General features: G+C 45.4%; 4 protein-coding genes, 1 long non-coding RNA gene and 2 pseudogenes across 17 annotated transcripts; 2 read left to right on the forward strand and 5 right to left on the reverse strand.

The window, feature by feature from the left end:
• The first annotated feature begins 1962 nt into the window (after nt 1-1962).
• Aifm1 (apoptosis inducing factor mitochondria associated 1) lies at nt 1963-34908 on the forward strand. 3 transcript variants are annotated; one of them, XM_020165279.2, is made up of 16 exons: nt 1963-2242; nt 10793-10923; nt 15141-15240; nt 16889-17013; nt 17142-17272; nt 18589-18679; nt 23379-23463; nt 24393-24469; nt 25607-25715; nt 26903-27010; nt 27468-27556; nt 28184-28324; nt 30492-30634; nt 31906-32030; nt 34031-34227; nt 34565-34908. In XM_020165279.2, the coding sequence occupies exons 1-16, from the start codon at nt 2137-2139 to the stop codon at nt 34634-34636; spliced, it is 1830 nt and encodes a 609-aa protein (XP_020020868.1). In that variant the 5' UTR covers nt 1963-2136; the 3' UTR covers nt 34637-34908. The 3 variants fall into 3 exon arrangements, with proteins under 3 accessions (XP_020020868.1, XP_073920151.1, XP_020020866.1); XM_020165277.2 differs by lacking the exon at nt 10793-10923 and adding an exon at nt 9451-9593 and having other exon boundaries at nt 1968-2242; XM_074064050.1 differs by lacking the exon at nt 10793-10923 and having other exon boundaries at nt 1966-2242.
• A 6740-nt stretch (nt 34909-41648) lies between these two features.
• Nucleotides 41649-83840, forward strand: Elf4 (E74 like ETS transcription factor 4). 5 transcript variants are annotated; one of them, XM_074062167.1, is made up of 9 exons: nt 41649-41712; nt 74127-74400; nt 77196-77367; nt 77708-77800; nt 78874-79065; nt 80125-80208; nt 80300-80492; nt 81461-81838; nt 82658-83840. In XM_074062167.1, the coding sequence occupies exons 2-9, from the start codon at nt 74329-74331 to the stop codon at nt 83460-83462; spliced, it is 1989 nt and encodes a 662-aa protein (XP_073918268.1). In that variant the 5' UTR covers nt 41649-41712; nt 74127-74328; the 3' UTR covers nt 83463-83840. The 5 variants fall into 5 exon arrangements, with proteins under 5 accessions (XP_073918268.1, XP_020020862.1, XP_073918269.1 ...); XM_020165273.2 differs by lacking the exon at nt 41649-41712 and adding an exon at nt 48865-49165; XM_020165274.2 differs by lacking the exon at nt 41649-41712 and adding an exon at nt 49215-49437.
• LOC109687399 (uncharacterized) lies at nt 76627-88499 on the reverse strand. The gene is made up of 3 exons (XR_002212481.2): nt 88351-88499; nt 80314-80430; nt 76627-77697 (listed from the first exon to the last, which is right to left on the reverse strand). It is a non-coding gene; the product is annotated as an uncharacterized lncRNA (long non-coding RNA).
• A 68-nt stretch (nt 88500-88567) lies between these two features.
• Bcorl1 (BCL6 corepressor like 1) lies at nt 88568-154680 on the reverse strand. Of its 7 annotated transcripts, none has more exons than XM_074064052.1 (16): nt 154568-154680; nt 154311-154439; nt 153157-153265; nt 135428-135557; nt 130324-130414; nt 126805-130071; nt 120534-120699; nt 119418-119498; nt 116633-117022; nt 112614-112837; nt 107967-108188; nt 105506-105672; nt 104410-104555; nt 97508-97585; nt 96291-96441; nt 88568-92797 (listed from the first exon to the last, which is right to left on the reverse strand). In XM_074064052.1, the coding sequence occupies exons 4-16, from the start codon at nt 135511-135513 to the stop codon at nt 92515-92517; spliced, it is 5352 nt and encodes a 1783-aa protein (XP_073920153.1). In that variant the 5' UTR covers nt 135514-135557; nt 153157-153265; nt 154311-154439; nt 154568-154680; the 3' UTR covers nt 88568-92514. The 7 variants fall into 7 exon arrangements, with proteins under 7 accessions (XP_073920153.1, XP_073920159.1, XP_073920154.1 ...); XM_074064058.1 differs by lacking the exons at nt 154311-154439; nt 154568-154680 and adding exons at nt 131263-131317; nt 153837-153983; XM_074064053.1 differs by lacking the exon at nt 154568-154680 and having other exon boundaries at nt 154311-154441.
• A 42305-nt stretch (nt 154681-196985) lies between these two features.
• Nucleotides 196986-217034, reverse strand: Utp14a (UTP14A small subunit processome component). The gene is made up of 15 exons (XM_074062304.1): nt 216887-217034; nt 215828-215903; nt 214910-214980; nt 214184-214248; nt 211872-212014; nt 211362-211517; nt 206170-206289; nt 205974-206068; nt 205358-205481; nt 205197-205274; nt 204312-204702; nt 200892-201292; nt 199986-200179; nt 199768-199867; nt 196986-197411 (listed from the first exon to the last, which is right to left on the reverse strand). Exons 1-15 carry the CDS (start codon nt 216928-216930, stop codon nt 197142-197144), a joined length of 2328 nt encoding a protein of 775 aa, XP_073918405.1. The 5' UTR covers nt 216931-217034; the 3' UTR covers nt 196986-197141.
• Nucleotides 217035-225882: 8848 nt separating this feature from the next.
• On the reverse strand, nt 225883-226667 carry LOC109689872 (ATP synthase F(1) complex subunit gamma, mitochondrial-like; annotated as a pseudogene).
• A 5241-nt stretch (nt 226668-231908) lies between these two features.
• Nucleotides 231909-232023, reverse strand: LOC141420176 (small nucleolar RNA SNORA40; annotated as a pseudogene).
• Nucleotides 232024-241496: the final 9473 nt, after the last annotated feature.

Genomic DNA, 241496 nt, shown 5'->3' on the forward strand with positions numbered 1-241496 from the left:
TCGCTTATTAGTCTTTATTATCTTTTGCTGTAGCTGTTAATAAATGGAGTCTCACAATGTTGTCTGGGCTGGTCCCAAAAAACTGCTAGTGATCCTCCTGCCTCAGCCTCCAGGGCATATTATTGGTTTTTAGAACTATCAATAAACAGCAACGCCTGTAATATCTTCAAATATTAAATAAATATAATTTCACCTTATTCTGCAACGGATATTTTCAATATTTACCCTGCAAAGCAGCTCTAGGTAAAATGTCACCCATCACCTGCACTCCTGAACCCAATCTATTCTGCTGAATGGGCAAGGGAACTCTGGATCATTTTCATCCAATGAATATTGATTTCCTGGGTTAAACGTGTTAAAACAATGCCTTTGCGTTCTCTATCCCCAACCCACCAAAAGAAAAAAAGTAACTTCATCAACTACAAACATATGGCCAAACTCTTCTACCAGTTCAAATCTGGCCCCACCATACTTACCTGTCCTTATCTCTACTTCTTAGTACAGTACATACTCTGTCATTGTTCCCTGAAAATGTACTGGATTTAATTTTTAATAATTTTAGGCTTTTGTGTTTTTCCAAACAGTCTCACTATGTAGCCCAGGCTGGACTCGACCTCTTGCTTTTGCCTCCCTAGTGCTGGGATTACAGGCTTCTGCCACCCTACCCATCTGCCTCCAGGCCTGTTAATTTAACAAACAGCATGATGCTTCTTCTGCAACATTTTACAAATACTGGGTAATTTAGTCTTCCTTACATCCCTGTGAGACTGGTAGATGAGGAAAGTGAGGCAATTAAGTGACTTGCTCAAGTGGCAATCAAGATTCAACCTGGGTTCATCTTGATCCAAGGTCAACATGCGTAACCACCGAAAATGTTTCCTTTGGTTCCAACGCATTTACCATAGGAACTATCATTTGTCCTCCTCCTCCACTATGAATTTTACTACCCATCCTTCAACACCCATTTCAAGTAACATTTCTGCATGAAGTTCCATCCCAAACTCTTCTCTTTTGCTCTGGCTTTTGTCAGATATTATTTAAATGACCAGTATATGTAACCTCCCCAACTAGGCAGTGACCACTTCCCCGTAGCCACCAGAGTCCTCCGACTTTCTTAATCCAGTCCAAAGGCAAGTGTTCAATAAATACTTGGTAAATCAACATGTAACTCAAACCTATGAAAAAGGAGTATGTGTTTTGCATAGTCAGAAAATTATTTCCAATTCACCTTACATTTAGCAAGGTCAAAATGCCTATAGCTCCTCACTCTTCCTCCCACAGCTCTGAAAGCCCTGCTAAGGATTTTTCTCAGTCTGTGAAGCACAAACTTTTTGCCCACAAGCACCCTGCTCTCAAGCACAAAAGCCATAACAGCACGAATGTACCCGCGGCACCAGATACAGCACGTGGAACACAGAATCGCACAATATAAAAGTGATACTGGGGAAAGAGCGCTGAATGACCCTTAGTCCCCGAAACCGGCTGGGTGGAAAAGTGGCCAGCGACTAGTAAAAGACGGAAGCATATACCGGATCTGGGAAGTCAGGTGTACTGACTCGGACCCATGCAAAGACTGGAAATGGATCACGTCAAGAGAGTCAGGAAGGCTTAAGCGCCTGGTAGCTAGTGGCCTAAAACAGAAAAACAAAAGTGCCGTTCTGAAGTTAGGCTTTGTGAGCTGCTGTTATCAGTTCCCGTCACGAACACAGCGGCAACACCAGCCACAGCCGCCAAGCAAAGTCGCTTCATGAGTTCCTCCCTAGACAGCTTTCCAAACTCGCTCAACCCACCGCATGGTCACTAACTCGCTTAAACTTGCTAATCGGCGGGATCCAGAGCCAGGGTCTTTGCAAAGCATGCGGGCAGCTAGGCGCGTGCGCAAAACCTTTCGCTGGGTGACCAATCGCAAGGAGGTGCTGAGTGCTACGCGTGCGCAGTAACCCTTCGCTAGCAGTTCTCCCTTCCCCAGCTCTACCAGGCCGGCTTCACTGTCCAATGTCCACCAGGAGCTGGGAGGAGGAGCCTGCGTAGTGTGCGTGTGAAAGGAGGGGGGAACCGGGCCGGGGCCGGTGGTGTTTGACCCGTCTGTTGGTGCGTGAGAAGAAAAGGAAGGAGTTCGGAGTAGCGGTTGCCGAAATGTTCCGGTGTGGAGGCCTTGCGGCGGGTGCTTTCAAGCAGAAACTGGTGTCCTTGGTGCGGACAGTGTGCGTCCGAAGCCCGAGGCAGAGGAACCGTCTCCCAGGTGACTGACTGACCCATCCCGGGCCATCCCCCACCTCAACGTCCAAGGGCCTGGGTGCCATAGGCTCCCTATGCCTCGCAGCGCTCCCCCTGCCCCTCGAAAAACTTACAGTCACTGTCGCATGAATTCCGAATTGGCGGGATACAGACTATGAGTTGCAAGCAGAGGAATTGGCACACACCCGTGCCGACCTGACCTTCAAGAAATTTGAACCCCAGTAGTCGGCTTGAGGCCTTTTCCAGGGAGGGTTTGCTGTTCAGGGATAACAGAACAACTGGGCACCTCATATTGTCCATCACTGCTTCCTTGCCACTCCCACCTCGCTTTTTTTTTAAGCAATGAGGTCATGGGAGACTTTAAACAGGACATTTAGGTCTTAAGCTTAAGTTTCTTCTGTAAACGAGGATATTACATGCTCTGCTTTCCAAATCCCATATGAGATCTATAGATCTGAATGCCCTATGAAACAAATTGCGTAGTACAAGTAAGGAGTCGGTTCACCAGACACCAAGAGAATTGGCTCCTTAATTTGAAATGCCTGGATACTGTAATTCTTGGTGGTCTTTAACTCTGAAAAAAAAAAAAAACGGTTTGCATTTTATTTGCCTTCCAGGAAGTTGTTTCATCAGACTTTATAGCTGGATGGGATTTTGTGGTAAAGTTCAACCCACTCATTTTATGGATAATAAATTGAGGAACAGAGAGGTGAAATTACTTGCTCAAGGTCACATAATTAATAGGCAGAGCTAAGGAAAGTTTGCTGCTCTCTAGGCCCCCCTAATCCTCTTGCTAGAAAATGTGATCCACTCCCTAAAGTTTGACCTCAAAAACTTATTAGGTTCCCTTTCCAGTAATTAGCCCATTGTGCATGAGCTATCTATGTATTTATCTGAATGAATCTGCTTTTATTTTCAAACTATACAACATTATGGGGATAATAATGAATGATCTACTTCTAAGTCAGTAATCTTTGAATGATCATCCCAGGGTATTTGCATGTATAATCTCAGACTTTATCCCTGAGGAAACACCTCCTGGGTACTTTAAAAATAAAAAGTGGAAAATACTTCCCTTGGATTGTTAGAGTCTGTGCAAATGTACATTTGAACAGTCTTTCCATTTGCTGTAAGTCAAAATGTGTACAGATAGGAGTATCTGAGTTATGTCCTAGGACATTCTGCTCTTGAAACTTAAAAACCTCTGCCTCACCTAAAAACCTCTGCCTTAGTGTTTAAAGTAATGCAACATCAATCGATGACATTTGTCTAGGTTTTGTGGATTGAAAGGATGGTGTTGTATATAAATTGTGTAGAAATTTACACAAATTCAGATGACCTGAGAATTTTTATTCATGCTGGCCTTTCTAAAGCTGTGTACTTATTTTGCTTAAGACTCGTCACTTTTACCAGTATTCTGATGTCTAATCAAAAGTTCTCACCAATTAAATATGCATTTGCCAAGTTAAGTTGATTTATTAGACACTTGAAAACTGTTGGCGATATTAGAACTGCTGAAAAATACAGACCCAAGTGGGTTTTTTCCATTGCGCGGCTTCGTTTGAAGGCAGTCTACTGAACAAAATACTATGACTTTCTGACATATCCATCCATCTATTTGCACCCACTTATTCTTTGTCCTTTGGCCATGCACCAGAGTATGACATCACCTGCCTTTAAAAATGGGTGATGGTAGAGTTAGAATTTCAAAAAGAAATTGTGATACTCTCATTGTAGGAATTAACTCTGTTTTGTGGCTTGATTACCAATTGATTTTCATATGATTTCTTTATAACATAGTAACATCTGCTAAATGTTTTTGCAGAGGTGGCAAGAGGCAAGGTTCATACCCTACTTTCCCCTCCTTCCTATCCTCCTCACACACAAGTACTTTGCTAGATTGCTGTCAATCTTTCTTTTCTTTTTTTTGTTTTTATTTTTCTTGTGTTAGCAAACTTTAAGCCTGCCTTGAAATTAACTCATCCACATCTATCACCATTGTTAGTTCATTTCTATTGTATGTTGTCTTTTGCCTTAAAACCACAACAGCTATTTGTTCTACTTTATTTGGATGTCTGCCTCCTTCCAGAAATTAAAGGTAAACTAAGTCACAACTCTATGCTTACATTCAGCACTGATGAGCAGATGGATTAGGTAATAGATATTTTTCTGTCCTGTAATATTTTATTTGTTCACCAAACATTATGTTGCCATGTGATCAAACTGATCACTGACTCTGACCTGAGATTCGAATGTTTGGATATTTTTCTCTATTTGGAATCCTCACTTCTTTAAAGAGGAAATGAACTCCTGGTGGACCAGGTTCCTAGTTTTGTGGATACTGCCAAATGATACTTTTTTGAGGCCTAGATGATGAACTCCCCCAGCTTTTCTGCATTGGCTTTCCAGAAGAAAGCTTTGGCCGTTTCTGTAACCAGTTAATAAGTTAGACTATTTAGAAATTCTGTAACTTTTTGAAGGAGTCCTGCATGTATTAACATTCTTCTAGATCATGTTTCCAATAGTTGTCTTGGTCATATGAATTGAGTGGAGGACAAAAGGATCTGCAGGAGAGACTCCTGGGAATGAGAGTGAAAATGAATAAAAATCTCCAGGATAGAATTTTCTGGACATATAAGTGTTAACATGACCCTGGATATAATTCCTATGATCAAGCACATTTGGGAAATACTGTTTTTCTCTTCTATTCCATAGGCCTAAGTATTAAAGAACCAAGCTGAACAATCCAAGGTTGTTCTTTTGTGATTTGTGTCAAGCTCATTTTCTCATATTTAGAGTAGCAGCAACTTTTCCCCCTCCTAAACTATGTACAGCCTGAGGACAGGGATTATATCCTAACTATTCGTGTGTTCTCAGCATCCTTCACAGTCTCTGGCACATGGTTTATTCTCAGAGACAGAATGCTGGTACTGTGAAGGACTTTGAAGAATAGATTTCTTTTCCTGTCATTTAAGACATATTTTCTTTTGCACCTTTCATCAGAATGGTTCACAATCTTACTATAGTTATCACCACTTTGATTCTTCTAAAATTCCAGGAAGGGTTGATAGGTTTTTTTTTTTTAAAAGAAAAGGCTGGTAAAATTAAATTGGTGTTGGATTCCTTACAAAAAGGCATCTAGCTACAATGGACCCAGTACATAAGTGTGTCCTGCCCTGTGTTTTATTCATGTTGGAAAAAATCAGTTTGATGCTCAGGAGTTGAGTCTCAAGAGCATATAGACTTCTTAACCTCAGTGTGTGGATGTGTTCCGAGAAAGGCCTTCTGGGAGTATGGAAAACCAGAAGGTTATGAAACCTACACAAGTGAGCTTGCTTGTTTAGATATTATTCTAATGGTAGTCTGTGGCGTTCAAGGTCACTGATTTATTATTAAGCAACACTTAAAAATGGGATCTGGCTAAAATGTCTTTCTTTGCAAAGTAGTTTTTTTTAATGTTCAGTTAAAGCACTTGGGAGGCTGATACAGGAGGATTGCAAGTTCGAGGCCAACCTGGGCTACGCAGGGAGACCTCATCTCAAAAACAATAGCAAGAACAAAGTTCAGTCAATATCAATAGACTTATGAAGAATTTCTATTTTGTTCATTCATTTATTCACAAATATTTTTGAGCAAACACCTATGCTGTATCATGCACTGATACATAGAGCAACTTGGTTTAATGGGAATCAATTCCTAAATGTGAGAAAGATGGCTCAACCTGTGTATGTAATAGTTTAACTGCAGAAAATCTGAAACAAGTAAAGTGGTGCAATAATGAGAAGTTAAGGAGTGAGTCAGCTTTTTTGCACTTTAGGAAGTTAAGTGAAAAGGTATGTTTCAGTCATGATGGAAATTTTTCTAAATTTTGAAACTATGAGGAAAAAGATTTGGGAGTCATTTTGTGGATAAAAGAAGACTGGAGTGTAATCCCAGACTCTGGAGGATGAGGTAGGTAAATCGTAAGTTCAAGGCCATTTTAGGCTCCACAGAAAGACCCTGTTTCAAAAAAAAAAAAAAAGGAAAAAAGAAAATTGGAGGGGAAATATAAACATCCATATAATATTTATCTTAGTACCTTTTACAAAGGTAGATTTTGTAGATGTGTAAAGAGTTGGTTTGTTGATAGTGTATTGCATTTATCTTCAAGCAGTAGCTTAAATGCTAACCAATTTAGTTTTTTCATAATTTTTGGTGGTACTGGGGTTTGAACTCAGGGCCTTGTGCTTGCTAGGCAGGCACTCTACCACTTGAGCCATGTCCCCAGCCCTCCACATTTTTACTAGTTCATATTAATTGTACCAATTTAGTTTTTTAAAGTCAATTTACTTTTACATATTTTTTTTTTGCAGTGGAGGATTAAGGTGAAAGCTGCTGAAGCCTCCCCAATCAATGCTTAGTTTTATCACTTTATGAAAAACAAGAAAAAACAGAATATACTCATCAGTATTAAATTAAAACAAAGTTGTTATGATACCTGAATTTAGGATATTCTACAAGGATGAACAGATTTTTTTAAAAACATTTATTTTCTTAAACAAATATGGGCTTGAAAGTAGGGGACAAACTAAATTGGTTAATCTAAGCTTAACCACGTGGAACTTTTTCTTACCAGTTTCATTTTCTAAATTCTGGAGTTACCTGTTTGATGCTTCATCATTTTCAATGGCTTCTGAAAATCAAAGATTGTCCAGATTGAGATAAACTTCATACTTTTATTTTCATGACTTGTTATTTCCAAATATAAACCACATTTCATTTGATGAAGGATTCCAAAGCAGGTAAGAAATAAGAAGAGTAAATAAAAATACATTTCCTTTTCCAAACGTGTAGTACAAAGTCTCATCTATAATTCAGAAACTGAAATAGGACTATCAGGTTTTTGTAACTCATTTGCCAATATAAAGTTTCACCTGTGTTGGAGAGAGGCTACTCATAATCTTTTAATTTTACTTAGTGTAATTGGTCATGGAAGTATGAATATGGTATTTTGGTAATCCCAGCACTGGGGGTGGGGATGACTGAGGCAAGAGGATTATGAGTTTGAGGCCAGTCTAGGCAATATGGTAAGACCCTGTCTTAAAAAAAAGAAAGAGGGGAGGGAGGAAGGAAGGAAGCTAGCAAGCAAATAAAAGAATATTAATGTGTTTGACCCTGGATTTCTGTCCCTTACTGTACCAGGTGTTGCTATGTACTATACATACTATATACTTAAGACCAAATTGTTCTTAGTTCTGAAATACATATCGTCCCAAAGATTTTAGATAGGAGACTGCAGACCTGTATTGGGCTTGTTTTTACTGCTCTGTGCCCTGACACTGTGAAAGCAAAAGGGGAAGTGCCCTGTTTTTCATTTCTACAACTATATATGGAATGCCACTTATCTAGCCCCATTCTATCTTTTAAAGCCAAGTCAGGGCAGGAACATGTCTACCAGCCTCTAGACCTATGGTTCTCAAAGTTGGTATCCCCTCACCCAAGGTCAGCCACCACTTCCAAACTTGTTAGAAATGCTAATTACTGAGGTCCTTCTTAGAGATGCTGAATCAGAAATCCCAGGGTAGAGCCTGGCCAGTTACATTTTAACAAAAACCCTCCAGGGGATTCTGACACACTTCCAAATTGGAGAACCACTACTCCAGATCAGAGTTTGCAAACTGTAGCCACAGGCCAAACCTGATCAGTCATCTCCTTCTGTATGCTCCACAACCTGAGTGGTTTTCTCATCTTTAAGTGGCTTGAAAACAGACTATTTTGTGACATAAAAATTATTTAAAAAAACCTCAGATTTTAGTGTCCATACATAAAATTTTATTGGAACATAGTCAAGTTTATTTGTTTATGTATTGCCAGTGGCTACTTTTATACATCAGCAGAATTAAGTGCTTAGAACAGAGACCAAACAGCCCACAGAGCTAAAAATATTTACTATCTGGTCTTTACTGAAAAAAATTACTGTGCTAGGTCAGTAGTCAACACCATGAGGAATAATCACAGATAGAGTAGGTACTGAGACATTCCTTCATCTGAAAATGTCATCTTCTCTTGGAGAAAGAAATCTATGAAAGTCTTGCATTTCCCTGTGCATGAGTGTTAAGATCATGAGATCATTATGTAGCACTACATAGTTTTCCATCAAAATAACCTTGTATTATTTTAGAGAAGAAAGAGCCAAGTCATTGGTGGCCAGTTTAAATTTTGTAACTTTGGATAATATTTCATAGTGTGAAGTTCTTCAGTTCTTTGGGAGAAATAAATTCATTTAGGAATTTTTTTCCTGTTTTGTTCTGAGATTTAACATTTCTTTTTTCTAGGACACATTACCTTTCACAGAGACTAATCTATGTTCTAGTTAGTGTTTCAGGGTTTTAATTTGAACAAGGTTTGAGTCATTTAGATAACTCCTGAAATGGTCGTCATAAATGGCCCAGGTGGCCTGTCAACTTTGTATACAGTTAGCCATCTGTGTCCATGTGTTCAGCCATTCCTGGATACAGTCAACCTCAGATCAACACATATTTTTAAGTTGCATTTCTAGTAAACATGTACAGGCTTTTTTCTTGTCATTTCCTCTGAACAACACAATGTAAAAACTATTTACATTGTATTTGGCATTATAAGTAATCTAGAGTTGATTTAAAGTATGAAAGGGAATGTATACAAATTATCTGCAAATACCAGCTTTATGTAAGGGACTTGAGCATTTCCTGGAACAAGTTCTCTACAGATGCTGAAGGACAACTGTATCTACTTAATCGACTATCTCTCCATGTTTACTTCATTTATGATGAAGATGTAAATGGAAAGGTATTTCATGAACTGCTCATGTTTTTTCATGAACTTTTCTGGAAGCTGTAAATTTCATCACAGGGCAGCATTAAGTTGCACTCTTAAAAGCCCCAACAACTGTACTGGGCGTGGTGATGGTACACACCTGTAATCTCAGCACTTGGGATGCTGGGCTGCATAGTGAGACACTGTCTCAAAAAAGAAAAAAAAAGAAAGAGAAAAATCTCCAACAACTGAAGACTTTGCAATGAGATATCTGTAGCATTTATATGTACAGTTTTGATTATTTCTTTGTCATTGAACAGTGAACACTATGCAGCTCAATGTGCAGTAAGTCTACTTCTACAATGCATTGACGTCTAATCATAAACATGTATTAACTATTTTTGTATGTGTGTGTCTTCATAAATTGTATTCCTTTAGGCAACTTGTTCCAGCGATGGCGTGTTCCACTAGAACTCCAGATGACAAGACAAATGGCTAGCTCTGGTGCATCAGGGGGCAAAATCGATAATTCTGTGTTAGTCCTTATTGTGGGCTTATCAACAATAGGAGCTGGTGCATATGTAAGTAGAAAAGCAGCTTGTGTAGAGAAGCTGCCAAACAGCTCCCATGGATAGACTCAATACTACTTCTGCTTTAAAACTTTTGCAACTAATTCCCCTTTCTCTTTTTGGAAAAATTTCTAAAAAGCCTTCTTTAGAGTGCATACTGTCTAATATTGTATGAGAGCCAATTGGAGAATGACTGATACTTAATATCACGTTGATTGATCTCCACTCTTTACACTTGTCTTTTTATCCTTTATTTGAAAGCCACTGTATTTCTCAGATTTGACTAACACACAAAATTACAATCATTCTCTTGGATGTGACAACACAGTAACCTATAAATAAAGTCAAAATCCATTGCAGCTCCTTAGCACAATATTTGATTTTGACCCATTTTTCAAAAATTTTATTTTTACCCAGTTTGAGATTGACATTTTAAAAAAACTCAACAGCCTTCAATCAAAGATATTAAACATTTCTAAAAAACTATCTCTGAATCTCACCCATAGACTAAATTATAGAAGCTGGCCTAGTATCTCCAATTTTAGAATGGAGTTTGTGTGAGGTGAGCAATACAGTGTTTAATTGTTACATAGTATTAGCACAATTATATCTCCTTAAATGAACTCTGATCTGCTAGCGACTCACAAAGGAATTATTCTGTGGGGTTTTTTTTTTTAATTTGGCAGGGTTTACTGTGACTAAGCAGATCATTCTAAAGTTGGATCCTGTAAGGTTGAGTGAACCAACTTTGATAACACCTACCAACACCCTTGATTGAAGAAAGCTGTTTGTTTTACTTACTAAGAGCAAATGGTTGGAAGTCATTACAATATTAGTTCATTCTCTTTTTGGTAGTACTGAACTTACCTTTGTTTGTTGATCACTGGGTTAAGAAAGGGGACATGAAAATTATGTGAAGTTACTTATGTCCTCATACCCTGAACTGACTCCCAAATGCACAAGATGAGTAGCCAGTTCTTGCCAGTTGTGAGTCAAATCATACTAAGAAATAGGTGAAATCTGGCTGATAACATACTTGATGAAAGATACTTTCTCCTCCAATCCTGGAGCAGCACCTTTTTTCCTTTTCCTTTTTTAGCACAGAGTAACCAAAAATGCTTCCCTGCCTTTGTAGTTAATGTTTCTTCATTAATACTCAGTGCTTTTTCTATTTCCTTTTGTTTCTTTTCTGGCCTTATCTTTACCTACAGTTGTGCAGTGTCATCACCTAGGATCCCCTTCTAGATCACTAGCGTCTACAGGTGCTTCTGGGAAAGATGGCAGCAGCCTAGTATACTTCTTAATTGTAGGAGCAACAGTCACTGGGGCAGGAGTTTATTATGTAAGATGCTTACACTAAAACATGTTTTGGGGGTAGGGTGGGTGAGACCATGGCACTAATGGAAACTTGATCCAGTAGAATACAGTAAAATATTCACAGCATGTGCTTTCTCTAGGCATTTATTAAAGGGACATTGTCAGTTACTAAAGTCCTCAAATCTCATTCTTCAAACTATTGAAGTCCTACCGGATCAATCTAAAGTCATAAATTTAAGGCCAAATTTTCATCATCCACCTTTTCTTTGAAGCTTTTGCTAATTTCTAACATTTTTTATGGTGCTAAATTATATTGTGCTTTAGTGCTGCATATCTAACAAGACAGTCTCAAAGAGTAAATGTTGAGTAAGCAAATGGTAATAACTTAAACACCATCTATTTTAAACATTTTAGGTAAAATGTAATTTTTGTGTTTTTTGTGAGACAATCAACAAAACTTAACTGTAAAAAGGCATTTTATTGAACGCTTCTGAGGAGGTCCAAAAAAACCATAAAAATTACAGTATTCTCCTGATCCAACTATAACCTCTACTTCAAACTAAATTCATTTGGCAGTGTCCCTTTTACAGTCTCTCATTTGGTCAAACTAGTGACTGAAGTGTTACAAGCTAATACATTCATGTTGATTGCTTTCTTAAATGCCTCTCGTTCATGATTCAGATACTACCCTCAGAGTCTTAACTTTTCCATTTCATGTCTCTCAGCTTTTCCCATCTGTTCCACCCCATTCATTCAAAAATAGATTTAGAATGTGTATTAGATTTGTTTGTAATGATTTAAACCTGTTAAACCTCTGGTTTGTGTTGCTGTACCAGAGTTGGATGGCCTCCACAGAGTTGACCATGCAAATTCTTTTGATGTCAAGCCACAAGACAGTGCCAGTAACATTTGCTTTCTCCCGTTTTAGAAATATCTAAGAAGCACAAGTTCCTCTCAAGCCATTCAGTTAAATGCCTCATTGCTCTCTGTGTTTATCCAACGCTGGTGGTAATAAATCTATTGTATTTTAGTGGCTCCAGGTTAATGATAAGCTTTTGTCTACCTACAACTGTTATCAAACTATTCTGTACACTTTTGTTTCAAGTTTTAAATAGTTGGAAATTTGATATGAAGTGGCTTGTTTTCTCTGAAAACTGGTACTAGTCTCAAGAGAAATGTTAACTTCAAATCAGTGTCCAGATTTGGTGAGATACAGTGACAAATTATTTAGTGTTTGTATTAGTTACTTGGGCTGCCATAACAAAATACCACAGGATGAGTGGTTTAACAGAATTTTATTTTCTCATAGTGCTGAAGGCTGGAAAGTACAGGATCAAGTTCACACAGTGCTTAGTCAGTCTTCTTCCTATGCCCTCACATATTGGGGCAGGATTAGGAGTGGGCTATGTAGTTCTGAAGCTGCTTTCTCTTATAAAGGGATCAGCCCTAACTAAATTGGGTGCCACCCTTATAACTTCATTTAATCTTAATCAGTTTCCAAAAAGCCCAGACTCTACATAGTATCATGTAGAGGTTAGAACTTCATAGTATCATGTTAGGGGTTAGAACTTCAGCATACAAATTTGAGGATTCCGACCTTAATAGTGTTCTTTCATAACTTTTTTTTCTCCTTCTCGTTTAGCTACTTTTTCCCCTAATGCTAGTTATAACCTGCAAATTGATTTCATAGCCAACTAATGGATTATAACCATAGTTAGAGAAACATTTATTTAAACAACAGCTTCTGCTGCTTATATGTAAACATGAACTCCTGATTGGTGTCCATGTGACACTGTCTTTTCCCCTTGCTGGTGTCTTTATCTGGGACCTCAAGGCAAATCCCCTAATCTCAGTTCTCTATTATTTATCTGCAAACACAGCCAAAATAGCCTTTAGAATATTGAGATTGAGCATTTGGGCCCTTTGCCACTGTTCGACTGGTTGAATCATATTGCCTAACTCGGAAAATGACTTGTTTCCTTTTAAATTCCATTAAGTTGAATAAACACCACAGAAGTTGTCTCCATTAATATTTTTCATAAATTTGTAGTATTCTTTAACATAACTTGCATTTTTGTCACTAATTGGAAATCTGTGCAAACTAGGAACATAGAAACCCTTGGGGAAAAGGCAAAACTTTATTTGGTATGTTTGTAAACTTACTTTTATATCAGACCATTGAGCTTAAAAGCTGATATGCACATATATATACCCTCATTTTCACCGTTTCCCTACAAAACCTCAAGCTATTTCTTGCCCTGTTCTTCCCTTCATGTGTAAAGCCATTAGGAGGTATAAATTGGGCTTAGGCCATTTTTGATACCCCTCTTGATATGAACAAGGCCCCAGTTTATTTCTCTGTTCATCAGATTAAACTATCTGCTTTAAGTAAAAGCTCCCCCCCCACCCTTTTGTAGTGCTAGGGATTGAACCCAGGGCCTTGCGAATGCTAAACATGCTATATACCCCTAGCCCAATAGCCCCTTTCTCTTTTTTTTGGCGGGGAGGTACTAGGGATTGAACTCAGGGCCTCTAGCTTGCTAGGCAAGCACACTACTAGTTGAGCCATGTCCCCAGCTCCAAAAGTCTCTTTCTTAATTTCTTAACAGAAATGGTTTTAGGTATGGGTAAATACTGGACTTGTGTATCAGTGCAAAGGTAAAAATAAAAAAAACTTTCTTCCTGAAATTAACGTTAATTGAATTCAGTTTATTTATTTGGTAAATTTAGTAGTTTGAGGAGTGACCATTGTCTTTTAATATGTAGTACTTTCTACACTATTTGTCTCACCTGTTAAATGTTTCCAGGCTCTCAGGCAAGGTCCATGTTCCCCAGTTGCAACATGGCATCTAATGGGCTACTCAGTAAGCGGACCACAGGAGTCTCAAAATATGTTTTATGATACTACCTCTGATTGGCTTTTCTTCTGCAGTTGATTAGTTTGAGATTTCATTTGACATATGGACACTTAAACTCCTGTCTTATTGACCCTGTGGAGTACAAAAGAGCAAAAGTGTTGTGAATAAAGTAATTCTCAATGCCTGGAGGTATGGCTGAAGTGGTAGAGTGCCTGCTTTGCAAGCACAAAGCCCTAGTTCAAAGCCCAGTGCCACCAAAAAAAGTCATTCTCAGGGGCTGAAGACTTGGCTCAAATTATAGGGCTCTTGTCTACCAAGCATGAGGCCCTGAGTTCAAACTCCAGTACCACCAAAAAAAGTCATTCTTAGGGCTGTGCATGTCACTCAAGTGGTAGAGTGCCTGCCTAGCAAATGAAAGGCCCTGAGTTCAAACTCCAAATACCACCAGAAAAAAAGCCATTTTTGCCTACCACTTTTTTAAGTTGCTAGTGGGGCTGGGGAATGTAGCTCAGTGGTAAAGCACTTGCCTAGCATGCATAAGACCATGAGTTTCATCCCCAGTACCTAAATAAATAAATAACCACATAAATATATAAATAAATATTTTAAAATAAATTAAAAGTCACTAATAAACTCTGGTGCTATATGTTATACAACAAAAACTACTCCTAAAGCTAAGATACCCTTCAATTTGAAAGGGCAGAGAAAATAGTATACTGAAATAAAACAGGTGTTTGATCCTTAATAATTATTTAGGGGTAGTATATCTGAGTATGTGAGACTCCTGTCCCATCAGTTTAAGAAAATGACAGACTATTGAAAAATGAATTACTCTAAGGACAGGACACAGGTGACCATGTATCTAAGCATTATTTTGAGTACCTGGCAAATTCTGGAGCATCTACAGGAAAATGTATTTCCCAGCTTCTCCCTAGACTATGTAGATAGTCCAAAAACCCCTTTCTGTAGTTGACATAAAGCCAACTTTCTAGCACTTATTAGTATAAATTTTTTTCTTTACCTATTCCTATAGAATTAAATATGAGGAGAGTTCTTTATAGAGAGCTTCAGAAAACCTGAAACAGGCATATTTTCATCTGCTTTCAAGTGCTCTTTCCATACCAAGTGTGTGTACACCCAATATTTTCTATTTCTTAAAACAACTTTGGGGCTGGGAGTGGAGCTCAGTAGTAGAGCACTTGCCTAGTATGTGTGAGGCTCTAAGTTCACTCCCTAGTACCAGAGGGGAAAAAAAAGAAAGCAAATACTTTGTTTTAGCGATTTTAACAATATAGACAAAAGCTTCTCATTTAATTGAAAGATGATATAGCTTATAGTATGAGGTGTATGATGAAATAAACTTTCTCTGTGTTTGGATTTACAGGCCTATAAGATTATGAAAGATGACCAAAAAAGATATAATGAAAGAATGTCAGGGTTAGGGTTGACACCAGAAGAAAAACAGAGAAGGACCACACCATCTGGTGAGTATTCCCTCAGTCCTCACTATGTATGATTTGAGACTCATGAAGGGAAAGTGATGAACAGTTTGGGTGTTAGGACTTTCAGATATCTTGTAGAAGTGATAATGGCATGAGATTGTAAGCTTCTAGTAACTATGGTATTAACCCAGAACAGGGATCAATTTGTTAAAGAATTTGACTGGTATTTGGGCTTGAGAATAAAATCCAGAGATGATTATGAATGCTTGCTTTTCTTTGTATTAGACTCTTTTTTTTTATTATTCATATGTGCATACAAGGCTTGGGTCATTTCTCCCCCCTGCCCCCACCCCCTCCCTTACCACCCACTCTGCCCCCTCCCTCTCCCCCCGACCCCCTCAATACCCAGCAGAAACTATTTTGCCCTTATTTCTAATTTTGTTGTAGAGAGAGTATAAGCAATAATAGGAATGAACAATGGTTTTTGCTGGTTGAGATAAGGATAGCTATACAGGGAGTTGACTCACATTGATTTCCTGTGCGTGTGTGTTACCTTCTAGGTTAATTCTTCTTGATCTAACCTTTTCTCTAGTTCCTGGTCCCCTTTTCCTATTGGCCTCAGTTGCTTTTAAGGTATCTGCTTTAGTTTCTCTGCATTAAGGGCAACAAATGCTAAGACTCTTAAAAGGCAAACTTGGTGAGGAAAACTACTGGGAAAGAGATTGCAGCCATTTTTTACAATGAGGAAAAAATTTTGGTTGTTTTATTCCCCTTTTGAGTCTTTGGGGTTTTGAGTTGTTAAAAATGTATTTGTTTTCCTGAAGCACATAGATCTAGCAGTCACTTCCTTCCCACATGATTCCCTGGGTTTTTCAGAGAGGAATATTTTAATCCTTTAACAAGTTCCACAACTCTGTGTGGGTGGTTTGGGTTGTTTTCTTCAATAACTCCTCTTCACTCTTAAACATTGTATAATAATCCCCAATTGGGCTCCTGGGTGTTTTTCCTTTAGTGCTAACAAAAGATGAAACTGAACTTGTTATTTTCCTGGTGGTCAGTGGGAAATTAATGGGAAGGGCAGAGGCCTTCTATATATACTTTCCGATATGCTTTAGAAATAACTAAATACTTAAGCTATGTCCTAGTTCCAGTACCAACCTAATGAATGAATGATATTGACTAAATCATCCCCCCCCCTCTTTTTTTGAGGAATTTTTCACTTGTAAAATGAAAAGGATACTTGTTTTTCCTGTCCCATAAGGATGCTGTGAAGTTTTTTTTTTTTCTGTTGGGTTTGATCTGGGTGTTTGTTTGTTGCAGTATTAGAGCTCAAACCCAGAGCCTTGCACATGCCAGAAAAGCACTCTGTCACTAAGCTACATCCCAAGCCCAGCAAGTTTGTTAAGATTAGTGTAGGTTCGGGGTTGGGGATTTAGCTCAGTGGAAGAGCGCTTGCCTGGCAAGTGTAAGGCCCTGAGTTCGGTCCCCAGCACCGAAAAAAAGGAAAAAATAGAAAAAAAAAGCAAAACAAAAAAGACAAAAAAAAAAAAAAAAAAACAAGGCAAGATTAGTGTAGGTTCTATGGTAGCTTTATGTAAAGGGTTGAGATAAGTGCAAAGTGACTTTTTAATAGTGGAAGGAGTCATCAGATCCTTCAGGAAGATTCACTCTGTTTGGTCTGTTCTTACAGCTGTAGAAGGAGAGCCAGTTCCTCAAGTCAGGGTACCAAGTCATGTACCTTTCCTGCTAATTGGTGGAGGCACTGCTGCTTTTGCTGCAGCCAGATCTATCCGGGCTCGGGACCCTGGAGCTAGGGTAAGGTGCATGTTACTTTGCTCGACACAGAGGATATAATGTATAAGCACTTAGCTAGTGTGAACACTTGGATATTTGCCTTTTAAATGACTTAGCTGTGATAAGTATCATTATTTTCGTGTTTAAAGGTACTAATTGTATCTGAAGATCCTGAGCTACCATACATGCGACCTCCTCTTTCAAAAGAACTGTGGTTTTCAGATGATCCAAATGTCACAAAAACACTGCGATTCAGACAGTGGAATGGAAAAGAGAGAAGGTGTGTTTGCTTATGTAAAGTGGACCTGACCAGCAATTTCAACTGGGCACAGGGAGTGGGTTAGGATTTTGCCATTGACCATGTACAACAAATAGGAAGGATGACTTGGTTTTACATGGGAATCCACTATGGTACCTGTTTGGTCTGGCCTAATTAGAGGCAATAGGTTACAAAAGGCATTCTAGATTCTCTCCCAAGATCTACCAACAATTAGCCTCTTAAATACTTATGCTCCTATTTCCAGGACCTATGGTTAAACTTCTTTGATGAAGATCAGTTTGACCTGTGCTGTCACTTCTTTATACTTGCCTGAGCATGTCCTATAAAAGCAAAAGAAACTGTTCAGTGGCACTTTCCTTGACATCCTAGCAGGCATTAAAATTGTGGAGGTAGAGTGAGACCACTGGAAGGAAGAGCCTCTTTATCAGAATGCTTGCACAAAAGACTTGAAGCTACTGGTCCAAAAATATTTTCCTTAAAGGACTCCTTTGTTCTCTCAATTCCAGTACAGTGTTCTTTGGGTTCCAATTTTTTTCTCATTAGTAATCCCTTTGATGCTGAGCTAAATTTTACAAACCTGTTTGCCTCCCTCGCTCCCACGGTCACGTTCCATTTTCAAGCAGGATATAAACTTCTCATTAAGTTAGCCACCCCGTAGTTAGTCTATCATGGTTTATTAGCTGAAGTTTTTTTGAGATGAGTTCTAGTTATGTTTTCCAGGCTGACCTTTTTCTCCTGAGTTCAAGCGATCCTCTTGCCTCAGCCTCCTGAATAGCCGAGGCTACAGACATGTGCTGCCGCATCTTGAGTAACTATTTCAGGCAGAATCATCTAGACACTAGATCTTGTTCCATTGACCAGCACCATTTTGAACAACTCATTTTGGTTGATATGTAGATACTAGGTCCTTGGGTGTCCCTATTATTTTTGCTTTGAAATGATCCTCTGTACCATTAACATTTGAGGCAGGTTAGTTCTTTGTTAATGTTGGGGGCTGTCCTGTGTACTATAGGCTATTTAGCGGCATCCTTGGCTTGTACCCATTACATACCGGTAGCATCCCTATCCAAGTTGTTACAAACCAAAAATGTCTCCAGACATTTCCAGACGTCCCCTGGGTACAGACTTGCACCCACTTGAAAACCACTGACCTAGAATACCTCTATATAAGCAAATTACCACCAAGATTTAGTAAGCAGAGACTTACTCTGGAAAATGATCCTAATTTTTTTTTCAAGATGGACACAATTTTGCTAAAGCTTGGATCCTATAGCAGTTCCAGGTGCTTATAACATTTCTCCCTCTTTTCCATACAGCATATATTTCCAGCCACCTTCTTTCTATGTCTCTGCCCAGGACTTGCCTCACATTGAGAATGGTGGTGTGGCTGTCCTCACTGGAAAGAAGGTAAACTAGTAAACTACGTCCTTAATCAGGTTCTATGTAGATCTGGTAAGTATGGTAATGTGTATTTCTACTACAATTGCTGTCTGCCCTGCTGCTGAGTTCATCAAAGAAGAGCCGAGTCATTTTAGGATTAAAGTGGAGGGGTTGACCTTTGATAGGGACAAGGCTGCTTCTCCTGTAAGTGTTAGGCAGAGAAAGTAGATACAGGTTTGCAAATAAGATGGTAGAGATTATGTGTTAAACGTTCCCTATGTGTAAATAACACACAGGCCCTACCTTCTAGGGGGTAAGAGTACCAGGCAGAAACATGGGCAGATGATCATAACACTTAGAAGGATAAAAAAGAAAGATGCAGTATGTTGTGGGAATTATTGGGAAGAGTGCCCAGTTCAGTAATGGATCCAGGAAAGGATTCCTGGAGGAGAAAATAAGACTGGGAAGTCTTAGGGAATGAAGAGACTTAGACTGCAGAAGAGTGAAGAGCATTCCAGTCAAGCACATTCAAGTAAAAGCAATCAGCATAAGCAAAGGTCCGTTGGTACAGAAAGCATTTTTGGTGCAAGGAAAATAAGCAGGTAAGTACCAATATGGCAGAAAGTTCAAGTTAAGGGGCTGGGAATATAGCTCAAGGATAGCACTTGCCTAGTATGAGTGAGGCCCTGGGTTTGATCCCCAGCACCACCAAAAAAAAGTTAAACTTGAAAATAAATATAAGAAGTTATTTTTTAAAGTTCAAGGTGGAGAGCAGCAAGAGACAAAAGTGAGAAGTTATCCAAGGGCCTGGTTATGGAGGCCTTTGTGTACTGTGTGAAAGAGCTTCAGCTTTGTCTGTACTGGGGAGCTGTTGAGTTTTAGGTAAGGATGTAAACACTTGGACTGAATTTTGAATAATTACTGTTGACTATGACAAGGATGGATTTCAAGGGAATAAGACTACAGGCAGACCTTTTTATTTTGTGGTACTCAGGTTTGCTAGACAGGTACTCTACCACTTGAGCCATTCCACCAGTTTCAGACAGACCGTTTTGAAGGTTATTGTAATAATCCAGGCACAAGATGATGAGGGTTCAAATTAGGATAGTAGTTGTCATAATCACGAAAAAAGTAAGAGCTAAAATTTATATAGTACCTATTCTAATCTTTTTCTCCCCCATGGGACTGGGGTTTGAAATCAGGGCTTCATGCTTGCAAAGCAGACATTCACAAAGCAGATGCTCTACTGCTTGAGCCACACCTCCAGTCCTTTTTTGCTCTGGTTATTTTGAAGATGGGGGGTCTCTCGAACTATTTGCCCCATCTGACCTCAAACCAAGATCCTCCTGATCTCAGCTTCCCAAATAGCTAAGATTACACGCATGAGCCACCAGTGCCTGCTCCTATCTTAATCTTGTAAACACAGTTGTTTTTTGTTTGTTTGTTAGTTTGTTTTTGCGGTATGGGGTTTGAACTCAGGGCCTTCACCTTGAGCCACTCCACCAGCCCTTTTTTGTGGTGGGCTTTTTCAAGATAGGGTTGTGCAAACTGTTTGCGTTGGCTGGCTTTGAACCACACTTCTCCTGATCTCTGTCTCCTAAGTAGCTAGGATTATAAGCGTGAGCCACCGGCACCTGGCTAAACACAGTCTTTAAATGCTTTATGTGCATTATCTCCTTTTATCTTCACAATACTTTTATGATGTATTATTTTTTCCATTTTATTAAGAAAGAAGTTGGAAAAATTTAATAAATAAATGTTAAGGGCTCAAGTGGTAGAGTGCCTGCCTAGTGAGCATGAGATCCTGAGTTCAAACCCCAGTACCACAAAAAATTTAAATAATTTCCTTAAGCTCACACAGCTAATAAGTGATAGAGACAAAATTTGAGCCCAGGCATAATCATTTCAGAGCCCAAGCTCTTAATAATGTATTGCTTCCTGATAGAAAGGTGATGATCTTTGTGGCTCTAGCAGTAGGGGAAAAAGTGACAGAGTGGAGAAGAGACTTGAGGCATGCTTAAGAAGCAAACTTTACAAGGCTTGGAGGTTAATTAAAGGTGAAGATGAGCAGAGAGAGGAGGCAAAGATGACTTTCTAATTTCTAGCTTGTTTATCATAGTGGATTGCAGTGGGTCCCCAACTGAGAAAGATATTGCAAAAGGAAGCACTAGTTTAAGGTGGATATAATAGTTTGGGGTGGGCTTTTTTTTTGGCAGTATTGGGGTTTGAACTCAGGACCTTGCATTTACTAAGCAGGCACTCTACCACTTGAACCATGCCCCCAGCCCTAAAAGTCAGTTTTGGACTGTTAAGTATAAAGTAGACTATCAGTATGAAGGTATCTTCTGGGTAGTTGTATAATTGTGACTCTTGAGAAGGGGCTGGGCTCAGGTAGAGATCTGGGAATCATCTGAGTATATGTAGGAGTTGAATCCATGAGAATTGGTGAGGTCTCCCAGGGAGGAACTTATCTAGTGAAAAGAGGAATAGAACTCTGGAGAGCCCCAACTTTGGGGAGGCAAGTTTAAGGAGAATCCACATTGGAGACTAGGAAGGAACTTACAGAGCAGTATAAGGAAAACGCAGGACAAAAGCCAAGGTCATAGGGACTTTCAAGAAGAAGGAGCATGTGGTCCACAGTTTAAATGAGAAAAAGGAAATGGTGATTGGATAGAAACTTACAGAGGACATAGAATCAAAGGTGGGTCAGGTCTTATTGGGTGGAATTAGAATGTTAATGGGCTGAGGATATAAGACATCGGGAGAGACACGGGATGAGTAGATAATTGATAGGGGGAAGGTTCTGAGAGAGAAAGGAAAGAATGGGAGGTCAGGCACAGAAATAGAAAGGACACCTCATCCCGAAAGCTAGAAGAAAGGAATTGACAGTAAATATGAACAAGTTTTTTTCTGGGAGTTGGGGAGGTGGGAACCTTTATGTGAAGCTGAAGAAGATCACGTCTAATGGCTTCACTTGTTTTCACATAAGACAGGATGTAAGTCTTTGAGTGAGTGAGCAGTGTGGGTGGCAAGTAGTCAGGTTGGATGAAGAGGGAGCTTACCAAGGACAAACTGAGGGAGGCTAAAGAAGCTACTCATCCATCAGAGTTCAGTGTAAATCAGTGCTTCTAGAAAGCTTTACCCCAACCCAACCTGACTTGACGGTGCACCTGTCCTACGTTCTTAGTGCTACTTATGCTTCCCTGACCACTTATATAATGCTTGTTAAATTGTCTGTCTTGTCTATTAAACTCTGAAGGTAAGGAAGATGTCTGTCTTACCATTGTGCCCTAGCACTTAGTGCTGCACCAAACACGTAATAGTACTTGGCAACTATTTTATGAATAGATAATCTCACAGCTGATAAGGAGTGGAGCAGAGTCTAGAAACTAGTCTCTCTAACTGAAAAACTCAAGTTCTTATCATAAGAAGGAGTAGGGGACAAGGGAATTAAGGATGCTGGTAAGAGAACAGTTTGGATGATCTACCATTGGTCCACATTGTTGGAATGGAACAGCCAGCCAAATAAACAGAGAGAAAGTTGAAAGCAAATGTAGAAGAGACTGGGCTGGGGATATGGTTTAGTGGTAGAGCACTTACCTAGCATACACAAGGCCCTGGGTTCAATCCCTAGCACTGCCAAAAAATAAGTAAAAACAAAAACAAAGAAGAGTCAAGAAGGCAGTGAGACTGAGAGAAAGCTACAAGGATGGAAAATTGTAACATAAGGGTGATGTATTTGAGGTAGTAGTTTTGAGTTTGGTGTGTGTGTGTGTTTGTGTGTGTGTGTGTGTGTGTGTGGTGTGTTGAGTAGTAGTTTAGGAGTAACAAAAATCTGGATGTGGTTCAAAGGAAAATAAAGTCCTCAGTGGATAATTAGTAGTGACTCAAAGGTGGCTCAGTAACAGTGATTTGCAGGGATACAGGTTGGTATGGAGATACAAGAATCTGGAAGCAGCAACTTCAGGAAGTGTGGAAAATGCCAACACTCTTCCTGGCCTTATGACATGTGGTTGAAAAGTCTCTATTGTAAGCAATCCTTAACGACTATAAGTTAGAGAAAGCATAATCAAGATGTTGTGCATATAGGAGAATTAACAAAGAAATAAGATTCCAAATAGCTAAATAGACAAAGTTGTCTTTATTCTCCATTTCCACAAATAAGGCAGAACTTTGGGGACTAACTGGCTCTAATGCTGACTGCTTAGGAACTTATGGCCACTTGAAGAAACTGGGTATCAGAAACTGTAGTCCCAGTGACTATTTAGAAATGGTTTCTTTTTCTTTTCTTTCTTTTTTTTTTTTTGTGGTGCCAAAGACTCAGGGTCTCATACTTGCTAGGCAGGCACTCTACCACTTGAGCCACTCTACCAGCCCTATCTTGTATTGGGTGTTTTCGAGATAGGGTCTCCTGAACTCTTTGTCCCTGCTGGCTTCCAATCATAATCCTCCTGATGTCTGCATCCCGAAGCTAGAAATGGTTTCTTAAGGATCACTAGGTCAAAAACTAATTCTTCTCATTGTGCCAACAGCTAATAGGTCCAAAGGCTTTTTTGGTAGGGGTGATGGAAATGTTCTGAAATTAGATAGTGTTGATGGTTGCACATCATTATGAATATACTAAAAACCACTAAATTGCACACCTTAAAATGGTGAATGTTATGTGAATCATATCTCAATACAAATTTCTTCGAAACTAATTCATCTCTACCTCTTTCGAAACCAGGTAGTGCAGCTGGATGTGAGAGGCAATATGGTGAAACTTAATGATGGCTCTCAGATAACCTTTGAAAAGTGCTTGATTGCAACAGGTGAGTACTTTTGGAGATGGTTGTCTTCCCTGCCACAGTAGCTCATTTGAGTTTTAGTCTAGCCTTCTCTATAGAGGGCATCACTGCTTAACCTCAAGAAAACCGTAACCCAGAGGCTCTAAAGTGGCTGCCTTCTCTTGTTACAAATCCTGGCAACATCAGCCCTTCTGGATCACTCTTGCTATTCCTTTTGGTGAAGGCATGAAGTTGCTCAGTGGAAGGATGGCTCACCCCTGTAATCCTAGATACTCAGGAGGCAGAAGTTGGGAGGATCATGGTTCAAGGTCAGTCAGTGCAAAATATTAGTGAGACCCCCACCTCAACCAATAATCTGGGCATGGTAGTGTGTATCTGTCATCCCAACTACTTAGAGTCTTAAATAGGAGCAGTCCAGGCTCACTGGGCAAAAAATGTGAGACCTTATCCGGAAAATAAAAGCAAAAAGGGATGGGAGCATGGTTCAAGTGATAGAGTGACCTGCCTAGCAAGCCTGAGGTCAAAGAAGTTGGCCTTTTTTCTCCTCCCTAGTTCTTACTCTGTGTCCTGAAAGTAATACATCATCATGGCTTTATTGCCAGTTCCAATCTAAAATCAAGAGAGCCAACAAGCTACTGATGAGAGCAGAGTTGCCATGCCAGCTGGTGAACCCTCATGAGAAATTAGACCATAGAAGCAGCAAGTGAAGCCTTCTGGCCAGCTAGGGCTTCTAGAAAGAGACTCAAATCTGCTTCTCAAAGGAAATTGATAAAGAGCCTGCTGTGAGGCCAGCTGAAGGAACATGGAGCCATCCTATCCTCTAGTTATTCTGTGGCACCAGTAGGGAGCACACATGCACCACAGTAGAAGCCGAGAGAGCTCTGCCTGAGGGATTGTTTGGGCTAGCTCCTGCTTGTTGGACTTTTAAAGAGTTCTCCTCCTCTTATTTTCAGGAGGTACTCCACGAAATCTGTCTGCCATTGATAGAGCTGGAGCAGAGGTGAAGAGCAGAACGACACTTTTCAGAAAGGTAATTGTCTTCTTTAGTGTTTTTGTTGCGTTGTTTTGAAGAGGTAATACAATCTTGTTGCCCCAAGTGCCCACTGGGGAATTGAGAGGTCCAAGTTCTATTTATGGCTCTTTACAGACTTGTTATCTAGCCTTGAACAAGTCACTTCCTCTCTCTGCACCTCAAATACCTCACTCAAGGGTTTTATGCTCCTAGGAGAAAAATACAGTTGCTGTTTTTATTGCTTGCTATAGTTGCTTTCTGACTGCCCTTCCACAGGTTTTTTTTTTTTTTTTTGATGCATTTGATTCACTGGAACTCCTTATATATAGCATCTTGGCATTTTTCATTGTAAGTGTTGTGTGGAGACTTAGGAGAAATGTCAAGAGTACCCAAGTAGGGGAGAGGAGGTAGGGAAATGGTGAAGGAGGGTGAATATGGTGGAAATACTGTGTATACATGTATGTAAATGGAAAAAGACCTGTTGGAACTATTCCAGGAAGGCGGGGTGGGGGGGGGATGAAGGAGAATGGTGGAGGGGGTGAGTTCAAGTACGATATATTTGAAATATTGTAAGAACTTTTGTAAATGCCACAATGTACCCCCACTCACCACAATAAAAATAAAGAGTACCCAAGTAAAAAAGAAAGGAGGTGAATTTGCTTCTTAACACCATACTTTGCTTATAAAAACTGCTGTTAAGGATATTTGTTGCAGTTTGTACTGTCCTTTAAGTTCTTGATAGAAGAAGGTTTGTCATCCTTGGCACTATTGACACATTGGACTGAATAACTGTTTATGTAGAAGACTGTCCCGTGCTTTGTAGGATGTTGGCAGTGTCCCTGGCCTTTATCCACTAAATGCCAGGAGCACCTCCTAGTCCTGACAACCAAAAATGTCTCCAGACACTGCCATATGTCCCCCTGGAGAAGTAGGGATGGAACAAAACTGCCTCCAGTTGACAACCACTGTTGCTAGAAGGAATGTTACAATGGAGAAAGAAATTCATATTAATAACATAGAGGCTATAATTGAGCCACTAATACAAGATTTTTGTGCAAATTACTGTTGTGAAAGATTTAGAGGAAAATATTTCCTACCATTATTATCTTATGCCCCTTTGGGAAATCAGTGGATTAAAGTGGTGTGATCCTGCAGATTGGAGACTTTCGAGCTTTGGAGAAGATCTCACGGGAAGTCAAGTCGATTACAATTATTGGCGGGGGCTTCCTTGGGAGTGAACTGGCCTGTGCTCTTGGCAGAAAAGGTGAGTATTGAGGAGCGACCTCGAATTTATTTTTCTAGTTTTATATCACATGTATCTTGGGAGATGTCACAAATTCCAGAGATGCATTAGCCAGGAGAAGTAGAAAGAGTTCAATTAAGGTTTATAGAGTGAAGAGCTTAGCACTGAGATTAGTCCTGATGAGGATCCCTCAGTGACTGAGAAGCTGTCGTCTGAGCAAAGTAACAGTAGGGCTTTCTTTCCTGTCCTTCAGTTTGCCAGTCCTCTTCAGAAGTAGGGCTGGCAGAGTGGCTCATGCGGTAAGAGCACCTGCCTAGCAAGCATGAGGCCCTAAGTTCAAACCCCAGAGCTGCCCAAAAAAAAAAAAAAGAAAAGACCTTCACACCAATTTCAGCTGGGTGCCAGTGACTCATAGCTACTCAGGAAGCAGAGATCAGGAACATTGCAGTTCAAAGCCAGCCTGGGGCTGCAAAGTGGCTCAAGTGATAGAATGCCTGCCTAGCAAGCATGAGGTAGTGAGTTCAAACCCCCATACCAGAAAAAAAAATCACCCTGTCAAAGCCAACCTGTACAAATAGTTCAAGAGACCCTATCAAAAATACCTATCACAAAAAAGGGCTAATGGATTGACTCAAGGTGTAGGCCCTGATTTCAAACCCCATTACCACAAAAAAAGAAAGAAAATATTAAGAGAAATAGTTATTAAGATGACAGTGGCAGGGCAGACTACAGAACTGTGTGTATTTTTGAACTGTTACCCCTGTAAAAAGCCAAATACTTCCTTCAGGCACATGGTGGTTCCCATCTTGACAGTTCTGTGAGTTCCAGTTTGAGTGTTTCTTGGCCACCTTGGTTCTTAATGTTGTTTTTCAGCCATGTAAACTCAGGGAATCTTCTCAGGAACATGTTTCCTATTCAGAGGTTGCAAAGCCCTATAAGTCTCAGGTGACCATGTGGATGGAAGTGCACAGAGTTGACAGTTGGTAACTTAATCCGAGGAAAGCAGTTCTGGCACCTGTTGTCTTTGCCTTATGAATGAACTCAAGCACCAAGGACATTGCATCCCAGTGTCCCACAGGCAGGAACTCTGGCCTGGTAGCAGTTTTGCCCTGTATCTAGTAATGTCTGCCTACTACTCCTTTATTTTCCTTCCTGTCCTCCTAAGATTGTCTTTCACCTTTTGCTATGACTGCTCCCTTTTTTTTCAGCTCAAGCCTTGGGAACAGAAGTGATTCAACTCTTCCCTGAGAAGGGAAATATGGGAAAGATCCTCCCTGAATACCTCAGCAACTGGACCATGGAAAAAGTCAGACGAGGTAAAGAAACTATTTCTATATGCTGCCACTCTGTTTCCTTTGACAGTAACTGAGGGTAAAGTTAGCTTTTGGGGAGCTCCCTTAATATAAGTCCTATCACCTGGAAGATGAAGTGTTTTGCCATTCCCCTGTCAGCCAAGTTTACAGGCTTTCAGATTCTAATTAATGCACCACATTCCCAGAAGTGCTAAAAATGGACTATGGTTAATACAGTGAGTGAATTTGATCAAAGTACATTATATACATATATGGAAATATCACAATGAAACCCCTTGGTATAATTAATACATGCTAATTAAAAATGGACTGTGAGTGTAGGTTCTTATGGCTCTCTAAGGCTGCGTGCATACTGAGGATGGCTGATTTTAGTATATGGGAGGCCTATAGTCAGCCTCCCTGCTTTTCATGAAGGTGCCAGGCTTATGTGCTCAGCCTTGGATCTCATTTGTCTTCACAGAGGGGGTGAAGGTGATGCCCAGTGCGATTGTGCAATCAGTTGGAGTTAGTGGTGGCAAATTACTCATCAAACTGAAAGACGGCAGGAAGGTAAGGAGAGGAAGACAGATTACCAGAAGGTTTGCCAGACCTCCCCTCCCTTTTCCTCATTCTCACTCCTTCATTTGACACCAGTGGATTGCATTTTCTTGGCAGCCACCATTAACCTGTCATAATTTTCTGAATTAACTGTCTCTCCATTAAAACAAAGGATGATGAGAGCCAGAGAAGGTACCTGTGAACTGCTTTCCCGTAGTCCCTTTCTATTTGTCACAGAGTTTTGAGTCCTTGGTAGAGTGACAGATTTCTGTTCAGATGATGTGATGTGGGGAGGAGGAATTGAGGGGCCTTATGGAGTAGAATTTAAAATCTATTTACTTGAGCTAAGTTAACCCATAGGTTTTTTAAAACCCAATTTCTTTGTGTGTGTGTGTGTGTGTGTGTATGTGTGTGTGTGTGGTTTTAGGGATATAACCCAGGGCCTTGCACATGCTAGGCAAGTGCTCCACCACTGAGCCACACCCACAGGCCCCTGATAGAAGGAATCTGGATTCCTGGGCTTTTGAGGAAATTAATTTCTTTTTAAAGCCCTGATTCTTAATGGCATGATATGCAATTGTTATGTCAGTAGGCACAGGGGGAAACTGGTAACTGACTGAATTTCTTTTTTTGCCTCAGGTAGAAACTGACCATATAGTGGCAGCTGTGGGTCTGGAGCCCAATGTTGAGTTGGCCAAGACTGGTGGGCTGGAAATAGACTCAGATTTTGGTGGCTTCCGGGTAAATGCAGAACTACAAGCACGTTCTAACATCTGGGTGGTAAGTGTGCTACAGCATGACCAGGCATGATTTGTTGTCCACAGCCTGGGGGCAGGTCTGGCAGGTGGTGTATTAAAGCTCATTGACAACTCAACCAAATAGGGTCAAAGTGTTTGGACACTGAGGAGAGAAAATAGAAACTTGTGAACTGCTTGAATTAGAAGAACAAGTTTGGCCTCGTCTGCAAGTTAGTGGAAGATGAGAAGAGCAGTATGTATGCCTACAGGAATAGAACTCTTCACTTCTGCTATTGGCAACAGCCATGGCATAACCCCTGGTGGGCATGTGCACAGCTTTCAACTGATCTACTGTTCTGTAGCTGAAATGTGAGTCCAGGGAATGGAGGACGTAGCAATTTTCTAACATCGTCCTTGGAAAGGAAAATCACTGTTCATTTTCCTCAAGTACTATTTTTAGCTGTTTTTAAAAACATGACGCAAACAAGACTATAGTATGTAGGAACCATGAAGTAATTTCCCCATTGCTAGGTTGTTAAAAATGTATTGTGTTTGATTATGGATGCTGTGACTAAGGACCTAGGAGCCTTACATTTTTTCCCCTTCAAAGATGGCTAGTTTTGTTAGAGATAAAATGTACTGGATTTTTAAAACCTGTTATAAAAAGTAGTATGTGCTCACCAGGTGCTGGTGGCTCACACCTGTAATCCTAGCTACTCAGGAGGCAGAGAACAGGAGGATCATGGTTCTAAGCCAGCCCTGGCAAATAGTTTTATAAGACCCTGCCTCGAAAACACCCATCACAAAAAAGAGCTGATGGAGTGGCTCAAGGTGTAGGCCCTGAGTTCAAACCCCAATGCTGCAAAAAAAAGTAATATGTACTCAGTGAAAAAGATACAGACAAGAAGGAGGAAGAGGTATAGTCACATGCAACAACCATGAATGTTTTAGTGTATTTCCTTCCTTTTGTTTTCTTGCACATAAGTTTGTTTCTTTGTTCTACGTGGTTGTGGTAAGCATACTATATATAAATATCTTATTCTGCTCTTTTTCACTTATCATCATAAATGCAAGCATTGTCCATGTTTCATCAGACTCTGCAAACAGTCTAATGACTGTATAATATTCCATTAAGTGGACTTTATAGTTTACTTTGCCATTGTTCACGTGTTGAATTTTTAGGTTGCTCTGGGGGGAGTCTGAGTAGCCATAAAAATGAATGAGGTTTAGAGAACACAAATACCACATCCTGCATGAAGCTGGCCCTTTTCAACCCCAGCTAGGGGTTCTCCTCTGGCTGAAATACTTAGCTTGTTGAATCTATCCCTCTCCTAATACACATTACTTGTTTACATTGTACTGTAGTTATGAACAGTACTGCATCTTCCTGTACTAGTTTCTACTCCTCACAGACAAAGCCCATGCCAGTTTCATCTCAGCAACTCAGACAGCATTTGTACATAATACTCTATAAACATTTGTTGAATGAATACTGAATGATGAAAAAATCCTTATCTTAGGAAAGATTTCTAGGTGAGAAGCAGTCACATATAATAACTGATTCCCACATATAGAAGAGTATTCTGAGTTGGACATGGGAGTCCACACCTATAATCCCAACACTCAAGAGACTGAGGCAGGAGGATAGCAAGTTTGAGGCTAGCCTCAGCTACATAGCAAGGCCCTCATGTCAAAAACAACAAAAGGAATATTCTGCCGGGTGCCAGTGGCTCATGCCTATAGTCCTAGCTACTCAGGAGGCAGAGATCAGGAGGATTGAGGTTTGAAGCTAGCCCGGACAAATAGTTTGAGACACCCTAACTCAAAACAAACAAACAAATAAACATAAAAAAAGGGCTGGTGGAGTGGCTCAAGGTGTAGGCCCTGAGTTCAAACCCTAGTACCACAAAAAAGGAGTATTCTGCAAATCATAGTTATGAAATAGCTTGTCTGCTAAGGACAGAATGACCAGAAACAGGTATACATGAACTGAAGCAAAGGAAATTTTTGGATGTATAGGACAGTTTCTTTTAAAAAAATAAAATCTCAATGTTTTTGGTAATTTAGGTATCATTCTTGCCTGTAGGTGGAAAACATTAGTTAGTTAATGTTGCAAGGGTTCTTGAGGCCCCAAAAGTTTATACTGTCTTTAATTTGCTTTTTTTAAAAAAAAAAAGTCATATGTTCACATTATATATTTGTTTCCAAAGGCAGGAGATGCTGCATGCTTCTATGACATAAAGTTGGGTAGGAGGCGAGTAGAGCACCATGATCACGCTGTTGTGAGTGGAAGACTGGCTGGAGAAAATATGACTGGAGCTGCTAAGCCATACTGGCATCAGTCAATGTTCTGGTAATAGTTCTGTGCCTTGGGGACTCAATTGGTTCGAACTCAGTATTAATAAGATCATAACACAGAGTTATCATTTGGTTTCCTTTTGGGCCAATTAGCTTCATATAGATAGGAAAAAATTCCATCTAATGTCCATACATTCTACCTCAAAGTGACCATTGGGTAAAAGTATCCTGTTTGGCATAATTTATATGAGGTGAATGGATGGAGATGGCGCCAGCACTTCTGGCAAAATAACTCAAAGTTTGAGCTCTAGTAGGTAGTGTAAAAGTGCATTGTTAGGAATAGGAAGCAGTGTATTTTAATTTATTCTTTACTGGTCACCCCTAATGAGCTCAACATTTGGGAAGAAAAAAAAGACAGCCCACTTAAAAAGTAACAGTATCGCAATTCAAAGTTAGGTACATAAGGCAATTCTTTGGATAGAGCAAGGTTAGCCACCTGGGCCTCCGTAACTTAGTGAGACCCTGTGTCACAGTAAACATAAAAAAAAGCTGGAGATATAGCTCAGTGATAGAGCGCTTGCACAATTATCAGTTCAAACCAAAGAACAGATTACAAAGAATCATTGTAGACTCTTCCCTGAAGACACCATTCCAATGAGATGCCATGGCCAAGAAGGTAAAATGTAGAGCAGCAGATACACAACAGCTAGAGAATATCCTAGATTATTACCAAAAACCATGGCAATGATATGTCTGTCCCTCAAATATTCTGTGAAGCTCCTGGCATATTAAGAAGGTATGACAATGACAGAAATATCCAAGAAGAGCAAATAAATTAAAAGTGGATAGAGGTGCCTTTTTAGAGAAAGCATTCCAGACTTGAAAAGTGAAGGCTAAGGGATAATACTATAGGTTAATGAAATCACAAAACATCTCAAACTCCACAAAATGGAGCACTCTTTAAAGTTTCAAAAAGGCAGCTTTAAGATGAGTTAAAGGAAGACAGTGAATAGCAAAGGTGGGAACCTACCCCACCCCAAATGTGACATGGGATTAAAACATGAAGAAAGTTAATGAGTTTAGATCATTATATGGCTATATGATATGTACAGTAGCTTCTTAAAGAAAAATAAAGGTTGTTTGAAATAATACTGCTTTCTCGTGATTATCCCTAGATGTCCTTGTGGCAGCAGATCACTTTGGCATTTCTCTTGTTATTACACATCCTGAGTTTTTGGTTAGCATAAGCATGTAGTGTCATGGAGACTAAATGTGCTACCATGTCATCCCTTGACAGAACCTATCCTCTTCTCTCTCCTTTCGTAGGAGTGATTTGGGCCCTGATGTTGGCTATGAAGCTATTGGTCTTGTGGACAGTAGTTTGCCCACAGTTGGTGTTTTTGCAAAAGCAACTGCACGAGACAACCCAAAATCTGCCACAGAGCAGTCAGGTAAGGAAGTCCAACTACTTCTCTTAGAAGAGTTTTGAGAAGCAGTGGTGAGTTCTCCTAAACAAGGGGATTCTATATGGGCCACAGGGAGCTGGCAGTGAAAGCCTCTCTTCATATTGTGCTTTTAAAGAAACCAAACCCAGAGTCTTTACTCTCCCACAGTCTGAGATCTGGCAAAATCAGGTGTCCTGGTCAAAGCACAGACTCAAATACTGTGGGTATCCATCCTAGATGGTGGGCTGTGGCCAGCTCAATGACATTTTTGTTTAGCTTGTCTCTGGGGCCTGGGAAGATCTAGGTGATTAAGCAAACCTGAGCTTTTTAGGGGTTTCCTTTCCTTTTTTATTTCCTGCTTCATGCTAATCTCAAGGACTGGGTATGAGAACCTCAGCTTAGGCCCTGCTGTCTTCCATGGGCCCTGGGCAGTGAAGCACTGGGCTGAGGAGTTGTTAAGCTGCCTCTGATTCCAGTTGTGACATCTGGAAGCCAGGTTTGCTTTAGATGGGAGGCACGTCTATGGAATTAGGCTTCCCTTCCACGCACATCTCTTTCATTAACTCCTCAGCCTTATTCCATGACCTTCGCTCAAGTTATTTAACCTCTGTGTCTTTTTACCAGAGGTATTTCAAGGGCAAGTTGCTGTTTGAGGAGAAAGCAAGAAATTATATGGATGTATAGACCCTTTTCTCAAGTAATTTTAGTGTATGCCATACTCCTTAATTCTTTTTTGTTTGTTTGTTTGTTTTTGTGGTACTGGGGATGGAACCTAAGACCTTGTGCATGCTAGGCAAGCACTGTATCACTGAGCTACACCTCCAGCCTATACACCTTCATTCTGATCTCTCCTAGTAAGTGGATCCAGGACAGAGACCCAAGAACTTACCAAGTCCAGGTCACTCCTCTATCAACTTGGCAGTATTGTCTAGAGCCTAGTGGTTCTCAGAAGACAAGGTGCCCCTTTCCACATTGCCATTCACTTCCTTCTCTAGGAAGAAATACCCTACCATGGTTTTCCATGCCTTCTGCTTTGGTTATAATGTCTGTCTAGCAGCTCTGTCCAATAGAACTTTCTGTTGTGATGGAAATGTTCTATCTCTACTGTGTTCAGGACATTAGCCACTAGCCACATGTGTCTGTTAAGCACTTGAAACATGGCAAAGGCTCGGGCTATAGTCTAGCATCTGCAAAGTTCTATCCCTAGCACCACAAAAAAGAGGGTGATGAAATAGCCAGGTGACTCATGCCTGTAATTCTAGCTACTTAGGAGGCTGGAATCAGGAAGATCAAGGTTTAAGGCCAGCTGGGGCACATAGTTTGTGAGACCCTGTCTCCAGAATAACTAGAGCAAAATGTACTGGAGGTATGGCTTATGAAGTAAAGTGCCTGCTTTGCGAGCATGAAACTTTGAGTTCAAACCCTAGTCCTGCTCAAAAAGTGGGGAGGAATAAAATAAAAAGAAAGAAGGGAAACATGGCAAGTGTAAATAACATATTGAATTCTATGTTTTTTTTAATTTGAAGTAATTTTCATTTAATTCACTTTTTTTTTTGTTTTTGGCAGCACTGGGGTTTGAACTCAGGGCCTCACGCTTGCTAGACAGATGCTCTGCCAGCCCAGTAATTTTCATTTTAATAGTTATATGACTCTATAGCTCTCAAATGTTTCTCAGAGGACATGAGCAAGCCTTTTACAGTTTGAAGAAATATAAAAACCAGGAAATATCCATAGCTTAAATTTAAAATGAGGTAACAAGGGAGGGAAGTTCAAGGTCAGACTGAGTAGTGCCCAGGAGCTGGCAAGGAAGAGCTTCCTTTTGGCTTTGTCAGTAGAGAGGGGCTGGACAAGGCCAGCATGCACTGAGGGACATTAAAAAGAATCATCTAGAAGCAGCTTGAAACCATTCTCAAAAGACACTTGCCTTCTAGAATTTCCCAAGCTTGAGTAACTGAAGTTTGCACTTTTGTGTGTTTTTTTGTTGGGTGTTGGGGCACTGGCTACAGGGACTGGTATCCGCTCAGAGAGTGAGACAGAGTCGGAGGCCTCCGAAATCACTATTCCTCCCAGCACCCCTGCAACCCCACAGGCCCCTGTGGATGGGGAGGACTATGGCAAAGGCGTCATCTTCTACCTCAGGGACAAAGTGGTTGTGGGGATTGTGCTATGGAACGTCTTTAACCGAATGCCAATTGCAAGGAAGGTAGGTACTTGTCAGAGCCCTTAGAGGAAGTTGAGAAGTACATGTTGGAAAACACTCTTAGGACTTCATAAGATGTTCTGAAATACATTGTCCACCCAGGTCAGATTGTGCTTAAGCAGAACAAAGACTTAGCCTGGGTTCAGGAACATTTCTTTTTTAACTTGGGACGTCGTGGGATGGCCTGGGAGTTGGCAAGTTTCTCATATGGACTTAGGAAGCTGTTCCCACAACTCCCTTCCAATATGTGCTGGGGACTGGCCCAGGCAGCCCCATTGTGTGAGCCAGGCATGGGTGTACATGGAGTGAGTTAGGGACCCATTGTTACTCTCTGCCTCAGATCATTAAGGATGGTGAACAGCATGAAGATCTCAATGAAGTAGCCAAACTCTTCAACATTCACGAAGATTAAAGCTCCACGGTGGAATAGACAAGCGCTTCTCCATGCCTGACAGCAGTTTGGATGGGTAAAGGAGCATTTTTTTATTCAGTGAACTTTCTCTTCATGTATGAGTGTGAATGATTGAGTTCTTTGTGAATATTTTCAACAATGTAGGCAAATTCTTAATGTTCACATCATGAAATAAAATGATTCTTCTAAATTAAGTTCTGTTCTCTTTTAAAGAGGGCAGATGAGTGGAGGAAAGCTGTATATATCAGACAGCAAGTAAACTGCAGATACTACCAAGTGTGTGGATTTTTTTCCCAGCCTGTATTCCCTGCTCCATACTCTAAACTCCTGTCAACTCCCTGATTTCGTGCACCTCCATGTCTCTCTGTCCTTAACACTTGACTGTCTCCTCTTCTTTAGGGAAGTTTGCTATCCCTATTGACGACTTTCCAGGGCTGGGGGTATGGCTCAAATGGTAGAGTACTTACCTAGAAAATGCAAGGCCCTGAGTTCAAACCCCTGTACCACACACACACAAAAAAAAAACAAATCTAGCCAGGGGTATGTAACTCAGTGGTAGACTAATGTGTGCTTAGCATGTGTGGGGCCCTGATTCAATCCTCAGCACCAACAAATAAATAAATCAATAAATATTAAAAATAATAAAATCCTATTTCAATTGAGAAGAGATTTTTTACTGCTTTTACGGGTCCTATTATGAGTTTTTCTGTAAAGAGAAAATTATGGCTTGAATTTAAAAAATACTGATTTTGAGCAAATGAAGTTGTAGCTACAACCAAATCCCTTCTGAACAGTGGGAAAACAAGCCAAGTCGCTACTGTAAGAATTACTGCCCTACAACAGGTTCTTGTTATGTTGACACAGGTTCTGTGGACCATGATGTATGTCATACCCCAACTCATATGTAGAAACTCATCTAGTATCCTATGAGGTAGGAATTATTAAGTAGCAATAATTGCTGCTTACAAATATGGGAGCAAGACATTTAAATCCCTGAAGTGTTTAAAAAATCGTTTTCAAAAGATCAAACTGTCATTTGTCTTGTTTTAGTGGTATGTGAATTCAGTCTAATTCTTTGACAGCTGTTAACTTTTCATGGTATATCATTGCAATTCAGTTAATTAAAATTAAGTGCTCTATTCATCTAATTAGTGTTCATTGCCTACTATGAGCCAGATAGATGCCATAATTGGAAGATGTATAAAACATGGACATTATTTTTAAGGAACTGTAGGTGTGAGTGAAGAATGCAGGCCACATAGATGTAGAAGTACGATAAAATATGTCCACAGAAATACACACCAAGTACTGTGGATATGCCAAGAATGGAGAGATCAACCAGAGTGAGCATCCATCCGTAGTCAACCACTCTGCTAGATCACTTCCTAAAGCATCATTTGGTCCACATCTCCCCTGTTTAAGAATGTGCAGTAACTACCTGTCGCCAACATATTGAGTCCAAAGTCTCCCGTAGCACTCCATGATCTCAATGCACCCTGCCTGTCTGACCTTCTTTCCCATGATTTTTAATATGCACACATACACACGCACACACCCCTCCGATTTATTGCCACCTTTAAACGTTTTGTCATTCCCTTCACACATGGAACACCATTCCCCCTTCCGTTTTACCTTACAAATCCTACTTGTCTTTCAGAGCTCAAATCAAGCCTCATCGTGACATGGTACCAGTTGGACTAGTGTCCATTTCTCCCATTTCTGAGCTCCAATTGTACTTATTACCTTTGAACTTAGTTCTTTTAAAATTTTTTATTAGCATGTATTAATTGTACATTTTAGGATAGAGAACCCTAAAATATGTGTTATTTCTATATATGCATACAGCATGCACTGATCAAATCTAATCTCCCTTTTTCCATACTCCCTCACCCTTCCCAAGTAATCACTATTCTGCTTACAGGTTGGCTTTTTTTAGCTTTCACATATAAGAGAGAGCATTGTAATTGTTCTTTTAAAAATTATTTCAAATTAATTTTTATAACATAAAACATAAAAATTGTATATACTTACAGGATATCATGTGATGTTTTGATTATGTATACTTTGTGTAGTGTTCAAATAAGGGTAAACATCTCTTTTTTTTTGGGTGCTGAAAATGGAACCCAAGATCTCTTGCTACCACTGAGCTACACTCCCAGCCCATATCTATTGTTCTTTAAGTCATTCTAAACAAATTGTACGCTATCCCAGAACAGGAACTGGTTTTTTTTCTCCATTCAGGATGGGGACCACTTGCCACACCCCTCAAAACCCTGCCAGAGCGCTAAACAAGTCCCTGATTGATTGGTTAGATGATGCTAGATAACAGGATTGACTGTGAAAACGAGCCTCTGTCTTGTAGCCTCTGGTCTCTGTAATTTATGTTGTTTATGGAAGGACATTCAGACCCCCATCACGTCACCCACTGCCACAACTTGCCACTTACCCAGGATACATTTAATCTGCCTAGGCCACGGAAGATCACAGGGTCTGATTTCTGACTCCACAGACAAGCAGTGCCAGATGAGGTTTGGCCCTCGGTAGGAGCTCTGTGATTAACTGGGCCACACCACAGTACAGGACAGGGCTAGTCACGCCCTGGGAAGAAGAGTCCAGGCTTTGCCAAAATGCCAAGTGTTTGGAACCCACCCACTTCAACCCTGCCTTCCCTTGCCATTTCACAAAAGACGTCAGGTGGTACCTTGGCACCACTTAGTGATGGCACTAGCCTTTGCCTGGCTACCTTTAAGGCATGATAGGAGATGTGCTGATATTTTAAAGCTGGAGAAATAGAACTGAGAGAAGGAAGTTTGTTTGATTGGAAAAGGGTCAGATTATGCCTCTGAGACAAAGATGAGGTCAACATATGTGATTTTTTTTTCTGTTCTAATCAACAAGGCCTGTTTTGGAGACAGGAGGCTTATAACAGAAAGGGGTGGAGTGGGGGTGCACAGTGACCTACTGCAGGCTACTTCCTTGAAGGAAAACCAGCAGCTCCTCTAGAGACCCATTTATACAATGAACTCTCCCCTCCCTTCCACTGCTACCCCTTCCCTTTCCCGCTTCTCTCAAGTTTGGCTTCTGTAGTATCCCTTCTGTCTCTCCTTCCCTGACTCCACCTAAAACCGGGTACCCTTGCTGCCCTAAAGTTTGTTGGGACTCAATCCTAGTGCCTTGTTTTCTGTGGGGAGGAAGTCCTGTGGGCCCAGAAAAGAAGTAGGCCTGCCTCTGGCCTCCTTCCCATCTTATCAGGGAATTCCTGGCGGGCACAGACACACGTACACACACACACACCAAAAAAAAAAAAAAAAAACAGACACACAGCCCAAGCCAGTGATGACATCCCCCTGCCTGGCTGGTTGTACACATGGGTGTGACTGGGTCAGAGTACAGGGAGGGTCTAAATGTTTACATAGTGGACTGCCAAGCCCTGGTTGGAAAACAGAGATTGTCTCAAAATGGATACTTTGAGAAAGAAAGGTAGCCCCTTGACATCCAAAAGCTGACCTGGTACTATTGGCAAGGCCTTGGTGTGGCTGCCACTCACAGCTAGGCTTGGGTGTCCTTTTGGGCATAGACAGATTCACAGGCCATTGGCCTCACACAAGGCCACTGTGTGACCATGATGAGTCCAGACAAAAACGAGACCACTCCATAATCATGTGTGAATGCAGACAAAAACATGAACATTGCCCAAACCACAAAAATGACCAAATACCTCCCAGCCTGGCTAATCTGAGTGACTGCTCCTTCTTTACCAGTCATAGCTTTAGCCTTGCTCTAGTATGCCCTCCTATCGGATAACATTTGTTTAGCAAGGTACCCAATCCGGTCCTAGGAGTACCCTCTGCTTCCTGACAGCATCCAATCACAGAGCAAAACTCAGCTTCCTTAAATCCTCCACCAATTTCCCCAACGCAACGGGAATCCTATAACAAGTCTTTTCTACCCCGGCTTCCTGAGACTCCTCTGTGGTTCCCCATGGTGTGCCTTCTCTCTTGCCACAGTGAATAATAAATGCAACTTGTTCAACCACAAGAGTATTCTGGTGGTCTTTGGCTGGAGGACACTGGCAATTGGAGACAAAAAGCAAAAATCTCTCCTGGAGGCTCATTACCAGGCAGAGACCTGAGGAAATTTTTTCCTAGTCCTATCTTTTCTTTAAGATCCTACCTAAGTACTCACTTCAGTACTAAAATTGGAACAATACAGAGATTAGCATGGCTTATAAATTTGTGAAGTGTTCTTATATTTTTGCTTTTGTAGAGGTTCTGGGCAGTCTTTGTCTGCTACCTCCTGCAGAGTAGCCGAAATGGCTATGAAATGATGGAAAGGGTCTGGTCTCATCAGCCTCTTCATCTAGGGGAACAGAGTAGTGTCCTATAGGTTTTTCAACTAAATGGATTAGTTTTTTAGACCCCCTCCCAAAAAGACCTTACCTAGTACCAGTGGAGCCTCCAAGACCCACATCTCAGTTGTGGAAAGCCCAGGAGTCATCTCTGGTCAGCAGATAGAGGTACCTGGCCTCCCAGGCATGTTCTCACCCAGGATGTCTTGGCATTTGCAGGACAACCCAGAGATACTGCTTGGGAAATACTTAATGTGGGTGCTGAATTTAGAAATATGTGCATAAGTATATTCATGTATGTAACATTTGTTAACAAACATTTTCTGAGAACTGCATATCATGGTGCTGTGCTAGACCCTGGAGGTAAAGAGATGAGTAAAAGCCTTCAATGGCTTTTTAAACTAGTGGCAGACACAGACAAGCCAATGAGCACTATCAGTGCAACATAAGTACTGGGAATATGATTTGTGAGTTCCAAATGGAACTTTATTGCCTCCCAGGATGCTTTCTTGTCCTCCTATCTGTTCTAGGTTTTTCTTTCACTGGGAAGACCATGGTTCTTCCCATTCTCAGATTGTATCTTCTCTGTCATCCCTAGGAAGAGAGCATGGACATAGAAGATGTAGCTGACAGTCCTTTTGTCCGGTGTGATTACTCATCTCTCTTCACTTTTCCTCAGGCCATTCATTCTCCCTCCTTCCTCTTGGAACCTCTACAGTCTTCCCCCCACCCCCCGCCCTAGTTTTCCTTTTCCTTATGTTTCTTCCTCAGGTTTCAATAAGTGCTCTCTTGCCCATAAGTTCTCTTCTGAAGCAGTGGAGCACAGTAAAAAGAGCACTCTTGTGGCTTTGAGTCTGTTTTGCCACCAACTACATTGTATGGCCTTGGGCATCCAATTTTCTAGGCCTCAGCTTCCACATCTGTAGCAAAGAGAATAGACTAGATCATCTTTCGACCTGCAGTCCTAACCTGTGTATGGAAAAGTCTTGGTGCTTCATCTGTGCATGGCCTCAGTCACCTGTCATCTCTAAGGTCTAGCTAGAGCAGATGTTAATGGAGTCTAAAGCCTTTGGCAAGTAACTCCCCACCATAGCTCTATTGCCCCTTTGACTCAACTAGATTTACAGGTTTGTTGCTTCATTTTTAATTTTATTTTTTCTGCTTATGGTTTATGATTCTTTGACCTAGAAAATTACATCTGGACCTAGGACACCTGGAAATTGCACCCTGCTTTATTTCCCCTCTATGGAGAGCTTGACAGCCTCAAAAGTGGGTTCCGTGTGACGTACCATCCTTCTTCCGCCCCTAAAGTTTGCCTCCAAACCCAGACTTTCTCCTGGGAAAGTTTTACAGTGCAATTATTCTCAGCCATTATCCTACTATATGCATTCCTACCCAGCCATTTAATAGCTCCCAATCCTCAGCAAACACACCCTGCAGAGCTAGTGAGTGGACAGCCACCATAACCCAGGGCAGCTCTCAACTTGATGCCAAAACAGGAACTCAGAAAACCTCCCTCATGCCACATAAGCCTAAAGCCCCACCCTTACACCACCCCCTTGCTCTTTGTCCATGGCCATTTCCACATTGTGGCCTTGGCAAAGCCATGCCCTGAAGTGCAGTGACAAGTGAGCCAGGAAGCCTGCAAATTTCTGTGCTGGACTGCTACCATATAGATGAAAGGAAATTGCATACAGGGCAAGAATGACACTCCAGTCCACTATTTGCTCTGTGAGAAAAGGATGCTTAAGGACCATGCCCCTCAGGAAGGAAAGGGCAGGTTTATGTTTCCAAGGCCAGCAGAGCTCGTGCTTAAAGTCTTCCCTGGTCTGGGCCTAAGACCATCAGCCACTTTGTTGAAACAACTATTCCAAGCAACCAGTGTGGGATTCCAGTCTCCCACCCCCATGATGAGATAAGACAATCCTCTCTCTCCTTCCGCCATTCTCAAACTAGTGACACATAGAGTTGGAGCGAAAGCCACCTCAAAGTCGCCCCCACACCAATCTGAAGTGGTCCAGTGCCAAGTTCCAGGAGGAAAAGCCACAGTGACTTGTCAGGCAATCAGCTTGATTTAATGGAGGGGTCCAGGACAATTGTCCCCTTGGTGACACAAGCCTTCATGAACCCCCACCACCACCACCACACATACACACACAGCAAGCCCTGTTCACTGGAACAGGAGGCTCCAAAGAAGAGACTTCAGCTTCCAGGTGAACTCCCCAGTTAGTGTGGAGGCCCAGAGGCAGGAAGGGATTGCCATCAGCCTTCCCCTCAACAGAAAGAGGTGGCTTCTTCTCATAGGAGGTGGCTGTTTGAAAAGGGATACCTTAGTGGGCCTTTGCCCAAAGTTGCAACATGCAGTTCTCTCCTGGGCATTCCCTGTGCGCCTCAAAACAGCGCAGAGTGGCAGGGCTGGAATAGAGGCACATAGGTCCCCAAGGGCACTGCCTGACACTTCTTTCCCAGCTGCCCCACCGAATCCTTCCACTGGAGCTCAGAGCCGCCCTTGCTCGCTCGCCTGTGGGACAAGAGGGGGAGGAAGGGTTGGACAGGAGCAGGAAAGAAGAAATTGAGGGGAAGTTTCAAGGGGTGTGCCGACCAGGGCGGAGGATTCTCGTTCTCATGAGTCAGCGGATAGGGCCCAGTGTGACTTCACTGCTTCCCGAGAAGAGGCGCCCTGGGGCAGGAGGCCGCTCGCTCACAGTGCAGCAGCAGGAGTGGGAAGGTTGGAGCACTGGTTGTCCTCGCCTGACAGGGCGCGGAGCAGGGCTCGGGGCTGTGCTAAGCTGGAAAGGCCACTTGAGGGTTGGGGCGGCGAGGGGAGGCCGTGCGCCAGCGGGGAAAGCTCGGGACAGAGGAGCCACCTCTCCTGGGGCGCCAGTTCGCGCAGCAGATGCTGCTGCGCCACCGCGCGCGTTCCGCCTGTAGGTGGCGCTGCAGAGACGCCCTCGCGCGCTAGGTGCGGGGTGGGGCCGGGGGAGGGGGGGAGGATGTCGGCCGCACTGGGGCTTCTGGGTTGGGGAGGCGCGCACGGCGAGAAAGGAGGTGGCAAGTAAAAACGAGAGGGGTCGCCAGGGCCCCCGCTGCCACTTGGGCTGGCTGTTCGGACTAGAGGAGGCCAGGCTCCCATCCGAGTGGCAGGAGAGTCAGGAGAGCTGCCCAGTAGTGCGAGCGCCCCAGGCGAAGGGCTAGTTCCTACACGTTTTTTTTTGTTTTTTTTTCCGTAGTCCCTCGGGCCACCGCCCAGGCCCCGCAGAACTCCGGGCGACTCTAAACTTTAGCAAAGGGATTGCGGTTTCAGGGCCTCTGCAATCTGGGGATGGTGCTCTTGACCCGCGGGCAATAGAATGGAAACTTTGAGTCGCGTCTCAGGCGCTGGGGGTGGGTTTCCCTGAACAGCCACTCTCTAGCCGGGCTCCCTAGAGACCCAGAACGCATCTCCAGCCCAGGGTTACAGACTGTGGCCAGGGCTGGGGCAGCAGTCTGGAACCAGGGCTTTGCCTAGATGAGGGTTAGGGGCTCAGCCCGAGGCTGAATCTAGGACAACAGGAGTTTCATGCTCGTCAATCCGGTCTTCTGCAGCTAGCTACATAAGAAAAAAGAGCTAAGCGGCCCATTTGGGGTTCAAACTTGGCAATCCTGTCTCCCTAGATAGAGCTTTGTGTCCTAACTCCTTGTAAGTGCTGGGCTCTACAAGTCATGATGCTGCATTGGACCTCCCATAGTAGTTCATGGTTGTGTGGTGACTGTTTAAGTTAACAAATTGAGAATATCAGAGCCCCAAAATAGCCTGTGGCCAGACACCTTCGAGCTGAGTGGGAACAACAGTTGCGGGGCACCAACCTCTTCCTTTTCAAAGGCTAGAGTGGCCATTTCTATGATACAGCTTTACAGATAAAATACGGGCAGAGCGAGCCCAAAAATGAAAGTCCTAGTGTTCTGGGTGCCTCTTCTCCCCTGTCAGTCCTGTCCAACTCTCCTGCTTTCAGGGTGTCCAAAGCCATATGAGAAAGTTATCTAAAGATTTTCCATAAAGAAGAGGAAAAGGGAAAAAATGCAAAGGATCCTAAACGTTCCCAGGTTTCATTGTGTGCCAGGAGAAATACCGTCTGTCTCCTGCCCAGACCTCAGAACCCGGGCCTCTTTCCTACAGGCGGTGCCCAGCTATTCCTGGAAACCCCTCCTTTCTAGCAGCCCCCTCCCCAAAGTGTCTCCTCCCAGAGTACAACTGAGGAAAAGGATCAAATGGGCAAAGCTTGATGCTGTCTGCCCCCAACCTGACCTGCAGTCTTCAGCCTGTGCCCTCCGATGCCACTTGCTGGCTTCTCCCTGAGTTGGGAACTCTCCCCTCCAGCCTGGCCCTGTGCCCCACTAGGTGACTGGGAGAAGATCTGATATACTAATTTGTGTTAATGGGCACTAATGGGGGTCACGTGCTAGCCTAGCTTCACTACCTCAACCCCAAGTTCAGGCTTCAAGGATGGGAATTTCAGGCTGACTAATCTCCACTACTGGCTGGAGGGGGTGGGGAGTGGGAAGAATCGAAGGCCCAGGACCATCCCATGGTGCTGGTGCATTTGTTCAAGCTGCTGCCTCGGTTTCAGTTTCATCCTTGGCTGACACTTTCCTCCCACAGTGGAATTGCTTTGGTTTGCCTCCAGCCCCTCTCCCCTCCCCTCCTACCCCTCTTTTGGACTGCTAACTTCCCTCAGTCAGCCCTTCACTTCGTGAGGGGAGAGATGGGAAGATAATTTGGCAGCAATGAGGAAAAAATGTACACGTAGTCACCCTCAGACACACAGGCTCACATACCATACTGCCTTGCAGACACACACGCATGCACGCCCTTCACAAACACACATGCAAACACATGGGGACTCGACCTTCATATCCAAGGCTGGAGTGCATGTGCATGGATGCACTCAAACACACACACACCCATACACACACACAACCAGCCATGGTGACACCCTCACTCATAGCCAGGAGACCCACACAGACGCACACACAGGCAGGCAAGGCCCTAGAAGAGACTCACACCACACACACACAGATTTCCAGGTACACTCACACTCCTTCACACAAACCAGCAGCAGCAGCTGAGTTGGATGACTTCCTCAAAAGAGGGCTGGAAAGTTTGTTTGCTGCCAGAGAAGGGGCCTAGACATTCCGTGAAATGACTCATACTGCACCTTTATAGACATTAAATGTTGCATTAAACAACAACAACAACTCTCAACCCCTGACGTGGGGCCAGGGTGGGAAAACTGAGGAGCGGCTGCCTTCCCATTGGGCCTCTGCTGTGCTTCTGGCTAGCAAATGTCTCTGGCTTGTCCTGGATTACCTGAGGGACACAGCAAAACTGAGGGAATAGAATCATCAACCTCCTGGTGCAACCCTCAGCCTGGGCTCGCCCCTGGCAGAAGGTAAAGTGGGTTCTGATCAGCGCCCCTCACAGCCTCTTCCCCAACCCCCGCCCCCATCACCAGGCCTGGATGTCTGGGAACAAGTCCTGTGCCCCCATTGTGGTGGTCCAGTCTGAGCCTCCTGATCTCGCCTCCTATTCAAGTGCCTTCCCCAACTTTGCTAGGTCTGTCCTTACTGCAGCATCAGTGCACAACTCCAGGGGGCAACATTCACCTTATAAAATATGTAAAGCCTTATATTGTGACTGGAACCCTCTCCCCTTCATCTGAGGAAGGAGCACCAACTTGATGGCTGCTTGTGTCCCTGTCCCCCAGAACACTCAAAGAAATCACTTGGTGCCCCTCTGGCAAAACTTCCATTTGCTGACGTCCTGGTCCACTGGCACTGGGTTGTGGCAGGCCAGTCAAGACCAGGACCCCTCTTCGCTCTAAAGACACATCAGAAGCCAAAAGGATGGCACAAGATAGGCACTAGGCCTGCAGATGTTGAGGCACAAGGAGTCAACTCTGGCTCCCCTGGACAGTGTCCCCAAATCCTTGGCTGCCCGGAGTAGGTATGTGTTACTCTGCGCTGGCCTCAGGGACATTTTCAGGCTGAGCTCTGGCACCAAGATAGGGGCTGGGGACCAGTGGAACTAGAGACTGTGGGAGAAGGAGTGAGGGGGGCTTCATTTGCTGAACTTTACCTGAGGCCATTTCTTCTTTATTTTTTTTCCCCTCAAATGAGCCACAGGCTTGGGTCTCTCCCAGTTCCTACCTCCCAAATCTCCCTTCATCCCAGAGGGACAACTGAAGGGGACTCAAAGTGTTTCCCAAACCCCAGCCCTGCTCATGGATATAAGTATAGCAGGGACAGATCTTCCCAACAGCCACCGTGCCCAAGATTGACATACTGAGTGCCAGCTCTGGGCCAGCAACCCCTTCTGTCAGGCTGTCACCCTCCCTCCAGGCTTCCCCTTGAGCTGCTGTCCAGCCCATCAAGAAGTAAGACCCAGTTCCTCCAGAAGTTTTGTAGGGCTCTCATGGTACCAGGGCCTGTCTGGAGGATAAATGTAAAACTCTCCACTTTAACCATTGAAAACTGAGTGGGGTAGGGGGACCAAGTGACTTTCTAAGAGCCCCAGTCAGGCATTCTCCCTAACCAAGGGAGATGGCTGGCTACCAGCTTCATCTCCTCATCCACCTGCCTGCTTTAGCCTGGGTTCACCTTCACCCCCAAGATGGGCCAGGGCAGCAAGCTTTCAGCCTGTCATCTGGGAAAGAGAACTTGGTGTAATCTATCCCAGGGAGCTTGATTTTGCAGCTACTCTATGAGCTTTTTAGAACAAATACTGTTTATGCTGACCAGCCACAATCTGGGACTTCCAGATTTCTGTCTGTTGTTCAGATTACTTAGGCCTGCTCGTGGAAACCCAACAAATACAAACATGTGGTTACTGAGCACAACTGAAGAATGAAGACTGTCTTTGTAGAAGGGTAACAGGGGGCTTCTCAGCTTTAAAGAGGGGAGGATTCCTGCTTTTGAATATACTTCTTCCAAAAGCCTGATTGATCAGCAACTTTTCTAGCATGTGTCTGTGGTGGAAAGTCAGGGCCACAGAAGCTGTGGCATTGTGGTATTTTCTTCTGGCCACAGGCAGAATAGAATTTGTTGAGGCCAAGTGTTAAGTGAAGGGGGAAGCAACCAGCCATCTTGTCTCCAAAGAACCTGGGGTGATTTGCAGAAGAACATGGGCTATCAGGTCCTGCTTGAAAAGGGGGACAGAGGGCTCAGAAAGCTGTCAATGTGGAAGGACAAATGGAATGCACCAGAGGGGAGGTGATCCCTATACAGACTGTTGGCAGCCGGTAGTCCTTTACCTCTTAGCAGGATCTCGGTTCTGAGGCCTGAGAGTAGCCAGTCAGGGTTGGAGAGCTGGGGTACAGCAAGGAAGGAAAGAGGTTGTGAGTGCACTGCTGGATGGTGCTGCCTGGGCATCTTCAGGCAATACGAGAAGGGGAAATTCCTGCCAAGTCAGGGAATGAGCCATTGACAGAGACAGTGTGGCTGTCATCAGGAGATTGGTGATTTCAGCCTGGCTGGCCCCACCTGGCTGGGGCTCACCCATTGGGGTAAGTGGAACATGGGGAGTCAGGTGGAGAGGGACTGACAGGTCTGGAAGCAGCAAGGTCATGGGGAAAGGCAGCCAGGAAGGTCGTTCAGGTGGCTCATGGCTCCCCAAGGTAAAGTTGCATAAGATTTTCATCACAAGGGTGGGGGTTGCTTTGACAGCAACTCCTAGTGGCTGGGGAAGGGACTTATGGGATTCCCACAGTCTGTGGGCTGCAGGTCACTGGCAGTCAATAAAGCCAGTCACCATGAGTGGTCTGCAGTACTGACCACTCTCTTGCTCTTCCCAAGAAGAAGACCTTGCCTCATTAGGCTTCAGCCTTGGTCTAAACCACATACACTCGCAGAGACCCACCATTACTCTTCAGTAGCATCTGTCTTGGCCCTGTCACATTTTTCTCCCAAGAGCTGGGTTGAGAAAACAAAATGAGGGTAAAGATGATTCTGAAGACAGCTAACATTTATCCAGGGCTTACTAGGTACCAGATACTGCCATAGATGTATAGTTACCCCAGTCCTCACCACAGCCTTGTGCAGGAGGTTCTCATCAGCCTCAGTTTTATTTATTTATGTATTTATTTGCAGTACTGGGGCTTGAACTCAGAACCTCGCACTTGCTAGGCAGGGGCTCTACCACTTGAGCTGCTCCACCAATCTCTTTTTGTGTTGGGTATTTTTGAGATAGGATCTTGAGAATGATTTGCCTGGGCTGGCTTCCAACTGAGATCCTTATGATCTCTACCTTCTGAGTAGCTAGGATTACAGGCATGACCCACTGGCGCCCAACTTATCCTCAATTTTTAAACAGGAAAGTGAGGCTCCCAGAGTTTAAAATGACTTGCCCAAAGTCACACGCTGGTAAATGGTGCTGCTAGAATAAGAACCCAGATCTGTCTGACAACTACTCTTAGAAAAATGGGAACGTGTGTGTGTGTGTGTGTGTGTGTGTGTGTGTGTGTGTGTGTCTGTCCATTAGTGCATATTGAGGGTGTCTGGGATCTATCACAAACTTAAAGAGCAGAGCCTCATGGGCAAGAAGCAGGCAGAGAACTGTGTGTCTCCAGGATCTGGAATCCCCCAAGGAAAGTGTACCCACCTGTAAAAGAAAAAGAAATGAGAGCTTGTTCTGGTATTTGTTTCGGTGACTTGACTATAAGTAGCCAGGAGGTCTCAGGGGCCAGTGCCTCAGTCCAACCACTAGATCTTTCCCTGTTAACCTTTAATCTACAGCTGCCTTTGCTGCTGTCATCCCTCAGTCCTGCACCAGGGATCATCTTTGCCAAGGCAGATACTGGTGGCTGAAACAGTCCTTGAACCAACCGCGGGCCCTTTGGCCACCCCTCACCCTTCAGAGGGCCCTCCTCTCCTGGGGCCCCTTCAGCTGCTTTCTGCCAAGTAGGCCTAGCTGGGGCACTCCTCATGTAGAGCTGTAAAGAGTGGCAAGTTCCACTAGACTTACTTTCAGAGTTTCCTAGCTGTAGGACCAGGTGGGGGCTGGTATACATGCTGAAGCAGGTCAGAGAAGGCGCAAAGGAGAGATGGAATGGGCACCTCAAATTGACCACCTGGGCTTTAGAATAGAGAAGAGGGGGCATGGGCTTTCTCCCCAGCATCCCAACTCTGGCTGCCTTTGCACCTGCTGTGTCAGCCCCTCTCCCTCCCTGGTTCCCAGATTCCTGTCTGCCAGGGCTTGCCCCCAGAAGCCTAGGTTCCTCTTCCCCAGAAGTCCTGAAACTCTTCAGTCACTGCAACTGCACTCTGTTTGGCTCCCCCGCTTCAGTGGGGCTTGACATATTGTTCCCAAATTTGACTGTCTGGACATCTCCTGGCCTCATCCACTGCTAGGCTCCCTGGACCGCCCACAGAAGGCGCTTGGTAATGTGGACTGAGGGCCCGGGGCCAAAGGCAAGGAGCGAATGTGGCTGGACGCAGCCTTCCTGAGTTCTCGGGGAAGGGATTTCTCCGCGGGACATTGTGTGGGGCCTCCCGTCTTGAGCGTCCGGTTAGTGTTGAGGGACCCTGGGCCCGCCGATGGTGAGCAGAGCAGGGGGGCGCTGGCCAGGGCCCTGCAGGAGCTGTGCGCTCGCTGTCCCCCGGGGGAGAACGAACCGCGAGGGGGAAGAAGAGGCCGCGCGGGTCCCTGGCACGGCTCCCCCTGCCGTGCTGGCGACCGCGGCGGGGCCGGGGGTGGAGGGGCGCTGTTTCCACCGAGATGCCTTGTCCCTCCCTCGCTCCCTCCTCCACCCCGCCCGCCCGCGGTCCCTCCCGTCGGTCCCTCCCTCCGGCTCTTCCCTCCCTCCCGCCCTGCCTCCTTCGCGCCCGCCCCAGCCGCCGCCTGCGGGGACGTGTGTCTCTAGTGCAATTTCCCCTTTCGTTCGGGTGTCTCAGTGCAGGTCTCCGCTGGCTCGCGCCCCCTCCCCGGGCGCCTCCGCCACCCCTTTCCTCGGCTCGGCCGGGCCCGGTCCTTCCCCGAGTCCACCCAGGTCCCCCCAGCGCTCACCCCACCCCCCGACTCGTTTTATCAGGGGCGCCGCCGTCTCACCTGGTATTTGCATCTCGCCCTCCAACTTGGCCATTGGCGGCGCGACGTGTGGGAGAGCCCTGCGCCTCGCCCGCCCGGACCAGCCTGCCCCAGCGCCGAGGTGAGTCACGGGCGCGGGGCGGCGGGGGCAGGCGGGCAGGGAGGAAAGAGGGAGGGAAGGAGGAGGGGAACCGCGGCCCCGGCGGCCGCGGGGACCGACCCGGGAGCCGCGCTCAACTTCCACTTCTCCTTTCCCCGGCGCTGAGCTCCAGGCGCCACTTGGCCGGCGCGGCTTCCGAGGGGAGAAGACAGGCTGGCGAGGGTGGGGACCCGCGCCTCGGCCCCTGGAACGGGGAGGGGACCGAGCCTGGCCCATAAATCTCTCGGCCTCAGGTACGTCGATGGCTTCGGTTCTTCGAGGCTTCAGAGACCTCGAAAAGTTTGCCTGAGGTCGGGATCAGGGGCGCCGCGGCCCTGGAGTGGGGACAGGGGCCCGTGGAAGGGTGAGAGAGCCTCGGCTTGTGGAGTGCCGCCCTTGCCTCGCTTCGCTGCGTGTACGCTGGGGAACCCGGGCTCCTGATCCCCGGCTAAAAGTGGAATCGTTTTCCTAAGTCGGGGTGGGGGACCGGTTCTCCTGCGCCCCGGGCAGCCTGGGTTCCGTGGAGGGGCCAATCGTGACATCAGGCCCCCCAAAGCTCAGCGCTAGAGGGCAGGAGGTGGGGCGGACTGTGGCGAGGCTGCTAGCAAGATCCCGCCGCCCCTAGGGCTTCTGGGGCCAGGAGCGGTAGGGTCACACAGAGGCACGCACGTAAACCTATGACTTGGAGAATTCGATTGCCAAAATAGAGACCTCTTGGCAGGGGCTGGAGTTTCCGCGTGAGCCAGCCCCAGCCTTCCCGCTCTCCTCGGTTCTCCCGCCTCTCTGTTCCCTCCCCTACTACCACGGAGAGGACTAAGCAGCTGCCCAGTGTGGGGGTTCCCTAACGCCAGCGTCTTGCTTTAGAGGTTTGGGGGGACTACCGGAGGCGTCAACCACTTTATGAAGTCCTGGTCCCTCCAGGACATCCTGGCTAACTCTGCTGCCCTTTCGTCCGAACTGTGCCTGGGATGTGGCCTTCCTGACCAGAGTCACCTCCTGACCCCTTGGCACCTTGGCTCAGCCAGGTTCTCCCTGGTGCTCCCACCACTACCACACCCCAGCTGAAGGATTTGATGGCCCTTTGATTCCTGCCCCTCATCCCTCTGCCCAAGACAGGGGCCTGTCTGGTCCTGCAGCTTCTTCTGGTTAATGTTTGACAGTTCATTGTAGCTAATCATTTTAATTAGCTCTTAAAGTGGGGAGGAACAGTTAACCTTGGACTTCTCGATTTTGGCCTGGTGGGGCCTCAAATGGGAGGAGTGCTGGGGAGGTGGGGAGGTAGGAGCGGAAGTGAGGTCACCACCTCAGGGCCTGAGCCACCACTGCTGGCCTCAACAGCTGGTGGGCACGCCCATTGGAGACTCAACCTCTGCGAGCTGACCCCTGGCCTGAATGCCAGGTTGGAGGAAGGTGAAGGCAACCTATGTAGTTGTCCCCTTTGGGGACACAGGGCCCTTTGACACTAAAAATGCCTGAGGAACACGTATGCCCAGCAAGAATGTCAATCCCTCCTTGCAGTTTACAACTGGGATTTTCCCGATTATAAAGTGTTTCCTCCACCATTAATTCAGTGTACCCAGTGCAGGAACAGTCTAGCAGGAGCTACATGGAGGCATGTGAAGGTTGTCAGGGAAGACCTGGCGCTGGTATGGGCGAGGGGCTGCCTTGCATGTGTTTGTCTCTGGAGCTGTGTTCAAAGCACAGGAGCTCTTGTTGTTGTTGGGGAGGGGGGGCATGAAGCAGGCTCCACGTTGCCACCCTCACCCAGCCTCTTACTGTGAGCCGAAGGAGTGGCCTGTTTGCAACTATGTCTGGCATTCCTCCCTCTGCTGCACTGTGTTTGCTCCGTGGTTACTCAGGAACTGGCGCCCACCCCTGGACAAGCCAGGGGCCCCAAATCCACCCTCCCTCACCTAGTACTAAGTGGTGGCACAGTGGCTTAGGTCTCCTCTGCCATATATTAGGATCCAAAACTGAGGATGCTGTGGTCTGTATGTTATGGGCCTAATTGATAGCATATTTGAAATGCCCCTAAATTGTGTGAAATTCAGGAGTTTTTTTTTTTTCAGGAGAGGCCCAATAGCCACAGGCTGAAGATGTTGTTTTCCAGGGAACTCTCTGCTCCTGGACTTGACTTTGGTCCTCTCCATAACAGCACCATCCCCAACTTTCCCATTTTACCTCCAATCCCTAGAGCCAGCTTGTCTGAGTTGAAATTCCAGTTTTGTCATTTACTAGCCACGTGCCCCCAGTCAACTCTATGCCTCAGTTTCCTTATCTGGCAAAGGAGACCTACCTCATAAAGTAAGGGTGATGACCAAATACATTAATACATATAAACTGCTTATGAGAACAGTGTGTGGCACACAGTAGGTAGGAACTGGCATTATGACATTGTCTAATGCAGAGCCTAACACTCAGATTCAACTTAGCAAGCATTTTGCTGAGAACCTGTCCCAGAACTGGGCCCCATCAAAGTGGCAGTGAGGAAAATATAGATGTGAAGAAGGCACAAGCTGCCTTCCACAATTGTGTGCACCTTTCTATATGGGCTGGAGTTGGGGGATGTAAGAGGGGCCAGAGAGATTGGATAAGTCACTCATATAAATAACCATAATTTAAAGACAGGCGCAAATCCCTGAGCCACTGTGGGTAGCCAGGCACCCCAGACTGGAGGTTTCTCCTGGCTTGGAGAACCTGGCTGGGTTCTGGACTGGTTACTGCCTGCTGCCCCCTGCCCCGTCCCCCACCCACCACCCCCGACTGCCCTATGGTTTGGGTGAATGAGAGGGAAAGCAAGACCAGTCCCTGCATGGGCTACAGGTGGCTAGCATTCAGGGTGATTTATTGGGCATCAGGCCATGATGGCATTACACACTCAAGTCCCCCTAGAGTGGCAGGGCTCATGCCTGGCATGCTCCCTTCATGTCCTTGGGGTTCTCTGCTAAATTGGGAAGGTCCGTGGGCAGTCTTCTGTCCTCAAGCCTGGGCCTGACCCCAACTTAGCTTGGTTTTCACTCCTGTTTTTCTAAGCTACAAAGAGGTTTCTGGCGTCACTGCCAATTTATTCCCCTTGTGGTTCTCAGACTGAAAACTACTTCTGCAGGGGAGGAAGGAAACACATGCAAGGTACCCAGAATCCCATCGGCGTTTTCCTAGGGGTCAGGGGCTTTTCTCATCAACACCAACCTGCCTGCAAATATCTAGCTGCTGAGCCTCGTGTGTTCTGTAATAGCGGCTGCACTGCTAATGCCCTGTAGCTCAGGGCCCAGTGCTGGTTGCCAAGAAACTGCTGGTCGGGGTGCTTATGAGGGTTCTGACCTCATAGGGGCTGCTGAGTTTCAATCCAACAGACATTTATTAACACCTACTGTGTGCCCAACCTGTGCTATGAGCTGTAAGGAGGTGATGGGGCAGAGAGGACTGAGACATTGAACACAATCAGAGGCGAGGACAAGCAGCCAGGCCAGGGGCTGGTCAGGTGCTAATTGTGCTCCTTGGAGCAGAGGCCAGCTCAGCCAGGACTCTGAGGTCAGCAGCAGCTGGAGGAGGGAGGGAAGGCTTTGTGCAAGATACGGGCGGGCAAGGCTAGACCTTGAAAGGGGGCGGGGGTAGAGAGGGGGAGACTTGGCTCGGCAGAAAAGGGAGAAAAGATGCCTTTCTCTCTATTCCCCGGCTACGGACTGACCTTCATAGCCTGGATAATTGTTTGGTAAATGTATGTCACATAAAAGAACAGGTCAGTGAGTGTGGGTGGCTCGATGTAGACCCCAATCTCCAATCTCACCGATCTCCACGTTAGGAGATACAAAGTGACTGGGGCCCGGACAGTGAGCTCAGCATGCATTGATAAGACACAAAGGGTGGCCAGGCTTCCCTGCCACCCAAGCTGAGAGAATTTTATTCTGAACCACTCTTCCCCACTCCCCCTGACACACACAGGTCATGGCGGGGGAGGGGAGGAGAGCGAAGACACCAAATCGATGGGAAGACTGACATGCCACAAGTGTTCACAGGAGCAGGAAATTGCCTGGGTCCCACCTTTCCCCCAGGGTTTTGAGATTTCTATGAAACACATGAGGGAGGAGAGAGATTTCCATAATTTGCTCCCTTCTCCTGCTGCCAGCCAGAAACTGGAAAGTCTAGAGAGCCCCACATGTTTCAGGCCAGACCAGCAAGGACTACTATATATGTGTTCTGCTGCTTTTGTGTCCCCCACATCTGGGTGGGAAGGGGGCCTTGGCTCCTGTTGGGTTTATTTGGTTAAAAACACCCAAACACCCCCCACCATCACCACCATCGCCACCCCCACACACACACCCATCAATTTTCCTTGCACTGTCCTCTTGCCTTGCCCCAACCCAGCACATTTCAACACCTAAGGGACATGCCAGAGTGCCCTGACTTCTTGGCTGGGAAATTGTGTCCTAAGGTGAGTTTCTTGGCAGTGACCCAGCCTGCCAGGTCAGTGAGTGTGAGTGAAAAGGAGGCGCAGGCAGCAGGGACAGGTGTTTCGTTCAGGATGGTCTGCAAGGGAAAGTGCCAGAACATTACTCAAAGAAGCTAACCAGAAGTGAGAGGTTAAAGTAGCTTGCCCAGGTTGAGCAAGCTGTGCCTTGGGTTCCCACCTTCTGGATGAGCCATTTTGTTGTCCCAATGTGGGCAGTTTCTGCCTCTCAGTCCACCTGTCCTTCCTAAAGCTTCCTGTCCTTTTCCAGTCTGACCCAAAATCCTTCCCAAGAAGTGTTTGGTCTAGAGGAGAAAGAACACAATCTCTCTGCTTTCACATCCTAGACCTGCCACTCACCTGCTATGGTGATTATGGATTAGTTAACTGAGATGATGCATTTGAAGCTCGATGCCAGCACCCCGTAAGTGTTTGCTGGTATTATTATTATTAATTATCATTATTATTATCGTGGTGGTGGCGACTGATGTTGTTATCATTTCTCCTCCACAATCCCCTGATTTTGCCAGGCTCCTGGGATCAACCACTTCTCTGGCAGTGTTGGCAGGGTATGCCACACTCGTTCCTAAAACCAAGAGGGAGATTTTGCAGGTTTTTCTGATAATATTTTGTTAATTCTGCCATCACGCAGGATAAGTAGGGGCTGAGAAAGGGTGTGTGTGTGTGATACGTGGAGTCTTTCTGAGCAGCAGGCAGTACTGTAGTGAGGAGTGGAGCTCAGGTCTTCAGTATTTGCCTTAACACTACTATATCTCTCCCTTCATCATTTTCACCATTTGCTGCAGAAATCACAGGAGGTTTATTCCTGTGAGAGAAGGCCTAACGTTCTACCCCAGGGGACTGTTTAGCCACCATCAGTTTGTTGTTAATTGCCCTCCTGAGAGTAGAATTCTGAGAGCCAACTGGCTGACCACTACTGTCCCCGCCCCCCTCTGCTGGCTGCACTAGGTGATGGGCATCTGCTGGATCAATGTCCAGACGTCTTTGGTTGGGCTGGGGCACTGCCTTTGGGACGAACTTTCAGGGGCTGGGGACCCTTTTCTAAAGGCCTCTCAGAAAGTGACTTGGAAGTTCCATCTGCTGTTGACCAGACTGGGTTTGCTTGAGGAGCCTGAGACCACCCACAAGGATAAATTGGACTATCCAGGGACCACCCCTGAGCTCAGCACTCCACTCAGTCCCTTGGTCTCCGGCCATCAGGTTAGGACAGCTAGGCATTGAGGAATGGGAGGGTGGGCAATTAGTCTTAACCTCCCCAAATTCCTGATGACCAGATAACAGGGAGGTACACTGAGGAGATAACCTGTCTTTTTCCCATAATGCCTCCAGGATAACAGAAGCGAGTTCAGCTGTGCTGAGTCTGTGAGAACCCATGTGCAGAAAGCACCTGCCTTACTAGGTGACCACTTTCTAGGCGCCACACTGATCCCAAAAACAAAAACAACAAAAAAAAAAAACACAACACAACAGGCCCAGCCCCGGCTTAGAGGCTCTAAACCCCATTCTGAGGCTGTGGTGACACACTCACTCTTAGCTCCCGTAGCGGGCGGGCGGGAGCTGACTTGCCAGGCAGCCCACAGCACTTAATATTTGTAGATTGCGCGATGAGAGGCCTGATGAATGACTTGTCTAGAGAAAGGTCATTCTCCTTCCTCAGCTTCACTGGGAAGACTTCCTGGAGGTGAGAAGGAAGACGGCATTTCAAAAGAGGAAAGAGACCCCATTGGTTGTGTTCTAGGGGCATCCGAGGCTCAGTGAGACACTAACACAGGCGTGAGAGTGAGTAGGAGATAAAACAACATAAGCCCATGACAATTAGCACTCAATAAGTCCCAAGACTCAGAATCTCACCCCACTGGTGGCATCAAGGAATGTGTGTTCTAGGAGAGCATGGGATTATGGCTTTACTGCTACTGCAAGGTAATGTTACGTAGTGAAGTCCCGTGATGAAGTCGCATCGTGTTTGCTAGTACTGTTAATGGCCATTGTCCTCCTGGTGGTCGTTATTTTTATCCAATCTGGGGCCCTTTTTCTTTCTTTTTGTTTAACAGCTTTTATTGAAGTCATATTGATGTACGATAAACTGCACACATTTCCAAGTGTACAATTTGATAATATTTGACATGTGTATATACCCGTGAAACCATCTCCACAATCAAGACAGTGAACATATGCATCATCCAGAAAGTTTCCTTGTGCCGCTTTGCAATTCTCCCTCTCATCCTGAGGCAACTGCTGCTCTGCTTTCTGTCACTATAGATTAGTTTGCATTTTCTAAGTTTTATATAATTGGACTCATATAGCATGTAGTCTTTTTTTTTTTTTTGGTCTGCCTTCTCTCACTCTGCATATTTACTTTAAGATTCATCTTTGTTGTTGTGTATATCGGTATTTCATTCCTTTTTATTGCAAAGTAGCATTCCATCGTGTGGATAAAACATACATTGTTTATCCATTCATCAGCCGATAGACATTTGGTGTTTTTTTCCAGTTTTTAACTATTACAAACAAAACTGCTTCATAGCATCATCATACATCTGTGTACAAATCTTTATATGGCTCTATACTTCTAGGAGTGGAATAACTGGATCATACAATAGTGAAGGGTCAACTTTTTTTTGGTGGTACTGGATTTGAACTCAGAGCTTCATGCTTGCTAGGCAGGCTTTCTTACCACTTGAGCCACTCCACCAGCCCAGGTTCAACTTCTTAAGGAACTTTCAAACTGTTTTCCAGAGCGGCTGAACCATTTTACATTCCCACCAGCAGGGGATGAGGGTTCTAAGAGTTGTTCCTATTCACCAACACTGGCGGGGGTGGGGGTGGGGAGGGGCGGTGGCCTTTTTATGTTTAGTTTAGTCACTTTGATAGGTGCACCTTGCATTGTAGTTTTAATTTGCATTTCCCCAATGACTGATCATGTTGAATATTTTCTCACATACTTATTTGTCATCATATCTCTTTTTTGATGAAGTGTCTGTTCAAGTCTTTTGCCCACTTTTAATTTGAGCTGTTTGTTTTCCTGTAGTTGAATTTTGAGAGTTCCTTATGGATTCTGTATACCGTCTTTAATCAGATACAATGACTTTCTCCTAGTCTGTAGCTTGTTTTTTCATTCTCTTCAGTGTCTTTTGAAGAGCAGAAGCTTTTATTTATGTATTTATTGTGGGACTGGGGTTTGAATGCAAGGCTTCATGCTTGCAAAGCAGGTGTTCTACCGCTTGAGCCACATCTTCGGTTCATTTCGTTCTGGCTATTTTTGGAGATGGTGTCTCACGATCTGTTTGCCTGGGCTGGCCTCAAACTGCAACCCTCCTGATCTCAGCCTCCCAAGGAACTAGGATTACAGGTGTGAGCCACCTGCGCCTGGCTAGAAGTTTTTAATTTTGATAAAATGCAACTAATCAATTTTCCTTCTACAGATTGTGTTTTCTGTATTGCATACAGGTTCTCTCTATGTAATCCTGGCTGGCCTTGAACTCAAGATTCTCTGCCTCAAACTCCTGAGTGCTGGAATTACAGACATGTACCACCATGCCTGGCTAGGCTTTACATTTTGGTCTATGATCCATTTTGAGTTTTAATTTTTTTGTATGGTGAGAGGTATGAGTCCAAATTCTTTTTATTTTTTTTCTCTTTTTACATACGGATATTCAATTATTCCAGCACCATTCATTGAAAAAGCTATTGTCAGCCTACTACTATTGTCCTTATTTCCATGGGTTTATTTCTGGACTCTACGTTCTAGTAGATCTATTTGTTTACCTTTGTGCTGATACCCACTGGTTACTGCAGCTTTGTAATCATTCTTAGAATCTGGTAGTGTTAGCCCTTTGGCTTTTGTTTTTTTCATAGTTGGTTTTGGCTACTTTAAGTCTTTTGCAACATCACATACATCTTAGAATTGGATTGTCCATATCATTTTCTTTTAAGGCTTGATATCTTCTTTATAATCATTGTTAAAACAGGTATGTTTGGCCTTGCTTTTCTCATGTTATTTTATAATCACATACATGCTTGGTGTTACTATTATTTTAGATGATGCTTAATTTTTTCATTGATATTCTTTGGCTAAATAGTACATTAACTTTACTATGCATTTGTAAAACAGGACTCTATTATTTGCCCTTCACTTATAACCCATTTTGGGCCAATGGTTCCAGGATTATCTGTCCCATACACCTTTGTATAGATGCCAGTCATACCCCTTTTCAACCTTATCTGTCAAAATGGCAAAAGACCCCTTTAAACAAAAGTTTGCCTGGGCACCGTGACACATGCCTGCAGCCCCAGCTACTTGGGAAGCTGAGGCAGGAGGTTCACTACTTTGAGGCCAGCCTGGGCTACATAGCAACACCCTGTCTCCAAAACACAACAAAAAAAGTTTGTACTCATACAATTCTCCTCACATTCCATTCTTTGGAATCATTTTAGCTTTTAGTCCTGATTCAGCATCATGAAGTCTTTCCTGAGGAGCCAGTGATCAGACTGCACCCAATATTCCCAGGGTAGAAACACTGAGGTTTTGTATCATAAAGGGATGCTTTGATGAGAACCTGACCAGTTTTGCTTAGAAGAAATGATGAGCTGGCATATGTTGCCCCTAACAGAGACTTGGAGCAAAAGAAGAAAAGTAATGTTGGAGCCCTGGAGACCTTCGTCCTCTCACTGTACCTCCCTCTACCATACCTCTAGACTGTAGCCCTACAATCTATCAGGACCGGTGGGCTGAGGATTTACATAGACTTAGTTCATGAATGCTCAGACCTGTATTAGACTCAGGAGAAGATGCAGTGGGCCTTGATCCCATGGATTTTACCACCTGTTGGGGAATCAAGGGATACGCATGAAATACTTGAAGAAAGAGCAATGCAAGACTGTGGGGGCTGAGACCCTATAGTAGAATTTAGGGGGCTGGGGAGCATAAAGAGGGGGCTCCAGTTATCAGGCTATAACAGCTCCATGAGCTTGGGGGACTTGGTTGGGACCTTGCTGGATGGGCACTATTTGACTAACCAAAAAGGAACAGCTAGGGCATGGCAGGCCTGAGAAACCCTGTGAATGAGCCTGGAATGTTCCCTCAGGGGACCGTGAGGAGACCACTGGGCTTGAAGCCCAGCCTGAGTTGGGAAATCATGGGAAACAAGGCTGAGTAGGTAGGGTGGGGTGAGTCTGTGAAGGACCTTTGGAAACAAGCAGATGAGTTTGGGCTGTAGGGATCTGCTTAGTACTGCTGCTGTGTCCACAGCCCTAGATCTCAATGTGTGTCCTGGAGGAGGAGTTGGCGCCAGCTCAGAGGTGGAGGGAGGAGTTAGGTGGAAGCAGGACCAAGATGGGAACTTGATCTCCCTGGCTGTCAGTAAAGAGGGCTTTCTGCTGCACCAAGCCAGGTTTTAGCTTTCCAAAGGACTTGCACACACACACTCTCTATCCCTTCCTAACCTCAGACCACAGACATGAGGAGTTGATGGTGTGACAGGAGACAACACCACTGAGAAGTGCCTTCTAGCTACTTGCTACTTGCACCTACTTGCTGTTCTGCCCCACTCCTCATCCCGAAACCTCCTCAAGAGAAGCTTGGTAGCTCTGTCTGGTCTCTTGCAATGCAAATGTGAGCTGAGTGCAGTGGTGCATACCTGTAATCCTAGCTACATGGGAGGCTGAGGAGAGAGGATCACTTTGAGCCCAGGAGTTCAGGAGTTTGAGGCCAGCCTGGGCAACATCGCAAGACCCTGTCAGAGAAAGATCGACAAGAGAGAGAGCATTAGGCATCAGAGTACATGCCTGTAATCCCAGCTGTGGGGAGGCCGAGGTAGGAGGATATCAAGTTCAAGGTCAGCCTGGACTATATATTGAAACCCTGTCTCAGGAAAAAAGAAGAAAATGTGTTAAGGAGAGAGATGACATGTTAACCCAATATCAGCTATTAATACATCAAAACTAAACGACTTATGTTGCCTGGCACGGTGGTTTAAGCCTGTTCCTAGCTACTCCAGAGGCAGAAATTGGGAGGATCCCATTTGAGGTCAGCCCAGGCAGAAAGTTCACAAGACTCAACCAATAAAAGCTGGGTGTGGTGGTACGTGCCTGTCATCCCAGTTACGCGGGAAGCGTAAATAGGAGGAATGCAATCCAGGCTGGCCCAGGCATAAACATGAGTCCTTATTCAAAAAAAAACCAGAGTTCAAAGGGCTGGAGGGGGGGTGTGCCTCAAGCGGTAGAGCTCCTGCCTAACAAGCTACAAAATCCTGAGTTCAAACCCCAGTATCACCACCACTAAAAAAAAATGACTTAATGTTTTTCTGAGTAGTAAGGAAGGTTGTTCCAGGGGAGATGAGATGGTGAACTGAAAGTTTTGATAGAGGAAAGAAATGTGGAGTCTGATAGCTGCAAGCCTGCAAGGAGTTCTGGATAACATGAATTGTCCGGTGGGGGGTGGGGTGAGGCTTTGAGGGCCATGTAACATTGCATGCCTGTGGTTAGGTAGCCCATTAATGGCAAAATTGCTTTAGCAGAGTTTTTCTAACCTTTCCCACCTAAATGCCTCAAATTATTGAATTGTATTCTAGAGACCTAGAAGATACTGGTCTCCTAACATTTCTTTGAAGTGTAACATTTGCTCTTAAGTATGAATATTGTAATCTACTGCCCCAAATATATTTTAAGTGATTTATCAATGCACAAAATGGAAGCACCTGGAAGATGAGCAGGGTATGAACTGTGGCTTTGATTCCTAGTCTGCGGCTTGGTCAGCTTTAGGGAGCAGGTCCTGACCCTGTGGGACCTGCCTAGGTAGGTCAAAACTTGAACTTCTGGGATTTTAGCCCAAAATGCTGGATGAGAAACCTATCACCTGCAGCATCTTCATTTGCCTGCCATCCCTATCACTGTCTCCCTCCTTGGTTTAAACTCATTTTTTAAAAGCACAAGGAAAAAAAAAAATCTAGGACCTATGTTCTGGGGAAAAGTCTTCTGGCTTGCTCAGTGGTTGGCTCTGGCCTCATCTCAGTATTTGGGCAAGTGAACAGATCCTGGCATGGCATGGAAAGATCTTGGGACCTTTCGTATCCTTTTTGTTTCTTGGTAGTACCGGAATTTGAACTCAGGGCTTTGGCTTGCTAGGCAGGCACTCTACGTCTTGAGCCACGCCTCCCGCCCAAGGGCTTAGAACCTATGAGACTCTGAAGACTGGGTGTGGACTGACCAAGACTGTGCCCGAGGATTTTCTAGCCTCACTTCCTCTATTACACTCAGCCTGCAGCCCCTCACTCAGCCCCATCTTTAGCCTAGTTTGAAGAAATGGCTGGACTTCCAGAGTCTGCCAGTCTGGTGCTGCCCTCACTCATCTCTTAGTGGCTGAGGCCAGAAGAGCCATCGAGGCACTCCAGGCCAAGGCTAACTTCCTTAGCAGCCTGGGCAACTCATTCCTGTCCGCATAGCCTGCAGAGAGAGATGACAATTGAAAAAGAAAGGCTGTCCTCCTCAGCCTGGGCAAGTTGGATAAAGCACTATGAATATTTAGGTTGCACTGTGGCAGGCAGGGCCCCAGGCACTCAAGGCCTGTGCCAGGCAGCAAGCCTTCATCTGCAGAGGCTCGGGACTGCGGGTGCCTGTAGTGACAAAAGAGCAGGTAGGGCCCTGGGCCGGCTGTCTGGGCTGGGTGGGCGGGGCACTGGCTGGGTGAGGCCCAGATTGCCCAGGCTGATAAAGCAGCCTGTGAACACCCAGCAAGGGGAGGGGGCAGAGGGCAGGCGACCAGATGGCAAGAGAGGGGGGAAACCGGAGCCCAGGCCTAGCTGCAGGAAGTGGGGCTTGATGTGGGAACATCCTGTCCAGCAGGGGCTAGGGCCGTGGCCATCGGCCATTGCTCCCTCCACTACCGAGGCAAGCTCAGCCCAAGGTGGGGCTGCCTGCCTGGGCACGAGGCCAAGAACTGGGTTCCTGATATCTCAAAAGGACATGATCAATGGGTCTCTGTTATGGGTTGCTCTACCACCTAGCCCTACTCAGGGAAATCAGAACCAAGCTGCCCCCGTGGAGAAACTCAGCAAAAGAATTGTCCAAGAGAATTTGATTCTCACTGGAAATCGTCATCATCACTGTCAGTGAGGAGCACCGATCAGAACCCAGAATGGTGTCAATTGTGTCAAAGGCCTCCTGCGGCCCTCTGTGAAAAGCCACATGGCTGATGTGCTCTTCTGCTCTGTCTCGTAGTGCCTTCTCATTAGAACCTCAGCGGGTCAGAGCCAGACTCATGCACTGCACTTTATAGACGGGGAAGCTGGGATCCAGAGAGACAGGGACTGGGCCACTGGAATGATGGACCTGAAATTCAAGCCCCTTCTGTGGAGTGTTTCTCACAGCCTTCCCTGATGTGGGAGGCCCAGCCTCCAGCCCTCATGCATCCGCCTGGACCTGCCGTGCACTCACTGAACCTATACTTAACCTTGCTGAGGGCTACAGAGGGCCTGGCAGGAGGAAAGAGACTCAAAGTCAGTTTTCTTTTCTTAAGATAATAGATTTCTTAGATATAGTTCACATACCATAAAATTCACCCACTGAAAGTTTTTAGTGTATTCACAGTGTAGTCACAGAGTTGTGCACCTATCACTGGCATCCATTTTAGAAAACTTTCATCGTCCTCTCCCCCAAAGAAACCCTATACCCATTAGCAGGCCCTCCTCTATTTTCCCCCTGCCCCTGGGCCTCAGTTTTAAAGAGGTACTTACTATAACTCAGCTTACCGGAAATTTAGATACAGAGACCCCAGAGAAGAGTAGGATGGGCGTCGTGAGCAAGCTCCCGGCCTTGGGTCTGGCACATATGAAGTGCTCAGGGTTAGTTTTCCGTAAATATTTGAATAAACGTGTGAACCAACACCCCAAGATAAGAACCCAAACTTGCATTATGTGTAAGTTGAGAGCAACTGTGTATTTATGGGGCAGGGACCGAGCCATGGCTACTCCAGGTCTGGAGCCCAAAACTCTGGAACAGTAGGATGCCGAGTTACAGGAGTAGCCAGCCTCCACATTAATAGAGCTGGAAGCCTCCCATGCCGTAATACCTGTCCTCCACGACTCACCACAGAACTTCAAATTGTCACCATTTTCATACAGACCTGGTCCAGGAAGTTAGGATTTGCTTATTAGGCTGAGCTATGGTCGAGATTGAGGCCTTGAGGGTAGAGGGGCATGTGACCTGAACCCGAGAATCTTCTGTTGAAGGGGCCTCATAGTGGCTCCGAGCCTTCGATCCCAACAGATGGTCACCAGTATGGGTAGAGAGGAAAGCAGGCACTTTGAGATCAAGGTCACACATGCCTAGGTTTAAGTTCTGACTCTATTTTTTTTTTTTTTGGTGGTACTAGGAATTGAACTTAGGGCCTTGACCTTACTAAGTAAGCACTCTACTGCATGAGCCATATCTCCAGTCTTTTTAGGTTTGGTTATTTTGGAGATAGGGTCTCTCTTTATGCTCAGTCTGTACCATGATCCTCCTGTTTATGCTTCCTGTGTAGCTGTGATGACAGGAACATGCCACTGCACTCAGCTTTTATTGGTTGAGACGGGTCTCATTTACTTTCTTCCCTTGGCTGACCTCGAACTGAGATCCTCCTCATCTCTGCCTCCCGAGTAGCCAAGATTACAAGCATGAGGGCCTGACTCTGCCTCCATTCTTACCGGGCAGTGTGACCTTGGTCATGTTGTCTAGTCTTTTCTGAGCTTACCAAAATAGGTTTCACTGAAAACAAGGTTCAAAGAGAGTAGTAGTTGGAAATAAACCTGGGTTCAAACACTGGCTCTGCCACTTGCCCGCCACTTTGTAAGAATGAAAGGAGATAATGTCTGTAGAGTGCCTGGCACAACACCAATCCCACCGCCTGTACTCCAGAGCTGTAAATCCCTACCACCTTCCCTGTGCTCCACCCTGTCACCCTGTAATTTTTACTGTTTGGCTCCCTTCCCCAGAAGCAGGGGGAGCAACTCAAAGTGCTATCAGAGAGCACAAGAGAAAATCTTGCCCATATTTAAGCAAGCACCCACACCCCTCTACCCCTCCTCCAGTAGACCATGGCCGAGGTCACAGTGGCCACACCCGCAGCTCTGAGTCCAGCACTCACTCCTGTGCCAACCCCACAAGTGCTCGCCCTGAGCTGGCACCAACCTCAAGTGCTTCCACCCCCTCCACCCAGTCACGACGGGCTATTCACACACGTGCCATCAGCTTTGACTTGGCTGTAACCAAACCCTGGTTTGCACTGCAGATGTAGGGAGGGGCTGGCAGGAGCCCAGGTGCTCATCCAGATGTTGTCTCTGAGGCTTCCTTGGTGCCCCCCCATACCAGCTGGGAAGCAGTGTTCACTCCAACTGGAAGGGGTGGAGAAACAGACGCTTCCCTCAGGGGCAATGGGGCCTTGTCTCGGGGCATGTGGCTCCTCTTAGTCCTAGGGAACATGGAGAGGGGGAAAAGTGGGACCCTGCTCTCTTGACAGGAGGACAAAGGCGCAAGATGATCTCTCAGAGCTGAGGGGTATCAGGATCATTTCCTTATCCTTTTTTTGTTTTTGTTTTTTAGATAGGATCTCACTAAGAGGCCCAGGGTGGCCTGGAACTCTCCATCCTCCTGCCTCTACCTCCCAGGTGCTGGGATTACAGTCATGCACCACCATTCTAGTTTCTCATCCATTTTTTGCTGACCCATCCAGAACTATCCTTTCTGGGATTTCCCTGAGCTTGTCTCACTGCTACTTGAACTTTGTGGAACACAACCACCATAAGGTTGGTGGTAGTTGTGTCCTTCCACTGCTAGACCTCATGTCAAACATCAAAATTTCTAGATCCATTATCTTGCAGTTCTGGCCTATCCCCTAGAGAACTGGCAACTGGACAGAGATCCAGGACCTCGGGCCACTGCTGCTGCTCTAACTCGTGGCCTTGGGAAGGTCTCATCCAGTGGGTCACATGCACACAGAATCACTTACAGGCACCCAGCCCTTCAACTAGAAGCCCCACCTTGCAGGTACTTAAGTGTAAGTCACCACGCCAAATCAGCAGCCACTAGAGACTGTGAGAGTTCCATGCTTCTTCCTCTAGAAAAGGCTGTGACCTTTGACCCACATGTGATATAATACCTTGCTCTCCATTGTTGCCTCTGTCTACTGGCCCTAGGGACAAGCCCCATGCAAAATTATGAAGCGATATTGATTTCAGCGTCACCTGCCCCTCTGAATTAATCCCTGATCCTTGTCCTGCTTTTCCCAGGCCCTCTTGCTTCAACCTGTCCCTCCACCAGAAGACACCCCAAGGCTACTCCCTACTGGGCATTGGCCTTAGCATTTACATTCCAGGTTTTTATCAGTTCTTCAAGGCCAGGCCCACTCTGCCCATCCCTGAAGGACATAACTAGTAAGGTGAAGAACTTGTTTCTGCTCATCTGGTGACAGGAGAGGGTTCCTGGAAACAGCCCTGCCTCCCTCCACCAGGTAAGGTCCCACTGTGTGGCTCCCTCCCTCCATGAAGCAGCTGGTGGAGCTGTTGTTGCTGGTGTCCCTTGTTAGACAACTGTCTCCTCAGCCTTCCTGTGACGGATCCTCCCCCCTGCACTTTCTGACCTGTGCAGGCAGGGGCGGGGCTGGGAGGTCCTGCAGGCCCTGAAGGGGAAACTGCTGAAACTCCTGGGACAGGAAGTGGCAGAGAGGGGCTGCTTCCTCCGGTAGAGCAGGGGTGCGGTAAGAGCCGCCCCATCTCCTGCCCCCTGCCTGTCTGCTGTGGGCTCTCAGAGGCTGCTGAGAGGTGACAGGTCCCTTCCCTGCCTCCCTCCTCCCCAGGGGGAGGCTTGCAGTCCAGCCCACTGGAGGGGAGTGGAGGGGAGAGGCCAGGCTCCCTCACAGGAGGCCATCCCCACTTCGAAAGGGAAGGAATTAGGAGAGTAGGGCAGACAGGTCAGCAGAAAGGAAGGGCAGGCAGGGCAGGTGAGTATGGAGCCCCTCTCCCCGCCCTCCCCCCCAGGGGCAGCGGAAAACCACAATTGGCAGGAGAACCCTCTGTAAGCTCTTGTTCTGAGAGCAGGTGATCAGGAGTGTGTCTGCCCCATACCGGGTGAGCCGGAAACTAGAAGGATCACTGGCTCTAAATATCAGAGCTAGAAAGGGTCTCAGACCATCCAGCCCAACCCCCTCACTGTGCAAATGAGGAAACCAAGGCACACGAAGCAGAAGAGCCCTGTTTGAGGTCACATCATGGAACTCAGGGCTTTAACTCTAGACTAAGACTCTCTGATGAAAATCTGCTGAGTTTGTACTTAGTGTCCCTCACCTCTCCCAGGCACCTCCACCCCCAGGGTTCTGTGACATTCTTCTTGGAAATGAACTTGATGAATTTATTTATTCACACTGAAGGGGAGTGAGGCCTTTAGTCCAGGGATCAGCAAAGTTTTCTGTAAAGGACCGGAGAGCAAGTATTTCAGGCTTTGGGGCTCCTATGAACTCTGTCACAGCTACTTAGAAGGCAAAGGCAGCCATAAATGATACGTAAAAAAGGAGCATAGCCGTGTTCCAATAAAACTTTATTGATGGACATTGAATTTTATATCATTTTCATGTGTCATGAAACATTTTCATTTTGAAAACCCACTCAGCCTGTGAGCTATGTAAAAACAGACAGACAGAGCTTCAGATTTGACACTTGAGTCATGGTTTGTCAATCTCTACTTGGGTCTAACAAGTCAAGATAAGGTGTTCTGAGCAGGAGGAGAGAGTATACCAGGAGGGAGGAAGCAGGTAAAGCTTTGGAAAAAAGCTGACATTTGCTTCAAGTCTTGAAGGGTATATGAGAACTGTACCCACAGAAGTTGGGGGGAGCATACCAGGCCTAGGGGACAGTGTGAACAAAGGCGTGGAGGTGAGGAAGTAACTGTGAAAGTTAGATGTGTTCTGCACATGTGTGGCCTCATTGTTATTTGCCAGCCCTAGATCTTTGGCCACTGTCATTCTTGCCAGAGGAAAGGGTTGCCTTTGTTGAGGATGCTGGGAGACAATTAGAGAGGAGGAAGAAGGGTCACCTGGTAGTCATGGTGACTAACTGTGTGACCTTGAATAAGTCACTTCTCTTCTCTCCAGTACTCGATGCCTAAAGTTGGATAATAAGAAGGATGGATGAGCCAAGTGCTGGTGGCTCACGCCTGTAATCCTAGCTACTCAGGAGGCAGAGATCAGGAGGATCATGGTTCGAAGCCATCCCTGGCAAATAGTTCAGGAGACCCTATCTCCTTGAGCAGTGGCTCAAGGTGTAAGCCCTGAGTTCAAACCCCAGTACCACACAAAAAAAGAGGGATGGATGTACTGATTTTTCAGGTTCCTTTTAATTTTGATATCCTAGAATTATGGCTGCAGGAGAAGTTTCAGTAGTATGAGGGCAGAGAAGGAGACCCCCCCCCACCGATTCATGTGGGTTTCTTGCACCAGCCAGGTGCAAGGCTTTTTCCTACTTCATCCTTTCTGGCACCCTCTTTCCATGTGAGGACTCTGGGAGCCTAGAGTACTGCGCTTTGCTTTGGCCTGCCTGGGAACCCGACAGAAGGGAAAGTGGGCATTTGGGAGGGGCAGCCAGTGCTGAGCACACAGTCCTCCTCCCCAGGGGGCACCCAGAGCTGAGCAAGGAATCTTCACATCACTTCCTAGGATACACTGTGGAAGGGATTTTGACAAAGAGCACTGTCCCTTCAATAAAAAGTTATCTGACTGAATATTCTGTTGGTGCAAAGTCACAGATTACCTCAGCTTCTAAAAAACCCACTAATGAATTTGATTAGTCTCTGGTCAGTGTCTCTGTTCCCTCCCTCCCTCCACAACGGAAGCAAGCAGGCCTTCCTGGGGGCCTAGGTGAGGTATGCCGTTCAGCACGTGCAACTCATGTGCTGTACCCACTGTGCCACATGAGGTCAGGCCACCTCATGTAGACACTGAGCACCTGTCTAGATACCTCCTGCCCTGCATCCCCAGCCCCAGTCAAGATGGAGGCTTGAAGCCAGGCATGGTGGTGCACACCTGTAATCGCAGAATTTGGGAGGCTGAGGCAGGAAGATGGTGAGTTTTGAGGCTAACCTGAGGTACATAGTGATTTCAAGGCCAACCAGGACAAGACAAGACCCTTTTTTTGTTGTTTTTTAAAGATGGAGGCTTTGCAAAATGTCTGTGTCCTCTTTTCTCCCCATTATTAATCATGGATTTTTCAAAATAATCCCAGCTTCAAAGTATACCAGCTGAACTCCTTGTCCTGACATATTTCCTGCCCCAATCACTCCATATCTTTTAACATTCTTCCAGTGAGAACACAGCTTGGGGGTCTCTGTAGCTTTTCTATTATCCCAGTCTATCACTTTTTTCCCTTTGGGGTGTCTGGGATCCACCTCCTGGGTTCCTTGCATCCCTTCCACTTGTGGACTCACTCTTGTACCCAGACCAAACTGCTCTTCCCAAGGAACTGCTTTTGTGTGCTCCTCCCTTCTCAGCAATTGGCAGTAACTCCCAGTTGCTCTCCATATTGTTCAAATTCCGCTGTCTGAGAGTCTAGATCCTAGCCACCTATCCAACTCCCGAACCAATCTTTCCCTTTCCCCTATAATCAAACTAGCTTCCTCTCTTTACTGTAAATTTTATTATTTATTTTAAGAGACAGGTTCTCACTATGTTGTTCAAACTCCTCCTTAACTCAAGCAATCCTCCTGCCTCAGGTTCCCATGAAGCTGGGACCACCGGTGTCTACCACTGCACCTTGCTTTTGCATAAATTTTATAACTGTTGCTTATGTCCCCATGGACTTCATCTTGTCCTTCCATCTCCACTTTCCTTTCTTCCTCACATCTGGGTAAGAAATTCAGACTACTTACCGAGCAGAAAGACCAAGGCCCCCAAATTTCAAATCAGATGAGGAAACTGAAAACCACTTTCAGGACACGAACGGGGAGCTTTTGTCCACATTAACTGATTAGCCCTTGGCCACAGCCTCTTGAGCTAGCAAGCCCTGTTTTGCAAAGGAGGAAAGTAACCTAAGTCCTGAGGCAGAGCCCCGTCTTCTACCTGAAAGACCCATGCTCTTAGGGTCTGCAGGGACTTCAGGAGGCCATCCTCCATCCTAAGTTGTAGCTGGCCTCACACTGGAGTTCAGTAACTGTCCCAGACTGGGCTCTGGCCCCTTTCCTGCATCATTGGCCTAGTGCTCCTTTGCCTCTTCCTCCTCCCCAAATGCTAGAGATGAGGGTGTGGTGGTGGCAGGCACCTCCAGAGGGTGCTGGTTAGGCTTTCTCTGGGTGGCTGAGGAAATAGGTTCCCCTTGTTGGTAACCCTCCCCCTCTCCTTCCTCTCCTATTGGGCTTCTGTAGCGCTCTTCTTGCAATATAACCACAACCCAAAAGGCTGGGTGGGGTGATGGAGGGGAAGAATGACGACTTTAGTGTGCTCCATCCTACAGGGCCCCCAACCCAGGTGAGAAGTCAGTCTCTTCCCAGCCAACAACTGGAATCCTCCAACCCCCAGGATTTCAGAGTTAGGGGCCATAAATGTCCCCACTACCCCCTTGCCCTCTGGGAGGTCACCTGAAGCTCGTCTTCTGGATAAGTGCATTTTTATTTTCAGAATTCTTTCTCATCATCTTTGTCATTCACCCAAGACTCCCCTAGTGAGCCCCTACTGAGCCCAGATTACCCCCAGCCCATAACATGAAGGATAACAGAAGCCACAGGCGGGAAACCTGGCCACTTTTCCAGGGTCACACAGCTTGCGGGGATGCAGCCGGGAGAGCACTTCTCTCCTACTTCTCACCTCTCAGTTCTGAAAGCCTGGGTGGGTAGTGGGTCTCCTGGATCCACTGGGTAGCCCTAATTGCACCTACCCCACCCAGGCAGCTCTGACCTGGAAAGATGTGACCGACCAAAAGTAGGGGTCAGTTGGTGGTGAGCTCTGGGCCCACTTTGCCATCAGAATTTTGACAAGCCCTATGCTGGAATAAGGCAGTGACAGAAGGCCAAGAAAGGAAACTGAAGTTCTTGCAAATAAGCACAGAGAACTCCCGACCAACAGAGCTTGCAAAACCTTTATTTTTTTTCCTTCCCTCTTCCTGATTTCATCTCCAATGGAGGGGGGGCAGTGGAAAGAAAGGGACAGAGGAGAAGGAGCTGACAAAATAGCTGTGGCTGGGGCCCCTTCACTGGGCACTTGCTCAAGAAGGAGGATTCTCAGGCTGATTGGAGTCCAGCGCTAGCTAGGCCAAGGTTGTGGGTTAGAGTCCTGCAAATGGCTTACTTCTGCTGTCCAGGACTGCAGACTGAATCCTTGACTCTGAGCCTCTAACTCGTAAATACATGATGCAGCAGGCACATTCACTGCTGCTAGATGACTATTAGCCAGAGGAGGGTTTGTTTTTAAGTAGAGGGTACAGCTGTTCTGTTCCTGGGGTAGTTTCCATTTTGTTTATGGTTGTGGGGGAGGGGTGTTGAGGGAGTGGGAAATGGCATGAAGGAAATAGTCACTTCCTTTCCAGAGAATTCCAGAAAGGTTTCACGGAGGATGAGGTATTTCAGGAGTGAGATTGGCTCTGAGAGGACCAGGAACTGGAGGAGAAATATGCTATGTGGCCCAGCTGACCATCTGGCCCCCATGTTTCCTGGCATGTGTGAAAATGCCACGGGTGTTACCAGAAATTCTGTGAGAGCCATTGGCTCAGCTGAACGAGTATAGAGATTGTGGACGTGGCTTTCACATTGGGACTGTTTCCTGTAGGGGAGGCCCAGATGGGTGGGTGCTAAATGCTGTTTGATGTGTTCCAGTGACAGCCCCAGGAAGGGTCTGTACCTCTGAAGGGGGCCCAGTTGTGGTGACTGGTGACGCAGAAGCGGTCCAAACCACTTCTACTTTGCTTTGGTTTTGAAATGCAGTCAGACTGCAGAGAGCCAGAGGTGTGCTTTTGCAGGCTAGGGACCAGGTGCCCTCCTGCTCGCTCCCTCCTGCGGGGTACACTCATGCACATTACTCCCAGGGGCCATATACTCACAAAGGCAGTGCTTTCAGCCCCAGTAGGACAGACTCTGGGCGTGGACTTTGACTGGAGCCATCTGTGAGCTGTGCAATGGTGGGGCAAGGGGATGGAGTTCACACCAGTTACTAAGGGCTCCCAAGAGCCTTGATTCCCTGAACCAAGTGTCTGTGTGTCCTCTGAGTCTCCACTTGCCGGTAAGACAGTGTCTGAGCTCTGGAAGGACCCTGGAGAAAGGAGCCCCTGGTGTGGGCCTCTCCTGCCTTCAGCAGGGCGGGCCTTCTGTCGTGGTGGCTTCTTTGGTTTCAGGTTCCTGGGAGAGGGAGGTTATTTTGAGGGACTGGGGGAGAGTGAGCAAACATGCAAATGAGTCTCTCTCCACCTCTCACTTTCAAATCCTCAAACATCTCAAGGGGGAGGGGGAAACTTTCAGGACTGGAAGGTTCCATAGTAGGTCTCTTAGCCTTGGTCAAGAGAGTAGGACAGCTATGTCCCTCCCCCTATCCTCCTTTTCCTTAGCTTCAGGCTGTGGCTGAACAAGATCACAACACTGGGCCAGCAGAACCCGACCAACCAAGTCTTGAATTTAGATTCTTAGACATGCAGGCACATAAAAGAATGTCAGTGGAATTATTTCTTTTATTTCAAATCTCTTCTCTTCCCAGGTACTGGTGGCTCATGCCTGTAATCCTAGCTACTTGGGAGCTGAGATCAGGAGGATAGTGGTTTGAAGCCAGCCCAAGCAAATAGTTCATGAGATCCCTATCTCCAAATTAACCAGAGCAAATGGATTGGAGGTGTGGTTCAAATGATAGAGCATCTGCTTTGCAAGTGCAAAGCCCTGAGTTCAAACCCCAGACTCACCAAAAAAAAAAAAAAAGCCTCTTCTCTTTGCATTGATGGCCAAGGGTTCCATCCAATCCAGTGCAGTGCCCTGGTTGCCTTCTTTCTCCCACACCTCCCTAGCAGGGTGGACCCTGGTAGGGGTACACTCAAGGAACCATGAGCCCCATACTTATTTTGGGGGCTGGCCTCTTCCTGGGAAGCACACAGCCACAGTGGCCCTTTAGTCAGTAGAACCACAGCCTGCCCCAGCCCTCCCCCATCTTCACCACAGCCTCTTCAAGCCAGCATCAGTTTGGGTTTGTCATTCTCACAAAAGGCAGCTCAGGCTAAGAGCCCAAGAGGAGGAGGAACCTATGATTGAACTTGTGGCTTTGCTGGCCAGACCAGGGCAGCCCTTTGACACACAGAGGCTCTCACGCACATGTCCCCACACTTGGCACACATGCACACACCCTGAACATGTGTATACGTGCAGTTGTGCTTGCACACTCACTGTAAACACACATAGTACACCTATGTAACTAGCAATGCAAAAATATACCAGTGTAACCTCAGAGTTTGCACATTTCTCCCATTCTCAGGTATGACACTCACTCAGTGTACACTTGGTTATGCACTGCATAGAAAACACACTGCATAGGCACTCACTGGCCAGTCCCTTTCTCCCCCGTCCCTCCCTCCCTCCCTTCCTTCCTTCTTGTATTTATTTGACAAATATGAATTGAATGTCTGTTACTTGATTTCATCAATGATCAACACAGTTACCCCCCACTCAACGATACCACTGTGTAATAGGGAGGTGGGTAAGGAAGGTGCATTGAAGTTCCCCAGGCAAAGAGAACCAGCAATGAGCTTACAAAAATACTGGTTGTGAAGAGGAGCTACAGAGACAAGCCAACTGACCTAGAAGGAAGGGACCCAACAAATGACCTTGGGGGGAGGGAGCAGACACAAGTTTCATGTTTAGACAAAGTGGGATTAGGTGAAAGTGATCACCTTTCATTGGTTCAGCACGAATGTTTCCTGGGGGCAGACAGACTGGCCTATGGGAGGGCAGGAGCTTTGGAATGCAGGACCTTGGGCCACTTAGGGTAGGGGAGACCAACCTTCTAAGCATAAATAGCCCCAGAGGCCTTGCAGGCCACAGGGGATCCAGGTCACAGACAGGGTCAGTGGGGGTGGGGCGAGATGGGAGGACCTCATTCAAGATGGAGGTTTCCAGGTACTCCTTCTCAGCACTGATGCGGGTGGACCTAGTAGGTCATCCACAAGGAAACTCAGACCTTCCTTACAGGTTGAGCTGAGCTGAGCAGAGCAACTTCTCCAGGCTTTTTCTTGGGGTGGTGGAAAGGTGTGGGGGTGAGGGTGGGGGTGGGAGAGGGCGGGGCCAACCCTGTGGGCTAACGGAAAGGAAGTGGGAGAGGCCTGGGTGTCTCCTGTGGGGGAGAGCGGTCATCAGGGAGGTCACCCGTGGTCCCCTTCCCTTCCCCTCCTTTGCCCCTCTCTGAAGTTCCTCATTTCTTTCCAGACCAGAACAAGGTTTTGCCACCGTGGCACTGCCCAGGGAGCATCAAAGAGGTGGGGTTCAGTGTGTTGTGTAGGGCCAGTTATTCATGTGTTCATGGTGGGATCAGGCTATATGTAGTTATCCACACACCAACACCACCACATACTCCAAACAAGTGGAAAGGGCCACAGATATGGTACCTGGAAGTGCACAAGCCCCGTGTGAAAGGTGGAGGAGCCAGAGCAGGCTGGCAGGAGGAGACAAGGGGTAGGCCGCCCCCTCAGGACTGTGAGAGCCAGCCATGGCCATGGGTGTGACCACCTAGAGGAGCTGCAGTAGTGCCAACAGTGGAGGAGTGCAGGGGACACGACTGGAGGCTGGATGCCATGTGAGCACTAGAGGGAAGTATTTGGGAAAGGAGAGACGTGTGTGGGCTGCAGTAGGCCAAGAAGATTTCCTGGAAAAGGGGCCTGAGCTAGCCCTGGAGGAGGGGGAGGTCCTGCTGGCCCTTCCCCCAGCCGGAGCTCTCCTCACAAGTTCCCAGGGTGACAGTTCAGTCTTGAAACTGAAAGCAAAGCTGAACCAAGAACAAACCCACACACAGCACAGAGGCCACCTCTCTGGTGGCAATGGGGGCAGGGTGTACTGATGAGCACGCAAAGCATGTAGCTCACATGTCCCCTCCGTCTTCAGGCTCTCCAGAAGCATGGCCCAATCTGAGAGTCCTCTCCTGGAGAGCAAGGTCAGGCCACCACAGGCTTTGACCCCACCCCCTAACACATACACACACACACACACACACAGTAAAACATTTCTTCCTCTGTAGACTCTGCCCCTCCAGGCTAACTGGCTCCAACTACCAAGGTAAATGGAGCCTAAGAGCACCCTGCACACCCTGGGTTCCCTCAAACATGACTCTTTCCCAAGTCAAGGGAGTTTAGGGGATTCATCCCACTGATGCTCCAGGGCCAGGCCAGGTCTCTTTCAGTTGTCCTGGCTGCCCTGGCACAGCAGGATCCCTCAGGTTTGCCAGCTATCCTGGCAACAGAGCTCAAAGAAAGTGACTTACAGTTCCCATCTCTCCTTTCTCCCTAGGTTGCTCCTGTGGTTGGCCCAGCCCAGCATGCAGCCTTGAGCCTGCTGTAGGCCACCACCCACTCCATCTCTCTAGGTCCCCTACTTGTGTGGCTCAGGGGAGACTCTAGGTCCCAAAGTACGTGGATAGCATCTCATCAAGAAAACACTGCAGCTCCAGAGACCCTGGGGAATTCTGCTGTCAGCTCTCTGAGAAGAGGGCATGGCTATTACCCTGCAGCCCAGTGACCTGGTCTTTGAATTCGCAAGCAACGGGATGGATGATATCCACCAGGTATGGCCCCAGAGAATAAAGCTCAGGCAGCCAACGCAGATGATTTGGCGGACATAGACAGCAGGCAGCCAGCAGGGTGGATGGCAGGCTAGTCAGCAAATATCCATCAAGCACCTGCTGTGTTCACAGCACTGGCCCTGCTTACCAGCAAGCCTGTATAGCAGCTACTCACACGCAGCCAGTAGTCATCAGGTGGCCATTTAGAGAGCGAGTTGCCCACATGCCTCTGCACAACACTGGCTATCACCAAGCTGGTCAAGCAGCTACTCAGGAAATCAGCAAGGAATGCACAGCTGTATGCTGACCATCGTATGAGGTTTTAGCTACTTCCCTTCACCCCCAATGTCACAGTGAGAAAGCTGCTGGAGCAACCACATAGCAAGAGGGAGCACTGCCAGCTGGAACTATAGGGTAGAGTCCCAGACCTGGCATCTTCACCCTCATGGCTGTAGCCTAATTGATGCCTCATCCTGAACTATCTTTTCAACCTCGACCTGAGGATTCAGCATACACTGGAAATGTGGTCTTTGGGTGGGAAGAAGTTGGGAAATAGGATAGGATTCTGGCACTCAGAGGGCACATTTTCCATGCACTTAGATGTACCCGATAGATGGTGTGCTGGCACACTCAGCGCTACTTTGCACTCTCCTTTCACCAAATGGAGAAAGACGAGGCAGCCAGGTATGGTTAAGGAATGGAAAAGTAGGAATCAGGAACCCTAGTGTTGATACCAGTTGGCCACCATGTCACCTGGCCAGGTCCTTTCCCCTACCCTATCTGGCTGGCATCTCTCTATCTTCTCCAGAAGAAGATCTGGCTGGATTGTGGCATCCCAGACTAACTCTCATGCTCTCTATCCTAAATTCCCATGAAGATGGAACGCTGTCCCATCCCTTATTCTACAAAAGGCTGCCCTCTAGTGGACCTTGAGTGCATTGTGCTTTCTGTCCAGCTTGTTCTTACTCAGGTTACCTTCCTTCCTTCCTTCCTTCCTTCCTTCCTTCCTTCCTTCCTTCTTCTCTTTCTCTCTTTCCTTCTCCTTTCCTTTCTCCCTTCCTTCCCTCCCTCCTTCCTTCCTTCTCTTTTTCCTTCTTCCCTTCCTTTCTTTTTGTGGTCATGGGAGTGGAACCTATGGCCTTGGCCTCATGCTAGGCAAGTGCTCTACCACTGAGCTATACCCTCATCCCTCTGTTGCTCAGTTTTTTCTTTTTTCTTTCTTTTTTTTGTGGTGAGACTGGGGTTTGAACTCAGGGCTTCCCACCTGAGGCGCTCTACTGCTTGAGCTATACTTCCAGTCCATTTTGCTCTGGTTATTTTGGAGATGGGGGTCTCATGAACTGTTAGCCTGAGCTGACCTCAATCCATGATCCTCCTGATCTCAGCCTTCCAAGTAGCTGGAATTACAAGTGTGAGCCACTGGCGCCTGGCTTGTTGCTCAGTTTTATTGGACCCTGGGCTGTATCTAGCTTCATGGAAGGCATCAGATCAAAAGGGAAGAAAAATCTAACCTTACTTGGATTCTCAGTCTACTTGCTATTGTTCACTTTCTTCTAGTCTGCTCGGCAACCATTTCTATTCTTCATAGAGACTGTTCTTACCTCCCAATCCACAGAGAAGCTAAAGTCAAGAATGCCTTCAGTTTCCCTGCTTTCTTCCTTTTATGTGTAACACGTTCTGCTCTTGTTTCCTCCCTGCTGGGCTAAGAAAAAGAAGTGTCCCTCTTCCTCCCCAGGGCAACTCCTACTCCTGCACTTAGAAAATCTGTCCTCTCATACTCACTTCAAGACCTCAAACCATTAATCTCTCTCTCTCTCTCTCATCGTTCAGATTCCCTCCCCCATATCTAACACTAAAGGTCACCTAAAAGAAGTCCTTCTCTCCCTTCTGCCCCTACTTCAGAATCAATACCATTCTTAGCTCCTCCCCTCCACCCTCTGCTTTTACTCCCACACCCCTTTCACTCTTCTTAGGAAACAATTTTTGAAGTAAAATGTGTCAGGAATACAAAAGAGTTCATAGATAGATAGATAGACCGATAGATAATAGAGATAAAGAGATGGATTGTAAAGGAACACACATGTACTTATCATATAAGTTAAGAATCAAGCCCATTGTGGTGGTGCATGCCTGTAATCAACAAGGCAAAGAGGATGAGGTGGGAGGATCACGAGTTCGAGGCCAGCCTGGGTTACACTTTTAAAAAAAAGAGTCAAAACATTACCAATCTCCTAGAAGTCCTTGACATCTAACATTTAATGAGTTTACTCTTGTTCTCAGGGGTTTATGTGTACTGATCTGCTTAAACAACCTATGGGGTCAAAAATATGAATACCCCAGTTTTATAAATGAAGAAATTGACACCCAGAAAGGTGAAGTTAGGTTTCCCAAGGTTACACTGCTAGCAAGTAGCAGAGCTTGGTTTCAAACTCAAGCAGTGCACAATCAAATAGAATTTTCTGGAATGTTGTAAATATTTTATATTTGTGCTCTATAGTATATCAACTAATCTTGCCATCAACTAATCTTTTCCGTTGGCTGTAGAATGAGTACCTAACCCTTCTTATAGACTGAGCCCTAATCCTGGGCCATGGATTAACCCAACCAATTAAAAATGCTTGCCCAGGCTAGGGGTATAGGTCAGTGGTGGAATGCAGGTGGGTGTATAGCTAAGCCATCCCTAGTCATCAAAATCCCACTCAAAGCATCACCTAGCGAGGCTGGCCCTAAAATCTGATTGGGAGGGCTTTCTAGAAGATGTGGGTGGGCCTTGAACCATACCCCTATCTCCTTCATAGCTGGAAGACCCCTCGGTGTTCCCAGCCGTGATTGTGGAGCAGGTACCCTACCCGGAATTACTGCATCTGTACTCAGGACTGGAGCTGGACGATGTCCACAATGGCATCATAACAGACGGGACCTTGTGCATGACACAGGATCAGATCCTGGAGGGCAGTTTTCTGCTGGCAGGTGTGTTCCCTTTCTGGGCAGGGAAGTATGGTGAAGAAAAGAGTTCTGTCTTCAGGAAACAGCAGTCCATGATGGCCGCAAGTAACCCCATACAAAATGGGCCCAATGAAAGGTACTGCTGCTTCACAGAATAGGGAACCATTTAGATGAGGTGGAGTGGAGAGCCATTGAGGGGTGGGCAATTAGGGCAGGAGGTGCTGGTCCCTTCCCGAAGACCCTATGGAATCCCTGTGTCTCCTCCTCTTACCACTCCATTGGCATGGGCTGACCTTGATTATAGCTGAACCGTTCCCTGAGGGAAATTCTTCTTCTCCTCCTTCCCCATGGAACCTGGAACCAGATGAAAACGAGGCCACCTCACATACAATGTCAACCACTGAAGTCTTACTCAATGTGGAATCTCCCAATGACATCCTGGATGAGAAACAGATCTGTAAGTTTGAACCCCCGTGCTTTCACTCAAGGCACCAAAACAATTTCCTTTTAAAATTCCACTTATTGGATTCCCAGGCACATGTGCTTGCAGGTCGAGGCAACCACGTGCACCAATGTACATGTGAACACATTCAAGCTGGGATGGCAGGGGATGGAGAGGGGTAGGAGGGCATTGCAGACAAGGAAAAGATAGCCAGGGTGACTTTTGTGGGGTTTTGCCCAATATTTTTTTCCTTGTTGGTATTTTATTATCATTCTTTTTAAAAATTGTTTTATACATTTGTTTCCTCCAATTTTAAAATTGTGATTACATGTGTGTATGTGTGTGTGTGTGTGTGTGTGTGTGTGTGTGTGTGTGTGTGTGTAGATATAGGTATATATTATAAAATGTACCACCTTAATCTTTTTTAGGAGGCAGAACAGGGGTTTGAACTCAGAGCCTCTCACTTAGTAGGGAAATGCTTTAACACTTGAGTCATTCCCCCAGCTCTTTTTGCTTTAGTTATTTTTCAGATAGGGTCTCTCATTTTTGTGTGGGGCTGGCCTCAGACCATAATCCTCCTATTTATAACCTCCCTCATAGCTGGAATACCTGCCACTATGCTGGCTTATTGGTTGAAATGGGGTCTCACTAACTTTTTGCCCAGGCTGGCCTTGAATCGTGATCCTCTTGATCTCCGTCTCCCAAGTAGCTGGGATTACAGGTGTGTACCCCCCAGCTTGGGCTAAATGATTTCTAAGGCCCCTTCAAGTTGTTGAATGAGTGAATGACTAAATCAAGGTGGTCCATTGCCCTGGATGCTGCCTGGAACTTCCCTACCACCAGCAGTGGGCAATAAATGTGACTCTATGATTGGGGCCAGCTTACGGCCACAGGCTCTGTAGATGTTTTCATCTCCTTAGGGCTCAAGACCTCTGGGGCATTTTCAGGTATATCCTAGGTCTGGGGTTGTGAGGAACAGTACCCCTACCCTCCCCAGGTACACACTATGTTATTCCTAAGCAGCAGTGCTGGAGACCAAGCTCCAGCCCTGCCCTGAGCCCCCCCACCTCAGGCCTTTCTTCTTGCAGTCAGCACCTCCGAAATGCTTCCAGACTCAGACCCTGCCCCAGCCGTCACTCTGCCCAACTACCTGTTTCCTGCCTCTGAGCCTGATGCCCTGAATAGGGCCAGTGACACTGGTGACCAGGAGGAGCATTCTCTGGAGGAGAGGGTCCCCAGAGAGGAAAGTCCTAAGAAAACTGGGAAATCAAAGAAGAGAAGTAAGGAGGGGAGGAGTGTGTGTGTCTTCAAGGGAGCGGGTGGGGGGCCAGGGTGACCCCAAGGGCTGAGCGGTTGAGGCTCACAGATGTGTTAAGAGGTCATCTCTCTGGTCTGGCAGGGATGAACCAAAATGCCTGTCTTCTGTAAAACCTGGCCTCATTGGCTGACCTGCTCTGAATCCTGGCATTTCCCATGCTGCTCCTTTCTGCCTTTCATGTGTAAACTCCTCCAGAAATGCCAGTTACCCCAGTGGGTTGAATCTTAGCTGGGAGTTGGGGCACCAGGCCTGACCCTGGCCAGTGCCTGGACCTCTGGAGCCTCTGCCTATAAAACATGAGTCATGCCAACCAGACATAATGGTGCACACCTGTAATCGCAGCACTCAGGAGGCTGAGGTAGAAGGATCACGAGTTTGAGGCCAGCTGGGTTACATAGCAACTTTGAGGCCATTCTGGGCTATATAGCAAACCCCTGTCTCAAACAAAACAAAACAACAAAAACACCAGTCATGTCATGTGCTTGTTTCCCTTCTGTGGAGCTTATGAAACTGAGGCCATATATGAGAGGACTTTGGGCTTTCCCAAGCCCCAGTGTTACTGATTTACTAAGGCCATGGCCTTGCCAGCCTGGCTACCGAAACCTCAATGCCACACTAACCCTTACAACAGTAATACCTTTGGGCTGTCTCCCATTCATTTTGTTATTGTTATCGTTGTTGTTGTTTTATTTGTTTGTGTGTGTGTGTGTGTGTGTGTGTGTGTGTGTGTGTGATGTTCTTACTATGTAGCCCCAGACTGGCCTTGAACTTGCGATCCTCCTGCCTTAGTAGGGTCCAGGTGTATATCACCACACCTGGCTTCCCATTCTGTTCTTATAAAGATGGCTCATTTGCAAGCGTTGCATTTCCCTGCTGTGCAGATACATGGGGGTTGTGGCTGTGGAAAAATGATCAGGCTTCTAGCCTTGGTGACTTGGCTCCTCCTGGCTGGTTCTGTCACACCAAACTTGGCCAGACCTCCAAGGCCTCAGCTTCATTCTGCTTCCCCACCTCTTCACAGTCCGGAAGACAAAGGGCAACCGAAGTACCTCACCTGTCACTGATCCCAGCATCCCCATACGGAAGAAATCGAAGGATGGCAAAGGTATGGCTGAGAGTCAAGTGAGGTGGGCAGGAAACCCCTTAGCCTGCCGCCAAAGGGCCTGAGCTGCCCCTCATTGCCCGCCCCTCTGCAGGAAGCACCATCTACCTGTGGGAGTTCCTCCTGGCACTGCTGCAAGACAGAAACACCTGTCCCAAGTACATCAAGTGGACCCAGCGAGAGAAAGGCATCTTCAAATTGGTGGACTCCAAAGCTGTGTCCAAGCTGTGGGGGAAGCAGAAAAACAAGCCTGACATGAACTATGAGACAATGGGCCGGGCACTAAGGTAGGAGCTTCAGGGACACAGAATCCCCTGCCCTGGGGAAGTCACCAAGCTCTTCCTACAGCAAAGGAGGCTCTCCCACTTTAATGGAGGCCTGATCAGTCCTTTAAGGAAACTAATCTCAACTCTCCCTTTTGCTTACCCCCACGCCCATTGCCCAGGCCCCCTTTTGGAAGTAAGGTCCCCTTCCTCCTCTTCTTTTTGGTGGTACTGAGAATTGAATTAGGGACTTTATGCTTGCTAGGCAAGCACTCTATCACTTGAGCATCTCCCCCAAGTCCTTTTGCTTTTAGTTTGTTTTTCAAATAGGGTCTTGTGCTTTTCCCCCTGGGGTGGTCTCAGACCTTGGTCCTCCTGCCTTTGCCTCCTGATATCTGGGATTACAGGCATAAACCACTATGCCCTGCTTAAATCCCTTTCCTCTTGCATCTCTGTCCTTAAAGGGCATTTTAGTTCTACCCCCCTCACCCTCAAGAAGAGCTTTCTTGGGCTGGCAGAGTGGCTCAAGTGGTAGGGCACCTGCCTAGCAAGTGTGAAGCCCTGAGTTCAAACCCCAGTACCACCAAAAACAAAACAAAACAAAAGAAGAGCTTTCTTCACATTCTGCAAGCCACAGAACCAGGAAGATGGCCTTGGATTGCCCTTGGATGGCCTTGGTCTCCCAGACCCAGGGATTGCTGAATCACCGCCCTCCATCCTCCTTACTCATACTTCCACCCCTTGCAACCTGTCCTCATCCCCAAAGCAGAATGGAAGTTGACACTGGAAACTTCTTTTCCTATATCCTTTGAGTCTGCAGAGGGAAATCTCAGAAATGTTATAAAAACCTTCCGTGTCCAAGAGTTGGCCTGGTTCCTGGCCAGCCTCAGTGTCACATCTGCTTTGCCCTGGAGAGCAGTGTGCTGGGCAGATGGAGAGGGAAGACCTCCCCATTCAGATGCCGACTAACTCTCCCCCTCCACTCTCCCTAGATATTACTATCAAAGAGGCATCCTGGCCAAAGTGGAAGGGCAGAGGCTGGTGTACCAGTTTAAGGAGATGCCCAAGGACCTGGTGGTGATTGAAGATGAGGAAGAGAGAATTGAAGCCCCAGCAGCTCCCCCTCAGGCCTCCACTTCCTCCGCATCTTCCACTAGCACCACCCGGCGAGCCAGCTCCAGGGTCTCATCCAGAGCTGCCCCCCAAGGCAAAAGTGGCCCTTCCTGGGAGAAGCCAAAGGTTCAGCATGTTGGTCTCCGACCATCTGCAAGTCTGGAATTGGGACTGTCTCTAGATGAGGAGGTCCCTACTACCTCCACCATGCTTGTCTCTCCAGCAGAGAGCCAGGCCAACCTCACCAAAGCTGTGAGGTAAGGGTACCAAAGTAACTGTGAGTCTTCTCATTGTCCTTTGTGATGGGGGTCAGTTGTCAACTCCTTCCAAAACTCTGCTGTATCTCTAGTCCTATGGGATCCTTATAGAACCCGTGAAAAGCCAGTAGGATACTTTTTGGTCAAGAGAGGAAAGGTTACTTGCCTGAGATTACACACCAAAGGAACTCCAAAGCCAGCCAGCACTTGACTTGGGAGCTTCTGCTGCCAGCTGGGTCTGTTATTGTTACACCAGAGTGCGATCCAAGGAGCCACCTGGGGTTCCACATCTAGGCCCACCCAGTCAAGCTTCTTCCCCTCCACAATAGAGAACATTGCTAATATGCCTCTCTGCCTTCCAGGCCTCCCAGAAAGCTCTCCCTATTCTCTTCCATGCTAAGGGGCCTGCAGTTTTCCCTGTAAAGGTTGGACCTTGTAGCAAGGACACCTCTTGCTACATTGGTGTGGGTCACAGGGATGCTCTTCCAAGGAGGGCAGGCAGTAGAGTGGAATGAGGAGGAACATGAGCTCTGGGGTTCACAAGGCCATGTGGTCTTAGGGCAAGTAATATAACCACTCTGTGCCTCAGTTTCCTTATGCTGTAAAATTAGAATAATTCAACTCATGGGCCGTTTTGAGGTTTGAGAAATGTCAATCATTTAGAATGATCTCTGACCTATTCAAAGTACTTGATAAGTGTTAGCTAGAGCAACAACCAAGACACAAAACACCTGCAAGTTCTGTCCCTCTTGTGCCCTCCTTCCTGGCCAGTTGGGATGACTCCTGCCTTAACCAACTCTGTTTTCTGTCTCTTCTTAGTACTTCTTCAGTGCCCAGCAATATCCACCTAGGAGTTGCCCCTGTGGGGTCGGGCTCTGCTGTGACCCTGCAGACCATCCCACTGACTACGGTGCTGACCAATGGGCCTCCCGCCAGTACTACTGCTCCCACTCAGCTTGTTCTCCAGAGTGTTCCACCTGCGTCAACGTTCAAGGACACCTTCACTTTGCAGGCCTCCTTTCCCCTGAATACCAGTTTCCAAGAGAACCAGGTGGCAGCACCTGGGGCTCCACTCATTCTCAGTGGCCTCCCTCAACTTCTGACTGGGGCCAACCGTCCAACCAACACAGCACCACCCTCGGCCACAGGCGCTGGACCAGCGGGGCCCAGCTCTCAGCCACCCGGGACTGTAATTGCTGCCTTCATCAGGACTTCCAGCGCCACAGCAGCTCCTGGGGTCAAGGAGGGGCCACTGAGGTCCTCTTCATATGTGCAGGGAATGGTGACTGGGGCTCCCATGGAGGGGCTGCTGGTTCCTGAAGAGACCCTGAGAGAGCTCCTGAGAGATCAGGCTCATCTTCAGCCACTTCCAACCCAGGTGCTTTCAAGGAGCTCCCACAACCCCAGCCTTATGGGGAACCAGACTTTCTCTCCCCCCAGCCGCCCCACTGTTGGGCTGACCCCAGTGGCTGAACTTGAGCTCTCCTCAGGCTCAGGGTCCCTGTTAATGGCTGAGCCTAGCGTGACCACATCTGGGAACTTGCTGGCCAGATCCCCAACCCCAGCTCCCTTCTCCCCATTCAACCCCACTTCCCTTATTAAGATGGAGCCCCATGACATATAAACAGAAGGGTCAGAAGTGTGGCCCACCAGGAGAAGATAAGCAGCATTTTCACATGGACTGACTGAAGTAGCGTACCTGCCCTTACATTTAGTGGGATTTGATACACCTGATCCCCAGTCCCCCTATCACTGTGGTCAAGCTATGCCCAGTTTGAGCATCCCTGGCATCAGACCATGGTCTTCAGGAGCACTAGGGCGTATTCTCTTGACAGAATGATGAGCTGACTCGGTGATGGAGGGGAAACTCCGAACCAGGGAGAAGCTTGTAGCCAGGACCAGCAGGCGACTTCATAAGAAGAATCTGGCCTGGCTGTATCTCACCATCTATATTCCCTCCACAGGGAACTTACTACCCCATATGTGAATATCTCTGTCTGTATTTGTGTGTACTTGTGGGTCTGTATCTTTGTTTCTTTGGGGAGGATGGTAGTGTAGCTGCGAGGTCTTCAAGTGTGTGTGTGTGTGTGTGTGTCTGTGTGTGTGTGTGTGTGTGTCTGTGTGTGTGTGTATCCATGGATCAGCCATAGGATAGGACTGTTTTTAAGGGAAAACATTCTCTCCTTCTCTTTATACAACTATGATTCAGTTGCTCTGAGACTATGCACAGGTTGGATCCCCCAAATCTGGAGAGATGTCACAGAACTGAAACAGGTCTTACACAGGAGAGCTCCAATGGATGCGCATGTTGGGAAGATGCACTCCTAAGAGGCAAGAAGGACAAGTGAGCCAAAACCACGGAGGGAGGGGAGAGAACTCAGCCCTGGGAGCAACCTCCACAGACTGCTCCATTGCCTGCCACAGTCGCCATGCTGGCAGGTTGGAGCCTGAAGTGCTTTGCTGAAGGATTATTGCGGGCAAAGCACCTACCTAGAGTCAGCCCCAGTCAGAAAGGCCCCAGCCAGGGCTGAGTTCATTGAAGATTTGTGCCCAAGGCTTGGGCTGTTTGTGTAAGAGTAGCCTTTGGCATGCTGTCCTCCACACCCCACCCCAGGCTCCTTCTTCATCACTTTCACCCTGGGATTTTCTGACTGTCAGGCATTGCTGAGGCTAGTCAGGCAGCAAACCAACTTGTGTCTGCCTTCATTTCTGCTCCTGCAAGTGCGCCTGGGGGAAGGGGGTACCTGCTGCATAGTCTCTACTGCCCATCCTACCCTCTCACCTCAGAGCTGTGCCAGCCCCCTACCTTGGTGGCTCCAGTACATGCCTCAGTGGACCACTGCTCATTTTCAACTGTCACACCTAACTGATTTTTTTCTTCACCAAGAAGACAGTAGCCAGCACATACAAGTTCCCATGGCGCCTCTCCTGTCTGAGTGTGGCTCCTTGCTTCCCTCTTTTCTCTATCTGCGAAGGGTCAACTTACTCTCTGTTAAAATCAACCCTCTGCTAAGGGCCAGGATCCCTTCCCCTCTCCCTTCTTCAAGTCTGCTTGCCTCTGTCCTGCCAACTTTCGGGGCAAGGTTAAGAAGTGTCAGACTCAGAAGCAACTCTGTTCTCTAGTGAATTCAGTTAATGTGAATCAGTGCCTCAGGACCTTTGCTATGTATGTCCTCAGTGCCAAAACAGCCACTTGACCTAACTACCTCCCCAGCTGCTCTTTTTTCTCTTCTGGTCATCATTCTCTCCAGCTCTCTTTTCCCCTCTCCTTCCCTGGGGAGGGAACCATATAAAGGCTGTGCAGGTGCATTTACTACACATTTCCAGCAGTTGGCATTGAAGTGCCTTTTTCCAATAAAAGCAGATTATCACAATCTCCTGATGGTTGAAAATAAGCACCTTAAATGAGGGTCAGCATTTAAAAACAGTGCACACAAAGGCACAGCATGGGTGAGGAGTGGCTCTGCCCCAGTCTGAAATCTGATTTCTGTTCTCTCCCCCGCCCCCACCCACCCCCCTCCGGACTCATCATCTGAAAAAGAAACTCATCATCTGAAGGCTATCAATATTCTCATGGTGAAATCAAAGTCTTCTTCATAGTTCTGAGTCCTTGCTTAGCTGGGCTCTTCATCCCCCATCGTCCTTTCTCTGTGCCTATGCAGGCACCTCAGCTCCCCTTTCAACGCAGGTGTTCCCCAAGAGTCTTGTAGTCACATGGCCCAGCTCTTTGGGATGAATCTTAAATCCAGCCCCTGCTTTTCTCCTAAGCCCCTGGTTCATTGCTCTAGCAATCTGCTGGACACTTCCACCTAAATATGTCAGCCCCTCTATCAAATGCGGACTTTTAAATTCTTCCCACACTCACAAAAAAAAAAGGGGGGGGGGACTGGGGGATGTGGTTCAAGTGTTAGAGCGCCTGTCTGGTAAGCACAGGGCCCCAAGTTCAAACCCTAGTACCTCCAAAAAGAAAGGCCATCATGACTTCCTTTTTCTGTTAATGGTACCACTATTTTCCTGACCTTTGAAGCTCACGATTTCAGAGCTGACAGCTGCCTTCACTTGACCCTGCCCTCTCTCATCTTCTGAAGTCCAGCATGATTGCAATATCTCTAAAATTTGACCTGTCTTCCATATTCACACAGCCTCTGGCTTGATTCATGTTACCCAGACACATCAACAACTCTTCCTAGTGTGGCCTCCCTCATACCAGGGGAGGATTCAGTCCTTCCTCTGCTAAAAAGCCTTCAGTGACTCCTCCTGGCCTGCAGGAAGAGGTGGTACTCAAAACACTTACCCTCCAACACTTCTAGAGGCCTAACATTAACCCTTTAGTTGATGAATCGTGCAGTAGTCCAGAGGTCCTGCAGGAAGGATGGGGGAGCACTCAGAGAGCTTAGGGCAGTAATTCCAGAAGGACCTTAAATTTGGCAGCAGCCCCACCTTCATGCAAAGACCCAAGTCCTTGGCCCTTTCCTATTGGGTCCTAGCTGACACCCCCAGCCCACTCACAGTGTGCCCTCCCCACTGAGTGTACTCCTCCAAACATGGAATTGGTGGTCTTTGAACATGCCTCTATTGAAAATTTCCCACCTGTGCTTTTCCTTTACCGGGTTCTATTCAACCCAAATGCTCTTATTCCCCTAAAAATTGTGTCTGTCCTTCAAGACTCAATTCATGAAAGCTGCTTCCCCAGAGCAGCCTAGCCTTAAGAGTTGAGTTATTTTAAACTCACTGCAATTGCCACTCTTTGGACAACTTGACTGTGAACAGCTGGTGACATCTCTATTATAATCACAAATGGTTACTTAAATGTTCAATGGCCTGTGCCTATTTAGTCTCCCCAACCAGTGTGTTTACTCCTGAGGGATAGGGGGGACTGTATCACCCACAGAACAGGGCATACCACCAAGCAGATGAGCATCAATGAATGATTATGGATTGAGCTGGTAGGAGATGGGGACCAAACTTTGAGGTAGGTGGCCTCTGACCTCCCCTCTCTGCACAGGCACATGCCCTAGGTGCTCCACTGCCTAGGGCCTCCCTTCCCTTGGCTCAGTGCCCTCGTGGTACCCTCACCCCACCTCCCATATTAGCACTCAAGATTTCTAACTACTTTGAACATCCTCTTTCCCTACAGAAACTTCCCTGTTCAGTTTCTTTCCTACTCAGAGTGTTAAACTAGCTAATCTGATAAACTAACCTGTGCTGATATAGTTATGGGAGAGGGTAGGAGGAGTCACATGGCCCCTGCCTTTGCAATGGTTTAGTGGAGTCAGGAGTCAAGTGATGTTCCTCGCCTCCCAGCAGCTGATCTGTTTAGTCTATCCTCTGGACTCTCACAGCACTTTGTATATACCTCTTATCATAGCATGTAGCACATTGTAGCTCCTTAATTATGTGTTTATGTATGGTTCCCCTCCAATAGACTGTGAGCTCCTCAAGGACAGGGACTGTGTGTTAGTCACTGATGTATCCCCAGTGCCTAGCACAGTGCCTAGCACAGAGTAGGTGCTCAATAAATGTTTATTGAAAGGATGAATGAGTCCTGATTCCAATGATAGGGACTTTTACCCTGTTCTATAGCAGGCAAGAGGAGAGGGAGAAAGATGATCCACACTCAGAAGCACTCACAGCCTTTTGACTCATCACGTAAGTCTGCAGGCAGCCACTTTCTTTGCCTAAGTGCATATCTACTCCTGGGTAACAGGGTCCACAAGGAGCCCAGGGCTGTTCCACCTATGCCTTGCTGTTACCAGGTGCCAAGGGCAACTCCTGAACTCCTGCCCTTTGCCATTGACTCCTTCCAGGGACTGCACCACCACCATTTCCTCATCCCTGATTGGGACTGGGAGATGGAACTGTCAGCCTGGGTGGGCGTGGCAGGACAAGAAGTTAATCTGATGGTCACAAGCCTTCTGCCCCGTCACGTATTCTGAAAGAAGGTAGTTGCCTCTGGTTCCAAAACCGCAGAGCCTGGGATGAGTGAGCTCATTTGCTCCCAGGCCTTCCCAGCCTCTTCGAGCCTCGGCCTTGACGAGCTGGACTTGGGGGCAGATGTCCAGCAGGTGACGCTGTCGAGCCGGCGACGGTGGGGGGACAGCCAGGCGGAGTCCGGGGAGGGGCGGCTAGGGCGGGACCTATGGCTCCCAGAGGACCGGGCAGCGCTGGCGTCTTCCAGTCCCTCTGCAATGCCGTCTGGCCCCCAACTGCTCTTGAGCGGCTTCGGCCTCGCTCAACTTCCACAACTCTGGAGCTTCAAACTTTCCCCTTGGCCCTCGCCCCCTCCACTTTCCCGGGGCAATTTAGCCGTCCATTGAATAACCTCTCCCCATTGGCCAGCCGCGGTCTGGCTCCGCCCCAGGCTCCTTTCCCCGCCCCCCCACCTCCGCCTCGCGAACCAGCAGGTGAGCACGCCACGGGCCAGGCCTTCTGCGCCTATTGCCGCGGAAGCTATTCCTGGGCTAAAGGCTGCCCGTCCGCCTGGTCCGGGTCTGGTCCATTCCCCAGCCTACCTTTAGCTCCACTTTCACGCACGCCGCTTTCTGCTTTGAAACCGGAGAGTGACATCCATTTGCCAGTGGAGGTTCCTACCGCCGGCTGGGCGGCACAGAGCCGGAGAGGCGCCCGGACCCAGTGGCCGGACGCTGCAGTGATCAGCCCCCCGCACCCGCTCTACAGGAACACGTGGGTCCCAGCCCGCCCGCCCCGCTGCCCAATCCGGAAGACCCAAGCACTTCACGATCTCCAGCTAGCTGCGATGCAGAATGCCCTTGGGCAGACTCAGAGACCGTTTCTAAAACACACGTCAAGACCGGACACCAGAAATGCCCGACTTCCCGATTATTAGGTTAGACTATGGAAGGGGCAAGAATTTACTGCCCAGTTTGCCCCTCCTCTACCCCACACAGCATATAAGGGTCATCTCTCCAGAAATTCGGAGGTTGACAGGGCCTCTTTCAGCCCCGATGAGGAACATTCTGGTAAGATCGTCATTAATTGTAGGCTCATGACCTTGGCACAGAGGAGGAACTAACTTCAGCTAAACAGCCATATTTCTCATCTATCGGTAGGCAGGGTAAATTGTGCACCATTTGGCAGATGAGCAATGAAAGCTCTGGAAGATTAGGTTCTCAACCAAGGTGGGTTTAGATAGTAAGTGACGGCTCTGGTTCTTAAAAAGATTAGGGGGTCATTAATAAGAGGCCACCATTGGGGATGTAAATATATTTTTAGTGTCAGTCCTTACCTCCTATCTTGATCCTCACAACCTGGCAGAAGGGCAATAGGACTCCAGGCAAGGAGTGGGTAAAGGAACCCAGAAGCATAAAAAAAAGAAACTGCTGTTTAGTTCTGCTTTTAACTCTCCTTTCTTGGTCTCCCAGCCTCTGCTCAGATTGTCCCACCTCAGTTCAAACATCCCCTGCCAACTCCAGTGCCCATTTTTATACTTATTTAAGTATCCACTAGGCATCACCTCTCCTCCTAAGTCTCCTACATGCCCTTGTCCATCCCTTTGAGCTCCCACAGCATTCTGGGCCAAGGTGAAGCCTTACACGGCTTTCATGACCTACTAACATGTCTGACTTTTCTTTTGAGGTACTGGGGTTTGAACTCAGGGTTTGTGCTTACTAGTCACGTACTCTACCACTTGAGCCACACCCCCAGCCCAACATGTGTGACCTCTTAACTGCAAGTTCCAAACAGACGACTGTCCTGAAATCAGAACCACTATGGGGTGGTTTGGGAGGAACTTGGGGTCAGAAAGTGAGAAGGAGAAAGCAAATGACGAAGATCGATAATGTTCCTGTATCTGGGTAGAAAACAAGCAAGCTTCCAAGGCTTGAGCAAGGAGAGCAGCTCACAGTTCAGTCCCAGGGGATGGCTGGACTCCTGTAGACCAGACACACAGAGATACCCTGGTGTATTTGCTCAACCCACAGTGAAGGGCCCTAAGAGGGTCTCAGAGGCCAGGGACTCAGGAGATTGAGGCAGGAGAATAGAGTTCAAGGCCAGCCTGGGCTATATAGCAGGGTCCAGACCAGCCTTAACTTCCTAGAAAGATCCTGTCTCAATCCCCCTCCCCTGCAAAAAAGGGGACCTCACCCAGGCCTCTTCAACATCCCCTTTCTCTCAAATAGTAAAGGATACATTCTGGAACCTGCGGTCGGAAGAATCATAGCTTCTACCACTGTTTTTCCCAAGTGGGAGGAAAATTTGTAAAATCTAGGCTGGGTATCTTGCCTTCATAGTTGCTGGGCCATAGAAACCAGAACTGTGGAAGACTGCACTGAGCAGGTGGGCAGAGAAGGCACTGGTACAACAGGCAGGGTAAGGGCAGGGGCAGGGCAGGGGATTAGACAGCACAGCCAGGTGTAGTCTTCGATTTCCTTAGGATCATTCCTCATAGGCCACCAAAAAGGGCTACTCCCCCAGTCCTCTTATAGCAAACAAGGAATGCCCCTGCTACACACCTTCAAACCAAAGCAACTTAAGTCAGACACTCAATTTTCCTCACCCGCTCAGCCTCTGGGATTTGTCCCTGCCTTTCCTTTTTTTTCCCCACATCATGACCCAGTGACCGAAATGTTCATGGGCCATTTTGCCTTTGCCCACTGCACCCCTAGGGACCACAACTAACAAGCAGATCAGGAGTTCCCCCATTTACTGAATCCAGATGCCCATCTTAACCCCCAAAAGCCATGAGGAGGAGAAAAGTGAAGAGATAACAGGAGACAGAGGCCCTGACACGGGTTTTTCAGTATGCAAGTGTTTTTGACTCCATAGCCAGTTGCTTAAAATGAAACATAAAGAGCAGCCAGAATACACACCCAAATGAAAAAAAAAGTAAAGACAAACATAAAACAGAAAATAAACCACATAATATCATAAACCCCAACAAAACTAAAAAATTGAAATCCAAACCCTTCAACTTTATATATACACATATATATGTATATATATATAATTTGTTTTTTGTTAAAAAGGGAGAAAAACTGTTCGAAACCAACTGGGCAGGATGGTGGGGCTGGGAAGTTGTCCTACAGAAAGGGGCCCAGAAACTCCCCCTGGGAACAAAGAACAAACACAATACAAAGAAAATAACTACCAATGCTCCTGAATGGGTCAGGAAACTCCAGAGAACAGATTGTCCCATCCTCAAACTGGCTTTTTTTTCTTTTTTTTGTTTTTTTCCCCATTTTCTTCTTTTGTTGTTGTTTAGCACCTGTACAATAAAACTGTACCATCTCCAACCAGAGCCAACCACAGTGAGGCCCTCCTGCCTTTGGATGGTACACATTCTCTACAAAGATTGTTCGGAAAAATAGCAATCGGTAGAAAAAATAAGAACAAGGGTGGGAAAGACAGTATCACAGAGGGGGGTGGAACAGAGAAACAAGCCAAGCTCCTCCCTCTCCCTCCCTCTCTCCAGCACTAGAGGCCTAGAGGCCCAGAGGGAGGCCTGGTGGGCCATACACTCAGCCCTAGGTACCCAAGGGAAAGTGGAACCTAGGCTAGAGACTGATGTCATGCCCTCACCTAGGAAATAGCTGGCACCTGATCTCACATCTGGCAATCAGTCCCAGAGCCCTATATAGATTCCAGAGGAGAACTGAGGTGGGGAGAAAGAGGGAAAAGGGAGGGAAAGGGGTGTTGTGAGTCTGGGAGGGAATAGAGATGGGGCATGAGGGCTGGGAGGTGAGAGGCTCAGTATCTCCCAAGGTGGAGGCCACATGAGGTGGAGTGGGTGGGGGTACAGGGTGAAAAATGCAAGAGCAAGCCCATATTGTTCACCCTGAGGGGAGCAGGGAAGAAAGCATGGGGGACATCCTCATCCCCACTCTCAACTCTTCCTGTTCTAGAGTAACTCAGGAATGCCTCACCCCACAATTCTCTCCTCAGTAAACACTAACCTCAAGATGGCAGGGTTGTTAAAAAGGGAAGGGAGGAGAAAACCTGGCAGGGGGAGGGGAGCACCAAAGCCTCAAAATTTACCCCCAGCCCCCTAGCTCTGGGCCAGCAGCAGCCAGCTTCTTTAACCACAACTTGATGTCCCCCACCCTTCCCCAACGGGGGAAAACCACCTGGGAATAACTGTTGGAGGGAGCAGCCCCAAAGCTTATCCAGAAAGAAAAAGTAAAGAAGAAAGTCCCTCAATACAACAAGTTGTCTCAAATCATCACAGTGATACAGACTTATCAGAAACCAATGAAACAATACAAATTAAATACTAATAAAATAAATACTATGGAAGACAGAAGAGCACAGAGGGATGGAGGGGGCGCTCAGAGATCTGGGCTGTTCTCATTTCTCCTCGGGACAGGCCACGGCTACCCAGCTCACATTTGGTCTTAGTCATATACAAAGAGGCCAGTCCAAGGGGCCCTGGCACCACCTCCCACCACCCTTGGACCTCTTGTCTTCTGACACGGAGTTCAACTTTCCACCCCGATCACCAACCACAACAACAATGACGATGACAGGGAGATGAGAACTAACTGTAACCAAAAAACAAAACAAAAATCCAGTCACTAATGCTGGCATTGATAAGGCGGCTTCTTGTTGGTCCATATTATTGCCTCATTCTGCAGTCTGGTGCTCGGTGGGGGAAGACATGGGAGGTGGGAGAAGGGTGAACCTGGGAAGAGAAAGAACTGGGAGAGGGGGCTGTTTCCCCGTCAACTGTTCCAAGGCTGGAATTCCACCTCAGACCCTAGGAGCCGCAGCAGCTCAGGCTCGTACCGCACCAGCTCCACAGTCTCAGAGGAGCCTGGGGGAGACCTGTCCTCCATGCCTCCAGGCCTCTCAGCAGGGGTCAGCAGCTGACTTGAGGCAACCTGCCGGTGGAACTCAGCCTTTGGCAGGGTGGTGATTTCCAAGTGCGGGAACCGGGCCTGAAAGATCCTTGAGGAAAGCTTCAGCCTCTTCAGAACATCAGTGAAGAGGAACCAGTTGCAGGGCCTGAAAAGGCAAGAACAGAAGGAAGGGGACAGTGGGGCACTGGAAGCTCATTCTCCCACTGAGACTCACTGCCAGGGTGGCTACCACCCACTAAACCACAGGCTCCTGAGGCAAGTATTTTCTCATGTCCCCTGTGATGCCTGGCCCAGCTTCTAGCTGAACATCAGTGGGCTCTCACCCTATGCAGCTCTTCCATAAAGAAAAAGCAGGTGAGAAATGGGCCCTCCAGAACTGAAGCCTCTTTGCAGACTTCCCCAGGGCTTAACCTGCACCTCTGTGGCCTGGAATTTACAATCTGTAGGGACCACTTCTTCCCTGGCCCCCAACCCCATCTGGTTTCCCTTTCCCGTTCTCACCCCTGCTTTCCCTATCTCCTTGTTCTCCTAGATCTTCCTCAGCAGAGGGTGAGCCATGGAGAAAGGCTTAAACTGCGGGTAATCCAAAAGGCATTTCTCTTTGGCTCTGGAATGCATTAGACAAGTTTTTTCTCCAGCAGCAGCACCAACATGAGCAGGCCCAGGGCTCACATTACAGCCAGTCTGCCCTTGCTGAGCACACCCGACTGGGCGGCAGCCTGGGGACAGCTGGGAGGGGTGCTAGAGAGGTCGGTCACAGGCCAAACACTTACATTGACTAAACCAGGAAGCAACACTGTATCCTGGTGTTAGTGGTCCCAGTTATAGGGCTCTCCCTCTTAGCCTTTCTACTGTTCCAGTTCCAGCCTTCACCACTTCTGCCCCCCAACTGGCTTCCCTTTGCCAAGAGTCACTTTTCTGCACCCCACTCATCCTGTTGGGTCCTCTGTTACAATTACTTTTGAAAAAGAAAATATAACTGAATTATTTTCAATGGATCTCCGGTGTTTCCAAGAAATAACTCCCAATTCCTCCCTTCCTTCACCCTTCCTCCCTCCCTCCCTCCCTCCTTTCCTTCCTTTTTTTGAGAAGGGTACCACTATGTAGCCCAGCCTGGCTTGAAACTCTGATAATCATGCCTCAGCCTCCCCAATGCTGAAATTATACGCTTGCATCACCATGCTTGGCTCCAATTCTTTAGCATGATATTAAGCAAGACCTTCTAAACATGACCCTATTTGAACTCTTCATCCCAATCTACCTACCATCCCCCAACACATACTGCATCCCCCAGCCCTGCCAAATGCCAGCCACACAATACGACAGACCACTCTTGCTTTCTGAACTTCCTAACTTGTATGTCTCAGTGCCTTTGCTCATACCATGCCCTGTATCCTTCTCTCCTTCCTGGCCCAGCTTGGGTGCCATAATGCCTGTGAAACTTTCCCCCAAAGTAACTGTGGTCTCATGGCACTTGGTTCATACCCATTATGAGACTTCCAGCAGAGCCCACTTCTGAAAGGCTGCCTAGGAACGGGAACTCAGGGTTAACAGAAATTTTTATTTTTCACTTGACACCATTCTGAACTATTTGAGCTTTTTATAATAATAAATCTTAGCGCATTTGGTCTTTTATTGGAGTTAATTATATACTTATCTGTCTCCTGTATTAGACTGTGGATTCTTTGAAGGCTAGAGCTGTGTTCTGGTCCTTAGAGTTTGACCTGGTGCAGCTGCTTAAAACATGATTATGAAACACTTAAGACATCTACCCAGGCTGGGGGTGTAGCTCAGTGGTAGAGTGCTTGCCTAGCATATATGAAGCCCTGGGTTCTATCCCCAGCAACATGCCAAAAAAAACTACACGTGCAAACATAAAATGTGTACTCCGACTAACTATCCTTATCCCTCAAATGCAACAGTTCTTCCACATGATGGCAAACTGTCTTGTCATATCATTAGGGAATGGAGCGTTCTGAGTAAACAGAAAGGGACAACAGATACCCTACACTTGGACCATCACTTTCAAAGAATGGGGAGAAACCTTCAGAACATTCCAGCTGGTGACCAGAATCCAGTCTTGCTTTAATGATTCAGAAGGTGCTTCTGAAACCCAGGGGGTCTAAAGAGTCACCATACCCTACTTTTTGTTTTTTTGTGGTGGTACTGGGGTTTGAACTCAGGGCCTCATGCTTGCCAGGCAGGTGATCTACCACTTGAACCACACCCAAAACCCGACTTCTTAAAGACTCAAAATGTTCACATTGTGCTGCAGCTGTGGGGAAGGGCAGTTTTCAGAACAAGTGCTGGAAGATGTCATATTAAGAAGCCAGCCTTGCCAGTACCCAGCTCTTAGCTGATAATGTGCCTGCTGCCCAGCTTGCAGAGTGGCACGTGGCCCTTGGTTGCCATGTTCTGTCCACATCTAAAACAGACTACCTTGGCCCTTTTACTGCCTGTGGCCCAAGATACTGTTTCAGAAAAGGAGGTACTGAATACTTTGGAGGAATTAATTAACTGTGCAATACTATATCCCAGAAGCCCAGCCTCACCCTCAGGGATCAGCTTCTGCCCAGAAGAATAAGGACCAAAAGCCCCTGAAACTTGATCCAGACTAGTGTCATCATATAGGCTATTTTTTAAATTCTTATCAGGCTGTGGGGGAAGGGATACAAAAGACTAGGGGTCTAGTGATTAGCATCATACATAGAGGGGCTCACCTGAGGCATTCCTAATCCATCACCCACCTCACTCCCTATCCTCTGCACATCATGTTAGTTTGTTGTTTTTAAAAATAGGGTCTATATAGGGTCTTTTAAATATAGACTCTATTTTAAAGAACAACTAGGGAGGAAAAAAACTCCTCAACATTGTTTGCAAAGGTACTTAGAAAATACCTAATGATGGGGGCAAAGAAGAAAAGGGCAATTGATTCTGCATTCTCATTCTCCCACCTAGCACTTCCCCACATTGACACACAGGGAAACCTAACAAAAATGGCAGCCCTGAAGGCTGTCAAACTCCCTTTTGAATCATGAAGCAGTCATTGGGCTCAGTCTAATGCTGCGTGTCAGTCAGTCTCCAAAACTGGGTGCTTCCCACTATCATCTATGGAGTCATCTGAGCTAGCAGTGCTGATTGCCTTGCCAACATTAAGGCTTCCAGAAACTGGCTGTAGGTTGCTTAAGGACCTTAGTGGCTCCATAGCTATGGCAACCATATGGACCATTTTTCCAAGAATCTCAATTACAAATATTCTGTCTGGCTGTCCCAAGAAACCACAAAAATGCTCAGAGATTCTAATAGTTCATCAGCCCAAACAGCTCTCAGATTATCTCTTACACCCAGAACATCTGTATGAAACCTTTAGAGAGTAAATTTCGATTTGGGGTTCAGGAAATGCATACAGTTGGTGGAAATAGTGCAGACCTAGAGTTACATGGACCTCTAGCTTGAGCATAAGTTATGTTCTATCTGGGCTAGAAGATCAGGCTAGCCCTTGTCACGTGCTATCTTTCCTATGCTCCAGCACTCATTTGCCAGGTCCTTCCCCTGGAAAACTCCACCTTTGCCAGGAGGCAGGCCAGGGGTTGCCAGGATTCTGGCACATATTCCTTGTAGATCTCTCAGACACTTACCCACGGGACACTGACACTTGAAGGTTGTAGCAAGGGAGAAGAGGCTTGTCTGAGAGTTCGAACATGAAATCATCCTCTTCCACATCTTCTCCTTGCTCAGAGCTCCCAGGAGGATTATGCAGGAGGTCACAGGCAAACCCATCTTTTTTCTCTGGAAGGTGAGTGAGTACACAGTGGATCAGGACTTAGCTACATGCACAAATATGGAGGAAAAAAATGCTCCAACCAGATAAAAGGGCATGAAGGGGGGCTTCTTAAGAGATAAATGACAAGGCCACAGGTCCCTGGCTACAACCAAGGTTGGCTGATTCCATGGGTTCATGTGCTTGGAAGAGCATATGAAAGTTCTAGTCCTGGAAGGAACTATTTTGTAGCCAAAGATTCCTTATATTCCTCTACCCTCTGATTAGAAAAAGCAAAGTGATGTGAAGGATGAGTTGCTTAGCTGTTAGAGATGGAAGCCTGAAGATACTATCAGCAGTCAAGGGCAAGGTTAAAACAACTGCCCTTCTCTGGCTACAGCTTTCCCAAGCTGCCTCACTGCCTGATTCTGAAGTCCATGGATTCAGATGGTTCCCTTCCCCAGCCATGTGGCTGGGTGTAGGCCTGTTGCATCCCAACCTTCTCCTGCCCCAGCTTCCTCCAAGCTTAGGGTTGGAAAGGTCCCTTAATCTTTAGCCCTTGACCACCACCACAAAGGTGTAGTGATCTTCCAAGAAAGGAAAGCCTGGGCCAGAGGACTAAGGGCTCAGGAGATAGCAGCTATCTCAAAAACTAGATGTACATCATGGGAGCAGGGAAGTGAGGGAATGAAAACTGCCAGATGAGGGGTTGATTCCCTCTTGAGTGTGAGCAATACCAGAAGTGGTACCAATGCTCATCAGGGCTTCTGGAGGAGTTAAAACAAAGCAAGGAAGAAGAAGGGAACCTTGGAAGAGAGAGTTTACAAAATACCCATAGTGGGGAGTGGTAGAAGACTAAGGAGGGATGACTTTGTCCAAATTAGTGAGGCATCTCTGGATTAAGGCAAGTGACATCTGGGTATGAAGAAGGAAGGTTAGGGCTTGAACTGAAAGTGCCTGTAAGCCACTGACAGGGGAGGAAGGGCTACTGCCACAGGGTGAGGCCTACCTTTTAGAAGAACTGGTAAAACCCAAACCAAATCCCCTGTCCTTGAACCACAGTAAAGGATGGGATTCTTTCCACTTAGAGCTTACCCAACACAGAACTGCTGTAAAAATCCCAGGACACACCAGGATCACCCTCAGCACGGCCCTGAAGATCCGAGAGGTGATCTGATGAAAGAAGAGAAGGTGGTAAAACAAGGGGTTAGGCTGGATATGGAATCTTGAGGAATGCCCATGTATATGGGGCTGGGAGAATGGGAGGAGGGAAGGAAAGAAGGGGCCAAAAGTGACCAGAGAGGAATCTGTTTCCTGCTCCCAGTCAGAGAATGCAAGCCAGCAGTCAGGAGCCCAGCCTAGCCCACTGACTGCCTAGGATTGGCCTAGAGTTTAATCAAAGAAAAAATTTAACCTTCAACATTTTAAAACTGAGATTTCACTTTAAAATCCAGATTTCCAATTTTTTGTGAAAAAAAAAATCAGAAGATCTGGCAAAACTGCCTCTGCATTCCTGCATGTCAACAGTTGGTTGGAAGGAGCTATGACATGTGTGGGCCCCAGTTCCCACCCAGCCTCTTCCCTCTTTTATATATCAGCCTGAAGGCATGTTGTTTTGAGACCCCTGCTTCAAATGGCGTAGGGAATTCCTCTGCAAAAAGAATCCTGGACCCATACCAGGGTTTTATTCCCTGCTTGTCCCAATGTTAATATACCCAGTCATGACCTCTCCACTTTAAAGTTAGATATGTAGCTGGGGGTGTTGCTCAGTGGTAGAATGCATGCTTAGCATGTGCAAGGTTCTGGGTTCAATCCCCAACTCCAAATAAAATAAAATAAAAAATAAAGCCAGGCATGGTGGTGCAAGTTTAAGGCCAGCCTGGGATAAAGAGCAAGACTTTGTCTCCAAAACAAACAAAAAACAAAAACAAAAAAACAAACAAAAACCCCTTTTGCTTCCACTCACAGGTGTATGCCCAAAAGAACTGAAGACAAGTGTTCAAACAAAAACTTATATAGGAAGGTTCACATAATAGCTCTATTCATGATAGTCGAAAGCTGGAAATAGCCCAAATACCCATCAAGGAATCAATGGATAAACAAATGGGGTATGTCCATACAGTGGAATATTATTCAACCATAAAAAAGGAATGACATACTGATACATGGTATACAACATGGATGCTAAGTGAAAGAAGCAGATGGACACATAAAGGAACAGAATAGTAATATGTCACAACATGGATGAACACTGAAAATGTGATGCTCGGTGAAGGAAGCGGCCACAAAAAAACCCACATAATGTGTGATTCCATTTATATGAAATGTCCAGATTAGGCAAATCCAGAGGTAAAAAGCAGATAGGTGGTTTTGAGGGACTGGAGGAAGACTGGAGGAATGGGCAGTGATTGCTAATGGGGATGGGGCTTCTGTTTGGAATGATGAAAAAGTTCTGAAGCTAGATAGTGGTAATGGTGCTACAACATTGCAAATGTACTTATTCATTTGTATAAAGTAGATAAAATCACAAATTTTATGTTACGCGTATTTTATCACAGTAAAAATAAAACAATTTTAAAAGCCACCTTTTTCTTTCTGGATCTAAGGCCAGACTTTGGGTCACTGTTGGCCTTCTTATTTCCTGGCTAGGTATCACCTAGTAGAGTTGCTCTACCTCCTAGTCCCACCTGAACAAGCAGGCCCACTTGCTTTCATAACAAATTCAACTGTGCCATCTGTGGGCACATGCCCCAGCAGTTGCCAATATGCCACCTAGTACAATTGATAGGCTGACTAAGCTATGTGTGGTTGCCACCAGCCCTCAAGTAACACCTGGGCAACAGGACAAGAGAGAGTCCAAAGGGCACAGGTGAGTTGAGGGTGCCACCTGCAAACCAAATCCCAGGAGGAAGTTGGCAGCCTTTTTAAAAAGGAGTGGAGCTTGTTTCCTTCAATGGAAAGCACTACCGCCACTCAGTATACCCTCTCTCTTTGGGTCATCCTACTTTCAAGAACTATTATCTGTTGCAAGTTACCCAAACCACTCCTTTTCAGTCATCTTCTAAGAGATGAAGGGTTTCCCCCAAGAAGGAAAAGGCAGTCAAGGAGAAGCTTTCAAAGTAATGGCTGAGCAACTAGAATGAGAAAACTTTGGGCTGGAATATAACTCAGTGGTAGAGTGCTTGCCTAGCAGGCACAAGGCCCTGGGTTTGATCCCAGTACCAAAAATGAAAAGGCAAAAAAAAAAAAAAAGAAACCTTTAGGCATGGACATTAGAGCTTTTGTGTGTTCCGTGAAAAACCTCTGAGATCACACTACCATCTTCTGTGCTCTTCTGCAACCTGTGCCACTTCAGAGTTGGAAGTAGTTTCTTCCAACTGCTACTGAAGCATCTCTCAGGTAGGTGTCTGCTCTGCTCTAGGCCTTAGCCCTGTGCTTGATGTCATGAGAGATAAAAGAATGAGAACATAAGTTCTAAAAAGGCAAGGATCATGTCTATCCTATTCACTGTTGTATCTCCTGTATGCCCAGTGCCTGGCACATAGGAGCTTAATAATTATATGGGGGAAGAAGGCAGGAAGGGAAAGAGGGTGGAAAAGAGAGAATTACCACCAGGTAAGACTATGAAGTGTATGCTCAAGCAGTATGCCAAAACATATGTACGCAAATGCTGGCTGCCCCTTCCCCCCACAAGAGGTCACACAAGGATTCCATCACAGCAGCTCAGCTCACTGCATTCCTGGGGCTCCTCTCTAGAAACTGCCTTCAGAGCCCCTGGCACATTCCTCTAATTCTCTCCACTGTCTGCAAATCTTTGTCATATGCAAGTGAACCTGCCTTTCTGAGATAGCCCAAAGTGAACTGGCATGAGCAAAGATGCTAAAGTTAGAAGAGGCCCATGACTGGCACAGGTGAAGAGTCCAGCACCTGCCTGATGGTGCAGCTTGAACAGATGTCCTCACAGGCGGCCATGTAAAATCATGATGAAAAGTGACCTCCTTTTTCCTTGACTCTCCTTACCACCAGCCCAACCACAACTTTCAGTCCTTTACTTTCATCCTTTCTGTGAAAAAGTGCCCTAGACCCAACCATTCCTTCCTAGGTATACACTACACAGAATATGACAACAAGTAACCAAACAAATAATTGTACATGTATGCTCCTAGATGCACTATTGACAATAACCAAAAGAAGGAACACAGTCCATCTATCAATAAACAGATACACAAAAGGGGTTACACAACAGAATATTATTCAGCAACAAAAAGGAATGAAGTACTAAAACACACTAACCTTGAAATCAGTACACTACATGGAAGAAGCCAGATAAAAAACCCTCCACTGTAGGAGTCTATTTATATGAATCGTCTAGAATGGGTAAATCCATAGAGATAAAATGCAGACTGGTGCTGTCGAGAGCAAGGAGGAAAGAGAGAATGGGGAGAAACTGTGTAATGAGTACGGGGTTTCATTTGAGAGCGATGCAAGTTTTGGAACTAGACAGAAGTGGTGGTTGTGCAATGTAGCAAATGAACTAAATGCCACTGAACTGTTCACTTTTTAAATCATTGATTTTATGTTACATGAATCTTACCTCAATATATTTTTTAAAAGCACCCTTGGTGCGTCATTGTAAGTGGCAGCCAGCAGAGTTTCTCTAATTTCCAGGGTCCCTCTCCCCACCTCCTCCAGCTAAGTCACCAGCCAAGGGACATGAAAGGAGAATAAAACCAAAAAGCAAGTGGTCTTTGACATGGGGTTACTTACATGGCAGAGGTCTTTCGAAGGAGAAACAAAAATCTGTGATTCAGTGACCCCAAGTAGTAACTTGCTAACCCTTTCATCACTGGAAGGAAGAGCCATCCCAACTCTTCCTCTGATGCCCCAATCCAAACTGTGGCAACTCCCTTCAACCTCCATGTTCCTTCCACTAAGGAAAAATGACTGTTTTCTTTGGGCTAGTCTAGATGGTGCTCTTTCCTTGAAAGGGTCAAAGATAAATCTGTCACAGGTCTGTGTGTAATTTGGCCCAAGGGGAAAGCCTTCCAAATGCCTCCTGGGGGTTCAGACAGTTTGGTGCTCCAAAACCAAAAACGAGGCAGGCAGAAAGGATTTATTGTCTGGCCTCTAGTATCCAGAACAGAACTCAAAATCTAATAGGTGCTCAGTAAATGAACAGACAAACAAATGAAGTAGTGCCACTCTACCCTTCACCATCTCAGGAGAAGGCCTCACCCGAAGTCAATTCAACATAAGAAAATCCACAGTTATAACCCAGATCAATCACTAGCATCTTCTGCTTTACAACAGGATTCACTACAGGATACCTACAAGCATTCCTTTGTGTACTTAGAAGAGAATTTGAGTTCCAAACAAACTTTCCAGGCCTTGCGGAAAGCTGTATACCAGGCACAACCCTGATGCTCAGGCTTACCTTGTCTGCCTGCAGAAAATGGACTCTTTGCACCCTACATAGGGATTTGCCTTTATTTTCTGCCCGATAAGACCTCCACAGATGGTGTGGTCAAGCAAATGCTTGGGAATGAAAAGCAAAACACTTTTAAAATACCTCAGCCAGATAGGCAAGGTGAAAAAAAATCCAAAGTCTAGACAGATGTACCTAGGTGTGGGGGATGGCAACAGACAGGAGGCTTCCCTACCTTTCTGCCTCCTGGGCTCCCTATAGCCACTATCCCACCTACCCAGTGGTACATGGAGAATTGGTGGGGATGGACCCAGCGATGAAAAAGGAGAGCGGACATGGCTCTAGGCAATGAAAGAACCCCTGATGATAGATGCACAACACCATAAATGTACTCAATGTCACTGAATTATTTACTTTAAAATGGTCACATTAGGTGAATTTCACTTTCACTTCATTTTTTTTTTAAAAGCCCCTTAGTGTTGCTCTCTCTCCCTCACCCAAATTCCCCTTCCTGGGTGTGTGCTGCTCCTGCCAGTGCCTACCTCCATTGGGGGCAGGAGGTGGTCAGGCCAAGGTCGTAGCCTGGATTGCTACATCTTTCCCTAACAGCCAGACAAAACCTGCCTTTGCATGGAGAAGACGTGGCCCAGTCTATAAAACTATCAGCTCCTGACCCCCATTAGTCAGGAGCCGAGGAACTGAGAAACAGTGACGAGACCTGAATGAAGGTGCTCTGCCTGGAAAGTGCTAGCATCCAGAAGTCTTCTCTGTATTCTGCAACATGACTGGCATTCAAGTTAGCTAAGAAGGTGCCAAAAGGCTGGCCAGGAGTTGGGATATGTTGACAGAAATAAGGGAGGAAGGGTGCTTATTTCTAATTTTTTAACTACTTGAAAAATGGTTTCAACATTCAAACTCCTTTGGAGTTTTAGAGGAGGGTCTGGGACCACTAAGGTAGTCAGAGATTGCTTTACTTGGACCCAGGTGTTCCTAACACCTTCTGAAGGACAGTTTCAAGCCTACAGAGGTCCCTGGATTAGAACAGTTTAGAAAGACAGAGCTTCATATAGAGCCTTTATCATATTGAGATCCTCATCAGTGCCACATTTTCCTGAGGATCCAGTGGAGTGGAGTGGAGTGCAGATAAGCCTTGCATGTGTCTTGTATGTGTCTAAGAGAGAGTATACAAGTGCTGGTATGTGGGAAGAGGCCACAAAGAGTATGCCCCTGGTGATGGCTCAGACAAAGGAAGCAACCCTCATCACTGGCCCAGGATAAATGAACAACACAAAGCTTCTCTGTCCTTCAAGGACAAGGCCCTGGGGACCCAGAACTGGAAGAAGGAAAAATGGAAAAGGCAGCTCTCTTGCTCCCCAGCCTGAAGCCTACATTCCAGTGTTCAATCAGGTTGACTGGGACATGACTGGGGGGTGAGCAAAAGCCAAAACCTCCCCATCACTCCTTCCTCTCCCTTCAGGATGAAGGCAGTGCTCCCCACCTGCTCCTCTTCTGTTGGAACCTTTAGTTTAAGTCCCTCTCTTTCTTCCTCCACCATCAGTGGCCCAGTCTATTGACCTTTGGTCAATAAACAAATGAGCCACTGGTTGGGAGCTAGGAATTGTATCTCTGGCAGGTGGGGTTCAGACATAACCAGAACCAAAGCCCAGGTGAGAGGAGAGAGCTGACTCCTTGTTCAAGAGAAGCTCTACTGCAAACACACTGAAGCCTCTGAAGGGGTTCAGAGATACCACTCCCAGATGCTCCATCACTTGGGCAATCTTAAGAAGTAAGCACAAGGGTCAAGCTGTGATGTTACCAAGAAGTAGGGTTCCAATAGTCCATGGCCAAGTCCGAACAGAGACTCCCACTGCTCCATGTCCAAGCTGGACTCCCTCCTTCTCTCCTTCCCCTGCCCAACTCAATCAGTGCTATCTACCTATAGACAAACAGTGCTACTTGCTCATGAAAAATAAGTGCACAGTGGTTTGTGGCCCTTGCCATGGGCCTGAACACCAGATACTTTATCAGAAGGGGTAGGTGAGGGAAGGGAAAACAGGAATGGAGAGAAGCAGGACAGTGGGATGCAGAGGGATGATCACACTTATCACGGGGAAGGGCTGTGAGGACTAAAGCTTCAGGAAGTATCCCAGGGTTCCACTTTGATCACAAATAGGGAGAAATTATAAAAACAAATGATGAAAATGAGCATCACTTCCTTGCCACTGACATCCCCTTCATAGCACAGGTCAACACATTTTGCCCCCAACTGGATCTCTGAGTGAGGTTATTGCCCCATAAGGAGGTGTACCCCAGGTACCAACACCTAAAGATGAAATGGGTCCCTGTGGGCTACAGGAGTCCTTGAAGAGGCTACAATGTGGACACTCAAGACCAGAGGCTTGTTGAAGTAGTGAGGGGTTCCTGAGACACTGCAGGAAGCATGTGAAGAGGGAAGACACGCCTCATGGAAGCTGTCTGCATGGAACAGAAGAGATGAAGAGGGTCCCCTGACAGGGTCAGGAGCCTGAGGCGAGCCCCTAGGATGCCAGCTACAAGTCTAACCCACACTTACCTCTGAGAAAGCGCTTCATGGTGTCACTGCTGGCTAGCTTCATGGCTGTCTGACCCGAGTAGGTAGCCAGTGTGGGATCAGCCCCATAGGACAGCAGGAGCCAGATGGTCTCCAGGTTGTCATTGACCACAGCATCATGAACTGGCCTGTAGAGGTGATATAGGGTAAGGACAATAGGACTCAAATGGGAACTGGGATATTTGGGCTTTAGGCTATCACATCAGGGGAAAAAGTGAGAGGACCCCAGGGTAACTCCAGCATAATATGTGCTAAGACTTAGAGCAGGGCAGCCACCTCTGGCCTGCAATCCCCTATCCCATCTACCCACCTCTTTCTCCTCTCTCCCTTACTCTCTCTTTCTATCTTATCTTCCCCTGCATCTTGGGACAGTCCCTAGGGCACAGTGTGGCTCCACTGGAAGTTCTGGAGTTCAAGCAGAGAATGGGTCTGTAATGAAGGCGTAAAGTTAACGCAGACGCAGGGAAGAAGAACTGAAGGGCCACATGACTGTTCAAGGGTAGGGACAGGCAGAGTGGCTCCACACCAGGCTGTGACCAAATGGAGCCTATACCTTTTTGTTTGGGTCCCCCTACTTGATATGCAGCTCAGGTCTATTTTGCCCAGGAAGTAGGTCCTCTGGTAGAACAGAGCAGAATGGGTACAATGTCTCTAAGACATAGCAGGTATATTTTTTTAAAGTACATAGAAATCAAATTAGAAAAATAAAATCTGGAATGTAACCCCAAGATTGGCCTCTGGCTTAGTTCCTAAGACCCCAGATTCTGCCTGAGACAAGTGCCCCACTGGGATGATGTGAAAGAAGGGTAAGCAGGCTTCCTGGTAACAGCTGCAGAGGATGGCATGAGCCCTGGACAACTTCAGCCTCCCTCTAGGAGCCAGTATGGACTGCCCATCCACAACTCTTACACTCCTGCCCTATCTGGTTCCCTGTTCAATCCACAGAAGTCTTTCCAGAAGAATTCCTGGCAAGGCCTCTCTGCAACTCGCATCTCGCCATGCTGCAAGGTCCAGGCCACAGCAAGATCTCTAGAGTAAGGGGCTGGGGGTGGTGCTTGGGGAGGAGGCGCCTTCTTGCCTCGTGCCATCCTGTGCACTGCAGTTCACATTGGCCCCATGCTCCAGCAGGATGTTCAGGATGTCGGTCCAGCCACGGGAACAGGCCTCATGCAGGGCTGTATAGCCAGCATTATCGCGGTGATTCACATCCTCGCTGTCCTTCTGGAGGCAGTAGAGAACAACGTCCTGTGGGGATGTGGATAGTTCCATAAGTAAAGACAGTTCTAATTCTTGGAATCATCTCAGTTAGACTCTAAAGCTCCCCCAAATGTCTGAGGATTCTCAGAGCCTACCCTTTATATGGGGGACAAAAATCCTTTGTCAAGGGCTGTGGCTGTGGCTCAAGTGGTAGAGCATTTGCCTAGCATGTGTGAAGCCCTGGGTTGAATCACCGGTACCACAAACCAAACCAAAACAACCAAAAAAACACTTTCACCAACAAAGTCAGTTCTGAGCCTCTTGCCCAGGCCCCACTGTGAGCCATTCCCATGGCAGTGGGGAGACATATCTTATGGCTAAGAACGCTCATCAGGGTGGTGGTCATTGAGGTGAGGTCCTCAGAGAGGTATCCCTGTCCACCCAGAACTCACATGCCCAGACCTCGCCTCCCTGACTTTTGTGAGCCAGCCCAGAGCAGGGAAATGAGACATGGGGAGGTGAGTTCAGCTGCTAACAGTAATTCAAGAATAAGGAAGAATGAATTGTTTTAAGTACCATCCCTGGATGCTGGACTCAGCAGGAACAGTGTTCATATCAGAGTAGTCAGTTCCAGCTCTCCCCTCAAGTCAGAATTGTTCCAAGGGCAATCAAATTCTGTCACTCGTCCACACTTTAATACTTACCTTCCTTGGGCTGAGTTGATAGGACCCAAGATGGAACTCAGGTGACATAAAGCACCCTAGTTTTAGTATGGGATGATGCTGTGAATAAGCTGGGATGGGGAACTGGCAGTGTCCTTTGGCTGCCTGGCTTTCAGAACAAGGTACCCACAGGGCACTGCCATCGGCCCTCTCTGGGGAGCAGCAACACTCAGCTCTTCTGCCACACAGCTCACAGGCTGACTAGCTAGAGCAACTATGTGCCTGGGTTGAAGGTGCTTCCAAGCCTGTATACAGAAACTGGCCTGCTGCCTTTGCCTTGGAGAGAACACAAAGCCTCTTACCCTCTTCACCAATGGAGACATCTGAACCATTTTCTCCACCCACCCAACAGGCTCCAGCCCCATCCTCTTTTGTTTCTCTAATGGCTACCTTTTTTGATGGTTTGACCCCTGGTATAAGAAAGGTAACCTTGAGGGCAGCGATTAGTCATCATTTTCTCTTCGGGTATCCCTTGGCCATCATGCAGGCATCCACACTAGGTGCTAAAGAAAGATGCAGTGCTTGACAGGGAAGACACATCAAGTCAGCTCTCCTGCGCCTTGACTAAGAGCGGCAGGCTTGAAACACTTCTAGAAGGTCTTGAAAAGAAGGCATATTTTGTAACCCACACTAGGAGCAAATTCTGAAGAAATCATCAGTCTACGGCCATACCACACTGAACATGCCTGATCTCATCTGAAGAAAAATCATCAGCAAAGATACATGGTGAAGGGAGTTCATATCAGCAAAAAGTGGGAAACGATAGAAATGTGTGCCAATGTAATTTCATCATGGTGAATGACGTACTCTTCCACTTCTACCCTGGCACTTGAGAATCAGAAGACCTTGGTTTCAATTCAGACACATATATTGGTAGTATTCAGCGATCTTGGTTGGACACATCACTTAACATTGCTAGGCCCTGATTTTCTCACATGTAAAATGGGGATAATAAAATCTACCTTCACGGGCTTACTATAGTCAAAGTTCTTTTTTTTTTTGGTGGCACTGGGGTTTGAACTCAGGACCTCACACTTGCTAGGCGGGCGCTCTACCACTTAAGCCACTCTACCAGCCCCTACTCAAAGTTCTTAACATGATAAAAGAGGTGCTTAATAAATGCCAGCTCCCTTTCCTGCCTTCTTTCCCAAGTCTAGGGAGGTAATACGAAGTAGGGTTAGCTCGGCTTTGTCCCTTGAACATGCCCCTGACCCCTCCACCTGAAGCAGAAGAAGCTGGAGGAGATGAAGTGTGAGTAATAATTGCCTCTTGGCCTCTTGCTCCTCTCTGAGTGGGGGAGCCACCACACAGGGAAATTCAAGACAAAGTGAAAATCCAGAAATCCCTTTCCTAGCCTAGGAATGTAGGAGATGATATTGTGTTACCATTTCAATTGCATTTATCCCAACTTCACATTCAAATGAGCTTGCATTCCCACACACTGAGATCAGACAAGGGGCAAGGCAGCCCCATCAGCAATATGGGCAGTACAGGGAGACAGTTGGACTCAAGCCCCAGAAGCACCAATGGCAGGCAGCTTCTCTGCAGAAGCCTAGGCCAATGCCATCCTGCTGTTTGGGGGGAGAAGGGGATGGACGGATGGGATGGGACAGGACTCACCTTATAGCCTAGACGAGCTGCTCGCTGTAGGAGGGTCTCACCAGCATTTTTGTTCACTATTAGCCGCCGTGCCTCTGGAGGGATCTGCCGGGCTGTAGGTGACTCCGAGGCCTCCTCTGGGCCAAGACTTCGGGATTTAGAGGGTGTACATGGTTCTGTGGGCTTCGCTGGGGTGGGAGATTTGGGAGATCGTGTTTTCTGCTGGCTCCAACGACCTTTGCCCTGGGAAGCAGAGATGTGGTCCTGGGTCAGGCTAGGCACCATATCCCATTCATCATGGCCATGTCACTTGGCTTCCAAGACCATCTCACTTCATTTGCGCTCATATTGTGCTTTGTTGACAGTACCTCAAGTGATCTGGATCACTCTCAGCTTTGAGGCTAGAGGCTGGGCCAGTCACTAGCCATATGAGGTATGTCCAAGACCAGCACAGTTTCCCATGCATTTCCATCCCACTGGGGGACAGCAGATCCTCAGCCCTGTAAACCAATGACGAATGGATTGGAACTCTGGGATAGAGGGGGCACATCCCAGCTTCTCCCAAGCACTCTGCATTCCTTCTCTACCTGCCTCAATCCCTACTCACTGAGATCTGGATAAGCCATATCTCTAAGTAATGAGGACAAAGAAGAGCAGATATAGCAATGTGACTACAGTCACAGTTCTCTCATTGCAAAAACTTCCAGGACTGGAGGTGTGGCTCAAGTGGTAGAGTGTGTGCCTAGCACAAGGCCCTGAGTTCAAACTCCAGTACTACTAAAAAGAAAAAAATCCAACCTCCATCCACACTCAACCTCATAGGCTTTTTCCCATCTTTTACTACACCATGTCCTCAGATCATGTTCAAGCCCACTTGGAGTGTTGGGAACCAGACTGGGCTATATTGAAAACCTGCCTCTGCCATCCACTAATGACAAGACAAGGCTCACTTTCTCCCATGCAGGGTCATAGAGGCACTAAACTACAACAAAGGGAAGCACAAAATGTTAGGAGAGTCCTGACCTCGTGAATGACTCCTGGGTACCTCCCTTTCTCCCCCCTTTGAACTGGAATGTTCCCATGCCTATTCTACAATGGCATAGTGGGTCTTTGAGATGGGCAACTTGTGTCTTTAATTCAGGAGTATGGATGGGAAGGAACTGCGCTCAAGGAGTTGGACTCACCAAACCAGGCAGAAGGAGCCTCATCTGCACTGGGACCTAAGTTAAATAACAAGATTCTTTAGTTTTTGGCAGCACTGGAGTTGGAACTCAGGGCCTCACACTTGCCAGGCAGGCGCTCTTACTGCTTGAACCACTCCGCCAGCCCAGATGACAGGATTCTAAACAAGGAGCTGATGCCATAAATTGATGAGACCTTGAGGGGCCTTGGGAGGGGTAAATCTACTTTGCATGTGGGAGGGATATGAGTCACTGGAGGCCAGAGGGCAGATTGTGGTTGTCAGTCTCCAAGATGGGCCCTGAGGATCCCATCACCTGGTATTTATGCTCTTGTGTAGCCCCTTCCTACCCTGGATAGGACTGACCTGTGTAACCAATAGGAGACTGCAGAAAAGATGGTGTGTGACTTCCAAGGTCAGGTCCAAAAGATGCTGTGGTTTCTGCCTTGTTCTCTTTTGGATCACTCACTCTCAAGTAGGGAAAGCCAGTACCCCACATCATGAGGACGCTCAAGCAGTTCTTTGGGGTGAGCCACAGGGCAAGGGAAGGAGGCCTCCTACTAACTGCCAGCTCTAACCTGCCAGCCATGAGTGAACTACACTTGAAGCAAATCTTCCAGTCCCAGTCTAGCCTCCAAGTGAATGTAGCCCTGCCTGACACCTTGAATGCAACCTCATGAGAGACTCCATGCTAGGCCCACTTAAGCTACTTGCTCCTGAATTTCTGAGGTCCAGAAATTGTGTGAGACAAAATATACTTATTATGTTAAGCATTATTTTTAGAGTGATTTGTTATACTGTAATAGGGGTAATATATATACTTACCCCAATCCCTCGCATCCACACCTCACTTAACTCTTGTATCTTCTACACTATCATCCCACTGCCCTCCTTCTGTACATCGAGAACACTCACTCCAAATCACATAATCCGAGCGTGATGTCTCCCTTTCTTACTTCATTCTCATGTTTCATGGCTAAGTCTTGCCTCCCCTGCTAGGTTTTTTTGTTTTGTTTTAGCTTTTGAGGCCACATCTTACTATGTTGCCTAGGCTGACCTCTAATTCCTAGGCTCAAGTGATCCTTCTGCTTTAGCTTCCACACCCAACTCCCTTGCTAGTTCTTAAGCTCCTTTGGGGCACAATTCACACTGTCACCTTCTCTTCTGTTTCTTATAGCACTGGACTCAGGGCTGGGCACATTATCACAACAAATATGTGTTAACTTGATTCAAGCCAGGTATGTGCAGAGCCCTGGGTAACCAAAAAAGTTATCTAGAAAGACATGAAGTCAGAAAAGGAGCCATAGCACAGAAAAGATGAGGGTTCAAGGCATTTGTTTACTCTGGTAAATCCCAAGATCATGAAAAGTCACAATCAGTCTCCATCCCAAAAGGGCAGAGGTACAATTCCTAGCAGCTATGAGGACATAATGCTATTTTATCACCAAGAGGTTGAAGCATACAATGGCAGAACTGGAGGATGCTGGGTAAAGTGTCCAGGTTTTTGCTAAATTAAGCCAGAAGCTAAAGGGTGACTCTCCTTCTGGGGACCAGAGCTGCCAGAAAACAGGGAGGGAGACTGCCTGAGAGGGGGAGGAGCAAGAACAAGTAGGGGGACCCCTCCCCCTCTCCTGTTTCCCTCCTGGCTCTGAGCCCCTGTGGGAAGAAGCTCTTGGCCAATACCCTGCTTTAGTGTTTCAGGAGTGTTCCCCCCAACTCCCTCCCACTGCCTTGCTTCCCACTACAAAGCCCCATGCCATGGGGGCAACTGCAGCAGGTGGTGGTGACTGGGAGAGAAAGAAAGGCAGGAGGGAGAAAGGGAGGCCCTAGGGAGGGACAAAACCCTCTCCAAGAGAACATTTCAGCAGACACACTGCCTGGCAGAACAACCAGACAGAAGCATCAGAGTGTGTGGCTGAGTGTCAGTCACCTTTGTGTGGGATGGGGCCGCCTGCCTGAGTGTCTCAGTAGAAGGGGAGGGGGACACCAGCCTGAGATCCCCACCTTTTGCCACAGCTACTCAGGGCTGCAACGTTTCCTGCCCAACCACCCCCTCCCCCAGTGTCTTCTGAGATGCAGACAGAAGCCACTCATTCGGAGCCTGCAAGGCACACAGACCAATTGGGGCTATGGAGGCAGGCAGACTTGCTTCATGTCCTAATGCTGGCACTCAGAACCACTGAGTGGTCTCACACAAGTCCTTTACCCTCCCTAAGCCTCAGTTTCCTCACTGTAAAATGAACATAATAAAAGTGTCTACCTCCAAATCCCACTCCACAAATGAAGAGCGACAATATGAATGATGCACTTAGCACAGTACAGGGTTCCTTATTTTTCTACCTGGTCTTTCCCCACTCGGTGTGTTGGAGGGAATGGATGCCAGGCCACGCCAGACCATGCGAGACCACACTGGGACTCTGTGCCCTCATTCTTGCCTCCACCTGAAGGATGAGGATGCACACCAACCTCCGGAGAGCACTTTATGGTTATCAAAGACTGTCACAGACATTGCCTCCTTTGTTTCCCCAAGTACTCTTGTGAGACAGAAAAGGCATGGAGTATCAGCTCCATTTTTAACGATGAGCAAATAGACTTGAGTGCCTTGTCTGAGCTGGAACAAGGTTCCAGGAGGGAGAAGGAGGAAAGTGGGGAAGACAAGCACCCACTCTTTGCTAGTGCCATTCAGGAATCCCTGCTTGGGAAGTGGAGAGAGTAGTAAGAATCACAACCACCCAAACCAGCCCAACATGGGCTTCTTATTGTTGTTATCAATGACAAGTAGAGATCATGGGTACACATTGAACTTTCACTTCTTTCAAATGTAAAGTTCACTTAGAATTCTGATTTTTTTTCCAATGGTACACTATAGAACACAACACCAATGCTGTGAACATGAGATTCAAATGAAATGGTGATTCTAAACGGGGTGGGGCATGGCTGATTGGTAAGTACCCACTGACTTGCTCCTAAGTTTCCCACCAGAAGCAAAGGAATAGGGAATGAGGGAGGAAATAACCTGGGCCCAAGTGGAATTCCTTCAACCCCACCCTCAAGCAATCTTAGTTTAGACATCAAAATCCTGGCTTATAGAACTTGTTTTCTACCTTGATTGTCTCAGAAAGCTCCCCGGTTGGTTTCCAGTGAGTTAAGCCCCGACAAAAGTGTCTTGATTGGATGTTAACAAGCTATTCAGGCTAACATCCTGCCATATTCTTCAACTCTTCTTTAACTCAAACGAGAAGGAAAATCCAGCATGGGCCAAACCCTATAGTTAGCTATAACTTTAATTCCCATTGTTCAAATCTGTCCCTCAACCTTTCTAGAACTACTTTAAAATACTTTTACCAACATGGATTAATTTGATCCTCTCCATCCAATCCCTCCCTCACTCCTCCCTGAGAAGATTCCTGTCAGAAAGACTTGGTGGAAAGCTTGCCCCCTCTAGCTCATCCCTTCCCCTATATTGCTCCCCATTGGTGACTACACACCTTTGCCTCTTCTGACAAGTTTGCCATGTGCTTGGTCTTGCACTTTCGTTTTCCTGATGGCTTTTCTGAATTTTCAAGGCAGGCTGGCTCCTCCAGGTTATTTGGGAGGAAACCATTTGGTGAATCCGAGATCCCCTGGACTTTGCTGGACAAGAGCAGGTTCCTGTTCCTGAGGTGGTGCTCTGAACTTTGGGAGGAAGTCTTCTGCTTACGGGCCTTTAAATCTGAGTAAGCAACAGGAAAGAATGGCTGTCAGAGAAATGGAACACTGAAAAGCAATACCGTCCTCTAAGATGAATCCAAGGACTTTGGGGATTCAAATCACAATGCTAAGTTGTGCAACTATTGGCTATTGGCATGTAGTACAATGCTGACTGTTCCAATAAATGCTGCTTCTTTTGGCGGGGGTGTGGTACGGGGGTTTGAACTCAAGTGCTTCACCACTTGAGCCAAGCCCCTAAGCTTTTTTGCTTTCATTATTTTTCAAATAGGTTGTTGCTTTTATACCTTGACCAACCTGGACCACAATCCTCCTGTTTATGCCTTTCTGCATAGCTGAAATGACAGGCATGCGCTACCATGTCCAGTTTTCTACTGGTTGAGATGGGGCCTCCTGAATAGCTAGGATTATAGGAGTGAGCCACCACTCTACAAGAAGGAGATAGCTCCCAGCCTTGCCAGCAGCGGGTAGCCCATCTGGCTGTCCCCAAGATGAGGGTAATTTATAAAGGACTTCCCCCATGCCAAGAGAAACTCAGAATTTCTTTTCAGTCTTTTCTCCACCCCCTTTATCTCTTTCTATAAAATGAAGACAAATTTAGTAGCTCCACTGAAGTTAAGTATCAAGTGCTTGATACTCAAGTGGGGAGTACAGGGTAGAATGGTTACCTTTATGATCTCTGCTCTCCCCACCTGACTGCCCTCGTTGTGACTGTCTGAGGACACAAAGATCCAATTAATGGAAACTCCCAAAGACCAGAAGGTGCTATGGACCTACTTAGCTGGCAGGCAGTGGTAGAAACCTGCTACCTTCCCTGGTTGGAAATCAAGTCACTGGTGTCACTGGGACACACTGGCAACAGTTCTAATTCTAGCCACAGTTTGCTGAACAGAGCATTCTAATTTCAAAAAGACCCACTGGGAACTCCATTAGCAAGAGACTCACCCCACAGGCTCTGCCCTAAACCCTATGTGTAGGAGCCATACATTGTGTTTACCCTTGTCTGTTAGCATCCAGTTGTGTGGCTTAGCTATTAACTATGATTGGGCAGAAGCAAGTCATAATCCCTCTGAACTTCAGTTTCCATATCTATAAGTGGGGAGAATATATAATCCACATCCCAGGACTGGTAAGAGAATTGAATGAGGTAATATGTGTAAACCCCTCTAGAAAGTGTTATTAAGAGTAAGGCATCATTATTATAGTATTATTTAAGTGCAAGCTTTTTAGGTGGGGCCATGACTGTGTGTTCTGCCCCGCAGTACTGAACTCCAGGCCTAGCACATGGCAACAGATCAGTGTATCTGTGAAGTGAATTCATTATAGCCTCAGTTTCTCCCATTTGTGAAATGAAGGAATTGAGAGCCAAGAGTTTTCACTCACTTCCCCTAAACTTGACATGGACTTTCATGTGCAACACTGCCAAAGGCAGATCCAGATGTGGGAGTCAACATTCCAGTATGAGGAGTTGGCTATAGCTTATGCACCGGTCTTAAGAGGCCAGCTGTCATATCATCTCTTTCTCCCAAGTAGCCACAGCCCACTAATAGGTCCCCAGAACCTATTCAAGAACTACTATGCTAGATGGTCTCTAATGATACTTTCAACCAGATCACTCTAACCCAGGGCTTTTGATGCAACAAGTTTGGGCTGAGCCAAAAGAGCAAAGAACAGAACCATACCTTGGGAGGATCTCAGAAAGCATAGGGAAGTCATACTGAAGTGTTCAATGCCACAGGAAAAGAAACAACCCCTACTCCATTTACCCAGGGCAGGGTGGGCTCTGGAGTTTATTCAGTTGCATGGGAACAGGGCTTTAAGTTAGCACACGAAAGAGCAGTGAGTGGAGGTTAATGGGTATGTGAGTGGAAATGGTTCTTTCCACCCCCTCCACAGGTCAAGAAGGGAGACAGCCAAGCCCAGGATAAAGGAAAGTTCATGGGGCTCAGATAGGAGCAGGGTGACCTGCCTAGTTCCGCTGTTGTCTGCTTCTCTGATGTTGACATGAAAGACAGGTAGGGGTAGAAAGGACTGGAGCTTTCTGAGGAGATGCATGTCAGAAAATTCCTACATGAAGATGCCATCATCAAATTTGGCATCTTTGGTGACTAGACCATGTGCCAAAGCCAGCCACCTCAATGTATAACCCTTAGAGGCATCCACAGAAGGAGGACGATCTATTATTCGACAATTGGGGCTGCCCCCAACTCAAACAGGATGCTTTGATCATTGGTGTTCACTATGTTACTCGAGGTGCTCAAACAAAGGCTAGCTAGCTCCCTGTCATGAATGCTGTGGAGAGCTCTCTCTGCCTCTGCATTGGGTGGCAAATGGGACCCAGCAAGCTCAAAGGTCCTCTGGTTACAAGAACCAATAGCTCCACAGGAAGTTTCCCTGCTAGGAAACTGCCCTTCATTAGAGATCAGGTGATACAAAAGCTCCTCTTCATCCTAACACAAGTGGCTGAGGGCAATGGTTTGACAACTCATTCATGACCAATCCATTATGGTTTTGGCAAAAGGAAAAGAAAATTGCCCCACTCACTCACACAGTTGATGAAAATGAACTCAATTACTCTCTTGAGCATAGATCCAGATAGGTATAATATGTATCTCCACTTAAACAGAGCCAGAAATGAGGTTAAGCCTTCTTTGCATTATAGCAAATCCAGAATCTACTGCCTAGTCAATGTAAGGTTATTCCACTTCAGTTAATACAGGGACTGTAGATAGTTACCAGCAGCTCAGAATGAATACATTATAGAGACAATCAATTGTTGCTTCAAGGGGAGAGGTCAGAGAATGAGAGGGTGAAACAGAGATATGCTTTTGACTCAATTAGAAACCCACTATAGGAATGGGTCTAAACCATATTTAAATGAAGCATACTGATATTAGTTTTTCATGACAGTCTGTGCCTCCATGATCACATTTTACAGTATTTTTGACGTGGCCAAAGGATGCCTGGTTTTCTCTTTGGGCTGCATACTTTCACAACTCAGGTTCAACAAATAAGATAATACTTTGTGTCACCTCAAAGCCTCACTCCAGGGCTGGGCATGGTGGCTCATACTTGAAGTTTTTCTGTTGTTTGAGGGAACCATTATACTTTTTAGTTTAGGGTTAGAGGCATGCCAGAAAACGCAGCCAATGCTCTATTTCTTCTTGTACCTAAAATTCTAGGTGATAAATCTGTCTTCCCCAAAGACCTGACTCCCTCAAGCCAACCAGAGACTTCCCTAGTATGGTGCTGGTCCATGCCAAAGACATTACTGTGGCCTGGCCCACAGGTTCAGATGACTATAAGAAGCTAAACAGTAGGCTGGGTATGATGGTGTACACTTGCAATCCCAGCTACCTGGAAGGCAGAAGTAGGAGGATTGCAGTTTGAGGCCAGCCCTGGCAAAAGCAGGAGACACTATCTGAAAAAAAAAAACCTAAAAGCAAAAGGAGCTCAAGTGGAAGAGCACTTGCTTAGCAAGCACAAGGCCCTGAGTTCAATCTCCAGTACCCCACCCCCCAAAAGAAGGGAAAAAAAAGAAAGCAGAAGACTTAGGCATTCGTGTCCTCAGCTCACCTGCAGGTCAGTCCAAACTCATTTGATCTCAACCCAAGGCCAAATGCTGGAGGCTGGATTTGAATGACCCCCTCTGACAGCTGGAGATCACAGCACCAGGTCTATATGGGTTCAGAGGCCTTTGGCTGGTATAGGGCAGACAAAGGCGCAAAGACAGTCATACCTGAAGGTTCTCTGAAGCCAACCTCACTGTGGGGACAGCAGCCCCTTTGGCCAGCCTTACCTGCTCTCCCTTTCCGCCGCTGCTCTTCTTCTTGCTCTGTCAGGTACTCCCCGGTCTGATATTTTCGGCTTTTCTGCCGTCTCCGTTTCTTCCTCTTCACCAGGCCCTCCTCTTCATCTTCTTCCTCCTCCTCATTGGTGTCCCACATTTGCCGGGCAGCCTCTGTCCTCCAGGGCATCTCTCGGGCTCGCCACAGGTGCCTGCGGCCTTGGCTCAGCAAGGTCTTGTCCTGGGCATGATGGCTGCGGTACTGGGTGTCCCTTTGGGTCTTTCTCACCTTACGACGCTTAGCTGGGGTGGGAGCCACCTCCTCTTCCTCCTCTGTGGGGAAGACTTCTTGGCTTCCCATGTCACTGTCTGCCATACCAGCAAAGGAGCTACAGATGCTTCCTGTGGACAGGATATACAGAAGATGCTCAGGTCCCCTCCTCTTCAAAGAACTAAGTATGGTATTAACATGTGTGCCCCAGACTAGGAATTTGTAGGTCTGGGTTTAAGTTCAGGCTCTGCCAGTTATTAGCTGTACACTTCGGGAAAGTGTACTTCTGTTTCCTTGTTTATAAAGTGAGGATACTATTCTTCCCTTACTTACTTCACAGGGCTATTCTAGGGTTCAAATGTGATCCTTCACCTCATAAGAAATCTTTTACAAGCCGGGTGACGGTGGCTCACGCCTGTAATCCTAGCTACTCAGGAGACAGAGATCAGGAGGATTGCAGTTCAAAGTCAGCCCAGAAAAATAGCTCTTGAGACCCTATCTCATAAAAACCCTTCACAAAAAAGGGTTGGTGGAGTGGTTCAAGCTGGCCCTGAATTCAAATCCCAGTGCCACAAAAAAAGAGTCCAAAATGTGTTTTACAGAGTCCAAAATGTCATACAACTATATACTAAAAGCATAAACTCTTATTCATTCACGGTACCATGTCACTTGAATTCATTTCACAAACTCTTGCTTAGTGCTTACGAGGAGCCAAGCATTGTATGAGGGGCAGGAAAGAACCACAGGCTCCTGCTGGTTGGGAAATGGGGGCTGAGTAGAGGGTGAGGAAGGGCAGACTAGTGTTGCTCACTAGCTCTGCTCACTATCTGGTCCCACAAATCTTGCTGATGGAGCACCCTGACCCAGTAGAATCATCACAAAAGAAGAGTCTCAGGAACAGCAGAGCAAGGAGCTCCTTTCCTGTGCCACAGCCTGGCTCAGTTATGCTCAAATGCAACACAGCAGGCCCTCTTCCCTTAAACTCATCCCACCTCCTACTGTACTGCCAAGAGTTCAGGGATGCAGCTTTCTCCCTGGCCCCTCCCTCACCACTGCTGTAGCTGTTACTCACTACTGGGCAAGCACTTCCCCTCCACCCAGACCACCCCCAGACAGATGGCACCTTTCCTATCCTCTTGGAACACCTTGCCAAGAGGCCATTTTCTCTCTCCATTCTCCCTTCAACTCTGCTAACAACAATAGTACAATCCTGAATTGGCCTGGTTTCTCACTACAGGAGATCTGACACCTTCCTTGGAAGCAACACTACCATCTTTCTCCCAAGCCACAGTTGTTAACTCAACAATCCCCAGACCCCAGAGAGGTCAGCAGAAGAAAGAAGGCAAGCAGAGCCACCCCTGATCAAACTGTCACGTTGGTCAGGCTACTTAAAGGCAGCAACTATCCAGTAAACTTTCCATTATATGGAGCAGGCAGGGAACCAAGTGTTCTGGTTAATCTAATATTCTGGTTAATATAATTAATCTAACATTAATATAATATTCTGGGGGCCAGTGGCTCACACCTATAATCCTAGCTACTCAGGAGGCAGAGATCAGGAGGATCGCGGTTTAAAGCCAGCCAGGCAAATAGCTCGCGAGACCCTATCTTGAAAAATACCCATCACAAAAAGGGCTGGCGGAGTGGCTCAAGGTGAAGGCCCTAAGTTCAAGCCCCAGTACCACAAAAAAAAAAAAAAAAAAAAAGAATTACCACAGGAATCACCAATTTCCAAAGAATCAAATACAGTACAATGTGTTTAGCATGAAAGGACTGACCATAATATAATCACTGTTTGATGATTCAGAAGACACTTCAGGATTTTGTGAGGCCTCCAGGCCATCATTACAAGCCCCAATTAGCACCACATTTGCCATGTGCTAAAGTGCCAGTTAACAGAATGTCATATCATTGACTTTACATTGGGCTGTGCTTCTCTGTTCCATCGAACTTTCATGGAAAGCTGGGTGAATTGGGGCAACCTTCTCTGGCCTTGTGTACCATCAGTACAAGACAGTAGAAGACAGTGGAGGCCAGGAAGGACTATCTTTTTTTAAACACTGGGGCTTGGCGAACACAAATTCAGAGAGCCGAAAGTAATCCTGCCAGCTCTGACAACTCAATGCCCTTTCCAATTTTGATGATATCTATCACATAGGGCAATAAGACTGAGGCTCAAAGGTGAAATGTCTGTGCCTGAGATGAGCCCCAATAATCATAAGGTGTTGAAGCTTGGAGTAAAACCAACTTTCCTGCGTGGCAGAGGCCTTTCCTTTTTCCACCAGTGCCTCCCAACAAAAGATGTCAAATCTCTGATCTGAAAAGGTAAGCAAATAGTCCTAAACTGTGGGCAAGCCCTCTGCCCCCACCTGAGGCTCTCTTCTCTCTGCAAGGAGGGGGCATCTTGGCACAGTGAAACAAACTCCCAACTCTCCACCTGGGCCAATGTCAAAATCACTCAACAAGATGTCTACCTGTATTTTCATAGAAGATGTCAAGATGGGTCATCACCTTAGTCTCACTCACCAGACTGACTGCGTGTCCGGGTGCTCAGAACCACAGGGATGAAGTCACGGAAACTGCTCTTTGCTTTCTTTTCCAAGGAACCTTTTCCAAGGAGTGATGTGTGGTTTCAGTGCAGAAGGCAGAAATAGCACAATTAGTGTGTACAACCAGAAAGCTCACCTGAGAGGCTCAGTTGGGAAAATAAAGAAAGGGTTTGTGTTGACCATGGTCACCCTGGCTTATCTTGAACAGCTCCCCTTATGCTGCTTATCACCTACCTATTTTTTTTCAGGAATGAGCATTTCCTGGTGGGTTTTGAAAACTGGGAGTTGGGTCATTTTTGCTGACACCAAAAAAAAGGCAGTGCACAGAATCTAATCAACAGCATTCTAGAAAGTAGAAGGCCTGGCTGTCTGCTGACATGGAGGCAGCTACAACTCTATGAAGTTCTAACCAAGTTTGAGCACATCCCAGAGAAGTCCAACCTCAATACATCGTAGTGAGGCAGGAAAATGGGTGTGGGGAGCAGCAAACAGAGGAAAACTGCCATAGAAGAGGTAGGTCATGTCGGATGGGCAAGACCATGAACATGGACTACTGTGGTCAGGAATGCCTGGGATTCTCTCCCTGATGAGGGCACTGAGGGATCATCTATGGCAGAGCACACAGGTCAAGTATTCCTCTAATTAGGAATAAGGGTTTGGAATGCTTCTCAGCCCTTCTAACTAGCTAGCTACTGATTTGTTTCTATCTTTTAAGAATAAGAGTTTTCCAAAGGTGGACAAAACAGCATAATAAAACCCCTCATTCTGCTATTTTTATTTATCCTCATAAATCTGTTTCTTCTTTGAGCCTGGATCCACTTCAGGGAAATGGGGTGGCTATTCTGTTGTAGGACTGCCATCTGTCTGTCTGCAAACCACCTTCTTTGGCCTTTGAGGTATGCTGTATTCTGGTGTACAGGGCAGAATTTGCTCCTGTTCCCTCCTCCCTGGTCTTTGACTTTAGAGGTGTCAAGTATATCTCCCTTCCAGTTAAGAAGGTTTACTTTCCAGTCAGTCTCTGAGTTCTGCTTCATCCACCAAAATGCCACAGGGATCCCTCTGAAGCCCAGCACAGTCGGGGCATCGGGCCTACCTTCCTCATGGCCATCAGCTCTTTTTCCTGGAGTCTGGGACTCCGGCTTTGTTGGCTTCCGGTGCTTGTGCTTTCCCCTGACTCCATTGTGCTCTTTTCCTGAATCTGAAGCCCCTCTGGGGCTTTTCTTAGTGGGTTCCTGGGAGTCGCTGGGCAGCTTCCGGCACTGTGAAGAGGTAGAAAGAGTTAGGTCTGAGGTCAGTTTTGGTTCTTAAGATAGTTCTCCTAGGGTCTGACACATGGATGTGAACTGCCCAGAACAGGATACTGGGGATCAGGAGCTCCAGTTGGCTACAGAGCCTCTCCTGGACTGAGTCCAGTGCCCTTGCTGGTCCCCACAGGCAACCACAACCATCACATTAAAAAGTCTACAGAATCTGTATTTACAAGCCAGTGAACATGCACCCAAAGTCCTTTAAAAAGGTGAAAAGTCAGGTCCCATACTCTCCATACCAAAACAGCAACAGACAGGCAGACACACACACACACAAAAAAAAGCCTCTTCTGCAAGTTGGATGACTACATTGTTTAAATAACTTCACTATGAATGGTATTGACACCAACAGAAAATAATTCTGGTATGAGGCAAGTCAAGAAAAACTGTCTATTTTCATGTGTAAATTAGTATCAGAAGACAGATTCAACTAAGGCAAAAAAGAAAAACACAACAAGGAGAAATTCTCATCCCCCCCATACTTATGAAACACAATGATAAGGTCCAAGAGTAGTTAATAAGGCCACTTTATACTCTGCAGCACTTTCAACTTTTCAAAAGGCTCTCATCTCTATTATTTGATTTTGTCCTCTCAACAATACTAACAGAAGCTAGCATTATATCCACTGAACAAATAGATGAGGAAACTGAGACTCCAAGATAAGTTGAATGACTTCCAGGGCAACAAACAGCCCAATGTGTACTCATGCTCAGGGGCTACCACTTACCTGGCAGTGAGAAAGCATGGAGCTGCAATTAAGACTTGGGGTCCCAGGCCCCCGGCCTGGATCTCTTCACATCAGCTCTCACTAGTCTCCCTCCCTACTTGCTTCCTCAGCTCCTTTTTTTTTTGATGGTACTGGGGCTTTAACTCAGGACTTCACGCTTACTAGGCAGGCATTCTACCACTTGAGCCATTCTACCACTCCTTTTTTATGTTAGGTATTTTCAAGATAGGGTCTTACAAACTATTTGGCTTTGAATGGTGATCCTCCTGATTTCTACCTCCTGAGTAGCTAGGATTATAGGCATGAGCCACCAGTGCCAGGCCTTTGGCTGCTTTTGCTCAGTCCCATTCCCACCTACTGCCAGGGTCATTCCACAGACATAACGGCTGTGCTTACACATGCAAAGACACTCTCAGCCTAACAGTCACAGATTCTCACAAACTTTCAAGTCTCTCTGTGCCCCTAAACAAAAACTAGGGCAAAGTAGGGATTTCCAGTATTTTAGTATCTAGGGAGTGTGGAAAAGGCAAAAGGTCTGAACAATGAAAGCAGGTGTTAGTAGGAAAGGAAGCGTTAAACCTGCTTGAGGTTGTGTGATGGTTCATCTTCATTGTCAAGTTGACTGGTTTGAGAAGCGCCTTGGAGATTAGTAAAGCACACCTCTGGGTGAGTCTATGAGGGCATTTCCAGAGAGGATTAACCAAGGGGGAAAGACAGACTCTGAATGTGGATGGCACCATCCAACAGGCTGGGGATCCAGATGGAAAAAAAGGGAAAAGGGGAAAGCCTGCTAGTGCAGGCATTCACCGTCTGCAGCCTGGTTACTCTGTTCTGCAATGCCCTCCTCACCATGATGGTCTGAAACCATGAGCCAAAATAAGTCCTTCCTCCCTTAAGTTGTTTTCTCAGGTGTTTGGTCACAGCAATGAAAAACTAACACAGGTTGTCTTTCTCCTAAGCAGACCCACCTCACCTTCTAGAAAATTATTACAATCTAGCTCCAGGTTAAGATGGCAGGGCTGGTGGAGTGGCTAAAGTGCTAGAGCAACTGCCTAGCAAGCCTAGCAAACCTAGCAAGTGTGAGGCCCTGAGTTCAAGGCCCACTACCGCCAAAAAAAAAAAAAAGATGGCAGATATCTTATTGGTGGAATACTGGGTGGGGGAGCAACATCAGTACTCCAGGCACAGGGAGTCTCATTATCAGTCAGATTCCAAGGACTTGTCTCTATTGTATGAACTTGTCCTGTTTCTTATTCAACAGAACTAAGTTAAAATTCAAGTTCACCTTTTTCCTTTGTTTTCTGCCAGTTCCTAAGACCAAAGTATAAAGAGATGGAAAGAACTGGAGAGCAAAGAGGAAGATGAAGAATGGCTGCTTAGGCCAGGCTCGGTGGCAGAGGCCTATGATATCAGCTATCTGGGAAGCAGAGATTGGGAGGACAGAGGTTCGAAGCCAGCCCAGGCCAAAAAAAAATGTTAGTGAGACTCCATCTCAATTAATAAATCAGGCACAGTGGGGGTACATCTGTAATACCAGCTATGTGGGAGACTGTAGGTAGGAAGACTGAGGTCTGAGGCTGCCAGGGGCAAAAACACAAGACCCTACCTGAAAAATAACTAAAGCAAAAAAAAAAAAAAAAGGGAGGGGGCTGGAGGCATGGCTCAAGTGATAGAACACCTGTGAGTTTAAGCCCCAATACGAAAGAGAAAAGAAAAGAAAATGACCTTCAGGGATGACCACAGAAACACTTTAAGTCAGGGGGAATAAAGTTAAATGCACATAAATTTGAGCGTGCCCTATTTATTTCTGAATATCATTTTTAGCTGGCTCTTTCAAGTACAGATCATTAACTTTTACTTCCTGAGATAGACAAAAACAAGTAAAAGAGAACATCTAGAAGGGATTTCTGTCTTTATCTTCTGCAAGGACAGCACTGAAAGTAAAAACTGTGCACTCCAACTTATGTGAAAAGTTGGGAGGATGGAGGAGGATTGTGAAAGATGATCTGGTTAAAAGTTCTGAAATATTTTGCAAAGAATTTTCTAAAGAATGGGAAGACAATAAAATACACCCCACATCAAGTGAAGTGCAACTCTCTTTGCTGATGATCCAGAAGGCCCTTTAGGATTCTTAGATGCCTTGGGCAGGTGATGCAGGTGATAGGAGACTATTCCCGGCATGCCCTGGAAGGGGCTGTTTTGAATTAACCCAATCTTAGCTTGCTTGTATCAGTTTCTTTCTCAGGAAAATTGACCCCAACAAAAGAAAGATCTAAATTATTTGATTTCTCAAAAGAAGAAAGATTTACTAAGTTGTCACAGGCAGTAAGTATTGCTTCCTGCAGCCCCATCCTGTAACTTTATTCTCTATCCCTTACATTTGTCAATGGGCCTACTGAACTGTTCATCTCATATAGGAGGGGCCATGCCTGCCTATCACTGAGTCATCAATAAAACATAAGTTCCATGAGGCCAAGTAGCTACTAACACAAGCAGCACTTACTATGTGCAGGGAGTTTTAAGCACTTGTATATCATCTCATTCAATCTTTTCCTACCAGCTTTACGGTTCACTTATTCAAGTATACAATTCAACTGTTTTCAGTATAGTCACAGAGTTGTGTAACTATGACCATTTACCTAGTTCCAGAACTTTCTCATCACAATGTATAGAAACCCCATACCCAATAATCAGTCACTCCCCCAATTCCCCATCCTCCCCAGTCCTAGGCAACCACTAATCTACTTTCTGGCTTTGGGAATTTGCCTACTGGACATTTCATGTCATCATCTCACTAAGTCATCACAACAGCCCTATGAGTAAGTACTATTATTGTCTCATTGCATAGATGAGGAAACTGAGAGTCAGAGAGATTAAGCAGCCTAATCAGTAACACACTGCTAGGAAAAAGTGGGGACCAAAATTCAAACTCAAGTTCTGTGCCTGGCTCCAGAAGCCAGGCACACCCTACTCACCAATCCACTATCCTCCTGAAGATGTATTCCCACTGTCTGAAGACTGGCATAGATAGCCATTCAACAAACACTGGCTAAACATTCAGTGAAATGGTTCCAGATAAGGAGACATAGCTGACATAAGTATGACATAACTGAAGAAGAACACAGACTTTGGAGCCAAAGAGTTGGAGTTCCAGCTCTGCCACTTAATAGCTGTGTAACTTTGGGTAACACTGGAGCCTGTTTCCTTCATTTTCTTATCTCTAAATTGAGTGTAGCATTTACCTCATAGGGTTACTGTAAGGATTAAATTAGATAATGTATCAGAAAGCACTTGTCACATGGGAATAATTCAAGGGCAACAACTCTAATAACATGAATTATTATTATTATTATTATTATTATTATTATTACCACCACCACCAAGGGCAGATTGTGGTTAACCTGACCAAACGTCATACCTCTAGTATGTCATGATCTATGTTCCTACTTTGCATATCTCTGACATACAGAGGTAGATGTGAAGTCACTGAGTAAAACCCACCCAAACTCTATCCCAGGGGTTTGTTCTTATTTTTGTGTATGTGTATGTGTGTTGCTGGGGGTGGATCCCAGGGCCTTGGGCATGCTGGGCAAGTACTCTACCACTGAATCACACCCCCAGACTCCACCCTCCTTTTTTTGAGACAGAGTCTCACTACATAGTCCAGGCTGGTCTCAAACTTGTGATCCTCCTGCTTCTGCTTTCTTTTTTCTTTTTTTTTTTTTCCGGTACTGGAGTTTGAACTCAGGGTCTACATCTTGACCCACTCCCCCAGCCCTTTTTTTGTGGTGGACTTTTTTGAGATAGGATCTTGCAAATATTTGCTTGGACTGGCTTCAAGCTGTGATCCTCCTGATCTTTGCCTCCTGAGTAGCTAGGATTATGGGCATGAGCCACCAGCACCCAACTGCTTCTGCCTTCTGAATGGTATATCCCAGGGGTTCTTAACCTGTAATCTATGGGTGAGTTTTGGGGAGGAAATAAGTCTATGAATCCCCTGAAATTATTGGCAAAGTTCTGAGTTCATATTTCTAGGGACAAGGTCCATTGCTCTTAACTTCTTAAAATGGTCTATGGTCCAAAACTAAGAATTTGTACTACAAAACTACTCTGGCAGGAAATCTATCTCATAGTATGTATCAACATCCAATCTGGCCAGTCCCAGGTAGCTCATGCCTGTAAATCCTGCCTACTTGGGAGGCTGAGATTCAGAGAATCTCCATTCAAGGCCAGCAAGGGCAAATAGTTTTCAAGACTCCCATCTCCAAAATAACCAGAGCAAAATGGACTAGAGGTGTAGCTCAAGTGGTAGAACTGCTTTGTAAGCATGAAGTCCCAAGTTCAAAAACCCCAGTTCCTCGTCAACTTCCACTGCACCTGACCAGTTTTCTGTTCACTGGTACAATCCAGTGGTGAGCTGATAGTAAACCCCAGCTTTTAGTTAACAGGGTATTCTTCACGTGCCAAAAGCATAGAAACAGCCCAGAAGAAGGGGGGGGAGTCAATTCCACAAAAAAAAATCTAACCTGAAGGCTTATTAACAGAACTTCAAATTGCTCCAAGTCTTGAATGAACTCTATCCTCCACTGTTTCAAGAATCTCCTTGGCTCACCAGTGGCCTCCATATTTCCTTTGAGGACCCATGGGTAGATTCAAGTCAAGTGCTCCTGGCTTACTTTTTTGCTTAAAATTCTGCCCCTATCTATAGTCTACTATGAACCAAGACCCAAATGCACATCTGCTTTGCCTACCACATTCTCAATGTCTCAAAACCCAGGGCTGCCAACTTAAGCAGGAAAGGGCCAGGAAACTAGTGGAGTAGCTTGGAAGCTCAGGGGTCTTTGACTCCACAAGACTCCAACTTTAAGAAGATTCTAAGAAAGCTCCCCGGGTAATGCAAAGGAATAACCCTGTCAAAGGTCACTTCTCTCCCTGGACCTCAAGTTCTCAAAGCCAGTGGTCAGTCATCTTGTTAAAGAGCAAGGAAGAGCGTTTACTCTGGGAAGAACCTGTTACTAACTGACTTCCCTCACCAAAACATTCTTCTGGTTTCCATCCTCATCTGGGACAGTGGCTTCCCTAGCTCCCAGGATAGGATCATTTCCTATATCCTACAAAATACAAGCCAGTTCCTCCCTTAGTGAAAACACCATCTATACAGAGAATGTGAATTAGAAAGGAGAAAGCCTTCAAATCAGTGCAGTTCACATAGCTACTGAAGAACACTGTGCCAAGGGAGGGGTCTCAAAACAGATAAGATCTGCATAGTGAAGCAGAACAGACAGCAGGATTTCCACCCTTGATCTCAGCCTGTGCACTGGCTACTCACCTTGGATCCCAGGGAACTCCGGACTACAGGCTTGGCTTGTGGCTGCTGTGGCTGCTGCTCCTCGCCTTCCCTTTCTTTGTCACACTTCATCTTCTTAGGTGGCAGAGATTCTGTCACTTCATCTGACTGCCACTTGTTCTTGCAAGTGAAGACCCCAACACTTTCCCGCTTCACTCTAGCCTGCCCAGCCTTAGCCCGTGCTTCAGCTTGGCCCCTCTGGGGAGCTGCTTGGAGGCCATCAGCCCGGAAACAGTTGGCTAAATTGAAGACCATATCACCATCTACCTTCTCCATTTTCACCCGCCCCAGATCCACCTGGCTTCCAAGCTGTGAAAGCTCTGTGCTGGAGCCCCTCTTGCTGCTTGGAACCACATCCAAGATGAGTTCCTTGGAGTGGCTGTCATGAGGTAGCAAAGGCAGCTCAGACATCTTGCGCAGGTTCTGGGGGGTGGCCAGGACCAGCTCATGGGACATATAGGTAGCCAGCACTTGGTTCTTAGGCTTTGTGTCTCCTGCCAGCTTCAGACCACAAGCTGCCTGGGGGCCTTCCATCTTAGGAGTGCTATCAGAGCAGAGGTGGCTCTCTGACTCCTCAGGCCCCTGATTCACTCTCATGTCCCCGCTGCTAGGCTGAACAGACAGTGCCAGGGTCCCTGTCTGAGGGCTAAGAGTCAGAAGGACAGGATTGACTTGTTCTTCGTAAGGCTTGGCAGCAATCCGGCAAGTTTTGTTCTTTGTGACAGTGTCCTGCTCGGGAGAGAAAGGGCCCCCAGGCCGTGGCTGCCCCTCAGGAAGTCCATGCACAGCTTCACTGGAGCCAAGAGATGGCACACCAGAAAACTCAGAAACGCTGGTGGGCCTGATGGGCACCCCCTGACTAGGAGTCAGCTGCCCAGTACTGGAAATGCCAATGGAAAGCAGAGACGCTTGGTGGTATGGTGACCAGCCAACTGGTAGAACCTGGGTGCTGGTGGGTTTCCCATTGACTGAACACCGTGGATAAATATTTGCCTGCCCAGTAGGTTTCCACAAAGAAAGTTCCTTGGTTTGGCACCCCGGCAACCCAGGGGCAATGCGGGCTGGGGTATAACGGGTCTTGACTGTGCTTGGCTGTCCCTCGGCACCAGACTGGCTGCCTTTCTTGCCACATGTGGCACCAGTGCTCTTAGGCTCTCCTTGATCAATGATGGAGATGGGTTCCTGTTTGGGGAGATGGCGAGGGTCTCGGGGGAGGCCCAGGTTGGGGTCTTTGTTCAGCAACAGGGATGCAGGTACTGGGTTGGCCACTCCCACATATGTGCCAGGAATGGTGCTGATCAGTGCTGTAGAGTTTTTCACCCAGGTGCTTGGGTCCCCATTCCTCACGATCTCAGGAAAGATCACAAAGGGTGAGGAAGCGGAGCCCAGGCAGGAGGTGACGTTGCTGCCAGCAGCCTGGGTTGTGCGCTGAGACCTAGACAGAACTGTGGAGAGGAGGGCCTTGCTGCTGGTGTGCACAGGGGTCAATACAGGCATGGGAGGTGTTTTGCGCTGGTTCGGCAATGGAAGCTTCTGGCGGTTTGACTTGGAGGAGAGGTCAAGGGGCATCTCACTGCACTCAGGTGGAGAGGCCATCTCTCGCTCCAGCTGTGGAGGTGACTTGAGAGGAGAGAAGGTAACAGAAGTCCCTTCTGTTTGCTGCTCAGCACCACCTGACATCTTGGTGGGGTGTGGTGGGACTGAGCTCCCGCTGGGGGCTGGCAGTAAAGGCTGTGGAGTTGGAAGCACCTTGGCAGAAGCAGTGGTGAGGGAGGTATCTGCCAAAGGCCCAGGGACCCCATCAGGTGCAGGTTGGGTGGTGGAGCTGCTGGACGGGGAAGTACATGGGAGCCTGTTCACTTCCAGAGAGACCAGCTTAGAATCTGAAGTCAAAGGCCGGGCCACAGAAAATGCATATGGGTAAGACCGGAGCTCTGGGGAGGCCAGCACACCCGGGAGACACCTATCCTGCAGGTAGGATGGCAGGACAGGGAGCGTCAGAGTGGAGGAGACTCCCAAGGTGGTTGGCAGTGTGGCCACACTGAGTGGCTGCCCACAGCTTGGAGGTGGGATATAGACCAGCGGCTGGCTTGGGGTCAGCACTGTCCCTGGCTGAAAAGACAGGGGGACTTTTTGCATAGCTGGTGCCTGAGCTGCAGGAAAACACACTCGACTCAAACTGAAGGATGCCGGGATTGGGGCTGAGGTGGGAATGGCAGTTGGTGTGGCAGCTGGCATGGGAGTGGGGGCTGGAGTAAAGATTGGGGCTGGGGTGGGCGCAGGCACAGGTGTGGGAGCAAAGGCAGGAATGAGGGTGGGAGTAGGAGGTGGGCCAGAGGATGGGGTTGGGTTGGGCATCGGCACAGATGGAGGCACAGGGGCTGATGGAGGTGTGGACGCCGGCATGGGAGCCAGAACAGGAGTGGGGACAGGAGCAAGAACCAAAGTAGGGGCTGAAGGAGGCCCAGAAGCCTGGATCAGAGCCAAGGGAGGTGCTGAAACTGGGACTGAGAGAGGAGTAGGAGCAGAAGCGGACAAGGGGACCGCAACTGAGGGTGGAGCAGACGCTGGCACAGGCACCAAGACAGAGGCTGACACGGACAATGGGCTTGAGTCCGAGATAAGAGTGGGCACCGAGGGTGGTGCTGAAGCCAGAGCTGGGACTGGTGCTAGCGGAGGGGAAGGAGCTGAAACTGAAGTGGCAACTTGGACTGGAACTAGCCCAGAATGGGGTACCGGGGCTGGAACAGAGAGGGGAACCTGGAATGGATCTGGAACAGATGGGGGCACAGAGGCTGAACCAGGAGCAGGGGGACAGATGGGGGCAGGCAGGGAACTGAAGTTAGTGGTAACCAGAGGCAGGGTCCCCTCCACGGGGACTCCAGTTCCCAGAGTTGCCAAAATGAAAGTGTTCTTCTCTCCAACACTGTGCCGTGAGTCCAAAGCCTTTACCCCAGCTGGTGAGCAGTCAACCTGTTTGCTCATTTGGGTGCTGAGGGAAGTCCAGGAGCACTCAGCCCTGTTGTTGCTGGCCTCAGAGCTGTCAGGAGTGGGCAGCTTGAGCCCGTCTCCTTGGCTGCTCAGTGGCACCAGGAGGCCCTCAGCCTCTGCCGCATTCCCAGCATAGTCCATTTTCGACTGGGGATCATCAGGCTGATCTTCTGACTTGTGCCCAAGTTTTTCTGTCGCATTGCCATCTGAGTCTGCCCCCCGGGCATTGCTGCCACTTCCAACTGCTGTGAGCTCCACCTGCAATGACAGAATTGTGTGCCCATCTCAGTGAACTCCCTGTAGCTGGTGCAAGTGTCCTAAGTCCCCAGAGAGGCAACTGCTGGTCCTCTCTGCAATTTGACTAACTAGGTCTTGGCAGAAGCAAAGGAAAGTCAGCCAATTTCTGTCCCACCTACAGCAACTCCTGGGAAAAATATACTGTCCCCTCTTGCTCAGGAAGCTCATCCCTTCCCTTTGGTGGGCAACATGTGATGACTCATAGCCCCTTACCTTGGAAAAACTGCTGCCGACACAAAACTCCTGAGATCCAAAGTGCTGGCAGTCACTTGTCGTGGACTCCTCATCAGAAAGGGGTGCTCTTCTAGTATGAGAAACACAAGCAGAGAAAGGACATGAGGCTCAGTCTTGGAGCCACCACTGCTTTCCCCAGAAGTCCCTCTGCCTGCTTGGTTTCCCACAAACCTTCCTGTCTTGTTTCCCAGGGTGGCTTGAGGAGGATCACAAAGTGCCATGGGGTCCAGGATACAAGGTGATCTGACTAGACTCCCCTCTCTGGGTTGCTCATCCTGCTGTCTAAGGGCTCTGGCCAGAAGTGTGGAAGACCCCAGCACCTTCACTTTTTTTCTGGAGCTTACCCATCAAGGTGGCCATCCAGGATGTACAGGGCATTGCCCAAAGGGGAGAGATGTGAAGTACAGGCCTCAAAAGGCACACAAACTGTTTCTTTTTAAATACAATCTTATTTTAAATCCATTGGGGAAGCTGGCTAAAGGTGCCACATGGGTAATCCCTTTCTAAAACGAATCACTGCCCCCATCCTGTTTTCAGGTCTAGTCTAACTCTGAATCATCACCTCTTCACCTGATGGGCTTGCCTAGAGCTCATACACATTTATGAGCATGTGCAATGATACTAATTTCAGGCCACCGGGTCACTGGGTGCTGAGAGGCACTTTAAAGACACTACTTCTCTCCCTCCAAGGAACATCCACCCCCCTTTTCTAGAATTCCACCTAGCTGCAGTCAGCACCCCTCTTCTGCCCTCCTTACCTACCCCCATCCACCTTTGGCCTCGATCCACATTCTCTCCCATCCCAAAAGGAGGCCCTCAAGGCCACAGACCCCAAAGTCATGTTGGTGTACCCCAGAGGGAAAGGCTTAAGGCCAGAGAGCTGGGTCCCAAAGGAGGAAAACTCAACTGTACCCCCACCTGCTCAAAAAGTCTTCTCCAATTTTCAGGTAAGAATCTTAGAAAATGGTACATCCTGACGGGGGAAAAAAAAAAGGATCAGACTAGGAAAGTAAAGTTGAAGAAAAGACAAAAACCCACTCAATGTTTGGTATTTTCAGTACAGCAAGAATGCCCTCCCCCTACCCTAGGGAGGACACCAACAGGGCAGAAGTCTGGCTGGGAGTGGCAAAAGGTGTGGATCAAAGAATAAGGCTACAACATAAGTGCCACTGCAAGGCTCCTGCACACAGGACTGCTCTGTGTCCCTTTAGGGAAATGCACTGCATTCAGGTTTGTCCCCCTTCTTTGGAGCCTCATGTGAGGTCCAAGCCAGACCCCGAAGAAGCCAGGCCCCACCTTACCAGCAGTCAGGGTGTCTGCAGCCACCTCCAGCAAGGAGGAGCTCCCTCCCTCCCACTGAAAACAGGAACTCCCAAATTGTACCTGGGGCAAGAGGAGCAAAAGAGGCAAGGGGGATCACCGAAGGCCTCTACCTTTTTCAGGGCTCCAGAAGAGACTAATGGGGGGGAAAGCCCTGTCCCCTTTAAAAGACAGCTAGGCTGGCAGAAGTGGGAGGGCTTCACTGCTGGAAATGACTGTTGGTGACAAACAGAAATGACTGTAAAGCAAGGGCTTTAGAGGCAGTTGCGGGGGTCTTGAAGAAAGGGAGGCCCCCCGGAAAGGGAAAACACACTTGCACATCAGCTCCTGAGAGACTTGAAAAGCAGGCCCCATACTCAGTCTTGGGCTGGGGGAAGCATGTTCTGACTAGACTTGCCAGGGATGATCTGGGAAGGACAGTGGTGGTGGTGAGAGGAAACAAGAAGCAGCCCCCTTTACCGACCGCACATGGGAAGGCACTGTTTACATTCTTTCCCTTCCTGACCATACAAAGGGGAGCAAGCTACATGCTCCCTCCCCCTTGCTGGTCTCCCACTCTGCCTGAAGTCATACTTGAAAGCAGAAGCCCTGTTCTTGTGAGCAAGCAGCCACCAGAAAGCCTGGAGCCAGGCAAACTGGAGGTGGAAGCAGGAGCAGAGGTCCTGGCTACTCCAGCCCTGCCTGTATCTAGCCCCCAACCAAGGCTCTGGGAAAATGCAGCCACATTTCAAATCCTCTGATGGGGGAACAAAGTTGAGCAAATGTTTAAACTGCTCCATCAAGGGAAGAGCTTGGGACAGGAATGGCTTGCAGGGCAGGGGAACCTGGACAGAGATGGGTCAACTGGCCAAGGTTATAAGGATACAGGTGAGAAAGAGAGCAGGGGTCAAAACAGGCTTTAATCAGGACTGAAAATCAACCCCACCATTTCTTCCCACCAGAGGACTGGCATGCTCAAGGCCTTGTTGAACTTAAACCAGAAAACAGCCCCAACCTCTCAGGGCCATTTTCCTATTATGAAACGTTAGAAGTACTGTCAAACTGGACCTTTTTCAGTTCCTGTTGGGCCTGGACTACTTGTAAGAGAAATACACAACCCAGCACACACAAGACATCTTACCTCCCAGCCCCTGAAGATTTTCCCTGCCTTGAGGCCCACTGCCCTTCCAAGACCCCTTCAATCCAGCCAGGGCAGTCCCCAAATATACTCTCCTCTTTCAATATCCCAGGGAAATAACCTACTGCCCCTCACTTCAAACTCCTACTCACCCCTCCAGCCTGGGCTCAAATAGTACTGCCTTCCCTTACTTGCCAGGAAGTTTGACATTTTTGCAGCTAGACTCGACAGGACCTGTACATGCCACTCTATAGCATTCACCAGCAATGTACCATGTCTATTGGTTTGCTTTTGTTGTGTTTAATAAATGTTTCTTGAGTGAAAGAATGAATTAATGCTAGGAAACAAGCAGGTACATTTAGCTGGAGGTTTGGCTAGAGCTGGCTACCAGGGGACAGCAGAAAGCCCATGTTCTGTTCTGTGGTCTTCAACTGCAGATGAGGAAGCCAGGCAACATAATGACCCCCCAGTTGCAGCTTTATACCCAAAATTTCTTAAGTTCTACAAGTTGGAAAGGGCAGAGAAAGATGGTTTTTACATAAGGTGGGATCGCATTTTGGAAATCAGCTGTAGCACAGCCTAGACTGTGGCAAGAAGGAGACAATATTCATTCTTGTATAGAAAGTACATGAATATGGAATGTTTAAACCTGTTGAAGTCACCATAAGAAGAGGACTGAGGTAGAAAGGAGAAAAATGGGAGGGGATGAGCCAATTTGGGATATAATACATATATACATGGAAATGTCATAATGAAACTCTCTGTACAGATATCTTAAACAACAAAAAAAAGTCAACAATAAAGCATGGAAAAAGGGCATTTTAACCACTAGGCATATTTGCTAATTTAGCATCCTCAAAAAGGTCTGTAAAGAAAGAAAAATCAGATTTTGAGCCCACTTCCTATTCCTTTCTTGGCAGAGATGCAGAGTGAACAATGAACCAAAGCAACTTGTCTACTGGTTTCTTGAAGGCTCTGGTCCACATCTCCGTATCCAAGTCTTAACTACTTATAACTAGACTAACATAACCTGCCAGTGAATATTCACACAAATTAACACCACCAACCTGCCTTGCCTTATCTCTTACTAATTATCTAAAGACACACCTCATATGCACAGAGAAATATCTTTCTTCTGCTGTCTCTCAAAATAATTCTGTCTTATTTTTCTTGGTCTTGACTTTTGGATTCTAAAATTAAATTCCTTTTAAGTCCATCTCTAACTCACTCCTCAGTACAGGAAACATTAAGCTATCAGGTACTAATGGCTTAAGAAAATAAAAAGGTCTATTCTCCTAGCCTTAACCTCAGACAAGTACATGCTTCTACAGTTAAGTAAAGAAGAAATATTAGCTGCTGGAGTGACTCAAGTGGTAGAGCACCTGTCTAGCAAGCATGAGGCCTTAGTTCAAACCCCAGCACTGTTAAAAAAAAAAAGAAAGAAAAGAAAAAAAAGGTGCCTGTGGCTCACACCTATAATCTTAGCTACTCAGGAGGCAGAGATCAGGAGGATTGTGGTTCAAAGCCAGCTCCGAGCAGATAGTTCTTGAGCCCCTATCTTGAAAAAACCCATCACAAAAAAGGGCTGGCAGAGTGGCTCGAGCAGTAAGAGTGCTTGCCTACCAAGTTTAAACCACAGTGCCACAAAAAAATTAGATAAAAAACATGGAGCTGTGTTGTAGCTCAGTGGTAAAGCATGTACTTAGCATTCACAAGTCACTGGGTTCCATTACCAACACCACAAAAAATATATGAAAACATAGACATTCATTCCGTTTCCCTTTAAGTTACTGATACTCTACCTCCCCAAAATACAAATGCTTCTTAGATTTACCAAAAAAAATGCCAGATCTTAAATTCCAAGAAAAGTCCTACAGTTTCTAGGTGATTCATCTGATGTACCTGAATTTAGTCAATGAATTGAACTACCAACAAAAGGCCTGTAAGCACAGGAGAGCCATTCCTTCTTTTAATATGGGAGAGACATCAGAGACATCACACATGACTCTTTGACCAAATGTTATGAAAGCCAAATACTGAAGGGCATTTTTGGTGCATTAAGGGACTTGATCAGAAAATGGTCAACCAAATATTATGATGATCTGAAAATACACACATAGATCAGGCAGGCATAACCAACTCTCAAGTTTATATTAAAACTGTATTTGGTAGTCTCATCTTGCTTTGATACTTCATAAGGACCTCTCTATAAATAACCACTGGCCTCATGAGGAAGGACAGCACTGGCCCCCAGAATGTCCACTTCTAGTCTCTAATGTAAAGCTACATGATGAAACTACCTTTCTTCCAGGCCTAGGCCAAGAATTGAAAATACTTTACATTGATCATTGAGCATCGAACTTTGGGAAATAAAAATTGCAGTCTCCCAAATTTCTCCTTTCCTACATCTGACTGTTCTTAACGAGTAAACAAATACTAGCTAGCAAAGATCATCTTCTGACCTCCTCATCTTCATCTGAACAGGGACAGCATGGCAGAACAGGTCAATTCCACAGCCCCAGCCACACTCAGGAGAATTAGAAACAACCAAGAGTCTCCTCCCAAGGCCCTACTGTGTGGCTCTCCCACTGTGATCAGTTACTGCTCACTGGAGGCCAGCAGCAGCCACCTTTGAAACCTCCTCACCTCTCCTCGTTGATGCCACACATGCGAATCCGGTCAGAACTGGTCCAGTTATGTACGCCGCTGTAGAGCGGTGCTGTAGAGATCATGACAGCCACTCACCACCAGATAGGACTTGCTGTGGCCACTCCACCTGGGAAAAAGGAATTCCAAAGAGTCAAAACTCAGAACAGTATAGCTGCTTTAACCACCTTTTACAAAGAAAATATGAATAAAGGTAATTATAGCATCAAAATGTTAAAGGGGATTCTCCTAAGCCAGCCTGCCATGGAAAATGAAGATCCAAATAAGGAAGAGGGTACACCAGCTTCCCAGGAATCCATATTTCACAGTAGAGACAGGACACTGTTAAACACCTAGTGATTTTTTAAATTATCTTCAAAGACATACATGCTGAAGTGTTTGAGGAAATTCAATCTATTATAGAAAATGAGATGAGAATACATTTTTCTGCACACATTTAGCTAAGCAACTACAATCAGAGACTTGTGCCCAAATATGAGCGCATGGAAGATGACTGGGGGTCTTCTTCAAAGGATCTGAGTGATGTAGCTGGTTTAAGCACTCCAGAGGAAACATGCTTTTTTTACACACCCTGCAAAAGTACTCTATTCTCCCTCCAAGTTGACATAAGACATCTATTTAACGTAGTAGAAAACTACCTCCAAATCAGGTGCAATATTCCTTGTACTCTGTTCACAAAAAAACAAAAACAAGGTACCATCAAGAACCACAGACTTCTGTCCTTGTCCCTTTCCATTAGTCCACCATCCCTATGATGGTGCCCCATTCACTAGCCAATGTCCAGCTCTTGCTAACAACCACTGCAGTCAATTCACCTTCTAGAGAAAAAGAGGCATCAAGAAAAAGAGCTTTAGCTTTATCCAATGAGCCTGTATTAAGACCCTTACACTCTTAAGTTAACCTATTGCTAAAATCCTTATTCATCAAAGCTCTACTAAAAAAAACCCTACAGTGATTAGAATTTTCTGCTATTCTGCATGTCCCAAAGAAGTATAGTCACATCAGGAAATTGTTCCATTTTCAATTTTCAGGGATTATTGATACTCAACACTATTTATTCATTCAACAAATATCTACTGAGCTCCTACCATGTGCCAACACTGTCTTAGACACTGGGGATTCAATAATTATAAAACAAACCAAAATCCCTGCCTCCAGGGTGCTTATATTCTAGAAGGAGGAGAGGGACAATATGTATTTCAATCATTCTATGTTTTAGCATGTTATAAGGTATATAACACAGACTAAGGAGCATGGGGAAATGTGTGAGTGAATGGGCTATGATTCCAAATAGTGTGATCTGGGTAGGCCTTTCTGAGAAGGAAACATTTCAACAACCTGAAGGAGATAAGGAGCAAGCAATGTAGGTATCTGAAGGAAGAATAGTCCAGGAATAGGAAAAAAAAAATATATATATATACAATGGTCATCAGGCAGGGGGGGCTGCCTGCTAAGCTCAAGGAAGAGCCAGGAGACCAGTGTGGCTGGCCCAGAGGGAGAGAGGTGGTAAGGGTGGACATCAAAGGGAATGGGTGACCATTCCCTTCTTAGACTTCATTCTATCCCCATCTCTGTGCCACTCATATGATCCAGATGCCCTTGTCCCTTTTGTTCATAATTGCCCCTCTTCTGACTTTCCTGGTTGAGTGCCAGGTGGCTTCTCTGCAGCCCTTCCTTTCCACTACCCACTCCAGAACTTGGGTATTCACAGAGGACTGGCCCTCACCTCACTTTGTCTGCCACCTTCTCTGCTATCTTCCCCTCTGTTCTTCCAAAGTTCCTTTCCTTCTCTCTTCCCTACCTCTTCCTACTCTCCTTCCTCCTCCTCCTCCTCATTCTTCTCTCTTTCCCCCACCTCATCCCCCTCTCTTCCAGCCTCTCCAGACTTTATCTCACCTTTCCCTTTCCCTGGGTTTCCTCTTCAGTCTCTCCCCCTCCTTCCCTTTCATCCTTCTCCTATTACCTCCCTCCACTCTTTGCTCCCTGCCACCTCTACCTTTATTCTCCCTCTCATCTTTATCTGTCTGCATCCTCTTCCTCTTTCTCAGCTTTTTTCGGGCTCTCTCCAGCTCTCCCTGACTGCCTCTCTCTCCCTGCCTGGGTAGGTCAGTCTTGCCCCTCCTTCTCTCTCAGCTTTGAGCTCCCACAATTTCAACTCACCCCTGGGTACACGGAGGACTCCCACATCTGTATCTCTAGCCTTGACCTCTCTCCATAGACCCAGACCAGAATTCCAGGCTCCCAGCAACTCACTGTTAATAAGATGTCCATTGAGCCTGTTGAACCCAACAGGTCTCAAACTGGACTCATTATCTGCTCCCATAAAAGTGCTCCCTACATGTCATGCCCAGCCACAGCACATTTCCTATCTTACTTAGTATTGGACTACTATCCCCTAGTCTGGAAATTTCTTCAATTCTTTCTCTCCCCCACCTTTCAGATACAATCAGGAGTCAAGCCTTGATACACCCATTTCCCTCCTCTCCTTCTACCCCTCTTGTCACTGCCCTGGTATAAGCCCTCATCATCTCGCACCAGGAATATTACACCGGCCTCTTAACTGCTCCCTCGGCCTCCTATCTCTTGATTCTACAATCAATTCATCTCCTAAAGCGCTGGTTCGATCAGGCCTCCCCTCCCTCGTCAAAAGCCATCAGAATCAAGCCAGCATTCTTAGCACAGCCTTCAGGCTTCAAACATTCTCTCTAGTCTCCTCTTCTGCTAAGTCCTATCCTTTCACTGCCATGTCAGCTCCTGACCCCTTCCCTAAACAGACCATCCAGTTTCAGGACTCTAATGCTTTTTTGCTCTGAAATGGCTTCTCCTTGTGCCCCTCTTCCTCTTGCTGTCATGTCTCAATGCCTAGCTTAAATGTTATTGTGTTATCCCCCCAGCATCAGCCCCTGATCAGTTAACCCCACCATCTCTGGTTCTCCTCAAACATTTAATTCCTACTGCCAGCTAACCTCACACTGATTCTCCTGTGCTGTGTGATTAGTCCAGGGCATGGCACGTCTGTCTCCCCCACCAGGCAATCAGCTACTTGAGGTAAGAAATAAGATTCTTTTTTCTCTCTGGTTCTTCTGTAACACCTTACACATAGTAAGTACTCAGTAAATGCATGTTATATGGAACTGAATTCTGGATCAGAATTGAGGTGATGACCCTGAGAAATCACAAGAAGCAAAATCAACAACAACAAAAAAGTACCAAGCATGCTTGCTTACTATAGGAAAAACTATGCACCACCTACAGCACACCTCAGAGGGCTGCCTGACTCTACCTTCATTCATCATCTTTGACTTATTTTGCACCTCTGTATATTGCAGGTAACTGTGGATATGTCTTGTCCCAGAGTTTGGATTGACCTCCCCCCTCACTGTGGAAAAACCAGTTTTGCCTTCACTTGCAATCCAATTCCTTTACTCCATATAAATTTATGTTTTCTGACTTTTTCCTTAAATCAGATATAACATTTGTCTGATTCCCTTGCTGATTAACTAGTAAAATAAAATCTTTAACGTGTTTGTTTTTATATCTATATGAGTCATGATTTTTTTACCTTTTCCTGAAAAATTATCCTCCTTTAATATTACTAAGCCAGTTATGTGGGTTAGCATAATTTTAGAAAGAGTTTTAGCAAGGACCTCCTTCACTAAGAGTGGTGGTACACAACTGTAATCTCAGCACCTGGGAGGTGGAGACAGAGTTCAAGAGTTCAAGGCCAACCTGGGCTACACAGGAAGATCTTGCCTCAAAAACAAGTTAGTGGAATGGATCAAGCAGTAAGAGCACCTGCCTAGCATGTGTGAGGCCCTGAATTTAAACCCCAGTGCCACCCAAAACAGAAAAACAAAATGACCTCATTTTGTTCATTCTCTGAACATACTGGTTAATGAAGTTTTTTGTTGTTTGTTTTTGCTGTACTGGAGTTTGAACTCAGTGCCTCACAGTTGCTAGCAGGCACTCTACCACTTAAGCCACTCCTCCAACCCTTTTTTGTGTTGGGTATTTTTGAGATAGGGTCTCTCAAAACTATTTGCCAGGGCTGGCCTCAAACCACAATCCTCCTGATCTCTGCCTCCCAAATATCTAGGATTACTAAAGTCATAAGCCACGGGCACCTCGCCTGGTTAATGAAGTTTTGACTGTGTTTTACGATATATTGGAATATCCCTCAGATTAAGAAACAAAAGTTTGGGCTGGCGAAGTGGCTCAAGTGGTAGAGCGAGAGCAACTATAAAGCCCTGAATTCAACCTCCAGTATGGCAAAAGGAAAAAGAAAAGAAAACGAAAAAAAGAAACAACAGCTCAGGCTATTGGCTGATACACCAGGTACTTTTCATCTTTCCTTTCAAGAAGTCATTAGAGGACTCAAGCAATGGAATGGGGCCATCCTTGCCATAAGATGAATTTCAACAAAAACCACAAGTTTTAGTAGCTACCTAAGTATCTGTAGACAGCAGGTATGTCAGTGACCAAGGATTTTTCACTGTCACTTTTATTTTTCTTCTGCTTAGAGGGGATTAGTAATTTGCAGAATCTAGGACAGAAATGAGAGGGGGTAAATCTCAGCATTTAGAAACAGAACAACATACCAAGCATCATCTATATAAAGAGTTTTTAGGCTAAACAAAAACAAAAAAGAAAACCCAAGGTAAAACCAAATGTGTTCACAATACACATTTTATGACTACCTACAGAGCAGAACTGATCATGGATGCCATTTTCACAAGACCCTGAAGATAGAGTGTCCACTTAAATCTTTGCCTCATAAACAGCACCTATGCCCATTTGAAGTCCATGGCTGCTAATTAACAGTAGCCTTTGCAGGCAAGGGGAAGGAAGAGGTAGAAATACACGCAAGAGAACACTAAGCTAAAAAGTCTACACGAGAAGGTAAGATTGGTCCAGCTAGGGAAAGTCAAGGGAGCATCTAATGCTGCACTAGCAGCTGACAAGAAGGCAGGAGTCAGGACAGTCAATACAAACCAACGTTTCCCAAGCCAGAATCATTGAGGAGCCCATTCCAAATACAGACTCCATAGGTCTCAGCTCCACACATTCTCATTCAGTAGGCCTAAGGTTTTGTTTAGTTACATAATGTACAATAGAGTTAGTAACCACTAACTATAAGCTACTCAGGGGAGATGAGCAAAATGGAAACATTTTATAGACATACTACATGCCACACATGGTAGGTTTGATAGGTTCAGCTGGTGCACACTCAAGTATATGCATACACATGTGCACACATTCATTCTCCTCTCTTTCTCTCTCTCTCTCTCTCTCTCTCTCTCTCTCTCTCTCTCTCTCTGGAATCATCACATCAAAGGCAAAGTTTGGAAAAGGAACTTGGAAGAAACCTGGTAATCCCAAATGACCCAGGAAGCAGAGGCACAAGGATATGAAATATCTCAAAAGATTTTCCCAGATGTCACAACCATGTAATTGCTAAGAAATGAACAGCTGCATGGCCCAAGAATCAAATGCTGGTCCTTGCCTGGAAGGCAGAGGGACCACTGTGAGCTATCCCCACTTTGGAGGGAATAAGCAAGTCACACCAACTCATCGTGAGGACAAAGGAGAGCACATGTTCCACAAACTGAAAGTGATAAGCATGGCTAAAAAAAATAAAACATTTCAATTTAGGAGGCATATGCATATAGAGACAGAAGGACTGACCAAGATTCAAGGAAATGAGTCCAACAGGTGGCCAAAAAAGAGCAAGAAAAAGACATAATCACCATACTGTGGAACAGGGGAAACCAAGAAGAAAATGGGCTAATGGGAGAGCAGTAACTTTACAATGGTGAAAATAGCAGCTAAGCTAAGGTCAAGCAGGTAGTAGAAGAGAAACCATAAAGATGCAGATATCTTTTTAAAAAATCCAAACCAAACCAACCAACCAACCAAACAAAAAGATCTGCTAGAAGACAAGAGCAGGTATTAAAAGGATATAAGAGAACCAAAAGGGAAAAAGTGAAAATAGGGGAACCTGAAATATTTCATCATCATGGGCCAAACTGAAACACTGTGGGGAAGCACTGAAGACAGACATTTTAGTAAGGGTTAGAGAGAATGTTATCTAAAGGGGAAGAACATCAAATTATACTCCAAGTTAGAGTTGCAGGAGAGTCAGTAATAGAGAATGGGTAGCATTAAAATTCAAAGATTTTACAGATGAGGTAGAATTTTTTCTTTTGTTTTGAAATGAAAATGCCAAAACAAGCAGATTTCACAACAACATGCAAAAGCATGGTCATCATTGTGCATATAAGGAAGAGAAGGACATTAAAGGAGGTAACAGAACAAGTACCTGACAAGTGTTTTATATCAAGGTGGACATTGTTTTACAAGTTATTAACCTTGAAAATGATAGGGTGCTCATGCAGTTGACAGGTGCTCCAGAAATGTATAGTTCCCTTTGTGGCCAAAGACCCCTTAAGTGCTAAACAGAGCTGGCAACATATAGGTCACAATGAGACCCTCTATACAGAACATGAAACCTATCTGTTTTTTCATGACTGAACTCTACCATCAAGATAGTTAATGAGAAACCCAAGATTAAGAAGGTCTCAGTTAAACTAAATCTGGTAGTACTCTCTGAGGCTCCTTTTGGCTCATACTGCCTGGTGACCTGGAAGCAATTATGACTTTAAAAAATGAAAGAGCCGGAAAATATTCATCTTGAAGCCTGGCCCTGAATCTTTCTCAAGAGGACAGGCGTGGCCAGTAGACAGTTTAAGGAGGAGGGTGGGTCGGTGATGACTAATGAGGAAAGAAAACCAACTTTGGAACCTACTACTCCAATAGAAACCCAGAGCTCTGGGTAAAGCTCCCTTAAGACAAGAGGCAAATTTCACAGAAGCAAAGGAGAGACCACCTAATTACCCCACTTTGGGAAAAGCAGCAATGAAGACACCCTTAAGACCACCGGAGACATTGAGATTCCAGGCTAAAACGGAAAGGCCAGGACTTCTGCCCAGTCACTGGAGGATCTTTAAGAGAAGTCAAAACTTCACGAAACTATTGCTTTCCATGGGAAAGCATGTACACTCACTCAATAAGGAGAATTGTACTTGGCTTTAGATACAAACTTTTTTTTTACTGTGCTGGAGATTGAACCCAGGGCCTCACACATGCCATTGAGCTACATGCCCAGCCCTAGATACAGAACTCTTACTACAGATCTTACCCTTCTCATTGCTCTGTCCCCTTCCACATGTATTCAACAAGATACTAACATTCCTGTTTTTCCCACTTCGTGATATACCTCAACCCCTGACCCCCAAAGAGAATGTTCTCCCAATTCAAATTGTTCTATTTTAATGACTTCCCATAGAAGAGTAGTCTTATATTGTCCTTGTCCCTTCCTCCCCCCATATCTATATCCCCTTATCTTTCCCTGAAACTCAAGAGTCCTATACATGCCCCAATCTTTACTTTACTTTTTGTCCCTTCATGCAAAGCAGGTTCCTCTACTACCATACACAACCACACAGATACAAAACCAACAGAAAATAATTTACCAGGTAATTTAAAGGAGGAGTGAGGGCTGTTTGTGCTATTCATCCCAACCTTCTGTCTTACTGAATCTATTCTAGCACTCTCCAGTTCACTTGGATATTTTTGTCCTATCCAAGTATCTCCACTGGTGTCTACCCCAAGGAATCGGACTCATAAGAGACATTATGACACGTTTCATAACAGACTTCTGTTCCCAGATACATTAATTCTTATACTTAACAAGAAGGATAAATAATTATCTGCACATGGTTCCAGCACAGACACCTTGGGTACCTTCATGTTTAAAAACCTTGCCTATAAACATTTATGAGACTTGATACAAAGGAATATTAACTGTCTGTTAAACACATGAGCGCTTACTCACCTGAATGTAGTTACCTCCAACGTAGTCACCTCGGGAGGCTGGACATTCATCTCAGTAACTGAATGGCCAAGGCCTACAATCCCCTTGAATCTCCTGAGAACATTACCATGCAAACCCATCTACATCCTTTTCAATCTTCTCACTACTGGTGCTGAGTCTTATCATTTGGGGGGTGATTTGAAATTCAGAACATCTAAAATGCATTCAGAATCATCTAATCGAATAGCAGCAGCATTAAACAGAACCATCTAATCAAGCAACACCTTGAAAAGTGATGATGTACTCCAGGACCCACAGGTTTCCCACTGTGGCAGAAACCTTGGCAAGCACCTCCAGTCCCCATTTCTCAGCTACCTCAGACCATCTCACTATGTCCATTTACCACAGCATCTGCCAAATGGGAATATGCTAACCTATATCTACAACTGAGTATAATGTGAAAGCACTTAGGAACCAGAGGTAACTTATTCCAACGATGAGGTGGGTCAAAACAAATGTTTTCATTGTTTATTTACATTTTCATACCACCAGATTGTTTTAGTGTGTCTACCTACTTCCATAAACTTTTTTCCTATTATTCAAATAGCACTCACTTCCATTTCCTGCAGTAAGGAAATCGCTTTGCTCCATTTAAGGAAAATTCTTCATCATAGCTTTGTACTACACTTAGGCTCTTGCTACAAGATTTTGCACAACTTCTTTGTGTCTTTCACACTCCAGAGTTGAATCATTGTAGTATGAGACTTGAATCCCTTGTGATGCTTCCATGTTCTGGCTGCCACAGACTGTGACAGTGGCCCTCTGGTGTCTCCATTTCAGTACACCAGACTTATGATATACAATTTTTCATGTAAAGAGAATTCTTCCTCATCCAACTTTTGCTGTTTTTTAAGCCGCCTGGACATCTACACAAATATTTGGAGAGATCATTATCAGGTTATTTTTTTTTCTGTTCTCTCACCCCAGACTAGACTCAGCAATAGGGTCAACTAACTTTACATATATTATTCATTTGCGGTTATATCTATCTCTTCCATTACACAGTATTTGCTCAAACATTTTTAAACTCTCACAGCACTAACTTAACCTCTTACCAGTCTATAGGTTTAATAGCCCCCTCCCAATAGTATCTGGCATGATACAAGGTACACAATAGGTGCTCAATAAATAACTTGCTAAGCTACACTGGAGGGGAGGAAAGCCCTTTCTACATCACACAAAGACAAAACATCCAGGCTGGTAGAATGGCTCAAGTGGTAGAGTGCCTACCTAGCAAGCATGAAACTGAATTCAAACCCCAGTACTAAAAACAAAGACAAAGCATCCCATGTAAAATCCCTTGGGTAAGCCTGGCACAGTAGTATGTGCCTGCAGTCCCAGCTATTCAAAAGACTGTAACAGCATGAGTTTGAGACTAGCCTGGACAACTGAGACAGCATGAGTTTGAAACTAGCCTGGACAACATAGTTGAGACCCTATCTCAAAACAAAACAAAACAAAAAGCATTGAATCCATGGATTCCTTTTATTATTCTTACATCAACTTTCTCTTCTCTTTTCTTTATCTCCACAATAAAAACCACCACAGAAATAAAATAAAATTGACCCAGGCAAAATAATAAAATCACCTTCCAACTATCTGAGTATGCTTGAACCACAGCTAATTTTTTTTTTTTTTGGCAGTACTGGGGTTTGAACTCAGCGGCATGCACTTGTTAGGCAGGCACTCTACCACTTAAGCAACGCCACTGGCCCAACCATGGCTAATTTTTAAACCCAGCCACCGTATGGACTGCCTTCTGCCACCATCAGATGTATGTTCAGGGAACAACTCCCTTTAATATTTGCCTAAAGAGAATATAAATAGGCAGGTAAATCTGCTGGGGGGCAGATAGAGAATAATAATGCATTTCCAAAGTCAAACAGAAATTATTAATTTGTCAACCAATCTACTGCTTTCAATTGGCCAGTCATCCGTCTCTCCCTATACTGGCATAGAGAGCCGACTGCTAGCACCAAAGTCCACTCCAGCTGCAGAGAGGAGATCTACTTCACAGGCCACTGTTTTTCTCTGCTCAGAAGTTTGGTTTGGGGAAACCAGAGCTATTTGAGGTATTATCCTCTTCCATTCAGTCATTGATGGGCAACCTTGTCATAGAGCCATACCAGACCCAAGCTCTATCTACCAGCTTTTGTAGAATTTCCAGATGTCAGGGACAGCTGGAAAGCCCAACCAGTCATAATTAAACACAGCAGCCCTTTTCAGAAAGCAATGGTTTTTAAAATGTCACCCATGGCCCAAAATGTCCCTTAAAGTTTCAACTGGATATACACTTCAGTTCCTGTCCTGAAATACTGAGCAGTGTCATAGCAAGCTGCTAAAGAAACTACCATTCCACCTCAGAGGTGCATGCAGCGATGAGTCAAGATATATCTTCCTACCATGCTGTAAATGCTAAATGTGTACTAAACTAAGAGAAACATAGAGAAAGCAGACAGAGAATCAAGATGTAACAGAAGAGGCGCTCAGAAGTATTGTTTTCATTCTATGACCATGTTTACTATAATATAATGAGTAATGTCATAGGACTCAAAAGAATAAGAAAAAAGATTATAATAATACATTCCATGTATTGGGTACCTACTATATTGGGCTGGCACTAAATACACCTAATGTCATATAATCCTCTCCACCCTGTGAAATTGTTATCATCAACTCCACTGTACTGATGAGAACACTGAGACTCAAGAAAGTTAAATGACTTGCTTCCTGCCACATAGCTTGGAAGTTGAAGAGCAAAGACATAACTTATAGCATTATGTCTCCAAAGCAAGAGGTAAATTAATTAGGTTGCAGGCTAAAGTTTGAGAATTACTGTACTATACTAACCTAGGCATGGTGGAACCAAGTGAAACCAAGTGAGTAAAGCCTCATCATAAGATGCTTAATCATCTCACATATTCAAGCATGGAATGCACTGACTCTAGGATCATAGTCTCGTATTATGCACTGAACAGAACTTAGAAAAAAGAAAATCTTTTTGTTCTCCTTGTCCCTATATAACAGCATTGGGACAAAACTTGACTGCACCCTTAAAGGACACTAACACTATGATTTCTAGGCATACCTTAGTAATGAAGTAATCAAATCTTGTTTCTTAGCAGAGAGTGGATAAAGAAGCCCAAACACAAAACTGCTTGCTCCTTAGCAGTCTGTATTCTCCATGGACCCTTAGCCTAAAGGCTTCTTTAAATTCCAATGAAGATGTATCCTGCCTCATATATTCTAATGTGTAAATCTGAAAATTACCACATTTTACAAATAATAAGTCATCTCTCTTCAAATTCACAATTCATTGATCAGAGAAAATATGACCTTGACATGTACCCTGCAATTGTTTTTTAAAAAAATAGTCCATCTTAAAATGTTTTAGGAGAGCCGGGCACCAGTGGCTCACGCCTGTAATCCTAGCTACTCAGGAGGCAGATATCAGGAGGATCAAGTTTCGAAGTCAGCCCAGGCAAATAGTTTGGAAGACCCTATTTCAAAAAAACTCTTCACAAAAAAAAAAGGCTGGTGGAGTGGCTCAAAGTACACCTTGAGTTCAAGCCCCATCACCATAAAAATGAAAACAAAAATGTTTTATGAGGAAAGAGTGACTTCTGCTAAAAAGAAATTTTAAAAAAGAGGGAACTAGAACAGCTTATATGAATTATGGGGACAGAAACATAGATTTAAATTTTCTTCTTGACCAGAATGTAACTAGTCCAAAGAAAGTTTTCAACATAAAGGATTGTTTTTAATTTATGATCAGTGGGAAAGGGCGTGCTTTAGAAAGAAAATAGCTTTCTACATTATTTTAAGGATGATCATTCACAAACTGGCATCAATATGGCCTAGTTCATATTTGAGATCATATAAAATATTGCCATAGCATTCTAGTGGTGGAAAAGTAAGATGACTTATTTCCTTCCCCTTTGGCTGTCCTGATGCTAAACATTCTGGCAAGCATGGACTTACACTTATTTTGAACTCTCAAATTAAGAAATACCCTTTCTTTCTGAAAACTTGAAGGTGTATGGGTTTCCCTCCCCCCTCATGCAATCATCAATAGCTTCTCCCCATTTCCTGCCTATTTTACTACAACAACTTTCCTTTTCCCCAGCATTCTCTCATTCCCCTCTAGTGTTCAGTTTCCCACCTAAACTCAGCCAAGAATTCCTTCCTCAGAATCTCAGAAGCTGGTTGGCTCTGGAAAGCAGCACTCTTCCTATAGCCATTCCACTCCATCCCAAACAGCTCAGCCTGGACTCTAGGAGCCACTAGTAAATGTCATCCATTCAATCCCTGATTAGTGCTATTCCTCCATGCCCTAAGGCGCTCAAGTCTCTGTCTCTCACATCTCTGTTCTTTATCCCATTTCACTCTACAATTTCTATCCCTCACCTCCTCATATCTAGGATCCCTCCCATTCGCAGACTGGAAAAACTGGTGCATTCCCACTTTCTACTTCTTTCAAGACCATTCTATTTGGGACAGTGACTCCGTCCCTTTCCTCATTCAGAATCCTTACTTTAGTCTAAATTTCCTAATGAATGCTTAGAGATAAGCCCTGGATCCCAGGTACCTTCTACTTCCTGGGCCCTCCCAGGAAAAAGAAAGAAAAATGAAAGAAAAAAGAAGTAGTGACTATCAAAGATGACTTATTATGTTCCCCACACCAGCTCCAAAGGAGTAAATGTCTTCCTCCTTTGGCTCGTTATTCCTCATTTCCTCTCACATTATGGGGATTTTGTTGTTATTGTTGTTTGGGTGGTACTGGAGATTGAACCTATGGTCTCAGGGATGTTAGAAAAGTCCTCTACCACTGAGCTATATACCCAGCCCACAATGTACATTTTTGAACCTGTATACTATCTTCAAGTTCTTTATTCTTTACAAATAAATATATTTTCCTTAAATGCTAGTTTCTCCATCCCTACTTTTAGACAAGATCACCTCTTGCTCCAATCTTGGTAATTCCAACATGAAAGTGTAAAGAGCCCAAAGGAGTCTTCAAACTTTTCTTTGGAAAATATTATCTTGGAGATTTCAAAGGTGCTACTTCTTCCTTAGTTTGCCCTAACATGAGACCAGTGATGGTCTTCTTCCTTTCCCTATTACTGCCCAACCAACCCTCTTCCTGACTTCTTTTTGCTAATATTAAAGTCCTTTTCTCCCACGATTGTTTCCTGTCAAAGAAGTCCCTCCCTAAGATCCATAATTCAGACTAATCATGCCATGAGATCCTCTGCCATTTGTACCAAACATTTCCTTTCCCATTTAGTGAACCACATCGTGAATAACGCAGAGGCACCCCCGATAGCCCCCTTTGCTTCTCAAGAACCTATAAGCCAGTGAGAAAGGGATCCTCCCTTTCTTGACACCTTTCCTGGCAAATCAAAATAGCCAGATCCACATGAATACCCTTGCTACCGTCACCATTTCTTCTGGAACTTCCCTCCACCTAGTCCAATCCAGACTTCAACAGCAGAGTTTGCCAGGGCCTTTGCTTTCATTTCATCTGCCCTATCCTAACAATTAGCCATCCCTTTCTTAATTACTCCATTCTAAAGAACTAGTCTTACTTGACCCAGACATCAGTGTCCCTTCTCCTTCCTCTATCTAATCCTCTTCTCAGAACCGGAAGGAATCTTTCTACTCTTACTGCAAAGCTGGTAACAGTGTAACCTCTTTAAAAGTCAGTTTTAGTAAGGCTCTGTGCCCCGAAGCCTGTGACCCCAAATCTGCCTCAAGGGAAATTGCCTTAGTTACTCTATCAAAGATGCCTGGCTATTAATATTCTCATCACTTATTCAAGGTGGCCATGTCCCTCTGAGTGCTATCATCAACCTGTAGATTTTTTAAACTTGACTCACCAAGCCCTCTGTTTTTCCCAGTTCCCCCAGTAACTTTGCTTTGCCACTAAAATTTTATTCCTCCTCAACCTTTTGCTTCCTGGAATGGGATTATCCCTCTGTGTGTGTGTGTGTGTGTGTGTGTGTGTGTGTATGTGTGTTACTGGAGATTGAACCCAGCATGCTAGGCAAGCACTCTACCACTAAGCTACATCCTCAGCCCTGGGAATTATCCATTTAATCACCAGTGGAGCCTTCCAAGTTTCTTTCCTACATACAGTTATCTTCAGTACCACATGGTGACATCACCATACAGTCTGTGTACCCTAAACTCTGCACAAACATCCTCCATTATGCCATCTATCCTCTCCCCATAATAAAACTCCCTCAAGCCTAACATTCAAGGACAAGACAGATAACCAGAGAACTAGATGACCTTTAAAGTTTCCTTCCACCCTTGGAATTTTGTTATCAACCTAATCCACTCTCAACTCCAAATGCATCCCCCCTTTATTTTCCCATAAAACGTTTCAGCAGTGTGGTTTTCAGAACAGTCTTCAAAGTTGAAAGAACCATGGGGCTAGCCCGTGAAACCTACAAGTGCACCCCCAGAAGACTCACCAAAGGTTTCTGCAACTGTACTCTACCTCTGTTCCATGGGGACGACCTCCAAATCGCCTTGAAAGGATTAAACTGTGGCACGAAGTTACAGGCCCCCTTTCCACACTCATGCAAAGAGCCCTGAAACCCTGGGGGAGACAAGTGCTCACCAAGGGACGCCTGTCCTGTCTACTTTAGGAAACACCAAGAACAAATAAGTCTCACCACGTCGACAGTCTGATCAGTCAACATTGAAAATTTCAAAACAATAAAACAAAAACATAGTGCTTCAATTGGGGGAGGTGCAAGCGAAATAGAAGTGCACCCTCACTGGCCTGTGCTGTTGGCCTCCCGGGTTTGCAGCGTGCTTCCCTCTTGCCTTCCCCTGGACCACATCTCTCCCTACAACAATCTCCTGCATCTCCATAACGCGAAATCCCCAGCTGTGGTGCGGCCGGCTCCTCCCAGCCTGGCCCCGGACGTCCCTCCGGCCCAGCCTTTCTCTTGGCGGGACCCCGGCAAGAGGGCCCCCTCCAGCGTCCAGCTCACCTCCCTATCCCTTCCCAGACCTTTGGGCGCCCCTACAGGACTCTATCCCGAAGCCGAACCTCGAAGAACCAAGCCCACGATGCCCGTCGCGGGTCCCACACCCCCCCCTTCCTTCTCCCAGCACCTCGTCCTCCATGCACCCGGCCCCCGGGGCTCCTCGTCTTCGTCGTCCCGGCTTGTACCGCCCCCCGTCGGGGGCTCCACCCCCCGCCTGCCCCCGCCCCCAGGACGGCCCCCTCCCCACAGCGCGCTGTTTGCGCCCTCTGCCCCAGCACGGGACTCTCTTTGGCCTCCGTTCCCCGCCCAAGCGGCGGTGGCGGCGGCGGCGGCGGCGGCAACGGCTGCGGCGGCCCCAGTAAGAGCAGCGGCAGCGGCAGCGGCGGCGGCAGCAGCGCCGCCCCGGCCCCGCCCCGCCGCCCGCCGGAGCCCCACGCCCCGCCCGCCCGCCCTGCCGCCGGACTGCTCCCCCCGAAGCCCACCACTAAGCTCCCCCCACTACCCAGCCGCGATCCGCTCGAATCCAGCTCCGCTGGGCCTGCTGTCCGTTCCTCACGCCCCTTAGGACCAGGGTGGGGGAGCCCTGGGGTTCGTGGCCATCCCTCTCCCTCCTTCTCCGAGGGCCGGGGGATTGCCCCTGATCCCGAAACCCGGCCCCCGTAACCGGAGCCTCCCTCCTTCCAGCCCTGGGCTTCGCTCTCAGACCCCTTGCCTCCAGGCCTGGCGCGAAGCGGGTTGAGGGCTTGCACGCCGGATCTTCCCCCTGGCCTGCGGAGCTAGTATGAATTGCCCCCATCTCATCCTCCTTCAATTTAAGCCCCCTCCCCGCCGCGCCTGGCCCGGCAGCCCCCGCCCCTACAGCGAGGGCAGTGGAGCCAGGGCGCTCCGAAGTCATCCCCCGCCTTTTTTCCAGGGACTCGGATAATTGCCCCTGCCCCCATCGCAGCACTCCCACTCCCGAACCCAGGCCCCACTGCCACCTAGGGGTACCCTTACCCCACGGTTCCCGCACCCCATCACAGGGGAGAAAGCAGCCCTGAGAGCGCACCCGTCGCACCTCCCCTCTGAGGTTGGAGGGCATTTTCTCCTGGTCTTTTCAAGACTTCATCACGGACACCCCCCCTCAAAAAAAAAAAAAAACACAAGCCTTTTCTCGCCCTGCCCTGTTGGCCAGCCTTCCGATCGTCGGATCCTTGCATCAGGATTTGGGGCCAGGTAGTTACAAGACCATAGCCTCCACCTCCCTTTCTGAGGAGTGGGGTAATTCCTATGGCTTTCCCCCCACCCCCGGGTTCAACCGACCCCCGTTTCCATGGAGACCCCCGCCCAGCCGAGAAGACTCTCTCAGATCGTGGCGAACAAGTCTCACCTGGCTAAGAGAGAGGGGGGTCGAGAAGGGGGTAGGGCAGGGCAGGGCAGTGATGGGGTACCAAGGTGGGAAGTGGAGGGGAGCTGTCCCGAAGGGAGGGGCAAGGGCTGAGCAAGCTCCTAGGGAGCGCTACGTCCGGGGACACGAAGAGGACGGCGCCCCCGAGGGGCAAGCAGAGCGGCCGCGGGGCGAAGAAGGGACAGGATTGGGGAAAGGCTTAAGATAGAAAGAAGCGGGTGGGGGGATACGAAAAAGCCGGGGAGTCAAAAGGGGTGGAGGGGTTGAGGGAGAGGAAAAAAAGACGCACCTGTTCCCGGGTCGGCTCCGCGGGGAGGCTCAGGCCGCCACCCGAGCTCCCTCTTACCCCCTCTGAACCGCCACCCGCCTAATACTGCCCCGATCTGATGCCCCCCTCCACCCCTTATCGCCACAGACCTCCTTCTCCTCTCTCTCGGCGACGGCGGCGGTCGGACTCTAGGAACTGAGAGGAAGAAGGGAGGGCTCAGCAAAGCGGAGGAGAGACAGAGCCACACACTGGCAGCAGCCGCGGCGAGCGAAAGAGTGAGGGGGAGAGCGGTGTGTGTGTGTGTCTGTGTGTGCGAGAGAAGCCTGGTGGAGTGGGTGCCGGTCGCAGGGCTCGACGGGAAGTGGAGTCCGGCCGGGCCCTCGAGCGGCGCGGACCCGCGCGCCACAAGACTACAACTCCCAGAATGCCACCTAAGCGGGGGGGGGATGGGGAGGAGGAGGCGAAGGGAGGGAGCCAGCAAGAGAGGGAGGGACGAAAGCAGGGAGCAAGCGGCGGCGAAGGGGGCAGAGCCAAGCAGCCCCGGTGACACTGGGAGGGGAGGGGAGGAGGAGGGGATCGCTGCGAGAACCGAGCAGATTCCGGAGAGGGAGGCAGCGGTCGCTGCAGCAAGCCGGGCAAAAAGCTAGACTCCCAGGAAAGGCGGAGGCACTCAATTCGCCAGGCTTCAAGAGCCCCACGCCCCCCCTCCGACGCCCCTCTAGAGAGATGTTGAAGAAGGGAGACCATCGGTGCGCTGTGGCCAGGGGTTTCTCTCCCTTTCTTCCAACGCTCTCCACCTTAAGCCCCGACCTGACTTTCTCAGGCCACTGGTGCTCGATCTAGTGTGCAAATCCCGAGACCCCCATATCTCCCCTGCCTGGCAGCACAGAACAGACGCTTGCAGTCCCCTTCTCCCAGGGGCCTGAGGGAGGCTCCCCTTGCAAGCAGGGCGTGACTCTCCCATTCTTCCCGCCCCCCCCCGTCGTCGCCACCCCCCATCTCCCTCCCCGGAACCCCTCCCAGAGGCCCAGACTCGCCTTTCTCTCTCCCCGCTAAGGAAGAGTCCCTCTGGGGGCGACTACCCACACCCCACCCTTATACCAGGCCCCTACCCACCAGTATCCCCTTAGCGTTGCTCCCCTCACCGAAGGGATAGTGGGGGCGACCCGAGTTGTACTGGTGGCTACTTTCCCTCTGAGACTAGCTGTTCTTCGCCACGACGACCCTGTGTGGAGATAGAGAAGCACATTAATACTCCCGTCCCCCCCTCCCTCCCCCCAGGTTCGGATCCCCATGGAAGTAGCTCACAGCAAAGAGAGGTTGGTAGTGAAAGTGAGGTGGGGGTGAATCCCAGTCCTCAAACCCTGTATCAGCCATGAAAATGCAAGGATTCGTCCCTTTCCTTAAAAACCATCTAATAGCTTGGAGGGGAGGGTTAAATTATCTAAACCCCAATGTCCACACGACTGGAAGAGACCTACCTTGTAGGAATAAGATAGGAACTAGGCTGCCCCCACGAGAGGGAAAATATATCCCTCCGACGCCATCCACTCCCCAAATCTGTACCCCTTAGGAGAGTCAGATGGCCGGGGCGGCGGGGGTTGGGGGGGTGGGAGAGAAGCGGTGGGAGTGCTTGGAGAGTGAAAGGGTTGTGTCCAGGAGGGTCCACGGTCCCCCAGAGAGCAAAATCCAGATGCTAAGAGGTGAGTGGGGGTGCGGCATAATTGCAGACGGTGTCGTTCCTCGCTTTTCCTGGAATCGCGTCCGAACACCGTCTAACACTCGGAGTTGCTTACCAGTCAGTCCCCTGGCCCCATTTGTGCGCGTGAGGCGGCCGAAGCCCGACCGGGAAGCCCAGGCACAAACTCCGCGGAAGCTGGCCTTCGCCGCGGCCGCGCTGCCGCGGGCCTCCCTCCCTCCGTTCGCGGCCCCGCCGATCTACCTTCGCCCCCGGCCGAGGCCAGACCCCGCTCGCAACTCCACGCCCCTACTCCACCCCCGGCTCTCCCTCCCCTCGCCCTCTCCCCGCGGGTCGGGCCCAGCCCCTAACACCGCCCCGCCCTACCGCTCGGTCCAGAGCCCAGCAAGTGCCCCGAACTCGCCCCCCGCCCCCACGCCCCGGCCAGTCAAGCCGGGCCTGGTTTCCCCCTGCCGCCGCGCCCCGCCCCCGAATCCACGTCCTACTTCGCCACCCAACTCGGCCCGGTCGGGGTTCGGCCCGCGCCCACGCCACTGGAGTCCCCGGTTTGGTCCAGTATACAGCCACTCACCCTGCCCTTGCCTGGGTGCTGGCCTGGCCCGCTGCCTGCGCTCGCCTAGCCGGCCCAAGTGCGCGGTCCGGGTCCGGGTCCTGGTGTCGGCCTTGGTCCCCGCGGCGTTGCCGCGCCTCGCCACGAGGACTGTGTTCACGCAAGATCCGAACCCGCGCGAGGTGGGGGCGGAGGAAAGCAAGTTTCTTTATCCTCCCCCCGCCCCCGCCTTAGGGCCACGCCGTCCCCCCCCCACCGCGTCACAGCGCCCCCTTCACCTGGGCAGAGCCCCCTGGCCGCTGTCGCAACTTTGCTCTTCTCCACGCCGCCAGGGAAGCGGGCGAAGCGGGAGGAGGAGGGAGGTGGCGGCAAGGGGGGGGGTGCTGGGATCAGGCCGCTGGGCTTCGGGAGGACACGTGGGGGAGGAGGGGAAGGAGGAGGAGGAAGGGGGGCGGGCCTGCAGTTCTCGGGGCTCCCCCTGCCAGCCCCGGGGAAGCCGGAACCTCGCCAGGCAGCCGCAGACCCCGCACTGGCCACGGGGAAGAACGGAGCCACCTTCCCCCGCCTGCCCCCGGCTCCAGGAAAGGGGGGGGAGCAACGCCGTTCGGGGTCGGAGAGCGATCGTTTTCTCTCGCGCTTTATGTGTGACTCTCCCCTTTTTGCCTCAGTCTACGTAGAAAGACTGGGGTCTTGCCTGAGGGGGGACGCCCTCGCCGGACGCCCCGCCCCTCCTCCGGTCCCCCACTTCCCCACCCCGGGTGACTTTAGTGCGTGGTTCTGGCTCTCCAGCCTTGAGGCCGCCGGCGGGCGCAGCCCCAGCCCAGGCGCTGAAGTGGGACAGGTGCTGGGGAAGGAAAAATGCAGGGGCTCGCTGCCTTGCCTCACGACTTCGGGGAGGCCCACCCTTCATGGCAACCTCCCAGGCTGCAAGCCCCTTGGGCCACTCTCAAGTGGGCAGTCCCTGACTGGGCGTGGAGGCATCAAGGGGGGGGCAGTGAGACCCGAGCGAGGAAGGAGTGGGGGGGACTAAAGGTCTGTAAAAGGGAGAAGCCTGCACGACTTGGAAGCGAAAACCTCGCTCAAAGAAGACTGGGATTCTACCCGCTTTCCCGGGGCTCTTTAACCACCAATCTGAGCCCCTTGACCCTTACCCTTTACTCTAACGGCTCCCCGCCTGGCCAAAGGAATAAATCCTCATGTGTGTTTACATCCCAGGCCATCCTCGGGACTGAAGGGCTGACAGGCTTGCGGTCCACATTCGAACTCTGATGACTTTACATTAACTCGGAGGAAATCAGCTTGCGAAGGAGCTGAAGCTGCCGGCCGATTTGGTTTCAGTCTTAAGGTGTTTCTTAGCAGCTCCAACCCTGAGCTGATGGTGGGGACTTCAAAGGCATTGCCTCAGCCTAGAGGGTATTAGGGGAGGTGCCCAGCAGTTTCTGAAGGATTCGTTGCTTTGTAAATGGAATGTGAAATGAATAGAAGGAATTTGAAAAAAAATCTTTATGTGCACATATATTGATATTTTTTATTATATATTGTATCTAACTAAGAAAGTCAAAGGGTCATTTGGACTAGAAGGAAGCCCTGTAGGGTTAATGTCTGCTTCCTTCTCCCTGCTCCCCCCTACTAGGCCCAGAGGTTCCACCTCTAAGCTAGGGGGTGTCTTCTCTCCTTTGGAAAGACTTTACAGATGGCAGTTGAGGCTTGCCTGGTATGTCTCCCTCACCTGGTCTGAGGGATGTGCTTAAGTATAGGAGCAGCTAGCTAAGGCTACAGTGGCTTTGCAGTGAGCTGAGGCCTGGTGTTCTATGTCCTCACCAACCTCAAAATCAACTGCCAGCAAGGTGGACATAGCCTTGCCCATTGTATTTTGTTTTCAAAACCACTTCAGTAGCTGTTTTATTTGGCCATACCTACCCTTCCAAGCACCATCATTCTCCCATACACACCCCTGTGGGAAGAAAAATGCTTGACCTAAATTGCATCAAGGGAAAATGAAGATTTGGGAATGATTTGTTTAAACTGATCAACATATGAACTCAAAATGCATTACAGAGGGGGAAATCACCTCTATGCAGCCTCTATGCAGATCCACCAATTTTGCTTTGATTGGACTATCTCCACTGACTTTAATTAATCTAGAAATTGCTAAATCTCTACTTCTCTTAAGACCCTAGGACCTTAAAGCTACTTTCCTGCTTGGTTTGAGGCTGAAATAGATTATGGACATCTTGGTTTGCATTAGTCTGTGTCTCACCATTTGGCTGCATCATTTATCTGGCGAAACGAAGGTTGGGGCAAGATGGTTGTTTCCTGGCTGAAGCTGTAGTTTCTCAGAGCCCTTTCCTGTTGGGGGCCAGGCTTCCTGCCCTACAGGAGATGATGGGAAACCAAGGAGCAGGGTGGAGAGAGCTGTGGGAAACCTTGTAAAGAGTGTAGTTATCAATGATTATTTCGTTTGAGGCTAGAACCACAACGTAATAATAATACCTTACTTTTGTACAACATCAGAGTGTTTATTGAGCCCTTTCATTTGTTTCTCACTACAACTCTTGATTTTGTAATCGAGGAAACTGAGTCTCTTGAGTGTCTATGAGTGGCTTACTTAAGGTCACATGGCTAATGGGTTCCTGGCTCAGGAACCCATTTACTGCCCAAAATAGTCTTTTTCAGGTAAATCATCCTAATTATTTCTCCTATCAATAACATCTTGTACAGACTTCTTTTGTTTATTGGCAGTGATACTGGGGTTTGAACTCAGAGCCTTGCAAGTGCTCTACACTTGAGCCACACCCCCAGCCCTTCCTATCACTAACATCTACTTTTGTAGGCTGAGACACTCAGAGAGGCAACTTGGTACAATGGAAAAAGGATTATTTGGGAGGAATTCTAAGAATCAGATCCTGGTCCTGTCTTGTCACTAGCTAGCAATAAGACCTTAAGCAAGCACTAACATTTGACCAAGTAGTGCCAGCCTGACGCCAAGTGCTGTGTTCTGGGTCTTCTCTCCCTCCAAAATATGGAAATCAATGTACCTGCCCTATGTCCCTCACAGGAACAACCCATGAGCATCAAATGAGGTGTGGATGGGAAAGTTTTGCACACCATAAGTTATTATGATCAATGTTGGCATCACAGCCTCCCTAGGTGTAGCACAGACACCTTGAGGTGACCCTGGCCTGGGCCCTGCCCTCCTGAAGCTTACCAGACAAAACAGGGCATATGGAGATTCCCAGGTAATCTAGGCTTCAAACCAACCTCTGAAAAAATTCACAGGATAATCACGTTAATTGTTCTGCAATCAGAAGCCTTGTTTCGCTAGTAAAACAGGGTAGCCCTATGACAAAAAAAAATTCTACTGATTTAGATCTTTAGAGTTATCAGAATGAAACAAATTTGGAGCTTCTGGTCGTCCCTTCATTCTCAGCACCTCAGTCAATTGAAGGTGAAATCAGGTATGGAAAACAAGGTCTCAGGACAGCGAAAGAGTTCATTTTAAGACACCTCCGTTGAAAGAAGACCAGGGGAAGGAGGTTATATTCTATAGCGTGTGTTCTCTAGTGTTCCACTTTAGGGTCCAGGGGTGAGGTGGTGTTGGGGAGGGCTTCTTGGCCCTGTTTGCCATTTGTAAATCTCAGCTGCACAAACTGTGTTGCAAGCAGGGTTGCCTCTGCAGATGCATTCCAGCAGCCAGCTGAGGCTTGAGGACTAAGTACTGGCTCCCTGAGAACAAACGGCATGAGGAAGGCCTGGTCTCTGCCCTCTCAGAGTCCTGGGTCTAAATGGGGAGACAGCATGTCTGGTTAAACTTAACTCTGTAAACAACCAACAATCTTTCTGGATTTTATAGCCAAAGGCGGGGGGGGGGGGGGGGGGGGAAGGAAGGGGACTAAAATTACCTCAGAGGCCTCACCAGGTCAAGCCCCAGGTGGAAGGGACTCTAAGAAATGATTTGCCCTCCTGAAAAACTTGCCCGTGGCTGCCCACTGCTGACAAAATCAAGTCCATGAGCTTTCACCGTGCTCTCGGGGCCCTTCCTGACCTGGTTCCAGCTTCCTTTCCTTCCAAGTCCCTCACAATTCCTCTGTTCTGACCGAACTGGCCCCCTTGCCATTCCTTGGACAAGACATGCACTTTCTTGGCTTATTGAAATCTCACTCAACCAGTACTCAGGCCTTCTTTTGTGCCGCCTTCCCCGACCCCCACACCCTCCCCTCCCCGTGGAAGTTAACTGCTCCAGGCTACTCCCACAGGACTTAGCTTGTCCCTTTAGTTAGTACTTCTACTCTCTGCTGATTTTTCCAAATTGATCTTCAATTCTTTGGATGAAGGTATGAAGTATTTCTCCTCTGTGTATCAATCAGTCTCCTTCCTCTCCCTTCAACATCCCACACATTGGCATGCAGTGGGACCTCTACAAATGCTTGTTAAATGAATGAATGGATGATCCAATCCATCCTCTTATATAATAGTGGGAATGCTGAGGTCCAGATCTGGCTTCCCTTCTTGCCAAAGGCTCATTTTAAGTCTTGGTCTCTCTTTTTCTTCTCTTTTAATGGTTATGCACACTAACAGTTTAGCCCTGAAGTTAAACAGACATGGTTTTAATCCTGCCTCTGCTACTTCCTGGCCACATCAACTTGGATACTTAACTTTTCTCTAAGCCTCAGTTTCCACATTTACAAAATGTAGGCTAATTAGTTCCTCCTGAAATTTTTACAAGGGTCAAATGAGTTATTGTATGTTAAGCACTTAGAAAGGTGCCTGGCACCTAATAGATGCCCCAAAGTAGAGGTTTTTTTTTTTTTAATGGTAGGAGTTTTTAAAGAGTTCAGAATTTAAGAGCATCTGCTTCATTTGAGCATATGAATAAATGCCACAACCTGAACATTAAAAAAAAAGAGAGACGTATTTTAGGCAACAAAAAATGGAATAACGTGGAATAAAGGCTGATGGAGTGGCTCAAGTGGAAGAGCATCTGTCCAGCAAGTGTGAAGCCCTGAGTTCAAACCCCAGTACCACAAAAAAGAAAGAAAATGGAATAAAATTGAGCAAGACTTTTCAGTAAAACTATTGCCTCTTCCCCAGAGAGTCTAAAGAATATTGAAAATAGCCGGCAACTGGTAGCTCACACCTGTAATCCTAGCTACTCAGGAGGATCGAGGTTTGAGACCAGCATGGGTGAACCCTATCTCAAAAATACTCAACACACAAATAAAAGGGCTGGTGGAGTGCTTCAAGTGGTAGATTGCCTGCCCAGCAAGCATGAGAACCTGAGTTCAAACTCCATTACCAAAAAAAAAAAAATTGAGAATAGAACCCAGATCAGGAGCCCAGGTGATGAGTGAGCTTACCACATTCCACTAAATTTGGAATGCTGCCTTCTTCTTGCTGTGGTGGTGGGTTTTTTTGTTTTGTTTTGTTTTGTTTTTGCAGTACTGGGGTTTGAACTCAGGGCCTATACCTTGAACCATTCCACCAGCTCTTTTTTGAGATAGGGTCTTGAGAACTATTTGCCTGGGCTGGCTTCGAACCTCGATCCTCCTGATATCTGCCTCTTAGCTAGGATTACAGGCATAAGCCACTGGCACCTGGCTTGTGGTGATGTTCCATATAGGCTTGGGAACCTTCTTTTCTGGCTAACAGCTGAGATGCCTTAGTGAACCCATATATACCTTTTTTTTTTTTGACACAGGTCTTTCTGTGTAGCACAGGCTAGTCTGGAACTCACTACGTAGCCCAGGCTGGCCTCAAACTAGTGATCCTCCTGTCTCAGCCTCCTGAGTATTGGGGTTACAGGTATGTGCCACCACACTTGACCATTTTTAAGCCTATAGCACCTGGTATTCCCACATATACCATTCTTGACCTTTTCCATGTGCCTGCACCCAAACTTCTCTCCTCCTAGCGAAATCCCTTGAGCTCTACCTCCATGAGGTTTTCTCCTACTGCCTTTGTCTCTGAGAAGTTCTCTTGTTCCTGAACTGCACAGTTTGGCACTTAGTACATTTCTGTGCCCTCTGCCTTAGTTCCCCCACCCTATCCACCCAAGCTGGCACCTTGTCATAGAAGGCAGTGTTTCCCACAATACCTGGCAATATTTGAGAAGAAAGCACTCCATGAATGCTTTGGGATTGACTAACAAGTAGGCCTTCACGGGGAGAATGTAGGCATGGGTCTCTGCAAATCCTGTCTACCAGCCCAGGGCTGGTGGCTCACACCTATAATCCTAGCTACTCAGGAGGCAGAGATCAGGAGGATCACAGTTCAAAGGCAGCTCAGGCAAATAGTTCAAGAGACCCTATCTCGAAAAAACCCATCACAAAAAAGGGCTGGTCAGTACCACAAAAAAAAAAAAAGTCCCATCTACCATTCCTCACATGTACACCCACTTTCTTTTCTCTCTATCCTCTCTCTTGGTTTTTTGGTTTTTTTTTTTAACTCAGGGCTTGCTTGGCAGGTGCTTCGCAGCCCTCTCTCTGTTTTGTTTTGTTTTATTTTTTTGACTACTGCTCACACTTGCTAGGCAGGCACTCTGCTGGAGGCATTCCCCTTGCTCCCTCTCACTTTTTTTTTTGAGACAGGGTCTCGCTATGTAACACAGGCTGGCCGGGGACAGCCTCAGCCTTCCAAAATCTGGGATTACAGACATGTACCAGTATGCCAGGCTCACACCACACTTTTCAAACCAACTACCCACATAAGCCCTCGCCTTTTCAGGACCCATCTTGTCTCAAAATTTCTAAATATCTGGGTAGCAAGGGCCATGTTTTACTGTGTCCTCCACATGGCCCAGTCTAGAGCTTCCAACATTAATAGCACTGTGTAAGCACATAGTTTTGCTGCTATAGATAACTCGGTAAAGATATCATTCTTATTTTGGGTGTGTGTTTATATGTATCCTTGTGTGTCTGCTCTTGCTCATTAAACTGCAAGTGACTCTACAGAAGGAATTGCCCATGTTGTGAAGAAAGTCAGAAGATGATTCAAAAACATTTTTGAATTTGTTCAAAATCCAGGGAATTAATTTTCTGCCTTCATTGAACATTCAATCTATATCTTTATACCAAATTTTCTTACATTTTAATATATATTAGAATCACCAGGGAATGGGAACAGGGAACTTGTTAAAATTCATTTTTCAGGTCTGGTAGTGTAGCTCAGTGGTAGGGTATGTGTTTAGCATGTGCAAGGTCCCATGTTTGGTTCCCCACACTAAAAAATCCAGATTCAAGGCACCCTCCCCCTCAGGGTTGTATTGAATAGGTCTGGGGTGTGGCACCTCCTGCTCTGCATTTCTTTCTTTTTTTTCTTTTCTTTTTTTTTTTTTAGTGGTACTGGGGTTTGAACTCAGGGCCTCATGCTTACTAGTCAAGCACTCTATCACTTGAGCTACTCCACCAGCTCTGCATTTTTAACAATCTGTACAATCAATTCTGCACCAGTGGGTTTTTGGACTACACTTCAAAAGACATTGAGGGCTGCGGGCATGGCTCAAGTCATAGAGTGCTTGCCTAGCAAGTTCAAGGTCCTGAGCTCAAAACCCAGTACTGATGAAAAAACACATAAAAAAGACATTGAATACTTTTTCCATTTTCGTCTTCACCGGAGATCCTCCAACTTTTTACTCCCAAAGGTTTTATTATTTGTTTCTTCACTTAAGGTATCACTCAGAATGTGCCAAACACTGCTCTAAGGATTTTACTCATAATAATCCCATAATGTAGATACTATTATTTCCCCATTTTATAGATGCAGAAATTAAGGTTCAGAGAGATTCAGTGACTTGCCCAAGGTCATTCAGTCAAAAGTTTTTTAAAATTAAAGTCTAATTCATAGAATATAAAATTAGTCATTTTAAAGTGTACAATTCAGTGGCAATTAGTACATTTCCTACATTGTGCAATCTCCACCTCTACCTAGCACCAAAATGTTTTCATCACCCTGAAATGAAACTCCACACCTGCTAAACCATGGCTCCCCATAACCCTCTCCCTCTGAAAACAACCTACCTGCTTTCTGGTTTTGTTTTAATTTGAGTTTTTTAAGACAGAGTCTCAAATTTGCTTTATAGCCTAGGCTAGTCTTGAACTCCAGATACTTCCTGCTAGATTTCCCTAGTGCTGGGATTTCAGATGTGTGCCACCTCACCCAACTTGTTTCTACAGATTTACCTCTTCCAGATATTTCATTTAAATTGAATCATATAATATATGGTCTTTTGTATCTGACTTCTTTCATTTGGCACAATGTTTTTGAGTACATCTGTGATGCAGCATGTGTCAGTACTTCATTCTTTTTATAGCTGAATAATATTCCATTGTTTGAATGGACCACAATTTGTTCATTCCCAGCCAGTGAGAATTTTTGTAGGCAGTGGTTTTTGGTTTTGGTTTTGTTGTTTTTATGGGAGGTGAGACAGGGTCACACTTTGTAGCCCAGGCTGCCCTGGAACTCCTCCTGCCTTAGCTTCCAGAGTATTCCAGATAGTAAGTTTTTTGTTGTTGTCAGTAGGTTTTTTTTTCATGGTATTGGAGTTTGAACTCAGAGCCTCATGCTTGCTAGGCAGGCCCTCTACCATTGGAGCTACACTTCCAGTCAACCGGCTAGTAACTTTTAAGTCAGTATCTTAATCCAGGCAGTCTGATTCAAGTCTGTGCTCTTGACCCTCTGTGTTTAAAATGCCTACTAAAACAGCATATATTTTCAAGTAATAATAAATTTTCCATTTAAGCCGGGTGCCAGTGGCTCACACCTATAATCCTAGTTACTCAGGAGACAGAGATCAAGAGGATCGCAGTTCAAAGCCAGCCTATCTCCGAAAAACCCTTCACTGAAAAAGGGCTGGTGGAGTGGCTCAAGGTGTAGCCCCTGAGTTCAAACCCCAGTACCACAAAAAAATTTAAAAATAAATTTGTCATTTAAAATTTATTGCATATGCTAGGCCTGGTGGTACATGCCTGTAATTTCAGTACTCAGTAGACTAAACTGGATGATCATGAGTTTGACAATGAGACTGTTTCAAAAACAAAAACAACACTTATCAAATAGTTATAAAACCTTATCAGGCTGTGCACGGTGGTTCATACCTATAATCCTAGCTATTTGGGAGAAAGAGATCAGGAGGATTTCTCAGCTGTTTGAATCCAGCTTGGGCAAAAAAAAAAAAAAACGTAAAGGAGACCTCATTTCAAGCAATAGCTGGGCGTGGTGCTGCCTCTCTGTTATTCCAGCTATGTGGGAAGCATAAATAGGAGGATCAAGGTCCAGACCAGCCTGGGCATAAACATGAGGCCCTATCCCCAAAATAACTAAAGCATAAAGGGCTAGGGTATGGTTCAAGTGGTAGAGGCACCTTTCTCGCAAGTTCAAAGCCCTGAGTTCAAATCCCAGTATCACCTCCCCCAAAAAAAAACCTGCATAAGAATTTCACATTAGCCTAAGATGGCCATACTGAGGTCATTTAATTTCAGCTAAAGCCAAAAAACACTTAATGTTGTGGTTAACATCTGCAGCCTCATGTGGACTGCTTCACTAGATTTTATGAAATATGAGGTATAATTCATAGATAGACCTTTACGCAAACATTTATGGATTGGAAGACCCCAGTTTGAGATCCATTGGCTGCAAATCCCTGCAAGACACCCACCCAGTCAACATAAGAGAGATTCTATCAAGTTGCTTTGTAGACTGTACCGACAATCCAAAAAACGGGCTCATGCATGTTAGAAAGATTTTTCCCAGCAAGTAGCTAAACAAAAAAGGAGTTGGAAGTTAACCTTTAGTAAATTAGAAAATACCATAATCCGGTAAATCTGAGTGTTTAAGTTAACTAGAGTGTCACAGTAAGGGATGCACATGGTCATGTCCTGAGGCCAATAAGACAGTCCCTTAACTGCCTCTTAAAAGATAACAGCCTAAGCTGGATTTACCAGAGAGGCTTTCCAGACCCGAAGTGTCTGCTCTGACAGAACTGGAAGTGAGAATGCTATTCCAACACAACACTAATCACATGATTGCATGATTTTTCTCTTGATTTCTTAAGGGTGTGGACAAAAAAAAAAAAGCAGGCTTGCATCTCCTCTAGAGGTCTGTGGTACCCACAGCCCACATATGAGAGCCCCAATTTTATGTTCTGAGCATTGCCCTGTCCAGAGGGATCTCTTGTTACTCCAACAGAGACCCAACAACCAGGCTGGACTCAAAACCATTAGCTCTGACTTTGCTCAGCAAAATAATATGAACATCAAGGAGGGCCTTGGAGGGGTAAAGATGCCACAAAACATGTTGCTTAAGAGGTAAGAGGTAAATGGTGAGCGGCAAAGGTTTCTTCATCTCTGTAGCCTCGGGGCCTTGCAGAAGACCTGGCACTAATGGGAAAATGCTCAATCCATTGTTTGTTGACTGAATGACTGACGAAAGAGAGCCTTCTTATTGGTCTGGAGGTCATCATGGAGGTGTTATGGAGCTGCTCTGGGGTGGGGGGGACAGAAAATGGAGGGAAGTTGGCATGAGTCCAGAGTGCCCTGCCAGGACCTACACAGACCATATTTTTCTCTGCCTGAAAAATTTTCCCAGGCAAAGTTCTCAGAGCTTGCAAGTCTCAAAGGTAGATTCCTCCAAGCTCACTGTGTGCTTTATTCCACTGAACTCAACTCAGAAGAACTTAACAGTGCCATAGTGTCCTGGGGAGAATCCAATGACAGCACCTTATATGAGAGCATATGGAACAAGATGATAGGGGACAGGGAATTCTGGTTAATCCACCAACATTGGCTTTGTCTGATCTAAATGACTCCTTGGACATACCATTTGACCAGGTAGGTTTCTATTTATGGGCTTTAATACTCAATACTACACCTTCACACAACACATTTTATAATACAGTGAACTCCCAAGTTTGTCCAAATTCAAATAGCCACAATCTTCTTACCCATCCACATCCCATTTGTTTGTTGATTGATGTTTGGAATGGTCCTGAATATCCTGGAGGGCCTTGGAAAGAATCAAATAACAATGGCTTGTATTGTGTGAGTGGCCTTGCTTGTTCTGGGCCTCAGAACACCAGGCTTCTTTTTTTATGTTGGTGGTACTGGAGTTTGAACTCAGGGCCTCAAGCTTGCTAGGCAGGAGCTCTAACAATTAAACTACTCTGCCGGCCCTTTTTTGTGTTGGGTATTTTCAAGATAGGGTCTCTCGAACTATTTGCCTAGCCTGGCTTCCTGACCTCTGCCTCTTGAGTGGCTAGGATTACAGGCATGAACCACCAGCACCAGGCAACATTAGACCTCTTGCTATGGCAGAGATATCCAAAGGTATTTATGTCTTGTTGTCACAGATTTTCAGGGACACATGAGCCCTTGAGGGACTGGGCTGGTAGGACTCAGCTTCTTCAACTGAAAGGACTTATCTGCACAAAATCAGTACTGAAGAAGCTGCAGAGAAAGCCAGAGGGTTGGAGTGCCCCTCTGATTTCCTTCCATCAGTCATTCAATCAACAGACACTGAGGACTTGAGCTCCTTGTCTCAGCTTGTTCTGGGTATTGAGAGTCGGGGAAGACTCATCTCTTAGACATCTCTGGCTGCTGAAGGGAGGATCTTCTTCCCTTCAAGTTCCTCCCTCTTAGTCCTTTTATTTATTTATTTATTTATTTATTTATTTATTTAGTGGTACTGGAGTTTGAACTCAGGGCCTACACCTTGAGCCATTCCACCAGCCCTTTTATATGATTGGGTTTTTTTGAGATAGGGTTTCGTGAACTATTTTCCCAGCTGGCTTCGAACCATGATCCTTCTGATCTCTGCCTGCTGAGTAGCTAGGATTACAGGTGTGAGCCCTCTTAGTTCTTAGTCCTTATAACCACATTTTGCCAGGGTAGAAATATTGAAGAAAGGAGTTCCCCCAATCACACCTTCCCATTTCTCTCTCTCTAAGCACACACACACACACACACACACACACACAGGACTCACCTGTATTAAGAACTGGCAAGTATCTCAAGTGGTAGAGCATCTGCCTAGCAAGCGTGAGGCCCTGAGTTCAGGTCGCAGTACCACTACCACCAAAAAAAACAGTATTGAATAAACCAGATGCATGGGAGAAAAATGAAAGTTTGTAATGCAAAGTAATAATACTAATCCTTCACATCTGTATAGAACTTCATAGATCACAAAACATTTTCATCCCTATTCCTTTATTTGATGTGTTGCTCTGTCATCATCCTTCATATTCAAAGACAACCTTCTGATTGTGACCACCAATGGCGAGTGAAGCAAAACTAAGGTGGGAACAAGAGGCCCTTCTGCCGTCTGGTAACAGACATCATGGTGGGTTTTTCTCTTTTTTACCTTTCTTTTTCTTTTCTCATTCTTTTGCAGTGTTTTCTGTGGAGCCTGCAGTTGCCTGTGACTCAGCTTCCCAGCCTTGGGAGTGGGGGGCTTGGAACCCTAAGGAAAGGACTGCTGGCCAGCTAGTCCCCCAAGCTGGGGTGCAAAGCCTTCGGCTCCTGCCAGGATAAGGTGAGTCCTAGCTCATCTCAGCAAATTGAGCAGACTGATCTGGAAGAAATAGAACAGTTTCAATAAAACAGGGAGGCCAGGTGCCAGTGGCTCACACCTGTAATCCTAGCTACTCAGGAAGCAGAGATCAGGAGGATTGAGGTTCAAAGCCAGCCCAGGCAAATAGTTCTCGAGACCCTATCTCAAAAATACCCAGCACAAGAAAAAGGGCTGGTGGAGTGGCTCAAGCAGTAAGAGTGCCTGCCTAGCAAGTGTGAGGCCCTGAGTTCAAACCCCAATGCTGCAAATAAATAAATAAAACAAGGAAAAGATCTACCTTGAAGTTTTTGAGGATGTAAAATGAGGCAATGGCTAAGTTCATGTTTTGCAGGGTACAGCCACACCTCAAGAACCTAGGCTTGCAGAAGATGCTGCTAAAGGATAAAGGAGTCCCTGTTGTATTCACTGGGTTTCTAGGCCCTATAATTGCAGTACTGGGGTTTGAACTCAGGGCCCCATCCTTGATACACCGGTGCTCTACCTGTTTATCTACCTGGCAGAGTTGAGCCACTCTGCCAGCCCTTTTTTGTGTTGGGTATTTTTGACATAGGGTCTTGTGAACTATTTGCCCAGGGCTGGCCTTGAACCATGATCCTTCTGGTAGGATTACAGGCCTAAGCCACCTACTGTGCCCGTGCCCCTTATGTATAGTCCTTTTTGTTTTTTTTTTTTAAATGCTTCTCCATTCCCTCACAGACTCCATATGCTTTCTCATTGTCCAGCTTCTTCACTGAGCCGCCTCCTACCTCCCTCCATTCCTGTAATGTAGCCCCAGTTTTCTGAAAGCTAAAGATGCTTTCAATGAAAACACATTCTAGAGACTTCCAAAACCAGCTCAACCAAACATTCTCAAACTCCACCAGCCATCCTTCTCTCTACATAGTTCTTACCCTAGTGGCTGTGGCCACACCAGTCTCAGCCTCCACCTGGCCCAGAGCTGGCCCCAGATGGGAATGCCTATGAAACGCGAGAGGAACAGGGCGATATAAAACCTTGGTGCTGGGAGGTTTGCAGCAGCAGAGGATCAAAGCCTGTCCTCCCTCTCCTGGTAGAAGAGATTAGAGCAGTCTGTCTTGGCAGTCTCAGGCAGAGGGCCCAAACAGCAGAAAAAAGCTGCTTTTAGCTAGTAGGCAGGTTAGAAAGGGATGGTGGTGCTGGGCTGGGATGGAGCCCCACAACGCCTCCCTTCATCCCTGGATGCGACAGTCAGTTGAGGCTTCTAGCCTCTCCCAGCCTTGGAAACTCCCTTCCCTCAGGAAAAGCGTTTCATTCCAGCCCAGGAGTTCCCAGCCGAGTCTTCTTCCAGCCTTGCCCTGATGTTTGGTGCTGGCCGAGTTAGTATTGTCCCTCCGGTAGTGGCAGCTAGTGCGGGGCGGGAGTGTGTAATTGCAACCACTTCCTGCCCCAGCTTGCCCTAGGGCTGGCCCCGCCCCTGAGGACAATCAGGGCGGGACCCAGGTACTGTAAAGGAGTTCGGTGTGTGGGGCGGGGGTGGGGGGGGGCGTTGCCTAGTGGGGCCTGCCCTCAAGGGAAATCAACTGAGATTCTTAAAAGGGTGAGGGGGGTGCCCTTCCTTTGAGCCTCATCGCACTAAAGGGGTCTGGAGCAGTCTATTGGCACAACCTAACTCTGCAAGGAAGGATCTCAGTCTCTCATATATGAGTAGTTCCAATATTAGCTTTATTCTTTTTCTGTGTGTGTGTGTGTGTGTGTGTGTGTGTGTGTGGTATTGCGGCTTGAACTCAGGAGCTACACCTTATACCACTCTACCAGCCCTTTTCTGTGATGGTTTTTTTTTTTTTTTTTGAGATAGGGTCTTTCGAACTATTTGCCCTGGCTGGCTTGAAACCTCCATCCTCCTGATCTCTGCCACCTGAGTAGCTAGGATTACAGGCATGAGCCACCAGCGCCCGGCAGTTTTATTCTTGAATTTGGGACACTAAAACCCCAGAGGGGGAGAGGAGGAGTGAGCCAGGGTCTAAATGTAGGGGTGTTCTCCTTTCTGGTTTATGCCCAGATGGACAGAGAAGAGAGGTAAGGGTTGGTTGCAGCTGAAGACTGTGGTGTACAACACCATCAGTTTGCAGGTGCCTTTCCTTTTCTGGAGTTGCCAGGATTCGCTGGCAGGTTGTATCCTTGCTCCGCCTAGCTATTCAGAGCTTGAAATGCCCAGCATGTACAGAGTTAGTCCTCCATCAGGCATCCTGGAGGTACCAAAGAAGAAGAAAGACGGCCCCCTCCCTTCCTGGAGCCAGACATCTACTGGGTGGCGGAGGGGTCATAGCGTGTACTTCGTAGTCAAAGGTGGAGACCATATCCCTGGCCCCCCAAATACTGTGTGACTTTGAGTAGCTTGATTGTCTTCTCTGAGCTTCAGTATCTTGGTGTGTAAAATGAAGCTAATACGTGCCTTACAAAGTTGTGGTAAAGGTGAAATCGGACATATATGAGAACGTGCTTTAAAACCTGTAAGGCACTATGCAAAGGCAAGGAATAGATGATCACACTTAATGGGGTGGAGGGGGGAAGAGGGGACTCTAATGGGGAAATATGAGCAGGTACCAGTGATGAGGGTGCAAACTATCCACTGGAGTGCTAAGGAGCATGTGTACTTTCAGAGGCAGTGGGGGTGTGAAGCCTGCATAAGTTTCAGTTGGAGGTGGGTCTGAAAGACGAGATCCCTGAGGAAAAGGCTGGCAGAGGAGGTGGAGAAAAAGTCATAATTGCTCTCCTTTTTTTTTTTTTTTTTGAGGTACTGGGGCTTAAACTCAGGATCTTCACCTTGAGCCACCCCACCCACTCTATTTTTGTGGAAGGTTTTTCGAGATAAGGTCTTGTGGAACTATTTGCCTGGGCTGGCTTCGAACCGTGATCCTCCTGATCTCGGCCTTCTGAGTAGCTAGGAGTATAGGCATGAGCCACCAGTGCCCGCCATATCTCTTCTTTTCTAAAAAAAAGTGTTTTTTTGATGGTACTGGAGTTTGGACTCTGGGCCTCTCCCCTGCTAGGCAAGCGTCTACTACTTGAGCCACTCTGCCAGCCCATGTCTCCTTTTGAAAAGGGCTTGCCATGGCTCTGGTTGCCATAATTGTGCCCACGTGAATAGAGGCCTGTTGGGCCTCAAAGTATAAGGTAGCAGCTGGAAGCACGACATACTGCGCCTGCAGTGTGCACAGGCTCCCTGGAATGAGCAGAGAATGTCCCCGCTCCTCACCCTTTGCAGACAGAGGAAAGCCGAGCAGAGGGTAGCTGACAGAGTCAAACATGTTAAGAGACAGCTGCAAACCTGTAGGCTTCTTTATCCCCTTGTACTCTGGCAAGGGCTGTTAGCCTGGTGATCCCTGCCCTCCCTTCTCTGATCTGCCCTGCCTCCTCCAACACGTGAATGCGACCATCCTCACTTGCCGGGTGGGTATTAGGGGAGGATGTGCACATGTGTAATGGTGACACAAGTTTCAGGATGCGCCCGTGTCTATGCATATCAGCAGCCATGTGTACCGGTCTGGGCAGGTGTCTGCATACAAATGTGTGTCCCACAGGTGCATGCTCCAGGTATGGAGGGCTGACATTTCTGCTCCTGTCTGACTTTGGACCAGGGACCTTCTAATCCCTAAAATAAAGAGATTTGTACCATAGAGTCTCAGATAGGCGCTTTCAGCTTCGATGTTCACAGCTTACAGCTGTGACTGCTTTAAAAGTTAGGGCAGTGAAAAAAAATCAACCAGACCAGTTGTGATGTTGGCTTTCAATACTTCAGATGTTTCGGTTTGGAGATTCAACTTTCAAAAGGCCAGTTACTTGGCATCATGTAACATCTGCTCTCTTTTTAAGGAGTGGTCTTATTCTGACACCCCGACCATGGTCTGCTGGTATTTGTGTATTTGCTATACTTGTGCATTTACATAAATGCGAGTGTATCAGTGAGTGCCTATTTAAGTTGCATCACAGAATACAACAGACAGCCAAATGAGAGCCTGGAGGTCATTTAATTGAATCCCTTCCATTTCTAGCCCATTTGTTCCATAGCCCTTTTGCGAGCTACGTCTGTGCAGGTAGCTGCAGAGATAAATAAGGAATCAGTTCTGCCCTCTGGAGCTCACCATCTATGGGGGAGAAAAATAGGCAAACAAATAATTGCAATACAATGTGATAATAGATGTATAAAGCCTGCACTATGGGAACACAGAGGAAAGACCAATTAATTCTGCCTGGGGGTGTCTGGGGCAGAAACTATGCCCTTGACAGTCATACTTTACAATCATTCTACAGCCAATGAGTTTTTAACCTTCATTTCCCTACTTTCAAAATATCCATCCTTGTGCATTGCCACTCCCAGGCCCCTTCCCTTCAGCAAAGCTAGGAAGATACAGAGTGGAAGGTATCAAGGAGAAATTGAAAACCCCTAGCCAGCAGGGAGGAAGAAGTCCCTGACTGGGAGAGCTGTGGCCAGGCAAAGAGAACCAGTGTGTCTACACAAAGGGCCGATCTGCGCAACCTGAAAAGGATTGGCCAAATGGCATTCTGGGATCAAAACAGCTCACTGGGAGCAACTGTCACCCTCAGTTACAGGCCAGTGAGAGGCCCAAGTGGGGACAATCGAGATTGTCTGTGTCACTTGTTTAGCTAGTACTGAGGTAGGGGTGGGGACAGATCAGGAGGCCCAGGGAACTGAGAATCCATCCAGTCCTTCCTGCCTGTCCAAATGGTGTGCGAATGGAGATCACCTTCTACGGGGCATGGTCTTTGTGTTCTCTGTACTAGGAATTAGGTATCCCTTCTCCCTTGCCCATCACCCTGGTGAACCGCAGCAAGTTTGTGAGATGGTCGCTGAGGATAATGCGGCAGCTCAAGTCAGTGTGGAGGGCAGATTAGAGCGAAGCTAACTGGCAGGGGGAAGGAAGGGACAGTAAACCCTGGATTCTGCTGCAGGTCCCATTCACTGACCTACCCGCCCAAGTGATGGCAATGGTGGGGGGAGGTGAATCTCCAGCCCCCACCCTCACCCCAGTCTAGCGTCTTTCCCCCTCTTTGCCCTCAGGGATTACCACCCCACCAGGACCGGAGGACTCTGAACCCCACCCATCCCTCGATCCATAAAGTCAGGAGATGCTACCGCGAAGGGAACCCTGGGAGTGTGCCTTGAATGACCCCCAGACACATCTGGATTTTTGGAGTTCAGGCCAGCCCCCGAAACGGACCCCAGGGAAGTGCGCCAGAGGGAGGGAGCGGGGGAAGGGCGAGACAGCGCTGAGCGAAGGGCCTGCCTTTTAGGACTCCTGGCCCCACGACTAGGACCGTCCCAAACTTCCTGTTTCTTCCGGCCGCTCTGACCCCAGGGCTGCGGCTCCGAGATAGCTCAGGGCCTGGAAGTGCATGCTGGGTAAGCGCAGAAGGACAGAGTAGGCGAGCTACTCGCTGTCGCCGGCGCTGGGCCGGTGTGGGCGCGCGTTCGGCTTCCTTCTCTGGCGGTCACGCTTTGCATGTGGGATGGGCAGCGGGCAGGTGGCAGGGAGGCCCCCACGCTGAGGGCTCTGGGAGGAGCCTGAGCCTGGCCGGGGGCGGAGGGGGAAAGGGGAGGCGGCGGCCTGAGGGGCGGGGGTGTGGGCTGGGAGTTTCTGCATTTTAAAGGGAAGCGGAGTTGCCTTCTTCCGAGGCCGAAGTTCGAGCCGACCTCGCTGCGCCAAGTGCAGGAAATCCTGGAGGGGCAGCGCAGCCTGCTCGGCCCTGGTCAAGACCGAGCCCTAAGGGGGTAGTTTAGGATAAGTGAAAGGACGTCCTTCTTTACTTGGCGACAAGAAAACTTAATGTAACTGGTAACCCTTTCCCCAAAGGTGGGACACATTTAGAATTTAACAACAACAAAAAGTGAAGGCAAATGCTCCACTGGACTCCTTAGGGAAAAGAAAGCGAAAAGGACAGCCCCATCGCCCAATGCCTTCGTCTCAATATGGACTGCTTGGGGGGGGGCGCATTGCTGTCACTTAGCTCCCGCTTCAACAGCGAGAGGAGAGGAGGGGCTTTCGAAGGATGATTTAAATGCATTAAGTCAGAATAGTAGTTGAACTCACACCTCTACCCTCCCCTTCCTTTGGGGCCACACCCTCTGTGCATTGGGGCATCTCCCTTTCACATGCACCACCTCTCAATTGTCCGTACTCTGCCACATGTTTGCATGGCATCTTGAGGAAAACGGTGTTATGCCCTCACTCCGGGATAAATGTTGAATATAGGACCAGGCAAAGTGGGACATAGGGTTATCCAGGACACACAGGGGCCCGCTTCATAGATTATTGCCCTCATTAAGATGATGAAGAAACTGAGGCTGCCCAGAGAGCTTATCCTTTCCTGAGCTCACACAGGGAGTTAGAGGTAAACACATGGTTTGGGAATGGGAGTGGGTGATGCTTAAGACTCAGATTAGGCTGGGTGCGGGTGCGGGTGTTTCACTCCTGTAATCCCAGCTACTGGGGAGGTAGAGATCAGGAGGATCAAGGTTCAAAGTCAGCTGGAGCAAATAGTTCACTAGACCCTATCTCGAAAATACCCAATACAGTAAAGGGCTGGTTGATGGAGTGGCTCAAGTGGTAGAGCGCCTGCCCAGCAAGCTTGAAGCCCCCAAATTCAAACTCCAGTACTACCAACCTCCCCCAAAAGACTCAGATTAGGCAACCATATCTTTCACCAGCTCTCTCCAGATTCCCCACTCCAACTGGCTAAGTACTACTTTAGCAATCCTGTCTTACCCTCTCTCTAGTAGCACCTGGCACTAGAAGTATCTGTTTCTCTCACCTGTGCTAGATTATGAGTACCTCAGTAATGGAGACAGGAGCTTGGTATCTCCTCAGTGCCTAGTAAAGTGACTGGCATATAGAAGACACTCAATACATGCTTCTTTCCTGAATGATAGAAATTAGGAGTCCAGACTCCCAGGCTTTTTCAAGTAAAAATGCAGCCTTATCTATCCATCCACTTATACACCTGGCTTGGAAGTACTCCCTTAAGGGCAAGGTCTTTCTTTTGCCACATAGCCTTGCTGCTAGGCTTTGCGCTTTGAGGGGCTTTCAAAAATAGACACAGGGTGCGGGGCTATGTTTGCTTGGCTGGTTAGCTCACCTAGCCAGGAGCAGGATGAAGCTGCCTAGTTACAAATCTGTTATGTATGTTCTGCACCCTGGTGCCCTTCTCCCAAACCAAAATATAGCAGGCAGTGCAAACATTTATGCAAATGAGCCAAGAGCCCTGCTGCTTTCAAAAATAAATGATGGAGCCCATATCAGTAGTTGCAGTGTGTCTTGGCAGGGTTTCGAAGGGGCCCTGCCTGCCCCTTGGTAGTTCTCTCAGGAAGCCCAGCACAGTAAGAAGCAGTGTCCCCTACCTCCACATTTCCCCCTCCCCTCCAAAACTACAAACAGTCACAAACCACATGGCCCACAAGCAACTGAGATTTGTGGCCTTTGGAACTTTCCAGGGCAGGGGTCAGTCAGGAGGTCAAAGGGGGTGTAGGCATCACACAGTCCAGAGTCATTACTCTAATGCCCTCTGGGAGAGTTTTGAATCAATGGACCTATTTGTCCTCCCTCCAGGGAAGACTGGGGGTAGGGGTAGTGGGGGTCCATTATCAAGCCCATCCCCACAATACTGCCTCCAAGAAGCTTACCGGGGCAGGCATCCTGCAAACTTCAGGGCTGCTCAGTAAAGACAAACCGGAAGTGGGATGATTTCCATAGGAGTGAGCAGATAGGATGTCTCCTTTGCTTTCTAGGTTAGTAATCTAGGAGTCTGGACTTTTATTAGGGAATCTGTGGCATTTGCAGAACCAGCAAAATGACTTTGAGCTACTATTGACCCTTCTACATTTTGGTAAATAGCCAGTTTCCAGCAAGATTGTGCCCTGGTCCATGATTGTCTCTGTTCCTTCCAGGAGTGTTTTAGAATGACTCTTATGGGAAAGAGGTGGGATAGTATAATGGTTAAAGGCCTGGACTTGGGATTCCAAACCAGATGTGTGACCTCTTCAGGTTACCTTCACTGAGCCATAGTTTTCTTATCAACTAAATAGGGATAATACCATTACCTACTGCACTGTTAATGGGATTGGATATGATGTGTGCTATATACTTGGCACTTGGGAAGGGCTCAAGAAATAGTAGCTGTGGTGATCATTCTTAGTTTTTGTTGCAAACAAGTACTGTTCTGCCTGGTACCTGTCAGTCCTGGGGCACTTCTCAGCTCAAGTCCCTCCCTGAGATCCTGGAGAGATGGGATTCCTTCTGGCATCCCTCCTCTTCCAGCATTTGTGTCATTTGTTATGGGATTGGCCAGGACTGTGCCTAAGGTGCAGCAAGTGAGGCTGTGGCCATAGGCATTATCCTGTGAGGTGACTTCACTTTATTGACTAAAGATGGTATTAAGTGGTCAGCTGGAAATAGTCCCTCCATAGTCCCCAAAACATAGTCCTGGTATTTAGGGCCAGGTTAGCACTCTGGCTATATCCTCTAGCTAAGAGTGCATTTACAGAGAAACAGCTTTGGGAAGTTTCTGTCTGGTTCACTTGATGGCCAATGCTCTTTGTTTAAAATTTACCCTGGTATGGAAGGTGAGAGAGTTCACTTGTAATTCCCAGTTTTGGCTGTGTGTGTGTGTGTGTGTGTGTGTGTGTGTGTGTGGTGATGTGGTGGTAGGATGAGGAACCCCAGTTTGGCTATAGTGCTGGGCAAAACGGTAAGAAACATAATCGGATCTGCTAAGAGCTCACCAATACGTAGGTCCAGCTCTGTTCTTAGAGGGCTCTTCGCCGCTGCCGCTCCACCCCATCCCTCCTGGTACTGGAGGTATGTGACTCTACCACTGGAGCCCCAGTCCTCCTACAGCTCTCTCTTACAGGCGGTGCACCGCCACCAGCTAATCTCACTTTGGGATTCGTCCTTGTTTATTGGGTTTGGACTGCAAAGTGGAGAAAGACTGGGTGTCTACCATCAGACGCCAGGCTCCCTGAGGTTGGTGATCTTGTCACCCCTACAGGACTGGGAACCTTGCGACGGCAGGTCCCGAGTCTCCTCCCTTAAAGCTGGCCATTCTCCGGCCAGAGAACCAAATGAGCTGCCTCCTCTGTCGGAGCGTCTCCCCGACTGGTGCCCGGTGCATTCCTTGGTTTATTGGAAGCGCCGGGAGGCTCAGCACCCGCAGCAGAGCGAAGAGCGATTGGCGCGAACAGGCCCGGAAAGGATGCCTGGGAGGCTGAACTCCCCAGACCTCTGGCTAGGTCGGGGAGCGGGGAGCAGCCCGTAAGCGGAGGAGGGCGGGGCCACGTGGCGGGTCGCTACCGAGGGGTGCCCTGAGTAGGTCCAGGCCCTTTTGTCTGTCCCCTTGCCGAACCCCTCTCCCCAAAGAGGGCCGGCTGCCCAGGAGGAGGGAGGGTCGATGGGGGAGGGGAGGGGACAGGAGGGGAGCGGGCGCGAGCACTGTGGGGGCTGGGAGAGGCTGGAGGGTGGAGGGCCAGAGGCCGAGCAGAGAGGAGCGGCCGGAGCTGCCGCGAAGGAGCGGAGGAAAAAGCGGAGGAAGGAAATCCATCCTGCCCCCAGCACCCGAGTGTCTCCTGTTACCAACCGAAAGGTGCTGCCTCAGGAAGAGGTGATCGGAGCCGTTGAGAGCTGGCGGTCACGTGAAGAGAGAGAGAGAGAGAGAGAGAGAGAGAGAGAGAGAGAGAGAGAGAGAGAGAGAGAGAGAGAGAGAGGAGAGAGAGAGAATATGAATGAGAGAGAGCCAGCTGATAGACAGACAGACTGACAAAGAGCCCAAGAGGGAGAAGGAAAGCAGGCTGGGACCGCGAGGGAAAGGAGAATGGCCCCTTTTCCTTCTATTCTCCAGCTTCAACTCACTCTGGGGTCTCACTCATGGGGGGGTCCAGTGACCGAATGTGGGCCAGAGGGTCTCTCCTCCCACCTTAAGGAGTCCTTTCTTCCCCAGTATCTCACTTTGTTCCCATGGCTAGGTTTGAAGCTTCTCCACTACTGGAACAGCAAAATGAGCTGTAATCCAGCCTGGTGAATATTCCTTTTTAGCTTGCAAAATACCAGCAGGTCTCTGTTTATCCGCAGAGAGCTTCCCCAGGGCCCTTGGAATCTGGAATTTTTTTGGTCTTAAGAGTTCCTCTCGAGTTCACTGGGACTTAGAACCCAGGGTAAACTAATTCATTCCATTAGCCAATAATAAATGAGGCTTGGGCTAGGAATCCAGTGTGCCAGGCACTGTGCTAGGTCCAGGGGCCTGCTGAAATGGATAAACAGCAGAGTCTGCCTTACGGAAGCTTTTTTTCTAGAGGGAGAAGGGGTAACAAACAGAAAAATCTGTTGAAAGAGGCTATACCCAGTGCCAGAGGAAGGGGAAATGACGGAGGAACTGGAAGGCTTCTTGAGGGAGGCAGGATTTCAGCTAGGCCTTGAAGGCTGAGAAGAGCTCTCAAGTCCAGAGGGTGTAGGGGCAGGTGGAGGGTTTGTTCTCAGCAGAAGGGCTGGAGCAAAGGCCAGCTCCTTCTAGCCAGAACCTGTACAGGGTCATAATTATAAAGGTAAATTTGTCATCTGAAAACAAATTGAACTGTAAACATTGCTATTTTTCTTTATCTAATTGCAGGCCCTATTACTGGCCCCTTGTTGGTGCTCATTACTGAGGATTGACTATAATTTCCCAAAGTGCTACCAATTCAATGAAAACTTTGCTCAGCCTGTTTTTCCATTGAGGAAATTTGGGTCAGGAGGAAATGAAGTCAGTATCCTGTCCCCTGTCCCCCTACCCCACAAGGATAGTGAGTATGACCCAGGGGCACTGAGAGATTTACCCTGGCATTGCCCTCCTGTCTCATCACACATATGGTCTCACCATTTTCCAGTGGGGTTGGACAGCAAGGGCTAGGGCATGCCACTGGAGTGCCTGCTCTGGACAGCACGGCCAGATTCCAGGTCCCTATGAACAGGTCAGGTGTTCCTTGGGCATCCTAGTCATTTCTTTTTCTTTTCCTTTTTTTGTAGTACTGGGGCTTGAGTTCAGGGCCTTCACCTTGAGCCACTCCACCAGCCCTTTTTGTGATGGGTATTTTTGAGATAGGGTCTCCTGAACTATTTGCCTAAGCTGGCTTCAAACAGTGATCCTCCTGATTTCTGCCTCCTGAGTAGCTAGGATTACAGGCGTGAGCCACTGGCACTTGGCAGAAAATAATTTTTAATCAATAATTTTATTTATGCCACTTCTGAGCTATGTGGATTTTAATTAGGGAGCCTCAATTTTCTCACCTGTAAAGTAGGAATAATTGCCTCACGGGGTCATTATGCAAAGGCATGGTGATAATTTATGTAAAAAAAGCACCAAGCTCAGAACCTAGTTCTCAGTAGTTCCTTACTATTTTGCAAGGGTATTGTTACATCACTACTATCCAAAGGCAATCAACTGCTGTTAAACTTTGGGTACATTTATTTCCAGCCTTTTATTTATTTTTTGGCATTACTGGAGTTTGAACTTGGGGCCTCATGCTTATTAGACAGGTGTTTGACCACTTAAGCCATGCCTTCAGTCCTTCCCGCCCCTGTTATTTTGAAGATAGTGTCTCACTTTTTTGTTCATACTGGCCTAGACTACGATACTTCTATTTTATGATTCTTGCTGTAGCTGGAATAACAGGTGTGTATTACCTTGCCAGTTTTTCTCTGCTGAGATGGCAGATCTTTTGAGCTTTTTTTCCCCAGGCTGGCTTAGTTAGAATCACTATCCTCTGGATCTCAGCCTCCCAAGTAGCTAGGATTACAGGCATAAGTCACTGGCACCCAGCTTTTTTTTTTTTTTTTGATGGTACTGGAGTTTGAACTTAGGGCTTCACACTTGCAAAGCGGGTGCTGTACATCTTGATCCATGCCTCCAGCCCATTTTGCTCTGGATATTTTGGAGAGGGGGTCTCCTGAACTATTTGCCTAAGCTGGCCTCAAACTGTGATCCCCCTGATCTCAGCCTCCCAAGTAGCTAGAATTAGTAGGTGTGAGCCATTGCTGCCTGACTCCTGTTGCTTTATATTTATTTACTTATTTGTTTTTGGTGGTATGGGGTTTGAACTTAGGGCCTCATGATTTCTAGGCAAATATTGTAGCACTTGAGCCACTCCGCTCAAGTGCTAGATATTTGTGTTGGATATTTTCAAGATAGGGTCTCAAGAACTATTTGCCTGGGCTGGCTTCAAACCACTATCCTCCTGATTTCTACCTCCCAAGTAGCTAGGATTATAAGTGTGAGCCACCAGCATCTGGCTTTTAAACTCTTTCCTTTTCTTTTTGATGGGACTGGGGTTTGAACTTATGGCTTCACACTTGCAAAATAGGTGCTCTACTGCTTGAGTCACACCTCCAGTCCTACTGTTGCTTTTTAAAAGCTCCCAGGCTTACTGTTTCATTTGTCCTTTACCCATGACCACCCCAGCAGTGCTCTTGATGACAGGTCTTTGCCAAAGACAATTATGGAACCACTTATTTCTCATCCCCCACACTCATATTCAATTATTTCCCAAGAAATTATTGGGATCTGTACTTTCACTTAGTCATTTCCACAAATGTATGTCTTTACACTTAATGGCAGCTAAAACATTCTCAGACTTTGTGGTACCATGTTGTAACTCAACATAACCTTAGCCTCAGAGGACCCTTCTCATCTTTCCTCTCCCCAGTCCCAAGTCTGCCCTCTGAGCCTGTGCTGGGAGGTTCCTCAAGGATTCCTTGAAGGTTTAGGAGTGTTTTCCCCCTTCCAGCCAGAGATTGTATCTCTCTACTGCTGAGTAAACTCAGGATTTTGTTAGTTTTTTGTTTTTGCTTTTGGTGGGACTGGAGTTTGAACTCAGGGCTTTGCACTTGTAAAGCAGGCATTCTACCTCTTGAGTCACACATCTGGTTATTTTGGAGATGGGGTTTCCCAAACTGTTTGCCTGGGCTGGCCTGGAACCAAGATCCTTCCAATTTTGGCTTCCAAAGTAGATGGGATGACAGGTATGAGCCACCAGAGTCCAGTTGTTTGTTAGTTTTGAGATAGGGTCTCTCGATGTATTCCAGACTGTTTTTTTTTTTAACCCAGGGCCTCATGCTTGCTAGGCAGGCACTCTACCACTCAAGCCACTCCACCAGCCCTTTTTTTGTGTTGGGTATTCTCTCTCGCTCTCTCTCTCCGTGGTACTGGGGTTTTGAACTCAGGGCCTCACATTTGCTAAGCAGGTGCTCTACCACTTAAGCTACTCTACCAGCCCCCCTTTTTTTTGGTTGGATGGTGTTTTGAGAACTACTTGCCTGGGCTGGCTTTGAACTGCAATCCTCCTGATCTCTGTCTCTTGAGTAGCTAGGATTATAGGCATGAGCCACCCCATCCGCATCCATCTGTGTTGGGTATTTTTGAGATAGGGTCTTTTTTTCAGCACTGGGGTTTGAACTCAAGGCCTACACCTTGAGCCACTCTGCCAGCCCTTTATTGTGATGAGCTTTTTCGAGATAGGGTCTCGTGAACTATTTGCCCAGGCTGGCTTTGAACCGATATCCTCCTAACTTCTGCTTCCTGAGTAATTAGGATTACAGGCGTGAGCCACCAGCACCCAGTGGCAGGCTAGTCTTGATCTTGCTATGTAGCTGGCCTTGAACTCAGACTCCTCCTGTCCCCACCTCCTGAGTGCTGATATTATATCCACATACCACCACATTGGGCTACAAACTCAATTTTGATGTCAAAAAAGTAGGCCAGGAGGTGAATGCTGTAGCCACTAGCAGGCCAAGCTCCTATGTTCATGTCAGGAGGAGGGTTACTATAGTGATCTTCTTCTCTCCTGGGTGTTGGTGATGAGAAGAATTACATAATAGGGAGCCAGTGAGGGGATGGAGTAGGAGTGAGTGCTTCCTTTGGGCTATTCCTTTTTTTTCACTAGGTAAATTCTTTGAGTTTTTCCAAACTGGGACTGAGACTGTCAAAGGATTCTTGCTGTGAAGGGAAGGAGGCAGGACCTAAAGATTGGGGTGGGGAGGGGAGCTGGTGGTACCTAAAGCTCAGCAATCATGATCCTAAAGGGTAGCCCTCTGGCTTCAAGACAGCCAGAGTTCAGTGTCAAGCACACATGTCTGTTTTTTTTTAGGTTTTAGCCAGGATTTATTTTAGTATAATGGGATAAAGTGAGGAGAAGTAAGGAAAAGGGGGAGAAGTATTTCCTGCTCCCCAGGAAGGAAATACTAACCATTGGTCCCAGGTCTGGGGCTCTTGAACATGAGACTTTCCTTATGGAAAAGAGAAGAAAAAACCCACCATGGTTCTGGGAGAGGCATGGCATTCTAGTCAATGGTCAAGAGTCCTGAAGACAAGTGCTCATTTCAGGGGAAAATGTCACCCATCTCATATCAGTGGAAAATATCGTTTTCTCTCTCTTTTTTTGGTGGTACTGGAGTTTGAACTCAGGGTTTTGGGCTTGTGAGGCAGTGCTCTACTGCCTCTAGCCCTTTTTGCACTTGTTATTTGGAGACCAAATTTTGCCCAAGCTGGCTTGGACCTCTATTCTCCTATTTTAAGCTTGCTGGAATGATAACTGTGCCCAGCTATTGGTTGAGATGAACTTCCTGCCTGGATTGGCTTTTAAATGTGATCTTCCCTATCTCAGCCTCCCAAATAGCTAGGATTGCAGGCATGGGCCACCAGCAAATACCAGTTTGTATTATTTAATGAATGGTTTGAGGATATGTTAATATTTGCAGAAAGAACGTTAGGCTCCCATGTCATTCACCAAAGCAAATCCCAGAGTGGCTCAATCAGACCATTTTTCCCCCTTGGTACCGGGGCTTGCTGCTAGGGCCTCAGGCATGCTAAACGTGTGCTCTGCCATTGCGCTAGTAAGTCAGGTTCTTGGGTGCAAACCACAGAATCTAATCTTTTTGCAAGCAGAAAAAGATTTTACTTGAAAGCTATCTGGGATCTCACAGTGACTGAGAATATGAAGAACCAGCCTCAGGAAAGGGGAAGGAATCAGGGGAAGAAAGCATAGTCAGGATCATGCCACAGGCCTGGCTTGCACTTCTGGACAGCTGGACATAGATACCTCTGGGATTAGTTGCTGTTCTCCCCCTCAGCACTGTAATGTTCAAATCCCAAAGTTCAGAGGGAGAGAGAGCATATGGCTGGCAGACCCTGGGTCACATCCCTTTTACCTAGCTGCCTATGGAGAGGGAGAGGGAATATGTACCTTCCATGTTTTCTCAAGATTTGCTTTAAGCCATCAGGGTGTTTGGATATTGAACAACCAAAACCAAAAATGTCAATTACTGTTGATGATGTTCTTGAGCAATAGCTATGTTCAAGGTGTCTGGTTGACTGCTGTGCATATATTATTCCATTTAGTCCTTAACCCAATGCAGTAAGTAAGAAACTCTTAGTATCCACATTTTATAGACAAATTTGAAGATGCCTTTGGTCACACAGCTAGAAAGGGGTGGAGCTGAGACTTCATTCCAGCTTCAAGTGACTTCAGAGCCTATGCTTGCTCTATGTTCCAAAGTGGTCCAGAATCGCCAAAAATAAGCTAGGTGCCAGTGGCTCACACCTGTAATCCTAGCTACTGGGGAGGCAGAGATCAGGAGGATTGTGGTTTGAAGCCAGCCCAGGCAAATACTTCTAGAGACACTATCTCGAAAATACTCAAGACCAAAAAGAGCTGGAGGAATGGCTCAAGTGGTGGAGCACCTGCCTAGCAAGCTTGAGGCCCTGAGTTCAAACTCCAGTATCACCAGACAAACAAACAAACAAAAAAAGAACCAGATGAAAATTCTTCTGATCTTGGGAGTTGGGAAAAGCTTTTTAGGCACAAAGGTAAATGATGAAACAATAAAGGATTAGATAAATAGATTTGGCTATGTAAATATATGAAATTAGAAGGCCAATAGTAATATTTGCAACGTGTGACAAATTTTTACTATCCTTGATATATAAAGAAGTCTTAAATGCTGGGACAGGTGGCTCACGCTTGTATTTCTAGCTACTCAGGAGTCAGAGGATCTTGGTTCAAAGCCAGCCCAAGCAAATAGTTCACAAGACCCTATCTCAAAAAGACGCATCACAAAAAAAATGTGGCTCAAAGTGTAGGCGCTGTGTTCAAGTCCCAGTACAGCAAAAAAAAGTCTTACAAATCCACAAAAAAAGATGAACACCTTATTAGAAAACTAGGCAAAGGAAATGAATTATCAATTCACAGAACAAGAAATACTAATGGCTAATAAACTAGGGGAAACATTTGATATGATTAAAGAAGTACAAATTTAAATACTGAGTTATCGCTACACAATTTTTTATCTATCAAGTTGGAAAAATTATTCTTTATTTCAAATATGTATATATTTTAATAATATTTATTTGTTTATTTTAATAATGCTCAATGTCAGTAAGAGTTTAGGGAAGTACTTTTAAAAATCAGCTTTATTGGGCTGAGAATGTGGCTCAAGCAGTACAGCACCTGCCTAGCAAGTCTGAGGCCCTGAGTTTGAACCCCAGTGCCACCAAAAAAAAAAGGACACAATAAAAATCAGCTTTGTTGAGGGATCATTTAGCTACAAGTAGCTGAGTCTATTTTATTATCATGGTGCTGGGGATTGAACCCAGATCCCCAAGCATGTTAGGCAAGTGCTCTACCACTGAGCTACATCCCAAGCTCATCTGAGCCCATTTAAGTCCTGCAATTCAGTGAGTTTTGACTTATAGATCCACATAGAACACATCCACCACCACCAAAACTTTCCTCATGTCCTTTGATGGCTTATCTCGTCCACCTCTGTTCACATATGACCATTGATTTGCTTTCTGTCACTATAGGGGTTATTTGTTTTGAAACAGGGTCTTGGTATATAGCCCAAGCTGGCCTGGAACTTGATATCCTCCTGTCTCTGCCTCCAGAGTGCTGGGATTCACCAGGCTTGTCACCACAGTCTTATTTGCATTTTCTAGAATTTTATATAATGGAATTGTACATGTTAAAATATGCATACCCACTAGGCACCAGTGGCTCATACCTGTAATCCTAGCTACTCAGAAGGCAGAGATCAGGAGGATCATGGTTCAAAACCAGCCCAGGCAAACAGTTCACAAGACCCTGTCTTGAAAAAAAAAAAGGGTTGGTGGAGTGGCTCAAGGTCTAAGCCCTGAGTTCAAACCCTGATACTGCAAAAAAAAAAAAAACAAAAAAAGCATGCCAAAGTTATAGGATGCCCAGGATTTGCTTTAAGAATTAACCATTATGAAGCTGGAGATGTAGCTCAGTGGAAGAGTGTGTGCTTAGCATACATGAGGGTCTAGGTTCAATCTCCAGCACCCCCCAAAAAATTAATTGGCAGAGGGAAATTGGGAGGATATAGATGATATTGATATATTGGTATTTGTTGAACTGTTTTACCTTTGTATATGTTGAAGTTTTCCATCATAGAATTTTGATATGTGTACCTCTTGATCCAGTGGTTCCTAAATTGATATGCACAAAGGATGTTAATTAGAGATATTTATAATATAGGAACACAAGTAAATAATTTAAATATCTAACAAAATCTTGGGTAAATAAATTATGGAATACTCGTTGAATGGAACGCAGAGTCTTGTAAAAATCATGTTTTCAAAGGATATTTAATAATATTGAAAAATGCAATACACATTTTATATGAAAATGCAGGTTGTAAAGCAGTTATATACAGCATGACTCCAGTTTTAGTTAAAATAAATAATAAATATAATTAAAATACTGGAATATTAACAGCGGTAAACTGTGTATGGTAGGATTACAAGGTTTTTTGTGGAACTGGGATTTGAACTCAAGTCTTCATAGTTGCATGAAGCTCAAGCAGGTGCTCTACTGCTTGAGCTATGCCTCCATTCCATTTTGCTCTGGTTATTTTGGAGAGAGAGTCTCCAAACTATTTGCCTGGGCTGGCCTTGAACCATGATCCTTCTGATCTCAGCCTCCCAGGTAGCTAGGATTACGGGCATCAGCCACTGGTGCCCAGCTTACAAGTGATTTTTAATGATCTTTATAGTTTCCTGTATTTTCAAAACTTTTACAATAAGCATGTGATACTTTTACAATATTTTTATTTGTTTTGGCAGTACTGGGGTTTGAACTCAGGGCCTCACACTTGCTAGGCAGGTGCTCTAACACTTGAACTACTCCACCATTCCTTTTTTGTATTGGCTGTTTTCAAGATAAGGTCTCAAGAACTATTTGCCTGGGCTGGCCTGGAACCTTGAGTCTCCTGATCTCTGACTCCCAAGTAGCTACGATTCTAAGTGTTAGCCACTGGCACCTGGCTATAATATTTTTCATGGAAGAAAATAATCTTTCACTTCTTTTTGGTACTTCGCATTTTTCCAGATTATTTTCTCATATTGTTTTATTTTTAACCTTTTGAGATACACCGACTGGCTTTTTTCTTTTCCCTGAACCCAGGGCTTCATACTTGCTGGGCAAGTGCTCTACCACTGGAGCTAGCTCCTAGCCATTTTTCTCTTTTCTGTTCTTTTTCTTTTCCTTTCTTCTCTTTTACTCTTCCCTTCCTTTTTCTTTTCTTTTCCTATTTCCTTTCTTTTTCACCACTATACCACGTCTCCTGTCCATTTTGTTCTGGTTATTTTGGAGATGGGGTCTGGGGAAGTATTTGCCTGGGCTGTGATCTTCCTGATCTCATCCTCCCAAGTTGCTAGGATTATAGGCATGAGCCATTGGTGCCTGGTTTGCCCTGACTTCTAATCCCAGTCCTAACCCTGGCCACAGAATATACCCTCACCTTAATCCAGGCCACAATGGAGCCCTCAGCTCCATACACTGACCAATCTCCCCAACCTGGCCAGAGTGTGACTCCTGATCTGTGTTGCACAATGAACCATTTCTCCACTCCCTCATCTTCACAATTCAAATTTGTATAGTTGAAAAGGGTATAGGACGGAATATGGGTAAGTCAATATAAGCTTGTCCCTTTAAAGGTCAGGGGTGGCACTTTCTTAAAGGCAGATGTCCAGGTATCTTTTAACTAGAAGGGCAATAGCAAGTCCAGAACTCCAATGGACAATGCTCAGAGCCAGCGCGGGAACTCGGGGAGAGTATGGCTTCTATTAAGCAAACGTCTCTTTATCAGCCCATGTGGATATTAAGAGCCATCAGCTTGCTTGATCAGAAAGGTCAGGCCCAGAGGACTTTCTCAGATCCCCTAAGTTAGCTCAGAGCCATTCTTGAAAGGCGTTTGGGAAGCAGGGGTGGGGCAAAGGGGCGGGGAGTGTTGAGAGAGCTGCTGGATAGGCACCAGAAGAGATCCAAGGAAAAGAAGATGCGACCTGTGAAGTTTGCTTAAAGAATTGGAATGACAGAAAGGAAGGGACCATCCTATTTTCACCTCTATTCCCGGATGTTCTGTCAAAACTCAGTGCTGAGATGACTGGGACTCCCCAGGGATAAGGAGGTCCCCCCCACCCAGTGGAAAGGAAATTCCTTCCTTTTGAGAGAATTAGACCACTCAGGTCATCCCTTCATGCTTCAGTTCCCCAACCTGTACAATGGAGCCACAATAGTGTCTTATAAAAAGAGGCGGAGTGAGAATGCATAAGAGAGAATCAGGTACAATTCGTGAAGTGTGTCTAGTTTCAGCCCCAGCTAGGAGGTAAGGTAGCACTAAGGGAGTTATAGTTCAGTTTTGACTCCTTTGCTGACAGGCACTGGAAGGCTGGGCATTTGATCTAGACCTTTTAAAGGGCTAGGATTGCTCCTCAACTTAAATTTCCAGGGGCAGTAGGAGGGGAGAAACTCACACCTTCCATCTCTGAAACCTCCCTGGCCTGGTAGGGGCCTGATACCTGTTTACTTCTTAAACATAAAAGTGAAGCCTGGCATTGGTGGCTCACACCTGTAATCCTAGCTACTTGGGAGGCTGAGATCAGTAGGATTGTGGTTTAAAGACAGCCCTGGCAAATAATTCTCACGATTCCATCTCCAAAATAACCAGAGAAAATGGATTGGAGGTGTGACTCAAGCGGTAGAGTGCCTGCCTTGTAAGCATGAAGTCCTGGATTCAAACTCCAGTCCTACCAGAAAAAAAAAAAAGATGAAGGAGGTTCCTTCTAATCCAGCATTTTGTCAAGTGGAAGAGGTGGTCCTGCCTCTGAGTCTGTGAAACATTGTCATCCAATGCTTTTTTGTTCAAAGTTCCTGAAGTTGGGAAAATGTGCTGTCTCTTTTTAGCTATAATTGTGTACTTGTATATATGTTGGTTCTTTTTTTGGGGGGGGTTGGCACGTGGAAAGAAGAGGTGAATAGATAAATGGAAGCAAGGAAGGAGGTAGTGCTGCAGGGACTAACATGCCCAGTAGATTTCTTTTTATGGTGGTACTGGGGTTTGAACTCAGAGCCTCATGTTTGCTAGGCAGGCGCTCTACTACTTGAGCCATTCTACCAACCTTGTTTTGTATTTTTGAGATAGGGTCTGGAGAACTATTTGCCCTGCCTGGCTTCAAACAGTGATCCTCCTGATCTCTGCCTCCCAAATAGCTAGGATTATAAGTGTGAGCCACTGGTGCCTGACCAGGCCCAGTAGAGTTTGTTTCCCCTCCCACAAATGCTTAGAGAAAAGACCCCAAAAGCCTCAGAGTACATTCAGGGTGAATTTTCTGTGATTTAAGGTTTTTCAGCCCTCTGCCCACCTGGTCAAATGAAAGACAAGAATGAAAAAATAAAAAGGAGAGAAACAGGTAAACATGTGAATCAACTTTTTACCTCATGGTTGGGAGGCTGAGGCAGGAGGATCCAGAGTTGGAGGCTAGCCTGGACTGTATAGTATGACCTGTCTCAAAACAAACAAATCAGACTCGATCAAAGAGTTGAGAGGTGGTCAGTATTGGAAAGGCTTCCGGAAAGAGGAGAGACTTGAACCTAGACTTGGAGAATTCAGGTATGGAGAGTAATGGGAGAGGACATCCCAGGCTCCTACAGCATCATGAATCCATGTGTGTGTGTGTGTGTGTGTGTGTGTGTGTGTGTGTGTGTGTGTGTGTGTGTGTGTGTGAGGTGGAAGATAGTGGTGCAAAAAAAAAAAAGCTGTAAAGAGCCAGTGTGACTGAAAAGGAGGGTGCCCTTTCATAAGGTCATTGTAGAGTTCTGAAGAGAATGTACTGTACTGATGGGGTGGGCGGGAGCAAAAAAACCTTTGCATCCCTTTTGAGAACTTTGGAGGCCCCTGGAGATCATGAGGGAGGCTTTTCCTTCTTCAACTACAGTGCCCAGCCCTCTTCCCCTCCCCCACAGGCTTGTAGGCCTAAGAGTTGATTTATAGGATTGGGAGAAGGATCTCACAGACTAAACTCAGTGAAATGATTTTACTGTCATACTGTGAACATACAGGTCACTGTGTGGATGTGCATGTGTGTGTACATGTGTGGATACTACTCTGCCAAAATTATGCACAAAGTGTGTCTTGTATGCTGTAAAATGGAAGCAGAGCAGGTGGCAGCCTGTTTGGTACCCTTGGAGGAAGGCTGCAGGGCATAGTGAGAGGGTATAAGACTTGGATATGAATCCCTGTTCTGTTATTGCCTTATCTGGGTGGCCTATGGTAAGTCCCTTCACCTCTCTGAGCCCCATTTTCTCATCTGTAAAATAGGTGTAATAACAGCATATTGTCCACAAAGTTGTGGTGAGGGCACAGAATAGGCACCGAAGCACAGAAAACTTTTTACATTGGTTCCTCACTCATCCATCCCATGTCACCTTTAGGAGCCTACTGTGTGAGACTGAGTGCCCTTCATTTCTCTTCAAGTCCTGGCTTCTTTGCTCAAAGTGCTGTTAAAGGCAGAGCTAGGAACTGTTTGTGTGGGAGGGAGACCCCAAACATGGAGCAGAAACAAATGTGGCCAAATCTTGGCAGTTGTAGAACCTAGTTGATGGGGTACCTGGTACCATCCATTTGTTTGTGGACATTTGAAACAAACTAACTACAAAACAGCAGCAGAAGCCTCCTTGTCCTCAAGAAGGTTGTCTTTAGGTAAGATAACAAAAAGATTGAGAGTTCAGATAACAGAGTTCAAATCCCATCTATTCCTCTTCCCTAGCTATCAGTTTTCTCATCTAATAAACAGGTAGAATAATTCTTGAGAGTGCTATATGGGGTGGCTTCTGTGAAATAATGTATGACACTCACTTACCATGATACCAGCCCCAAGGGACAGCGTTTGGCTCACTCGACAGAGGCTAACCTATGGTAGCAGTGGTGTGAAAGCTAAGACTACTGTTCCGTGGAAAAGATTCATTGTTTTTGCTTGGCACCGGTGGCTCACACCTGTAATCCTATCTACTTGGGAGGCTGAGATTGGGAGGATTAAGGTTTGAGGCCAGGCTGGGCAAATAGTTTGCAAGACCCCATATCCAAAATAACCAGGGCAGAATGGACTGGAGATGTGGCTCAAGCAGTAGAGGGCCTGCCTTGTGAAGCCCTGAGTTCCAATCCCAGTCCCACTAACAACAACAAAAGTTTCATCATTTTCATATAGTCTGAGGCTAAAAGAATTATTTGCAGAGTCAGTTGCATTGTTCTGACTTAACACTTTCCTACCAAGATTTCTCCACACTTGGTTATTCCATGCTAAGGTGAATGGTTTACTGTTAAGCTCATATTTGACAGAAATACTGTGTTGTTTTGTCATTGCTCCTCAATGTTTGGCATTTCAGTTTGTCCATCAACTTTATAATCATTTTTGTACTGTACTATAAAAAGCAGCTAATTAAACAGTCTTCTTCTTCTTTGTTTTTTAAAGAATAGTTAAAATATGAGTACTGGTGGCTCACATCTGTAATCCTAGCTACTCAGGAAGCAAAGATCAGGAACATCGTGGTTTGAAGCCAGCTGGGGCAAATAGTTCTTGAGACCCTATCTTGAAAAAACCCAAGACACACACACACACACACACACACACACACACACACACACACAACACAGGTAGAGTGACTCAAGGTATAGGCCCTGAGTTCAAGCCCCAGTACCAAAAAAAAAAATTAAAATCGATACATAAACATCTAAAATTTCATAAGTTTATTGTTATCTCACTAAATCTTTATAACTCCTTCAGTAGAAAACCAAATTTTTTTGTCTTTTTTTTTTTTTTGGTGCTGAGGATTGAACCCAGGGCCTCATGCATGCTAGGCAAGTGCTCTACCACTTCCCAGTCCCAGAAAACCAAATTTTTTGTCTCAGTTTTCAGTGAGAAAAATGATATTCCAAGTGGTTACATGAGTTAAATACAACACTTTGTTCTATTTGATTGGAGCTGTAATATAACATCTTCTATATTCGAGGAGTTCATTGTTTATCACCTTTGCAGAGAACAAGATGGCAGAGAGCCTGGTTTTGGGGGTCTAGATCCAGAATACATTTGCAATTCTAGAACAGAACTTGGGCTTGCAGAACTTCAGTTCAGTTGGAAGGGCTTAATAGATCAAATGAACTGGCTGTTGCTAGTTCAGTGCAGAGCCAGGAGGGGGCCTATTTCAGGGCTCAGTGAGGAGGAGTGGCTGAAGGAGAAAGGAGTTTGAGAACTAATCTGGTTGCTAGGGTGGGGGATACTCCAGGGGTAGAACTGGGGAGGAGAATATCTGATGGGGGGTGGTGGGAGTCTGCACACGACCTTGAGTTCAGGGCAGAATTTATAGGAGGCAAAATAGAACACGATGAACCCTGAAGGGTAAACTATCTCCAGCCCATGCCATCTCAACCTGTCAAAGGTCAGAAATCAATCCCCCCAAACCTGTTTGTATTCCTTTCTGGGCACCTTCAGAATTTTTTCCAAGTTGAAGAGGAGGTAAAGCCACTATCAGTCTAACTCCTTAGCTGCAAAGAAGGAATCCTTTCAGAGAGCAAGACTCCTGGAACAGGAAGACAATTGGATGTCCATGAATCAGGGCTGGCAAATGAAGAGGGAGACTCTATTTGGTTAAGGGCAGGCTTTCTTGGCAGGTAACTGGGAGGACAGTGGGCTTCAAAGGAAGAGGGTGGGGCAAGGCAGCAAAGAATAGCAACTTTTTCTTCTAAATCACAGTTATTTCTCTTGGGGGTCCTATGTGCAAACCATGCTCTCCTCTCCCCACTCTGGCCCCTGTCAATACTGTGATCACACACAAAAGGACAAGGTAACCAAGAACTGCCCACAAACCTCTTTATGAGGATGAGCCTGGCTGCCTGGGGAAGGATGCCTAGGTTGCTACTCAGCTGGTCTTCACCTGGAGGGCCAGCTTACCCCATGTTTCTTATGCATGGAAAGAGGACCCCAGAGTCCAGCAATACTGGGATAGGACAGTGAGTGGATTCTTAAGAGCTGGAGTGAATTCCAGGCTCAAGGGATAACCTTAAGAAGTTGGAATTAACCAACAAAAAGCATCCCGGAGCCAGTTGTATTTGGGAGGTCTGGGGACACCAGATATCCATCTGTGTGGACTGTTTCCACTTTTTATTGATAATATCTATCTAATAGGTACCTTAATATTGAATAAGTCAATTCTTTCTCTCCTTTTTTTGGGTGTTTACTATGTGCAAGGTACCTTATATTATCAACAATAGCCAAGAAAACATGAAATGCTATGATACGGCAGACCCACTTCCAAGAACTTTACTTGTATTATCTCAACTCATCTTCGTAACAACCCTGTGGTGTAGGTGCCATTATTATCCCCATTTTACAGAATGGAGAACGGAGGCTCAGAGAAACGAAATCACTGGTAACAACTGGTAGAGGGAGAATTCAAACTCAGGTCTTGTTGGCTCCAAGCTCCATATGCTAAGTGCTTGAGCTGTCCACTACACAGCCTCCAGCATGCTTTGCTGTCTGGTTCCTCACTACACTATGCTTTTTCCCAATTAGTAGATTAGTCATGTGTTGACACTTCTAGTCTCAGTCTAATGGCTTGTTTATTTAACTGATGGATGCTGCTCCCCATTTGAGGCCATTAGCATTTAAACAAAACATAACAAAACAAAACTGTTGAGCCTGGCAAAGTGACACTGTGTTTACTGTTTTTCTCCCAGTGTTAATTGTGAGCATTTTCCAAATATGTATTTTGATGTGCTAACAGTCCCTAAAGAGAAGTGCAGAACAGTTCAGTAATCTTGTGCAGCTCCAGCCCTACTCCCCTTAATCTCATTGGTGAGGGAGAGAAGTATTGGCTACCATGGGAAAAAGGAATGGTGATAGATTCAATCTGAATTATTAGGGGGCAGAGAAACTGGGCTGGGCAGGCGCCTCTGACCTTGGGGGCTAAGCCCTGGGGTGTCCCCCCTCCAGCTTGAGGAGAGAATTTGGTATTTCTTTCCAGGACAATAAGAACATCTGTGCCAATGCAGAGGAGGAGGCCAGGCGCGCTCAGAGGCATCTCTGCTGGAGTCTCTTGACACTGTCCAATTGTTACTGTTTCAGTTTCTGCTTGGATCACTGACCGTGTCCATTTAGAGCAGGCTGGCCTGGGTGAAGACAATGTATGGCTGAGGAAGGACCAAGAGAACCGGCTGGCTGGGGGTGGGGTTATGAGGTGGATAGGGTGCTGCACTAACCCTAAAGTGACCAGGTTACAAATGAGCAGCTAGAGTACAGGGTGAATCTTGAATCCATAAATGGGAGGAAGGAGTCCTTTCACTGTCCCATCCCTCCCCCAGGGTAATTGCTGTTGATGATTCCAGTTTGCAGCCTCCCTCTTCGGATGGTTTGGGGTTCAGCTCGACCTTGGGGCAACCAGATGAAGAGCTACAGGTTTGATCCTTATATGGGACAGTCTGCTTCAGTGAGAAAATCTTGGCTGCGTCCTTCCAGTTCCAGTTGCAAACTGGAGTTAAAATCCAGAGTTTATGACTCCTTGCAAATGCATTCCCACTACTGAAGCCACATCACCCATTATGTTGTGATGGTGACTGCAGCCATACCTGGCATCAGCAAGTCAGTCTCTAGCTGGGAATGAGCTTAGGCAGCTCCTTAGTTTCTTCCTCACTCAGGACCTGCAGCCTTGCAGCTGGGAATTCTGAGGATCAAGAGGTATGCATCTGCCTCCTGCAAAGTTAATTACATCAGTTTTAAAAAAACATTGATAGCCCATCTTTTTTGGAATCATGCTGTGCCTGGCACAAGCTAGTAATCCCGATCTGGTCCTGGTCCTCGTGAGTTTACAACCTTAACTCACACAATAATGACACAGATCCCAAGGTCGGGCAGTGAACACATACTCCACTTTTCCGCCAAATACAAGGGAATCCATTGGGTGAGCCAAGGCGACGAACAGGACCGCCTTCAAAGAGCTTCCAGTCTGGTGAGTAAAAATAAGAAGGAATGGGGAGTTGGCAGAAGTTCAGGCGGGGAAACATGGTCAACGTGGGCATCATGGAACAGACTTTTGTTTTTAAGTGCGTATTAACATGTGGCTGGGTTTTCTGTTTACTTGGGCCAAGTCTCTCACGTGGGGTTGAGGGTTTAGTTCTAGCCCTCCACCTGCAGGGTTGATACAAAGCACAGAGAGGTAACGTCGCTCTGCGTGGTGCGGTGGCATAACTAGAGACCAGGAGCCAGGGACCCAGGAGCGTGCATGGACTGACTCTCCCTGGGGGGGCCGGGGCGTGTCATTGGCCTTCACCTCCTCAGGCTTAGGTGTTCACAGCTAAAGTCCCTTCATGATCAGGCATTTGCAGGACAGTCGCCCAACCTCGCCCTGGCTAGATGCGTCTCAACTGTGCGCTGCGCATTTTAGGCACAGGTATAGGGCGAGCCGGAAAAAGGCTCCAGGTGAAGTCATCCCTAGCGGTCCGGTCGCGGCTTCTCCCGGGGCGCGACGGCCAGGCCTGAGCTCCGGGAGGAGCAGTGGCCGGCCCGTCCCCAAAACACTTCCGATGGGCGCCCGCGCCCCGGGCGGCTTCCGAGGGCCTGGCTTTGCTGGAACAACCCAGCTCAGCCCTGGTTCGCGCTCCCGGGGCCTTGTGCCCGCCCGTGAGGTGCCCGCGGCCGCCGGGAGCAAGGCTCCCTCGAGGACCGGCAGTGCGCTAAGCTGCACTGGGCCGGGCCGGGCCGGGGCGCTCTAGGGCCTGGGCGGGAAAGCGAGCGAGATGGGGCTGAGGGAGTGCGCGTGTGGGGAGAGCGCGCGGGAACGCGAGCCGCCGGCCCGGGAAGGGTGGGTCCTGGAGCGGCCGAGGCAGCGACAGCGGCAGCGGCGGGAGGAGCGAGCCTGGAACGAAGGAGGTCGGTTCAGCTGGCGGGCCGAGCCGCTCGGGGGAGGGCGGAGCGCTGAGGGTGGAGACGGGGCCGCGGGAGGGAGGGGGCCAAGCGGGGCGCGGCCAGGGGGCGGGGCGCCGGGACCTGGGGAAGATAAGAGCTTGCTCGCTGGGAGCTAGGGCGGGAGTGAGGGAGGGGCGGGGGACTTAGAGACCAAAGAGGAGACAAAAGGACAGGGTGGGTGGGAGGGGCATAGGCTAGCGGGTGTAGGGGAGGAGCGCCGGGGGACGCCTCGTAGGGAGGGGTGTATGGAGGGGGGCACGGTGTGGGAGGGACTTAGAGACGTGAAGGGACAACATAAGAAGGGAGCGTGGGGGTACGGAGAAAGGGGGGCAGGAGTGCTCCACCACGCTGGCCAGGAAGGGGAGGGGAGGCCGCTGGGCCGACCGGCCACACACAGGGAGGGGATCCTGGGGATGGACAGTCCGCCAGAAAGGGGAACCAGGAGAGGGAAGAGTGAGAAGACACGGGGAAAAGGAGTGCTGCGAGAATCCAAGGGTGGAGGCGGATGGGCGTGTGGAGCGCGAAGGGCTGGGATTTAACGCTGCTGTTCGGGATGACTAAAAGACTAGTGGGGGCTGCACAGACGGGACGGGGCTACCAAGGCAAGGCGAAAACCGCCCAGGAGAAAGTGGGACCTGCGAGGGCTGGAAAAGGGTGGCGGGGGCGGCCCAGGGCTCGGCAGGAAGGCGCCACCACCGCCCTCTACCCGTCCCCAACGTGCCCCGCCCCGTCCGGGGGCCCTAAGGGCAGCGGCCTGGGCCGTGGGGGAGCCGAGCCAGGGCGGTACCATTCCGAACGGAGAGGGGGGCTTGGGGGGAAGGGAGGAGCCAGGGGTCAGAACCCTGTTGGGGGCGGGGGGGGGTGCCACACCCTGGGAAAAAGGCTTGGGCACATCCAGAAAGGACCAATCAGCGACCAAGGCCAGGGTGGCGTCAAGGGGCAGTTTCGGCCAATGGGAAGGGAGAACACTTCGGAGGTTCGGAGGAAGAAAAAAAAAAAAAAGCCCCACGAAACAACAATCGAATCCGTTTGGGGGCTTGGAAGACCGGGAGTGGGCGTTGTTTATAGCACGTTCGAGGCGCCTGCCCTCCGCTTTGAAGGATGGGGTTGCTTGTGTCACTTCTAGGCTGTGAGGAGCAAACCGAGCTCAGAAGGGTCCCAGGAAAGTAGACAGGGAATTGGCCATGTAGCGGGCACTTGTTTGGGCACTTCAATTTGGGGAGTGAAAGGACATTGAGGGCTCTTAAACAGAGTCAGGAGTGGGCAGGGATCTTACATTCCCCAACAGTGGCTACTGAGTTAAGCATCAACTGGCAAGTGGATCTTGGATAATCTCAAACCAGTGAATAACTTAAAAATGCGCTTTGGTCACTAAACACTGCTCACCTTGATAGCCAGGCCCAGGTACTTCCTAAGGATGTACACGGTAGGGACCCACGCAGCTATTACTGAGAAATTCATAAAAATTTATTGTGTGGCTTTTGGCTTCAGAGTTAGCCTAAGAACCTGGTTCATATTCACTAATTCAGCCGTGTAATGATGTATATACATCAGTCTTAAATCTTTCACCTATACAATAAAGGTATCTTGGAACTGATTTTGAGAGTGATGTGCTTGACAAAGAGGTTATATGAAGAGAGTGGTTTGCAAAAATGGAGTGGCAGCTTTAGGCCCAGAGATTCTGAATGCTTGTAAAGTTGAAACTGTATGTAGTATATACCCTTGTGCATTTTTCTGGGAAGGGTTCATACTGTTCAACAAATTCTAAGGGGCCTGTGACACAAAAATTAACCTGTTTGTCCTTTTGGAAGGAGAGGTTTCCAGAATTCCTGGTTAGGCATCTCAATTACTGGGGCTCTTTCCATAGATATTTTTTTCTTTTTGCAGTGCTGGGGATGAAACTCAGAGTCTTGTGTATTCCAGGCAAGCACTCTTTATCACTTGGCTACATCCCCAGTGCTCCAAATGTTTCTTGTGATGCAAAGGCAGGCAGGTTCCTCAGAGTTGAACCCATGTGAACTACCCATATAGCCAAGTACTGCTTGAATAAACAGTACTTTGAATCAATGGTGAGGACTTGGCCCTTACTTAGGAAGCAAACAGAAATTTACTTCTGAAACTGCATCCACCATATCTGTAAAGGGGGATAAAGCCTGTCTTATGAGGAAAGAATGTGAAACTAATACTCCTGACAGTAACCTGAATGAGCTGGAAAGCTCACAAATGCAAAGAAATGACAGTAGCTAGGCTAGACTCATGGAGTTAGAACCCTGTTTCAGCACCATCCTGGTCTTAGAATCAGTATAGGGTAGAACCCAACAACATAGTATGTACATCCTGCTCCTAGGTTCAGAGGATAAAATACACAATACTTTATCACTCCTCTTATTTTTTTTGGTGGGATTGGGGTTTGAACTCAGGGCCTTACACTTGCTAGGCAGGCACTCTTACCACCTGAGCCACTCAGCCCATTTTTTGTGATTTTTTTTTGAGATAGGGTCTCATGAACTGTTTCCTGGGGCTGGCTTTAAGTCTCCATACTCCTGACCTCTGCCTCCTGAGTAGCTAGGATTATAGGCGTGAACCACTAGCGCCTGGCTCTATTCCTGACTCTTTAACTTGATAGTTATTTATGGTAGATTACATCCGATGTGTGACATACATGAGATCACAGGGTAGGGTAAATTTTTTGTACTCTGAGGACCAAGTCTTGGTACAAGAAATGAGGTTCACCTGACAAGTACCAGCTACAGAAATGCAAAGCTAGGGCATTCAAAGGTGTCTGCCTTGAAAATGATTCAACTGGGAGATAACACAGAGCAAGTCCAGTTAAATAGATAAAAATGCCTTTATTTTTAAAATGTGGCTTAACTACATCCAGAGTGCTAAGCCAGTTTTGGAATTGATCCTGCAGCATGGAGCAACCAAAGGAGGAGCAGTCAAAGCTCCCAGTGATGGACGCCAAAATGTCATTCCTCTGGCAACTCAATCTAGCACATTTTTCTTCCCCTGTCTTTGGTGAGGTCTAGGGAGTTGTTTTGGATTGTTGTGTATAATAGAGAGGTCAGACCTTGAAGAACGGTAGCCCACATCCTCTGCTTTTATGGGCTTGATGATATAGCCTGGCTTGGTGACAACCTTGGAAATGGTCAGCTTTTGAAAGGCCCTCTGGGTGTTCCATGTGGATCCTATAGGGTTCTGGATGGTCCTTTCAAATTGCTGATGCTGGGTGAATGGATACGGAAGTACCCGCACCTAGAAAGGAAGGAAGAATGAGTCAGTGTGAGCCAGGCCTGGGGTGTAGTTGTTTCCTAGAAGGGCAGCTCAGCAGGTACTATTTGGCACAGGTCATAGTTCTATGTGACACCCTCAAAAGGGTGAAGCTTCTGAGAGGCAGAAGCATCAATGTTCCCTTTTAACCCTATGAATCCCAATTTGCTTGAGGACATTTGAAGGTAGTAGGGACTAAGTTGGATCAGGATACCCATCCCCCAGATTTATGCAACAATTTAGGAACTGAAAAACCAGACACCACTCCTGTCTGGCTATAGTTGCTCCAAGTCTTTTGACCCAGAGTAGGTATTCCTATAGAACACTGTGAGTGCAGGCAGCCCTGGGGCACTTGTGAATCCCTATGGATTTTGACCCTTCTATCATCTTTGTGTTCTTTATTTTCTCCTTTCCTCTCCTTCACTGATTTTTTTTTACCCCCCAGGCTAGCTGGGGACACACAATCTTCTTGCCTCAGCCTTCTGAGTGCTGGGATTACAGATGTGCACCACCATGTCTGGCTTGATTGATGTTTTAAGAAACTCAAAGATACACTTCTAAATCCTGAGTTATACCGAGAATGCAAAACTGGATGGCTCTAGATTATGGCAATGGTTACCTCCCTGGGCTTAATATCTGACTTAGGGAAGTAATTTACCTAAGTAACTTAGGAGCAGCGTGAATGTGGGAAAACAGAAGCCAGGGATCCTGTTCCTTGCTTAGTGCTCTTCTCCTTTCCACCAGAGTGCTACTTTCAGGCACATAGCACTCAATGGCCAAAATAGGAAAAGTCATAAGCAGAAAGATGGGGAAGTTAAAATCAGTAGTCTTTGGATTTGGTCAATGGAACACTCAAAAGAAGCTGAGTTAGTACTTGGTGATCCTGGTAATAGTGAAGGAAACAGATGCTCTTTATATTAAGGGAACATCTTATTTGGGTTGATGCTCCATATGTGCATGTCACCCAGGGCAAGAAAAAAAAGTTTAGTATCAGGAGTCTCCCCTCCTCCACCTTGAAGCACTTTACTTTTAATTTTTTTGGCGGGACTTGAACTTATGGCTTTGTGCTTATAAAGCAGGTGCTCTACTGCTTGAACCATGCCTCCAGTCCATTTTGCCCTGGTTATTTTGGAGATGGAGGTCTCCTGAACTATTTGCCTAGGCTGGCCTTAAACTGCTATCCTCCTGATCTCAGCCTCTCAAGTAGCTAGGATTACCAGTGTGATCCACTGGTGCCCAGGTGAAGCACTTTATTCTATTGTGCATTGGAACCTGCAGTGCATAGCTTTTGGCCCATGCTCTGTCACTTGGAATCCCGGGCCCATCCTTTATCCCTAACTGCCTGCTCAACTGTCTAGTCACATATCCTCAGTAGGGATTACAGTGGCTATAATTTCTGTAGGGAATGGTTCACAAATAAATCCAATCTCATTCCTGAGTTCCCCTTACACATTCTCATATTCTCAGAGCAGCACATTTTTTCTCTGAATCAGAGAAAGTTTTTCCTTGAATTCTGCCTTTCCTTATAACTTCTACTTTATGTGACTCTACACAATAGCCTTCACTGTTCTTTTTCTTTTTGAGGTAGGATCTCGCTATGTTGCCCAGGTTAGTCTTGAACTCAAGGGCTCAGGGGATCCTCCTACCTCAGTCTCCTGAGCTGCTGGGACTATAAGCATGACTGCCACACCTAGCTTGCCTTCAATATTCTATTTTTGGGGTACTACTGGAGTTTGAACTCAGGGCCTCGTGCTTACTAGGCAGGTGCTCTACCACTTGAGACATATCTTCAATATTCTTGATTATTATTATTATTTTTTGTGGCACTGAAGTTTGAACTCAGGGCTTACTGCTTGCAAAGCAGGCACTTTACTGCTTGAGCCACTCCTCCAGCCCACCTTCAATATTCTTGAAAACTATGCTCATGCTCAAATTTTCTTCTGTGTTGTAAAGATCTCTAGCTAGCTTATTAAGATATGACCAATTTAAAATCCTTCTGTTCTCCTGTACCTGTTTGTCTTCATTTTTCTTGATATGTGGTTCAAATCTCTTCACCTTTGTTTGAACATAACCTTGACTATAAACACAAGCCTGTAGAATGGTAATTCTTAGTTTGGTAAGACCCATTTGTAACAAAATGATCTGGGGTACCAGTTGAAAATGCATATTTGGGGGCATCACCATTGTTCACAATCTATCTGAACTGTTAATCTCATAGTCAGATTTGATTCTGTGGTCAAGATCACACATCCGTCTTGACCACAGTTCACTAGAATATTCCTCTCAAGTAAGAGAGCCAGGCAGCTGAGAGTTGGCAGTTAGAGAGCTCTCTAAGCCTCACCTGATGAGCTGCTGCGTGAATGTTGCGCTTCTCATTGATAATCACATTTGGCAAATTCTTGTCTTTTCTTGGAGGACCATTAGGGGCTTTAATAAGAAACCTGGAAAGCAAAACAGTAGGCGTAGTATTAAGGACTTAGTCAAAAGGGCAGGGAGGACACTTAAAGACGAGACAGGAAAAGTCAGTATCCTTCTGATAGGTTTTCTTCCTGTTCTTACCTGCATCTTTTCTTGGTGCTAGGTTTCAGGCCCATACCACCCCACTCGCCCCAGCCAGGCAGGGTCAGATCTACATCCTTTGGCTTATTCGCCTCTATGGCTTCCCTCTTCTCTTTTAAGAACTCTCTGATGACATCATCCCCAGCAAAAGCTTCCTTTATCATCTGCTTTTGGTCTCTTAACACTTCATCTTCCTGGGAAGAAACAAGAGAAAGAACTATAGCTTGCATTCCCAATGGTTCAAGGCCAAGACCAGGCATGACATTTTAGCGCCCCCTAGGGGGAGGTGCTGAATAATGATCATCTTGCAATCAGTAGCCAATCATGCACCAATTTCCTTCTCCCTAGGGTACATAGCTCATTATTATATGACACAATTTAAAGTTTTCAGTAAGACAGCTGTAGGGTGGAGGAAGGAATGGCCTGGGTTAGTAGCAGAAGCTCCTAGTGGCCTTGCTAGAATGTGGACTTCTTCCAGCTTATATTCCTGAAAAAGCATGTGCGAGGGTACCTCACCTTAGCAGTTTCAGTTACTTAATTGGGAGTCCTGAACCTTTGGAGATCCCACGAAGGGGAATAAAAACTTTGGCAGCAGTTTTATTCTGCCTGGAATCTGATCAGAGCTTTTAGTGACTCCTTCCTTCCTCTTAGGGCAGTTTTAGAGCCATTCCAGGGAGGTTTTGGTGGTTCATGATTTAGGATGTGGGGATCTCAGCCACACCAACATACCTGCATCTATTAAACTGTTAACAAGGACCAGCCCGGACCCTTAGGATTCTGGATCTCTCTATTACTGAAATGTGCCTCCAGCAAAACAAAGCTTCACTGGTTCTACTCTGTGCAAGGACACTTTTTGCAGTTTATCCCCCACAATGGCCCTTGACCCATGACCCTGGCTCTGCTCACCGACTCCTCTATTGTGGGAAATGCCAAAGACTTCACGGAAGGAGATTTTGTAGTTAGGACATTCTTTAGATCAATCATTTGCTCTTTTTTTTTCTTCTCAGAGGAACCAGGCTGATTATGTGGGTTCCTCTCCATCTGATCCCCTTCTAACATAGGTTTGGGAAGCTCCTTATTTTGAGAACATTCTTCTTTGCTCAGCTCTTCTAGTTCTTTCAGAGTCTGTACTCTCTCTGGTCTCTGTAGCAACAAGGGACTCTCTTCCTCCAGGGCAGGTTCCTTTCTCTGGATAGGGACAGTAGTCACCACTGAATTCACTTTTTGCTCCCTGGATTGATGGTTTTCCTTGTTGAGTTTCTGAGACAATATTCTCAATTCGGATAACACCTCCTGGCTATTAGAACCTGGGGGGAAAAATGAAAACTGTTAAAAAAGGAGGTTTGGAAGTTTCTTGGTGAGTGAGCATTTGTTGAACACTCACTGTGTGCTAGGTACCATATGAGACATTCTAGTGCCGGTTGCCGGTGGCTCACGCCTATAATCCTAGCTACTCAGGAGGAAGAAATCAGGAGGATCACAGTTTGAAGCCAGAGACCTTATCTAGAAAAAAACACTTCACAAAAAAGGGGCTGGTGGAGTGGGTCAAGGTGCAGGCCCTGAGTTCAAACCCCAGTACCGCAAAAACAAAACAACAACAAAAAGACATTCTAGCAAAGAACAAATAGGGAATAGAAGATTGTATATGTTGGATCTCCTGCAGAGTCCACTAATTACTACCTGTCAAGCAGCAGTGGATGCTATGCAAGCTTTCCACCACCAAGCTACATTCCCATCCCAAAGTTCTTAATTAAAAAAAAAAAAAGAGAGCCACTTAAACTGGTGGCCTCTGAATGTAACTTCATTGTAATTTATGCTTTACTTTCTATAAAAAGTTTCTCCAGAATGGTTTTGTCTTGACTCAAGAATCCTCATTTTGGGTTGAAGGTGTGACTCAAGTGGTAGAATGCCTGCCTAGCAAACACAAGATCCTGAGTTCAAACTCCAGTACTGCGGAAAAAAAAATCTTCATTTCATATCTTAAAGCAGATTTCATAATCTGTTGTAGCCCAGTCAAGAAGAGATGAAGTAGCTGTTTTTTTGTTGTTTTTAAATAGCGGATATAGCTTTCCAGTCACCAACAAAACCTGAGGAAGTATCCCTAGTCTTAAGAACCTTAAGGAGCTGAGTGCCAGTGGCTCACGCCTATAATCCCAGCTACTCAGGAGGCAGAGATCAGGAGGATCAAAGTTTGAAGTCAGCCCTGGGCAAATACTTCTTGAGATCCTATCTCAAAAAAACCCAACACACACATGCACACACACACACAAAGGGCTGGTGGAGTGGCTGTAAGCCCTGAGTTCAAGCCCTAGTATCACACGCACACACACACAAAAAGCCTTGAGGGACACATGGCAGTGACACACTGCATTTCTAAACTTCCCTTTGCAATGACTCGAGTTGCCTCCATTCCCAAATAGATCCTGCTTCCTACCTTTGAAGCAGGAGACACTGTAGCTTCTTAGATCTGGAATTGGGCCTTGGGCCACTTGTATACTTATTTCTAAAGAATCAAATTTCCTACTCTCTCTACAACAAAATTAGAGATAAGGGCAAAATAGTTTCTGCTGGGTATTGAGGGGGGGAGCGGGAGGGGGTGGAGTGGGTGGTAAGGGAGGGGGTGGGGGCAGGGGGGAGAAATGAACCAAGCCTTGTATGCACATATGAATAATAAAAGAAAAATGGAAAAAAAAAAAAGAATCAAATTTCCTTATTCATTTTAGGACATGATTTCTCAGAAGATTTGGGGAAATCGTATTTCCTTATTATTCAAGGAAATCCAAATTCACTTTTTATTCTTCTATACCACAACCAGCAACTCTACACATTTAGTTTGATGACCAGTTTTTTTTTTTCTTTTTTTGCTGTGTTGCCCAGGCTGGCCGTGACCCCTGGACTCAAGTGATCCTCCTACCGTCACCACCTAAGCAGCTGAGACTACAGGTGCTTGCCACTGTGCCCAGCTAGATAACCAGTTTTTTCTAAGACAATTTCATTATATAGCCTAGGCTGGCCCTGAACTGCAGATCCGTCCTGTCTCAGCATTCCCCACTGCTGTGATTACAGGCATGTACCACCAAACCTAGCTTAGATGATCAGTTTTAAGTGGGTTCAGGAAGATCCCACTAGTGTTCTGTGATTGTACAGAGACTACTCCCACAACCTCAGCCTGCAGTTCTACTCTCCAAAATCCTTGGGAAGTGACTACTTGTACATATTAATCCCTGAAGTCTTTGGCGAAGAACTCTTACAATACATTCTAATGACCACTCTTTTTTTTTTTGTGGTACTGGGGCTTGAACTCAGGGCCTTCACCTTGAGCCACTCCACTAGCTCTATTTTTGTGAAGGGTTTTTTGAGATAGGGTCTTGTGAACTATTTGCCTGGGCTGGCTTCAAACCACGATTCTCCTGATCTCTGCCTCCTGAGTACTAGGATTACAGGTGTGAGCTACTGGTGCCTGGCTCTAATGACCACTTTTTCAAAAATAATTTTTACTATGTAAAATAGATTTTTGATGTCATCTAAATGTATTGTTCTTATATGAAATCAGGAACAATTCTCAGAATAGACCTGAGAATCTGCCACAGAGCCAAGTGATTTTTGAATGTAGGCAGTCTCCTCAGCAGGCTTTACAATGTCTGGTTTATCCCTGAAATGGGGGCACTATGACCAGAGTCAGTGGTATTAACATTGCTCACTTTCCCTAGCATGTGTAAGGTCCTGGGTTTGAACCTCAGCACAATAAATCAATAATCTCTTCAAGATAATGGGTAGAAAATATAACAAATACAGAGTCTGAACATGGGGTCAGAATTCTAATTTACCATGTAGTGTAGCCTGTGGAGTCTTTCATTCTAGTAGAGTCTCACCTCAATACAGACACATACAAACCAGCACCATGAAGTGTTAAATGCCACTATGTTACCAACAAGACAAAAACTCTAGCCATCTGAAGAAGTTTCAAAATCTCTGGAATCTATCTATATGTATCTATAAATGTGAATGGATTTTCTGACTTACCATCCTACCAGAAGTACCTGTTTGTAGGTACCAGGAATGCTAAAGGATAATTCGGTTGTATCTTTCTGAAGCCAGAAAATTTGTCAGAGCACATCGCACAGCCATGCAGATGAATGCTTATTAAATGCCTTTGAAGAAAAATGGTTATTATGAATCTAATTTCACTTCAGGGACCCAGAGCACTCACTCTTGAAAGTCCCCAGAGCCTAATCACTATGCAGCATGTGTGGGTGGACACTCATTTTTTTCTCTCAGTCCATTCCTAGCAATATGAAGTGTTCCTTCCATTTCATCACAGCTCACCTTTTGTTTCTTGGCTGCCTATTGGGTCAGCATTGTGGTTGAGCTCAGATCTTTTTCTGAGGGATCGCCTTTCCTCAAATTCTTTCAATAAAATTTCTTCCTCTGCCTCTGGTCTTTCATCTTCCTCACTTTCAGAAAACTCATGGGCCACAGGCTCAGGCAGCTGTTCAGGGTCCATCTGGATTTCACTCTCCTTTGCATCACCATTGCACCTCCTGAACATCCAGGGATTTGGTACATCCCCATTCATCTGTACTTCATTCACTACATCGGGGACAAGGGATTCTTCCTCTTCTGTGCCTCCTTCCTCTTCCTCACTCTCTGAAACTACCTGGAGTTTCTGTGTCAGTTCTTTGTTCTTAGCCAACTGTTCTTGCATAGCTTGGCGAGCCTGGAGGAAGAAGTCACAGCACGAGAGGATTGTCATTAGTGACCACAATAACACCGTTCCTGGTCCATTCTTAAAGCTGCCTCCTTTCCATTTAATACTCCAGGATATGTGAGTACTATGAATATGTGAGTATTTCTTACTGGTATCTACTGTTTAGATTCCACATATATCACTGTGTTAGTAGCTATGGAATAAATAGGAAGACCAATTCTTTGTCCTCAAGGAATCAATATGTGATATACAATTTAAAAAAACTCTTCTCTCCTTCACTGGACTTGCCTTCAATGCTGTTTCCCTTTCATCTCCCTTTTCCACCTTGTTTCTGGTCATTTTCCTCTCTGTCTTAGAGATTTTTCTGATGCCTTTTTAGAATTCTGGTTTTTCATTCATCCTTATGGCTCTTCCCCAACTCTGCTTCTGCTAGCATCTTTATGGACTGATTTTCCTCTCTTTCCTCTAATTCCATCTCTTTTCTTACCCTGATTGTCTCTTACCTCCAGGTCGTATTTGGCCATAATTGCCTTTGACTTGGCCCATTTCCCACTGTTCTGGTGTTTAAGGCTCATTCGCTCCTAGAAAGGAAGGACAGTATGAGCTCTTCAGTGCCTTCCAGGGAAAGCTGGTTTAAAGGGTGGGAAACAAGAGGCAACCTCACCATCATTCTGGCCTTTTCAATTTTTTCCAGTTCTTCTAATGCAGCACTTGGATTGACCTTCCTTAGCTGCTCAAACTCTTTTAGGGCTTTCTTGGCCTTTCCTTTCTTTACAATTTTGTGATATCTATAGAGTAACAGGGAGAAGAGGGAAAAGCTTAGAGATTCAGCTGAAGTACTGATGCCACATACAAAAGGGTCAATGTTATGCAAGGGGTTTCCTTATGCAGGGGCTGGAATGGGACCTGAGAAGACTGCCAGGACTCTCAGATGCTGCAGCCCCCAGGGCAGACTTCTGTAGTCCCCTCTGAGTCTACAGAACAAGTTCCAAAGAGGTAACAAGGAAGGAAAGAAGCCCTATTGGCCTCAACAGCTGAGGAATTTAGAGCTCATTCTGCAGAACTCCATGATACCTTGCAGGGAGAGAAAGTAACTGACTTTGGCAAAGTCAAGCATGAAAGCTAAAGCTAGAGGGGAGGGCATTACTAAAGCAGGCAAAACCGTGTGAGGTAGGTTTGGGAAAAATAGACTGATCATTCACACTTGGGGACCTCTTTTTCTCCAAAGAATTTACGATCAGTCATATCATTTTCTTCCATGGGACCCAAGGCCTCCTTACTTTTTACTTTTGATTTTCTTCTGTCTTCGAGCCTTGGCCTCATAGTAGGACTGCAGAGCTCGGGCCCTCTGAAGCTCTGCTCGGCGTATCTTAGCCTACAATGAATGACATTTACAGTGACTCCTGGACTTGAGGTCAAGTGTGGGGAGAAGCATAGCATGCCTGGGTATTATGTCAAATGGCCTATGAAACTTACCTCTTCCAGGCTCATGGCTTTGAAGGAAGCTTTTTCCACAGGAGTCAGTAAAGGGTCTGTCAGTGGCTGCTTATTCTTGTGGAGGAGTTTAAAAACTTCTTGTTCCAGGAGGGTTGTTGCCTTAAGGAGATAACAAAACATTTTAAATCTTAAGTCATGTTCCTTATAGCTATCTTGCATTACATAACTGTGATTATTTAATTTATGGCACTACAATTGGAATCACTAACTGGACAGGGTGGGCTATTTCAGCAAAAGAAAGAGGTTCTGGTTTGGCTGGTCAGTGGTATAGGCAAAACCTTATTTTATTCTGAGTTTTAAAAATTCTGATTTAAGACAACTTCAGCAAGGGAACCCAGGCTATTCTTAAATATCCTGAGGAGGAAATCATTCTGAATTCAGGTTATCAGTATATATAAAATAAAATTCCATTCTCTTAAGAGTCTAATGAGGATGCACTTGAGGTAAAGGCTGGCAAGGCAGAGAAACAGCAGTTACCAGATTGTCACAGTTTTGAAAGTCAAAACCAAAATACTCCCTTTAACGTTATATGTATTTGAAGCATACATCTTTTACCTTTTATAGTTAGGAATCTCAGATTCCTATCACAAGTCTCCTTTAAAGAATATTTCTAGAGGGAAAGGGAGGTTAGATCTTAAGCCTTATTTGCCAGTGATGGTGAAACAGACCTGCATAATGGCTCAGAGGGAAACTCCAACTTTTTAAAAATCTATTTTTTTTTGTGACTGGGTCTTGCTATGTAACCCAGGCTGGCCTTGAACTCAAAATCCTTCTGAGGATTACAGACATGCCATCATTCTCAGCTCCCAACTTTTAAAAAACATATCCAACTGCTACAAATCATGTATGCATGTGTTCTTGGCATCATTAATTACTGATGAAAGGAAACAAGAAAAACATGGCATTCTTAGGTACATTCTACCCAGCAATTTACTTTATGGCAGGGTGTGTGTTTTAATTTGCTGAACACAAAAGGACATTACCTTAAAAAATATGATTTTCATGTAATTCTCCTGCTTCCTGACAGTTCAAATTTTAACTACTTATTTTTTAACTTTGGCTCTAATTCCTCTGTTTCCACTTAATTTTGCCTTTGAGGTGGTATCTATCTGTATGAAATGAATGAACTGTAGACCAGTTACTTCACATGTCAACAAAAAGCCCCATTTGCTGCTTGACTGACATTATAAGGATGGTTAAAATAATCAGGCCAACCATGCCATCATCCATCCTGACAAGGCACAAAGACAGCCCTAGGCAACAGAGCCAGTTTTAAACTTCACACACATATTGTGTGTGTGTGTGTGTGTTTTCATCCAAAAGTCATACATCATGATCAGAATTAAACTTAGAAATATCTGGACAAATGCATCAATACACATCATCACATGTTACACAGTGCTATTGATTTAACTGTAAACCTATTCTACTGAATAGTAAAGGTACGTGTCCTTCCATTTTCAGTATTTGCAGTAGTGATCAATCACAGGCCACAAAGTGATTTATATTACAATGTTGTGATTGCCTTTCAATTCAATTCAATTTACCAACATTTATTGATTGCTGCCACATTCCAAGTACTTGTGTGGGGTGCTAGGAACACAATTAATTAACATAGTTCCTGTACTCATAGAGCTCACAGCCTTTCAGAGTGAAGACACACACATACTACTAACAACATACCATTAACGGGTTAAATGCTATAATAAAAGAAAAAAAAAATAAATGCTATCATACAGGGGTAAGCACAGAGATTAGTAGGTGGGTAGGTTAGATGGGGGAAGTAAATGACTTTTTGAATCAGGCTTTAAGGCTTAAGTACAATTCTTTCAGGAGGGGAAAAAAAATCCAAACAGAGATGAGCATAAGCAAAAACATGGGCAGTGAAAATGAAAATGAAAATAAAAACAAAACAGGGGTCTGGGAGCCATAACAGAATTTGCAAGACTGGGCCACTATATGGTGTGCAGAAGAGGCAGCAAGGGAACAAGTATGAATCAGATGACTGAGGTCTTCAACCTAAGTAACCAGAAGTAGAGTTAAGATATTAACTGAGTTACAGAATGAAGGTGGTGGTAAAGCTTTGGGGATTCTGGGGGAAAGGAAATGTGAAACTCAGTTTGGATTGTGCAAAGTTTAAGGCCCATGAAAAATCAGAGGAATAAAGTACCGAAGTACTTTATAGAAGCCAAGGGAGGAGAATTTTTAAGATAAATGTGATATGACAATGGTGTTTTTTTTTTTTTTGGCGGTACTGGGGTTTGAACTCAGGGTCTCATGTTTGCCAGGCAGGCACTCTACCGCTTGAGCCACTCCACCACTCTGCAAGTGGTGTTTTAAGTAGGTTGATGATTAAGAGGGTTTTGATGTGGCAGTTTGCCCTTTGAGAGAAGTTTTAGCAGAAGCAGCAGCGGAGACCAGCTCTTCCCAAAGCACATTCTTCATTAAATAACAACAGAGTTACTTCATTTTATAAAAGCTTAGTGTTCAACTTTTTCTTTTTCTTGAGACAGGGTCTTGATATATAGCCTGGACAGGCCTCAGCCTCCTAAGTTATAGGATTACAGGTATGCACCACCATGCCTACCTCAACTTTTTTCTTTTTCTGCTTTTTATTTTGGCAGTACTGGGGCTTGCTAGACCACTTGAGCCACTTAGCCAGTGTGGTTCAACTTTTAATAAAAATCACTTTGTACCCTTGGTCAGATTAGGTGTATTTATTATCTGTTCATAGCCTTTATTTATTTATTTATTCTTTTATTCATATGTGCATACAATGTTTGGGTTATTTCTCCCCCCTTCCCACCTCACTACCAGGCAGAAAATATTTTGCCCTTATCTCTAATTTTGTTGAAGAGCGAGTATAAGCAATAATAGGAAGGATCAAGGGTTTTTACTAGTTGAGAAAAGGATAGCTATACAGGGAGTTGACTTGCATTGCTTTCCTGTACATGTGTGTTACCTTCTAAATTAATTCTTCTTGAACTAACCTTTTGTCTAGTTCCTGGTCCCCTTCTCCTATTGGCCTCTGTCACTTTAACGTATCTGCATTAGTCTCTCTGCATTGAGGGCAACAAATGCTATGTAGTTTTTAAAATGCTAGTGTATGAGCTGGGCATGGTGATGCGTACCATAATCCCAGGACTCTGAGAGGTTGAAGTAGGAGGACAAGTTTGAGGCCAAAAAAAAAAAAAAAAGCCAGTGTATAGCATTTTCTAATCACAGAACTCCTGCTTTGAGTGCATATTGAGAAACTAAGGTTTGGAAAAGAATGCTTTGGGAAATGTCAGTGTCAACTGGTAATGAAGGGGAAGGAGAAAGGGGTGGAAGATGTTACTTTACATTATTTCTAGCACTTTGCAGTTTACAAATGCTTTCTCATGCCTTATCCCATTCAACTCTTCTCAGTTAGAGCTAAATGCAATTTTAGGAAGCTGGACCAAAACTATACCACAGACTTTTTTGATTCTCAATCTCCAGAAATCCTAGTGTATACTAGTCCTTGGTACTTTGCACTCTTAAGTGCTAAGGAGAGAACTGGGAGTTGCTAGCCAAAATACACTCCCCCTACCGAACTAGGCATTTCTTTATTTCTGTGCCATACTGGCCTAATTTCTCAAAAATAAATCTTCAAATGAATGTATAAATGGCACAGTATACTCAAAAGTAATACCATCTGGGCACCACCCCATCTCAAAGAGTTGTCACTCTAAATGTAACCTCCTTCACCACCATCTCATCTTTAATAACCAACTTGTCACTTTCCTGCTATTTGCAAGATTCCACTGCCATTTGGAAAAAGCAAGGTGCAGAACAGTGTGTAATAACATATTACTACTTTCCCGATTAAAAAGGAAGTAACATGAATATATAAATGAAACGCTAAGTTAACAACAATAAAAAAACTTATAAAACTATTACTTCTGGGTGGGTATGTGGGTAAAAATGAGCAGATGGGGGTGGTGTCAAACTTGTTACTATATATCTTCTATAACTTTTTATTTTTGAACCCTGCAAATTATATTACCTCTGAATATTTTTTTTTAAAGTCTCCCTTCATCCTGCAGCCACACTTTATACCTGATCTCTTTTTCATGTGGAAAAGGAAGCATCCTAGAAAGAGAATTGTAGTGACTTCAAAAACAACATCAGAAAACAGATCTTATACCCTTAATAAGTGACTATTTGCTTATTTCTATTGAATATTTCTAGCTATTGTGGTAAGCAATGTTAACTTTGATTAGCTTTAATTAGCTCAACATCCCATACATAAAAGACAATAGCATTCTTGGATTTTTAGAAAGCACCAAAGAAAAGCATAATGAGGCCTCTATTCATGGTTTGGGTACTGTTTAACTATTTCTCTTTAAGACAAACCACCCCAGTATAGACTTCATTACTAATGCTGTACTGGAAAAGTAGGCTAATTGCTCTCAAGCAGTTGTTCATAGACTAACTATGGAGAGTTTAGGGACCAACAGAGGATCACCAACTTTTAATTTTGCCAAGAGCGTAACTACCATTCCACCCCAACCCCAATCAACTTTGTCAGAGGTCAGTGTTTGGGAAACCCACACCTAACTCAGTCATGATGAGTTACTTGCTAAAGTTCCAGTCATAACCATCAACACGTTATATTTTAATATGGTATTCTTTTATAAACAAACTTTGTGTTCTCTTGCTTATATACTTTCACTAAGGTAGAATCAATGCTACTAAGTCCCTGATTTTCCTAGAATCAAAATGTGACTTTAAGTGTTTTTTTAAGAACTTTGGGAGAAAGGGGGTATTGGTACAATGCTTATTTAGCATGTCAAAGGCCCTGGGCTCCATTCCCAGCACCACCACAACAAAAAACCTAGCAGATAAGAAAACACAGTATGTTTCTTCTTATCATGGCAGTCAGATATTTTAACACTAAAACTTAGAAACATTCAAGTGCTACATACTACAAGCAAAAGCAAACTGACTATAGAGCTACTGTGTGATTGGCTAGTACATGATGCCAGGGAAGATATGTTACCTCCTTTCTACCTTTGTGACCACTAAACTAAAATGAATTCAGCTCGCATTTAGGCTTAAACTGTTCATTCAAGTCAGCTGAAGGTTGTGAAATCTCTGAGTTGCACAATCTCACCTTTCAAAGTTCAGTTTCATTTTGTTGTACTTACCTTCCAGCCACCAAACACATGCTCCATGGGAGCAAAGGCTGATGGCTCCTTCTCCATTGGAAAAACCAACTGCTCTGCTTGCCGGTTCTTTAGAACAATAGGATCCCATTTGGAGAGGGTTTGTGAGGTTTTACTGAATGCTACTTCTCTGTGGATCTTGCAGGCAAGATACATAAAAGGAAAGAGTCACAGATTAACACATTAAACTCAAAGGATTAACAAGAAATTAGGCAATGTTTCTTAGCCCAAGAAAGAATTAGGACCCTAAGGATTAACTTTTGCTTACTTCTCAGGACTGCAACTGTTCTTAGATTATTTTTGTTTATAGTGAGGAAATCATGATTCTTCCTCCTCTCATTTTTCAGCATCCACCCCCCTACTCCCTTCCTTTTTGAGACAAGGTCTTGCTATGTAGCTTGGGCTGGCCTCAAACTCATGATCTTCCCACCTCAGCCTTCAGGGTGTTTCTTTTATTACCCTATTTTTCACACTACTTTCTCTAAAACTTACCCGTTCAACCTCTTTTTTGTTAAGGGGTAATTCCAAAGTCTTCTTTGATTTGACTCTATTCAGTTGCTTTTTCACAGCAGCCAATGAGGATGAAGTTTTAGCAGGTTCAAGCAGATCTGAAAGGATCAGCTTTTCTCCTGAACCTGTGGGAAGGCCAAATTTTCAGGTATGATTCAGAAGTGAGACCAACTCTCAATATAATGTAGGTTGAGGCCTCAGTAGAAAATGATAAGACTGGCAAATGTGCAGGGAAGTAAGAATAAGTCTCTTACTTCAACCCCCTATGCTTATCTACAATACTATCACTCTCCTATGTTCACAAGTGTGTTAGGGGGTGTGAGAGGAAAAAATATTTATTAAAAAAATAGTAACTTCCTTTTCTCCTTGTCTTTTTACTTTCAATCTTGCTCTGCTGTAAATTCATTCTATAGCCAAAGTGATCTGAAAATGTATAGCACAACATGTCATGACCCTGTGGAAAATCTTCCAACGGCTCTTCATTAGTCTGATTAACCTAAAGGACATGGCCCCGTGGGATTTTGATCCCCATCTGTCTGTTTAACCTAATGTCACTCCAGTATGCTCCAGTCATACTGGCCTTTTCCTAGTCTTTTTTTTTCTTTTGGTAGCACTGGAGTTTGAACTCAGAGCTTCATGCTTACTAGGCAGGTGCTCTTACCACTCAGGATGGCCTCAAACTTGTAATCCTTCTGTCTTATCCTCTTTGCATCACTCATCACTAGAGTGTGCCACCAAGACCAGCCCCAGTCTTCTAATATGCTGTGTGTATTTCTTCTACCAGTGGTTTCCTTGCTTGGACTGCTTTCTCTCATCTTTGCATGGTTAACTTTTTTTTTGTGGTACTGGGGTTTGTTTAAACTCAGGGCTTCATACTCTCTAGGCAGGTGCTCTACCACTTGAGCCACTCTGCCAGCCCTGTTTTGTGTTGGGTATTTTTGAGATAGGGACTTTCAAACTATTTGCCTGGGCTGGCTTTGAACCGAGATCCTCCTGAATAGCTAGGATTACAGCAGTGAGCCACCAGCATCAGGCTAGACTTTTCTTTTTATTCAGATCTCAGCTTTAATTTTGCCTAGTTAGGGCCTTTCACAACCAACCAACCTAAAGTAGCCACTGTATTGTATCATTCTAGTTTTTTTTTTGGGTGTTACTGGGGCTTGAACTCAGAGCCTCTTGCTTGCTAGCCAGGCACTCTACCATTTGAGCCACTCTATCACTTGAGTCATGCCCCACCCCGTCTGCATCAGTGTTTTAATTCTCATATTCCCTCCCCTCCCCAACTGGAATGTATGGCCCACTGTGATTATCTTATTTTTCACTGTAGCCTTAGTGTCTAGAACAGTGCCTGTTACACTGATACTTTATAGAAGGAGAAGAAAAACAAAAACAAAAACAAAACAGCTGCTGAATGAATCAGCTTGGAATACATTGTTACCTGCTCTCGGAGGTTTACTACAAACACAAAACTCACTCAAACTAAGTTATGAATATCAAGAAAAAATTTTGGTATCTATATTCAGTATCAGGTTAAAATTCTAACCCTGCCATTTACTAGATTATGTGTTTTCAAAAGGGGTAATATTGGCCCTTTATCTCTCATCTAGCAGTAAAAACCGGCTGTTGGAGGTATGTGAGGGAAAAAAAATCAATTTAGATACTACAAAGTTTTGTGCGCCTCCAAGGTTCAATCTGTGTTCCACAAAATCTTATTCTTTAGCTATTGATTTCCTGAAGGGGAAGGCAGTGCTGTTAAAAAAATGTATAACAAGGCTCCTCAGGGAAGCTATAAAGAAACACTGTACCAGGTGAAGGCCCTTGAGTATGTAAGGACTTCTCTGAATTCCAGCTGAAGAGAATATCTACCTGTCCTAACTGAAAGTGTTATGAAAAAGTGAATATTAAAGAGCTATGAAATATGAGCAAGCTAGGAGGCAGCTAGCTATCTCCATTCATGTCCCTTCATTCCTTAAGTGACTCATCAAGTTCCATTGGAGAACCTTAGCCTTCTAGGCTTTCTTCTAGAAACAGAAGAAACTCAAGGGTATCTTACCATCCCACAGGAAAGCATTTATGGTAGGGTACCTTACTCACACAAGCTCCCCCCCCACACACATACACACACACATATATGTTTCTGGAACTAATGCAAAACAGGTGGTCTACCACTTGAGCCACTATTTGCCTGGGCTGGCCTCAAACTTAGATCCTTCCAATCTCAGCCTCCCAAGTAACTAGGATTACAGGTAAGCCACCAGAGTTTGGCTCTATGCACAGATCTTTATTAGACTGACCTTCAGAACTGACGTTGAACTCTGACACCTTCAAACTAGCTTCAGATCGCTCAGCCAATTTCCACCTGAATCAGGAAAAATAATATAACAGAAGTGGACACACTGAAGGTTTTGGTGGATGGAGGGGAGAGAACAAATACTACTTTTTGCAGTGCTGGAGATGGACTCAGGGCATTTTGCATGCTAGGCAGGTGCTCTACAACTGAGCTACATCCCCAGTCCAATACTTCAGGTATTTAAAAAATATTTTATATTTTTTATGAAAGTACCTATTTTTCTTCTAGAGTGAAGTTTTGTCACAAAGCAACCAAAAAATCTGTTCCTAAGATGGACTCGGTAGTTGAACCTACATCTAATTTCTTTATGCAGAATCAGACCATCAAGAAACACCAGGTAGACATAATGGAAAAAACTTTGGACTTGGAGTCAAACACAGCTGGATTTGAATCCTAGATCTGCCACTTATGAGCTGGGTGACCTTGGGGGTAATCCAATTAACTTCTCTAAAGGGTAATGTCCACTCAATGCTTTAAAAGACTATGAGGATTAAATGAGGATTCTAATATGTGAAAGCTTAATACAGTAATTAACAATAAAGATAATAGCTAACATCAATCATATAATCCTAACAAGGATCTTTACATTAGGCACTGGATAAATGTTAGCTGCAGAGAAGTCTCAGGGAATCAGTTAGTTATAACCTGTTCAGACTGATGGGAATGTTACCTATTCTTTCCATTAAGGGAACTGATTGATTCCAGAAGCTTTTGATGCTTTCTCTCTCCATCACTGTCCCCCTAAGACAGAAAAAAAAATCATCAGAATGGTGAGCGGAGGGAAAAGAAAACTTGGAAAATGAAGTCCATGTAAAATTTCTGGTTCTTCTGGTCAGTGGAGAACTGGGGAATTAGATGTAAGCATTCTAACCTTCGCTAAAAGAGTTCCTTCAAAATCCAAACTCCTTCATTATAAAGAACATAGATCATTTGTAACTTGGGAGCTAATGTTATGCCTCTGTCCTAACTTGTTTTGGAAAGGGCTTAGAACAATGTTTCTGTATAGGATAGTGTGGTCTGACACAGAAACCCTGACACATAGTATAAGGTATAGCCATTAGTACCAAGGTGGCTTTTCCTAAGGAGAAAACAACATCCACCAGAAAAAAAAAGCCAACAGAAAAACTCCTTTTTGAGACAGGGATTGCAGGCATGTATCACCATGCCCAGCTTCTCCTTATTATAAAATACATGCTCTGTGCAAGCTGCCCCCCCTCAGAAAAAAATTGAATTAGTTTTTCTAGGGGAATAGATTTAAAATTCTGATAGCATCTGTTGGAGATCCAGCTAGAAATATATTATGTATATCTCAGTCAGATAAATTACAGAAATCCAGATTTGGGAAGTCACAAATGAGGACCATGTGTTCTGGTCTTATACACTATACTTAAGCAACTTGAAGACAGTGATTATAACATAGTCTTCCAATTCCTAAGGCACTTAATACAGTATCTTTTACATGAAACACTAAATAAATGTAATTTGTTTGAGAGGCCTGAACAAATATATATAAAGTTGCCAATTCTTTCCTTTCCAGGAACATGCTATCTACCACAATTTTGAGGGCAGTTTAGCAGCTGTCACCCACCTCATCTTCACTGGTACTCAAGGGGTGGTTGTTTGTCAAATCCACTAGTTTTTCCTGCTGGCTCAAAGCCAGATGGCTGTTTAAAGAAAGGTGAAAACGTTATTAGCATGTGAAATAACCTAAGCAAAACAATCTCTAAAACACAGTACCTTCAGTTCTCAGCGCAGGATAGTCCTATCCCTTGGCAAGTGTGAATGCCTTAGCGAATTTTTCAGGACCCTAATTTTAGAAGTCAGGCATCACCTCCAAGGTATGAAGTAATTGGTGATAACCATAGAAAAATACACTTACACTCTTCAGTGATTAGTTATGCATATTCCATTGACCTGTAGGAAGCTGAAAAAGACCCTAGATAAGGTAGAAGACGCTGTTGCTAGCCTTCGAGGCATCGCGATTAATATTTTTGCATCTTCTACCCTTTAGATACTTTGATAGGTCCAACCTACCCAAAAAGTGTCATTTGATCATTGGTTCCCAGAGATGGGGAAATAAGGGATTGGTAGAAACCAGCAGAGTAAACCATTTTCCCTCGGGCTTGCTTGGCAAAGTACGTGCTTAACTAAGGAGACTGGGACCCGGAAAGGAATTTCGATTTTACTAGTACCTGACAGTATATACAGGTATTTGCAAGGCAAACATTACCAAACGGACTACTACATTCTGTTTCCCTATCGTGGAGGGGGGAATACAGGAAACGTCAGAGGAATGAAAATGAGGTGGATTGATTCCAATACAACTCGCGCACCGCTAGCGCAGATGGTTAAAGCCGGTCCCCGCACAGGCAGAAAAAAGGATCACGTGATGAGGAAAATGCAACATATTAACTTAGCGAGGCCTGCATCGGGACCCACAGGGATGCAGCTAACGAGATGAGGAGCTGTGGGAGCGAATTAAAATAAATTAAAGCATCTTTAAAAGATGGATCGCAGAGAAAATAATTAGTGGCAAGGTCTTGGAAGGGGAATGACTGCTGTTTGCTAGAGCGGCTTCCACTTCCTAAAAGCCGGGGAAGTCGGCTCCTCAAAAGCCTCTGAATCCCCACGCCCTTTTATCCCTTACCCCTCCGGAGTCCCGTTCATCGCAGCAACCTGCTTCTCACACATGGGCAGGCAAAGGGCGGAAGCCTAAAGGAAAGCAATTTTTGTGCCGGCCGCAAAGCAATTTCTGCTTCCGCAATCGTGCGCGACAAGACACGTCATTTCCGCTCCGTGAGAAGCGTGTGGGACACAGGAGTCACCTCCGGAGGGCCCTGCGGAAAGAGAGTGGCCGGAGATGAAAGGCCTATCAGCGGGAGGGGCTTTGCTTTCCCCATCTACGTCGCAACTGTGTGGCGCGTTGACCGCGGTCCGCCGGTTTGCGCGCGGCCCAGGGTGGGTGAGCGGAGGGCGCGGATGCTGTGCTGTCACGGACAGAGTCTGAGCCTTCGTTGTTTTTGCCTGATCTAAAAGCAAGGACTCCAGCGCTGGTCCGTGTTCGAGAGCGTCACACAAGCCTTTCACTGGCTAGCCCAAGGCTTTATTGAGCCGTCGCGAAGTGGCTAGCGTTGTGCCCAGCGACTCCACGGTGAACAAAGCAAGTTTCCTCCCACCTTAAGAAAAAATCCCTTTTGATACTGTGTCCCTGGTTGCACTCTGTTCCTCTTTCTATGTAACAAAATGTCATCCAAGAATGGAAGTGTCAATGGCTGCACTTCCTCACCTCCCGTAAACTTTATTATTTTTTGAAACAGGGTATCACTGTAACCCAGGCTTTCTTCCAACACGTAATCCTCTTGCCTCAGCCTCCTGAGCGCTGGGATAATGGGCATGCTCCACCGGCTTCCCATAAAATTTTAAGTGTTTTTCTCCCCCCACCCCCTTTTTATTTCTTTTTTTGCAGTGCTGGGGATGGAATTTCTTTAAAAAGTAGAGAAGTAATGCACAGCTGGGTACCGATGGCCATTGCCTGTAATCGCCTGTAATCCTAGCTACTCCGGAGCCAGAGATCAGGAAGATAGCGATTTGAAGCCAGCCCTGGGCAAGTAGTTCACAAGACCCTATCTGGAAAATAAACAAGGCTGGTGGAGTAGCTCAAGTGGTAAAGCACCTGTCTATCAAGTGCGAGACCTTGAGTTCCAACCCTAGTACTGCCAAAAAAGAAAGAAAAACGTAATGCGCAAAACCCACTCTTGTCATTTGATGACCGGTGACACCCAAAATAGTTAAGTGGATACTTCTTAGTCTTTGTCTTCCCAAAATTTTGTGTGTGGTATTTGACAGATTTTTTTTTTATTCATTTAGGAAACGTTTTGACCTACTCCAGGCCAGGCCTCTAGGCATTGGACAAAAACTGCTGAACAACACAAATATATCCTATGACTTCATAGTGGTTCCTTTGCAGTTGAATTGCAGACAATTTTGGCATTGCTGAAACTCCCATCCTGGGGTTCCATGGCCACTCACTCCTGAGATGTTGGCTTTATGACCATTTTCCTTTGTCTTCTTTCCTGGATGCTTACAATGTACTTACTCCCTAAATGATGCTGTCTCCTAGAATTCTGCTCTCAGCCCTTTGTTTATTCCCCATGCTCTTTCTAAGCAGAATTACCTTTAACACCATTAAATCTACACTTCTGGGCTAAGTCTTTTTCTTGAATTCCAAACTGGTATCTCTGATTGCCTACTGGATATTCTTTTTTATTTTTTTGAGGAGGTGGGACTGGTTTTGACTCAAAGCTTCATGCTTACAAAGCAGGTGCTCTACTATTTAAGCCACAACCCCAGTCCATTTTACTCTGGTTATTTATTTATTTATTTATTTATTATTTTTTACAATCATAATACATCCATTTTACTCTGGTTATTTTGGAAATGGGAGTCTCCTGAACTGTTTGCCTGAATTGGCCTTAAACTGCAATCCTCCTGATATCAACCTCCCAAGTAGCCAGGATTATAGATGTGAGTCACTGTACCAGGCCTGGCTATTCTTTTTGCCTCACAGGCACAAGCATGAGGTGATCTGCTATCTCTTTCACTAGAGTTTTCCTGTATTTCCCATTTCTGTGATTGGCCAATCAACTACTCAGTCAAGTCAGATGTCTGAGAGTCATCTTAGATTTTCCTCTTCCTTACATTGGTTGTTCCCCCACATCATTGCTTTTACTTCCTGAATCTCTCTCAAATAGCTTCCCACTTTTCCATTATTATTGCCATTGTATTAATTTCAGCCATGCTTTACTGCAGCAATCTTATAGAAAAAGGGAACATTATAGCATATTGATGAAGAGCTTAAATTTTGAAGCTGGATTCTCTGGGTTTGAATCTTAGTTCTGTCACTTAACTATTTTGGTAATTCTTGAATAATTCGAATAATCTCTCTGTGTCTTTGTTTCCTCATCTTTAAAATGTGGATGATAATGCATTGAGTGTTGTGAGAACTAAAATGAATTCATATACATGAAACAAGCCAGGTGTGGTGCTATATGCCTGTAATCCCAGCTACTTGAGAGACAGAGGGAGCAGGATTGTAAGTTCTCAGTCAGCCCTGGCAAACAGACCCTGTCTCAAAAACAAACAAAAAATACAGAGAAAAGGTCTGGGGCAATGTCTCACATGGTAGAGCATGTGCCTAACATACAGGTGACTGGTTCAATCACCAGTACTGAGAGAAAAAGAACCAAACAAAACATAAAGTGGAAAACCCTTAGAATAGTACCTGTCACACACCAAATGCTCAATAAATATTGGTTGTAATAATAACATTTTTACTGGTCTTTGTCTTTAGTGTCTCTTCATCCAATCATGTAATTGGACCACATCATGCCTCTACTTAAAACACGCAAATAGATCCTTATCAACAACAACAACAAAAAAGAACTAGCCAATCTCTCCATCTTCTTTGAATCACTTGCCACATCTCTCAAGGTACACCAAATTATATTTTTATGGATAGATGATGTTTTCTCAATCTTATATAAAATAGGAATAAATGTATCTTAGAAAACATTGACTTTTTTTTGTGGTACTGGGGTTTGAACTCAAGGCCTACACCATGAGCCACTCCACCAGCACTTTTTTTTGAAGGGTTTTCTTGAGATAGGGTCTTGCAAACTATTTTGCTTGGGCTGCCTTTAAACCTCGATCCTCCTGATCTCTGCGTCCTGAGTAACTAGGGTTACAGGCGTGAATCACTGGCGCCCTGCCGAAAACATTGACTTTTTATTGATCTGTACTTAATCTAAGTAAAGGTAGTGTGCTTGCTATGCAAATGCAGCTTTGAGGCAGATTCTTTAGGAACTCCCCATTCACAGCTTTAACCAGATTGTTGCCCCATTTTCCAGCTATGTAGAATTATGGGAGAATCAATGTATTTTAGCTGAGACATAAAAAAGGATGAGAAGGAGCTAGCTTTGCAAAGAACTGGGGAAGAGTGTTCAGGGCAAAGGAAGCTGTATACACAGTCTGTCAGGGTTGGGAAGAGCTTGTGGTGTTTTAGAAACTGAAAGTCCAGTGTGGCCGGATCACTGTGAGCATAAATAATAGAGAAGGATGAGAGATGGCAGGATTCAAGTCATGTAGGACTTCATAGGCCATGGCAGAATTTGAGTTTTACTCTAAGTAAAATGGGCCACAAGTATAGATATGTAGGAAAGTGACATTTGAAGTTTTACAAACATCACTGTTGTGTAGAGATTGTGTTGGAGAGGGGCAAGAGTAGAAGCAGGTAGAACAGTCAGGAAGCTATTTTGTAGTATAGCAAGAGCTGGTGATGGCTTAGAATAGGGTGGTGACTGGAGATTGTTATTGATGGGCCTATCGGAAGTATGTAGAAGGTAAGAGAAAGAAAGATTATGCCTAAATTACTGGCTTGAACTAGTGAATTGGGTGGTAGACTATTTACTGAGATGGAGAAGACCAATGAAGGAGGGAAGAGATTTGGGGAGTGAGACCAAAAGTTCAGTATTGTACTTGTTGGTTTTTTGGTGGTACTGGGGTTTGATCTCAGGGCCTTGTGCTTGCCAGGCAGGAGTTGTACCACTTGAGGCACGTCCCCAACCAGTTTTGTACTTTTGAGGTATGAGAATAAATTACCCAATTATAGCCAAGTATATAGTTGGGTGTAGGATTAAGGGTCTAAACCCTTAATCTAGATTAAAAATGTTATCAATAAACAAAAACATATCTCCCCATCCACAAGTATGTTTGTACTTCACCTGACTTATATTTCCCAAAAAAGGCCCAAGTCAGCTAAAACTTAAAACACGGCAACGGTTGTTATTTTACTATAAATTCATAACTTTACTCTCTGCAGTATCTAACTTAGACCTTGACATAGTAGGGACTCAATAAGTGCTTTTTGAATTAATGAGTGAATAAAATAATAATTCTATGCTACTCATTTTCATAAAAGATTCATAATGATAATTGTTTATACACAAATTTAGAATGCTTTTGCACTTGTTATGCCATTTCTTTTTTTTTTAAACTAATTTAAGCTAGACTCCAGCGGCTCATGCCTATAATCCTAGCTACTCGAGAGAGGCAGAGATCAGGAGGATCATTGTTTGAAGCCTGCCTGGGCAAATAGTTTGTGAGACCCTATCTTGAAATACCTAACACAAGCTGGGCACAGGTGACTCACACCTGTAATCCTAGCTACTCAGGAGGCAGATATCAGGAGAAAGCCAGCCTGGGCAAATAGTTTGCAAGACCCTATCTCTAAAAACCCATCTGGTGGAGTGGCTCAAGGTGAAGGCCCTGAGTTCAAGCCCCAATACCACAAACAAACAAACAAACAAAAAAATAAGAAGAGGAAAGAAAAAGAAAAGAAAATACCCAACACAAAAAGGTATAGTGCCTGTGTAGCAAGCATGAGACCCTGAGTCCAATCCCCAGAACTGCTAAACAAAAACAAACAAACCCAAAACACTATTATATTATACTTCTTGAGATCAGAAGATCCAAATGGATCTCACTATACCTAAAATCAAGGTATAGGTGGGACTGTGTTTCTTTCTTAAGATTCTTGGGAACAATCAAGTTTGTTTGTTTTTTTCCCTTTTCTATCTTCTGGAGGCCACCCACATTCCTTGGTCTTGGGCCCTTTTTGTTGTTTTATTGAGACAGGGTCTCACTAAGTACCCCAGACTGGCTTTGAACTTGAAATCCTCCTGCCTCAGTGTCCAGAGTGCTGGGATTACAGGTGTGAACCACCATGGTTAGCACTTTTTTGTGGTATTGGGGTTTGAATTCAGGGCCTACACCTTGAGCCATGCCATCATCCCTTTTTTGTGAAGGTTTTTTCAAGATGAGATCTCGTGAACTATTTGCCCAGGCTGGCTTTGAACCGCAATTCTCCTGATCTCTGCCTCCTGAGAAGCTAGAATTATAGGGTGAGCCACTGGCACCTGGCTTCATGCTAAGCTCTTTATTAACCTTTTTATTTTGAGATATTTGCAGATTCAAATACAACTGTAAGAACTCAGATCCTATTTATCCTTTACTCCAGTTTCTACTAATGGTAATATCTTGCAAAAGTTTAATACAATATTATAAGCAGAATGTTGATACAGTTAAAGTGCAGAAGAATTCCATCTCTGCAAGGATCAGTCATGTTGCCCTTTTGTAGCAAGTCTGCTTCCTCCCACTCCTGCCTCCTTCTTAACTTCTGGCAACCACTAATCTGTTCTCCATTTCTGTAATTTTGTCATTTCAATAGTTTATATAAACAGCATCATACAGGATGCAACTTTTTGTGATTGTGTATATCAATAGTTCATTATGTCTTTTTTGCTTTAAGTGTACAACTCAATGGTACAAGCTAGGCACTAGTGGCTCACATCTATAATCCTAGCTACTTGGTAGGTTGAGATTTGGAGGATCACAGTTTGAGGTCAGCCTGGGCAAATAGCTTATGAGATCCCATCTCCAAAACAACCAGAGCAAAATGGATTAGAGGTGTGGCTCAAGTGGTAGAGCACCTGGTTTACAAGCATAAAGCCCTGAGTTCAAATCCTAGTCTCACACACACACACACACACACACACACACACTTATATAACCACCACCATAGTATAAATTATAGAACATTTCACCACACCAGGAAGAGAGCTTGTACCCTTTAGCCCTCACCCCATATCCTTCTGCCTCCCAGTTCTAGGCAACCACTTATCTATTTTCTATCTCTATATTCGTCTATTCTGGACATTTCATATGAATTCAACCATACAATATATAGTATTTTGTAACTAGCTTTTTTTTAATTTTAATTTTTTTATTATTCATATGTGCATACAATGCTTGGGTCATTTCTCCCCCCTTCTCCCACCCCCTCCCTTACTACCCACTCCACCCCCTCCCCCTCCTCCCCACCCCCTCAATACCCGGCAGAAACTATTTTGCCCTTATCTCTAATTTTGTTGAAGAGAAAGTATAAGCAATAATAGGAAGGAACAAGGGTTTTTGCTAGTTGAGATAAGGATAGCTATACAGGGAGTTAACTCACATTAATTTCCTGTGCATGGGTGTTACCTTCTAGGTTAATTCTTTTTGATCTAACCTTTTCTCTAGTTCTTGGTCCCCTTCTATTGGCCTCAGTTGCTTTTAAGGTATCTGCTTTAGTTTCTCTGTGTTGAGGGCAACAAATGCTAACTAATTTTTTAGGTGTCTTACCTATCCTCATATCTCCCTTGTGTGCTCTCGCCTTTATCTTGTGATCAAGGTTCAATCCCCTTGTTGTGTTTGCCCTTGATCTAATGTCTGCATATGAGGGAGAACATACGATTTTTGGTCTTTTGGGCCAGGCTAACCTCACTCAGAGTGATGTTCTCCAATTCCATCCATTTACCAGCGAATGATAACATTTTGTTCTTCTTCATGGCTGCATAAAATTCCATTGTGTATAGATACCACATTTTCTTGATCCATTCATCAGTAGTGGGACATCTTGGCTGTTTTAACACATGGGCTTTTGAGGGACATTCTAGATCCAAACTGCAGCACCTTCCCCACCCTGTTAACATTTGTCAGTATATTACTTAGAAGAAATAATTTTGAAGGTTTGAGCTGTAAAGTGGTGGTTATCTATGCAGGCCATATAAATTTGGCTAAACAAATTTGTAAGCTCAAGGGGATAGTAGGAATCATCACCTTTATTTTTTAAAGAAAAAACAGCTTGAGATATGATTTACATTCCATATAAATTACTCACTTAAAATATATAATTCAGCTGTGCATAGTGGCACACACCGGTAATCCCAGCACTTGGGAGACTGAGGTAGGAGGATGTTGAGTTTTTTGTTTTTGTTTTTTTGGTGGTAGTGGGGCCTGAACTCAGGGCCTCACACTTGTTATAGGCAGTCACTCTTACTGCTTGAGCCACTCCACCAGCCCTTTTTTTGTGATGGGTTTTTTTCGAGATAAGGTTTCAAGAACTATTTCCCCGGGGCTGGTTTTGAACCCCAATCTTCCTGATCTCTGCTTCCTGAGTAGTTAGGATTACAGGCATGATTACAGGCCACCTGTGCCCAGCAGGATTTTGAGTTTGAATCCAGACTGGGTAGCATAGCAAGACCCTGTCTCAAAAAGTACATAAATGCACCCAGATAATATAGTTTTTTAAAATAAAAATTTCAATTCAAAGGTTTTAATATAATCACAAATATGTGTAGCTATCATTATGGTCAGTTTTAGAACATTTTTATCACCTTGGAATGAACCCAGAATACTTATGTATTTCTCCATTTTCCCACTTCCCTATGCCTACATTCACCACATCTAAACATATACACACACACACACACACACACACACACACATTTATTTTATCTCTATGGATTTCCTTGTTCTGAACATGTCACATGTACAGAATTATATAATATGTGGTTATTTATAACTGTTTTCTTTCATTTTATGGTTATGTACTCTGTTTATATATATGGCCACACATATTAGTACTTCATTCCTTTATTGTGATCAAATAATACTACACTGTCTATATATATCACAATTAATTTTTCCATTTGTGCACTGTTGGGATTATTTGAGTTGTTTACACCTTTTGGGGTATTATGAATTATGCTATTATGAACATTCATGTACAAACATCTTTTTGAGTCTTTTTTCAATTCTTTTGAGCATTGCTAGACCATATGATAACTCTGATCATTTGAGGAATTGCCAGCTGCTTTCCAAAGCAGCTGCACCATTTAATATTTCTACCAGCAGTGTTTGAGGGTTTTGATTAACTTCATTCTTGAAGGATATTTTTCCTAGATAAAGAATTCTGGATTGATCTTTTTCTTTCTTTCAGTACTTTAAAGATGCTTTTACACTGTCTTTTTTTTTTTGGCAGTTCTTGGGCTTGAACTCACTGCCTACACCTTGTTCCACCCCACCAGCCCTTTTTGTGATGGCTTTTTTTGAGATAGGGTCTTGTGAACTATTTGCCTGGGCTGGCTTCGAAGCTCGATCCTCCTGATCTCTGCCTCCAGAGTAGCTAGGATTACAGGCGTCTGGCAACACTGTCTTTTGATCTCTGTAGCTTCTTTTCACTGTGGTAAAATATAATAAAACAAAATTTACCCTTTTCATAATTTTTAAGTGTACAGTTCTATGATCTGGAGAAGTTCACCTTGTTGTACAACCATTGCCAACATCCATCTCCAGAACTTTTTCATTTTCTTCAGTTGAATGACTTATATAGTTTCTTGGGAGAACTCAACAGTTATACAAATTGTCATTCACTTGTGTGCAGTATGTCATTTTCTCCTAATGTTTTAAAGATTTTCTCTTTCTTGGTATTCAGTAATTTGACTACAATGTACCTAATCCTTTTTTATCCTGTTTTTCATTACTTCTTGACCCTAGACATATATGTCTTTAACAAAATTTGGGAAATTACTTGCCATTATTTTATAATATAACTTACAAACATCTTGCTGTCTTTAGTAGTTCAAACAATGGACCAGGTTTCTTCTGACAAAGATAGCAATAAAGCTTAAAACAAAATCAGCTCAGCTCACTGAATTTTCTTCTTTACCTCTTGTCTGAGTGAGGATGGAACTTGATTTTCCTTCCTTAATCCAGAGCAGCAGCTCCAGAGATAATTTCAATCAACTCTTTTGTGATGACAGCTTGGTAGGTGTGGTTGAATGTCAAAGTCAGTATTTCTATCATATTGAAGGTGTTCTTACTGGCATTGTCCATAACCATGGTCGTGGCACTCTGCTCACTGGTGGTGGACTCCTGCAGGGAGTAGTAGATGATGTTGGCTAGATTGTACTCTTGGTAATTTTGCAGCACATTAGCATCAATATCGTCATAGGCACTCATGCTCTCAGCACTTGAAATGATAGTAAGAGAAAAGAAAGGCTTTTCTTCTGTCTCTATAAATCCAGAATTTAACAATTCAAGTGCAATTACTGACACATCTTCAAAAGTAGTAGGCTTTCTTCCCACATCTTTGAATGTCACCAGAAACTGTTCAGCATGAGTCCTGTAACATATACCCTTGATTTTATCACCAATTTCAAAAAGCATAACTTCTTTTCCAGGTACCATGTGTGTAGCTGCCTCATTTTTCATGTGTTTAGCAACCGAGGAATGAATAGCACCACATAATCCTTGATCTGAGGACATACTAATAAGGAGGTGTTTCTTCTTGTCTTTAGGTACCTTAATATCAGCTTTTTCATACAGAGTCAAGTGGGTTTCAGTTCCCTCTCAGTCCGGGCATATTTTGCTGCTGCTACCATTTTCATAGACTTGGTAATTTTCTGGATGTTTTTGGTTGACTTTAGTCATCTGGTAATATCTTTCAAAGTTGCTGTATTTCAAACTTGGGTTCTTGCTGAAGGTTGGGCAGACAGATCTTGGTGTGCAAGTGTAGAAGCTCCCCAACATGCCTTCCCTGTTCCTCTGTCTATTGAATTACCTTTATATCTTTGTAAGGAATAAATGTATGGGTCTATTTCTGATCTCTGTTCACTTTTATTAATCTGTTTGTCTATTGTTACACCATAACTTTGCTGGATTTTTTTTTTACTGGAAGCTTTACAACTATACTGCCTTTGTTTGAGACAGGGTCTTGCTATGTAGTCCAGGCTGGCCTCAAACTCATGATCCTCCTGCCTCAGCCTCCTGAGTACTGGAATGTATGCCATTATGCCTAGCTAACTATGCTGTTTTGATATTTATAAATTTGTAGCTTTGTAGTAAGTCTTGAAATCTGATAGTACATGTTATTCAGCTTTGTTCTTTTCAAGAATCATTCTGGGTATTGTGGGTATTTTTCTGTTCCATATACATTTAGAACCAGGCGGTCAATTTCTGTTACAAAACCTGCTGGGACTTTGATTGGAATTAATTAACTATAAATAAATTTGAAGAAAATTGATATCTTCCAATCCATAAACACAACTTAGTTTTTGACTTATTTATATCTTTAATTTATCTCTATAGTGTTTTGTAGAATTTTACATGGAAGTAACATGTATCTTTATTTAATTTATCCTTAAGGATTTTACATTTTTCATGCTGTTGTCAATGATATTTTATAGAACTTCATTTCCACTTTTTTGTTGTTAGTATATAGATATACAGTTACTTTTTGCATATTAATCTTGTATCCTGTGATATCCCTATATTCACTAATTAGTTCCAATATTTGGTTTTTGCAATCTCCTGAGGATATTCCATGTAAACAATCATGTCACCTATAAGTAAAAACAGTTTATTTCTTTCTTCTAATTTGAATGGCTTTTGTTTCTTTTCCTTGCTTTATTGCATTAGTTAGGACATTCAGGACAGTGGTGAACTGAAATAGTGAAAGCACATGTCCTTGCCTTCCTTTCATTCTTTTGGGAAAAGCTTTAATATTTTACCACTAAATATGTTTACTGTAAGATTTTCTAAATTCTTACCAGATTGAGGAAGTTTTTTTTCTCTTTCCAGTTTATTGAATTTTTGTTGTTGTTGTACTGGGGTTTGAACTCAGGGCCTCATGCTTTGCTAGGCAGGTGCTCTATCATTTTAGCCACTTTGCCAGCCCATGTTTGACTAACTTTGTATTTTAGGATAAACCCTATGTGGTCATGATAAATTATCCTTTTTATGTATTTCTGGATCTGACTTTTCTAATATCAAATGATGTATCAATGTGTTGATACATCTTTTTTTTTTCAGTACTGGGGTTTGAACTCAGGGCCTACACCTTGAGCCACTCCACTAGCCCTTTTTTGTGATGGGTTTTTTGAAAAAACCTATCTTGAAGATAGGGTTTCATGAACTGTTTGCTCAGGCTGGCTTCAAACAGTGATCCTCCTGATGTCTGCCTTCTGAGTAGCTAGGATTATAGCTATGAGCCGCCAGTGCCTGGCAATAGGTTGTTATTAATAAGAGTCCATACTTTATTCAAATTTCCTTAACTTTAACTTGAGGTCCTTTTTCTATTGCAGGATCCCATCCAGAATATCAAATTACATTTAGTCATCAGCTGTCCTTAGGCTCCTCTTTCTTGTGACAGTTTCTCAGACTTTCCTTGCTTTCAGTAACTTTGACAGTTTTCAGGAGTACTGGTCAGGTATTTTTTAGGATGCTTTTCTACTGGGATTTATCTGTTGTTTTTTTCATGAATAGATTTGCATTATGGAGGAAGATCACAGAGGTACAGTGCCATTTTAACACACAATGTCAAGACTACAATTATCAACATGACTTTTCACCATTGATAGGGCCCTTGATCACTTGCTGAGGTAGCCATTAACTTATTCAGTCTTTTATTTATGACACTGTGGACTCATGGATGTTTATTTTATACTTTGGGTTGTAATCTAATACTTCTTTATTTTATTGCTAAAATTATTGCAACTTTGATCATTGGGAGCTCTTTCTGTTGGTTCCTTGGTCTGTTTGACAGAAGAACCTTCACCAAAGTGGTCTTGTTTTAGCACTTCGTACTTTCTGGTATACAAGATGCTATAGGCTCTTGTATTTTTCTTGTCCCAGTCCTAGAATTAGTCATTTCTATAAGGAGCTCTGGTTCCTTTCATTACAAAATGGTATTAGAAACTTGTAGATGTACTAATTTTATTGTTCCTTATTAACTTTTTTTGGTTGGTATTTAGATTTTTTTGCATTTAAAATCAGGTTGTCAGTTTTTTCTTCCTTCCCTTCCTTTTTTTTTCATAAAAGTTTTTGGGATTTTATTTAGGATAAGTTTGGACAAAATTGCAATTTTCTTCAGGTTGCTTACTAGTTATAGTAGGTTTTTGTTTTGTAGATTTCATCTAGTTTTCTACATAATCATGTCATCTGTAAAACAAACAAACAAACAGGTTTACTTCTTCCTTTTCTTTTGTTTTTTTCTTGTTTTGTGTTTGGATAGAATCCAGGACCTCACACATATTAGGAAAGCACTCTACCTCTGAATTATATACCCAGCCTATATACTTTTTCCTTTTCTTTCTTCCTTCCTTTTCTCCCTCCCTCCTTCCTTCCTTCCTTCCTTCCCTCCCTCCCTCCCTCCCTCCCTCCTTCCTTCCTTTGTTCCTTCCTTCCTTCCCCCTCTCTCTGTCTTTCGGGACTGGGTTTGAACTCAGGGCATCTGCTTGCAAAGCAGGCACTCTACCACTTGAGCCACACCTCCAGTCCATTTTCTATTTTGCTTTGGTTATTTTGGAGATGGGGTCTGGAGAACTATTTGCATGGGCTAGCTTTGAACCTCGATCCTCCTGATGTCAGCCTCCCAAGTAGCTAGAAATACAGGCATGAATTCCTGGCACCCGGCTACTGCTTCCCTTTTAATCTTCATGGCATTTATTTCTTTTTCTACTAGGTTAGTTTGGTCAATAGGTCAAGTTGGTATGGTCCTCAGTTGTACAGTTACAGAGAAATAAACTGTACCAACCATCTGAATGAACCTGAGCATGTATTCTTTCCTAGTTAAGCTTCCATAGGAGAACAAAGCCAAGCTGATACCTTGATTACAACCTTGTTAGATTCTGAGCAGAGGACTTAGCTAAGCCATGCCCAGACTTCTGATCCATATAAACTGAGAGATAGTATGTATTGTGTATTATTTTAAGTCACCGAGATTGTGGTACTGTGTTGTGTGTGTGTGATTTTATTTAATTATTTATTTATTTTTTATTATTATTCATATGTGCATACAATGCTTGGGTCATTTCTCCCCCCCTTCCCCCACCCCCTCCCTTACCACCCACTCCGCCCCCTCCCTCTCCCCCCCCACCCCCTCGATACCCGGCAGAAACTATTTTGCCCTTATCTCTAATTTTGTTGAAGAGAGAGTATAAGCAATAATAGGAAGGAACAAGGGTTTTCGCTAGTTGAGATAAGGATAGCTATACAGGGAGTTGACTGGCATTGATTTCCTGTACATGTGTGTTACCTTCTAGGTGTGTGTGGTTTTTTAAATGAGCTTTTTTTTTTTGGTGGCAGTAGGGTTTGAACTCAGGCTTCATGCTTGCAAAGCAGGCGGTCTACCACTTGAGCTCCATCTCCACTCCATTTTGCTCTGGTTATTTTGGAGATGGAGTCTCACAAACTATTTGCCTGGGCTGGCTTCAAACCACATTCTGCCCAATCTCAGCCTCCAAGTAGCTAAGAATACAGGCATGAACCCCCAGTACCCACCATGGTAATGTTTTATGCAGCAACACAAAACTAATATGGGTGCATAAACATATAAGATTATGGCCTCTTGATGAATTGACCACATTTTATCATTACAAAATGACCATTTTTAATTAGCATTCATTTTTTTTGGCTGTATTGTGGTTTAAACTCAGGGCTTCATGCTTGTAAAACAGGTGCTCTACCACTTGAGCCACTCCTCTAGTACATTTTGCTCAGTTATTTTGAAGATGAGGTCTTGAGAACTATTTGCCTGGGCTGGCCTCGAGTGGTGATCCTCCCAATCTTAGCTGCTCAAGTAGCTAGGATTATGGGTGTGAGCCACTGGTGCCTGGTAGTTTTTAATTGTTTTATCCAATGCGATGATCTTTGATTTTTTGTTTTGTTTTTGTTTTGAGACAGGGTCTCACTATGTAGCCCAGGCTGGCTTCAAACTCATGATCCACCTGTGTCAACCTCCCCAGTGCAGGATTCCAGACATGTACCACCCCACCCAACCTTAATTTTTGCTTTTGATTGGCATATTTAGATTATTTTCACGTATTTGTATGGTTATGTTTAAATCTATTACTTTTGTATTTATTTTCTGATTTTTTCCAGCTGTTTTGTCCCCTGTAATGTTCTCTTTTTCTGCCTTCTTTTGGGTTGTATTTTTTATTATCGTATTTTAGCAAGGATTCTACTTATATGAGGTACCTAGAGTTGTCAAATTCCCCTGTAGTAGGGGAATAAGAAGTCATTATTTAATAGGTTCAGAGCTTTACTGATTCTTTGCCCCTATCGGGCATGGGACTTTCCTACAGAGCTTCAAGTTAGGTCAACCCCTTCAGCTACAGTGAGGCTGCAAGTTGTTTATCCTGAGGTTTCTGCATTGTGGAACTTACGGCACAGAAGCAGCTCCAATTTAAAACACCACGGACCCTGATGTTCTTGCTAAGGTTCAGTAGCTTTTCTTGTATAAATACTTTTCAGTGTGTTGTGTGCTTTGGGTTAATTTCCTGATCTCTGCCTCCTGAGTAGCTAGGATTACAGGAGTGAGGCACCAGTGCCCAGCTGTGTTGGGTATTTTTGAGATAGAGTCTCACAAACTATTTGCCCAGTCTGGCTTTGAACTTCAATCCTCCTGATCTCTGCCTCCTGAGTAGCTAAGATTAGAGGCATGAGCCATGGCCCCCTGGCTTGAATTTTGTTTTGGGACATAGTGAAGTTTCTTGGAAACAGTTCAATTCTTTTGAGTTTTGTGTTGAAGCTTTCTTTTCTTTCTTTTTCTTTTTATTTTTTTGTTGGTGCTGGGGTTTGAACTCAGGGCCTCACACTTGCTAGGCAGGTACTCTACCACTTGAGCTACTCTGCCAGTCTGTGTTTGATAAGATTTCTTATGTGGCGAGGCCAGCCTAGCCAAAAAAAGAAAAAGTCAGTGAGACCCTATCTTTTTTTTCTTTCATTTTCATCATATTCCTTCTAATATGTAACAAAACTCATACTGTACAATGAGTTCTGGGTTGCAAAAGAGCATTTACTTTTGCACCTGTCTTTGTTCACAAGTTAAAAACACACACAAGTGCTAAATGAGACCCTATCTTTTTTCTTTTTTTGGTGGGACTGGGGGTTGAACTCAGGTGGGACTGAGTTCAAACTTGCAAAGCAGGCTCTCTACCACTTGAGCCATATCTCTAGTTCATTTTGCTCTGGTTATTTTGGAGATGGGGTCTCATGAACTATTTGCCTGGGTTGGCCTTGAACCTTGATCCTCTTGAACTCAGCCTCCCAAGTAGCTAAGATTATAGGCATGAGCCACCTGTACCCTGATAAACATCAAACACTTTTTTTTGGCAGTACTGGGGCTTGAACTCAGGATCCTATGCTTGCTAGGCAAGTGCTGTACCACTTGAGCCATGCCTTTCAGCCCCCAAATGAGACCCTATCTTCTTAGCAATCTAGATGTGGTGGTACACATCTATGAATTCCAGCTACTTGAGAGGCAGAGTTAGAAGGATCACCATCTAAGTCCAGCCCTGGGAAAAGTGCAAAACCCTATGTGAAAAATAAACTGAAAGGAAGAGGACTAGGGATATGGCCCAAGTGGTAGAGTACTTGCTTAGCAAGTGTGAGGCCCAGAGTTCAAATACCAGTACTGCCCCCAAATGCTTTTTTTTTTCTGGTGGTACTAGAGTTTGAACTCAGGGCCTCATACTCGCTAGGCAGGTACTCTACCACTTGAGCCACTCTACAAGCTCCCCAAAACTCTTATGTGTAGGGCTAATTGTTCCACACTACTGAGGCAAGGCCCTTCTGTGTACTCTACCCAATGCCCCATGATTCTTGAACCTTTCAATCTGACAAGAACAGACAATTTTCCTGACCTATGAGATTGCCAGGGCATGTTACCTCTAATCCTTTTGAGTGTTTTTTTCCCAGTCTTGGGAGATTTTCTCGCACACAATGTGCTGGTCAGTACTCAGGCATATTCTCAAGGAGGACACTGTAAAGATCTCTGAAGTTCTCTTTCTATGAAGCTCTCTTATCTCTGACACTCTATTCTGAGAACTTTAGTCACAATATTGTTCTTGAGCTCTCAGCTTCATTTCAACTTAGGGGGTCTAGTGGCATCAGCCTTTATTCTTGTTTCCTATACCAAAGCCGTAAAACTCTCCAGGTAGTAAGGAAGAATAACAATATGGCTACTGTCATTTGCTTTCCATCTTTCAGGGATCACTGCCCTTTGTTATCTGATGTCCAGTGCTTTGAACACTGGGTTCTTTGGTTGTAATTTTTAATCCATTTTGCCCACAAGCAGAAACATTCATAAGGGGAGATTTTCTATCTTATTGCTACTAGTTTCTAATTTAATTCTGTTGTTGTTAGAGAGTATACTATGTGAGATTTTAAGTCTTTTAAATTTATGGACATATTTTACGGTCCAGTGTATAGTCTCTTTTGGTTAATAGCTCATGTGCTCTGGAAAATGCGTATGCATTTGTTTGGTACAGCAATGTCAATTAGGTCATATTGGTTGATATTGTTGTTCAAATCCTCCACAGCTTTACTGGTTTTTTTTGTGCACTTGTGATATTAATACTGAGGGAGGCATGTAAAAATCTCTGCTTGCAATTATGTATTGATCTCTCTAATTCTTCAATTTTTTCTCATGTATTTTAAAGCTATGTTATTAAATTTATTTATATTATGGATTATTGTCTTTTAAAAAACAATGAACATGTTGTTTGTTCAAGGCATTCCTTCTAGATGGGCATGTCACTCAGGGAACCAAATCATAGAAGGGAAGATTGCTTTGTGCATACTGAATTTGAACTTTGGGAGGTGTTTGTAGTTCATAGGTTCTTTTTTTCTGAAGGTACTGGGGATTGAACTCAGGGCCTCATGCTTGCTAGGCAGGCACTCTCCCACTTGAGTCATGCCCCCAGCCTGATTGTTGTCTTTTTTGATGAATTTACTCTTTCACCATTATGGAATGATCATAGTTATCTCTGATCTCTGGCAGTACTCCTTGTCTTGAAGTGCATCGTGTCTATGCCTTATATTAATGTAGCCAAACCAGTAACCTTTGATATACTTAGTGTTTACATGGGCTATCTTTTTTATCTTTTTACTTTCAACCTGTGTGTCTTTCTATTTAAAGAGCATATTTTTTTTATGATGCCAAGGATCTAACACAGGCTCTTGTGCATGCTAGACAAGCACTCTACTAGTGAACTAACCAAACCTAAAAGCATATTTCTTATAAGCATGATATATGAGTCTTACCTTTTTAAATACAGTCTAACATCTGGGCACCATGGCTTAAGCCTGTAATCCTAGCCACTTGGGAGGTAGAGATTGGGAGGATCTCGGTTCAAGGCCAGCCTGGGCAAAAAGTTCGCAAGACCCTATCTCAACCAATAAAAGCTGGGTGCAGTAGAATGCAACTATTATCTCAGCTACCCAGGAAGCATAAAGAGGAAGATCACAGTATTTGGCTGACCTGGGAATAAAGTGAAACCCTATCTCAAAAATAACCAAAACACAGGCTGGCAGAATGGCTCAAATGGTAGAGTACCTGCCTAGTAAGCATGAGGCCCTGAGTTCAAACTTTAGAACCACTAAAAAAACAAAAAAAGCCAAAGCAAAAAGGACATGGCTGGGTGAGCCTGCCTAGCTCAAGAGAGCACCTGCCACGACCCCCCCCAAAACAAAACAAAACAAAAACAGTCTGACAGTCTTTGTTTTTAAATTGGCATTTATAATTAATATAATTATTGGTATAGTTGGATGTAACTATATCATCTTGTTCTTTGTTTTCTGTTTGTCTCCTATGCTCTTTGTTCCTTTTTACTAATTTCTTCCTTTATATTATTTTTTAGTATTCCATCTTCTTATTCTGTTGGCCATCTATCTATCTATCTATCTTTATCGTGCTGGGTATTAAACCCTGGGCCTTGTATATGCTAAATGCTCTGTCACTGAGCTATACTTCCAGACCTCTTTTGGCTTTTTTAGCTATAACTCTTCATATTATTTTTTTGTGGTTCCTCTTGGGGTTGCAGTAGGGATCCTTAAATAATCACAGTCTACCAGAATTAAAATTATCCAACTTTTCACATATTACTTAGGAGCATTATAACGAAATAATTCTATTTTCACTCCTCATAACTTTGTGCTGTTGTTATATTTTATTTCTTCTTATACTGTAAACCCCATAATTCATGTTATTTTGCTTTAAAACAGTCAACTGGCTTTTAAATAATTAAGGAAATAACGAAATAGATTTTTTATATAATACTTTATATATTTTCATTCTCAGTATTATTCTTTTCCTAAAGATCTAAATCTGGTATTATTTACCTTCTGCTTTATCATTTCCCACATTATGGGTCTGTTTCTGACAAATTCACTCAGTTGTTATTGATCTGAAATGATATATTAACCTTTGCTTTCTCTTACAACACATTCCTTTTGCCTCTCTTCATAGATCTCTACCTACTTTTTTACAGGAGTTGTTACTGAGGCATCCAGCTGGGCACAAGTGTAAACTGATGGTAGTTTATCTCAGCTGAGTATTTATCTCTTTCTGTCCTAAGGATTTTCTGGGGCCACCTTATTGCATGTTTGCTGAAGCCCACTGGCTATTCTGACATTTATTTATATCTGAAAGTCTGAGGATGTTAACTCCTCATTGGACCAATGGAGGTGACTCCATGAATAAATTGTTCCCTCTTCTGTCCCTTCAGTGAACAATTCTAAGTCACATGTCACATGTTTGCTCAGAGATCCCCCAGTAAGAACAAGCTCTGCTGGTCCCGAGTGGTAATAAGATTGGTAACCTCACACCCTTGCATTGTCTTTTCCTTCTTCCACCCATTCGAGACCCCTACTCTTATTCCTTGATCCCACTTTATAAAATAAACAGCATTCAAAGTCTTCTCTCAAGTTCTGTTCTTTTGTGGGGAACTATGGTTAACACACTTCTAATAATTGCCTTTCCAGATCTAAATGCATGTTTTAGGTACATCCCATAAATTTTTATTGAACTTATCTTCCCATTATCATTAATTATTTCTTTGATTCCTGGTTATTTGGAAATATATAATTTTCAGGTAGTTGAGGATTTATTATATTTTTGTTACTGATACTTAGTTTAATTCCACTGTGGTCAGATAACATACATTGAAATTTGTTAAGGCTTGCTTTATAGTCCATAATATGGTAAATGTTTCATTTGCATTTGAATGCAGTAGAATTTCTTTAGTTGGGTATAGTGTTCTATATTTGTCAGATTGTTTGTTGACAATATTGTTCAACTCATCTATAAACACAATGATTTTTGTTTGCTTTTTTTCTATTACTTCCTATGGGAGATGTATTTAAAACTCCCAACATGATTGTGAATTTATTTCTTCTTAGTTATGCTGATTTTTTACTTTAGTTTGTGACTATGTTATTAACTGTCTATGAATTTAATGTTGTTGTAATTTTCTATTGAATCAAACTTGCCATAATGAAAAGTTTCTCTCTAGTCATGTTGATTCCCTTAAAGCCTATTCTGTTTGATATTCATATGGTTATCCTGGTTAATTTTGGTTATCACTTGCATGATATGTCTTTTTGATATTTTCTTATGTTTCACCACTTTGTATCCTTACATTTAAAATGTGTCTCTTGGGCTGGGAGTGTGGCTCAAGTGGTAGAACTGCCTAGCAAGTATGAGGCCCAAAGTGCAAATCCTAGTAGCACCAAAAAATAAATAAATAAATAAAATGTGTCTCCTGAAAGCAACATATAGTAAGTTTTTTCATATAGTTGGACTGTTTTTTTAATTGGAATATTAATCCATTTACATTTAATGTAATTATTGACATACTTGGGTTTATACAAGCTATCTTTCAATTTTTTTTGTTTGTTATATCTGTTCTTTGTTTCTTTTCTCTCTCTTTTGTTTTTCTGATTTACATTGGCTCTTGGTCCAGAGACCTCTCTTTTAAAAGGTTTTTATCTTAGCATATATGTACAAAATAATGGTTTTCATTTTATGACATTTTTATAACGTGTATCTTGATTATATTCACCCCATTACACTCTTTTGTCCACCTTCACACTGGTTCCTTTCCTCTTCCCAAATAGTCTCCCTTCTCTTTTCATGTGTTTTTTTTTTTAAATCTAGCTTCTGCATATGAGAGAAAGGATGTAACATGTATCTTTCTAAGCCTGGCTTATTTCACTTAACATGGTGATCTATTAAGTCATTTTCCTGTAAGTAACACAATTTCATTTTTTTTTATTGGAAGAAAAAAACTCCACTGTTTGTATAGACCATATTTTATTTACCCATTTGTTTGTTAATGGCTGATTCCATTACTTAACTATTGTGAGTTGAGCTGCAATAAACATGGGTGTGCAGGTATCTCTATTTTATGCTGACTTAGATTCCTTCAAGTAAATACCCAGAAGTGGTATATCTGTATCATGTGGTAGTTCTATTTTTAGGGTTTTTTGAGACAGGGTCTTACCATGTAACCCAGGCTGACCTTGAACTTGCTATATAGCCCAGGCTGGCCTCAAATTTGAGATTCTCTTGTTTCAGCCTCCAAAGTGCTGGGATTATAGGGGTGCACCACCACATTTGGCCTATTTTTGCTTTTTAAAGGAATGTTCATACTGATTTCCATAGTGGCTGTACTATTACTAATGTACTAATTTTTATTCCTACCAACAGTGTGTAAGGATTTCTTTCCCCTCTTCCCTGCAGCCTCTCCAGCATTTGTTGATGTTTATTTTCTTGATGATAGCCATTCTGACTGGGGTGAGATGGCATCTCAGTGTAGTTTTGATTTGCATTTGTATGATGGCTAAGGATATTGAACATTTTTTCATGTATTCATTACTTATTTATACTTCTTTTGAAGTATTTGCTCATTCATTGATTGGATTATTGGGGGGGTTGGTATTTTTTTTTTTAGTTTTTTATGTATCAATCCTCTGCCAGGTGAATAGCTGCCAAAGTTTTTTTCTTACTCTGTAGGCTGTCTCTTTACTCTGATAATTGTTTCCTTTGCTGTACAGAAGCTTTTTAATTTGATGCAATCCTATTTGTCAATTCTTGCTATTATTTCTTGAGCTATTGTAGTCTAGCAGTGAATCTGTCTGGTCTTGAGGTTTCTTTCTTGGGAGAGTCTTCATTATTGCTTCAATCTTATTGCTCATTATAGATCTGATTAAGTTGTTTATATCCTCTTGGTTCAGTTTTGCTAGGTCATATGTGTCTAGAAATTTATTCACTTCTTCTGGATTTTCTAATTTATTGGAATATAAATTTTCAAAATATTCCCTAGTGATCCTCCAGATTTCAGTGTTATTTGTTGCAATATCCCCCTTTTCATATCTAATTTAAATCTAATTTTATTAATTTGGGTTTTCTCTATGTCTTTTGGTAAGCTTGGATAAGGGTTTGTCAGTCTTGTTTATCTTTTTTAAAAACTAACTCTATTTCATTGATCCTTTGTATTGTTCTTTTAGTCTTTGTTTCATTATTTTCCCCCGATCTTTATTATTTCTTTCCACCCACAAATTTTGGGTTTATCTTGCTCTCGTTATTTTTTTTTTTAAGAACTTGAGGTGTATCTTTAGGATCTTTGAGATCTCAGTTTTTATTTTTTATTTTACTTTTTTTGTGGTACTTGAGTTTGAACTCAGGACCTTCTCTGAGTTTTTAAATGTAGGTACTCATAGCTATAAACTTCCCTTTTAGAACTACTTTTTGTTTTTGTTGTTGGAGCTGCAGTTTGAACTCAACTTATACTTGCTAGGCAGAAGCTCTTCCACTTATGCCATGTCCCTAGCCCTTTCTGCTTTTGTTATTTTTTGAATTGGGTCTCACTTTTTGTTTGGGCTGGCCTTGCATGGTGCTTCTTCTGATCTCAGTACGATTATAGGTGCAATGAACTACTCTTGTCTTAGAACTGCTTTTTGCTGTATTCCAAAGGTTCTGGTAAGTTATGTTTTCATTTGCTTTTAATTCTAGGGATTTTTAAATTTCCTCCCTGATTCCTTCAATGGCCCACTTTTCAGTCAAAAGTATATTGTTCAATCTGCATATGTTTGAATAGTTCCTGTAGTGTCTGTTGCTATCAATTTCTAGTTTTATTTTATGCTCTGATAATGAAATAAAAATTCTTTTTTTTGCATTTGTTGAGACTTGTTTAAAGCTGATTGTATGAAGGAAAATAATGTGTATCCCTATCATGTAGGTATAAAAATGCTAAAAATTTACAGGTACAGAACAGTTTCTTATAGTTATTTCACATCCAAATAGGTCATATACTTAAGAAATGAACCGTTTTTGTGGGACCAACAGTGATAGTTATAGAATTTCTTGGGTTCATAGTTGCATCTTCTTAGAATCCTTAACTAGATGACTAGATCTTGTTTGTATATAATGAAAACTATCAAGGTTAAGAAATGTCACAAACTATAAAGCTACAAAAGGCTGAGTGCCAGTGGCTCATGCTTGTATCTTAGCCACTCAGGAAGCAGAGATCACGAGTATGGAGGTTCGTGGCCATCCTGGGCAAATAGTTCTGAGAGACCCTGTCTCAAAAATATCCAACACAAAAAAGGCCTGGTGCAGTGGCTTAAGTGGTAGAGCACCTGCCTAGCAAGTGTGAGACCCTGAGTTCACATCCCAGTACCACAAAAAAAAAAAAACTAAATTACCAATTTAGAGATTTGGTTTTCAGTTAAATAAATACTTTACATTTCATGCTTACCTATAATGTAGTGAGAGGGGCAAGATAAGGAAACTCTATAAACTGTAGCTGGAAGTGTGTACACTGAGATGTTATATATATATATATATATACATGTAGTGCAAGGAAAGAATCCTTGATATCGAAGCTAAGAACATGCCTTGTGTGACACTGAGGAAGCATTGAAAGGAATGACTGAATCCTGACCGTGGCTGGGAATGGAGAGCTAGCTGTGAAGAGTGGCTAGCCTGAGGCACTGTCAGTTCCATCATTAATCTTTAGGAAGTATCCTTGGTCAAGGTCATAGAAATCACTGTAAGATTTTGGAAAAAAACCCAAAACAACAAAAAGCTATGTGCTTAGTGTACAGTGTCAAGCTTCCCTCTAAAGCATTAAATACTATGAACTTCAGCCAGTCTCAGCTTCCTCATCTCATACCTTTTTTTCTACTATAAGGGAAGAAAGACAATTGAAAGGCCTCACCCTGGGGAGATTCCAAGATGGCGGCTAGAGGGAGGAAGCAGAAAGTAAGCCTCCTATAGTGAAATCTTGGAGAGACGCTGGAGACACACTTTGCAGGCATAATCACTGAGAAGAGGCATAACTTTGACCCCTCCACACCTCCAGCTGGCTCAGAGAATCTCCACTTCATGTTAAATGGAGAAACCAGGAGGGCCCCCAGGCCGCCAGTCGCCCGTGCCCAGATTGCTTGGGAAGTCGCAGACCAGGTGAGCTTCACGGTACCACAGTACTCCCACAGACAAGCCTGGGCCAGAGCAGCATAGCCCCCTGGACAGACTGACCTCCACCTGGAGAAAAAAGAGAAACTAACTAATAAGCAATAAGAACAATAAAGACACACGGGAAAGAGGGTGGGGCGCACTGAGCGCCAAAGATTGGGGGAAGGGACTCCTTCCCGGGACTGTAAATGAACAAGCCGGGCAGGCCGGAGAGGCTCTGGCGGGAGTGGGGGCGTGCGCCCAGCAACCAGGAGCGGGAAAGCTTGTGAGAGTGGCGAAGGGAGGAAAACTCCACAGGAGAGGAGGGAAGACCCACTTCTCACGTGAACTGTAAACAAACACGCAGGCCTGAGAACGCAGGTGCAGTGTCACCTTTCTCAGTGTGCTTGGAAAGGGGAAAGCTTGTAGCAGAGGCTCATGCACAGGAGAACTCTGAGTAAACAAAGCCTGTGGGGCCAGGTGAGTGTTAAGCTCACCCCAGAAATCTGCATAAACATACGAAAATCAATAAACATAATAAACCACATTAACAGAAGCAAAGACAAAAACCACTTGATCATCTCAATAGATGCAGAAAAAGCCTTTGATAAGATCCAACACCATTTCATGATAAAAGCTCTAAGAAAACTAGGAATAGAAGGAAAGTTCCTCAACATTATAAAAGCTATACATGACAAACCTACAGCCAGCATTATACTTAACGGAGAAAAACTGAAACCATTCCCTCTAAAATCAGGAAACAGACAAGGATGCCCACTATCTCCACTCCTATTCAACATAGTACTGGAATTCCTAGCCAGAGCAATTAGGCAAGAAGAAAGAATAAAAGGAATACAAATAGGTAAAGAAACTGTCAAAATATCCCTATTTGCAGACGACATGATCCTATACCTTAAAGACCCAAAAAACTCTACTCAGAAGCTTCTAGACATCATCAATAGCTATAGCAAGGTAGCAGGATATAAAATCAACATAGAAAAATCATTAGCATTTCTATACACTAACAATGAGCAAACGGAAAAAGAATGTATGAAAACAATTCCATTTACAATAGCCTCAA

The sequence above is a fragment of the Castor canadensis genome, chromosome X (assembly GCF_047511655.1).
Source record: "Castor canadensis chromosome X, mCasCan1.hap1v2, whole genome shotgun sequence".
In the NCBI taxonomy this organism is placed as follows: domain Eukaryota; kingdom Metazoa; phylum Chordata; class Mammalia; order Rodentia; family Castoridae; genus Castor; species Castor canadensis.

What these genes read in the sequence shown, in the direction of transcription:
- Utp14a (XM_074062304.1), bottom strand. Translation starts at nt 216,930, where the DNA reads ATGTGTGAGAAGCAGGTTGCTGCGATGAACGGGACTCCGGAGGG. An exon ending in AAGAAAATCAAAAGTAAAAA is followed by an intron (nt 205,482 to 205,973) that starts GTAAGGAGGCCT and finishes GTTACTCTATAG; the next exon opens with ATATCACAAAATTGTAAAGA. An exon ending in TTGAAAAGGCCAGAATGATG is followed by an intron (nt 205,275 to 205,357) that starts GTGAGGTTGCCT and finishes CTTCCTTTCTAG; the next exon opens with GAGCGAATGAGCCTTAAACA.
- Bcorl1 (XM_074064052.1), bottom strand. Translation starts at nt 135,513, where the DNA reads ATGATCTCTACAGCACCGCTCTACAGCGGCGTACATAACTGGACCAGT. An exon ending in TGTGGCATCAACGAGGAGAG is followed by an intron (nt 130,415 to 135,427) that starts GTGAGGAGGTTT and finishes TTCTCATACTAG; the next exon opens with AAGAGCACCCCTTTCTGATG. An exon ending in CATGAAGCGCTTTCTCAGAG is followed by an intron (nt 97,586 to 104,409) that starts GTAAGTGTGGGT and finishes TTCTTTCATCAG; the next exon opens with ATCACCTCTCGGATCTTCAG.
- Aifm1 (XM_020165277.2), top strand. Translation starts at nt 2,137, where the DNA reads ATGTTCCGGTGTGGAGGCCTTGCGGCGGGTGCTTTCAAGCAGAAACTG. An exon ending in CTCGGGACCCTGGAGCTAGG is followed by an intron (nt 17,014 to 17,141) that starts GTAAGGTGCATG and finishes TCGTGTTTAAAG; the next exon opens with GTACTAATTGTATCTGAAGA. An exon ending in TGGAATGGAAAAGAGAGAAG is followed by an intron (nt 17,273 to 18,588) that starts GTGTGTTTGCTT and finishes TTTTCCATACAG; the next exon opens with CATATATTTCCAGCCACCTT.
- Elf4 (XM_074062167.1), top strand. Translation starts at nt 74,329, where the DNA reads ATGGCTATTACCCTGCAGCCCAGTGACCTGGTCTTTGAATTCGCAAGC. An exon ending in TGGGAAATCAAAGAAGAGAA is followed by an intron (nt 79,066 to 80,124) that starts GTAAGGAGGGGA and finishes ACCTCTTCACAG; the next exon opens with TCCGGAAGACAAAGGGCAAC. An exon ending in AACCTCACCAAAGCTGTGAG is followed by an intron (nt 81,839 to 82,657) that starts GTAAGGGTACCA and finishes GTCTCTTCTTAG; the next exon opens with TACTTCTTCAGTGCCCAGCA.